General features: G+C 46.7%; 14 protein-coding genes and 1 long non-coding RNA gene across 35 annotated transcripts in view; 4 read left to right on the forward strand and 11 right to left on the reverse strand.

Moving 5' to 3' along the window:
• Positions 1 to 3,558: 3,558 nt before the first annotated feature.
• Positions 3,559 to 9,143, reverse strand: LOC120319922 (zinc finger protein OZF-like). The gene is made up of 2 exons (XM_039369286.1): positions 8,937 to 9,143; positions 3,559 to 5,232 (listed from the first exon to the last, which is right to left on the reverse strand). The coding sequence occupies exon 2, from the start codon at positions 5,155 to 5,157 to the stop codon at positions 3,733 to 3,735; it is 1,425 nt and encodes a 474-aa protein (XP_039225220.1). The 5' UTR covers positions 5,158 to 5,232; positions 8,937 to 9,143; the 3' UTR covers positions 3,559 to 3,732.
• Positions 9,144 to 20,699: 11,556 nt separating this feature from the next.
• Positions 20,700 to 60,379, reverse strand: LOC120319921 (zinc finger protein 585A-like). 6 transcript variants are annotated; one of them, XM_039369283.1, is made up of 12 exons: positions 58,882 to 60,379; positions 54,793 to 55,173; positions 51,700 to 51,916; positions 50,144 to 50,321; positions 45,407 to 45,708; positions 42,320 to 42,422; positions 41,663 to 41,788; positions 30,294 to 32,450; positions 27,788 to 27,856; positions 25,554 to 25,624; positions 24,204 to 24,282; positions 20,700 to 21,774 (listed from the first exon to the last, which is right to left on the reverse strand). In XM_039369283.1, the coding sequence occupies exons 2-11, from the start codon at positions 54,861 to 54,863 to the stop codon at positions 24,238 to 24,240; spliced, it is 3,339 nt and encodes a 1,112-aa protein (XP_039225217.1). In that variant the 5' UTR covers positions 54,864 to 55,173; positions 58,882 to 60,379; the 3' UTR covers positions 20,700 to 21,774; positions 24,204 to 24,237. The 6 variants fall into 6 exon arrangements, with proteins under 6 accessions (XP_039225217.1, XP_039225214.1, XP_039225215.1 ...); XM_039369280.1 differs by having other exon boundaries at positions 45,275 to 45,708; positions 58,882 to 60,378; XM_039369281.1 differs by having other exon boundaries at positions 45,275 to 45,708; positions 58,668 to 60,378.
• Positions 60,380 to 65,175: 4,796 nt separating this feature from the next.
• On the forward strand, positions 65,176 to 112,659 carry LOC120319919 (zinc finger protein 585B-like). 4 transcript variants are annotated; one of them, XM_039369277.1, is made up of 13 exons: positions 65,176 to 65,421; positions 67,921 to 67,987; positions 68,746 to 68,836; positions 74,748 to 74,949; positions 79,800 to 79,950; positions 81,950 to 82,356; positions 85,339 to 85,462; positions 86,750 to 86,827; positions 90,759 to 90,914; positions 105,361 to 107,568; positions 108,618 to 108,670; positions 109,703 to 109,765; positions 112,374 to 112,659. In XM_039369277.1, the coding sequence occupies exons 3-12, from the start codon at positions 68,766 to 68,768 to the stop codon at positions 109,745 to 109,747; spliced, it is 3,495 nt and encodes a 1,164-aa protein (XP_039225211.1). In that variant the 5' UTR covers positions 65,176 to 65,421; positions 67,921 to 67,987; positions 68,746 to 68,765; the 3' UTR covers positions 109,748 to 109,765; positions 112,374 to 112,659. The 4 variants fall into 4 exon arrangements, with proteins under 4 accessions (XP_039225211.1, XP_039225213.1, XP_039225210.1 ...); XM_039369276.1 differs by having other exon boundaries at positions 65,177 to 65,421; positions 86,747 to 86,827; XM_039369278.1 differs by lacking the exon at positions 86,750 to 86,827 and having other exon boundaries at positions 65,177 to 65,421.
• On the reverse strand, positions 92,754 to 94,705 carry LOC120319924 (CD82 antigen-like). Its single transcript, XM_039369288.1, has one exon. The coding sequence runs from the start codon at positions 94,674 to 94,676 to the stop codon at positions 93,894 to 93,896; it is 783 nt and encodes a 260-aa protein (XP_039225222.1). The 5' UTR covers positions 94,677 to 94,705; the 3' UTR covers positions 92,754 to 93,893.
• On the reverse strand, positions 96,014 to 97,224 carry LOC120319926 (CD82 antigen-like). Its single transcript, XM_039369289.1, has 2 exons — positions 97,208 to 97,224; positions 96,014 to 97,089 (listed from the first exon to the last, which is right to left on the reverse strand). The coding sequence occupies exon 2, from the start codon at positions 96,822 to 96,824 to the stop codon at positions 96,045 to 96,047; it is 780 nt and encodes a 259-aa protein (XP_039225223.1). The 5' UTR covers positions 96,825 to 97,089; positions 97,208 to 97,224; the 3' UTR covers positions 96,014 to 96,044.
• On the reverse strand, positions 99,823 to 101,863 carry LOC120319927 (CD82 antigen-like). The gene has a single exon (XM_039369290.1). It carries the CDS (start codon positions 101,526 to 101,528, stop codon positions 100,752 to 100,754), a length of 777 nt encoding a protein of 258 aa, XP_039225224.1. The 5' UTR covers positions 101,529 to 101,863; the 3' UTR covers positions 99,823 to 100,751.
• A 6,126-nt stretch (positions 112,660 to 118,785) lies between the features above and the next one.
• LOC120319923 (zinc finger and SCAN domain-containing protein 16-like) lies at positions 118,786 to 132,988 on the reverse strand. The gene is made up of 4 exons (XM_039369287.1): positions 132,852 to 132,988; positions 125,805 to 126,689; positions 122,328 to 122,418; positions 118,786 to 121,367 (listed from the first exon to the last, which is right to left on the reverse strand). Exons 2-4 carry the CDS (start codon positions 126,582 to 126,584, stop codon positions 120,850 to 120,852), a joined length of 1,389 nt encoding a protein of 462 aa, XP_039225221.1. The 5' UTR covers positions 126,585 to 126,689; positions 132,852 to 132,988; the 3' UTR covers positions 118,786 to 120,849.
• An 8,855-nt stretch (positions 132,989 to 141,843) lies between these two features.
• Positions 141,844 to 155,579, reverse strand: LOC120319905 (zinc finger protein 436-like). Its single transcript, XM_039369254.1, has 4 exons — positions 155,494 to 155,579; positions 149,773 to 150,391; positions 147,120 to 147,246; positions 141,844 to 144,990 (listed from the first exon to the last, which is right to left on the reverse strand). The coding sequence occupies exons 2-4, from the start codon at positions 150,376 to 150,378 to the stop codon at positions 143,915 to 143,917; spliced, it is 1,809 nt and encodes a 602-aa protein (XP_039225188.1). The 5' UTR covers positions 150,379 to 150,391; positions 155,494 to 155,579; the 3' UTR covers positions 141,844 to 143,914.
• Positions 155,580 to 163,153: 7,574 nt separating this feature from the next.
• On the forward strand, positions 163,154 to 178,479 carry LOC120319907 (zinc finger protein 260-like). Of its 2 annotated transcripts, none has more exons than XM_039369255.1 (4): positions 163,154 to 163,325; positions 172,341 to 173,297; positions 175,030 to 175,135; positions 175,887 to 178,479. In XM_039369255.1, exons 2-4 carry the CDS (start codon positions 172,536 to 172,538, stop codon positions 178,007 to 178,009), a joined length of 2,991 nt encoding a protein of 996 aa, XP_039225189.1. In that variant the 5' UTR covers positions 163,154 to 163,325; positions 172,341 to 172,535; the 3' UTR covers positions 178,010 to 178,479. The 2 variants fall into 2 exon arrangements, with proteins under 2 accessions (XP_039225189.1, XP_039225190.1); XM_039369256.1 differs by having other exon boundaries at positions 172,341 to 172,417.
• An 11,128-nt stretch (positions 178,480 to 189,607) lies between these two features.
• LOC120319900 (zinc finger protein OZF-like) lies at positions 189,608 to 199,260 on the reverse strand. Of its 2 annotated transcripts, none has more exons than XM_039369248.1 (5): positions 198,945 to 199,260; positions 198,123 to 198,272; positions 195,723 to 195,837; positions 192,494 to 192,616; positions 189,608 to 191,292 (listed from the first exon to the last, which is right to left on the reverse strand). In XM_039369248.1, exons 2-5 carry the CDS (start codon positions 198,183 to 198,185, stop codon positions 190,367 to 190,369), a joined length of 1,227 nt encoding a protein of 408 aa, XP_039225182.1. In that variant the 5' UTR covers positions 198,186 to 198,272; positions 198,945 to 199,260; the 3' UTR covers positions 189,608 to 190,366. The 2 variants fall into 2 exon arrangements, with proteins under 2 accessions (XP_039225182.1, XP_039225183.1); XM_039369249.1 differs by lacking the exon at positions 198,945 to 199,260 and adding an exon at positions 198,737 to 198,938.
• A 3,964-nt stretch (positions 199,261 to 203,224) lies between these two features.
• On the reverse strand, positions 203,225 to 209,801 carry LOC120319918 (zinc finger protein 3-like). Its single transcript, XM_039369275.1, has 3 exons — positions 209,766 to 209,801; positions 205,478 to 205,613; positions 203,225 to 204,331 (listed from the first exon to the last, which is right to left on the reverse strand). The coding sequence occupies exons 1-3, from the start codon at positions 209,799 to 209,801 to the stop codon at positions 203,538 to 203,540; spliced, it is 966 nt and encodes a 321-aa protein (XP_039225209.1). The 3' UTR covers positions 203,225 to 203,537.
• Positions 209,802 to 224,677: 14,876 nt separating this feature from the next.
• LOC120319902 lies at positions 224,678 to 232,620 on the reverse strand. The gene is made up of 2 exons (XR_005559858.1): positions 232,485 to 232,620; positions 224,678 to 225,287 (listed from the first exon to the last, which is right to left on the reverse strand). It is a non-coding gene; the product is annotated as an uncharacterized LOC120319902 (long non-coding RNA).
• Positions 232,509 to 240,853, forward strand: LOC120319901 (zinc finger protein 525-like). 2 transcript variants are annotated; one of them, XM_039369251.1, is made up of 3 exons: positions 232,509 to 232,639; positions 234,884 to 235,122; positions 238,843 to 240,853. In XM_039369251.1, exon 3 carries the CDS (start codon positions 238,930 to 238,932, stop codon positions 240,085 to 240,087), a length of 1,158 nt encoding a protein of 385 aa, XP_039225185.1. In that variant the 5' UTR covers positions 232,509 to 232,639; positions 234,884 to 235,122; positions 238,843 to 238,929; the 3' UTR covers positions 240,088 to 240,853. The 2 variants fall into 2 exon arrangements, with proteins under 2 accessions (XP_039225185.1, XP_039225184.1); XM_039369250.1 differs by lacking the exon at positions 232,509 to 232,639 and adding an exon at positions 233,332 to 233,617.
• Positions 240,854 to 248,551: 7,698 nt separating this feature from the next.
• Positions 248,552 to 266,467, reverse strand: LOC120319899. Of its 9 annotated transcripts, none has more exons than XM_039369242.1 (6): positions 266,416 to 266,467; positions 262,578 to 262,652; positions 259,394 to 260,303; positions 254,156 to 254,291; positions 251,870 to 252,628; positions 248,552 to 248,954 (listed from the first exon to the last, which is right to left on the reverse strand). In XM_039369242.1, exons 3-6 carry the CDS (start codon positions 260,147 to 260,149, stop codon positions 248,566 to 248,568), a joined length of 2,040 nt encoding a protein of 679 aa, XP_039225176.1. In that variant the 5' UTR covers positions 260,150 to 260,303; positions 262,578 to 262,652; positions 266,416 to 266,467; the 3' UTR covers positions 248,552 to 248,565. The 9 variants fall into 9 exon arrangements, with proteins under 9 accessions (XP_039225176.1, XP_039225173.1, XP_039225174.1 ...); XM_039369239.1 differs by lacking the exon at positions 266,416 to 266,467 and adding an exon at positions 266,169 to 266,247; XM_039369240.1 differs by lacking the exon at positions 266,416 to 266,467 and adding an exon at positions 266,165 to 266,217.
• Positions 266,468 to 278,865: 12,398 nt separating this feature from the next.
• LOC120319917 (zinc finger protein 397-like) overlaps positions 278,866 to 281,415 on the forward strand; it is a 10,644-nt gene continuing 8,094 nt past the window's right edge. For both annotated transcript variants that reach the window (XM_039369273.1, XM_039369274.1), the window contains exon 1: positions 278,866 to 278,990. The gene's annotated coding sequence lies outside the window, so the exon portion shown is untranslated. The remainder of the gene's footprint in view (positions 278,991 to 281,415) is intronic.

A 281,415-nucleotide genomic window follows, 5' to 3' on the forward strand; every position in this document is an offset into this window, starting at 1 on the left:
TTGGTTGGGGTTTTTGTGTGTTCTTTCAGTTAGTGAGCTTGTAAAACGTAATAAAATTGAAGTAATGGTGCAAAGAGTTGACTGGTCACCCGGAAAGCGATGTAAAATAGTATTATTAAGTGAACAAGGCTACAGCTATAAAGAAATTAGAAGAAAAATGGGTGGAGACTTAACCAAAGGTGGCATTTCTACTGTACACTTTTCCCAAAAAGGTTTCCACAATTTTGGCTACTGTATGTATATACCTACCCTCTTACATAAATATACATATAAATATTAATCATTGTCCATCCTGAATACATAGCAGAAAGAGGAAGCTTGAGAGTTCACAAGGCTGATACAGGATGGAATGAAGCTCTGACTGAATCTGGATGTTCTGCTTCAGATGCCACGAAGCCCCCTCCTCCCGGAAGGGAACAAGGAAAACAGGTTGTGAAGAGGATGTGTAGTGTCTCAGACAATACTGTGGACCCTGCTCAAGCAACGCTTATATGCTATGTCCTGGAGTGAACTGCCAATGATCTTTTCTGCCATCCTCACCACTCTCTGCACTGCTTTCCTGTCTGAAGCAGTGATGCTTCCAAACCAAACTCTAAATGAAATAGCAATAGCACTTAGCAGTGTTTCTCAACCTTGACCATTTTAAGGCATGTGGACTTCAACTCCCAGAATTCCACAGCCAGCATTGCCTTAAATTCCACATGCCTTAAAATGGTCAAGGTTGAGAAACACTGACTTAGACTTATATGCTGCTTCACCGTGCTTTACAGCCCTCTCTAAGCGGTTACAGAGTCAGCATATTGCTCTCAACAACCTGGGTCTTCATTTTACCGACCTCGGAAGGATGGAAGGCTGAGTCAACTTTGAGCAGGTGAGGATTAAATTCTTGGCAGTAAACTGAATTATCCTGCAATCCTGCATTCTAACCACTGCACCACCCGGGCTCCAGCCTTAACATAATTATTTTGAAATCACATAAAAATCTAGGCCAGTGGTTCTCAACCTGTGGGTCGGGACCCCATTTGGAGTCGAACGACCATTTCACACGGGTCGCCAAACAACGCAGTCCACCATTTTTTCCCCCTTTTCCTTAGCTGTGCTACTCCCTTTTATTCTACTGGCTTTTGAAAGCCAATAGAATAGACTCTCTTGAATAGAGTCTAATTCTATTGGCTTTCAAAAGCCAATAGGAATTGTCCAGGCTGTCTCTGCCCTGTTGAGCCCACCAAAAGTCCCATTCTGCAAATGATGCTGCACCAGTTGAGTAGTCCTCGACTTATGACCAGTTGAGTAGTCCTCGACTTATGACCGGTTGGGGGGTCACAGCATTAAAAAGATTGAGAACCACTGATCTAGGTAATTCGATACTAGACTGAAGCATTCTATACCTAAAGATGAAGCAGGCAGGAAGGAAGATGATCAAAAGCTAGGAATCTTGCCTAGATCCCTTCAGGAGATAGATCAGAGAGAGATATAAAAAGGAACCAAGTTGTTAAGAAAACAAAGGGAAAAAGGTCACCTGAATCAGACAAAAGAAGTTGGGCCCCAGCACATGGAAAACCCCTCCCTCTCTCCCTCCCCCAAATCCTAGCAACAGCTACCAGGCTTGTAAATCAGTAGCTGCCAGTCTTGTCAATCAACAGAGCAAAGCAAGGACTTTTTTTGGGGGGGGATAAAAGGAATCCTGAAACCCGCCCACTCAGGTCTCTTCTTTGGATCCAAACTTGGCAGCTTCGTCCCTCTGGCTACTGCCTGCCAGCCTGGGTGGGAGCGTTGTGTTTCACAATGTTCAGTTGAAAGTCATTTGTCTGTGACTGTTGAGCACCATTAGTGTGGTTCAGGGGTCTTCAAACTCGGCCCTTTTTCGACTCATGGACTTCAACTCCCAGAATTCCTCAGCCAGCATGTGGTTTGGTGTGGTTTGTAACTGTTACAGATTAGAGGTGAGGAACTATGGCCCTTTTATGACTTGTGGACCTCAACTCCCAGAATGGCTCAGCATGGCTGGCTCAGGAATTCTGGGAGTTGAAGTCTATAAATCATAAAAGGGCCATAGTTCCCCAGTCCTGGTTTAGATGATGGAGCAAGGGAAGGGGCCTCTTTGACCAACTGTTACCAGCAAAGCCTTTGATTAGTATTTCTATTTATTTGAAGTAGGCAAGCAAGAAATTGGCCAGAGATGAGAACTGCCCAGAAAGTCAAACTATAACAGTGGTTCTCAACCTGTGGGTCGGGACCCCAGTTGGGGTCGAACGACCATTTCACGGGGGTCACCAAACAACGCAGTCCACCATTTTTTTCCCCCTTTTCCTTAGCTGTGCTATTCCCTTTTATTCTATTGGCTTTTGAAAGCCAATAGAATAGACTCTCTTGAATAGAGTCTAATTCTAGTGGCTTTCAAAAGCCAATAGGAATTGTCCAGGCTGTCTCTGCCCTGCTGAGCCCGCCAAAAGTCCCATTCTGCAAACGGTGCTGCACCAGTTGAGTATTCCTTGGCTTACGACCGGTTGGGGGTCGCGGCATTAAAAAGGTTGAGAACCACTGAACTATAATGATCTGAAAACTTGTTATGAGAAACGCACCTCTTGATTTTTTATTAGTTAAGAAGATCTAAGATTGTGGGATAATATGAACTATTACAGATTACAAGTATAGCTACTGAGCATGCTCTCTAGATCAGTGATGGCAAACCTTTTAGAGAGCGAGCGCCCAAACTGCAACCCAAAACCCACTTATTTATCGCCCGGTGCCAGGTGGGTGGGGCCCACTGGGTGGGCGGGGCTGTGGTCATGGCAGACTGGCTGGGTGTGGCCAAGGTAGGTGTAGTCAACTCGATGTTGCTTGTGGGGAGGAACACCTGTGGGGGCCAGGCAGGGTTGGGAGTGATCCAGGGGGTCTCTGCTAGGTGGGGTGGTGGGCAGGAGGCTCGTCCTGCGGAGTGAGGTGAGGTGAGGCAGGGCAGGGTGCCATTGTCGCAGGGCAAGGTGAGGCAGGGGCTGGGGCAACTGCTGCCTGACACCATCGGCCCCTGCACACAGTGAGCACATGGGGACTGACAGTGTCCGTCAGTAGCCACAGCCTGCCGGCCCCTTGACTGGCGCACTCTGGGGCTGTGCAGCCCGCTGCCAGCAGTTCAGAGAAGCCGCCTCTGAGCTGGAGGGCCGGCCGACAGCTGAGGAGGCGATGCAGTGGGTCGTGCCCAGGAAAAGGAGGGCATGCGAGGCCAGGAGGGATGGGAGGGGGGGAGGGAAACCAGCCATGCTGGGATGCATCCAGCCACGTGGGACCTCCGCGAGTTAGGCGGCTGGTTGAAGAGACGGTTGCCATCTCTAGGGCATGGTGCGCGTGCCCACAGACAGGGCTCTGAGTGCCGCCTCTGGCACGCGTGCCATAGGTTTGCCACCACTGCTCTAGATGCGTTAGGACTCAAATTATGCTACCCAATGAGAGAACACATTCCAAACCCAAATGTTTGAACTGCATATGAAGTGAAGTCACTTTGTAATTTGGGGAGACCTATTCCTTTAGTTATGTGTAAATAAAGAGATTGTTCCTGTCTTAACCTATCCTTTTTGTTTTCATTCCAGCCTTAATGTAATTATTTTGCAATCACATACAATTCGTATCCATCATAAAAATACACAAAGGCTCTATTTTTGTCTCAATCCTAATGCCATTTCCCCCTCCCAAAACGGACAGTCCTATTTGGCCTTCCAGTTGCATATTTTCTTTTTAATGTGTTTTCTTTTGGGCTTCTTTTTTCTGCCTGCCGTGTGTTTTCTTATGCCTCCGAAGAGACGAACCCCAACCGAAAGTTTTTCCGCACTCAAAGCACTTATGAGGTTTTAGTCCTGTGTGAATCTCCTCATGAGTCCGAAGGTCACAACTACGAACGAAGTCCTTCCCACATTCCCTGCAGGTGTGAGGCTTCTCTCCTGTGTGAACTCTCTCGTGGACTTTAAGATAGTCTTTGTAAGCAAAAGATTTCCCACACTCCAGGCATTTATAAGGTTTTTCTCTGGTGTGAATTCTCTGATGCCTCAAAAGGCTGTCATTCCTGGAAAAACACTTACCGCACTCCAAACATTTCAGGGACGTCACTCCGACGTGCTTTATGCGGTTGTGTTTTCTAAGGGTCGACAAATAAGCAAACGCTGCCCCACAGTCTAAACATTTGTAATCTTTTGCCCCTTTGTGAACCTGCCCGTGGCGTTTGAGGCCTCCTCTTGTATAAAAAAACATTTCACACTCGATGCACCGAAAGGGCTTCTCCCCCGAGTGAATCTTCTGATGTTCAAAGAGGCCTCCCTTTTGAACAAAGGAGTTTCCACACTCCCCACATTTGTAGGGCTTCTCTCCTGTGTGGCTGCTCTGATGAATCCCAGTCTGTGTCCGTGAGAGACACCGTTTCCCACCCTCCTCACATTCCTCTCCTTTGTGCGTCATTTTGTGTTTTACAAGATCATGAGAATACGTAAATTGCTTCGCACATTCTGGGCATTCGTAGGGTTTCTCCCCAGAGTGAATTCTCCGATGTCGCACCAGGCTTAATTTCCAAGTGAAAAACTTCCCACATTCTGGACACTCTCCCCTTCCCGGAGCAGTGTGCTGACTCTCATGTTTCCGAAGAGAGGAAATTTCAGGGAAGGTTCTTTGACACGCAAAGCATCGGTAAGACTTTATTTCTGGGTGATCCTTCTCATGGAGCCAAAGCTGTGACTTCTGAGGGAGGCCCTTCCCGCCTGGCCCGAACTTGTAAGATTTCTCTCCTGGGTGGATTTCCTGATGTTGAAGCAGCTCTGAGCTCTGAGACAAGCCCAGTCTTTTCCGCCCATTCTGGCATTCCCGAAGTCTCTTTCCCTGGTGGATCCGCTGATGGGCTCCAAGATCCGAGCCTTTAGCAAAACGCTTCCCGCACTCTCCACATTTGTAAGGCCTCAGTCCAGGATGGCTCCTGAGATGCTGGGCAAAGGCCCACGCTTCAGGAAAGGATTTCCCACATGCCGAACACAGATGGGATCTGTTCCCCGTGTGCAGCTTCCGGTGGATCAAAAGGAGGGACCGGTAAGCAAAGGGTTTCCCACACTCAGAGCACGTGGAGAGTCTCTCCCGGGTCCTCTGAGGGGGATTTGGCTCCAAGGGTTTTCCCCGTTGCATCGTTTCTGGAGGCTGTTCACTTGAAGGGCCCTGCAGGCCAAGATTTGGCAAGAGGCTTTTTCCAGGCAGCTCCAGCTGAACGAAGGAAAAAGAAGTGAAGATAAGAGGAAGATTCTTTCTCTTTATTTATTTATTTATTTATTTATTTATTTATTTATGAGACTTATATACCGCTTTAAGTGCAAGCACTCTCTAAGCGGTGTACACCAGTACGCAATGTATATATATTTTACATTGCCCCCAACAATCTGGGTCCTCATTTTACCTACCTCGGAAGGATGGAAGGCTGAGTCAACCTTGAGCCGGTGAGATTTGAACCGCTGACCTGCTGAACACAGTCAGCTAAAGTGACCTGCAGTACTGCACTCTAACTGCTGTACCACCTCGGCTCTTTATGACCCCAAAACAGCCCAAACAATACAGAGGTAGGCCACCTCGGCTCTTTTATGACGCGTGGACTTCAACTCCCAGAATTCCTGAGCCAGCCATGCTGAGGGGAAAGGGAGAGGTTTCCAAGCTGAGCCAGGCTGGCTCAGGAATTCTGGGAGTTGAAGTCCACGAGTCATAAAAGTGCCTAGGCTGCCTACCTCTGAGCTAGGAGATCCCTTATATGAGCCCCGAGGGGATCCCCAAAGCCTCAATTCCCCCCCACCTCAATCAAATCATTGCTGGGATCTTCCTTATGGAGCTGACCCAAGCTCTCCCCTTCCCCGTTTTTAGCAAGAGGGGAGGGATTGCCTTCCAGTGTCTCTGTTGCTCCCCATTTGCCTGCCGGAAGAGGGATGGCTTCCGCCTTTCTTTTGCTCGGTTGGGACGTGTGTGTGTGTGTGTGTGTGTGTGTGTGTGTGTGTGTGTGTGTGTGTGTTACAGATGACATGTCAGATCAACTGTAATGACCCCCATGAGACTTGCGTGGGTCAGGTGGGTCCATACATGTGAACAATACGTCCTGTGTACGTATTCGTGGGCGTTGTTCTTTGGGCCATCACAGATTAACCTGGCCTCACTCCTAAAATGGCTTCCTGTGGTTCCTTTATGGCAGTGGTTCTCAACCTGTGGGTCGGGACCCTATTTGGGGCCGAACGACCATTTCACGGGGGTCGCCAAACAACGCAGTCCGCCATTTTTTCCCCCTTTTCCTTAGCTGTGCTCCTCCCTTTTATTCTATTGGCTTTTGAAAGCCAATAGAATAGACTCTCTTGAATACAGTCTAATTCTATTGGCTTTCAAAAGCTAATAGGAATTGTCCAGGCTGTCTCTGCCCTGCTGAGCCCGCCAAAAGTCCCATTCTGCAAACGGTGCTGCACCAGTTGAGTAGTCCTCGACTTACGACCGATTGAGTAGTCCTCGACTTACAACCGGTTGGGGGTCGCGGCATTAAAAAGGTTGAGAACCACTGCTTTATGGTTTAGTGCAGGGGCTTAAATGGACTTCAGAAGATGGTAGAGGACAGGAAAGCCTGGAGGAAAGTTGTCCTTGGGGTCACAATGGGTCGGACACGACTTCGCAACTAACAACAACAAGGCAACCTTGGCTCTTTTATGACTGGTGGACTTCAACTCCCAGAATTCCTGAGCCAGCCACGCTGAGGGGAAAGGGAGAGGTTTCCAAGCTGAGCCAAGCTGGCTCAGGAATTCTGGGAGTTGAAGTCCACCAGTCATAAAAGAGCCAAAGTTGCTACCCCTGCTTTAGTGAGAGTGGTACAGGGAGTCCTTGATTTACAACCATTTGTTTAGCGTCCGAAGTTCTGATGGCAGTGAGAAAGGTGACTTATGACCACTTTTCACACTTTTTGACCCCCATAGCCACATGGTCAAAATTCAGATACTTGGTAATTTAGCACATCTTTATGACAGTTGCAGCATTTCGGGGTCCCATGATCGCCTTTTGCGACCTTCCCAGCCGGCTTCTGTCAAGCAAAACCAACGAAGCGAGGCTTAACGGCTGCATGATTCATTTAGCGACGGCAGTGATTTGCTTCACAACTGTGGCAAAAGTCATCAAACGAGGCACCACTCAAACAACTCCCTCTCCCATTTAGCAGTGTTGATTTGGGGTTCTGTTGTGGTCATAACTCAAGGATTACCTGTATCTCTGTTCATGAAGGACTCCAAAGCTTTATGTTGTCCACCCCCCACCCCCCTGATGGTCCTACTTGCCCCGGTCAGACGTTGGGCTCTGTCCTTATCCAGTTCCTTTTGGCTTAATGTATTATATCTACCCAGCGACTGGAATTACTCCACCAGGAATGGAAGCTGCCCAAATCATGGTTAAACTAATCATGGTTTAGCTGAGGGAGCTGTAACTTTTGGGATGAAGACTGATCCCGGCCTTGGAGGAGAAACCCAATTTTACATCACGGCCTTCAGGTTTTAGCAAATAAGAAACTAACATGGTTTTTCTGCATTCTTCTATTTCAGTGTTTCCCAAACTTGACAATTTTAAGGCATGAGGACTTCAACTCCCAGAATTCCACAGCCAGCAACGCTGGCTGTGGAATTCTGGGAGTTGAAATCCACATGCCTTAAAATTGTCAAGTTTGGGAAATACTGTTCTATTTCATCATTTCCCCTTCATTCGGTGCTACAGTTTGAGGTCCCTCCGCTCCCTCTTTCTCCATTCTCTCATTTACAGGCTAGTTCCCCTTTTCCTGCATTTCTTTCTCAATCTTCTTCTACCGTTTCCTATCTTGTCTTTTGTGAAACACCCGTCAGTCGTCAACAAGGGGCCTCTTCAGGGCCAAACAATGAAGCTATCGATTTACAGAAATTCCGGTCCAGTTTTTATCAAACAAAAACAAGCAAAATATTAAGAATTAAAAACCTACTACCGCCTACTACCTCATAGTTCCCTACGTCCGGTTAGATCCCACAGGCTGGGCCTCCTTCGGGCCCCTTCGACCAAGCAGTGCCATTTGGCGGGGCCGCAGAGGAGGGCCTTCTCTGTGATGGCGCCCACGCTTTGGAATCAGCTCCCCCCCCCCCCGAGATTAGGACCGCTCCCACCCTGTTGGTCTTCTGTAAGCTACTTAAGACCTGGCTTTTCCGCCAGGCCCGGGGTTTATAAAACCTTACCCCTGGATGATTGTTTTTGTATTGTTGTTTGTTATGTTTTATGTGTTTTTTATTGTTAGCCGCCCAGAGTCCTTTGGGAGTGGGGCGGCTTATAAATTTTAAAAATAAAAATAAATAAAAAATAAACCAAGGAATATTCATTCCTCTCCTTCAGGGGTTAAGCCCAAAGAGGATCTCCTCTGGGTTGGGAGAAGCTGAGCAATTTGCTTTTGGGAACGAATAAATAAATAAATATCCTTTTTTGCAGGATCCAATCCGGGTGGGTCAATTTTGTCTTCCCAACTTTCAGACTGGAGCCAATCTTCAGGGAACTTCTCTCCAGCAGGATGGGTGGGTGGGTGGGTGTGTGTGTGTGCGCACACGTGTGTTGCTGTTCTCTTGTGTGGTCTTTATAGCGCCTGTTGTCAGTGGCTTTTTAGGATGTGGATTGGGGGGTTGTAGGATGGCTGGCTTTTAAGTCGTTAGGACCCTTTACTCACAGCGCATCTAAATTTCATTCTTTTTTTTTCTTTTTCTTTTTTTTGTGTGGTCCTTGCAACAAGCCCGGCTGGAACCCTTTCCGTCTTCGATTGAAAAGCAAAAGCCAACACTTCCTTCCATTTGCATTTCAATTCTCTCTAAATAGGTTTTAAACTGCATTTCAGCCCATTTTTGCAAAGTGCACTTGAAGGCCGGAGGGGTGGGGGTGGGGGAAAGGATCCCTACCTGGCAGAATCGGGGCCGAGGAAGCAGCCTCTTGCGAAGAAGGATCCAGCGCCGAAGCAGGCGAGGAGGAACCCGCGGAGGAAAGGCAGCGGAGACAATCCAGGTGACTTCAGCCGCCGAACGGGAGAAAAGAGGGTGGGGCGGGGCTTCGGGAGCGGGGCGGTGGCTCCTCTCGGGCTCCGCCTCCTCCAAGCAGCCACGCCCCTTGACAATTAAATTCCCTCCCGCGCATTGGCCCAGCGGGGGAAGAACCCAAGATTGGCTCCTCCCCCTCCCCGCGAAATGTCTAAGCCAGTGTTTTTCAACCTTGACAATTTTAAGGCATGTGGACTTCAACTCCCAGAATTCCACAGCCAGCAATGCTGGCTGTGGAATTCTGGGAGTTGAAGTCCACATGCCTTAAAATTGTCAAGGTTGAGAAACACTGGTCTAAGCCATGGGTAGGCAACCTCGGCTCTTTTATGACTCATGGACTTCAAACTCCCAGAATTCCCGAGTCAGCGGCACCTAAACCGTGATGTCAACTTGAATCTTAAATCGTAAACCAGGTGTTCTTTTTTTTTTTAAAGAAGTCCCACCTCTCTGCCAGAAATGGACTCAGCCACTTCACAAGCCTCCTCAGTGCTACCCTCTCCCCATCTGCCAACGTTAAGCAAGCCCACCTGCCACAGGTAATCCTGAGCCAGCCTGGCTCAGCTTGGAAACCTCTCCCTTTCCCCTTAGCATGGCTGGCTCAGGAATTCTGGGAGTTGAAGTCCACGAGTCATAAAAGGGACAAGGTGATCTACCCCTGCCCTATATTATTTCAGAGAAGTGACTGTCTAGGACATTGGTTCTCAACCTTTTTAATGCCGTGACCCCCAACCGGTCGTAAGTCAAGGACTACTCAACCGGTCGTAAGTCGAGGACAACTGGTGCAGCACCATTTGCAGAATGGGACTTTTGGCGGGCTCAGCAGAGCAAAGACAGCCTGGACAATTCCTATTGGCTTTTGAAAGCCAATAGAATTAGACTCTATTTAAGAGAGTCTATTCTATTGGCTTTCAAAAGCCAATAGAATAAAAGGGAGTAGCACAGCTAAGGAAAAGGGGAAAAAAATGGCGGACTGCGTTGTTTGGCGACCCCCGTGAAATGGTCGTTCGACCCCAAATGGGGTCCCGACCCACAGGTTGAGAACCACTGCTCTAGGACAAGGGTCTTCAAACTTGGCCCTTCTATGGCTCATGGACTTCAACTCCCAGAATTCCTGAGCCAGCCATGCTGAGGAGAGGCTTCCAAGCTGAGCTATGCTGACTCGGGAATTCTGGGAGTTGAAGTCCATGAGTCATAAAAGAGCCGAGGTTGCCTACGCCTGATCTAAGCCTTAGGTAGGAGCTGTTGTGCTTTCCCCCCCCTTTAGGGCGCTTTCCCTGTGCCCAGCGGGGGGGGGGCTACTTTTTCATGCAAATGAGGCAAGGCGGAAGGAACGTTCCCGTCTGGGTGTTCGGAAATGGGGGGGGGGCAGGATCGCGGACCGGTTTTTCTGGCTTCGGCCCCTGGTTGAGATTGGTCGACCAGCGCAGGCGGGGTTTGAAGACGGACTCTTTCGCCCTTGGGGGGGGGGGGAAGGATTCGACCCCCGCCCCCCCCGTCGGGTCTCGTGCAAGAAGAGATTCCCCCCTCTCTCCCTGCAAGGAGAAAGGTAGCTCTGAATTGTCCATTTCTCCTTGAAAGTTCTTTTGCTGGATCGTTTGCAAAGACGCGGCTTTCAATGCCTGCTCAATAAACTTCAATAATAAGATATAAGAGGAGGGGGAAGAGGGAGGGGGAAGAAGGAAGGAAGAGGGGAAGAGGAAGGCGAGAATAGGAACGAAGGAGGACGAGAAGAGGGAGGAAGAGAGGAAGAGGAAGGAAGGAGGAGAAGGAAGAGGGAGAAGAGGAAGAGGAGGGAAGGAGAAGGGGAAGAGGGAGGAAGGAGGAGGGGGAGAGGAAGAGGAAGGAAGAAGAGAGGGAAAAGGGAGGAGAGGAAGGAAGGAAGGAAGGAGAGGAAGAAGGAAGGAGGAGAAGGGGAAAAAGAAGGAATAAGAGGAAGGGAAGAGGAGAAAGGGAAGGGAAAGAAGGAGGAGGGGAGGAAGAAAAAAGGAGGAATAGGATGGAAGGAGGAGCTCAATAACCTCTCCCGGTTCTTCAAAGAATGGCCCTTTTTCTTATCCCTCTTTCAGCAGGAACACAGGCCAAAACCTGCCTATGGGTAGGGAAGCTCAGTGGAAAGATCACATGGGGGGAGGGAAAGCACCTGTGAATAGGAGGGGGGGCAGGATTCTCAGTTCACGTCAATCTACACCTGACCCAGTTTGGTGTGCTGTAGTGGTTAAGGCATCAGTCCAGAAACGGGGGATCCTGAGTTCTAGTCCTGCCTCAGGCACAAAGCCAGCTGGATTGCTTTGGCCTAGCAGTCCCCCCCTCTCTCTCACACACATTCCTCCGAAGAAAGCAAGGGCAAACCATTTCTCTGAGCCAGTGTTTCTCAACCTTGACCATTTTAAGGCATGTGGACTTCAACTCCCAGAATTCCACAGCCAGCATTGCTGGCTGTGGAATTCTGGGAGTTGAAGTCCACATGCCTTAAAATGGTCAAGGTTGAGAAACACTGCGCGGCCTAACCACAAGCACTTGAACAAGGAGTCAGGACTGACTAGGACAGTGGTGGTGAACCTTTTAGAGACCAAGTGCCCAACCGCAACCCAAAACCCACTTACTTATTGCAAAGTGCCAGGGCCGCATCAGCATTATGGTGCCCTCGGGGGGGGGGCAGGGAGGCACCTCTGAGTGCTGCCTCTGGCATGCAAAAACCGGGGGGGGGGCAAAAATGGACCACCATGCTGCAAGGCGCAAAAAAAGGCTGCCGCCGCGACGCAAGATACAGATACAAGGCGCTGCACCACACGAACGGGGCAGGGCTAGTATCACACAGGCACTAGCCCTGCCCCATTTGCAGTATGTGCGTCCTCGTGGCCCCATGTGCGCATGGACACATGTAAAATGCTTCGCCTCCTTTGTGCTGAGGGGGGCTCCTGCTCCGGGCGCCGGTGACAGACTGATGGAACTGCTGCTGGTGGTGGTGCGCGTGCCAACAGAGAGGGTTCTGAGTGCCGCCTCTGGCACGCGTGCCATAGGTTCGCCACCACTGGACTAGGAGGACTTCCAAAGACATTGAGTGCTATCTCAGGGACATGAGGTGTTTCCGCAAGGAACTTGCAATGACCTTGGAGGCCTGTATGGACAATGATGACATAGCCACATATGCTCCCTCAAGACCAGTGGTTCTCAACCTGTGGGTCGGGACCCCATTTGGGGTCAAACGACCATTTCACAGGGGTCGCCAAACAACGCAGTCCGCCATTTTTTCCCCCCTTTTCCTTAGCTGTGCAACTTCCTTTTATTCTGTTGGCTTTTGAAAGCCAATAGAATAGACTCTCTTGAATAGAGTCTAATTCTATTGGCTTTCAAAAGCCAATAGGAATTGTCCAGGCTGTCTCTGCCCTGCTGAGCCCGCCAAAAGTCCCATTCTGCAAATGGTGCTGCACCAGTTGAGTACTCCTCGACTTACGACCGGTTGAGTAGTCCTCAACTTACGACCGGTTGGGGGTCGCGGCATTAAAAAGGTTGAGAACCACTGCTCAAGACTGTCAACAGAAACATTAGCTTCCTGGGTCAACACCGCATGTATGAATCTGGCTGATTTTCAGCCCTTTCAGCTCAGTTAAACTGAAGCCCTTTTAAGCACACACTCAGGTGCAGACAGTTTAGTGTGGGTATGCCACACACTCTGTCTCCAGCCTCCAAAAGATGCTTCAAAGAGAGCTGGGCTGCCGATGTAGCTCCTCCACGCCTGAAAGCAGCCTCAGCATTTTTCAGGTTGGCCACAGTCCTAGAGAAAAAAATGTTGCTCTTTTAGATCTTGTACAAAAAAGGAGCATTTTGCCCTTCTCTGCACTGGGCAGCCTAACGATGAGCATCCATGAAGTATTCCTACATTTTTCCTTTCTTTCGGGGTGTGTGGAGGAAATGGCATTTTAACACGGTCATCTCATTTCAAAGCTCTCTGTTATAGTTTAATGAAGAGAAGGATGAGGGGTGACAGGATAGCAGTGTTCCAATATCTCAGGGGCTGCCCCAAAGAAGAGGGAGTCAAGCTGTTCTCCAAAGCGCCTGAAGGCAGGACAAGAAGCAACGGATGGAAACTGATCAAGGAGAGAAGCAACCTAGAACTGAGGAGAAACTTCCTGACAGTGAGAACAATTAACCAGTGGAACAACCTGCCTCCAGAAGCGGTGAATGCTCCAACACTGGAAGTTTTTAAGAAGAAACTGGACAGCCATTTGTCCAAAATGGTATAGGGCAGGGGTAGGCAACCTTGGCTCTTTTATGACTCATGGACTTCAACTCCCAGAATTCCTGAGTCAGCATAGCTGAGTTGAAGTCCATGAGTCATAAAAGAGCCAAGGTTGCCTACCCCTGGTATAGGATTACCTGCCTGAGGTCCTAGACAGGGTTGTCCTCTATCCCCTTTGTTATTTGTATTAACTATGGAAATCTTACTTATTAAAATTCGAGAATCCTCTAGATTAAAAGGAATAAAAATAAATGAGATTGATTATAGGTTGAAAGCGTTTGCTGATGATTTGGTGGTGACATTATCTTATCCAACAGATTCGGTTAATGAATTGGTTGAAATTTTAGCGCAGTATGGACAGGTCTCTGGTTTCAAGGTGAATAAGAATAAAACTAAAATTTTACTTAAAAATGTGTCTATGAAGGGAAAAGATACTATAGCTGAAGCAACAGGTTATGATGTAGTTAATAAGGTTAAGTATTTAGGAGTATATATCACAACATCTAATGGGAAATTGTAGAAGAATAATTATGAACAATTGTGGATAAAGGTACAAAAATACTTAAATGACTGGCAAAAACTACAATTATCATTGTTGGGGAGAATTTCAGTAGTAAAGATGAATGTTCTACCAAAGTTTCTTTTTTATTTCAGATGTTACCCATTTTGAAAAAGGATGTGAGGTAGATGGAAAAATTGCCATTAAGAGAAATGATAAAGTACTTTTGAATTATATTTTAATTAACAGAGGTGATGTTTTGAAAGCATTAACTAATACTATAAACTGGCTGAGTGTGATGACCTGTGTGCAATTCTATGAAGAAACATTTTTACAAGAAGTGCCAACCGAAAGTCACAAATGGTGTAAGATATTACACGTGCAGGGGAGTGTGGTTTTCTGCACATTGTATAAACTTCCCTTTTTCCTATGTGTGTTGTGTTAAGATATGAACTTCTCTCTTTTAGTGTGTTAAAGGTAGATAAGAAGTCATCCATTAGGTTAAGCGTGGGCGGCAAGCTGTATAAAAATGACACCTCAGAGTAACTCAGGGTTCAGAATCTTTCATGTGAATGCTCTGAACCATTGTGCACAAATAAAGCCTGTTTTCTTCAACCCTTCGTGGTCTTGTCTTCTGATGTAAGTATTGTGGTTTTTTTCCACAACAGATGCAGATTTGGAAGAGTGGCAGAAGGGTATCAGTAAATTTATATGGGGTGGCAAGAAACCAAGGGTTAAGTTTAAGATTTTACAAGATGCTAGAGAAAGGGGTAGACTTAAAGCAACTAATCTGAAATTATATTATGATGCGGCCACCTTAACTTTAGTAAGTGATTGGCTCAATTTAACAAACAAAAATATTTTGGTTCTTGAAGGCTGGGATTTATTATTTGGTTGGCATGCATATTTAGTTTTTGATAAGAAAGTAGATTGGGTGTTTAAGTCACATATTTTAAGAAATGCCATACTTCGAGTCTGGAGGAAGTATTATTACAAATTGAACTATAAAATACCCATTTGGGGGATTCCTGGACAGGCAATTCAAGGGGTTTCTAAAGGGGTGAATTTTGACAATATTTCCTATAAAGAGTTGCTCATTTGGTCAGGTACAGATTGGCAATTAAAGTCTTTTGATTTGTTAAGGCAAGAAAATATTTTACAATCATGGTTTCAATATTTACAAATAATGGAGAGATGGAGGGTAGATAAGAAGGTGGGAATTACTTTAACAAATGAAAACTTGGTAATTCAGATTAAAGATTAGAAATTTGCTCATATCAAAAGAATTTATAAAGAGTTGATAAAATTGGATTCAGAAACAAGAGTTAGTAAAAGATTGTATGATCAAATGGGCTCAGAATATACAGGAACCGATCTTAATGGATTCTTGGGAGATAATTTGGGTTAGAAATGTTAAATTTATTCAAGCACAAAATTTGAGGGAAAATTTTTATAAAATGTTTTATAGATGGCATTTGGATCCTAAAAAGTTATCTTGTATGTATCCGAATTTGCAACCCAAATGTGGGAGATGTGGTTCCTTGGATGCAACTTATTTTCATGTTTGGTGGACTTGCAAAAATATTAAAGCTTTTTGGATTATGATTTGGTGGAACATTCAAAAGGTTTTTAAAAAGAAAATTAAATTTACTCCCCAATTATTTCTTTTGGGTATTTTTGTGGATTTTGATGTTAAAGAAACTATTTTAATGCTGAATTTAATAACAGCAGCAAGACTATTGGTGGGTCAGTATTGGAAAAAAGATTCTCTGCCTTCTTTAGAAGAATAGGTATTCAAGGTTTCTAACTTAGCAGAAATGGCTAAAATTTCTGCTTACTTAAAGGACCATTCACAAAAGAGATATGTTTCTGTATGGAGAAGATGGATAGAATAGATTCAAAAGAAGTATGGAACAACAAAGTTTCATTTATTTTATGAATAATGGATTTTTATTAAATTATGAATTGAAGTTTGCAGAGAGTTAAGGGTTATTATGATTTTGGTTATTGTATAAGTAGTAAATTTAAGTTGACTATGTTTAGTTTTTTTTTTCTTCTTTTTTTTTGTGTAACCCTGTACTGAGCTCTGGGAAGTCGGGGGGGGGGGAAAGGGGGTGGGGGGAGGGGGGAGGGGAGAGTATGGGTAGTATGTTCAATAGTTCAGATTTTGGTGATAGAGGATTGCTCAGGCATTTTCCCCCAGACCGCATCCGATTGAGAAGAAGAGGAGGGGGATAAGTAAGTAGAAAGATGGAGGAGAGAGGGAGGGGAGGAGGAGGTAGAAGGAAGGGGGAAGTGAAGAGATGAGAGGAGGACGCGGTCTGGGGGGAAATGGGTGAGCAATGTCGGAATTTGTGTGTTGTATTTTAACTTCTTAGGTATCTGAATTTTTTTTCTTATGATTGTAATGAAAATAAAATAATAAAATTAAAAAAAAAAAAGAGCCGAGGTTGCCTACCCCTGGTATAGGGTTACCTGCCTGAGCACGGGGTTGGACTTGATGACCTCCAAGGTCCCTTCCAACATCATCATCATCATTATTATTATTCCAGGGGCCACCGGGGTCACCTGGAGAGGGAAAGATGAAAGCTGTTGCTGGGTCTCCAGTGGAGGTTGAAACAGGACGGTCAGACCACGGGGTCAAAGAAGAGAACAAGGAGAATGGGAATATTGGCTTGTCAGTAAGAGGCTGCGTAATTATGGGATGGACTCTTTTGAGTTTTCGTGGTCCAACATTGCCATCCTTTGTATCTTCAGTTATGGAGAACCAATCTGTCCAAGCTCGTTTCTCCTGGAGATGGCTGATTCTTTGTCACGGGAATTGCTGTTAGTGCGATTTCTTTGCACGAGCCGATTTAATTCCTGGGGCTGTTGGGAAGTAGAGAGAGTCAGCCTGCAATCCGGGAAAATCCCACCCGCCACGGATGGTGCAATAGTCTCTAGAATTGTGGGCTTCAAAACTCAAAACCCATTCGTCAAGACTCAGCTGTGGTATGTTGTGCCCCATCCAGACTCTCATAGCTTCCAGGTTTGGGATAAAACAGTCATAGCATTGCTTAATTCAGGGGTCTCCCACCTTGGCAATTTTAAGACTTGAGGACTTTAAACTCCCAGAAGTCTTCAGGGTATTCTGGGAGTTGAAGTGGCCCTAGTGAACTAAGGGGTAGAGATGTACTTCTTAATTCACCAGGGCGTACATCTCTACCCCTAGTGAATAAAGCCCAGAATTAGTGGCTTAATTCCTTAGGAGTAGAGATGTATAGGTGTCATCCGCATGATTCCTCACCCCCTGGCAATGAATAGAATAGAATAGGAATAGAATAGAACTACCTGTATACTTTTTAGAATAGAATATAGAACTACCTGTATAATACCTCTTAGAACAGTGTTTCCCAAACTTGACAATTTTAAGGCATGAGGACTTCAACTCCCAGAATTCCACAGCCAGCGTTGCTGGCTGTGGAATTCTGGGAGTTGAAGTCCACATGCCTTAAAATTGTCAAGTTTGGGAAACACTGTCTTAGAAGAATAGAATATGGAACTACCTGTATACCTCTTAGAAGAAAAATAGAATAGAATAGAATATAGAACTACCTGTATAATACCTCTTAGTGGTTCTCAACCTTAATGCCGCGACCCCCAACCAGTCGTAAGTCGAGGACTACTCAACCAGTCGTAAGTCAAGGACTACTCAACTGGTGCAACACCGTTTGCAGAATGGGACTTTTGGCAGGCTCAGCAGGGCAGAGACAGCCTGGACAATTCCTATTGGCTTTTGAAAGCCAATAGAATTAGACTATTCAACAGAGTCTATTCTATTGGCTTTCAAAACCAATAGAATAAAAGGGAGTAGCACAGCTAAGGAAAAGGGGAAAAAAATGGCGGACTGCGTTGTTTGGCGACCCCCGTGAAATGGTCGTTCGAACCCAAATGGGGTCCTGACCCCCAGGTTGAGAACCACTGTCTTAGAATAGAATATGGAACTACCTGTATACCTCTTAGAAGAAAAACAGAATAGAACTACCTGTATAATACCTCTTAGAAAAATAGAATATGGAACTATCTGTATATTACCTCTTAGAAGACTAGAACAGAACAGAATAGAATCAGAGTTGGGAGGGACCTTGGAGGTCATCTAGTCCAACCCCCTGCTCAGGCAGGAAACCCTATATTTCAGACAAATGGCTGTCCAGTCTCTTCTTAAAAACCTCTAGTGTAGGAGCATTCACATGAGCGAACTCACCTCAGCAGCCTCATTTAGATGCTGAATAGGAGCAAAAGGCACTGGCTCCTCAAGGCACCTCCCACAGGAGGGGCTGGGAAAGAGATCTCTCTTTCCCAATCCCCACTGACTGGACTCTGCAGAACGGAGATGAATGAGGAGAGCACCATGTCACCCACCCCCAATCTTTGGTTTAGTGCAGGGGTCTTCCAACTTGGCAACTTTTAAGACTTGTGGACTTCAACTCCCAGAATTCCTCACCCAGCCAGTCCCCCCCCCCCCAAGTCTCTCTGCCCCAAACGGAAACCAGGTCCGCAGAAATGCAGATATGATAATCTTGTCAGAAAGACTGGAGCCAAGAAGCTGGGATTAGAAAGATAAAGATCCCTAGAATCAACAATCCCTCACACCAACAGTCATCAGCCACAGCCCCAGGGAAGCAGGATATGACCTTTGGGATATAATAGGATTAACCCACCACTATCAGAAAACCAGAAAGGCACACTCAGACTCAGGTCAAAGTTCATGCCACAGGAACAAGTCCAAACAAAAGCTCAAGAAGGTATAAAAACCCACCACTCCCTACTACATGTGGTCAGTTTTTCCCACAGCCATCTTTCTGTCTGGCTCTCCTCTTCAATAAACTGCAACCTTCTTTGTAAAGAAGTCTCCATCTTGTTTATTCCCAGCTTGGACTGGACTCTGATGAAGATTTTTCTTTCAACATAACTTTCAGTTATTGTCCACCTCAGAATGGCAGGAAAACCTCTCTATCATTGTCCATGCTTTGTCCTCACACTCTTTGGACGTACAGACTCTCAACGTAATGAGAAGATTGGATTTTGCCCACAGATAAAAATATTAGAGCCCACTGCTGTGCTTCTTCTAACTCAGGGACAATTTTCACCCAGTAACTTATAAACTATTTCTAGGGCTCTCAGTGGGTCCATTCTTCTTCCCTAGCTCTTGGTGACACTTAATTTTGTTTCAGGCCCCTTAGGGAATAAGCGTATTTGCACTCTTTAGAATCTCCAGCAACCATCAAATGTACCTTCAGAACAGCTTTCCTGTCTGGGGGCTGCAGAGTTGCTGGTTCCCAACTCCCCTCAAATCCAGCCAGTGAATTTCCCACCCGTAAGGTTAGCCACGGGTGAAGAAGGAGAGTGCAAAAGTTGGCTTGAAACTCAACATTAAGAAAACCAAAATCATGGCATCCGGCCCTCTCAATTCCTGGCAAATAGATGGGGAAGAAATGGAGGTAGTGACAGATTTTATTTTCCTGGGCTCCAAGATCACCTTATATGGGGACTGCAGCCAAGAAATTAAAAGACGCTTGCTCCTGGGGAGGAAAGCTATGGCAAATCTAGACAGCATTCTAAAAAGCAGAGACATCACCCTGCCAACTAAAGTGCGTATAGTCCAGGCCATGGTTTTCCCAGTTGCAATGTATGGCTGTGAAAGTTGGACCATAAGAAAGGCTGAGCGCCAAAGAATCGAGGCCTTTGAACTATGGTGCTGGAGAAGACTCCTGTGAGTCCCCTGGACTGCAAGGCGTTCAAACAGGTCAGTCCTAGAAGAGATCAACCCTGACTGCTCTTTAGAAGGCCAGATCCTGAAGTTTCAAACTCAAATACTTTGGTCACCTAATGAGAAGGAAGGACTCACTGGAGAAGGGCCTAATGCTGGGAAAGATTGAGGGCATCAGAAGAATGGGACGACAGAGAATGAGATGGCTGGATGGAGTCCCTGAAGCAGTAGGTGTGAACTTAAATGGACTCCAGAAAATGGTAGAGGACAGGAAGACCTGGAGGAACGTTGTCCATGGGGTCGCGATGGGTCGGACACGACTTCACAATTAAAAACAACAACAACTTTAGCCAAAATGGGTTCAAACATTTCACCCCTATGCTGGAAATGTAAAACAGCATTAGGTTCATACTACCATATATGGTGGGAATGCCCAAAGATCCGTGAGTATTGGAACAGGACACAAAACTGGTTGAGGGATATATTAACACTGGACTTAGAGTTAAAACCTGAACTCTTCTTGTTGGGAATAACGACAGAAAAATACGACAAGAGAACAATCTACCTGCTGCTACACATCCTGACTGCAGCTACGCTTGCTTTAGCGCAAAAATGGAAGAGCAAGGAAATTCCCACAGAGGAAGAGTTAATACATAAAATATTAGCATGTGCGGAACTGGACAGGCTCACAATGATATTAAAAGATAAATGTGGATCAGTTTATTAGGAAACCTGGGATAAATTTTACCGCTGGAGGAATTTGAAGAGGACAGTCGGGATTAAAGATGAATGTTAAGATAGAAATATATGTTATTTTAGAACAAGTATTGTATACAAAACTTAGATGTATATGTAGAGATGAAGAATTGATTGTAAAAAGTGGAACAATCTGATAAGAATGTATATACTGGAATGTCACGTCAAATCCAATGTTTGTTTGTTTGTTTTTAACTGTATTATAAATAAAATTTGTAAAAAAAAAAAAAAATCCAGCCAGCGAGAGATTATGAGACTGGAAACCCAACCTAACTCACATCACACTGAATTAGAAAGACGATTCAGGACGATTCCATTTAGTTAATGCTAGGAAGCCACCTTGTGACAAGTATACACACACAATAAAAACACAACATTGGCCACTATGTATAGAATGTAATTTTATTTACTCTGCAGTCCAAAATATTTCTCTGTCTGAGATACAAAAATAATTAGAAGCATTTAGAGCAGCACCCGGGATTAATGAAAAACTGGAAGGCAAAGCAGGATTTAAACAGGTCGGTCCAAAGAGCCAGGAGACACCCCCCCCCCGGCCACCTTGCCCCAGCTGTTGTCCTCCAGATGTTTGGGACTTCAACTACCACATCTGCAGATCACCAGAATGGGAAAGGCCGTTCTGGGGCATAACCGGCCACATTCAGTTGTAAAGAATTGGGTGGAGAAGGTGGGGCAAGGGGGGTCTCTTCATTGTTTCAACCTTGGCAGTTTTAAAACTCTGGACTTCACCACCCAGAATTCCCCAGCCAGCATGCTGGGAGTTGAAGTCCACGTATCTTAAGGTTGCCAAGGTGGAAAACCTCTGATAGAAACAGATAGGTTAGCTTTCTGATGAATTGTTTCGGAACTGCTGCTCACCCAGGAAAGCAGGTCCGCCTTCATAGCTGTTTCCACCAGGCAGGGCCTTCTTGGTGGTGACCTCCCACTTCCGGAACCTTCCACCAAAAACTGCCACTGCCCTGCTGTCTTTTTAGGATGCAGGTGGCACATTATGTATATATTACATACATATACTACATTTAAATACCTTGGCCTTTCTAAGGTGCACAAGATTGCAGCCCCCCCCGCCCTCCCCATAATTTATCCTCACAGTCACAGAAAGCGCAATTAAGGCTTAAGAATTGCGATGGCCAAGATCAACTAGCTATATTCTAAATTATAAATATATCTTTAGGATGAAGAACTTTTTATCTTTCGGCCCCAAATCTTGTCCACGTGTTTCTAGGTCAGCTGTTTTCAGAGAAATGTTTCTGAAGCTTTTGAGGGCACCGTAGTTGAGAAAGGAGATCGAAAGTGTTAGGTATGGTCCCTTTGAAGGACTTGGTTTATTTTATTTTTTTAACTGTACGATTCAAAACCACTCAAGAGGTTGGTGCATAGCAGGAAGATGAGCATTCTGAAAAGCCTTTGTTTTGTGCCTGATTTATCTTGACTGTAATTCCTAGAAAGAAATTTAAAATCACATTTTATTTTCTGATTTATCAGTTCTCAAGAAACCCATAGCAACGACATACCCGGCCGTATCCTTCTTTGTTACCTTCACAACAACCTGGGTAGCAGCTGGAGAGAGAAAAAGGTGGCTGAAACCTACTTAAAAAGAGCTTGTAAGGATTTAAAATCAGGATTGGCTATGCCAAGGGTAGGCCACCTTGGCTCTTTTATGACTCGTGGACTTCAACTCCCAGAATTCCTGAGCCAGCCATGCTGAGGGGACAGGGAGAGGTTTCCAAGCTGAGCCAGGCTGGCTCAGGAATTCTGGGAGTTGAAGTCCACCAGTTATAAAAGAGCCAAGGTTGCCTACCCCTGGGCTATGCTATAATCCTCTTCACACAGCATGCTTAACTGAGCCATGGAGGCAGAATATCTGATGAACAGAAAACTTGAATTTGAAAGTAGTTGAAATGTCTCTTAAAAGATGCTGGCTATTCAAATGATCCAATAGCCATGGGCTGAAATATAGTGGGTTGAAACTTGTAAATTCTTGTAAATATCATTTTAATGGACTCCTTGGCGCTCTCAGACCTTGGTTGTTGCCTCGCAGACATCTTATCACCCAATTTAGTAACATCACCAGTGCTGTAACAGAATGGGGTCTGCTGTCAGGTTTTATACTAGAGCAGTGGTTCTCAACCTTTTTAATGCCGCGACCCCCAACCGGTCGTAAGTCAAGGACTACTCAACTGGTCGTAAGTCAAGGACTACTCAACTGGTGCAGCACCTTTTGCAGAATGGGACTTTTGGAGGGCTCAGCAGGGCAGAGACAGCCTGGACAATTCCTATTGCCTTTCAAAAGCCAATAGAATAAAAGGGAGTAGCACAGCTAAGGAAAAGGGGGGAAAAAAAGGGCGGACTGCGTTGTTTGGCGACCCCCGTGAAATGGTCGTTCGACCCCAAATGGGGTCCCGACCCACAGGTTGAGAACCACTGTACTAGAGGCTTGCCCTGACACGGTTGGTGTGAGTGTGCTTGGTGATTCCTTTAAAAATGGTTTCTGTCACTGGTATTTCTCTGAGAGAACAATGATTGGGCTCACAGCTAAATGTCTATGGAGATTCTCAGTCATCCAGTTATCTTTTTCACAAGGCATCTGCACTTTGTCTTTTAAGGCCGCTCTTTTGAAGACAGCAAAGTCCACATTTTGGACAGAGAGGACCGCTGGCTTGAAAAAGGAGTCAAAGAGGCCCTTTATGTCAAAACTGAACAGTCCTCTCAACCGGGGTGGGGAGGCGGGGTGGGCTACGACATCATCTATCTCCAGTCTACAACACAGTCCTTTCAACAATTCCAAGAAGGCTCCACACCCATTTGCACCACTCAGGTGAGTCTGAAGACAGAGATAAACCTCCAAATGGCCTCAACTTGACTCTCTAAAAGGAGGCAAATGACCAGCTATCTGCAAGGAGGATAAATCCTTCCCTACCCCACCATCCAGTCAGAGGTGAAGAAGCTTCTTAGAGGAGAAGCGAAACGTCTTCTAAGCCAAGGCTTTTCAACCAGTGGTACGGGTACCACCTGTGGTACATTGGCACCTGGCAGGTGGTAAGCGACCATCCTAGAAAAGTGGTAGTGGGGGAGGGGAATGAGCTGAACCGGTGGCAGCACCGCACAAGCCTGAGCGAGAGACGGCTGGAGCTGCAGGGCTGTCAGGGCTCAGTGGAAGCACCAGGATCAATGCCAGGCTCCAGCTGGACCTCGGCGCTGATCCTGGTGCTTCTGCTGAGCCCTGAAGAAGCACCAATCAGCTAGAAAGAGGCACTGATCCTGGCGCTTCTGCTGAGCCCAGAAGAAGTGCCAATCAGCTGGAATGTTGCAGCATCTCCAGGGTCTTGTGATTTACATTCAGAGGCTTGGCAACTGATTCATATTTATGACGGTCACAGTGTCCCAGGGTCATGTGAAGTGACCAAAACCTGCTGCAACCACCCAGCAGACGGGGGGAATAAAAACCAAACACCCCCCACACCCCACCCCCGCTGCCAATCCCCAACAGAAATGCTGACAACAATGAAAACCTCGGACAGGAGGAAGAGCGCCGCTGGGTGGGCAGGCAGGTGTCTTGCTCGGCTGTGGCTTGGGGGGCACTTTTTCAGTGCCATTCTAACTTCGAATAGTCATTAAGCAAACTGTTGTAAGTCGAGGACTACCTGTACTTTATCACTTTTTTCCTTTTTTGGGGGGGGGGGTTCATCAAGTTTTTGACACCTTGCTAGGCAACTGGTGGTACTCGGATGTTGCCATATCCTAAAAGTGGTACAATGGGTGAAAAGGTTGAAAAGCCCTGGTCTAAGCAAAAGAAGGAAGTCCAGTTGCCTCCTGTAAAAACCACCTTCGGGGTGACTGGGGTCTTGGGGGATCAAAAAAGGAACTTACCCAAACTTAGTGTCTCGGTATGGACAATCCAGCTCTACACAGTAGTCTGCACAAGGTATAAGTTGCCATCCACACTTATCTGAAAGAGTAAGAACGAGAGTTAAGATTTCTGTTGATCGTGAAACAAAGACACTTTAATTAAAAGTCTGGCTGATCTTCAGCCGTCTGTTCCCCCAAGGAAGCCCACCAGTCTGAGGGCCTTGAGAAGCAGCCACCCAGCCCTCAAGACTAATAGCCACTGATCCCCAGGACTTCCCAAAAAAATGATCCGACCCTTGTTTTGAAGCCACTAAGTTGGTAGCCAGTACGAACCAAAGGAGTCATAAGCTTTAGAGCAGGGGTCTTCAAACGTGGCCCTTTTATGACTTGCAGACTTCAATTCCCAGAATTCCTCAGCCAGGCACACGGGTGAGGAATTCTGGGAGTTGAAGTCCACAAGTTATAAAAGAGCCCAGGTTCCCCACCCTTGCCCTGTTATATGTGACCGGTGGGCACTCAGCAACCAGGCCGCCTTTACAGTTGTTTGTGCGTCCTGCAGTAACGTGACTTATGTTTTACAACACATTTACTTTCAATTTTTTGGCAAAACCACACCCATAGTGAACCATTGGTTCCCTTAATGACCGCGGCATTCATTTAACGACCATCGCAAAACAGGTCATAACCATTTTACAATTGTCACGACTTATGAGAATGATGGGCAGGCTCCATCATAGTCATAAGTCAAGGTCTAACTTTACCATGACTTTGCACCGTCGTTAAAGGAAGCAGTCGCCAAACAAGGATCACCTTTAATAAGGGCTGTTTCAGGGTTGAACGGTTGGGGCCGTTGGTGATTTCCAAGCTTGGCTGTGAACTCTGAACTGATCTTGGTGTTTTACTGGAGGATTTACTCCCTCCCTCCAAACACACACACTGACATGGTTCCGAAAAGAAGTAGCTTTTCAAAGAACTTTGAGGCTTATTTACCTTAAAGAATCCTTTTATTTCTGCATAGCTTCAGCACACACGAAAGTTAAGCCAAAAACTGAACCTTCCCTCCCCCAATCCCTCGTAGCAAAGCATAATTCACACCCTCATTCTGCAATCATCAATCACATTCTCCAATTAATGTGAAGGGTGAAGTGCCCCTCCCATTATAGCTGATCTTGGCAATGCTGTGCTCAGATATATTGTTATGGGTAGCTGCATATTTTCCCATCCATTAGACTAGTATTATCTGCTTTAACTCTAAAAATGCTATACAGGCTAAATAAAAAACAGGCTTGCTTCTTCATATATGGCAAGCAAGAACATCCGATGTTAGCAGTCTTGACACACACATAAACACACACCCCGTTTGCTTCTTACCACAGCAGTGCTTATAGCTTCCATAGAAAGTTCACTAAGTTCTGTAGGTTCAGCAGTTTCAACCAGCAGTTCTGAACATTCAGGGCAGCAGGGTGGATGGGTGGGAAGAGAAGAAATGGATTAGTTAAAAGATGAAAAGCCCCAAAGCAATAATTAAAATACTTGGGAGCAGTGCTTCTCAGTTAAAATCAAGTTATTTTTTCAGCGTTTTAAACTCCCCTGGATAGTCAGTCGCCGCTGTTTTTTAGAGGGTGGGGTAGACTTTCCCTTCCCTCTCTCCGCAGGGGGGAAAATACTTTGGGCAGCTTATATAGGTGGAAAAAATAATTAGGATTGAAGAGAGGTTCAAATCTCGTCCAGACTCATCCGCGCTGCTTTGCAGGTGCCTGGTGGTAAATTTGACTTCGGCTGTCTGCAGCCTAGTGACGAGCCATATTTCTATGGCTGGTCTTTCATCCGCTGGTTTGGAGGGTTGCCCCAGATCGAGCAGAAGGGCTACTGCCCTCCTGCAATCAAGCGGGGATCCCCTCCTTGCTTGTTTGCCCCTACATGGCGACGTTCGACTCTTTCCAGGGTCCCCCAGCTATGGGAAAATCGGACGTGGATGACGGAACTCGCCTTCCAAATGTCCGCAGTGGCTGCGGCGGCAAACCGGAAGTCGGGAGCAGTGCTTCCCAAACTTCGCTGTTTTAAGACATGTGGACTTCAACTCCCAGAATTCAATTCTGTGAGTTTATGCTTCCGTGGCCAAATCTGGGAAACACTGACTTAGAGCCTTCAGCTGTTCGTATAACTGAGGTTTGCAAGCTATTGTGCTCTGCGGTTCACGAGGACACAAGAAACATCTTTAGACCCAGAAATACAGGCTACTTTCCACGGAAGGCAACCTGCATGGCACAGATTTGAACGGACTCTTTTTCCCGGCATGGAAGGCAGTGTTTTCCACACACACAATGGCTGTGTCTCTCCTGCTGGAATGGGAATTCAAGGGGTTCCAGTCCCAACGTATCTGAAAGGTGCCAGATTGGGGAAGGAAAAGAAGCTTTACGGCATCGGCCGCGCAAGGTAACAACAATCAAGGACTTAATAGCTGGCCAGCGACACCCCAATTGACAACTAAAAGCCGCACAACCAGGCACCACGTAAATACAATGCACAGAATAGCCCAGTGCACACATTCAGGAGAGAGATATGTTCCCTGAGGACGGGATCCAGCATGAGTCCAAAAGCTTGGAAGACTAAACCTCTGGTCCTGGTTACTGAGTCACATTGGATCCTGCAACATTATCCTGGGACAAATGCATTTGCCTTCATTCATGAGAGGCTTTATTTGTTGTTAGTTGCAAAGTCGTGTCCGACCCATCGCAACCCCCCTGGACAACGTTCCTCCAGGCCAGCGGTTCTCAACCTTTCTAATGCCGCGACCCCATAATACAGTTCCCCATGTTGTGGTGATCCCCAACCACTTATACATCACCGGGTGCCAGGGGCGTGGCCAAAGAAAAGGGGAAAAAAATGGCGGACAACCTTGTTTGGCGACCCCCGTGAAATGGTCGTCCGACCCCAAATGGGGTCCCGACCCACAGGTTGAGAACCACTGCTCCAGGCCTTCCTGTCCTCTACCATCTTCTGGAGTCCGTTTAAGCTCACGCCTACTGCTTCAGGGGCTCCATTCAGCCACCTCATTCTGTCGTCCCCTTCTTCTATTGCCTTCAATCTTTCCCAGCATCAGGCTCTTCTCCAGTGAGTCCTTCCTTCTCATCAGGTGGCCAAAGTACTTGAGTTTCAACTTCAGGATCTGGCCTTCTAAAGAGCAGTAAGGGTTGATCTCCTCTAGGACTGACCGATTTGATCGCCTTGCAGTCCAGGGGACTCGCAGGAGTCTTCTCCAGCACCATAGTTCAAAGGCCTCGATTCTTTGGCACTCAGCCTTTCTTATGGCCCGACTTTCACAGCCACACGTTGCAACTGGGAAAACCATGGCCTGGACTATATGCACTTTTGTTGGCAGGGTGATGTCTCTGCTTTTTAGTGAGAGGCTTTATATTAACACCTTAAAGGCACCCCCTCACACACACCCCAGTGTTTTAAAGGCTATCGCTTCGCAGATGGCAATGTTTTTGGACTACTAGATTGCCCAGCCCTACAACGACAGAAGGGGAGGCTTGCGGGAATGAGTAAAAGGAGAATGTTTTGAACACGAATGAGAAATTGTAACTGTAAAAACCAATTACCTAAAGAAGTGGCGGGCTCTTCTTCGGTGAAGATCTTCAGCTCTTGAAGAGGGTCTATCTCCGGATTTTCTGTAAGGAATAAAAGTTCAGACCGGATGCCCCCCCCCAAGCCTCCCCCCCCCTTCGCTCAGATTATCCCAAAAGTTTTATTTATTTATTTTATTTATTTATGAGACTTATATACCGCTTTAAGTGCAAGCACTCTCTAAGCGGTGTACAGCAGTAACCAATGTATATATATATTTACATTGCCCCCAACAATCTGGGTCCTCATTTTACCTACCCCGGAAAGATGGAAGGCTGAGTCAACCTTGAGCCGGTGAGATTTGAACCGCTGACCTGCTGAACACAGTCAGCTAAAGTGGCCCGCAGTACTGCACTCTAACTGCTGCGCCACCTCGGCTCTTTTGACCTCCCCCCACAATCCGTTTCTCAAGAACACTCTTGCCTCCAAAAGCTAGCGCGGAAGGCAATAGCCTTTTTCCAAGGGGTTGGATACAGTGGGGGCCATTGGGAAGCTGACTATATGGGGGGACAACAGCCCTCTCAAAAGCTGAAGTGCGTAACCTTAAGGTCGACCCTGCAAATATTGTATATTCTTGCTTTTGACAATATGTAGCATTGTCTGGTAATTATGGAGTTAATACAGAGCAGAAGGGGTGTTGGGGGTAAAGCCCGGGAAAGAAAGAGGAAGAAAACCTTTGACCTTCACACTAATTGGATAGTGTCAGATATGACGGCTAATTTAGGGAGGGAACACGCTGATAATTTAACTGCTCAGAGGAAGAGAACTTAGATCCTAGCATCCCTCCGTTGCGCCTGTGCCGACATTTTGTAACAATAAAAGACTTTTAGGAAAATAAATGCCTGGAAGTTCTTTGGAATGTTTCATTAGCCAGAACCACAACATTAAGTGTACTTTGCTTTTGAATTTTATTTTTTTAGGATTGGAGAAACCTATAAATAAGGCTGGGATAGAGAAGACAGGAATCCATCTCAAGAAAGTACATTTGGTTGCGTTTAGGGCAGATGTACAGTAGTTGAAAATTTTAAAGAGTGGTTGCTTTATTACTCCATTTTTACAAAAGGGGCAGGATTTGTGTTGCGGTGTCTTGATGCGCACACCTTGTCATTTTGGTTTTCTTCACCTTCCCTGTGGATTTACAAGCCAATGAGCAGGACAAGCTCATTTTCCTTGCCTGAACTAGCTGGATTCCTGCACTAAGCAGGAGGTCAGTCTGGATGGCCTCAAATGGACTCTACATCCTCTTTCACTCACTGGGACCAGGATAAGTAGAATTTCCAATGGGAGGGGGTATAAACCTGAGTCCTGGTTGCCCTTAAATAATTGTCTGCTTTTTAATTCGAATTCTTGGGTTATCTTTAGTTTCTGCTAAGCTGCCTGGGGTCTCAACACTTTCTGAGTTGGGCAGCTGCATACATTTATTACATAAGTTTTAAAAAATTACATCGGTAATTACAACGGTTTGGTGAAGTGGTGAAGGTGCTGGCCTAGAAACCAGGAGATAGTGAGTTCTAGTCCTGCCTTAACCATAAAAGCCAGCTGGTGGGTGACTTTGGGCTAGTCCAGTGGTGGCAAACCTATGGCTCGCGTGCCAGAGGTGGCCCTCAGAGCCCTCTCTGTGGGCACGCGCACCATGCCCCGGAGATGGCAACTGTCTCTCTTCAACCAGCTGTCCGCTAACTTGCCGAGGTCCCATGTGGCCGGATGCATCCCAGCATGGCTGGTTTCCCTCCCCCGTCCCATCCCTCCTGGTCTCGCATGCTCTCCTTTTCCCGGGCACGACCCACTGCATCGCCTCCTCAGCTGTTGGCCGGCCATCCAGCTCAGAAGCGGCTTCTCTGAACTGGCGGCGGGCTGCAGAGCCCCAGAGTGCACTGGTCGAGGGGCCAGCAGCTGTGGCTGCTGACGGACACTGTCGGCCCCCATGCGCTCGCTGGCCTCTGTGTGTGCAGGCCGATGGTGTCAGGCAGCAGCAGCTCCAGTCCACCTCTTCTTGCCCTGGAACAGTGGCACCCCCACTCTGCCTCGCCTTGCCTCACCTCACAGGATGAGCCTCCTGCCCACCACCCCACCTGCCAGAGACCCCCCTGGATCTCCCCCAACCCTGCCCGGCCCCCATAGGTGTCCCTCCCCACGAGCAACATCGGCGACCACGCCCCCCTTGGCCACACCCACCCAGTCTGCCAGGACCGCCACAGCCATGCCCACCCAGTGGGCTACGCCCACCAGGCACCCGGCGATAAATAAGTGAGTTTGGGGTTGCAATTTGGGCACTTGGTCTCTAAAAGGTTCGCCATCACTGGGCTAGTCCCTTTCTCTCAGTGCAACCTACCTCACAGGATTGTTGTTGTGGGGAAAATAAGAGGAACAATAGGTTATGCTCGCTGCCTTGAGTTACTTAGTAAATACCTCTCCATAGCTACCTTCCCCAACAGATAAAGAGTGAAGCTGCGTCCACCTCTGCTCCCATCCATCTCTCACCTGCGTGTGCCTTTTCGTGCCTGCGCAGCTGAGAGCGTCGGATAAACCTTTTCTCGCACTGGGAACAGGCGTAGGGTTTCTCCCCCGTGTGAGTCCTCTGGTGGGTGAGGAGCGACATTTTCAGCTTGAAGGTCTTGCCGCAGTCGGCGCAGGAGAAGGGGTTCTCCTTGCTGTGGGTGGCCTTGTGAGCCTCCAGAGATGCTTTCTGAATGAAGCTCTTCCCACACTCTGGGCAGGCAAAGGGCTTTTCCCCCGTGTGGATTCGCTGGTGCCGAGCCAGGTTGCTTTTGTTGTGAAAGCTTTTCCCGCACTCTGTACACAGAGAGGGCTTCTCGCCCGTGTGGACTCGCTGGTGGGTGTTGAGGGACGACTGCTGGCTGAAGCTTTTCCCACACTCTGGGCACTGATACGGCTTCTCTCCCGTGTGGGTCCTCTGGTGCATAATGAGGTGACACCTTGAGTGAAAACTTTTCCCACATTCCAGGCACGGATGGCATCTCTCCTTCGCCGGCGTCTTGCCGTCCACCGGGGAGGCATCTCCGCCATTGACGCTCTTCCTGGTGGACTCTTGCAAGGTCTCCCCTCGATGCATTCGCAAGTGCAGAAGGAACCCTCTTTTCCGCTTGAACTTCTTCCCGCAGTCAGAGCAGATGAAGGGTTTTTCCTTGCTGTGGGTCGGTTCGTGTTCAATGAGGCATACTTTTTGTATAAAGCCTTTCCCACAGATGGGGCAGCTGTAGGGCTTCTCTCCCGTGTGGATCTTGGTGTGCCTGATCAGATTGCCTTTGTTAGAGAACCTTCTTCCGCAGACATTACACAAATATCGCCTCTCGCCTGTATGGACCGTCTTGTGCTTACTGAGAGCCTGCTTCTTAATGAAGCTTTTCCCACATTCGGGGCACTTGTAGGGCCTCTCTCCAGTGTGGATCCTCTTGTGAACGATGAGGGACACGCGGCTCATGAAGCTTTTCCCACATTCGGTGCACTTAAAGGGCTTGTCTCCCACATGGGCCCTCTCATGCAAGATGAAACTCCGTCTCCAGCGGAAACTTTTGCCACAAATAGAGCACTGATAGATCCTCTCTCCAACCACCCGCGGTCTCTCGTGCGTGTTCCTTTTATGCTTGGTCAGGTTGTTTCTGTAACGGAAGCTTTCGCCACACTCCGAGCACTGATACGGCATCTCCCCTGTGTGAACTCTCTCGTGCAGAATAAGGCGGTGTTTCCAGAAGAAGCTTTTGTCACAGTGCGAACATTTGTGGGGTTTCTCTCCTCTGTGGCTTTTCTCGTGACCCGTCAAGGCACACTTGGTTTTGAAACTCTTGCCACATTCAGGACACAGGTAGGATTTCTGCCCGCCGTGTGTGTTTTTGTGGACCACCAGGGCAGCTTTGCCATTGTAGCGCTTGCCACAGTCGGAGCATTCATAAGGCCTCTCGTCTGTGTGCATGCGCTCGTGTTCGATGAGAGAATATTTAAAGATGAAGGTTTTGTCGCAGTGCGAGCAGGCGTGAGGTCGCTCCCGGGTGTGAGCCCTCACCCTGTGCGCATTAAGGTATTTTTCAAGGGTGAAGCTCTGGTCACAGTCCGAGCATTTGTACAGTTTTTCCGCCGTGTGGATCCTCTTGTGTATCCGAAGTAAAGATTTCTGATTGAAGGTTTTCTCGCACACGGGGCACGAGTACGTCTCGCCAGCATGAATCTTCTGGTGAACTGCCAGAGATGTTTTCCAGGGGTAGCTCTTCCCACACTCCACACATTCATAGGGTTTCTCTCCAGTGTGGGTCCTCTGGTGCGTAATCAGAGATGATTCCTGCCCGAAGGCCTTGCCACAATCTGAGCACTGGTAAGGCTTGTCTCCTGTGTGGGATCGCTCATGTGCGAGAAGGCAAGCTTTCTTGTTGAATCTCTTCTCGCACATGGAGCATCCGTATCGCCTGTCTCCCGGATGTGATCTTCGGTGTTCAAGGAGCAATGATTTATCGGCGAAACTTTCCCCACACTTGGAGCAACTATAGGGCTTCTCGCTTGCCGGAGACTCCTCTTGTACTGTACAACTCTCTTCCACCACTTCGAAGGAAATCCTCCCGGGATCCACTTCCACCGTTTCTTCCAGTTGGCACTCTTGCTCTCCCTTCTCCTGTTCTTGCTTGTCATCTGCGGAATTAAACAAGCCATTATCACCAGAGATGGAGGGACTCAGCTGTTGATAAAAGAAAGACATTTGAAAATAAATGAAATCTTTTGACAAAAGCACTCCAAAACCTATCTGCGAGTCAGGAATTTGCTGGAAGGAAGGGAAAAAAAAAACCAAGATGGATGCCAATGCAATTTCCATCCAGCAAAGGAACCAATAGAGGAAGGCCCTTGGAGGCCTAGCAGAGGCCCAAGCCTGCCTGCCTGCCCCAGTATTCCCCCATCCCCTGGATATCTCAGGGGTGGGATTGCCTGGGGCAGGCAGGTCCAGGCCTGTGCTAGGTCTCCCCCAAACCTAGGCCTGCTCCCAAGCCATGCAAGGGAGTCCAAAGCCGGTCAGTGGAAGCAACCGGTACTCGAGGCAGTTAAAGCCTTTAGGCCGAGGCCTACTTCTCAACCAGACACCCAAAGACCTCCCAAAGCCTACCCCCGTTCTTTGAGATTCCCCAGGCCTCAGCCTGCTCCCAAGCCAGCCACTTAGCCATGCAAGTGAGCCTAAAGCCAGTTACCAAAAGCAACCGGCAAAGGGGGGGGGGGAAAGGCAGTTACAGCTTGTAGGCCAAGGCCTACTTCCCATTCTGCCAGCCAAGGATCCACAGCCTCCTTATAAAACAGAGCCCCCTACAGCCTTGCTTGCAGAATAGCATGTAGGTTGCCATGAGGTAGGCAGCCTCTGTTGGAAAGCTGTATTTTTTAATTTTTTTTTTCAAATGCATTGCTAATAATTTGCCTTAACCTTCAAGAAAAGCCTCCCTTTTAGAAATGAGGACTTCCATACATTGTAGATAAGCTTCGTTTTCAGCTGTTCCCAAGCCTCCCTGAACAAAGCAAGTATTCAAACGTAGGAAAGCGTTGGGAATATATTTTACTCATAATCTATTTGACGTTTTCCGCTGGCAAATGTTTTTTTTTTAATTATTTTTATTCAGAACACAGCGCTCTTTTTTACGGCTCACGTATTATTGTATGCTTTAACTCTTATGATGTAACTGGACAGATGATTATTCCCAAACCCGTCAACTTTTACTTTTGAAGTTCCTTGTAGTGCTAACTCGAAAAGGAAATGCAAGCCATTTTTCCAAGTTCTCCGCTTTCATAAGGAGATTCTTCTTTATCAGAATACTTTAAAATAAATAGCTTTTAAATCAGTGGTTCTCAACCTGTGGGTCGGGACCCCATTTGGGGTCGAACGACCATTTCACGGGGGTCGCCAAACGCAGTCCGCCATTTCCCCCCCTCTTTTCCTTAGCTGTGCTACTCTCTTTTATTCTATTGGCTTTTATTTTTTTATTCTATTGGCAGAATCCAATTATATTTCATCTTTAATTATCAAACATAGAAACTCCCAATTCTGCCTTCTCTGGATTCTGCCATAAGAGGGAGAAAAGGGGGAGAGCAAAGGGGCTTTATGGCCCTCACTTCCTTCAGCACACTTCAAAGGACTGAATGGGTGTTTATTGTGGCCTCTAAGCTTTAACATATCAAAGAAGAGTAATTGCCTTTCATGTAGTTATCTGAAGTCTCCATCCAGACCCAGACGGAAGAAGAAAGGGGATGGAATTGTGATACTTGAAACTATCACTGGAAGGGGGGTTGATTGGGTGGGACTACTGGGGAACCCCTTAAAACCTTGAATGGGAGAGCTTGAACCCCAAGTCCTGTCTAGCATGCCTGCAACCATTTTCTCTTAATAAAGGATTCCTGTTGGAAGAGCTATTCCAAGAGTTCTGTCTTCTTAAGATGCAAAGTGGGGTGGGTCCTTACATTAGACAGGACTTGCAAAATTAATCCACCTGGAAGGTAGACCCTTGCCGGGGGATTTTGCAAAAATTTACCATGTCAGACAACGAAGCAAGAGAGGGAGAAAACTCCCTGGAAAGAGAGCCGCTGACCCAGTTGGAACCTTGCCAGATGTTGGGATCCGAGAGGCCAGATTTCTCAGAAGAAGAAGTGGTGGAGACACAGGACCACAAGCCTCGCTGGTCGATGGGCGTTGGAAAGAAAAGCGAGTGGGGAAAGGAATCAAGAAAAGTGACCCTGAGACGGGGAACCAAGCAACCAGAATGGAAGCAGGAGATGGAGAAATCCCTGCACGCAAGTGAAGAGGGAGGAAGCTGTATGCCGTACTCAGACTGGATCCTAGAGAGAGCTATTGACCTGATGAAGAGAACTCTCAGCTCCCTAGGAGAGGAGATTCCTGAGCCCTACGCCCGCCCCAGTTCCTGGAGCCACAAAGGGAGAGACACCGAGGGGGACGTGGAACCTGCAACCCCAGGGACATTTACTGATCCAGGAGCTCCCACCCCCTACCGGACCACAGATGGAAATCTGGACGGAAGACACTACCACCCACAATGGAGGCACCGATCCATTCCAAGACGTCCACCGTTGGAGGTGAAATTCAAAGGGGAGCCAACACGCTTGGGGTTTTTCCTAACCCAAGTCCTCAGCTACATGGAGGAATATGGGCAGGACATCCCCAGCGACAAAGCCCGCATCCGGATCGTGCAATCTGCCCTGGATGGACCAGCTGCAGATTGGGTGGTGAACCTGCATGACTCCAATGCCCCAGAACTCAGTAACTTCAACCGTTTCATGTCCTCGTTGAGAAGACGGTTTGAAGACCCCCTGGCTGATCGCAAAGCCCGTGAAAGAATAACAACGATGAGGCAGGGCAAACGCCCAGTGGCTGAGTATACACAAGAATTCCGAGCCATTGCCAGCAAACTGAATTGGCCAGAAGACATCCTCCTTGGCCGTTTCAAAGACGGACTAAACTATGATCTATATGATGCTTGCCTGCCCCGAGGAGACCCACATCGACTTGAGGAATGGTACGTCTTGGCAGAGGAAGCAGAGATCGACATATTGAAGAGGCATCGCCGAGGAAAACAATGGAGCCGCCCCCCGCCTGAGCTGACACACCAACCGGTGAAATCATCGGATACAGCCAAGAAGCAGATGGGGTGTTTCAAGTGCGGAAGAGAAGGGCATCGAGCTGTAGAATGCCGCTCAAAGGCCCCCCAGCACAACCCAGACAGATCCCCAATCAACAAACCCAGAGGGTATTCAGCTAAGCCAAAAGAAACAGCCATGAAAATGATGGAAATTGCAGAAAACCCCACCTCTGCTCACCAAGGGGAAAGAACTCCAGCCTACACCACAGGGACGGTGGATGCCTCAGATGACAGCTCGGAAGGCGAACCCCTGGTAAGTGGACGCATCACACCCATCTTCAAAACAGTGACTATACTAATCCCCCCCATGCCCGAAGCTGTGAAGGTGAAAGCCTTAATAGACTCTGGCTGCACCCGCTGCCTCATTAGCCCAACACTAGTGGGGAATCTGGGCATCCCATCCAGGAGACTGGAACAACCAATCTCATTTGGCCAGCTAGATGGATCCATAGCAGGGGGGGTGCCAGCTACCCTAGCCACTCTGCCAATACACCTCTCCCTGGGCAACCATGAAGAGGACTTAACGTTTGTGGTGACCCCAGGTATGGAATGCCCAATGATTCTAGGGATGGAATGGTTGAAAAAATGGAACCCCTGGGTAAATTGGAGGACGACAGAAATCAAATTCCCGAAGGGGGACCCTATGGACTTAAAACCCCAAGAGAGGCTACCAGAATCAAGAATAGAAAAAGCATCCATAGGAGAGGAAAAAAGATTAACAGAAATACCAGAGGAATATAGGGACCTTGCTGAAGTCTTCAGTGAGGAGAGGGCGAATGAGCTTCCCCCCCACCGACCCACAGACTGTACCATTGAATTCAAGCCTGGGGCAAAACTCCCGAAGCCCAGATTATACTCCATGAGCCCAAAGGAGAAGGAGGAAATGGAAAGATTTATAAAAAAAAACCTGGAGAGAGGTTTCATTGAACCAGCTAAGCCTAAAGTGGCTGCCCCGGTCCTTTTTAGAGAGAAGAAGGATGGCTCTTTACGTTTATGCGTGGATTATAGGGCCCTGAACACAATCAGTGAAAGCAACCTATACCCGCTGCCCCTCATGAAAGACATGCTGTCACACCTATCGAAAGGGAAAATTTTTTCTAAACTAGACTTAAGGGAAGCTTACTATCGCGTGAGAATCAAGGAAGGGGACGAATGGAAGACTGCATTTAACTGCCCCATGGGGTGCTATCAATTCAAAGTCTTGCCATTTGGATTACAAGGGGGCCCTGCAGTCTTTATGCAATTAATCAATGACGTTCTAAGGGAGCACCTGTTTAAGGGGGTCCTTGTTTACTTGGACGACATTCTTATCTTTACCGAAACAAAAGAAGAACACGTCAAACTTGTCAGAGCGGTTTTAAAGAAGCTGCGAGCCGCTCACCTATATGCCAAACTCTCAAAATGCGAATTCCACCAGGAAAGGATAGACTACCTAGGCTATCGCATATCCCCACAGGGCATTGAAATGGACCCAGAGAAGGTCAGAGCAGTATTAGAATGGGCACCACCCCGCACAAGAAAGCAACTACAAAGTTTCCTGGGCTTTGCAAATTTTTACCGCCAATTCATCCCCTCATTTGCACAGATAGCCTTGCCCCTCACCAACTTACTAAAAACGAAGGGAACATCCTCAGTAAAACCTAGCCAGCCACTAACATGGACAATGGAGTGCCAAGCAGCGTTTGAGAGACTAAAGAGACTTTTTTCTGCCGAACCAGTACTAAGGCACCCAGATATGGACAAGCCCTTCATAATACAGGCAGATGCAAGTGATGTGGCAGTGGGGGCTGTGCTATTACAAGAAAATGATGATGCAGTATTGCAACCCTGTGCATATACATCTAAGAAACTCACGGAAACAGAACAGCGCTGGCCCGTATGGGAGAAGGAGGCTTATGGGATACGTTGGGCATTACTCACGTGGCGACAGTTCCTGGAAGGCAACAAAATCCCCTTCCAGGTATGGACTGATCACAAAAATTTAGAAGCCCTGAAAACTTCCAGGAAACTCAATCCCAAACAAGCCCGCTGGTCCCAGCATTTTCACCAATTCCAATTTAAGCTCAAACATTTACCAGGAAGAAAGAACTTCCTGGCAGATGCACTATCTCGCATGCCCCAATATAACAGCGCACGAACCACAGACTCTAGACCAATAATGGCAGAATCACAACTGGCAGCGCCAGTAACCACAAGAACCCAAGCCAAAATAAAACCACAACTGGACAGCCAAACTGGGATTGAATTCAGAAAAAGTTTGGAAACAGATGATTGGTTCCAGAAAAACAAACATGTGTGCACAATGAGAGACGGATTGCCTTGGGTAGGGGAAAAGTTATATATACCAACAACTCAAAGACTAACTTTCATGCAACTTTGCCATGACACAAAATCAGCAGGGCATTTTGGATTTGTAAAAACTTTACACTTAATTAAACGGCAATTTTGGTGGCCATCAATAAAAAAGGACATAGAAAGTTATGTTGCCAGCTGCCCAACCTGTGCATCAGCAAAGAGGTTGCAAGGGAAATCGCCAGGGCTGTTACAACCAGTGGCAAGTCCCTCAGCCCCCTGGAGGGAAATAGCCATGGATTTTATAGTGGAATTGCCTGAAAGCAATGGGAATACTGTTATCTGGACAGTCACGGACCTATTTTCCAAACAGGTGCACTTTATCCCTTGCCAAAAAATTCCCACTGCAAAGGCCTTAGCAAAACTTTTTATCCAGCACATTTACAGATTGCACGGGGCACCCCAACGCATCATCTCTGATAGGGGAGTGCAATTTACGTCTACATTTTGGAAGGAATTTTTATCCCTCTTAGGGACCACTCAGGGACTGACATCTAGCCATCACCCTCAGACAGATGGACAAGCGGAACGCTGCCAGTCGGTACTTGAGCAATATTTGAGATGTTTTTTAAATTTCCAACAGAGTGATTGGACGGACTTACTTCCTTTTGCAGAAGTTGCCTACAATAATGCAGTCCACTCCAGCACAGGCTACACTCCTTTTCAAATAGCCAACGGCCAAAGTTTCAACCCTATGCCAGAGTTAACCCCAAAAGAACCAACGATCCCTTCACTGAAAGAATGGATGGAAAGCCTACAAAACACCTGGCCAATAGTCAGAAAATCACTAGATGAAGCTAGGCGGGCATACAAAGCACAAGCCGATAAAAAAAGGGTTGAGCCTACACCATTCATTATAGGAGAAATGGTGTACTTATCTACAAAATACCTAAAGTCCCTACAGCCCTGTAAAAAACTTGGACCAAAATATATAGGACCTTTTCCAATTAAAAGGATCATAAATCCAGTAACAGTAGAATTAGAATTACCCAAAAACCTCAGGCAAATACACCCAATTTTTCATTGCAGCTTGCTGAAAAGAGAGCATCAGTCACCTCTACGGCCAAAAATCCCCCCCCCACCACCTCCAATCATGGTGGAGGGGGAACAACACTTCGAAATAAAAGAGATCCTTGACTCTAGGAGATATCGTGGAACAACTCAGTACCTAGTTGCCTGGAAACACCTCCCTGCCTCACAAAATGAGTGGGTCCATAAACGTCACGTCAGAGCCCCGAAGCTATTGAAGAAGTTTCACACAGAGTATCCTAACAAGCCTAACTAAATTTTTTACTTGTGTTTTCTTTCAGGTGGATCTCTCTTATTGTTAAGAGGGGCCGGATGTCAGAATCCAATTATATTTCATCTTTAATTATCAAACATAGAAACTCCCAATTCTGCCTTCTCTGGATTCTGCCATAAGAGGGAGAAAAGGGGGAGAGCAAAGGGGCTTTATGGCCCTCACTTCCTTCAGCACACTTCAAAGGACTGAATGTGTGTTTATTGTGGCCTCTAAGCTTTAACATATCAAAGAAGAGTAATTGCCTTTCATGTAGTTATCTGAAGTCTCCATCCAGACGGAAGAAGAAAGGGGATGGAATTGTGATACTTGAAACTATCACTGGAAGGGGGGTTGATTGGGTGGGACTACTGGGGAACCCCTTAAAACCTTGAATGGGAGAGCTTGAACCCCAAGTCCTGTCTAGCATGCCTGCAACCATTTTCTCTTAATAAAGGATTCCTGTTGGAAGAGCTATTCCAAGAGTTCTGTCTTCTTAAGATGCAAAGTGGGGTGGGTCCTTACAGCCAATAGAATAGACTCTCTTGAATAGAGTCTAATTCTATTGGCTTTCAAAAGCCAATAGGAATTGTCCAGGCTGTCTCTGCCCTACTGAGCCTGCCAAAAGTCCCATTCTGCAAACGGTGCTGCACCAGTTGAGTAGTCCTCGACTTACAACCGGTTGGGGGGGGTCGCGGCATTAAAAAGGTTGAGAACCACTGTTTTAAATGATCTTCAGACTCGGTTGCTTATTGGAGAAAGTTAAACCAAGACAGAACCTAGGGACAGATCTGGCCATCATTTCAAATGCTAATCACGGAGAGAAGCAACCTAGAACTAAGGAGAAACTTCCTGACAGTTAGGACAATTAACCAGTGGAACAATCTGCCTCCAGAGGCGGTGAATGCTCCAACACTGGAAGTTTTTAAGAAGAAACTGGATAGCCATTTGTCTGAAATGGTGTAGGTCAGTGGTGGCGAACCTATGGCACGGGTGCCAGAGGCGGCACTCAGAGCCCTCTCTGTGGGCATACACGCCATTGCCCCAGTCCTAGGCCTTCAGCTGGGTTTCACTTTAGGCCTCTGCTGCCATGTATGTATATAAAAAAAAGGTTCAATCAATCAGTCAATTTCAACTTCTCGCGGGAAAAAAAAAGATCTTACAAAGTTGGAATTGATTGATTGAACTTTTTAGTCCCACCCAGTCTGCCGTTGCCACCACAGCCACGCCCACCCAATGGGCCACATCCATCTGACACCCGATGATGCATAAGTGGGTTTTGGGTTGCAGTTTGGGCACTCGGTCTCTAAAAGGTTCGCCATCACTGGTATAGGGTTTCCTGCCTGAGCAGGGGGTTGGACCAGATGACCTCCAAGGTCCCTTCCAACTTTATTATTATTATATACGTGCTTGTTTGCTAAATGTAATAGGGGTTCAGAAAATTATACTTAATTTAAGAACCAAATGGGGGAATTGTTGCCTCAAATTTTAGGCTTCATTCTTAGCATTTTAAAAGGTGACAATAATACTTCTGGGCCTCTTCTCTATAAGAATTCATTTTTTTTTCCCTTTCAGGTAATTCCTTTTTGTATGCGAGAACTTGCCTTTTCAGCAACCACACAGTACAAAGTGTACTCTGAAAGTCCTTGTGAATAATACACTTGTAACTTTCAAGAAAGGTATTAACCTAGCTGGGAAAAAGTAAGGTAACTCATAAATTTGTCACTTGTGGAATGTTACCTAGAATTAATGGTTTCTATTGTTCAAACTTCACATGCAACCAGTGTATTTTATTGTTCGATCAGTTACTTACTGACGTATCTCATATGCTGAATATAAGTATCATTTGGGCAGCAGAGGTCAAATGCCCAGCCTAGCCCTTGAGCACCTGCGGCACCAAGCCGTTTCCAGACGGCCTTGTAGAGCTAAGACTGAATGCGTTTCAGCATAGATGGCCACCACAAAATTGTACATTGGTTCCCAGCTGGCCTGGGCCAGGGCAACGGGGGCCGTTCCCTCACTGTTTCCATGAATCCACTTCACGGACCCATGAATCCACTTCACGGGCCGCATCCGGCCCCCGGGCCTTGTGTTTGACATGACTGCTTTAAGTATCTTGAGAAATACTGTTCTAAAATTTATTCATTTAACCCAGTGGTTCTCAACCTGTGGGTCGGGACCCCATTTGGGGTCGAATGACCATTTCACGGGGGTCGCCAAACAATGCAGTCCGCCATTTTTTCCCCCCTTTTCCTTAGCTGTGCTACTCTCTTTTATTCTATTGGCTTTTGAAAGCCAATAGAATAGACTCTCTTGAATAGAGTCTAATTCTATTGGCTTTTGAAAAGCCAATAGGAATTGTCCAGGCTGTCTCTGCCCTGCTGAGCCCGCCAAAAGTCCCATTCTGCAGACGGTGCTGCACCAGTTGAGTAGTCCTCGACTTACGACCGGTTGAGTAGTCCTCGACTTACAACCGTTGGGGGTCGCGGCATTAAAAAGGTTGAGAACCACTGATTTAACCCAAGCAAACATAGGAGGAAGGACCCCGATCCCTCCCCTGACCACAGATCCCCTTAGTCCGTTACCTGTCAGGTCCTCCAGGCTGGCTTCATTGCCTTCTGGATTCTCAGGGTGCTCCTCTCCACCGTTGACTCCATTGGCTCCAATCCTGGGAGGGCTGGCCTGATCCTGGCTCTCCGACATGCGTCCATCTAGGCCAAGGATGGCAAACCTTTTAGAGACCGAGTGCCCAAACTTGAACCCAAAACCCACTTATGTATCGTCTGGTGCCGGGTGGGCGTGGCCCATTGGGTGGGCATGGCTGCGGTGGTAACGGCAGACTGGGTGGGACTAAAAAGTTCAATCAATTATTTCCAACTTTGCAAGATCTTTTTTCCCCGCGAGAAGTTGTAATTGATTTATTTATTTTTTTTGCACACGGCGGCGGAGGCCTAAGGCGAAAAAGTTTTTTATAAAAGCCAGCTGAAGGCCTAGGACTGGGGCGACGGCACACGTGCCCTACAGAGAGGGCTCTGCGTGCCGCCTGTGGCACACGTGCCATAGGTTCGCCACCACGGATTTCTAGGCTCACCAAAAGACGAGAAGAGAAGCAAGGCCTTCAGTCAAAACTGCTTTCAGTTTCAACTTACAACTGCCGTGACTTATAAAACAAATTCTGGGATCCCTTAGGGTTGTAAGTCAAGGACCAGCTGTGCCAAAATGGGGGCAAAAGACGTTCTTACCTTGCAAGTTGGCATCCTGCTTCTTGGCGATCTTCCTGCACCCCGAGGTGCGCTTTGCAAGTGAAGGGGTCCTCTTTGTTTTGGAGACAACAGCTGCCTTTTTCTGAAACACCAAAGGGAGCAGGGGAAAAACTTTTTAGTAGGATTAATAGCACCGAAGGAGGGAGTAATTCTTGCTTATCTGCTCTGTATCTCTCTGAACAATCTTCCAACTATTGTTATAGTTACAGAACCGAGCAGAGAGCTATAGGACCAGGGTCCCCCACCCCTGGTCTGTGGATCAGTACCGGGCTGCGGCATGTCAGCAACCGGTCTTCACAAATAAGCAAAGACCCATCTGCGAGATGCAGGCAGCACACAAAACCACGCACCCTCCGGTCCGCAGAAAAACCTGTTTCCACGGAACCGGTCCCTGGTGCCCAAAAGGTTGGGGACCTCTGCTATAGGACAGGGCTTTTCAACCCGTGGTACGGGTACCACCTGTGGTACATTGGCACCTGGCAGGTGGTACGCGACCATCCTAGAAAAGTGATAGCGGGGGAGGGGAATGAGCTGAACCGGTGGCAGCACCGCACAAGCCTGAGCGAGAGACGGCTGGAGCTGCAGGGCTGTCAGGGCTCAGCGGAAGCGCCAGGATCAGTGCCGCTTTCCAGCTGATCGGCGCTTCTTCGGGGCTGTCAGGGCTCAGTGGAAGCGCCAGGATCAGCGCTAGGCTCCAGCTGGAGCTCGGCGCTGATCCTGGCGCTTCTGCTGAGCCCAGAAGAAGCGCCGATCAGCTGGAATGTTTCAGCATCTCCAGGGTCTTGTGATTTACATTCAGAGGCTTGGCAACTGATTCATATTTATGATGGTCACAGTGTCCCAGAGTCATGTGAAGTGACCAAAACCTGCTGCAACCACCCAGTAGACGAGGGGGAATAAAAGCCAAACAGCCCCCACCCCACCTCCGCTGCCAATCCCCAACAGAAATGCTAACAATGAAAACTTCGGACAGGAGGAAGAGCGCCACCGGGCGGGCACGCAGGTGTCTTGCTCGGCTGTGGCTTGGGGGGCACTTTTTTCAGTGCCATTGTAACTTCAAAGTCACTAAGTGAACTGTTGTAAGTCGAGGACTACCTGTACTTTATCATTTTTTTTACTTTTTTGGGGGGGGGGTCATCAAGTTTTTGACACCTTGCTAGGCGACTGGTGGTACTTGGATGTTGCCATATCCTAAAAGTGGTACAATGGGTGAAAAGGTTGAAAAGCCCTGCTATAGGACATCCAGTCTGACTCCTGATTCAGTCCACCTTCCCAAGAGATGTCAAACCAGATCCTACTTAAAGGCCCCGACTTTTAGCAAAGAATCTTTGAGTCTAGTATCCAAAGTTCTTCTATCGTCATCCGAAGGCCGTGAAAGAGTTACCTCGTGTGGGATGGGCGGCAAACAAATTAAATAAATAAACATTTCCTTGCCCCCCGCATTACAAACACTTATTGTAATGGTGGTCCTGTGGTGCAGCCGAACAATCTGGAGCTGAACGCTCTTTAAAACTGTAGAGATGATAACAGATTTTAGAAGAAGCTCGCTTAACGAGAGAGTTATTAATTTGTCAACCGCAGTGATTCACTGAACAACGGGGGGCAAGAAAAGTCATAAAATGGATCAATATTCACTTAAAACAAATGTCTCATTTAGCAACAGCATATTTTGGGCTTAATTGTGGTCATAAGTCGAGGACTACCTGTATACAGAACGGCTGCCCTATTTGAATCCTAACCTTTTCTTTTTTATATATATATAGACAAGTTTTATTAGTTTTTTTTAATTTTTACATCAGAGTGCTCAAGAAACACAATGGTGATGAGGTAATCAATCATCCAAAGACAAAGTCATATATATATAAAACTCAAATTAATTCATTAAATGTTCCCTCTCTATTTCCCTCAAATAGTATAACATATTTAGGTCAATCCATTTCTATATTACATCTATGTAAATCCAAATTAGCTTTACTAATTTACAATTACCATAATCCAATTAATCTTGAATAAACATTAGCACTTTGGGTATCCCTTCTACAATACACATAATATTCCGACAGTAACATTCGAATATTTCCAAATATATCCTAATTCTTAGTCTAATACAATGTTTCTCGACAATTTTAAGGCATGTGGACTTCAACTCCCAGAATTCCACAGCCAGCAATGCCGGCTGTGGAATTCTGGGAGTTGAAGTCCATATGCCTTAAAATTGTCAAGGTTGAGAAACACTGGTCTAATAAGTCATTGATTAGTACCAATTCTTCTCTTATCACAAATCTCTCTTATTTCTTTTTTCACTACAAAATAGTTATCCTAACCTTTTCATGGAGACATCACAAGCAAGGATGTTACAGCACCCCATTTAACGTGCGTCTGCTTTGTGAACTTGTGAGACGGTGCCTCGGTTTTCATTATTTTAATTATTTAGCTGTGGGCTCCTAACTCTTTTTAGGTTCTTTCTCCCGTAAGCTGGTTATGAGCTGCCCAGAGTTACGCCTTTATGATGGGCAGCCATATACAGTTCCCAGATAATGAGGTAAAACTTGGCCTGAGGGCTCAGTCAGAAAGCACACATCCTCAAATTTAAGGTCACCCTCTAAAGAAGGCAGAAAGCCAGAAGCCAAGAATGAATGACAGCTTGTGGCTTTATCGCAGTGGTTCTCAACCTGTGGGTCGGGACCCCATTTGGGGTCAAACGACCATTTCACGGGGGTCGCCAAACAAGGCTATCCGCCATTTTTTCCCCGTTTTCTTTGGCCATGCCTCTGGCACCCGGTGATGTATAAGTGGTTGGGGGTCACCACAACATGGGGAACTGTATTATGGGGTCACGGCATTAGAAAGGTTGAGAACCACTGCTTTATCGTCTCTATTTACCAAACATTTCCAGAGTTGAAGGTTAGGATTCTTCCCGTGCATTATGCCCACCTCTTCCCCTTGCGCCCTCTTTATGAACTCCTCGGCCAGGCTTACGGCCTGGTCGCAAGTGGAAGGCTCCCATTCCTTGACGTACTCCTGCATTTCCTGGGGCAGGATGGCCTGGAACTGCTCCAGAATTACCAATTCCAGCATCTGCAATTTGGTATGTTTTGCAGGCTTCAGCCACTGGTGGCAGAGATCCCACAGCCGGCAGCAAACGTGGCGGGGCCCTTCCATCTCCTGATAGCAGAAGTCTCGGAAATTCTGGCGCTGCACATCCGAGTCGACCCCCGGCTCCTCGGAAGCGTTTCGTCTCATCTTTTCCATGAGCTCCCTTTTGGCTCGGGCCTGGCGGAGGCGAAGGCGAAGGCTCTTCCTGGCTTGGGGTTCTGGGGCGGCTTGGTCTTGTGGGGAGGCTACCCGGAGCTCCCCAGCAGAAGCAGCTGAAGTGGACAAATGACATCGAGGTCTTTAGCGCAAGCTCTGCTCCGTTTCTCCTCCAATCACTTTGCACAAGTTACTTGACTGGAAAGTAACTCACACCCTGCCTAGTTGCCTCATGGACTACTGCTGGGCACTCTAGATAGGGCTGCCCTTGAAGACTATCTAGAGCAGTGGTTCTCAACCTTTCTAATGCCGCAACCCCATAATACAGTTCCCCATGTTGTGGTGACCCCGAACCACTGATACATCACTGGGTGCCAGGGGCGTGGCCAAAGAAAAGGGGAAAAAAATGGCAGACAGCCTTGTTTGGCGACCCCCGTGAAATGGTCGTTCGACCCCAAATGGGGTCCCAACCCACAGGTTGAGAACCACTGATCTAGAGCAGTGGTTCTCAACCTGTGGGTCGGGACCCCATTTGGGGTCGAACGACCATTTCGCGGGGGTCGCCAAACAATGCAGTCCGCCCTCCCCCCCCTTTTCCTTAGCTGTGCTACTCCCTTTTATTCTATTGGCTTTTGAAAGCCAATAGAATAGACTCTCTTGAATAGAGTCTAATTCTATTGGCTTTCAAAAGCCAATAGGAATTGTCCAGGCTGTCTCTGCCCTGCTGAGCCCGCCAAAAGTCCCATTCTGCAAACGGTGCTGCACCAGTTGAGTAGTCCTCGACTTACGACTGGTAGGGGTCGCGGCATTAAAAAAGTTGAGAACCACTGATCTAGGAGCTGCAGCTGGTTCAAGATGCAGGAAGTAATAGGTGCTTCTCATTATGCCTACGCCATCGTTACTGTTTCCTCAGCTGCCTCAGTTAACGAACAGCCTCTGGGTGCAATTCAAGGTGCAGTGATCTACAGTACCTATAAAGCAGCAGCACCCAATCTTTTGGACACCAGGGACCGGTTCCATGGAGGAAGGATTTTTTTGCGCATCAGAGGGGGTGTGGTTTTGTGTGCGCAGCCTGCATCCCGCAGACGGGGCTTCATTTGTTTGCGCAGAGCAGTTTCTGGCATGCTGCGGACCGGTGCCTGTGTATGGACCGGGGTTTGGGGACCCCTGCTATAAAGCGCATCATGGCAGAGGGCCGATTACTTGAGCAACTGCTTGTTTGTGATCATTTCTGCTTGTCCAGGATGTTTGGACAAAGCCTCAACCTACACCTACGTCAACTCAGAAGATCGGTTGAGTTTTAGTGCTTTTTTGGGGGGGGGGGCGGTTGGGGTTAGGATCCTAGAAATCAGCTTAAGCAGATTGTACTGCGCATCAAAATGGCTGAAGCTGCGGAATAGTTTGCCGGAACAAATGACCTATGTGATTTGAAGCGCATCAAAGAGTTGGAATGCTTCTCTGCACGAAAACATAAAAATAATGGTTTTCTCTGAATGAAGAAAAATAGCGTGGTGGAATTCAGGGCCACATTCCATCCACAATTGGGTGCCATTTATGTTTTCCGTCGATGCTCCTCAGCAGGATATTTATGTAATTCAATCTGAGCCCTGCCTGGTTCCAGTCGGACTCTTTCCTTGCACAGACAGAACAAGTCATAACTCCCATGGTTTAAAGGAGAGGTCCCCAAGCCCTGGTTTGTGGATCGCCACCGGTCTGCAGCATGCCAGGAACTGGTCCGTGCAAAGCCCCATCCGCAGGATGCAGGCAGCACCCAAAACCACACCCCCTCCAATCCGCGGAAAAAGCTTTCTCCACGGAACCGGTCCCTGGTGCCCAAAAGATTGGGGGGGCTGCTGGTTTAGAACATGCTGGCTGAGGAATTCTGGGAGTTGAAGGTTGCTGAGGTTGAGAAATACTGCCTATCACTGTCACCAGATTATGGACCAGTTGCAGCTTTTGAGTGGGATCCGAAGGCAGTCTTGTGTAGAGCGCATTGCAAAGGATGTTATTTCGGTCATGTGTGTTATGATGTCATTACATACAACACATCATTTGCACATCCCAGCGGCACCCTCCTTGAATTCCCAAACTTTGGGGAACTGCAAATTAATTAAAGGAGTCAATTTAATTAGTAAATTCGTAATTTAGTGAATTAATTCAACAAGATTTTGCTGTGTAATAAAACGACCAACTCCCCATCCCGTTCTCTCAACACTCCCCTGCTAATCACTAGTATCGCCACCTGGTTCATGTCCCAAAGGTGCTTTTTCAAAAGGTCACTGGACTTCGTTTTTCCTGACTGACTGGGAATGTTAGTTGGGAAAGAAAGAAAGCTAGAGTAAGATTGAAGGAAACAGAAGCGCTGACCTATTAGAGGGGATGCTACATTACTAATTAGATGTTTGAATATGGTTAAGAATAGATTGCTAGAAATAGAAGTATTATTATAAGTCGATAGATAGGATTTGTAATCAGAATATCATCTCTTGGTATGAAAAGGGAGATAAGAATATGCTAAGACCTTTGAACAAGGAATGCTTTTGGTTACCCAAATATAACTTGTTCTGAAATTATAAACGATTGGGATACTTTGAACATGGATGGGAAATTAAGACTGAAAAAAGCGAAAATAGGATATGGATTAAATAAATGGAAATTAAGTGCAAATGCAACTCAGATATGCTTTGGTTAGAAAAGACATTTTAAATTGGTATTATTGACATTATTAGAAAAATGTAACAAATTTTGATATGCAATTCTATATTTACTAACAACAATAAGAATTGTATTTGCTTAGTGTGGAAAAATGGGTATTACTAGAAGTGTTTATACACACACACACACACACACACAGGTCTTTGGTTATTCGGGTTTTCTCCCGTGTAAAATTGGAAGTGTCTTGGCGACGTTTCGACGAAGTCCCATTCGTCATCTTCATGCTGGTGTTTTCGGCTTTGTGCTTCTAGGAGCAATGTGTGATTGTAGTTGTTTCTTCCTTTTAACTGCCAGTGGGGGTATGAACTGATCACTCATCAGTTCATACCCCCACTGGCAGTTAAAAGGAAGAAACAGCTATGATCACACATTGCTCCTAGAAGCACGAAGCCGAAAACACCAGCCTGAAAATGACAAATGGGACTTTATCAAAACGTCGCCAAGACACTTCCAATTTTACCCGGGAGAAAACCCGAATAACCAAAGACCTACAAACACCCGCGAAAACCTCAGAAAACACACACACACACACATATATATTAAAGTCAGTAAAATAAAATGATGAGCTCTGGGATGTAAGAAAAAAGGCTTCTTTATTGCTAAGCTTTCATCAACAAGTTGTTGACATCATCAGAGCAAAGGGCTAAATGACAAGGGAGCATGTGCATACATTTACATAACAGTTAAAAAACGGTTACAGTATGGCATGTGCATGTAGCGTGCTCATAAAAAAGCTCGCTTGCAAAAAGTCACATTGGTAACAGCAAAGACACGGAAGTCAGCCTCCAGTAACCATTTTTAACTGTTATGTAAATGTATACAGATGCTCCCTTGTCATTTAGCCCTTTGCTCTGATGTCAACAGCTTGTTGACAAAAGCTTAGCAATAAAGACTTTTTTCTTACATCCCGAAGCTCATCATTTTATTTGACTGACATACCTGGGATTCCAATATTTAAATTTATTAAAGCAGGGGTGTCAAACTCAATTTCATTGAGGGCCGCATCAGCATTACGGTTGCCCTCAGGGGGCCGGGTGGGTGTGGCTAGGGTGGGTGTGGATGGAGTGGGTGTGGCCAGCTCTACATCATTCGTGTCAAGGGTGCATGTGGGGGCCTGGGCAGGAGTGGGACAGATCTGAGGGTCTCTGTCTGAAGGGGGTGGAACCAGGGCAAGTGCCAAGACATGGTCCACTGGAGGAGCCTCACCGTTCCTCTCAGGCCATGTGGGGGGGGGGCGTATGGAGCTAAGACTGAATGTGTTTCAGCCTAGATGGCCACCACAAAATTGTACATTGGCTCCCGGCCAGCCTGGGCCAGGGCCAAGGCAGCGGGGGCCGTTCCCTCACTGTTTCCAGGATGGCTTCGCGGGCCACATGGAACCACTTCGCGGGCCGCATCCGGCCCCCCGGGCCTTGTGTTTGACATGTCTCTATTAAAGACATATAAAAAGAGGCAACTGGACTTCGTTTTTTCTTGAAGACGTTTCACTTCTCATCCAAGAAGCTTCTTTGGTTCGGACCGAATGGTGGAGGACTAAAGGATTTATACTCCTTGCAGACAGCTGGTCATTTGCATCTTTTTTGAGAGTCGTTGAAGCCACTTGGAGGTTTATCTCTGCCCTCGGGGTCCCCTGAATAGTGCAAATGGGTGTGGCACTATTTTTCCTCAAGGAAAAACAAAGTCCGGTTGCCTTTTGACCAAAAAAAAAAAAAAAAAAGCACCTTTGGGACAACCATGACCTGGATGACTGAGAATCTCCACAGACACCCGGTTCACGCTCAGGATCTTTATAGCGGTTTCGTCCATTTAATAACAAATGTCATAAAATTCACTTGCTTGCTTTACTGGGACTTGCCGGAGTAGAGTAAGAATGTTCTAGGATGACAATATCGTTCGTGGAGGACAAGATGTCAGCATCGCCCTCACCAGCTCCCGGAGGAGAGCTTGGCTCATGGCCGGGTGGATTCCCTTGGACGAGGGGCTGCCCCTCTTCCGAGCTTTCCTTTCGAGCCCTCTGCAAAGGAGAATAAGGGGAAAAGGCATTCCGTTACCTCAGGGGTCTTTAAACTTGGCCCTTTTATGACTTGTGGACTTCAACTCCCAGAATTCCTCAGCCAGGCACGTGTGCCTGGCTGAGGAATTCTGGGGGTTGAAGTCCACAAGTCATAAAAGGGCCAAGTTTGAAGACCCCTGAGTTACATAAAGAAACACTGGTAGTCCTCAGTTTATGACCTGCTTAATTCTGGCAGTCCTCGACAGGATGACCTGTTTAACAACCAGCACCCTCGTTCCAGGTTCAATTACAGTCTTAATTTAACCTGGAATTAGGCTTATGCTGGTTGTTAAGCAGCTCATCGTGTGATTTTATGCTCTTTTTTCCTGCAGCGGTCATTGAGTGAACACCACTGTCATTAAGCGAGGCATTATTCATAGTAGGCATTTATTTATTTTTTTTTGCGAAAGGACTACTTGTATAGGTAGCCCTTAATTTACAACCATTTGTTTAGTGCAAGGGTAACCATTCTGCCTCACAACCAATGCCCCCATCCTCCACTAGGCCCTCTAGAGCAGGGCTAGGCCACCTTGGCTCTTTTATGACTCGTGGACTTCAACTCCCAGAATTCCTGAGCCAGCTTGGCTCAGCTTGGAAACCTCTCCCTTTCCCCTCAGCATGGCTGGGTCAGGAATTCTGGGTATTGAAGTCCACGAGTCATAAAAGAGCCAAGGTTACCTATCTCTGGTTTAGTGAGTGTTTCAAAGTTACAACGGCCACTAATAAAAGTGACGGGACAGCTTTTCACACTTTACGACCGTTGCAGCGTTGCCCTGGTCACGTGATCAAAATTAGGATGCTTGACCACTTATGAGAGTTGCAGTGTCCTGGGGTCACATGATCATTTTTGGGGTGATTTTCTGACAAGCAAAATCAAGGAAGAAGTCAGACTCGCTTAACAAACGTGTTACTAACGTGATTCCACTTGGCAACTGTGGCAAGAAGCGTCGTACAATGGGGCAAAAATCATTTCACAACCGTCTTGCTTAGCAATGGAAATGTGGGGCTCAGTTACGGTCGTAAGTTGAGGACTACCTGTATTAACTTCCAGGGTTTAAGAATTATTTTGCAACGTCTTCTTACAAAATTCTTATTTTCCTAGGACTTGGGGAATGACATCTCTACGATTGCTCAGAGTAGCAAAATTCCGATAGACTATGATTATTCTGACTTTGTAAATAATTATATATATGATTCCAATTAAATATCAGGACTAGAAATGGAGATGATTAAATATCAAAAGACAGAACTAACCAGGCACTGATTTTTCTACATAAGATGGTTAAAAAGAGCCAAATAAACTTCAGCAGAGGGGGAAAAGCAGAACGAAGCAAAATACCTTGCCAATGTTTAATCTTTTTGAACGGCCAGAGGTATTAAAGATAGTTGGGACAGCTCCTGGCTTTAAATTCCTTCTCCCAGAAGCCATCCTTCCCCAGAAATCCGTTTTTCTGAAGTGTTCCGAGCATACGACGTCGTCGTAAGAGGGAGCGAAATCCGGACGACCAATACTTTTGATCCACTTTTTTAACTGCCTCTCCTTCGTAAGAGGAAACCTGCAGCAACGATGGAAAAACTCTGTTGTTGTTGTTGTTGTTTTTTAAAAAGCCCATCCTCCACAAAGGCTGTTCACACAATTATTTACGAAAAAAACTGAATTCTCTGCTTGAGCGAAGGTTCGGATCAAAATCAAAAAGAGGAGGCTGAGGGTAAATCTGGCGTTGCCATTTCTTTTATGGACCCAGCAAAAATGGAAGCTTACAGACAACCTCCGAGGACCAACCGTATCGCTAATCACTTTTCACTTTTCTGTGCAAAAATGGTAGTGAAGCCGGGTGAAACAATATAGAGCAGGGCTTTTCAACCAGTGGTACAGGTACCACCTGTGATACATTGGCACCTGGCAGGTGGTACGTGACCATCCTAGAAAAGTGGTAGCCGGGGAGGGGGATGAGCTGAACCGGTGGCAGCACCGCACAAGCCTGAGCGAGAGACATCTGGATCTGCAGGGCTGTCAGGGCTCAGTGGAAGAGCCAGGATCAGCGCCAGGCTCCAGCTGGAGCTTGGTGCTGATCCTGGCACTTCTGATGAGCCCAGAAGAAGCGCCACTCAGCTGGAAAGTTGCAGCCTCTCCAGGGTCTCGTGATTTACATTCAGATGCTTGGCAACTGATTCATATTTATGACGGTCATAGTGTCCCAGGATCATGTGAAGTGACCAAAACCTGCTGCAACCACCCAGCAGACGGGGGGGGGGGGGATAAAAACCAAACACCCCCCACCCCACCCCCGCTGCCAATCCCCAACAGAAATGCTCACAACAATGAAAACCTCGGACAGAAGGAAGAGCGCCGCCGGGCGGGCAGGCAGGTGTCTTGCTCGGCTGTGGCTTGGGGGGCATTTTTTTCAGTGCCACTGTAACTTCGAATAGTCACTAAGCGAACTGTTGTAAGTCGAGGACTACCTGTACATTATCACTTTTTTCCTTTTTTGGGGGGGGGGTCATCAAGTTTTTGACACATTGCTCGGCAACTGGTGGTACTCGGATATTGCCATATCCTAAAAGTGGTACAATGGGTGAAAAGGTTGAAAAGCCTTGATATAGAGAGTTTCACAAACTCAAATACTTTGGCCACCTAATGAGAAGGAAGGACTCACTGGAGAAGGGCCTAGTGCTGGGAAAGATGGAGGGCAATAGAAGAAGGGGACGACAGAGAATGAGATGGCTGGATGGAGTCACTGAAGCAGTAGGTGTAAACTTAAATGGACTCCAGAAGATGGTAGAAGACAGGAAGACCTGGAGGAATGTTGTCCATGGGGTCGCGATGGGTCAGACACGACTTCGCAATTAATAACAATAAAAGAGAGTTTCACTAACATGGAAAAATAAGAAGAGAAATTTTCATGGTAGGACAAGTGGAAAGGAACAATGGAATTAACTGTACGGAAAAAGTTGCTTGTTCAGATGGGTGGCTATAGAAATCAAATCAATCAATCAATCAACTCATCAGTTCCCATTACAGATAGTCCTCGACTTACAATAGTTCATTTAGTGACTGTTCAAAAAGAGAATGGCACTGAAAAGAGTGACTTACAATCATTTTTCACACATATGACCGTTGCAGCATCCCCTATGGGTCATGTGATTTACATTCGGATGCTTGACAATTGGGTTCATATTTATGACGGTTGCGTTGTCCTGGGGGTGATGGGATCCCCATTTGTGACCTTCTGACAAAATCAACGGGGAAGCCAAATTGACTTAACAGCCGCGTTACTAATTAAACAACTGCAGTGATTCACTTAACAAATGTGGCAGGAAGTCCTAAAATGGGGCAAATTAAGCAAATGTCTCACTTAGCAACGTAAATGTTGGGCTCAACTGTGGTCATAAGTCGAGGACTACTTGTATTCAGTTGAAACACAGTCTTCTCTATTTTCACTACTAATTTGAAGCCACGGGTTACCCTTGCTTCACTTACCAAAATCTCAGTGGTATATTTTATCTAAATCCAGATCAGGGTTATTCTCCATGTTGGCCTCCGGACACAGAGACAAAAGGCTAGAATGGCCACAAACAGGGGACCACTCTTGCTGCGTCTTTACTGCTCCTCGTTTACATCAATTTCCCTCCCGCTTCCAGCATATGCAGATGTGGAGTCAAATGATGATACTGTGTTAAGTCCTATCCCGAAAATAAGACCTAGCTCAGGGGTAGGCAACCTCGGCTCTTTTATAACTCATGGACTTCAACTCTCATGGAGTTGAAGTCCATGAGTCTTAAAAGAGCTGAGGTTGCCTACCCTTGACCTAGCTTGATTTTTACACTTGCATCTAATATAAGCTCTACCCCCAAAATAAGCCCTAGTTTTGGGGTAAAATCAAGTTAGGACGGGGGTAGTGGGGTGGGGCTGCCCCACGTACCCTGCACCAGCTTATCTTAGGCTTGCTGCAGCCAGGCCTCCCATAATCCATCATCTGTCATGCTGCTGGCCAAGCTCTTTTGTGGCTGCAACGAAGCTGCCGCTTGCGGCAGGAGGCTGTGTGGATTGTTATGCCGCTCACGCCAGTGCTGCTGCTCACGGCAGGCCGTGTGGTCATCGTGCGCATGCCACGGTGTGACGCACCACACGGACTCCTGCCATGAGCGGCGGCACTGGCATGACGATCCATGCAGCCAACTGCCGCGAGCAGTGCCACCGGAGCAATGCGCCACGTGGCATGCAGCTGCAAGCAGCCGAAGATCTCAGGCAGAAGTGCAACAGGTGTTGAGGCGTGGGAGGCCCGGCTGCGGTGATCCTAATGTAAGCAGGAAGGACATGCCCGGAAAATAAGACCTGGTGCCTCTCTTGGAAGCAAAAGAAAATGTAAAATCGGATCTTCTTTTTGGCGAAACAGGGTATATGAGGTGAGATTCAAGCTCGCTCACTTACCTGTGGAAGGTGACACGGGATCCATGCCACCGGCGGTTTTTGCAGTTAGCCACCGAGCAGCAACTTGCCATGTCTGTCCTTGTGGGGTCGAATCAAATCCCCCGACTTTCCCTTGCTTCCCTGTGTTAAATCCAGCAGCTGGATGCTTTGAAATTACAAGTAAAAAAGCTGGAAATCCCCCCAAAACACCGCTCTTCCTGGTAACATGTTAGTTTCTCAACAAAGCTCACCCACATCAAAACATCAGGATCAGCCCAGCACAAAAGTGCATTTAAGGCTACCAAGTTGATGCCTCTCTAGGACTTTGACCGTTCATCTCTTTGTGTCTTAGACATCTCCCATTGAACCAGCAAGTGGAAGAATAATATTTCCTGGCAATACCTGGAAGAGATAAACAACCAAGGTTAACAAAATTAACTACGCCCACTATCGTTTCCGTCCTTGATGGATAATTGCAGGTAAAGGATTTCTGATTTCTATTCTGCTTATTTCCAAATCAAAAATCAGGCAGGCTGAAGATTACAGAATTATAGAATGAGAGGAGACCTCAGAGGCCATTTACTGCAATCCCTTGGTCAGTCCCAAATTTAAAGTTGAAGGAATTTAAGATGTCTAGAGCAGGGGTAGGCAACCTTGGGTCTTTTATGACGTGTGGACTTCAACTCCCAGAATTCCTGAGCCAGCCATGCTGAGGGGAAAGGGAGAGGTTTCCAAGCTGAGCCATGCTGACTCAGGAATTCTGGGAGTTGAAGTCCACGAGTAATAAAAGAACCAAGGTTGCCTACCCATGGTCTAGAAAACTGAAGTACAGCATTGTGGATCGGAGCTCTTAGAAAAGCAATACAAACAATTCTCGACATACAACCTCAAAGAAACCCAGAATTTCAATCATAATTTGTTGTAGTCAATAATGACTAGACTTGACTTTACAGTTGTTTTTACCAGGTCATAAAGTGAACCGCTGCAGAGTTCAGCAAATCACATGTTCATTAAGGGAGCCACAGGATTGCTCAGTGAATCCAACTAACATCCAAGTAGGCATTTTTTTGTTCCATTTTCTCTGGAAAAACAACAATAAATGTTGCAAATCACAAGTCACACGACTGTGGTATGTTGCGGTCGTAAATGAGAGGATGTGCCTGTAGACAGGAATCAGAATCAGAATAGAGCTGGAAGGGATCTTGGAGATATTCTAGTTCAGGGGTAGGCAACCTTGGCTCTTTTATGACTCGTGGACTTCAATTCCTAGAATTCCTGAGCCAGCATAGCTGGCTTAGGAATTCTGGGAAGAAGTCCACGAGTCATAAAAGAGCCAAAGTTGCCTACCCCTGGTCTAGTCCAACCCCCTGCTCAAGCAGGAGACCCTATAAGACAGTGGTTCTCAACCTGTGGATCGGGACCCCATTTGGGGTCGAAAGACCATTTCACGGGGGTCGCCAAACAACGCAGTCCGCCATTTTTTCCCCCTTTTCCTTAGCTGTGCTACTCCCTTTTATTCTATTGGCTTTTGAAAGCCAATAGAATAGACTCTCTTGAATAAGTCTAATTCTATTGGCTTTCAAAAGCCAATAGGAATTGTCCAGGCTGTCTTTGCCCTGCTGAGCCCGCCAAAAGTCCATTCTGCAAACCGTGCTGCACCAGTTGAGTAGTCCTCGACTTACGACCGGTTGAGTAGTCCTCAACTTACGACCGGTTGGGGGTCGCGGCATTAAAAAGGTTGAGAACCACTGCTATAAGACCAGGGGTAGGCAACCTTGGCTCTTTTATGACTCCTGGACTTCAACTCCCATAATTCCTGAGCCAGCCATGCTGAGGGGAAAGGGAGAGGTTTCCAAGCTGAGCCAGGGTGGCTCAGGAATTCTGGGAGTTGAAGTCCACGAGTCATAAAAGAGCCAAGGTGGATGCCTTAAGGGAAAAAAAAACCATGCAATGGACCCATAGATGTAAAAAAAAAAAAAAAACCTAGAAGGATACCTAATTGCTCAAGTTTCAGATTAGACTTGGAAGTGGCTGTATCACACACAAACACCTCTTGTGTTAAGTAACCATGTCAAAGATGTGCATCCAATGAAACCTTCCCCTGCTGATGGGAAACTGGAGGGTTACGATGGACAAACTATTGCTGAAAAACCATCAAGAGCATTTTCCAAGAGGTTTCCCCCCCCATTGTTTGTTTATTTATTTATTTATTAACATTTTCCTTTATACAGTACATATTCAGCGGACTATGTCATTTTTATATACTATGGATCTACATTCTATACAATATATACACTATGTACATTCAGTCTAACCCACAATAACCTAATTTGCACAATAACCTTATGTATATTTCCAATTTTTGTTTCTATTGTCTATCCAAATATACCAATTTTCTCAAACCGCATAAAATTCCGAATCATCTTTTTCTTTTAATTCTAAGGTGAGTTTGTCCATCTCGGCTCATTCATACATTTTCTGAATAATCAACCCCTCTGGTGGTACATTGCGTTCCTTCCAATATTGCGCGAATGCAATTCTTGCCGCAGTTAGTATATGTAAAATCAGAGGTCTTATTTTCTTATCAAATTTCTTTTTAAGTATTCCCAGGAGAAATGTTTCCGGATTTAATTCGATTTGACACTTTGTTAAGTCTTGTAGCCACCCCTCATTGTTTACATAATAGAAATTCACATTATCTTATATTTTAAAGGGACACTAACTTTTGTTGTTGTTGTTGTTGCAGTATTTAAAGGTATCGGCGAACCATCACCTATTCAGAGGTAGGCAACCTTGGCTCTTTTATGACTCGTGGACTTCAACTCCCAGAATTCCTGAGAGCCATGCTGAGGGGACAGGGTGAGGTTTCCAAGCTGAGCCATCTGGCTGAGGAATTCTGGGAGTTGAAGTCCACGAGTCATAAAAGAGCCAAGGTGGCCTGCCCCTGACCTAATTGTTGCAATTAATTTTCCTCTCCAAATTCTTATCCCTCCCTCCACTACGCAAACCCACAATCTGGGGCCCTTCCAGCGAGCATCCCAGTACAATTTCACCCATTCACGGCAGCCTGAATTTCCAAGCAAGAACAACAAAACCCATCCACCCACAGGCCAGCTCAGAGAACTGGGAAAAAACAAGAGGCTGCTGCACAGATCTACTCCCGGCACTCATGTGAATCCGGCTACATTAAGCCACGATTAGATTCCCAAGAACCCCCTCCCCCCCAACAAGCAAGCCACGTTCCGGCTTTCGCACGTGATGGGAACGCAACAATCTTTCTCCCCTTTGCGATACACAAACGGGCAGGCGCAACTCTCTATCTAGCGTTTTCTTGGCCTCCTCTCTGTATTAAGCAATGGGGGCTGTTATAGAAAGAAAATACTCCGGTCCTTTTTGCTCATCCCGGGTCGCTTTGCATTGAAAGACGTGCCAAAACACGTGCAAAATCACCCAGCCGAAGAGATCCAGTACGATAAATGGGTTTTAAAACGTTGGGCGATCTTGGGTCTCTCTATGTTTCCAGCTTAGTTGATCGCACCAGCAGCAACAACAAAAAGGTTCAAGAAGGGCTGATTTAACCAAGCTTCATACAGGGTTGCGTCGGAATGAAAGCCCCGGGTTACTTCGAACCTTCGATCTGCGAAAATTCAAGAGCAGGGGAGGAGGAGTAACGTGTGCATCGGTTTGCTGCAATGCACGTGTCATCCGGATTTTTGCACTCCGGATGGGCTAAATCCTTTTCATGCCACCCACGGGCCCCCCCCACCACCACCCACAGTTAGGGGCAACTGTTACTCTTTATGTTTTTTTTCCCACCCTCCTTGGCTGAGCTCGCACTTCCGCGCCCGCGGGAGGGAGGAACAACAAAAAAAAAAAGCAAGGAGGGAAAAACAAACCAAGATGGCTTCCCCCGCGCAATTGCAAAGCGTTCCCCGCTTCAGACAATGGGTGCTCTCAGTCTAGCCTTTTGCATAAGTCTACGGTTGAGAGATGCGTGTTTCCTCCTCGCCGGGAGATGCGCGTCAGCCAGGCCGGGCTTCGTCCGCCTTGGGAACTCGCCACCGCCGCCCTCCGATCCGCACCTCCCGGCCTCTTTCCAAGCAAACTCACCGCGACCCCGCTTCTCCTTCGCCCTGGCGCCTCTTCCCTGCTTGCGACACGCAAGAGGCCGGGTTCTCACGATCGCGCCGAACGGCCGATTACGAAATAAATCCAGGAACAAGATCCTTCCGGTCTAAGGCTACGATTGCTGGGCCGGCTTAAGTTTATCCCCAAACGCCACGGCTGAAGCCCGGGATTCCTCTCTTCTCGCCGTCCTGTCCCCCCCCCGCGAAGATGGTGACATGGTTTGCTCCACTTGGAGGCGGGGAGGTGCGAAGACGGTGACATGGCTTGTTCCACTTCGAGGAAGGGAGGTGCCCTTTTTTCTTTTTACATTTTTCTGGCTGCCCCCGAGGGCAACCCTGCCGTAATTCAGACCCTCTGCGGGGAGATTTGTAAAAGAGCGAAACAGGCTTGATTGGCTGTGCTCGCTTTCTAATGTGTGAAATCGTAACGTTTCAAGAGGTTGGGATAAAGCGGAGTCCCCCCCCTGCGGGCGGGTCTGAAATGGTACCGCCCGCTCTACTCACCGCTTTCGCTGCGCGTTTCGATCCGCCTCCAAATAAAGGATCAACCAATTGAGCGCGCGTTGGGGTGGCTTCTCCCGACCCGAAAGGCGCCTTTTTTTTCCCCTTCCCTTTTGCAACTTAATCCCTGGATTGCATAAATTCACGTGGCTTCGTTTTCCAGCCACCGAGGACGGCGTGGCTGGAAAATCACTTTCACTTCGGATTAAATGGTGGAAAGGAAACGCGTTTGGGATCAATTCGTTTTAACTAAAGAGATCGCGGTGAGCGCTGTTTTTGTTTTTTAAGCCTAAGAGGAATCGAGCACTAAAACGGCGATCCAGTACTAAGTAAATAAATCAGGGATTTGAGATTGCGAAAGCAATGCAGACAAATGAAACTCAGAGCAGAAGGTGCTCGGACTCCAATCCCATCAGCCCCTGCCAAGGTGGGTAGGCAGCAGCCGAGATTGATGGAAAGGGCCACATTCCGCGATCCTGTCGGAATAACGGGCACCGAGACAGCCACTTTGCGCCTTTCCTGGAGATGGAAATCAGTCATAGGAGAACCGGAAGTGAGGGCCTGCATTGCACCGCTATTTTTTTTTTATCTCTATGGCAGGAATGGGCAACTATGACTTGTACAGGAATTCTGGGAGTTGAAGTCCGTAGGTCCTAAAGGGGGTCATAGAAGACAGAATTATAGAGTTGGAAGGGACCTTGGAGGTCATGTAGTCCCGCTGCTCAAGCAGGAATAGTTGCCCACCCCTGCTCTATGGAAGGTATTTGTGGGCATTGATGAGTGGCTTCAATGCAGATAGGCAGAAACTGGACATTCAATCATGAGGTCAATCAGGCAAAAAACAGTTTGATAGCCTGCACTCTTTTTCCTGGCAACATTATGAAAGGATGGGTTGTCACCTGGTACATAGCTTTCAACCTCTTTCTAGGCCAGTGTTCCTCAACTTTGGCAACTTCAACTTGTGTGGACTTCAACTCCCAGAGTTTTGCAGCTAGCATCTGGGAGTTGGAATTCTGGGAGTTGAAGTCCACACAACTGTAAGTTGCCAAGTTTGAGAAACACTGTATCTGGTTAATGACTTGAACATCTTTTTAATGGTCTCCTCTCCAAGTTACTGGGCTCTGCTTAAGCTTCTCAAGATCAATTGAGAGACACATCTTCTGAACAATAACAGAAATGGTACAGCCATTGTGTTTCTCATGGATGTTTTCACGCTCTGTTATGGGACATAACAGAATGACAAAATAGGAAGGGACCATGGAGGTCTTCTAGTCCAGCCCCCTACACAGGCAGGAGCCCCTATAAACATTCTGGACAAATGGCTGTTCAAGCTCTTAATAGTTTCCAGTGATGGAGCACCCACTCCCCAACTTTGGAAGGCAAGCTCTTCCATAAGTCGATTGTTCTCACTAGCAATACATTTCTCCTTAGTTCTAGGTTGCTTCTCTCCTTGATTAGTTTCCTTCCACTGTTTCTTGTTTTGCCTTCAGGTTCTTTGGAAAATAAGTTGACCTCCATCTTCTCTGTAGTAGCCCCTCAAATATTAGAATACTGCTATTATGTCACCTCTAGTCTTCACTAGACTAGACATACCCAGTTCCTGCAACTGTTCCTCTCAACTTCCCAGTCAAGGATTTCCTCAAATATTTTCCACCCAAATATGAATCAGCTCTGGCCATGTTTGGAGAATCGGCCAAGAGTGGTTTAATCCTAGGCAAATGAGAATGTCTCCACTGAGCCAAGCCAAGCCCCTGTTAATTTGTCAGACATATCCAGGCTGGTATCTTGGCCACTGTCTTCCATCTAGTACGTTCTTCCTCCTATCCCAGGATAAGCAACCTTGGCTTTTATGACTCGTGGACTTCAACTCCCAGGATTCCTGAGGCAGCCATGCTGAGGGGAAAGGGAGAGGTTTCCATGCTGAGCCATGCTGGCTCAGGAATTCTGGGAATTGAAGTCCACGAGTCATAAAAGAGCCAAGGTTGCCTATCCCTGTCCTATCCAATTTGATTCCCAGCCTTAAGAGTTTCCTAGTGGTCGCTCACCAGAATTGTAATTAGGTATGACCCTGTGCAGCTTTTTAAAAACTACTGTACTCAAAGTCAGTGAATTATTACCATTTGTCATTAAGACCAGAGGAGAAAGCTACAAATAGTCCCTGACATATAGCCACAATGGGGACCAAAATTTCTGTTACTAAGCAAGGCAGTTGTCGAATAATAATCCAACCCTTTTTTGCCACAAGTGCTAAGCACATCACTGCAGTTGTTAAGTGAATCATGCAGTCGTTAAGCGGATCCAGCTTCCCCTATTGACTCTGCTTGTTGGAAACTGGGGAGATCACAAATAGTGATCAAGTGATTCCAAGATAATAATAATAATAAAAAAAGTTGGAAGGGACCTTGGAGGTCATCTAGTCTAACCCCCTGCTCAGGTAGGAAATCCTATACCATTTCAGCCAAATGGCTGTCCAGTCTCTTCTTAAAAACTTCCAGTGTTGGAGCATTCACCGCTTCTGGAGGCAGGTTATTCCACTGATTAATTGTTCTAACTGTCAGGAATTTTCTCCTTAGTTCTCGGTTGTTTCTCTCCTTGGTTAGTTTCCACCCGTTGCTTCTTGTCCTGCCTGCAGGCACGTTGGAGAATAGCTTGACTCCCTCTTCTTTGGGGCAGCCCCTGAGATATTGGAACACTGCTATCATGTCCCCCCTCGTCCTTCTCTTCATTAAACTAGACATACCAATTCCAGCAACCGTTCCTTATATATTTTAGCCTCCAGTCCCCTAATCATCTTTGTTGCTCTTCTCTGTACTCTTTATAGAGTCTCAACATCTTTTTTACATCGTGGTGACCAAAACTGGATGCAGTATTCCAAGTGTGGCCTTACCAAGGCATTGTAGAGTGGTATTAATACTTCACGTGATCTTGATTCTATCCCTCTGTTAATGCAGCCTAGCACTCTGTTGGCCTTTTTGGCAGTTGCAGCACATTGCTGGCTCCTATTTAAGTGATTGTCCACTAATAAGGGCAGTTCGGAAATCTCCGTTTGGTTATCAATGACAGACACTCGCAGATACAGAACTTTTATTATACACATTAGAAAACTACAATATTAGATTACTTTTCGACATAATTGCCATTCAAATTGAGGCACTTGTCATAAAATGTTACAAGGTTTGAGATTCCTTAGTAGTAGTTGCTTGGTGCCAAATCTGGGCTATGGGGGGGGGGTGATCAAAAAGATCGCAATGGAACTGCTTTAGAAGTTCTTGGGTGAGTCTAGCAGTGTGTGGGCGAGCATTAAGATAAGATAACCTTTATTGTTATTTTTTTACTGTAGGCACAATGGCACACATCAAAAATCAAATGTAGTTGCCTGCTCTCAAAGTGAAACACATACATGACACACACCTAAATATACTATACATAACATATGTATAAACCCACACCCCTATATATACATAACAAATAAATATTAAATACTGTCCAACTTGAATATATAACGGAAGGAGGAAGCTTGAGAGTTCACGAGATTAATGCTGTATGGAATGAAACTATGGCTGAATCTGGATGTTCTGCTATGGATACCACGAAGCTCCCTCTTTCCAGAACAGTGGTTCTCAACCTTTTTAATGCCGCGACCCCCAACCGGTTGTAAGTCGAGGACTACTCAACCGGTCGTAAGTCGAGGACTACCCAACTGGTGCAGCACCGTTTGCAGAATGGGACTTTTGGCGGGCTCAGCAGGGCAGAGACAGCCTGGACAATTCCTATTGGCTTTCAAAAGCCAATAGAATAAAAGGGAGTAGCACAGCTAAGGAAAAGGGGAAAAAAATGGCAGACTGCGTTGTTTGGCGACCCCCGTGAAATGGTCGTTCAACCCCAAATGGGGTCCCGACCCACAGGTTGAGAACCACTGTCCCAGAAGGTAACAAAGAAAACAGATCGTGAAGAGGATGTATAGTGTCCCAGATAATCTTGCGTATACTGCTCAAGCAACGCTTCTGTGCTATGTCCTAGATGGGAGGGAGTGAACTGCCAATACTCTTCAGCCATCCTCACCACCCTGTCATGAACCAACATCACACTGGAAGTGGTGCCATAGAAAATCCCACCAAATGTGAAGATGCCAAAGGAGTAACTGCTAGTGAAGTTCATGGAGCGTGGTTCGACCATCAATTCAGAAACCTCCTGTGAAACATTACAAAAACTCAGATCAGCCATCCATAACAAGCATTGGGGCACACTGACTTCCGGTGTGGCTTCACACACATTTGCCCTACTCAAGTGACTCTGAGGACACAGATAAGCCTCTAGGTGGCCTCAAGGACTCTCTTAAAAAATGCAAATGACCAGCCGTCTGCAAGGAATATAAATCCTTCCATTCTCCATCGTCCAGTCAGAGCTGAAGAAGCTTCTTGAAGAAGCAAAACATCTTCAAAGGAAAAAAAATTGTCTCTTGAAATAGTACCTTTGGGATTGGCAGCAGACATTTTAGTCCAATAGTTTGGGTTTGCACACCCAAAAGGATAAACTAGTTAACTGGGTATATTTTCTGGACACATAGAACTGATTGGCCAAGGATAAACCCTTTTCAGTGCCATCTTTTTAAAAATATAGTGTGGTTAATTATGCGCCATCAAGCTGATGTCAACTCTTAGCCACACAAATTGTTCTCCATGAATGCATAGTTTGTAGATGACTGCATTCCTGCAACTTGTTTAACCAGGCTGCTGAATTAATTCATTTTCTGAATTTGCAGAATATATAAACTGCATGGGGCAGATTTACATACCCCAAGGCTAACCACGTTTAAAACCATTTTAAGGTTAGCACATCATATGCAGATGTAACTGCTAAGGGCTGAACTCAGCTAAGGATGTGTGCTTGTGTGAGTCCATCCTCCTCTAGAATTCAGAGGGAAAACTTTGCTCAATTCAGTTTCAGGGTTGCTTTTACAGATAACAAAATCTTACAAACTCAGAATTATTTTTATATTTGCTACCAATTAAGACTACCAATTATTTTCTTCTAAATAAACATGAAACCTCTCAGTTCAAGCCTGCTTTGGTCGACTCGAGAAGAAACCCAATTGTTTTGTAATAATTGGGTATCACTTCCAGGCAATGGGGTTAAAAAACTGCATCTTTAGCACTATAGGCAGGGCCGGGAATATTTCCATTTCTTTAGCCTTTTCCAAACCGGGGTCCTCCAAGCGTGGGAGATCACCATTCCCATCATTCCCAGCGACTGCAGGCTGGGAATTATGGGAAATGACTTCCCACGTATTTCAAATGGAACCTGCTCTCACCCAAACCTGCTTCATTTAGTCTTAAATGAAAAAGATCGGCAGGGACATTTGCCCACCTTTTCGCTATTCCCAACATTACCTTCCTCTCCTCAGCCCACCCCCACCGCTAGCAAACGTTTTAACCCGCAAGGTTCGGATTCGGTTGCATTCTCACGTGCCATTTATTTTTTTAATTTTTTTTTTCAAAACAAAACGCGTGTTCCATTGCAGCGGGGCTTGTTTTAATCGTTTTTTTTTTCCCCCTTCCGATACTTCTGCTTCGGTGGATGCACTTTTAAGCATAGCCATTTTTAAAAATATTAAACACCCTCACCCCCTTTTTTTTGGGGGGGGGATCCCAGCAATCAAAACCAGCCCGATCCTGCATCGGATCCTGCAGTGCTTAAAGAGAGCGAGAAAAGCGGCTAGAGAGGAAAAGCGGCGGAGGAAGAGGAGGAAGGTTTTGGCGGGTGGCTGCAAACGGGGGAAGAAATTGGCTGGGGCACTTTCCGGTCCGGGATTTGCCTGCTTGGGAAGTCGCGTTTGGTTGCTGGTGCGCGGCGGAAAACGGGCGGCGGCGGCGGCTTCAAAAGTGGCCGTCGTGGAGGAGAGCCTTAGAGAAGGGAGGAAAGGCTGAGGATCCTGGGTTCAAATGCCGCCTCTCTGCCGTTAAGGGAGGAATTGGCTGGCTCGAGCGGTTTACTAGGTGGCCAACTTGGAGAGACGGAGGAGGTGAGCCAAACCTAGCCTAGCTTGCAGCTGGTCTCTTCTTAAAGCAGGGGGTCTTCAAACTTGGCCCTTTTATGACTGGTGGACTTCAACTCCCAGAATTCCTCAGCCAGGCATGCCTGGCTGAGGAGTTCTGGGAGTTGAAGTCCACCAGTCATAAAAGGGTCAAGTTTGAAGACCCCTGTCTTCAAGCAATGTTTCTGAACCTTGGCAACTGTTAAGATGTTTGGACTTCAACTCCCAGAAGCCAGCCAGGCATGGCTGGGGAATTCTGGGAGTTGAAATCCCACCCCTCTTAAAAGTTGCCAAGGTTCAGAAACACTGCTCTAGAGTAGGGGGGCCTTGAAACCTGGCAACTTTTAAAAGACTTGTGGACTTCAATTCCCAGAATTCTTCAGCATGCCAAGCTGGCTGGGGAATTCTGGGAGTTGAAGTCCACAGGTCTTAAAAGTGGCCAAGCTTTTGAGACCACTGTCCTAAATTGAAGAGCAAAAAAATGAGTCGGAGGTGTTATGTGAAGACCTGGATTTCTGGATAAGGGTTGGATGCTGAAAAGCTGGAAGGAAAGAGAAGAAGAGGAGGGGCCAGTACGGAGGATGGATTCAGTTACAGGGGCATGATGGAAAAAAAATGCTGAAGGATCAGGTTAGGGACAGATCCTCCTGGAGGAAATCCATCTGTCAACACCAACTTGATGGTCCATAATGAGTCAATTAGTTTGCAAGGAAAGGGCTGCCTAAAGAGGCAGATTTGAGATAGTTTTAAAATTGAGTTTTATTGTTCACATTTTTTTTCCCTAGTGTTTTCCCCCTCCCACAGCTGCAGGGTCTGATTGGTTATTGAGTGCAGACAGGAATTGACTGATCACCTTGTCAGCCATACCTGACATGCCTTATATCAGGGGTGTCAAACTCACAACATCAGGTGATGTGTTGCAATGTATCGTGACTTTTTTGTCATTGCCGGCAATGGGACGGGCACGGTTTCGCTATGATGCATCTGGCCCAAGGGCCGGGAATTTGACACCCCTGCCGTATATTGTGAGCTGAGAGTGAGTAATTGGTCCAAAGTCACCCAGCTGGTTTTTATGCCTAAGGCAGGACTAAAACCCATAATCTATGGTTGCTAGAATTGGGTATGTCTAGTTTAACGAAGAGAAGGACAAGGGGGGACATGATAGCAGTATTCCAATATCTCAGGGGCTGCCATAAAGAAGAGGGAATTAAGCTATTTTCCAAAGCACCTGAAGGCAGGACAAGAAGCAACGGGTAGAAACTAATCAAGGAGAGAAGCAACCTAGAACTAAGGAGAAACTTCCTGACAGTGAGAACAATTAACCAGTGGAACAATCTGCCTCCAGAAGCGGTGAATGCTCCAACACTGGAAGTTTTTAAAAAGAGACTGGACAGCCATTTGTCCGAAATGGTGTAGGGTTTCCTGCCTGAGCAGGGGGTTGGACTAGAAGACCTCCAAGGTCCCTTCCAACTTTAGTACTACTACTACTACTACTACTATTATTATTATCATCTCCTGGTTTCTAGCCTGGTGTTTTCACCACTAGACAAAACTGTTGCTCCAGTTTTATTCATATTATGAATTATAATTGGTACTCTCCTTGCCAGTCCATCTGCCTTGTTGCTGGTCATCTTCACCTATTTCCTTCTAGCTCTCCCCTTCTCTTTACATAAGGTGTTTAATGTAGAGTAATGCTAATTAAGTGGGGTGGATTTAAAGGCAAAAGACATCTTTCCACCCCCCAAAAAAAGGTTAGTGTATCACTATGGATTTTAATGTTTTTAGATTTTAATGTTTTACCTTGTTTTTACTCTGTAAAAAGCTGCCTAGAGGATGGGCAGCATGTACATTTAATGAATACATAAATAACATTTCTCTCTAGATTCGTGGGCTCTCGGAGGGAAAATGTATCAGATGCCTGGGTCTGGTGTCTACTTGTGCATATATTTCTGCTCGTAGACACAGATATTAGGGAAGTGAAATAGGTACTTGAGTTGTTAATCCTTGTGGCCTTCAGTTCTTAATTTATGCTAAGGTGTAAGGCGGTGTGAAGCTGATGCTCTTAGTGTGCTGTATAACGCACTAAAAGGTGCTTGCTTTCTTCATTTAATAATTAACTGTTTTTGTTCTAGGTGATCCACACAATTAAAAGTCAGTGTAGTACAGTGTTTCTCAACCTTGACAATTTTAAGGCATGTGGACTTCAACTCCCAGAATTCCACAGCCAGCATTGCTGGCTGTGGAATTCTGGGAGTTGAAGTCCACATGCCTTAAAATTGTCAAGGTTGAGAAACACTGGTGTAGTATAACAGTTAAAAGTCGTATGCTGCTAAATATTTTAAGTCTTTTTCCTAAAGGGGGGGGAAACAGCCTCCTTTACACGGGCAAGTGGTTAAATCATGGTTAAATTATGGTTTTGCAAAATATATGAACCTGGTCACAGTGCAAAATCTAAGTCTTTCCCCCCCCCCTTTTTTTTCTCTGTAGGTTTCTTTTGATCTCTGAAAGAAAAATAATACATCTGGTGACTGACCTTTGACATACACACTCCCAGGTAATGCAATGGCTATCTCTAGAGATTTGAAATCTGTTTAATGATCTCCAATTGTGTTTTTTTTTTTTCCAATGTGGGCAAGAAATGCCGGAAAATCTTGGCACATTGAGAAAAATGCACGGTTTGGAATAATATAAAAAACGTAGGGAAATCTGCAGAAATAGCATAGCGAGGCTTGAACAGGAAATGGTAAGAGACTTGGGGGCAGGGTACAAGAATTATAAGCAGGAGGGGCTTCCTAAATTAGTGGAGTTTATGAGAGCAAGGGAAGTTGCTTGGGGCATGGGTCTCTGGCAGGTTTATAATAATAATAATAAAGTTGGAAGGGACCTTGGAGGTCATCTAGTCCAACCCCCTGCGCAGGCAGGAAACCCTATACCATTTCAGAGAAATGGCTGTCCAGTCTCTTCTTAAAAACTTCCATGTTGGAGCATTCACTGCTTCTGGAGGCTGGTTGTTCCACTGATTAATTGTTCTAACTGTCAGGAAGTTTCTCCTTAGTTCTAGGTTGCTTCTCTCCTTGGTTAGTTTCAATCCGTTGCTTCTTGTCCTGCCTTCAGGCGCTTTGGAAAATAGCTTGACTTCCTCTTCTTTGTGGTAGCCCCTGAGATATTGGAACACAGCTATCATGTCCCCCCTCGTCCTTCTCTTTGTTAAACTAGACATACCCAATTCCAGCAACCGTTCCTTATATGCTTTAGCCTCCAGTCCGCTAATCTTTGTTGCTTCATTGGCTTCTCTTCTTTTGCCTTCCACAGTTTGTGGGCGAGACACAGTCATGGTGAAATCATGTTGTGCCATAAACTGCAACAACAAATTTTCACTGGGCAATAATATCTCCTTCCACAGGTAAGTCAAACCTCCTTCCATGGTTGAATGGATGAACGGAAACAGCAAATCTTAGCGGTGATTTGCTCCCTTTATCAATGGCATTGATCTCCACCAGGCCCATCTGACTGGTTTTAAACCTTGTCAGGAACCATCACAGATGGCAGAGGAGGGAAAAATAAGGAAGCCAATTGTAATGGTATGTGGGAATGACCTTGGAGATGAGAGGAAGGGAAGAGTTGCATAGGGAGCAGTCAGATAAGAAGGAGCATGGCCCACAGCTGCATAGTGCACGAAGCAAAAAGATCATCAAGGACCCTCTCTTAAGTTCTCAGGTTGTAAAAGAGAGGGAGGAGTTGTACAGGTGGTCTACCTAGGACAGGGGTAGGCAACCTTGGCTCTTTTACGACTCATGGACTTCAACTCCCAGAATTCCTGAACCAGCATGGGGGAACTATGGCCTCTTCATGACTCGTGGACTTCAACTCCCAGAATTCCTGAGCCAGCCTGGCTCAGCTTGGAAACCTCTCCCTTTCCCCTCAGCACGGCTGGCTCAGGAATTCTGGGAGTTGAAGCCCACGAGTCAAAAGAGCCGAGGTGGCCTACCCCTGACCTAGGACCACAACATTTATAATGCTAAGCGAGACAATTAAGTGAGTTTTGCCCCATTTTATGATCTTTCTTGCCATAGTTCTAAAGTGACTCATGGCAGTTGTTAAGTTAGTGTGAACCCCCAAAAAGGAACCCTCCGGGCGGCTGAATCCCCAAAAGGTGTAAGTCTTTATTGGATACACCGTCTCGGAACTGAAGAAGCAAAACCAGCTCTGGGGTTTCCTGCGCGAAACGTTGCCAAATTAAACAATAGATTCCCCGGTCCCCGCTCCTCAGGTGTTCACATTGTCCAATGGTAAGACTTCTTTTTGTTATGGGAACAGTCAAGCACCTTGCAGCAGCGACCTTGGCGTTTTGCAGGCTCTCTCACGGTTTGTGAACGGCTTCCCGTTTCCTCCCTTCGCTTTCCAGCCCTTCCCCCTTTTTGCTGGCAAGTTGATTAGCGTTAGACGCTAGCAGGCATCGTAGCGGTTCAGTCTTGACAGTAACACAGTTAAGTGGCTTCTCTCTTGACTGCTTGTCAGAAGGTCACCACAAGGGATCACTTGACCCCGGGACATTCCAGCCATCATAGATATGAGTCAGTTGCCAAGTGTTTGAATTTTGATCACGTGACCAGGGAGATGCTGCAACGGTTGTAAGTAGGAAAAACAGTCATAATTCCACTTTATTCAATGCCGTTGCAACGTCGAACGGTCACTAAATGATCTGCTGTGCCACCTGTATTCTCAAACTTCAAGATTCGGTTAATGTGGCTTTATATTAAAGTAGAATTAGCTTTTCTTTGCTGTGTTTCTGGTCTGGTCTACCTGAGAAGGCTGATATCAGTGGAAATAATAATAATAGTAATAATAATCAGAATTCAAACAGACAAGCACATGCAACATAACACCCCAGACTTAACAATTGTCGATAAGAAAGACAAAAAAGTCTGGATAGTGGATGTGGCAGTGCCTGGAAACAGCAGAATAGAAGAGAAAGAGCTGGAGAAGATAACAAAATACAAAGACCTACAAATAGAAATAGAAAGACTGTGGCAAAAGCAAGCAAGGGTAGTACCAATAGTCATAGGCGCCTTGGGTGCAATCCCAAAACAACTGGAGCACCATTTGAACACCATTGGCATTGACAAATTCGCTATTAGTCAATTGCAAAAGGCGGCCTTACCAGGAACTGCTTCCATCCTGCAATGATATCTGTAATACCATCAAACATCCACATCTGCCTATCCCAGGTCCTGGGTAAGGACTCGATAGGTAGACAAAATGCCAAATCCAGTCTGAACATCTGGCTGTGCGATGATCGATAATATAATAATAATAATAATAATAATAATAATAATAATAATAATAATAATAATAAGAAGAAGAAGAAGAAGAAGAAGAAGAAGAAGAAGAAGAAGAAGAAGAAGAAGAAGAAGAAGAAGTAATCACGCAAACTGATTACAAAGCTAGACATGACCGAGTTGCTAAATTAATTACAAAGCTAGACATGACCGAGTTGCTAAATTAATCCACTGGGCATTTTGTAAAAAATACGACTTGCCTGTGTCCAAAAAGTAGTGGGAACATAGGATGGAAAAAGTTTTTTTTTTTTTTTTTTTTTTGTAAAAAATTTTTGATTTTCAATTTTACATTACACTCATAAAAAATACATCAGATAAAGGGTAAAATAAATTTATACACACAACTTTCGGTATTGCTCACCCATTTCCCCCCAAACCGCATCCACCCTCTAATCTCTTCCCTCACTTCCCTCTTTCCCTCTTCTTCACTCTCCCCCTCTCCTCCTTCTCCTCAACCTTCCTACTTACTTCTCCCCTTCCTCCTATCTTCTCACTCCGGATGCAGTCCAGGGGAAATGCCCGAGCAATTCCTCTCTCCAAAATAAAAAATAATACTATATACAATGAAACTATTTCTATTTATCTGAGCTATTTAACCTCCAACCCATCCTCCCCCCCCACCTCCTGCCCCCCCCACTTCCCAGAGCCAAGTACAGGGTTATACAAAAATATTAAACAGAATCTATTTAAGTTAACTAATTATACAATAACCAAAATCATACTAACCCTTAACTCTCTTCAAACTTTAACATCATAATTTTATAAACAAATCCATTACTCATAAAATAAATGAAACTTTGTAGTTCCATATTTCTTCTGAACATATTCTATCCATCTTCTCCATACAATAACATATATCTCTTGTGAATGGTCCTTTAAATAAGCAGAAATTTTAGCCATTTCTGCTAAATTAGAAACATTAAATACCCATTCTTCTAAAGAAGGCAGAGAGTCTTTCTTCCGATACTGACCCACCAATAATCTTGCTGCTGTTATTAAATTCAACATTAAAATAGCTTCTTTAGCATCAAAATCCACAAAAATACCCAAAAGAAATAACTGGGGAGTAAACTTAATCTGGAAAAAGTGGTTGAGAATGAGAGGGTGAAGATCTTGTGGGACTTTCGAATACAGACAGATCGCCATTTGGAACACAACACACCGGATATCGCAGTTGTAGAGAACTGAAGCGTACCGCTGATTGATATCGCTGTATCAGGAGATGCCAGAGTCGAACAAAAAGAATTGGAAAAAAATTAAGAAATATCACGACCTGGCCATCGAAAGTGCGCGATTATGGATGAAACGTGTAACAGTGATACCCATTGTCATCGGGGCACTGGGAACCATGTCCAAAAACTTTGCAAAACACATCAAGAAACTGCAGCTTCCTGCACTAATTCCAGCAATGCTAAAAAAAAAAACCTGCGCTATTCGGAACATCTTACATTTTAAGGAGATACCTGGTGGACACCTAGGATGCTGGTAGCAACCTGTGTCAACCAACAGCGTCAGTCAATTTGAATGTTCAATTGATTGAGGTTCACGTCTAATGAATAATAATAATGATGATGATGTTGGAAGGGACCTTGGAGGTCATTTAGCCCAACCCCCTGCTCAGGCAGGAAACCTTATGCCATTTCAGACAAATGGCTGTCCAGTCTCTTCTTAAAAACTTCCAGTGTTGGAGCATTCACCGCTTCTGGAGGCAGGTTGTTCCACTGGTTAATTGTCCTCACTGTCAGAAATGTAGCTCAGAACTGAACGAAGATGCTCTCCACATTCTCTGAGCTTGGCTGTTTGCTTGCAAATGTTTGGTAACCCAGTTAGGTAACATCCGTGTGAGAGAGGGTGAAGTTTGCTGCCTGTTTGTATATAATTGCTTGTGCTGCCAGTGTAACGAGGGTGTGGTTTTAAATGAAACCAGCCATGCAAATGTTTCCTACAGAATGAAAACAGACACAGACAGACAGATAGTCCTTCTTTCATGTCCAGTCATTCAGCGACCATTTAAAGCAGTGGTTCTCAACCTTTTTAATGCCGCGACCCCCCAACCGGTCGTAAGTCGAGGACTACTCAACCGGTCGTAAGTCGAGGACTACTCAGCTGGTGCAGCACCATTTGCAGAATGGGACTTTTGGCAGGCTCAGCAGGGCAGAGACAGCCTGGACAATTCCTATTGGCTTTTGAAAGCCAATAGAATTAGACTCTATTCAAGAGAGTCTATTCTATTGGCTTTCAAAAGCCAATAGAATAAAAGGGAGTAGCACAGCTAAGGAAAAGGGGGAAAAATGGCGGACTGCGTTGTTTGGCGACCCCCGTGAAATGGTCGTTCGACCCCAAATGGGGTCCCGACCCACAGGTTGAGAACCACTGATATAAAGCGAGGGAGATGCAGGACGTAATTTCAATTATTGTTAGCATTCTGCTGTCAGGTCATTGCAATTTATTTATGAAGCAAATTTATATGGCTTCCCAACTCGCACACACAGGGAACTCCGGGCAGCTTACAAAGATTTGTGACTTCGAGGTTGTCCATGGTGCTCTCTAAGCTTGGTTGTTTTCTTGAAGATGTCTCATTACTATAGTAAGCCGAGGTCCACGCGCAATCCCTTCAGCTTTAGAAATCTTTTAAGATTTTGCTTGGGCTATGCAAAGCGGAAGATAGAGCCAAGGTGGTGTAGTGGTTAGAATGCAGTACTGCAGGCCATTTCTGCTGAATGCCGGCTGCCAGCAGTTCGGCAGTTCGCGTTTTACCTGCTCAAGGTTGACTCAGCCTTCCCTCCTTCTGCGGTTGGTAAAATGAGGACCCAAATTGTTGTGGGGCAGTAGGCTGACTCTGTAAACCTCCTAGAGAGGGCTGTAAAGCTGTATATAAGTCTTAAGTGCTATTGCTAAGTGTTATATAATGGGAAAGCCATTTTATGTAGAAAAGAACCAAGTGCACCAATTAACTTCCTCCAGGCCATTGCAATTATCAGAAAACCCAGCCTGATTAGCTATTTGTGCTTTATTGTAAAGTTACAGCAACAGAGACTTGCAAGCTGAAAGTACTGTCATGGTTCGAACAGATGAAACTCTTCAAAAGAACTTTGAGGCATTGTTTACCTTCAAGAATCTTTATTTGAGTAGCATAATATCGGCACTTACATAATCGAAGCCAAAAACTGAATTCCCCTCCCCTGGGCACATAGTATCAAAGCACAATTCCCTCCTCCAATTAAGCAGTCATAAATCACATTCCCCAATTAGCTTGAAGTGTGGGCTTCCTCTCCAGTTCTCCAGCCCTGCCAATTCTTTATCAGCTCTAGCTCAATAACCTTGATTCTCAGGCTGAGTTTAGTGTTGTTATGTCTAGCTAGACTCTCATTCACATCCCCCCCTCCCAGCATCATCTAACTCTAAAAGCAAAAGGGAAAAAGATGGCTACATTTCCATCTGTTGTCAATGCAAAACATCTGATGTTAGCAGCGATGATGACACCATCAGCTTTAGAGCCTTAGCGAGGGTCCCTTGTGAGCCGCCTGTTACGCAGCTGTGGACTATGCTGCCTCTTATCTGTTTCTTCCCTGGACAGTGTCTCTTCATCCCCCGAGGTCTTTCCTATATCCTTTCACGGCAATAAGCAGCACCCTGCAACAACTTGTTGGTTGTGGTTACTATTGAAACTATTGTGACATCATTAATGTTATCCTCATCGACCTTAAGAGGCACAGTGTTTAGAATGCAGTATTGCAGGCAAACTCTGCCCAGGGTCTGGCGTTCGATCCTGACGGGGCTCATGGTTGACTCAGCCTTCCGTCCTTATGAGGTTGGTAAAATGAAGGACTCGGGTTGTTGGGAGGTGGGGGACAATGTGCTGACATTGTAACGTAAACCTCTTAGAGGCGGCTGGAAAGCGCTGTGAAGCAGCATATAAGCCTAAGTGTCGTTGCTATTGTTATTCGCGCTTGTTGTGTTGTTATTTGCCCGTAGGTTTCCCCTTGGAAAAAAAGACGTGTTAAAAAAGTGGGTTTGGAATATTCGACGGAAGAATTTCATTCCTACACGTCACCACGTGCTCTGCTCGGAACATTTTTGCGAGACTGACTACCTAAAAAATGTGGCTTCTGGTCGGCGATACCTCAAGCCGGAAGCGATTCCGACTGTCTTTAACATACCTGAGCGACAGAGAAAGGTAAAGGTAAAGCCGCTGGGGCTGATTCACCCACAGAATTGAAAGTAACCCTAAGTCAGTGGTGGCGAACCTGTGGCACGGGTGCCAGAGGCGGCACTCGGAGCCCTCTCTGTGGGCACACGTGCCGTTGCCCCAGCCTTGCCTCTGCCACTGACCCCCTCCTCACCAGCAGCCTCCCTGGAGGAGAGTCGCCCCTGAGCGTGGCCCACGCGGAGCAGCGCAGCCAAGGACATGGCAGCCAGACAGCGGAGACAAGACTCTGCCCTCACACCCTATCATGCAGTTGATGCTGTAGGGCGTGGGCAGAGGGTGTGGCCGCCATGGTGCTGCTGGGCTGCCTGGGCGATCTGTGGCGGGCTCTGGAGTCAGTGAGTGGCCCTGCGGGTAGGCAGGGTGGGGTGGAGTGGGGGTGATGCAGGGGGGGTAGAGCGGGGGTGGGCAGAGGGTGGAGCAGGGGCGAGGCCAGTTTTTGGGCACTCGGTCTCTAAAAGGTTCACCATCACTGCCCTAAGTTGTTTCGTTCATAGTCTTTTCAAAATGCTTTCTACAAAAAACATCTGATAAACCAGGGGTCCCCAACCCCCGATCCGTGGACCGGTACCAGGCCACGGCATGCCAGCAACCAGTCCGTACAAACAAGCCAAGCCCCACCCACGGGATGCAGGCAGCACACAAAACCACGCCCCCTCCGGTCCGCGGAAAAACTTCTCTCCACAGAACCGGTCCCTGGCGCTCAAAAGGTTGGGGACCTCTGTGATAAACCTTATCTCATTTCAAAGCTGAAGAAGACAATGTTGCTTTGTTCTGTCCTGTGTGTTGCAATTTTTGTTTCTAAAGGGGAATAAGGCATTTTTAGGCATTCTGAAAGTTTGGGAAAGGTTTTAGGCCGGCAATACAGATTGTGCCACATTTAATTAGTATCTGAGACATTAATGGGGCCTGAAATAAGGAAATTTATGCATTTGTCTAGTGTGTGTGTGTGTGTGTGTTTAGATTCTTGCCTGCAAAGAATTAAAGCAGTGGTTCTCAATTTTTTTAATGCCGCGACCCCCAACCGGTCGTAAGTCGAGGACTACTCAACCGGTCGTAAGTCGAGGACTACTCAACCGGTCGTAAGTCGAGGACTACTCAACTGGTGCAGCACCGTTTGCAGAATGGGACTTTTGGCGGGCTCAGCAGGGCAGAGACAGCCTGGACAATTCCTATTGGCTTTTGAAAGCCAATAGAATTAGACTCTATTCAAGAGAGTCTATTCTATTGGCTTTCAAAAGCCAATAGAATAAAAGGGAGTAGCACAGCTAAGGAAAAGGGGGAAAAAAATGGCGGACTGCGTTGTTTGGCGACCCCCGTGAAATGGTCGTTCGACCCCAAATGGGATCCTGACCCACAGGTTGAGAACCACTGAATTAAAGGATACTCATCTCACAAGTGACTCTGGATAGTCTACAAGAGGACTAAAACAATAAATATGTAAAATCCTTACAATAAGGAAAAATAAAACGTTAAAAGGCAACAAATTGTTATGAAGAGCTTTCACTTTATTTGGCAACCAGGATAAATCCTTGGTACCTGGAAAGTCACTCTCCTAATTTAAGGAAAGGGATCCAGGATGCAAGTTTATTATCTGTTTTAGAAAAGCCTTTGTAAAGGGTCCAAAAATGAGTGTGTGACAGATTGTGTTGCTGTATGGTCCACATTTAATGATCTAAGAAGGTAAAAGCCATATGCACATTAATAGATAAAATATGGGTCTTCTCTGTTAATTTTTGGAGGACATTTCATTTATTTAACTTCTATAATATGTTTAGTATTTTTCTCTTTACTCAGTTATCACTCTCAAGCCTAAATTTCTTTCTTTTGCATTTTATTGTTTTATGATAGTAAAATATAAAATAATTTTATTATAAAATAAATTATTTTAAAAATAAATAAATTCATTCATGGATCCTGCTCCAGAAACATATCTCGGAATCACAGTGCGCAGTTCAGGATAAATATTGCCTCATTTGTTTAGCTCAGGGGTAGGCAACCTTGGCTCTTTTATGACTCGTGGACTTCAACTCCCAGAATTCCTGAGCCAGCATGGCTCAGCTTGGAAACCTCTCCCTTTCCCCTCAGCATGGCTGGCTCAGGAATTCTGGGAGTTGAAGTCCATGAGTCACAAAAGAGCCAAGGTGGCCTACCCCTGATTTAGCTATTTAACTGAATATGAATGCTTAGATTTATATTCAGTCAAACGCCAACTGTGTAATGCTTATGTGAGATTGCACTGGAAGATTGTGCGTTCTTTTGGGGAAGCACAAACGAAGTGGGAAACAGTACAAAAACGGCACTGTTAGAATGACTATGCAAGAGTTTCTCCACCTAAGCAGCCTTAACATACGTGGACTTCAACTCCCAGAATTCCACAGCCAGCATGTTAAAGTTGCCAAGGATGAGAAATGCTGCACTGGAGAATTGAAAGCAGTGTTTTAGAGAGGCAAAATTGCTCTTCCTTTCAGATGGGTTTCCAAATTCATAGAGGATGTGGCTGTAGACAGGAATCAGAATCAGAGTCAGAATAGAGCTGGAAGGGACCTTGGAGGTCTTCTAGTCCAACCCCCTGCTCAAGCAGGAGAACCTATACCAGGGGTAGGCCACCTTGGCTCTTTTATGACTGGTGGACTTCAACTCCCAGAATTCCTGAGCCAGCCATGCTGTGGGGAAAGGGAGAGGTTTCCAAGCTGAGCCATGCTGGTTCAGGAATTCTGGGAGTTGAAGTCCACGAGTCATGAAGAGGCCATAGTTCCTCCATGCTGGCTCAGGAATTCTGGGAGTTGAAGTCCACAAGTCATAAAAGAGCCAAGATGGCCTACCTCTGGTCTAGGCTACATAAATAACACTTAGAATAGCCCTTAGACCAGGGGTAGGCCACCTTGGCTCTTTTATGACTGGTGGACTTCAACTCCCAGAATTCCTGAGCCAGCCATGCTGTGGGGAAAGGGAGAGGTTTCCAAGCTGAGCCATGCTGGCTCAGGAATTCTGGGAGTTGAAGTCCACGAGTCATAAAAGAGCCAAGGTTGTCTACCCCTGCTCTATACCATTTCAGAGAAATGGCTGTCCAGTTTTTTATTAAAAACCTCCAGTGATGAAGCACCTACCACTTTTTTTTAAAAAAAAAAAAATACTTTATTAATTTTCTGCTATTACAGTTCCTTAGTGCTTGATGAACAACGTGTTGTCTGGATTAATTTGTTATGTTTCATCATACCAACTGTAAGTTTTTACTCTCACCTACCACTTCTGAAGGCAAAGCCATTCCACTAGTTAATTGTCCTCACTGTTAGGAAGCTTCTCCTTAATTCCAGATGGCTTTTTTTCCTTGATTAGTTTCTTGTCTTGCCTTCAGATGCTTTGGAAAATAACTTGACCCCTTCCTCTTCTTTGTGACAGCCCCTGAAATCCTGGAACAGTGCTGTCATGTCACACCCTGGCCCTTCTTTTCTCTAGACTGGCCAAACCCAAGTCCTGCAGCCGTTCTTCACATGTTTTAGTCTCCATGGCTTGGATCGTCTTAGGCCAGTGATGGCGAACCTTTTAGAGACCGAGTGCCCAAACTGCAACCCAAAACCCACTTATTTATTGCCGGGTGCCGGGTGGGCAGAGCCCACTGGGTGGGCGTGGCTGTGGTCATGGCAGACTGGCTGGGTGTGGCCAAGGTGGGCGTGGTCACCTCGATGTTGCTTGTGGGAAGGGATGCCTGTGGGGGCCGGGCAGGGTTGGGAGAGATCCAGGGGGTCTCTGCCAGGTGGGGCGGTGGGCAGGAGGCTTGTCCTGCGGCGTGAGGCGAGGCAGGGCAGGGGTGCCATTGTCGCAGGGCAAGGCGAGACAGGGGCCGGGGCGACTGCTGCCTGACACCATCGGCCCCCGCACACAGAGGCCAGCGAGCACATGGGGGCTGACAGTGTCCGTCAGTAGCCACAGCCTGCCAACCCCTTGACTGGCGCACTCTGGGGCTGTGCAGCCCGCTGCCAGCAGTTCAGAAGCCGCCTTTGAGCTGGACGGCCGGCCGACAGTTGAGGAGACGATGCAGTGGGTCGTGCCCAGGAAAAGGAGAGCATGCGAGGCCAGGAGGGATGGGAGGGGGGGAGGGAAACCAGCCATGCTGGGATGCATCCGGCCCCGTGGGACCTCAGAGAGTTAATGGGCAGCTGATTGAAGAGGGACGATTGCCATCCCCAGGGCATGGTGCGCGTGCCCACAGACAGGGCTCTGAGTGCCGCCTCTGGCACGCGTGCCATAGGTTCGCTACCACTGTCTTAGGCGCTCTTCTCTGCGTTTTTTCCAAAGTCTCCACATCTTCATGTGGGTCTTGAAGATCGTGAAGCAGAATGTGGCTTTGGAAGGGATCCGTTGCTGCTTCTTTCTGTGGGTGAATTTCCTAAAACCAGCTCACTGGCAGCTGTGTCACCCAGACTTCCAGATCCCTTCTCAAAATTTAATAATAATAAAGTCGGAAGGGACCCTGGAGGTCATCTAGTGCAACCCTCTGCTCAGGCAGGAAACCCTATACCATTTCAGCCAAATGGCTGTCCAGTCTCTTCTTAAAAACATCCAGTGTTGGAGCATTCACCGCTTCTGGAGGCAGGTTATTCCACTGGTTAATTGTTCTGTCAGGAAATTTCTCCTTAGTTCTAGGTTGTTTCTCTCTTTGGTTAGTTTCCACCCATTGCTTCTTGTCCTGCCCTCAGGCGCTTTGGAGAATAGCTTGACTCCCTCTTCTTTGTGGCAGCCCCTGAGATATTGGAACATGGCTATCGTGTTCCCCCCTCGTCCTTTTCTTCATTAAATTTATCTCCACTCTTTTACAGGGCGCTAAAAGAAGACGGCCACTTCTTCGCCATAAGCCCCCCGATACTCAGCCGAGGAATTTGTTAAAAGTGGAAAGCAGCGCCAACACGCCCTCTCCCGGGGGTGGCGTTGTGGGTCTGGAGCACTCCTATTCTCTTCCCGCCAGCCCAGGTAACCGGTCGCGGCCTTTTGTTCAACTCGTGTAGCCGAAAAAACGGGCGCAAGGAAAACGCGTCGTCGAGTTCAGGAGGAGAGTGCGGCCTCAACGCAAATAATATATTTTTGGGAGCTCACACGGTACAGGGTAGTCCTCGACTTAACAACCGCAAAATTGAGTCCGGAATTTCTGTTGTTAAGTGTGACAAGTTGCTAAGTACGTTTTGTCCCATTTTACAATCTTTCTTGCCACAGTTGTTACGTGAATCCCTGTGGTTGTTGTTAGGAACGTGGTTGTTCAGTGAATCCACCTTCCCCCATTGACTTTGCTGGTCAGAAATTCGCAAAAAGGTGATCACATGACCCTGGGATGCTGCAACCGTCGTAAATATGAGTCGGTTGCGAAGATTTCTGAATTTGGATCACGTGACAGGAAAATGGGGCAAGCTCATTTAACCAACGTTTTCCTTAGCAACATAAATTTTGGGCTCAGTGGTGGTCGTAACACGAGGACTACCTGTACTTCGGATTCAGAGGAAACATACGAAGTAGTCCTTGACTTATGACCGATCCTTCAGAAATTACAATAGACATCCCCTAGGGATTCTTGCAACCCAGTTCCGAAGGTCCAACAGCTAGGTAACTTCTTCAGCGGAGTTTAGGGGAATGTCAGTGTCGACATTCTGTTTATAAGGGTTTCAGGTACGGGTCATGTCAAGTGAGGGTCTTGTGATGGGGTCAGGTGTGGGTCCTGTCAAGTGAGGGTCTTGTGATAGGGTCAGGTGTAGGTCCTGTCAAGTGAGGGTCTTATGTTGGACTCAGGTGTGGGTCCTATCAAGTGAGGGTCTTGTGATGGACTCAGGTGTGGGTCCTGTCAAGTGAGGGTCTTGTGATGGGAGTCAGGTGTGGGTCCTGTCAAGTGAGAGTCTTGTGATGGGTCTTGTGTTGGAGCCAGGTGTGGGTCCTGTCAAGTGAGGGTCTTGTGATGGGGTCAGGTGTGGGTCCTGTCAAGTGAGGGTCTTGTGATGGGTCTTGTGTTGGAGCCAGGTGTGGGTCCTGTCAAGTGAGAGTCTTGTGATGGGTCTTGTGTTGGAGCCAGGTGTGGGTCCTGTCAAGTGAGAGTCTTGTGATGGGTCTTGTGTTGGAGTCAGGTGTGGGTCCTGTCAAGTGAGGGTCTTGTGATGGGGGTCAGGTGTGGGTCCTGTCAAGTGAGAGTTTTGTGATGGGTCTTGTGTTGGAGTCAGGTGTGGGTCCTGTCAAGTGAGGGTCTTGTGATGGGGGTCAGGTATGGGTCCTGTCAAGTGAGAGTCTTGTGATGGGTCTTGTGTTGGAGCCAGGTGTGGGTCGTGTCAAGTGAGGGTCTTGTGATGGGGCCAGGTGTGGGTCCTGTCAAGTGAGAGTCTTGTGATGGGTCTTGTGTTGGAGCCAGGTGTGGGTCCTGTCAAGTGAGAGTCTTGTGATGGGTCTTGTGTTGGAGCCAGGTGTGGGTCCTGTCAAGTGAGAGTCTTGTGATGGGTCTTGTGTTGGAGTCAGGTGTGGGTCCTGTCAAGTGAGGGTCTTGTGATGGGGGTCAGGTGTGGGTCCTGTCAAGTGAGAGTCTTGTGATGGGTCTTGTGTTGGAGCCAGGTGTGGGTCTTGTCAGGTGAGGGTCTTGTGATGGGGTCAGGTGTGGGTCCTGTCAAGTGAGGGTCTTGTGATGGGGTCAGGTGTGGGTCCTGTCAAGTGAGAGTCTTGTGATGGGTCTTGTGATGGGGTCAGGTGTGGGTCTTGTCAGGTGAGGGTCTTGTGATGGGGTCAGGTGTGGGTCCTGTCAAGTGAGGGTCTTGTGATGGGTCTTGTGTTGGAGTCAGGTGTGGGTCTTGTCAGGTGAGGGTCTTGTGATGGGGTCAGGTGTGGGTCCTGTCAAGTGAGGGTCTTGTGATGGGGTCAGGTGTGGGTCCTGTCAAATGAGGGTCTTGTGATGTCTTTTTTTGTTGTTATGGTAAAGTTGATTGTCCCCTTCTGACCCCTTCAGCCCTGGACTCTCAGCTGGCATCCATCCGGGAGCAAGAGCCGGCAAAATCCGCAGCTGGAAAAAGCTCTCCCGTGCTCCAGGCCAGGCCTTGGAGAGAGTGCCGGGACAGACCCAGGCAAAACACCCAGGAGGAGCCTCTGGTCAACGCCGAGTCCGAGCGCCGGCGTTTCCGTGACTTCTGCTACCGGGAGAATGAAGGACCTCGTAAAGTTTGCAGGCAGCTCTGGCATCTCTGCCACCAGTGGTTAACTCCCGGGAGATACACTAAATTGCAGATCCTGGAGCTGGTGATCCTGGAGCAGTTCCTGGCCATCCTGCCCCGGGAGATGCAGGAGAGCATCAGGGACCAGGGGCCCTCAACCTGTAACCAGGCCATCTCTTTGGCAGAGGATTTCCTAGAGAATCAGGTGAGGGATCACCGTGGGGCACTGACGCGCGAGGGCTGAGGGCCTCCATTAGTGCCCAGTGCCAGAATGTCTGTGGAGATTCTCAATCATCCAGGTCACGGTTGTCCCAAAGGTGCTCTTTTAGAAGGCAAACTGGACTTTTTTTGTTTTTTTTCTGAAAACGTTTCACTTCTCATCCAAGAAGCTTCTTCAGCTCTGACTGAATAGTCCAGACCTGTCAAACACAAGGCCCGGGGGCCGGATGCGGCCCGCGAAGTGGTTTCACGTGGCCCGCAAAGCCATCCTGGAAACAGTGAGGGAACGGCCCCCCTGTCTTGGTCCTGGCCCAGGCCGGCCGGGAGCCAATGTACAATTTTGTGGTGGCCATCTATGCTGAAACGCATTCAGTCTTAGCTCCACAAGGCCGTCTGGAAACAGCGAGGAACCAGCCCCTGCCGCGTCGGCCCCGCCCCCTGGGTGCATGCTGGGGAGGTGTCACTCTTTGTGAGGAATGAAGAAATGCACCATCGCCTGGAAGTGGCCAGCAAATGGCCCTCGCCTACTTCACATATCCGGCTTGATGGGCTCTGCCCTGGTCCCCCCCCTTTTTGCCAGAGACCCTCAGATCTGTCCCACTCCTGCCCAGGCCCCCACAGGCCCCCTTGATGCAAATGATGTAGAGCTGGCCACGCCCACCCAGCAGGCCACACCCACTCCATTCACACCCACCCAGTAGGTCGCACCCACCCTGGCCACACACACACACATACACACCCAGGGCAACCGCAGTGCTGATGCGGCCCTCAATGAAATTGAGTTTGACACCCCTGGGATAGTCCCTTCACTGGTGGGGGAAACAGCGCAAGAGTACGAATGGATTTCCAGAAAACATTGCAGACTGCAGGAACCATCTGCACTTCAGTTTGAGATGCAGACAACGCAGACTCGTCCCCAGCAGCCTGCGCCTGACTTCCAACAGTGAAAGGACCCAGGGCAGAAAACATCCTGCAGCCAAGAGGGCTCCACACACATTTGCCCTACTCAAGTGACCTTGAGGACACAGATAAGCCTCCAAGTGGCGTCAAGGACTCTCTAAAAAGAATGCAAATGACCAGCTGTCTGCAAGGAGTATAAATCCTCCCATTCCCCACCATCCAGTCAGAGCTGAAAAAGCTTCTCCGGTGAGAAGCGAAATGTCTTCCAAGGAAAAGCAAGAAAGTCCAGTTGCCTCCTGAAAAAGCACCTTTGGGACGTCCTAAGACAGGGGTAGGCCACCTTGGCTCTTTTATGACTCGTGGACTTCAACTCCCAGAATTCCTGAGCCAGCCTGGCTCAGCTTGGAAACCTCTCCCTTTCCCCTCAGCATGGCTGGCTCAGGAATTCTGGGAGTTGAAGTCCACGAGTCGTAAAAGAGCCAAGATGGCCTACACCTGTCCTAAGAGAAGGGAGTGTTTTTTCTGCTTAAGAGGGTCAAGACCGAAAGAAAAACTCCTGCAGAGGCCCTCGTGAGTTGATCGGGGCTGCCCAGTCCAAATTCTCAATTTCTGTGCACGGCATCTGTGGAAATTCGCAAAGCAGAACATAAAGCCAAAGTCTCGTGCCAGCGTTCAGGTCGTCCTCAACTTACAACGGTTGATTTAGGGACCGAAGTTACAACGGTGCTGAAAAAAAGAGACTTACGACTGGTTTTCCACGCTTAGAACCTCGCAGCATCCCCCGTAGTCACCTGATCAAAATTCAGATTTGATCCTGGCCAAATCATGTGACCCTGGGGGGCTGCAACCGTCGTAAACCCCTGCCTGTTGCTAAGCGCCCAAATGTTGATCATTGTGACTGAAGGAAATACTGTGACAGTCGTAAGCGGGAGGACTGGTTGTAAGTCATTTTTTTTAGTGCTGTTGTAAACTGTGAACAGTCGCTAAATGAATGGCTAGGCCAAGGGTAGGCAACCTTGGCTCTTTTATGACTCGTGGACTTCAACTCCCAGAATTCCTAAGCCAGCTTGACTCAGCTTGGAAACCTCTCCCTGTCCCCCTTAGCATGGCTGGCTCAGGAATTCTGGGAGTTGAAGTCCACGAGTCATAAAAGAGCCAAGATGGCCAACCCCTGAGTTAGTAGGCTGAGGACCACCTGTAACTAATCAGAACAATTCTCTACAGGCAGTAGGGAAAATACAGGTTATCCTCGACTTACGACCGCAATTGAGCCCAACATAGATGCTGCTAAGTGAAACAGGTGTTAAGGGAGTTTTTCTCCATTTTATGACCTTTCTTGCCACAGTTGTTAAGTGAAACTGCCACAGTTGTTAAAGTGAGTAACCGGGTTGTTAAGCAAGTCTGCTTTTCCCATTGACTTTGCTTTTGTCAGAAGGTCGCAAAAGGCAATCACATCCTCCCCCCGATGCTGTGATTGTCAATTGCAGTCGTACGTTGAGGACCCACCTGTATTTTGGACTTTTGAACCAGCCTTTTTTGCCTACACAATGGTTTCTTGCAGATGTCAACGCGGCTAACATCGGATGTTTCTGCATTGACAACAAGTGGAGATGTAGCCATCTTTTACTTTTTGCTTTTAGAGTTAGATGATGCTGGGAGGGGGGATGTGAGCGAGAATCCAGCTAGACATAACAACTCTAGACCTAGGGTGAGAAACAAAGTTATTATAACCAGAGCTGTTAAGGAATTGGCGGCCTGGAGAACTGGAGAGGAAGCCTGCACTTCAAGCTAATTGGGGAAAGTGATTTATGACAGTTAATTGGAGGAGGGAATTGTGCTTTGATACTATGTGCTCAGGGGAGGGGAATTCAGTTTTTGGCTTTGATTATGCAGTGCTAATGTTATGCTACTCAAAATAAAGATTCTTTAAGGTCAACAATGCCTCAAAGTTCTTTTGAAGAGGTTCATCTGTCGGAACCATGACAGCAGATTTCCATCAAATGTCATCTGCCTCTACCGTTTGATTCACCCTCGGTTTCTCAAATTCTTTCCTTCACCTCTGTTCCAGGTGGATCGGCCATCAGAAGGGCAGGCTTCCAATTTCCCTGCCTCAAAGGAAGCTCAGTCAAAAAGCCAGGACATGGCGAAGCTCAAGAAAATTGCTCGGAAAGACAGAAAGTCCGTTATTTTGGGTAAGGACTCCTCACGCCTCAGAGGGCAGCTCAGAATATTCAAGATGGCCACGGCTGTGCGATCAAAGACCCCGTCGTCACTTTTTTCCATGCTTCGTTGATGCCTCAGTTATGACCATCATGTTGAATTTTTGTGACCTTCACTGCAGATGTCACTGGCTGACCAGAAGTGCCCTCTTGAGAGCCAATTTTCCCATCACTTTCCCTTCCCTTTTTCCAAACCTCCCCTTTGGAGACCTGCTTCTATAATCCCATAGTCCAGGGGTCGGCAACCTTAAACACTCAAAGAGCCACTTGGACCCGTTTCCCAGAGAAAAGAAAACACTTGGAGCCGCAAAACTCTCTTTCCTCTCCCTCCCTCTCTCTTTCTCTCTCTTTCTTTCCTCTCTCTCTTTCTCTTTCCTTTCACTCTCTCTTTCCTCTCTCCCTCTCTTTTCTCTCTCTTTCCTCTCTCCCCTCTCCCCCTCTCTTTTTCTCTGTCTCCCCCTCTCCCTCTCCTCTCTCTTTCTCTCCCTCTCTCTTTTCTCTCTGTCCCTCTTTTTCTCTCCCTCTCTCTTTCTCTCTCTCTTTCCTCTCTCTTTCTCTCTCTCCCCCCCCCCACTCTCGCTCTCTCCGATTTTCTGCTCACCTGGCAAGCTGGCTTCAGGCTGTTCTCCAACAAGCTGACACACATCATTGGGCTGGCACTTTCCTGCCCTTCCTGCTTCCTGCTTTCTGCAGAGACTCAGCAAAGGGAGGAGCCCCGCCCAATAAGCTTGTCAGCTCATTGGAGAACAGTGTGTCTTACACACACACACAGAGAGAGAGAGAGAGAGAGAGAGAGAGAGAGAGAGAGAGAGAGAAGGGAAGCTCAAGTGCCTCTCTCTGTCTCTGTCCCTATCTCTCTCTGCAAATGGTAGAGGAGGTTTGGAGCCGCAGGAGAAGGCTCAAAGAGCCACATACAGCTCCAGAGCCACATGTTGTCATCCTATGACTAGTTGTGTGTGAGGTGCTGAATACCCAAGCCACGCTGCCTATACTAAAGTACTTTTTTGTTTCTTCCCTGCACGTATGACTACTGGCTAAGAAAACAAAAATTGTGTTACAGGTAGTCCTTGATTTACAGACGTTCATTTAGTGACCGTTCAAAGTTACAACGGCTGGGGGAGAAATGACCGTTTTTCATGCTTACAAGTCATGAAAGTGCCAAGGCTCCCCGCCCCCGATCTAGGCCTTTGCAGGGAGAAGGACATGCCCTACTAATGTTTTTCCCTCCTGTCACAGCTGTTTCTGTTTGTCTTCTAGAAGACAGGACGGTGAAAGAGTCCGTTGGAAAGGAAGCCATAGCCGAGAAGACCGTGTCCTCTGAGGTGGCAAGGATTGAAAGTGGGTTTCAATTGGGAATGTTGTGGTCAGGGAGGAACGGAGACGGAGAGATTCTGCTCCAAAACCAGGTTCCCACATTGAACGAAGCCATGATTTGTTTTCTTTCCTGTGGCTTCCGGAACAATGTCTGAATCTGCACCACAAATATTGCCAGCTTGAAGCTCCCTCCAGTTGACCAGTACAGATAGTCCTCGACTCAACGACCACAATGGAGTCCAAAATTTCCGTTGCTAAGTGAGACATTTTGTTAAGTAGATTTTTTTTTGCCCTATTTTACCACCTTTTTTTGCCCCTGTCCAGGGATAGGCAACCTCGGCTCTTTTATGACTCATGGACTTCAACTCCCAGAATTCCTGAGGCAGCCTGGCTCAGCATGGAAACCTCTCCCTTTCCCCTCAGCGTGGCTGGCTGAGGAATTCTGGGAGTTGAAGTCCACGAGTCATAAAAGAGCCAAGGCTGCCTACCCCTGCCCCGGTCGCTAAGTCAGTAAAACGGTTGTTAAGTGCATCTGGGTTTCCCCTCTGACCTGGCTTGCCAGAAGGTCACAAAAGGTGTTCACATGACCTTGGGATACTGCAACCGTCATAAGTAGGAGTCAGCTGTCAAGCATCTGAATTTTGATCACGTGACGATGGGGGAAGGGGTGACAGTTGTGAGTGTGAAAATTTGGTCCTAAGTCACTTATTTTCAACAGAGGTGTATCTTTGAACAGTCACCAAGTGAACTGTTGTAAGTCGAGGACTACCTGTATTTTGGTGCTAGATAAGGGTTAATGGAAGGGACTTGGAGCACTTAGGCAAGAGAAGAAACAAGGGATGGAAACTAATCAAGGAGAGAAGCAACCTGGAACTAAGGAGAAACTTCCTGTCAGGGAGGACAAATAACCAGTGGAACAGCTTTGCCTTCAGACATTGTGGGTACTTCATCACTGGAGGTTTTTAAGAAGAGACTGGACAGCCACTTGTCTCAAAGGGTATAGGATCTCCTGCTTTAGCAGGGGTTGGTCTAGAAGACCTCCAAGGTCCCTTCCAGCTCCATTCTGATTGTAGTTCCTTAATTGTAGTTCCGCTTGTGGGAACATGGAGACTCTAGGCCAGGGGTAGGCAATCTTGGCTCTTTTGTGGACTTTAACTCCCAGAATTCCTGAGCCAGCATGGCTCAGCATGGAAACCTCTCCCTTTCCCCTCAGCATGGCTGGCTCAGGAATTCTGGGAGTTGAAGTTTTCTACTCTCTGGATGGCATCTATATACTCTAATCCAAAGGTAGGCAACCGTGGCTCTTTTATGACTCGTGGACTTCAGCTCCCAGAATTCCTGAGCCAGCCTGGCTCAGCTTGGAAACCTCTCCATTTCCCCTCAGCATGGCTGGCTCAGGAATTCTGGGAGTTGAAGTCCATAAAAGAGCCAAGGTTGCCTACCCCTGCCCTGCACTGATTCTTCTTTTCACTCTCCTCCCCCCTCCCCTCCTCTTCAGGCTCTGCCACTCCTTTTGCTACACAGATGAGTTAATTCTACTTTATTGTGAAGTTACATTGATAGAGTCTTGCAAGTCTTAAAGTCCATTGTCTTCCTCCCCGCCTGCCCTCCCCCCTTCTTTACAGCCCAAGCAACGAGGGTGGGTCTCTTCTGAGCCTCTTGTCCCCACTCACTAATCCAGCTGTGGGCTAGGCCAGGGGTAGGCCACCTTGGCTCTTTTATGACTCGTGGACTTCAACTCCCAGAATTCCTGAGCCAGCATAGCCAAGGTTGCCTACCCCTGGGCTAGGCTCTCCCTTATCTGATCGTTCCATTGAGAGCATCTTTTTGCCCAGTAGCCCAAGTCCAGTCTCTGACTCAGAGGGGACCAAAGGAGCGTAATTGTTCAGGCAAGATATGGATTAGAGCAGAGGTCTTCAAACTTGTCAACTTTAAGACTTGTGGACTTCAACTCCCAGAATTCCTCAGCCAGCCCTGGCTGGCTGAGGAATTCTGGGAGTTGAAGTCCACAAGTCTTAAAGTTGACAAGTTTGAAGACCCCTGGATTAGAGCCAAGGAGACCCAGTTTCTTATCTGAGACTCTGGGCCAGTCTCTCTCAGTCCCAGAACCAGGGTGTAGTAGTACTGAATATTTTGGACTACAATTGGAGAGACAAGAGTTCTGGTCCTCTTTCTACCTCAGGACCCCAAAGATGCTTTTTCAAGACGCAACTGGACTTTTTTTTGTTTTTCGTTGAAGACGTTTCCCTTCTCCTCCAAGAAGCTTCTTCAGTTCTGACTGGATGGTGGGGAACGGAAGGATTTATCCTCCTTGCAGACAGCTGGTCATTTGCGTCCTTTTAGAGAGTCCTTGAAGCCACTTGGAGGCTTATCTGTGTCCTCAGGGCCACCTGAGCGGTGCAAATGGGTATGGAGCCTTCTTGGGACTGCTGACAGGACTGTGTTGTGTGGTGGAGCTGTGCATGTTTCCTGCCCTGTGTCCCTTCACCGCTGAACACAAACACCAGCTGTTGGGGATGAGTCTGTGTTGTAATGCATCGCAAGCTCAAGCTCAAGTCTGCAATTTTTTTCTGGAAATCCATCCATACTCCCGCACCATTCGAGTGCCTCTGTTGTGATTCCTAGCCAGCCAGTGGATCCGGCAGCTGAATTGGAGGAATCGGAGGAGGGGCCTGGAGTGACATCAGAGTCAGAGGAAGGCTCTGAGGAGCCCCAAGACTTACAGTCCGACAAGGAGCCTGGCCCCTCTGCTCGCGCTCAGGCTGAAACATAGCTGTGCTGGGAGTCTGAGTTGGACAGTGATGAATTACAGCTGGGATATATCAAGGATGCACGAAAACATCTGCAAGAGAAGGGAGTAGGACAGAGGAATGCAATGGGGCGGCTCCAAAGGCAAAGGAGAAGGCATTAGGAAGCCAGGCCTTGGCTGCATAATAAAAGGGAAGGCGTGGGAGGTGCTGGTTGCCAAAGGCAACCGTTCCTGTTGAGGATCGAGTTTCAGTGAACTGTGTTTTGTTTGCCTTGGACACTGACTAAGGTCTGTGAATAATAAAAGGGGATTGTTTTTTTCCTGCGGTTCCAGCCTGCTCGTTGGAAGAGGGGTTTCTCCTTGTGAGTTTAGTAAGGACTCACGTAGGCTGGGACAGAACAGCCTCCAAGTGGCCTCAGCAACTCTCTAAAACAGTGGTTCTCAACCTTTTTAATGCCGCGACCCCCAACCGGTCGTAAGTCGAGGACTACTCAACCAATCGTAAGTCGAGGACTACTCAACTGGTGCAGCACCGTTTGCAGAATGGGACTTTTGGCGGGCTCAGCAGGGCAGAGACAGCCTGGACAATTCCTATTGGCTTTTGAAAGCCAATAGAATTAGACTCTATTCAAGAGGGTCTATTCCATTGGCTTTCGAAAGCCAACAGAATAAAAGGGAGTAGCAGAGCTAAGGAAAAGGGGGGGGGAAAATGGTGGACTGCATTGTTTGGCGACCCCCGTGAAATGGTCGTTCGACCCCAAATGGGGTCCCGACCCACAGGGTGTGAACCACTGCTCTAAAAGGAGGCAAATGACCAGCTGTCTGCAAGGAGTATAAATCCTTCCATTTGCCCCACCATCCAGTCGGAGCTGAAGAAGCTTCTTGGATGAGAAGCGAAACGTCTCCAAAGAAAGTCTGGTTGCCTATTGAAAAAGTCACCTTTGGGACAACCCTGGCCCGGATGATGGAGAATCTCCACAGACACTCTACCGTGGGACTCTTTGGGCCAGCTCCTCCCTCTTAGACGCAGAGCTGGGCTGGGGGGGGGGGTGGATGGTGAGCTTAACTGGGAAGGTCTGGACTAGAAGTGGAGAGATCCGGTATTCATAGTTAATTGGAGGAACTTGTGTTTTTGTTTTCAATTTTCCTGCGAGAGTTGAGTTTGGGACTGAAGTTTCTGTGGGTTTTTTGGGGGGGTGATTGCAGCCAGGGACGGGATTCAGAATAACGGGGATGGGAACCCACGTGAGGCGCCCTTCAGAGAGAGCAACAGGGAGGAAGCAGAAGGACATTCCGAACATCTGGATGATCCCAAGAGCCGAGAGCCGAAAGATACAGCTGTGAAAAGAAAAGATCCAGCAGGTAATCTCATTCCCTTCTTTGGCTGTTTGTTAACTGGATTTTGTTTTAATCAGTTCCAAGGTTTCCATTTTGTGTTCCTGGGGAACATCTCTGTCTGTCTCTCTCTCTCTCTCTCTCTCTCTCTCTCCCTCCCTCCCTCCCTCCCTCCCTCCCTTACTCCCTCTCTCTGAATTTTTTTTTCTCTTTCATTTTCAATGTAAGTCTATCCATTTCTGCACAGTCCAAAGTTTTCTCAATTATCTCTTCCTCCGCTGGTAATTCTTCATCTTTCCAACGTTGAGCAAATACGATTCTCGCTGCAGTTAATACATTTAACATTAAATATACACATCCTTCCTCATAATTTCCTACAATTATACCTAACAAAAATAATTCTGGCTTAAAATCTCCATGTTTTTTTTATCGTTTTCTCTAACCATATATGTATTCTTGGCTTTTAGGGCATGTCCACCAAAGATGATAATATGTGCCTGGTTTTTGTCTACATTTCCAACAATTGCTAGACATATTTTTGCTAAGCTCACAGGTGATAAGTGCCATCTGTGGAACATTTTATATAGGTTTTCTTTGTACGCCACCGCCTTTGTTATTTTAGAATTTTAGAAGGCTTTGCTAATTTTTTAACTCTATGTCAGTGGTTCTCAACCTTTTTAATGCCACGATCCCCAACGGTTGTAAGTCGAGGACTACTCAACCAGTCGTAAGTCGAGGACTACTCAACTGGTGCAGCACCGTCTGCAGAATGGGACTTTTGGCGGGCTCAGCAGGGCAGAGACAGCCTGGACAATTCCTATTGGCTTTTCAAAAGCCAATAGAATTAGACTCTATTCAAGAGAGTCTATTCTATTGGCTTTCAAAAGCCAATAGAATAAAAGGGAGTAGCACAGCTAAGGAAAAGGGGGAAAAAATGGCGGACTGCATTGTTTCGCGACCCCCGTGAAATGGTCGTTCGACCCCAAATGGGGTCCTGACCCACAGGTTGAGAACCACTGACCTATGTTATGCCCAAACTTTTTTTTGCCCATGTTATCATTGTTTCTTGAACTTGTTCCTCTTCCATCTTTAAACTTAACATATACTTGTGGGCTATTGCTGTTCCAAAGGGTCGGAGAACCCGAGCTACTATTTATGAGGATTGCAGCATCCTGGGATCGTGTGGTTTCCATTTGTACGTTCCCAGTTGGCTTCCACTGCTTCTTGTTCTGCCCTCAGCTGCTCTGGAGAATAAATGGATCCCCTTCTTTCCTGTGACAGCCCTTCAAGTATTGGAGGACTACTATCTTGTCTCCCTTAAACCTTCTCTTCATTAGGCTAAACATACATAGTTCCCTTAGCCCAGGGGTGGGGAACCTTGGCCTTTTATGACTTGTGGACTTCAATTCCCAGAATTCCTGAGCCAGCATGGGGAACGATGGCCCTTTTATGACTTGTGGACTTCAATTCCCATAATTCCTGAGCCAGCATGGGGAACGATGGCACTTTTATGACTTGTGGACTTCAATTCCCAGAATTCCTGAGCCAGCATGGGGAACGATGGCCCTTTTATGACTTGTGGACTTCAATTCCCAGAATTCCTGAGCCAACATGGGAAACGATGGCCCTTTTATGACTTGTGGACTTCAATTCCCAGAATTCCTGAGCCAGCATGAGGAACAATGGCCCTTTTATGACTTGTGGACTTCAACTCCCACAATTCTTGAGCCAGCAGGGGGAATGATGTCCCTTTTATGACATGGGGACTTCAACTCCCAGAATTCCTGAGCCAGCATTTGGAACGATGACCTTTTTATGACTCGTGGACTTCAATTGGCTCAGGAATTCTGGGAGTTGAAGTCCACAAGTCATAAAAAGGCCATCATTCCCCACCCCTGCTCTAGGGTATAGACTAGAGCTATATTATCACTTCCTGTGATCTCGATCATATCCTTATTAACACATACACACACCCAAACACATGCACATACACCCAGAAGGCATTGGATAGACCTGTCCAAGAAAATAATCTGCAAAATCACACTTGCACGGCTGGGGCAATCTTTGATCTGTTCAGTGTCATCAACGAATGAACAGTGATGGGAAGGATCCGGGAATCGTCTTTTCGCGTAAGAGGTTTATTTTAGGAAGGTGGAGAAATAACGCAGCAACCGGTTCAACAGTTCGAAGGAAGTTTATTGAGAAAGGGAAGGCGTTTTGGCAGTGTGTTCCTTTTGGCAGTATGTTCCTTCAAAGAACTAAGCAACTGGATCCTCCCTTGTGTCGGGCGTGTGGTTGAGAAAAGACAACTCTCTTAACATTCGGTTTTTGTAGCATATTTGGGAGCAGACAATCAAAGAGGCAGCAAAGACCTGGTTTCTTGTAGATGGAATTGAACGCAGGGTTAGCAGGCCGGGATAATGGAAGAAGAGCTAGAGATATGGAAAGAAGGATCGTCCCAAATCAGGATCCTGGGTAAAGCTTAAGAATTAACCAGTGTTTCTCAACCTCCGGCACTTTAAGATGTGTGGACTTCAACTCCTAGAATTCCCCAGCCAGCCATGCTGGCTGGGGAATTCTGGGAGTTGAAGCCCACACATCTTAAAGTGCTGGAGGTTGAGAAACAGTGGGTTAGATTATGTAGCTCAGAGCTGATGTTAATGTTGAGAGGTCTCATATATCTAATGGTAGATAAAGCTGACTGGATAAAAGTTGCGGAAGTTGGTCAGAAATCTTGTAAGATACACTATAGGGATCTGGAACTCCCCTTTTCTGAAGGGACCTCAACCCTCAGGAGCCAGGCCAATATGCTCATGGATGAGACATACTGGGAATTTCATTTGAACCTCCGGAGGCTCAAAGTTGGGTCTTGAGTTCAACTCATAAGCTACCAGCCATGCCAAAATGCCTCAGAAAACTTGGAAGGAAACCTGGAGAGAAGGAATTCTGTTTCTTCCCTCGGAGGGGTTGTTCCCCTTAGCCACCGCCATCTTCCCCCTGGGAGATTCAGCTGTGACCTTCAACGTACACGTTTCGGCCTGCGCAAATGTAAAATGAAAGGCCGATTCCCAGAATCTCAGAGAACAGGACGACAAAGGAGACGACGAAAACAGTGTTCGCGACCTTCTTGAACCGCTTTTGCACAAGCGTACCGCATCCCTGTTTTGTCACGGGCCAATCATCCACCACCGATTTATGGGAAACGGCGGTCAACCTGCAGACGCCCAGGACCGGCTGGAAACTGGCTGGGTGGCTGCTGCAAGAACACGGGTAGATTCCCACTTGATCCTGGAAAAATGTGTTGTTTTTCCAATTTTCTGGCCCGGTCCAGCCACAACAAGACAGTTGGATCTGAACATAATCCCAGGCTATCGCTTTGTGCTGGTTGGCCCGGTCCATTGGGTTATAGTTCTGGATGAAGCCGAGGATGTTCTTGGTGAGCTTGTCTTCAATCTTCTTCTGTTGGAAGTTCATGAATAAGCCGGGGAAAAAATGGAAGATGACAATGAGGATCAGGAGGGGGATGTAGACGATCAAAACGAATCGCACGCCATAGAAGAGTCCCAAGGTGCCCCATAAGCCAAGAAACATGGTGAAAGCGCCGATGGCGATGAAAATGTACAGCAGGCTTCGGAAAGAGTCGAACGCAGACTGCAGGAGGGAAATGTAGGCGCTCTTGGTGATCAAAACCCAGAGGCCTAAACTGAACATTGTAGCGCCCACAAGAAACAAAAGGGCGTTAAAGAAGCAGAACAAGCACTTGAGGCACGGGCAGCAGAAAATCGCCATTGTTGCCTTTTCACGGAACCCCTTGATTCTCTTCAGAACTCAGAAGCTTCAGAATCAATGGAAAGAAACACGGCGACCAAATAGAATAGCTTGGCTGTGTTTCCAGGTGGGTCTAAACCATAGAAAAGCCATCCTAGACAATGATAGCATTGTGTCTTGAGGGCACTCTAGCTAAGTCCGGTCTTTGTGATCCATCCTTTAGTCTTGAACAGAAACCCCGGATGGCTGTTAGCTTCAGGAACGGCTCTAGCAACAAAGACTAGCATCTAGAGCTGGGGCAGGGAACGATGGCCCTTTTATCAGTTGGGGACATCAACTCCCCTGCTGGCTCAGGGATTTTGGGAGTTGAAGTCCACAAGTCATAAAAAAAGGCCATCGTTCCCCACCCCTGCTCTAGGGTATAGACTAGAGCTATATTATCACTTCCGTTCGATGTCATCAACGAATGAACAGTGATGGGAAGGATTCGGGAATCATCTTTTCGCGTAAGAAGTTTATTTTAGGAAGGTGGAGAAATAACGCATCAACAGGTTCAAGAGCTCGAAGGAGGTTTATTGAGAAAGGGAAGGCTTTTCGGCAATGTGTTCCTTCACAGAACCAAGCAACTGGATGCTCCTTTGTGTTAGGCGTGCCGTTGAGAAAAGACAAGTCTCTTAATGTTCGATTTTTGTAGCATGTTTGGGAGCAGACAGTCAAAGAGCACACAAAGGAGCATCCAGTTGCTTGGTTCTGTGAAGGAACACATTGCCGAAAAGCCTTCCCTTTCTCAATAAACTTGTGGATGGAATTAAATGCAGGGTTAGCAGGCTGGGATAATGGAAAAGAGCTAGAGATATGGAAAGAAGGATCGTCCTAAATCAGAACCCTGGATAAAGCTTAAGAATTAACCAGTGTTTTTCAACCTCCGGCACTTTAAGATGTCTGGCTGGGGAATTCTGGGAGTTGAAGCCCACACATCTTAAAGTGCCAGAGGTTGAGAAACAGTGGGTTAGATTATGTAGCTCAGAGCTGATGTTAATATTTAGAGGTCTCATATATCTAATGGTAGATAAAGCTGACTGGATAAAAGTTGCGGAAGTTAGTCAGCTTTTAAAATCTTTTAAGATACACTATAGGGATCTGGAACTCCCCTTTTCTGAAGGGACCTCAGGCCTCAGGAGCCAGGCCAGTATGCTCAAGGATGAGACATACTGGGAATTTCATTTGAACCTCTGGAGGCTCAAAGTTGTGTCTTGAGTCCAACTCATTAGCTACCAGCCATGCCAAAATGCCTCAGAAAACTTGGAAGAAACCTGGAGAGAAGGAATTCTGTTTCTTCCCTCGGAGGGGTTGTTCCCCTTAGCCACCGCCATCTTCCCCCTGGGAGATTCAGCTGTGACCTTCAACGTACATGTTTCGGCCTGCGCAAATGTAAAATGAAAGGCCGATTCCCAGAATCTCAGAGAACAGGACGACAAAGGAGACGACGAAAACAGTGTTCGCGACCTTCTTGAACCGCTTTTGCACAAGCGTACCGCATCCCTGTTTTGTCACAGGCCAATCATCCACCGATTTATGGGAAACGGCGGTCAACCTGCAGACGCCCAGGACCGGCTGGAAACTGGCTGGGTGGCTGCTGCAAGAACACGGGTAGATTCCCACTTGATCCTGGAAAAATGTGTTGTTTTTCCAGTTTTCTGGCCCGGTCCAGCCACAACAAGACAGTTGGACCTGAGCATAATCCCAGGCTATCTCTCTGTGCTGGTTGGCCCGGTCCATTGGGTTATAGTTCTGGATGAGGCCGAGGATGTTCTTGGTGAGCTTGTCTTCAATCTTCTTCTGTTGGAAGTTCATGAATAAGCCGGGGAAAAAGTGGAAGGCGACAGTGAAGATCAGGAGGGGGATGTAGATGCTCAAAACGAATTGCACATCATAGAGGAGTCCTAGGCTGCCCCATAAGCCGAGAAACATGGTGAAAGCGCCAACAAGGATGAAAATGTACACCAGGCTTTGGAAGGAGTCGAACATAGCCTGCAGGAGGAAAATGTAGGGGCTCTTGGTGTTCAAAAGCCAGAGGCCTAAACTGAGCATGGTAGCGCCCACAAGAAACAAAAGGATGTTGAAGAAGCAGAACAAGCATTTGAGGCACAGCCAACAGCAATTCGCCATCGTTGCCTTTTCACGGAACCCCTTGGTTCTCTTCAGAACTCAGAAGCTTCAGCATCAATGGAAAGAAACATGGCGACCAAATAGAATAGCTTGGCTGTGTTTCCAGGTGGGTCTAACCATAGAAAAGCCATCCTAGACAATGATAGCATTGTGTCTTGAGGGCACTCTAGCTAAGTCCGGTCTTTATGATCCATCCTTTAGACTTGAGCAGAATACATGGATGGCTGTTAGCTTCAGGAACGGCTCAAGCACCAAAGATTAGCATCTAGAGCAGGGGTGGGGAACGATGGCCCTTTTATCAGTTGGGGACATCAACTCCCATGCCGGCTCAGGAATTCTGGGAGTTGAAGTCCACAAGTCATAAAGGGGGCATCGTTCCCCACCTTTGATCTAGAGCTTCACAATGGCGTCCTAGGCTTTTTGATATCTTAACTTCAGTCAGAATATTTTCCCAGGTATTTGAACAGCTTTTGAGTTCGTAATTCAGCTTTAAGACTCTCTATTAAGGTTTTATGTGTGCCTTTGGTACTTAGCATTTGGTTTGATAACTCCTAAGGCATTGCTGATCAGGAGTGGAGAACACAGACTATAAAATGAATTCTGGACTTTTACGGTATATGTAATCGCAATTCTAGGTCGTTAAAAATGCAAATGTGTCATTATTCTCTCCCCACCCCATCCCTTTTTATTTATAGACACACACGCATGCACGCACGCACGCACGCACTGATAGAAAATCCTCAAACTCTGGGAAGGGTATAAACCAGCTGTTTATTGTTAAAAACTAAAACAATAAAAACAACTATTTACAATACTAAAAACAACCTAAGCTTTCGCTGGTCCACTGCCAGCGTCATCAGAGTGAGTGTCGGGGGTAGGGAGTTTTCTTATAAACCTTGCTAACTCAGTTTCTTGCCCATTGACCGTGTGATAGGGCCGGCTGTCCTAAATGATCGTAACTGCCTAAGTTGTCCCGCCTCCCCTTGTTTGCATTACAATTTCACAGCCTTCTTTCTTCCCATTGTTTCTTTTTCCATCCTTCCCATCCTTGTCAATCCTATCTTTCCTGATGTTATTGCTGCCGGTGTATCTTCCGATCCCCCCCCCCACCGTAATCATTCTGGGTCGCACGTCTGGGTCTGGCATTATAGATGCCTTTCCGTTGATGCTCCCCCTTTTGTCCCGTTTGTCCACCTGCTGTTCTTGCCCTCTGCTGCTTATCCCTATCAGCCCGTTTCCCTTCACGCCTCGCGCACATAGTAGTATCCTGTCCCACTGTCTCGTCTGCATTTGATCAGCTGCAGTGACTGCCGAAATGCTCCCAGATTCACTCCGTCATCCGCACCCAGCAGATGGCTCCCCATGTGCGGGCCTGTGCATGTGTTGTGGCGTTCTCCCCCCCGCCTCGTCCGTATCCGATCAGCTGATGTTCTTGCAGGAGTATTTGCGGGATCGTTCCCCCACCAGCCGCACCGGACGGGCGGCTGTTTGTCTTTCTTCTCCTCCCTGCGAATCGCGTTGTTCTCCGATCGTCATTCTTCCCCCTCAACCTGAGCGATTCGTCGTGCGTCCAGTCTCCTTTCCATACAATTGTTGCCTTCTTTAGTTCCTCTCCTTGCGAGCGCGGTACGCATTCTGGCTTGCTCTTCATGCGTTTTTAGTGCCTGAGGCAATTACAGTCAGTTAGGACGGCCGGCCCTGTCACACGGTCAATGGGCAAGAAACTGAGTTAGCAAGGTTTATAAGAAAACTCCCCACTCTCGACACTCACTCTGATGACGCTGGCAGTGGACCAGCGAAAGCTTAGGTTGTTTTTAGTATTGTAAATAGTTGTTTTTATTGTTTTAGTTTTTAACAATAAACAGCTGGTTTATACCCTTCCCACAGTTCGAGGATTTTCTATCATTGTACAGATATACCTGGGATTCATATTTTTATAGTTATTAGGAGTGTGTGTGTGTGTGTGTGTGTGTGTGTGTATAAAGGGTCTTTTTATTCTGTTTTTATTTTATTTTTTTATTTGTCCGATTTAGGAATTTTCAAATCGAGAGTCATGTGTGCCAAAGGGATGGCCGTATACATTGATGAAATAAAAAACATATATCAAGATGATAATTAGATTATTTGCCCCCAAGGGCCATCCATTCTAGAAGTTCTTCCCATCTGTCAGTTTGGGTACTCAAATGACACAAGTTTACCTTAGACCAGGGGTAGGCAACCTTGGCCCTTTTATGGCTCATGGACTTCAACTCCCAGAATTCCTGAGCCAGCCATGCTGAGGGGAAAGGGAGAGGTTTACAAGCTGAGCCCTGCTAGCTCAGGAATTCTGGCAGTTGAAGTCCACGAGTCATAAAAGAGCCAAGGTTGCCTACCCCTGGACTAGATGACCTACAACAGGGGTCTTCAGACTCGGCCCTTTTATGACTCGTGGACTTCAACTCCCAGAATTCCTGAGCCAGCCACGCTGAGGGGAAAGGGAGAGGTTTCCAAGCTGAGCCATGCTGGCTCAGGAATTCTGGGAGTTGAAGTCCACGAGTCATAAAAGAGGCAAGGTGGCCTACCCCTGCCTTAGACAAAAATGGCACTAGTTATTGCATCTTCATTAACCAAAGGTGGTAACCCAAGAAAAAAAAATCTGGTGATCTTGACAGCCACACAGTTTCTGAAAGGAGTGCCTTCTTGACAGGCCCTTGAGGCGTGCTCCATCTCTAACTTGCCTTTGCGTGTAGCTGATGACCACAGAAAAATGGAAAACCGGCAAGTAGATGGGCTCTTTGTAGTTCCTCACCCGCCCACAAGCGCTCCCAAGCTTTTTTTTTTTCTATTTTCTGCACCTTCTATTTTTTTTCTTTTTTTAGCTTGTATTTTTTTTTATCTCTCACAAATGTATTTACAGGTAGCCCTTGACATACGATCATACCTGAGCCCAAAGTTTTTGTTACCAAGCAAGACGGTTAAGTGAGTTTTGCCCCATTTTTAGGACCTGTTTTTTTGCCACAATTGTTAATTGTTGTTAAGTTAGTAACACGGTTGCTAAGGAAATCCGGCTTCCCCATTGACTTGGCTTAGTCAAAAGGTCGCAAAAGGTGATCACGTGACCCCGGGACTGTCCAATTGTCATCAATACGAACCAATTGCCAAACATCCAAATTTTGATCATGTGGGATGGTGCCACGCTCATATGTGTGAAAAACATGTTGTAAGTCTTTTTTTTTAGTACTGTAGTAACTTCGGTCACTAAACAAATAACTTCGGTCACTAAATAAAAGTCAAAGATTACCTGTACAACAAAAATAAATGGCCTTCCAATGAACAAAACCAGGAAAACTTCAGATATTCCACACCGCGATCCTCAAAGACTCTCCTTTGAAGCTGACCTACCCTTTGATCTGATGGGCATCCCGAACACCAAACAGGAAGAGAAAGAATGTTGTACAGCCAACACTTTATTTTTAAAAAAATTGGAGAAACAGAGCAAGGGACACGATTCCAGACCGAAGAGATTTTCCAGTAAGAATTGAAGAAGTCAGCCTTAAGAGCGGTGTCTGAATAGCTTGAGAATAATTTGGACGAACCATCCTTTGGTAGGAATAATTGAGGAAGAAGCCCACCCATCTAATCTCCCAACTTGATCCAAATTGCATAGAAGGAAGAGGGTGGGCACAGCGAAAGGGGTATCTATAAGGCATACAGAGCATCCTCGATCTTATTATGGTGATGAATAAAAGCTGAAAGCAATGCCATTCAGAACTTCCGCATCCCTTTGTGCTCTTGGCTTATACAGGTAGAAGGGAGCAAGATAAGTAGAGGAAGAGATGTTGGGCTAATGCCCCAGCAGGGACTGCCAAGAAACATCTGGAGTAAGGAATCCAGTTGCCTCTTTCCTCGTGGATGGCATCCAGATTCCAGGTGAGGGCATCGCCTTCATTATTGGCATGTTTTGCCTTTGCAAAGGCAGAGAGAGAGCCCTATTCCCAGTAGCTCCGTGATGGCCACCCCCGCGCAAACCCCGAGAAAGACGTTGAAATTTTCCTGCAACCAGGTCTGCACAGCCGTCCCGCACCCCTGCTTCTTCACGGGCCAGTCGGCCAGAGTGGTTGTGTTCAAATCGGTCTCCAGAGCGCAGAAGCCCGTTCCTCTCAAGGCGTCCTCCGTCCGGTTGCTGCAAGAACACGGATAGAACTGCATTCTGCTGTTCCAGAGGATTTTGTTGAGTTGCCAGTCTTCGGGTCCAGTCCAGCCGCAGCACGAGAACTGGGATTGAACAAAGTCCCAAGCGGACTCGAGGACCTGGTTCATTTCATCGGAAGGGTTGTACGTCTGGAAGAGATCGATCACCACTTCGGACATTCTGGCTTTCAGCGAGCTCTGTTGGAAGTAGATCATCAGACCAGCGGTGATCTGGGCCGAGAGGATGAGCAACAGGCAGGTGAGATAGATGCCAAGGGCACACTGGATGCCAAAGAGAGCCCCTACGCACCCCAGGAAGCCAAGCACCATGGTGATGGCACCGACTCCCATGAAGACATAAAGCCCAGCTTGGAACGACGGTGCCGAGTTCTGCAGAATGGGACTGAAGGGCTTTGAGTCAGCCAAAATCCAGATGCCAATCCCAACCATCAGCGCCCCCAAGATAAAGAAAAGGTGATTGAAGAAGAAAAATAAGTACAGGGTGACTTTCCGACAGCAATACCCCACCTTCATCTTCTCCTTGTTAACAGAATCTTGGGCTTTTGTTCAGAACTCAGAACATTCAACTGCCCAAAAAAAAAAAAAAAAAAAGTCCACAAACACAATGGAAGAACCGTATGTCACCAACTATGGAGCTTCTACCCTGTGTTTACTGATTTAATCCATTTTATTATCTTTTCACTTTTTTTTATGTTTGTGCCGGAATCAGTGTTGACCTCTGATGATGGCCTGGCCACGTCCCTGCACTAAAATGAGGGAGGCACCACAAAGACAGTAGTTTGTTCAGTTAGACCAGGGGTAGGCAACCTTGGCTCTTTTATGACTTGTGGACTTCAACTCCCAGAATTCCTGAGCCAGCGATGCTGAGGGGAAAGAGAGAGGTTTCCAAGCTGAGCCATGCTGGCTCAGGAATTCTGGGAATTGAAGTCCATACGAGTCATAAAAGAGCCAAGGTTGCCTACCCCTAGGCCAGGGGTAGGCATCCTTGGCTTTTTTATGACTCATGGACTTCAACTCCAAGAATTCCTGAGCCTGCCTGGCTCAGCTTGGAAACCTCTCCCTTTCCCCTCAGCATGGCTGGCTCAGGAATTCTGGGAGTTGAAGTCCACAAGTCATAAAAGAGCCAAGGTTGCCTACCTCTGCTTTAAGCAAATGGCTTCCCCTGTTGGCATTGCTTGCTGGAAGCCGAGTTAGACAAAGGCTGTGTTCTTTGAACAAATGTTATTTTGTTACATGTTACCTCTAAGCCAGTGGTTCTCAACCTGTGGGTCGGGACCCCATTTGGAATCGAACGACCATTTCACGGGGGGTCGCCAAACAAGGCTGTCTGCCATTTTTTTCCCCCTTTTCTTTGGCCACGCCCCTGGCATCCGGTGATGTATAAGTGGTTGGGGGTCACCACAATATGGGGAACTGTATTATGGGGTCGCGGCATTAAAAAGGTTGAGAACCACTGCTCTAAGCTCTTTTCAATCAGTCAGTCAGTCAGTCAGTCAATTAGAATAGAGCTTGAAGGGATCTTGAAGGTCTTCTAGTCCACCCCCTTGCTTAAGCAGGAGACTCTACACCATTTCAGACAAGTGACTGTCCAGTCTCTTCTTAAAAACTTCCAGTGATGGAACGCCCACAACGTCTGAAGGCAAAGCTGTTCCACTGCTTAATTGTCTTCACTGTCAGGAAGTTTCTCCTTAATTCCAGGTTGCTTCTCTCCTTGATTAGTTTCCATCCGTTGCTTCTTGTCCTGCCCTTTGGTGCTTTGGAAAATAAGTTTCTTCTGAGCTCTGTTTCTACCTCCTAGTGTTTTAATCGTATTTGTTTAAATCAGTTTATTCTCAGCCTCACTACTTTAAGATGTGTGGACTTCAACTCCCAAAATTCCCCAGCCAGCATCAATGCTGGCTGGGGAATTCTGGGAGTTGAAGTCCACACATCTTAAAAGTCGCTGAGTTGAGAAGCACTGGTCTAAATACTTTTCTAGTTCTACTGAAAACGTATTTTCTTTGGGAAAATGCATTTGGGATGCTTGTCTTAACCCCATTTTTATCTTCCGCATAGGAAAATAACCACTAACCTACCCATCGATTTTAGCAGCTCCAAATTTGCAGCCTGGATAGAACCTTGACAAAACTCAAAAGAACCGTGTGTATTAAAAAGCAGCCCTTGCACTTAAAAAAAAAAAAAAAGGCTCACAAGCTTGGGTGAAACTCAAAATAGCATGCATAAAATTCATACAAGACGAGAAAAATGTCTCTTAATCCAGGGCTTTTCAACCAGTGGTACGGGTACCACCTGCAATACATTGGCACCTGGCAGGTGGTATGCAACCATCCTAGAAAAGTGGTAGTGGGGGAGGGGAATGAGCTGAACTGGTGGCAGCAACGCACAAGCCTTAGCGAGAGATGCCTGGAGCTGCAGGGCCGTCAGGGCTGAGCAGAAGCGCCAGGATCAGCGCTTCTTTGGGACTATCAGGTCTCAGTAGAAGCTCCAGGACCAGCGCCAGGCTCCATCTGGAGCTCTGCACTGATCCTGGCACTTCTGCTTAGCCCAGAAGTGCCAATCAGCTGGAATGTTGCAGCATCTCCAGAGTCTTCTGATTTACATTCAGATGCTTGGCAACTGATTCATATTTATGACGGTCACAGTGTCCCAGGGTCATGTGAAGTGACTAAAACCTGCTGCAACCACCCAGCAGACGGGGGGGGGGGGAATAAAAACCAAACACCCCCCACCCCATCCCCGCTGCCAATCCTCAACAGAAATGCTCACAACAATGAAAACCTCGGACAGGAGGAAGAACGCCGCTGGGTGTGCAGGCAGGTGTCTTGCTCGGCTGTGGCTTGGGGGGCACTTTTTTCAGTACCATTGTAACTTCGAACAGTCACTAAGCGAACTGTTGTAAGTCGAAGACTATCTGTGCTTTATCACTTTTTTCCTTTTGGGGTCATCACGTTTTTGACACCTTGCTAGGCAACTGGTGCTACTCGGATGTTGCCATATCCTAAAAATGGTACAATGGGTGAAAAGGTTGAAAAGCCCTGTCTTAATCCATGTTCTGGGCTTCTGGTTCTTAAATGTACGACCACAATGCTATTCGTGTCACAATGGTGTCTTCCATTCCCTCCCCCCCGTCCAGTCGTGCAATAGTATTTTGGGCAGTCCGCAACTGGGCCACAGTTTGTTGTCTCCCGTAGACATACGAGTGTTTGGTCAAAAATTGACAAAATTGTCGAAGCCAGGCCCGTTGTGCACTAATGGTTTGCTTACTGACTGCGGCGGCTTTACCATCCTGTCATCGGCTTAACAACCACTTCAAAACAAGGTCGTAAAACTGGATCAGTCACATGGGTGACCTGATTTATGAGCTTCATGATTTGCAACCAGGATAGGTAGGCTCCGTTACAGTTGTAACTTGAGGACAGTTGTATATTGTCCTCAATTTGTTTGAAATCGTGGTTCCCAGGTTAGGCCAAAAAGAGATCATATCTCCTTTCCGCCAAGCCTGACTCCTAAAGATTGCTGAAAACTAACCCAACACCCTGCTCAGGCAGGAAACCCTATACCAGTGATGGTGAATCTTTTAGAGGCCAAGTGCCCCAAAACCACATCGCCCCCTGCTCCACTCATACCTCACCTGCCCGCAGAGCCACCCACTGCTTCCACTGCCCGCCACAGCAAATTGCCCAGGCGGTCCTGCAGTGCCATGGCAGCCATGCCCTCTGCCTGTGCCCCGCAGCAGCATCTGCACGCAAAGGGGCATGAGGGTAGAGTCTTCTCCCTGCTGCCCAGCTGCCATGTTCTCGACTGCGCTACTCCACGCAGGCCAAGCCTGGGGGCGACTCTCCTCTAGGGGGCTGCTGGTGAGGAGGAGGCCGCAGAGGGAGGTGGGGCTGGGGCAACGGCGCGTGTGCCCACAGAGAGGGCTCCGAGTGCCACCTCTGGCACATGTGCCATAGATTCACTACCACTGCCCTATACCATTTGAGCCAAATGGCTAACCATTTTCTTCTTAAAAACTTCCAGTGTTGGAACATTCACCACTTCTGGAGGCAGGTTGTTCCACTGGTTAATTGTTCTAACTGTCAGGAAGTTTCTCCTTAGTTCTGGGTTGCTTCTCTCCTTGATTAGTTTCCACCTGTTGCTTCTTGTCCTGCCTTCAGGCGCTTTGGAGAATAGCTTGACTCCCTCTTCTTCATGGCAGCCTCTGAGATACTAGAACTCTGCTATCATGTCCCCCCTCGTCCTTCTCTTCATTAAACTAGACATACCCAATTCCAGCAACCGTTCTTTATATGTTTTAGCCTCCAGTCCCTTAGTCATCTTCGTTGCTCTTCTTTTGTTCCAACAGACCATGATCAATCACAAGAAAAAGAAGCCCACATTCAGCTGGAGAAGTCTACCGAAGAAGAAGAAGCAACTTTGGGAAATGTTGGAGGAGACACTCTGCAAGTTGCAACTCCGCGAAAGACCTTGGAGGACGACAGTCAAACAAATACTGCCCAAAGATCTCTCCAGGGCAAGAAGGCAAAAGCGAACCCATACAAATGCGTGCAGTGTGGAGAAAGCTTTTACAAGTGGTCCCAGCTGATCATCCACGAGAGGGGTCACAGCCGGGAGAAACTGTTCAGCTGCCCCCAGTGCGACCAGAGTTTTTCCTCCCGCCATGCGCTTCTCAGCCACGAGGCAAGCCACGTGAGCGAGAAACCGTATCAGTGCTCAGACTGTGGGAAAACCTTCCGCGAGAAAGCCTACGTTCTTCAACACAAGAGGATCCACACCGGGGAGAAGCCATACACTTGCTCAGAGTGCGGGAAAAGCTTCTTCCGCAAGGGGTCCCTGATTCTGCACGAGAGAATCCACACAGGCGAGAAGCTGTACAAGTGCCCAGACTGTGGGAAGAGCTTCAATCGTAAGCCGCACCTTGCCGTCCATCGGAGGATCCACACGGGGGAAAAGCCGTACAAGTGCTCCGACTGCGAGAAGACCTTCACCGTGAAATCGGCTCTGAATGTGCACATGAGAACTCACTCGGAAGAGAAGCCCTACCAGTGCCCCGACTGTGGGAAAAGTTTCCGTGAGAAAGGAACTCTCAACATACACAAACAGAGCCACACGGCAGAGAAACCTTACCAGTGTGCCGAATGTGGGAAATGCTTCAGTTACACAGCTTCGTTTCGGAGGCACAAGAAAACCCACTCGGCCGGATCAGCTCTCAAATCCTACGAGTGCCCCGAATGTGGGAAAAGCTTCGGCCGCAAGGATTACTTGATCACGCACCGGAGAATCCACACCGGCGAGAAACCTTACATGTGCTCCATTTGTGGGAAGAGCTTCAATCACGGAGCGACTCTCGTCACACATAAGAGGACCCACACGGGGGAGAAGCCTTACGAGTGCTCTGAATGCGAGAAGAGCTTCAAGCAGATTTCTGGCCTTATTACACATCGGAGAACGCACACGGGCGAGAAACCCTACGAATGCCATGACTGTGGGAAACGCTTCATCCTAAAAGCGTACCTCGATGTGCACAAAAGGATTCACACCGGGGAGCGGCCATATCAGTGCTCGCATTGTGGGAAGGGGTTCTCCTGCTCCTCTTACCTTTTAAGGCACGAGAAAACCCACACAGGGGAACGTTCCCACACCTGCTCGGACTGTGGCCAAAGCTTCTACTGGAAACGCTCCCTGATCATGCACATGAGGAAGCACACAGGGGAGCAGAATCTGCAGGAGTGCAAAGTCTGCGGCAAAGGCTTCAATTGGTCCTCTGCTCTGAACATCCACATGAGGACCCACACCGGGGAGAAACCTTACATGTGCTCGGAGTGTGGGAAAACGTTCAGCGGGAAATGGATCCTCATCCAACACAAGCGGATCCATACAGGCGAGAGACCCTACAAGTGTCCTGAGTGCGGGAAGAGCTTCCACGCAAAGTCCTCGCTCTTTGCCCACAAACGGACCCACACGGGGGAGAAGCCGCACAAATGCGCCGAGTGTGGGAAAAGCTACAGCGTGAAGGCCAACTTCGTGGCTCATATGAGGACCCACACAGGGGAGAAACCCTACGAGTGCTCGGACTGTGGGAAGAGCTTCTATAAGAAAGACCGCCTCATGACGCACAAGAGGACCCACACGGGAGAGAAGCCATATCAGTGCTCCGAGTGCGGGAAAGGGTTCAACTGGAAGGTGGGCCTGATCAACCACACAAGAATCCACACCGGCGAGAAGCCGTACTCCTGTGCTGAGTGTGGGAAATGCTTCCATAAAAAAGACCACCTGGCTCGCCACGAGATCATCCACACTGGAGAGAAGCCCTATTCCTGCTTCGACTGTGGGAAGAGCTTTAATCAGAAAGTTGCCCTCATTGTGCATAAGCGGACTCATACGGGAGAGAAACCCTACAAATGCTCCGAGTGCGGGAAGAGCTTCAGCTGGAAGAGATCCCTCCTCAGCCACCGGGCAGCTCACCTGGGAAAGAAGCCCTACCAGTGTTCCGAATGCACGGAAAGCTTCAGTCAGCGGTCTCTTCTCGCAGAGCATGAAAGGACCCACGCAGGTGAGATCCTGTAGGACAGGGATGGGGGAACCACGGCCCCTTTGTGACTCACGGACTTCAACTCCCAGAATTCCTGAGCCGGCGTGCTGGGAGTTGAAGCCCCCAAGTCATAAAAGGGCCACGGTTCCCCACCCCTGCTGTACGATATCGGGTTGAAAAAAAAGTGTCTTTTCCTTTCTTTAGGAAGCAAGGAAGTGTCTCGTAGGGCAGCTAACCGTCATAAAAATGTGCATATAGATTAAAATGTAAATATATTAAAATCAAACATTAAAGTCTAAGTTTAAGTGGAGGGAGGGAGCAGGGTGAAGGGAAGGTAGGATCCCTTGTTATTCAATCAGCCACCTCCACTGTGCTCTTCCCTCACTGGAGAGGCAGGCCAACTGGCAGAGTCAGGTCTTTGGGCCCTTACAACGGGATAGGAGGGTCAGGCCCAACTTTCCATGGGGGGGGAAGGGGGCAAGATGTTCCAGAGGGCAGGATCAGCAGCAGAGAAGGCCCTCCTGGATCCCGCCAGCCGGAATAATTGGGCCGAGGGGACCCGCAGCATGCCTCCACTGCCAGCTCTAGTGGGACAGGCCAATCCCAGTGGGGTGAGATGGTCCCTCAGTGCCTTCAGCCTTGCAAGATTCAATCTATGTCAGTGGTTCTCAATGTTTGTGTGACGGCGACCCCCGTCACACAAATGTGCCCCGCGGCGTGCATGTGCGGGGGCGCCCCCATGTGCGGCGTGCATGCGCGGCACCCCCCCCCGAGGGGTGAAAATGGCGGATCGCCGCCTTTGGCCACCCCCGTAAAATGGTCGATCGACCCCAAATGGGGTCGCGACCCATAGGTTGAGAACTGCTGATCTATGTGATCTTAGAATGAAGAGAGAGCTAGCAGACCTGATTGTGCTTCTTGGCTTCTTGTCTAAACTGCCTCGTAGGGCTGACGCTGTGTGTAACATCCAGATCTTCCAGTTCTTCCCTTCACACCCACATTGTCACCCACTTAGAAAGTACTTTAAGCTGTTTAAAACGTCCCACTGATTTAACTTTCTGCGTTCTCAGGTTTTGTTGCTGGGCCACCCGAACTCTCCATTGAAGAAATCACCACTGCTGTGGTAAGGGAGAAAAATATATATATATATATATATATTTGTTGTTGTTCCTCTCTACCCAAACCTTCCTAGCTACCTCGGGGGAAAAAATATTCTGTGAAAACTGATCATAATATTCTGTGCTTACTCAGAGATGGGGAAGGGGGGGCTGCTGCGGTTGTGCGTGACTGTGACAAAGCCACTTGAACTGAAATTGAGACTCACGTTGAGATCCAAAGCTGACAGAACACTTAATGTATTCTGTTGTGTATCTCCAGCCCCACTTGCCTGGCGTCAAAGGGGTTCTGCGAGTTTTCCAATGTGGGCGTCAACGCTGCTAACATTGGATGTTCTTGCTTTGACAACAGATGGAAATGCAGCCATTTTTCTCTATTGCTTTTAGAGTTAGTTGATGCTGGGAGGGGGGAATGTGGATGAGACTCCAGCTAGTCATAACAACAATAGCTCAGCCGTGGGAACCCAAGGTCATTGGGCCCAGAGTTGATAAGAGTTTTGGCAGGCTGCAGAGCTTGGGAGAAACAGGTAGAAACTAATCAAGGAGAGAAGCAACCTAGAACTAAGGAGAAACTTCCTGACAGTGAGAACAATTAATCAGTGGAACAGCCTGCCTCCAGAAGCAGTAAATGCTCCAACACTGGAAGTTTTTAAGAAGAGACTGGAGAGCCATTTGTCCGAAATGGTGTAGGGTTACCTCCCTGAGCAGGGGGTTGGACTAGATGACCTCCAAGGTCCCTTCCAACTTTATTACTATTACATTACAAAATCCACCTTCAAGCCAATTGGGGAATGTGATTTATGACTGTTTATTGGAGGACGGAATTGTGCTTTGTTACTTTGTATCCAGGAAAGGGGAATTTAGTTTTTGGTTTCAAATATGTAGTGTCGATACTTTGTTTCTCGAATAAAAGATTTGTTAAGGTAAACAATGCCTCCAAGTTCTTTTGAAGAGCTTCATCTGTCGGAACCATGATAGTGGGCTTCATTTTATAACCAGAGATTTGTATTTTCTCTCCCCCCCCCCACACTCCCCTTCAGATGAGCCTGGACTGCAATACAATTATTTTGACCACAGCCGTATAGCACCAAATTGACAAAAAGGTAAGTGAAGTTGAGAGAAAAGAAGAGTGGGATGGTGCAATTAGTGTCCTGGATCAGGAAGGGGAATAATTGGTTCATACAGTGGTAGATGGCAGTATTATCTGTACTCCAATACTTTACCTTCAACGATTCATTTAATTTATTTATGTATTACAGTAATGACCATTGAGAGCTATAAGAGCCACATGAAAGGGTGCTTTATGGCCCCAAAAGCAGTGGACCCCCAACCTTTCCGGCTTTGCAGACGGGCGGCGGGTGGGAGACAAAATGATTCTGTGCGAGGGGTAGGCGTGCGCTCGCCTGCCACTTGTGTGGCCCGATTCCAAATGGGCTGCGGCCCCGGGGTTGGGGACCCCTGCCCTAAAACACTTCTGGCTGTCATAAAATGTGCCATTCCCCTACCCCAGTAGTGGCGAACCTATGGCACGCGTGCCAGAGACGGCACTCAGAGCCCTCTCTGTGGGCACACACGCCATCGCTCCAGCCCTGCCTCCCCCCGTGGCCCCCTCCTCACCAGCAGACCCTCCCGGAGAAGCCCCCGAGCACGGCCTGCACGGAGCAACGCAGCCAAGAATATGGTAGCTGGGCAGCAGGGACAAGATTCTGCCCTCACGCCCCATCACGCGCAGATGATGCTGCGGGACGCAGGCGGAGGGCGTGGCTACCATGGTGCTGTAGGGCCGCCTGGGTGATACCTTGCGGCAGGCCATGGAGGCAGTGGGTGGGTGGGGGTGGGGCAGAGCGGGGTCGGATCGGGGCGGTTTTGGGGCACTCGGTCTCTAATAGGTTCGCCAACACTGCCCTATCCCATGGTCACGTGATCACATTTCAGTTGCTTAGCAATCAGCTTGCGTTTATAACTGGTGGCAGCATCCCCTAATCACCTGATCACAATCTGGGTGCTCGGCAACCGACCCAGATTTCCGACCATCACAGTATCCCATTGTCATGCGATCACAATTTACCCTAACTCTTCCCCTGCTGGCTTCCTGTGAGCAAAATCATAGGGGAAGCCAGCAGGAAGTCAGAAGACAGCAATAGCACTTAGACTTCTATACCGCTTTACAGCCCTCTTTAAGCGCTTTACAGAGTCAGCATATTTGCCCCCAACAATCTGGGTCCTCATTTTACCGACGCGGGAAGGATGGAAGGCTGAGTCAACCTTGAGCCGGCGAGCCTCGAACTGCTGGCAGCCGGCAGTCAGCAGAGGTGGCCTGCAGTACTGCTTTCTAACCACTGCGCCACCTCGGCTCACATGAGGGCCCTTCACTTACCGACCCTCGCTGATTTGCTTAACAACCGTAACCAGAGACTGACAAGTCACATAACTCACTTTGCCCTCTAATTAATCACATTACTTGGCGATAGAAATTCCATTCCCGATTACTATCGTTTAAGCGAGGACTGCCTGTGGTTTGAAACAGCTTCTCAAATAATTTTCCTCTCCTTGTGTTCTGGGGGCAATCTCGCTGTGTGATTAATAATGAGACAAAATCCAATACATGTGTAAATTGAAAGAAAAATAGTTGCCTTCAAAAAAAAAAAAGAATGCAATTGTCATGGCATATACCAGGGCTAGGCAACCTTGGCTCTTTTATGACTCAGGGACTTCAACTCCCAGAATTCCTGAGCCAGCCATGCTGAGGGGAAAGGGAGAGGTTTCCAAGCTGAGCCATGCTGGCTCAGGAATTCTGGGAGTTGAAGTCCATGAGTCATAAAAGAGCCAAGGTTGCCTACTCCTGGCATATACCTGTTTCCCCGAAAATAGGACCGGGTCTTATATTTTGGGGGGACTAAAAGACGTATTGGGACTTATTTTCAGGCCACCCGCCCACTCCATTATACTGTCTAGTGCAGTGGTTCTCAACCTTTCTAATGCCGCGACCCCATAATACAGTTCCCCATGTTGTGGTGACCCCCAACCACTTATACATCACCGGGTGCCAGGGGCGTGGCCAAAGAAAAGCAGGGGGGAAATGGCGGACAGCCTTGTTTGGCGACCCCCGTGAAATGGTCGTTCGACCCCAAATGGGGTCCCGAGCCACAGGTTGAGAACCACTGGTGTAGTGCAGGGGTAGGCAACCTTGGCTCTTTTATGACTCGTGGACTTCAACTCCCAGAATTCCTGAGCCAGCCTGGTTCAGCTTGGAAACCTCTCTCTTTCCCCTCAGCATGGCTGGCTCAGGAATTCTGGGAGTTGAAGTCCACGAGTCAGAAAAGAGCCAAGGTTGCCTAGCCCTGGGCCAGACAGTCGCAACCAAAAGGCCGGTGGGGGTAAAATGGCCAGGCCTGATCTGATGCGCCTACCCCTCTTTTTTAGACTCTTTATTTTTTGCCTGTAGTTTTGTTTTATATCTTTTAGCTTTTCATGATAATAGCAATCTTAGACTCTGATGCATCTTCTATGCTTTTTAAATTGCACCCCACCTTCTTTATGCTGGTCTGTGACCACAATAAAAATTTGATTTGATTTGGGGAAAAGAGAATGTTTTAGCGATAGAATTCATCTCATTGGTAGAGATGCCCATAATTCTTCGAATAAATTGGGAGTTCTATAGAATTCTCTGTGTAGCAGATTTTTCTAATCTTATTTTGATTCTTTTTAAAGATCCTGAACTCAGCCAGTTTGCAGAAAACTCTTCCGTAAGCTCTTCCAAGTGTGTTTTCATCCAAGGTTGTCAAGAAACTCATCCTTTTCCTTCTGAGGACATCCAGATGGCTGCAGCTCCCTCAAAACCAATTCCTCTGTTCATCTTTTCCAGCACAAGCCCTTACGGGATGTAATGTCTATCTCCCTAAACATTATCACACTGAACGCTTCTCTTTGCTTGCGTCCTTTGAATAACATAAATCTAAGTGAAATTCTGTAAAATAAAATGGCTATATTGTATTGAGTTGTGCACTTTCCTTGTCATTATTTCCTCTCCCCCCCCCCCCCCAAAAAAAAAACCCCTTTGAAGATTGCGGTATTAGACAGCTGAGTTCCCATGACACAACAATGGTGACAGGTTTAACCCATTTTTATTTTAATAGTGGGGCTTCCTCAGTATTTTTAGCAGTCCTCTTGGCTCTCCAGGCCTGATGGCAGAACCAGATCTTGAGGGAGTTTCAGAAAGTCAAAAAGGATGAAGCCAGCCTTATTTACTTACTTAGGCCCAATGTTCTTCAACATCTTCATCAATGACTGAGATGAGGGAATAGAAGGGGAATTCATCAGATTTGCAGATGACGCTAAGCTGGCAGGAATAGTGTAAGGACCCACCCCACTTTGCATCTTAAGAAGACAGAACTCTTGGAATAATTCTTCCAACAGGCATCCTTTATTAAGAGAAAATGGTTGCAGGCGTTTTAGACAGGACTTGGGGTCCAAGCTCTCCCATGCAAGGTTTTAAGGGGTTCCCCAGTAGCCCCACCCAATCACCCCCCTCTTCCAGCGACAGTCTCAGGCATTACACTCCCACCCCCTTTTCCTTACTGCCGGCTGGCTGGAGACTTCAGAGAGAACTACATGAAAGGTAATAGCCCCATTCTTATGGTTAGTCCTTTTGGCGATATCCACATTCAGTCTCTTTGAAGTGTACTGAAGGAAGTGAGGGCCATAAAGCCCCTTTGTTCACCCCCTTCCCTTCACCGTATGGCAGAATCCAGGGAAGGCAGAAATGGGGTTTTCTATAGTTGATAACTAGAGATGAAATATAATTGGATTCTGACAAATAGCCAACATCCCAGAAGACAAGCTTGGGATCCAAAAAGCTCTTGACAGACTTGAACAATGGGCCCCATCCAACACCATGAAATTCAACAAACACTGTCAGAGATCGAAAATATATTGTTCTTTTTTATTTTAAATTTCATTTTTTTTATCATTTAAATCCCAAGAAATTAAAACTACAAATAACATGTATAGCAGCCGAGATGATGAAAGGAGTTCAAATCTCTTCCTCTCAAACCCTTTGACTCTAATCAAAGATCACGTGAAGTGTTAATATCACTTTACAAGGCCTTGGTAAGGCCACACTTGGAATACGGCATCCAGTTTTGGTCACCGCGGTGTAAAAAAGATGTTGAGACTCTAGAAAGAGTGCAGAGAAGAGCAACAAAGATAATTAGGGGACTGGAGGCTAAAACATAAGGAACGGCTGCTGGAATTGGGTATGTCTAGTTTAATGAAGAGAAGGATGAGGGGGGACATGATAGCCGTGTTCCAATATCTCAGGGGCTGCCACAAAGAAGAGGGAGTCAAGCTATTCTCCAAAGCGCCTGAAGGCAGGACAAGAAGCAACGGATGGAAACTAATCCAGGAGAGAAGTAACCTAAAACTAAGAAGAAACCTCTTGACAGAACAATTAACCAGTGGAACAACCTGCCTCCAGAAGCTGTGGGTGCTCTTTAAGAAGAGACTGGACAGCCATTTGTCTGAAATGGTATAGGATTTCCTGCCTGAGCAGGGGATTGAATTAGATGACCTCCAAGGTCCCTTCCAACTTTATATTATTATTAATCCACTTGGGGCCTTGATGACACGTGATTTAAAAATAGATCCATCAATCAAAGACAAAATTACAAGGAAGGGACTCCCAAATTTGGGACACTGCTTAGGGATACTGAAAGTTTCAATAAAAGTGAAAGCTGCCTCTGCAGGAGGAATCCACATTTCTGAAAGCTGAACAGTGAAGTATACAGTATTTAAACTCTGTTCCAGGGCAATTTACATGTAGTCCTCAACTTACGACCGCAACTAAGCCCAAAATTTCTGTTCAGTGAGACATTTGTTAAGTGAGTTTTGCCCCATTTTATGACCTTTTTTGCCACAGTTGTTAAGTGAGTCAGTCATAATCTGGCTTCCCCATCGAATTTGCTCGTCGGAAAGTTACCAAAGGGGTTCACATGACTACCTGTATTACATGTTCAAAAAAAAAAAGTCAGTTACTCTCATGCCGCAAAGAGACGGTAATACTACATTTTATTTTGCAAAGACAATAAAAATATTCCGATGCTCTTCTCCACAATTGCAGTTTCCAAAAAGAATCCCAAAGGTGCTTTTTTTCAAGAGGCAACTGGGCTTTTTTTGTTTTTCTTTGAAGACGTTTTGCTTCTCACCCAAGAAGCTTCTTCAGCTCTGACTGGATGGTGGGGAATGGAAGGATTTATACTCCTTGCAGACAGCTGTTCATTTGCATTCTTTTAGAGCAGGGGTGTCAAACTCAATTTCATTGAGGGCCGCATCAGCATTGCGGTTGCCCTGGGGGGGGGGTTGGCTGAACCAGGCGGCGCAAATCCCAAAAGAAGCGCGATGCCACCCAGCCCCCAGCCTGCCCGGTTTCGGCAGGCAACGGGGCACTCTCCTCACAGCGCCGAGAGGTTGAGCCAGGTGGTGCGAAGCTCATCAACTTTACACCTTGCTGCCTGCTGAAACTGGGCAGGCTGGGGGCTAGGCAGCATTGCACTTCTCATCAGATTCGCGCCACCTAGCTCAGCTCTTGGCGCTGTGAGGAGAGCGCCCCGCTGCCTGCTAAAACCAGGCAGGCTGGGAGCTGGGCGGCCTCACGTTTCTTTTGGGATTTGCGCCACCCGGCTCAGCCTCTCGGCACTGTGAGGAAAGCGCTTCGCTGCCTGCCAAAACTCCTCCCCTAGAGCCCATCAAGCCGGATATGTGAAGTAGGCGAGGGCCATTTGCTGGCCACTTCCAGGCGATGGCGCTTTTCTTCATTTCTCACAAAGTGTGACACCTCCCCAGCATGCACCCACGGGGTGGGGCTAGCGCAACGGGCTGGTTCCTCGCTGTTTCTAGACGGCCTTGTGGAGCTAAGACTGAATGTGTTTCAGCATAGATGGCCACCACAAAATTGTACATTGGCTCCCTGGGCCAGGGTCAAGGCAGTGGGGGCCATTCCCTCACTGTTTCCAGGATGGCTTCGCGGCCACATGAAACCACTTCACGGGCCGCATCCGGCCCCCGGGCCTTGTGTTTGACACGTCTGTTTTAGAGAGTCGTTGAGGCCACTTGAAGGTTTGTCTGTGTCCTCAGGGTTACCTGAGTGGTTCTACACACATTTGCCCTACTCAGGTGACCCGGAGGGCACAGACAAGTCTCCAAGTGGCCTCAACAATCCTCTAAAAGAATGCAAATGCCCAGCTGTCTACAAGGAATATAAATCCATCCATTTCCCCCACTATCCAATCAAAGCTGAGAAAGCTTCTTGGATGAGAAGTGAAATGTCTTCAAGGAAAAACAAGAAACTCCAGTTGCCTCTTGAAAAAGCACCTTTGGGACAACCACAACCTGGATCTCCATACACATTTTCAAAGAGAAGCGTCCCCTTCCTTGGCACCACCCTCCTCTTTGAAAAATCCAATTGAATAGCCTAAGCTATTCAAATCAAATCTAATTAATCGCATCCAATACATGTGTAAATTGAAAGAAAAATAGTTGCCTTCAAAAAAAAAAAAAAAGGAATGCAATTGTCATAGCATATACCAGGGCTAGGCAACCTTGACTCTTTTATGACTCGTGGACTTCAACTCCCAGAATTCCTGAGCCAGCCACGCTGAGGGGAAAAGGAGAGGCTTCCAAGCTGAGCCAGGCTGGCTGAGGAATTCTGGGAGTTGAAGTCCACGAGTCATAAAAGAGCCAAGGTGGCCTACTGCTGCCCTATACAGTTAGTCCTTGAATTACAACAGTGTGTTTAATGACCCTTCAAAGTTATGACGACACTAAAAAAAAGGGACTGTTTGTCACTTAACAACCATTTCAGCATTCCCCCCGGTCACATGATGAAAATTCAGACTTTTGGCAACTGATTCGTATTTATGACGATTGCAGTGTTCTGGGGTCGTGCGATTTACCTTTGGTGACCTTCTGAACGGGCAAAGTCAAATGGGGAAGCCAGATTCACTTAACAACCAGGTTACTAACTTAACAACTGCAGTGATTCACTTAAGAACTCTGGCAGGAAATTTTTTAAAATGGGGCAAAACTCAGCTAATGTCTCACTTAGCAACAGGAATTCTGGGCTCAGTTGCGGTCGTAAGTTGAGGACTACCTGTATCATTTCAGACAAATGGCTGGCTAGTCTCTTGAAAACCCCCAGTGGTGGAGCATTCACAACTTCTGGAGGCAGGTTGTTCCATTGGTTAATTGTTCTCACTGTCAGGAAGTTTCTCCTTAGTTCTAGGTTGCTTCTCTCCTTGATTAGTTTCCATATGTTGCTTCTTGTCCTGCCTTCAGGCGCTTTGGAGAATAGCTTGACTCCCTCTTCTTTGGGGCAGTCCCTGAGATACTGGAACACTGCTATCATGCCCCCCCCTCGTCCTTCTCTTCATTAATCTAAACATACCAAATTCCAGCAGCCATTCCTTATATGCTTTAGCCTCCAGTCCCCTAATCATCTTTGTTGCTCTTCTCTGTACTCTTTCTAGAATCTCAACATCTTTCCTTTCATCAAACTAGACTATGGGTCCCCAACCCCCAGTCCGTCAACCGGCAACGGTCCATAGTATGCCAGCAACCGGGCTGCACAAACAAGCAAAGCCCCATCCACAGGATGCAGGCAGTACACAAAACCACACCCCTTGTGGTCCATGGAAAACCCTTTCTCCACGGCACCGGTCCCTGGTGCCCAAAAGGTTGGGGACCCCTGAACTAAACGACTAGACATTAGCAAAACAAGATTTTGTGATCCAGAAAGAGAGCTACAGGGAGCCCATGACTTACAATCACAACCGGGACCCCAATTTCCATCGCTAAGCTGGGTGGTTATTAAAGGAGTCATGCTTAATTTCACAACTGGTTTTTTTTGTTTTTTTTGCCACGGTTTTGCCAAATCGAACTGTAGCTCGGATATCATAAGTAGATTTCGAACTCAGCGTCCCCGTTATTTGTTAGAGCAAAGCTGTAGCTCGAGAGATCTCCTTTGATGCAGACAAACTTAAGCTTGGGTGACGTTTTGAACTGCTAACACTACAAAATTTTGTTGCAGATCACTCTGCAAAATGGCAATGTTTGAGATACAGTGTTCCTTATTCTTCCCCTGCAGCTTTCCCAATGGCTAAATTCAGACCTTACACTTAAATCCTAGATCTTCGATAACTAAACCACTTGTTGTGTTCACATAACACGCTACGCCTAAACAATTTTAAGATGATTGTTTAAGGCAGTGTTTCTCAACTATGGCCATTTTAAGATATGTGGACTTCAACTCCCAGAATTCCCCAGCCAACATGGCTGGTTGGGGCGTTCCTGGAGTTGAGGTCCACGTAGCTTAAATTTACCAAGGTTGAAAAAGACTGATTTAAGACTGATTAAAGACTGATTCCCACAATGCACTTGGACAATGGCTGGCTTCTCACAAGTGAGCTGGAGAGAGAGATCTATGGACAAGATATCTTTTCGTTTACTGCTTGATTTCTGCAGTCACGACATAAGCCTAAGATTGAAAATCAGGCTTGTCAGATGCGATATTTTTTCTATCCTGCTCTATGGAGTAGAGACTTGGTCTCTGACAGAAGGCCACCTGAAGAGACTAGAAGCATTTGAAATGTGGATTTACAGGCAGCTGTTACGTATAAACTGGGTTGACAAGATCAGAAATGAGGAGGTGGTCAGCCGCCTGGAAAAGCCAAGGGAAATCATCAAAACAATTAAAAAACGAAAATTAGAATATTTCGGACATGTAATGCGACACCCAGAAAAATACGGCATACTTCATTTAATCCTCCAGGGAAAGATGGAAGGCAAACAAGGTCCAGGCAGAAGAAGAACATCGTGGCTTCAAAATCTAAGGGACTGGTTTGGACAAAACTCAGCAGCACTTTTTCATGCGGCTACTGATAAAAACAAGATCGCCAACATGATCGCCAATGTCCGATAATGAATATGGCACAAGAAGAATAAGAAAGTTTGATTATAAGACTGAGTTAGCCTTTTGGTTAAGCTGGAAGGTCCACTAAATTAACATATGTTTATGGGGAAAAAAGACAATACAATCTTTATTAAAAAAAAAAAAACAAGTGAAAAAAAATGGCATGATTATTTAACATAGAGAACTTTATTCATCCCAACCCCAATAAAGGCATCTTTACATTCACATTGTCTTTTCAAGACTTCAAAGGGGCCTGCAGTAGCTTTGGGAGCAAAACACAAATTCAAGAATTTCCTGCTTTTTGGATTTCACCCTGGTAAATTGTGCAGCCTCTTTTCACACCCTCACGTGAATCCCCACCAGGAATAAAAGGAATTTTTTTTTCAGACTGTACTGCCTGCCCAGATTTATTTCCAGCAAATAAAAGGGGAATGACTTCTCTAAAGAGGGGTGACAATTACTCAGAACAGACTAGAATCAGACTGCAAGCTTTTATTTTAATATATATGTGCATGGGGAGAAAAAAAAAAAGAGAAACGTGGATTACAGCTAGCAGGCTCTGACTAGAAAGATGGAGAAAGGCAAAGGCCAGCTGGGAGCTTTCTCTCTAAATCAGTGTTCCTCAAGATTAGTGACTTTTAAGATGGGTGGACTTCGGTTCCCAGGATTCCCCAGTCAACACGCTGGCAAAGGAATTCTGGGAATTGAAGTCCACCCATATTCAAAGAGGCAAGGGTGAGTTAACACTGCTCTAAATCGCTGGCAGGAATAGTAGAAAGTGAGAGGAGTTGATGGATTGAGAATCCGAGTTTGGACAGATTATGACCAGATTATGGAGACCTAGCTGAGGGTTCGGCAGCGCCTCAAACTACGGAGCTCGCCAACAACTACAGGATGAAGAACAAACGTTCCTCAAAGTTCTAGCTGGCTTTTCTTCTTCAAAGAGGCTCTTCTACAGAGGAACATTTTCCCAGATCCACATCTTCATTTTGAGAACCACGTGATCCCAGCTCTGCCAGCTTGTAGAAAGACATTGAAAATCTGGTTCTTCCCTCACATACTGAGCACGAGGGCCCTTGAGCTGACAGGATGCACCGATAGGCTTCCGGTGAACTTTGCTCCTGGTGCTACAGAAGTTTCGATTTGTTTCGTTCTGTCATGCTTTTTTTTCCCCTAGATTTTTTATTTTTTTGGTCGTGTGTGTTATTGTTTTTTTTTAACACTGTGAGCCACTCAGAGTCACTTTGGGAAAGGGAGGCGATCGTATCCATTGAACAAAACAAACCAGCGTTTCTGAACCTCGCCAACTTTTAAGAGGTGTGGACTTCAACTCCCAGCATTCTCCAGCCGACCATGAGAATTCTGGGAGTTGAAGTCCATACCTCTTAAAGTCGTCGAGGTTCAGAAACATTGAAATAGACCAAACAACCAAGGAAAAACTGTAAAGGTAAAATGGCTACTGGGGTGGGGTGGAGTCTCATTCCCTGTATCATCTTGGAAGTCACTAGTCTGCTCAGATTAACATGAGTGAATTTGGATCACTCAGAACAGAAGCCTTCAAACTTGACCCTTTTATGACTTGTGGACTTCAACTCCCAGAATTCCTCAGCCAGTCATAAAAGGGCCAAGTTTGAAGACCCCTGACTCAGATTGATGCTGGATTGTTTCTGTTCTCCATGGAACAGCTTCCCTCTTCTCTTCTGGCAGCTGTTCTTCGTGGAATTATACGCTAGTGGAATATACCGTCTCTTAGTTATATTTAAGATTTTCTACGCTGTTCTATAGAAACATTTCAGCCTTCCAAATAGACGATTAGATTTAAGCTTTGGCATATAAGACGTCTTCCCTCCCATTTTCATAGATGAAATATCCCAAATGACAAAGCTATCAGCCAATTGTCCCGGAACTGTGTTGACGGCATCCTGCAACTCAAAAAGAAGTGAGGTGGAAACAGACTGACATCTAATCAAGATTCATGCGATCTCTCCCTCCCTCTCTTGTGCATTATGAATTCCCCCCCCCAAAAAAATTTATGAAACGCTGGAGGATTCTTCTACGTGGTGCATCCTAGAATAACATTTCGCCAAGGTCTGAGTATTTCCTGGGATTCCCAACGTGCTTCCTGAGAACCATAGAGATCTGGAGGATAATCAAGTCCCCCTTTTTGACTTGTTTTCCCGCAGTACCAATTTTCTACGCGCCCGTCTTTTTCCTCACCAACTGCTATGTTGATCCTCCGTACATGTGAACGGTGCTGTGTTTAAGAAGGTAAGACTTCCGGGTGAACTTCTTCCCACACTCCAAGCATTCGTGAGGTCTCTCCCCCGTGTGGATGCCCTCGTGACGTTTAAGGTTCGACCTACGACTGAATCTCCGCCCGCAATTCAAACAGCTGTAGGTTTTTTCTCCCGGGTGGTTTTTCTTTTGTTTAGTGAAGTTTGATTTATGGTAGAAACTCCTCGCGATAATGCTGGAGGCGCTGTACTTCTTAACGATGGGCATTTTGGACTGGCCGAGCTCCCGGTAACTTCCTCGGCAAGGCACCGCACTGTCGCCCATCTCCCTGGGAAGGTATTTCTGAGGCCAAATTAGTCTCTCTTGGCTTTGGGAAAGGTGTTCCTGCTCGCCGAACCGAGCCCCTGGCTCTTCTGCTCTCCCGCCGAGCACCTCGTGCGACGCTTCGGGCTCAGAATTCTCCAAGGCATATTTCTCCATTTTGTCAACGCTTCTACTCCCTTCACCTACCGAGAAATGAAAAACAAAAAATCCAAAATAAAAAACTTAAGGCAGTGATGGCGAACTTTTTAGAGACCGGGTGCCCAAAACCCGCCCCCTCCCCCCGCTCCGTCTCCCGTTCTGCCTGTTCCGCCCCTGCCCGCCCCCGGCCCTGCCCGCCCACAGGACCACGCACCGCCTCCATGGCCCGCGGCAGATCGCCCAGGTAGCCCTGCAGTGCCATGGCAGCCACGCCCTCCGGGCCATGCACACTATGAGGCACGAGGGCGGAGTCTTGTCCTTGCTGCCTGGCTATGTCTTTGGCTGCGCTGCTCCGTGCAGGCTGCGTCCGGGGGTGACTCTCCTCCAGGGGGGCTGCAGGGGAGGTGGGGCTGGGGCAACAGCGTGCGCGCCCACAGAGAGGGCTCCGAGTGCTGCCTCTGGCACGCGTGCCATAGGTTCGCCACCACTGACTTAAGGAAAAGGTTTTGGAGCTGTTTGGCAGGGATGGTGAAGGGAAGGGAGCCAAAGAAAGAAAGGGACGGAGTTTAAAAAAAAAACCACACCCAAAGGAATTGCACTGCCACTGGCTTTAACCCAGTGGTTCTCAACCTTTTTAATGCCGCGACCCCCAACCGGTCGTAAGTCGAGGACTACTCAACCGGTCGTAAGTCGAGGACTACTCAACTGGTGCAGCACCGTTTGCAGAATGGGACTTTTGGCGGGCTCAGCAGGGCAGAGACAGCCTGGACAATTCCTATTGGCTTTTGAAAGCCAATAGAATTAGACTCTATTCAAGAGAGTCTATTCTATTGGCTTTCAAAAGCCAATAGAATAAAAGGGAGTAGCACAGCTAAGGAAAAGGGGGAAAAAATGGCGGACTGCGTTGTTTGGCGACCCCCGTGAAATGGTCGTTCGACCCCAAATGGGGTCCCGACCCACAGGTTGAGAACCACTTCTTTAACCCATCCATTTGCATCACTCACCGGTATCTCCAGCGTTCCCCTCATCATTAGCCTCCCTGAACAGTTGTCCCTTCCCACAGTCCTCTGCAGCATCCCTCACTTCCTTGAGCATCTGGAAACAGGAGGAAAACATCTGTTTCAACCGGACGGAAGAGAGATGGGGAAGAGGGGTGTTGCATGGCGATGTCCGGTCACGGTCGGGTAGTTGGGAAAGCCTTGGGACTAGGAATGGGAGAGACCTAGTTCTTTTTTGGTCCAGCCACAGGAATTAACTAGATAGGGTCGGACCCTCTCTCCTGTAGGGAGTCAGGAAGGAGTCACGAAGATAGGCAGGGATTGTTCCCTAGGCCAGGGGTAGGCCATCTTGGCTCTTTTAGGACTCGTGGACTTCAACTCCCAGAATTCCTGAGCCAGCATGGCTCAGCTTGGAAACCTCTCCCTTTCCCCTCAGCATGGCTGGCTCAGGAATTCTGGAAGTTGAAGTCCACAAGTCACAAAAGAGCCAAGATGGCCTACACCTGCCCTAGGCTATATAAATAACACTTAGAATAGCCCTTAGACCAGGGGTAGGCAACCTTGGCTCTTTTATGACTCGTGGACTTCAACTCCCAGAATTCCTGAGCCAGCATGGCTCAGCTTGGAAACCTCTCCCTTTCCCCTCAGCATGGCTGGCTCAGGAATTCTGGGAGTTGAAGTCCACAGTCACAAAAGAGCCAAGATGGCCTACACCTGCCCTAGGCTATATAAATAACACTTAGAATAGCCCTTAGACCAGGGGTAGGCAACCTTGGCTCTTTTATGACTCGTGGACTTCAACTCCCAGAATTCCTGAGCCAGCATGGCTCAGGGAAACCTCTCTTTCCCCTCAGCATGGCTGGCTCAGCCCTCATCCCCTTGCCCTCCCTGTCTCAGAGTGGCTGGCTCTTTTATGACTCGTGGACTTCAACTCCCAGAATTCCTAAGCCAGCATGGCTCAGCTTGGAAACCTCTCCCTTTCCCCTCAGCATGGCTGGCTCAGGAATTCTGGGAGTTGAAGTCCACAAGTCACAAAAGAGCCAAGATGGCCTACACCTGCCCTAGGCTATATAAATAACACTTAGAATAGCCCTTAGACCAGGGGTAGGCAACCTTGGCTCTTTTATGACTCGTGGACTTCAACTCCCAGAATTCCTGAGCCAGCATGGCTCAGCCTGGAAACCTCTCCCTTTCCCCTCAGCATGGCTGGCTCAGGAATTCTGGGAGTTGAAGTCCACAAGTCACAAAAGAGCCAAGATGGCCTACACCTGCCCTAGGCTATATAAATAACACTTAGAATAGCCCTTAGACCAGGGGTAGGCAACCTTGGCTCTTTTATGACTCGTGGACTTCAACTCCCAGAATTCCTGAGCCAGCCATGGCTCAGCCTGGAAACCTCTCCCTTTCCCCTCAGCAGGGCTGGCTCAGGAATTCTGGGAGTTGAAGTCCACGCGTCATAAAAGAGCTGAGGTGGCCTACCCCTGCCCTAGGCAAAGGGGGCTGAAGTATTTTGTTTAAATCCAGAACAAGATAACACATTCAGAAGCAACTCAGATACATTCCTCCCTAATTCACTGAATTCAGAGGAGGAGGAGGAAGAGGAGGAGGATGTAGCTAGGTGGCTATTGTCAAGACTTTTGCCTACATTTTCTCCCTGGCTCACAGCTTGACCAAAAAAAAAAGGGAAGAGATTGTGGAATGGAATGCAAAGTTGGGGGGGACAGTATCTAGGCAACCAAGGCGTCTTAGGAAGTTTGCAAGGATCGAGTGTGGCTAACTGTTTTCTCATAACAAAATGAACAGAAGCCATTGGTGAACCTATTGGGCTGTGGGTGGATCAGAGGGAAATGGGGAAATAACTATGCCAGGGTTTCCGCGGAGAAAACCAGAGCTGGTTTTGTTTCTTCTGGGCCAATGTAGATTTCCAGTAAAGTATTATCCTTTTTGGTAAAACCATGTCCCCGGAGTTTCTTTTTTCTGGAAAGGCCAACTGGACAGTTGACAGTATTTTCTATATTGAGACTACGATGTTTTCCCTGAGGATCTGCAATGAGAGACAGCAGGAAGAAAAGACACACCCAGGGTAGCAGTACAGGTTGTCCTTGACTTATACTACCATTCTTTTAGGAACCCTGAAAAAAGGTAACGTGACATTGTTTACACTTACAACAACTGCAGCATCCTCGTAGCCATGTGATCGACATTCAGATGCTTGGGAACTGGTTCACATTTAGGACGGGTGCAAGGTCTCCGGAGCCACGTGATTTACCTTTTGCGCCCTTCTAACCAGCGAAGTCCAAGGGCAGGCAACCTTGGCTCTTTTATGACTCATGGACTTCAACTCCCAGAATTCCTGAGCCAGCTAGGCTGAGGGGAAAGGGAGAGGTTTCCATACCTGAGCCATGCTGGCTCAGGGATTCTGGGAGTTGAAGTCCACACGTCATAAAAGAGCCAAGGCTGCCTACCCCTGTCCAAGGGGGAAGCCAGATTTAGTTAACAACCAGGTTACTAACTTAACTACTGTGAGAAGAAAGGTCGTAAAAGGAGGCAAAACTCACTGAACAGCCGTCTCACTTAGCAGTGGAAGTTTTTTGACTCAACTGTGAACATAAGGCGAGGACCACCGGCATAATAAAACTGATAAGAGACCCTTATCAGCCCACCAAAAGACTTGGGGGGTGGTAAGCTTCTCCAAAGGGACCCTCCTCCCAGCCCATACACCAGGGGTGTCAAACTCAATTTCACAGAGGGCCGCATCAGCATTGCGGTTGCCCTGGGGGGGGGGGGTGGCCAGAGTGGGTGCAGCCTACTGGGTGGGCATGGATGGAGTGGGTGTGGCCTACTGGGTGGGCGTGTCCAGTTCTACATCATTCACGTCAAGGGTGCCTGTGGGGGGCCTGGGCAGGAGTGGGACAGATCTGAGGGTCTCTGGCAGAAAGGGGTGGGACCGGGGCAAGTGTCAGCCACCACAAAATTGTACATTGGCTCCCGGCCGGCCAGGGCCAGGGCCAAGGCAGCAGGGGCCGTTCCCTCACTGTTTCCAGGATGGCTTTGTGGGCCACATGAAACCACTTCGCGGGCCGCATCCGGCCTCTGGGCCTTGTGTTTGACATGTCTGCCCTAGAAAGTAAAGGCGAGAGGAGGAAAATACACTTTGAGACTAGCAAGATTCAGTTTACTGGAACTATGCAAAAAAAAAAAAGGTGGCGCTAATAAACATGGCTTGTTGTATAGACTAACGTGAAGGGCTGACCTACCCTGAAAGCATGTTGGGTAATTTTAAATTCTGGATTCAGCATTCTGCCAGATTGTGAATTCTTTTGAGGACACAGCTATCAGTCCCAAAGGTTGATTCACATCTCCTGCTTCACAAACCTTGGTCGATCTGCAAAGGAAGGGCGCCAAAGCCGTGTGTGTGTGTGTGTGTGTGTGTGTGTGTGTGTGTGTGTGTGTGTGTGTCCGTCCAACTGTACCTCGACTTACCTCTTGGTGCTGAGCTTCCTGTTGCATTTGCAAGAAATCCTCAGCCAGGGACACCGCCTGAATGCAGGTCTCCGGGCTATTTCCACGGACCCAGCTCTGGATCTCGGGAGGCAGGATGGCCAAAAATTGCTCCAGGATCAGCAACTCCAGGATCTGCTCCTTGGAATGGTGCCCCACTTTCAGCCACTGATGGCAAAGTGCCTGCAGCCGGCTATAGGCCCCCCGGGGTCCCTCGACTTCCTGGTAGCAGAAGCGGCGGAAGTGCTGGCGCAGCTTCTCACGGCACAGGGCATCCCTGTGCAAGATGGCTGCCTTCACTTTCCCATAATCCTCTCTCTCGGAGCTTTCCAGATTGCAATAAGCTTGCTCGGCTTCTCCTCGGAGGGCGGGCAGCAGCCGGGATGCCCACTCCTCCTTGGGCCACTGGCAGGCCTCGGCCACCTGCTCGAAGGAGGCCAGGAAGGCCTTGGCGTCGTCCCAGGGGGAGGGCTCCTCCTGAATCAGGGACACAACCCCCCAGGGCTGCTGGGATTCAGACATCTTCAAGAATTCCTGCCACTGGGCTTCCCACTGCTGAGAGAGCAGGTCTGGCTCCTGTTTTACCAGTTGCTCCGCTCCTTCAAGCCCTCTGCAGCTCTTCCTGTCTCCTCCGAACTGCTCGCCTGGTTTGGAAGCCACTCGCCCCAAATCCTGCCTCTTGAACCCTGGCTGCATCCACTTCTCCAAAGCGGTTTGCAACTGCAGACTGAATCCCGTCCGGGGCACTTCTCCGTCGGCCATCGGCTTTGTGGCAACGTATATCCGGAATCTCTCCACTGAGACAAGACAAGACAATCCCTGAGAGGGGAAACTGCACAGTTGATGGCCAAATGCCTCTCTGGCGTTCTGCAGGGGGAACAAGAGAGAGTGCCTCAGTTTCCCAACAGACAGACAGACGCTTCTAACAGCCCCCTTATTCTGAAGTCGCCCTTCCATCCTTCCCAAAGGAGAGAAACAGGTGGCCAGAGTGAGATTAGCTCAGGGATAGACAACCTCGGCTCTTTTATGACTCACGGACTTCAACTCCCAGAATTCCTGAGTCAGCATAGCCCATGAGTCATAAAAGAGCCGAGGTTACCTACCCCTGGCACTAGTCCAGTGGTTCTCAACCTGTGGGTCGGGACCCCATTTGGGGTCAAACGACCATTTCACGGGGGTCGCCAAACAACGCAGTCCGCCATTTTTTCCCCTTTTTCCTTAGCTGTGCTACTCCCTTTTATTCTATTGGCTTTTGAAAGCCAATAGAATAGACTCTCTTGAATAGAGTCTAATTCTATTGGCTTTCAAAAGCCAATAGGAATTGTCCAGGCTGTCTCTGCCCTGCTGAGCCCGCCAAAAGTCCCATTCTGCAAACGGTGCTGCACCAGTTGAGTAGTCCTCGACTTACGACCGGTTGAGTAGTCCTCGACTTACGACCGGTTGGGGGGGGTCGCAGCAGTAAAAAGGTTGAGAACCACTGCACTAGTCAGAAGCTGCCATACCTAAAGATGAAGCAGGCACGTAAGCAAGACAGGGAAGAAAAGCCAGGAATCTCCTCTAAAAGATCCCTTCAGGATGGGAGGTAAGAAGGAACCAAGTCGTTAAGGAAACAAGGGGGGGGGAAGTCACCTGAGCAGGACAAAAGACGTTGTACCTCAGTACAAGGAAACCCCCCTCCCTCCCCCAAAATCCCATCAACCTTGTAAATCAGGGGTCTTCAAACTTGGCCCTTTTATGACTTAATAATAATAGTAGTAAAGTTGGAAGGGACCTTGGAGGTCATCTAGTCCAACCCCCTGCTCAGGCAGAAAACCCTACACCATTTCGGACAAATGGCTGTCCAGTCTCTTCTTAAAAACTCCCAGTGTTGGACTTGTGGACTTCAACTCCCAGAATTCCTCAGCCAGCCCAGGACAAGGCAAAGGCCACCCTCCAGAAGCCTTCCAAGTTGGCAGAGAAGCAGGCCAGTCGTAGGCACCACGCTCTGGAGAAGTCCACCAGAGCGCAGAAACAGACAAGGAATGAGAGGGATCAACTGGTGGCCCCGGAATTCGATCTCCCTCTGGGACCTTCCACCCCGGCTCAAGGCGTGTGGTCCTTGGCGGACAACTCCATCACCCCGTCAGCTCAGCACACATCCACCAGCCCACCGACATTTGCTTCAGGTTCAGCCCCTGAGGCTACCTTCGCTCCAATGGCTGCCGGTCTCAAGGGGCCAGAACTTGGAGATACCGTATATGCTGGCGTACAAGGCAACCCGGCGTATAAAACAACCCCCATCTTTGTCGCCGAGCCGCATTCCTAGAACGTCGTCTTATACGCCGGAAACTACCAGTATTTCCGGCGTATAAGACGACTCGGCGTATAAGACGACCCCCGTCTTTGGCGCCGATTTTAGCGCTTCCGGAAGTTGCCTTATACGCCGGCATATACGGTATATCTTTTCCGATGGCCACCTTGAGGCCCTGCTCTCCAAAGTTGTGGACCGGGCACTCGTGGAACATTCTTACCACCCGCCCGCGCCGGAGGCCTCTACATCAGCCATTTCTCCTTCCGCCCCTCCAGCAGGGATTCCCCTGTATCAGGAACCCGCGTCTCCCGCCCGTTCCTCAATTAGTGGCTATTCATCTCCCACGGGAGGTGACCAGCCGGAATTCAATTGGTCAGAGGAGGAAGAGCTTCCCCCGGACCCCTCTCCATCTGGAGGCCTTTTTAACCCGGCTCTGTTTCTCCCCTTGCTTCGCAAGGCCACTACTATGGCTAACATAGGGTCCGATCAGTTCCCTCAGCCACAAGCCACATCTGAGGCTTGTGGCTGAGGGAAAACCCGGTTTTCTTTGAAACCGTGACAGCCCAACACCACGTTCCCTGCCCCTCCATATTCCTCACAGGGATCAAGAAGCAATGGGTTTCCCCATCTTCCTTCCCCTCCATTGGCGGAACGGACAAAAGGATATTTAGCACCTCCACAGATCTAACTGAGGCGCTGGAGGTGTTCTATCCCAACCTATAGCCGTCCTTGTTAAAGGCACAAAGACCAAACCCCTGTTGATAAAATAGGCTGGAGACTTTAAAACAAAACAAACCCCTTTTAATATGCGTGACAAACCTGCCAAATAGTCCAAAACACAAACAGCAAAACGCAATCCACATGAAGGAACTAGTCCACAGAAAACACGATGCAACAGAAGAGTAGTCACAAGCAAGATGAACAGACCAGGATCCCAAGAAGTACTTTGCAAATGGTTGCCTTCAGCAACCAGCACCGCCCACACCTCCTCTTTTTATACAGCAGTCCCAAGGCGTTGCCTCTCAGTGCCTTCTCCTTTTACTCTGGAGTTGCCGTATTGACTGCTGCTGATTTACTCTCGCTAATTGACGTGTGCGTGCATCAATTAGCATGTCCATCAGGTGTGAGTCCTCCAAGTCTGACTCATTCTCCTCACACAGCTGAGCTTCATCAGGAACACGACTGGAGGGCCCAGGCTCTGCATCAAACCGTGAATCCTGTAATTCATCGGAGCCTCCCTTTGCCCCTGATGGCCCTTCAAATGCCTCCTCCACCTCCTCCTCAGATCCCTCAGACTCAGCTGTTGGGAGCATAGGCTGGCACCGAATCACAACAATAGGGTCCGATCAGTTCCCTCAGCCACAAGCCACATCCGAGGTGAGTCCGAACCCAGTTTTCTTCGAAACCGTGACAGCCCAACACCATGTTCCCTGCCCCTCCATATTCCTCACAGGGATCAAGAAGCAATGGGTTTCCCCATCTTCCTTCCCCTCTATTGGCGGAACGGACAAAAGGATATTTAGCACCTCCACAGATCTAACTGAGGCGCTGGAGGTACCAAAGGTAGACGAACCCTGGACCCCTCTGGTGTCCCAGACAGCGGTCTCCGGGGACATGGCTGAGGCACTTAAGGCAGAGGACAGGAAATGGGACCTAGCCTTCCGTAAGACCCATCAATCGGCCGCGTGGGCAATTAAAACAGCCACAGGCTGGCTGAGGAATTCTGGGAGTTGAAGTCCACAAGTCTTAAAGTTGCCAAGTTGGAAGGCCCCTGTTGTAAATCAACAAGGGAAGAGCAGCTCCCATCTTGCCAATCAACACAGCAAAGCACACATTTTTTGGGGGGGGGATAAAAGGGGTCCCGAAGCCTGTCGACACATGCTGGTAGTCCTCAACTTACAACAACAACCGAGCCCCAAATTTCTGTTCCTACAAGCGAGTGAGTTTTGCCCCACTTTACGATCTTTTGCCACAGTGGTTAAGTGAATCACTGCAGTTGTTAAGCAAATCTGGCTTCCTTCGTTGACTTGATTGTTGAAAGACGCTGGGAAGGTTACAAAGGGTGATCATATGATCCCGGGACAGTGCAACCGTCATAAATACATGCCAGTTGCCAAGGACCCGAAGTTTGATCATGCGATCATGGGACTGTTGCAACGGTCATAAGCGTGAAAACTGGTCATAAGTCACTACAGTGCCCTTGTAACTTTGAATGGTCACTAAATGAATGGTTGCAAGTTGAGTCCAACCTATATAGGCAGTTGTTGACTTATGACCGTTCATTCAGCAAGCATTCCAAGTTACATTGGGACTGAACAAGTGGTACTTACGACCATCCTTGGGAGTTTCAAGTTTTGCAGTATCCCATGGTCACATAATCACAATTTTGGATGTTTCCTGGCTGGTTTCCCACAAGCAAAGAACAGGCAAGCCGGCAGGAAGTCACAATCATGTGAAGTCCTCCCTCCCACATGCTCCTAGCTTAGGGGTCTTCAAATTTGGCCCTTTTATGACTTGTGGACTTCAACTCCCAGAATTTGGCATGCCTGGATGAGGAATTCTGGGAGTTGAAGTCCACAAGTCATAAAAGGGCCAAGTTTGAAGACCCCTGTCCTAGCTTAACAATAACAACTGGGACTGCCAGAACTGCTGTTGCTAAGTAGTGCAGTCATGTGATTTTTGTATCATTTAGCAACAGCAATTCCTGAACCAATTGCTCTGGTATGCCCTATATAGCTGGGCTTTTAAAAAAAAAAAATACAACATTGAAAGGGGCAAAAAGTAGGAATTGAACCCAGAGCTCCATTAGGGGACTCCCAGAGGATGAGAAACAGCAGCTACCCTTCAGGGAACGTGATCAGTATTTAAACTGGATGGAGACAAATTCTGAACTGATAGTACAGGGGTAGGCAACCTTGGCCCTTTTATGACTCGTGGACTTCAACTCCCAGAATTCCTGAGCCAGCCATGCTGAGGGGAAAGGGAAAGGTTTCCAAGCTTAGCCATGCTGGCTCAGGAATTCTGGGAGTTGAAGTCCACGAGTCATAAAAGAGCCAAGGTTGCCTAGCCCTGCCCTACACCATTTCAGAGATGTGACTGTCTAGGACAGGGTTCTTCAAACTTGGCCCTTTTATGACTCGTGGACTTCAACTCCCAGAATTCCTGGGCCAGCCTTGGCTCAGCTTGGAAACCTCTCCCTTTCCCCAGCATGGCTGGTTCAGGAATTCTGGGAATTGAAGTCCACAAGTCATAAAAGAGCCAAGGTGGCCTACCCCTGTGATAATAGGAAAATATTTCTCTCCCCAATTTGCGCTGAGAAAGCTAGTGTTTCTACAGCTCCGAGGTGCAGTTATTCAGATGTAAAAAATAGGAACTTTGTTGTAACAACTCACCAGCATGGGTCAAGGCTGAACAACTGTACAGGTAGTCCTCAACTTACAACAGTTTGTTTAGTAACTGTTCAAAGTTACAACGGCACTGAAAAAAGTGACTTATGACCATTTTTCACACTACTGCAGCATCTCCAAGGTAACATGATCAAATTTCAGACTCCTGGAAACTGACTCATATTTATGTAGGTTTGCAATATCCTGGGGTCCTGTGATCGCATTTTGCAACCTTCTCACAAGCAAAGTCAATGAAGGAAGCCAGATCCACTTTAAAGTCTTACTAGCTTAACATCTGCAGCAATTCACTTAACAACTGTGGCAAGAAAGGTCGTAAAACAGGGCAAAAACCTCACTTAACAAATGAGCAACAGAAATGTGACAACAGCAGCAAGACCTATTTGCACCAAAATGGAAAAATGGAGGAGGAAATAATTAAAACAAATACTAGACTGCGCAGAAATGGACAGACTCGCTCTGAGAGTGAACGGAAAAGAAGACACAGCACATTTTCAACTGTGGGACTTATTTTACCAATGGTTGGAGAAACGAGCAAGGGATTAGGGATTTAATTTGTACTAGTGAACGATGAACTCAAGACGACACACCGTTGAACTGTATTTTTAAAAAAACCAATAAAAACTTAAAAAAAAACATTTTGGGCTCATTTGCAGTCGTTAACGAGAGGACTACCTGTCTCCGCACAACACCTTGACCTTGGCAAGTCTTTGGGGGCTTTGCATCTCAGGCCAACCCCTTTGGATACGATTATGGTTCAAGATATATATTGTATATATATATACATTGCTTACTGGTGTACACCGCTTAGAGAGTGCTTGCACTTAAAGCGGTATATAAGTCTCATAAATAAATAAATAAAGATACTGGCTTGACCCCAAACATAGGAGTTTAACTATGTTTCTTCAGAAGCTCAAGGGGGCAGAGAAAGCACCCCAGCCTCTAACCCCCCCCCCCAAAGAGAAGGACTGGCACAGAGAACCCCAATAAACTACCATGGCTAAGAGGGGGGGCTAGAATTGGGTCTCCCCATTCCTTCCCCATCCTGGCTCTGGGGCTGAGAGGGAGGGGCCGGCCCAAAGGGCCCCCAGTAGCTTCCATGGCTGAAGGGGGGGGGAACCAGACCCCTGCCCCCCAAAAAAACTAAGACGTGAAATGTTAGGGGTGGCAACTCCGCGACGCAAACCTCCTCCGCCTCTGGGCTGCTTAGGAAGTCCATCTTTTCCTGGGTTTGCTTTTAGGACTATCCGGGGAGTCGATCCCATTGAAATCAATGGGGCTTAGCCTTACACCCCGTTGCAAAAGCCCTTAAAAACCCTCCGATCGGCCACTCACCAGGATTCCCGCGGGAGAAACCCCCGAAAAAAATGAGGACGCCTCCCCCACCAGGAAGTAGAGCTCGCCGCAAGGCAAGGAGCATTAAATAAATACAGCCGCTTCCGTGGGAGGGTTGCTGGGCAGGAAGGGGCGAGGCTGGAAGGGCCAACTAGCAGTTGCATCTGCGATGCACTTCTCTCCATTGGGCTGCTTTTTAAGAGCTCCTTTTTGTGTGTGTGGGTGGGTGTGGGTGTGTGAGTATGGGTATTATGTTTGTAAAGCTTCCCCCTCACCAGAACAGGGTCCCCGTGTGAAAAGGTGGGTTTTGTTTTATTGTTTTGCGCCCCCTCCCTCAGGCCGCCCTTTGCAAAAAGGAAAAAGAAAACAAAAGAAGGAAAAAAAGCCTCCGGGGAAGGTGCCTATGTGCCTCGCAAAGGCTCCTGGGAAACGTAGTCTTTCACAAGCGAGAAAGACCCTAAACTAAAGATGGTCTCCGAGGCTCTTTTTCTATTTTTACCAATAGTTTCAAAAAATAGGAAGGCAGTGTAACAAAGAATACTATCTCAACCGTACTGACGCAACGAAGCAATCATAGATTTGTGATTATATAAATCTATATAATCTATGTATAATCTATAAGTTTATAATTATATAAACTAAGATGTAAGAAGGGGAGAGACATTACAAGGGAATTATCTATACCAGGGGTCTTCAAACTTGGCCCGTTTATGACTTGTGGACTTCAACTCCCAGAATTCCTCAGCCAGGTACGCTGGCTGAGGAATTCTGGGAGTTGAAGTCCACAAGTCATAAAAGGGCCAAGTTTGAAGACCCCTGATCCATACAGTGTAGAATTAGTTCTGCCCTTTTCCAAATTATTTAACTAGACCCGGGGTGGGAAACATGGCCCTTTTCTGTCTTGTGGACTTTGAGGGAAGTTAGCTCACAGAAGGAAATATTAAAAGGGCAGAAAAATATATTTTTCCTCCAAAGGATTTTTTTTTTAAAACCAAACCTGGCTCCAAGTCTATCTCTCTGCCCCAAGCAAGAGCTAACCCCATACAAGTGCAGATGTAAAACCATCAGAAAGTTGAAGCCAGAGTACTCAAGAAGACAAAGAGAAAATCTGCATGCCCCACCCAAACTCTAGGAGTCATTAGCCCCATCACCTGGGAAGCAGGCTATGATAATAGGATTAAACCACAGATATCAAGGCCTAGACCAGGGGTAGGCAACCCAAAACACTTAAAGAGCCACTTGGACCCGTTTCCCACCAAAAACAAAACACTGGGAGCCGCAAAACCATTTTGATATCTAAAATGAAGATAACACTGCATATATCCTTTTTTACCTTTATTATAGGTGTGTGTGTGTTTGTGTGTGTGTGTTTGTGTGTGTGTGTATGTATGTGTGTGTGTGTGTATATATATATATATGTATATGTATATATATACATACACACACACACACACACACACACACACAGGTAAAAAAAGGATATATGCAGTGTTATCTTCATTTTAGATGTCAAAAGGGTCTCTCTCTCTCTCTCCCTCTCTATTTGCCCTTGGTCTGCCACTCCTCTTCCCCCGCTCTCTTTCTTTCTCTCTCTCTCTTTCCTCTCTCTCTCTCTCTCCCTCTCTCTCTTTCTCTCTCTCTCTCTTTCTCCCCCCCCTCTCCTATCTGCTGCTCACCTGACAAGCTTCAGGCTGTTCTCCAACAATCTCAGGGGTAGGCAACCTCGTCTCTTTTATGACTCATGGACTTCAACTCCCAGAATTCCTGAGTCAGCCTAGCTGGGCTAGCTAGCTCTCTCCTGCCCTTCCTGCTTCCTGCAGAGACGCAGCAAAGGGAAGAGCTCCGTCCAGTAAGCTTTTCAGCTCCTCGGAGAACACTGTGAGTGTACTCTCTTTTTTTTATACACACACACACACACACACACACACACACACAAAAAGAGAGAGAGAGAGAGAAGCAGGGAAGTGCAATTCCTCTCTCTGTCTCTGTCTCTCTCTGCAAAGGCAGAGGAGGCTGGGAGCCGCAGGGGAAGGCTCAAAGAGCCGCATGCGGCTCCGGAGCCGCAGGTTGCCGACCTGTGGCCTAGACAAACACTCAGAAATAGCCTCAAGGTTCATGCCAAAGGAACAGGAAACTATTCCAATATCTCAGGGGCTGCCATAAAGAAGAGGGAATTAAGCTATTTTCCAAAGCACCTGAAGGCAGGACAAGAAGCAACGGGTGGAAACTAATCAAGGAGAGAAGCAAACTAGAACTAAGGAGAAACTTCCTGACAGTGAGAACAATTAATCAGTGGAACAGCTTGCCTCCAGAAGCAGTAAATGCTCCAACACTGGAAGTATTTAAGAAGAGACTGGACAGCCATTTGTCCGAAATGGTGTAGGGTTTCCTGCCCGAGCAGGGGGTTGGACTAGATGACCTCCAAGGTCCCTTCCAACTTTACTACTATTACTATTACTATTCCAAACAAGGCTAGAGGGGATATAAAAGCCTACTGCCCATGTGCTCAACTCCTCTGTCCTCTCCTCTGCTTTTTCTTGCAAGGACCATCTTTCTGCTTCTTCAATAAACTGTAACCTTCTTCCCAAAGTAATCGCCATGTTGCTTATTTATTCCCGGCTTGGATGAACCAGGATGAAGACTTACTTCTGACAACTTCAACTTCTAGAATTCCTGAGCCAGCCATGGTGGCTCAGGAATTCTGGGAGTTAAAAGTCCACAAATCATAAAGGGGCCCCAGCTCCGAACTGGACCAATGTTTCTCAAACTTGGCAACTTCAAAATGTTTGGCTGGGGAATTCTGGGAGTTGAAGTCCAGATATCTTAAAAGTTGCCAAAGCTGAGAAACACTGTTTTATCTAGGTTACGTGACTAGCACCCACAACTTCGGAAGCCGAGCCATTCTGCTGATTGTCTTCACCGTTAGGAAATTTCTCCTTAGTTCTAGGCCAGTGATGGCGAACCTTTTAGAGACCGAGTACCCAAAAACTAAGCCCGCCCCCGCCCCACCCCCTGCCCCGCCCCCACCCCACCCCCATTCCCCACCCCGCTTGCCCGTAGGGCCACTCACCGCCTCCAGGGCCCACTGCAGATCGCCCAGGCAGCCTAGCAGTACTATGGCAGCCACACCTGCCTGCACCCTGCAGCAACAACTGCATGATGGGGTGTGAGGGCAGACTCTTGTCTACTCTGCCTGCCTGCCATGTCCTTAGCTGTGGTGCTCCATGTGGGCCACGCTCAGGGGCGACTCTCCTTTTGGGGGGCTGCTGGAGACGAGGGGGTCGTGGAGGGAGGCAAGGCTGGGGCAACAGTCTGTGTGCCCACAGAGAGGGCTCCAAGTGCCGCCTCTGGCACCCGTGCCATAGGTTCGCCACCACTGTTCTAGGCTCTCTCCCTGGTTAGTTTCCATCCATAGCTTCTTGTCTTGCCTTCGGTTGCTTCGGAGAATAGGTTGTTCCCCTCCTCTCTGTGACAGCCCCTCAAATATTGGAACGCTGCTATCATGTCACTCCTAGTCCTTCTTTTCACATGCTGACTTCGATATAGGCATCTGGTACTATCTGCTATGAGGGAAAAAATGAGACACCACATTGGAGACCCTCTCATAACCACCTCCCAAGCATCAATATGTAAATCAGAGGGTTGGAATTATGACATCACAATGCATATTTGATCATCCTTACCCTCCCTGGACACCTGAAGTGTTTAGCCCAGGGTTGTCAACTCTTAAATAATCTCCCTGTCAAGCTAATGAAGACCCTCTTGCATTAGAACTGCCACGCTGCTTCTATCTCAGGGGTCTTCAAACTTGGCCCTTTTATGACTTGTGGACTTCAACTCCCAGAATTCCTCAGCCAGCCTGAGCTAGCTAGCCTACAGTTATGAGGGGGGAGAGAAAACGTTTGGAATGCACAGGTGGCTTCTATTTGTGTGAAGAGAAGAACGAGGGGGGACATGATAGCCGTGTTTCAATATCTCAGGGGCTGCCACAAAGAAGAGGGAGTCAAGCTATTTTCCAAGGCGCCTGAAGGCAGGACAAGAAGCAACCGGCGGAAACTAATCAAAGAGAGAAGCAACCTAGAACTAAGGAGAAACTTCCTGACAGAACAATTAACCAGTGGAACAACCTGCCTCCAGAAGCAGTGAATGCTCCAACACTGGAAGTTTTTAAGAAGAGACTGGACAGCCAGTCCGAAATGGTATAGGATTTCCTGCCTGGGCAGGTGGTTGGACTAGAAGACCTCCAATGTCCCTTCCAACTCCATTGTTGTTGTTGTTGTTGTTGTTGTTAGCGTGAGAGCCGATGTCACTGAAGAGATGTTTTGGCGAACAGAGACTTTCTTCTTGTAATAACGTCCGAAGATCAATTGGACAATGTGACCTGAACTGTCAGAGAGGGGAGGGAAGGTTTTACTCTTTTAATTATAATTTTAATTCCTGCCATATTGATAGAGCTGGTTTTCTTTCTACTGTCTATTCCGGTATGTTATGCCAAATAAAGTTTTACATTAAGAGATTGCAATGTCTCTCTCTGGTGTGTTTACTTCATTGGGCTCTTCAACTGGAATCTTGACACTCCATCTCTTCCTCTCTCCGAAAGAAGCCATGATCTATTATTGGATTATCCTTTCAGAGATATTTTCTTACCAGTTTCCTCAATGTCTTCAAAAATGACAGAGCTTCTAAGGCAGTGTTTCTCAACCTTGACAAATTTAAGGCATGTGGACTTCAACTCCCAGAATTCCACAGTCAGCAATGCTGGCTGTGGAATTCTGGGAGTTGAAGTCCACATGCCTTAAATTTGTCAAGGTTGAGAAACACTGTTCTAAGGTCTTCATTGGAAAAGCTGGGATATAGGCACAGATGCAGGAATTGGGTATGTCTAGTTTAATGAAGAGAAGGACAAGGGGGGACATGATAGCAGTGTTCCAATATCTCAAGGGCTGCCACAATAAGAGGGAGTCAAGCTATTCTCCAAAGCGCCTGAAGGCAGAAAAAAGCAATGGATGGAAACTAATCAAAGAGAGAAGCAACCTAAAAATAAGGAGAAATTTCCTCATAGAACAATTAATCAGTGGAAAGGCTAGCCTTCACAAGTTGTGTTGACCCGGAATCAGGGGGAAAAGCATAGAAAGCATAAATTGTGAATATGTGCAGATGGCCCCGCTGTCTCTGGATACTGACAGAGTCATGGATGCAGAGTCATAGAAGGTCAGCATGGAAAACACCAAATGTCCCAGGTCACCCGAGAATGTGCAGTGTCTTTAGGGAAACACCCAAAAAGGAACATTTTAAATATTTCTGCTTTCTTCTGCCAAGTCTGGTGAAGTCTTTCTGGGTGGATTGCTTATGTAACCAACAAGTATAAAGATTTCCTGTCATGTGATTAAATGTGATTTAAAATTTTAATTATTGGGTCAAAAAGGCTTGAGAGATTTGGACTGATTTGGCAATCTAATTGAGTAAATGAAAGCAGTAAGATAATAAGTGGTGTAATAATATGTTTGTCTTAGATACGATAGTTAATTTGATTGAGATTTAAATTTTACTTAACAGGTCGAAATGATTTTTTTGTTGTTTTTTTTACTCTGTTTATATAGAAAACTATTTTGTAATAGCAGAAGAATTAGAGAGAGCTATGATAAGAGAAGAAAGGGTATTAATTAATGATTTATTAAATTAAGAGATGGAATATATGTGAAAGTATTAGAATGTTATTCTTGGAATATTATGAGCGTTGTAGAAGGGATACCCAAAGTTTTATTAATATGTTTGTTTAATATTAATTGGAATATGTTAATTGAAATTAGTGGAGCTTAAAAGCAGGAGTGATTTATATAGATGTAATAGGGATGATTCTGTGGATTGATTGAATTTTAAGAAGAAATAGATTAAGCTAAATTTGTTATATCGTATGAGGGAAATAGAAGGGGGAATTGTTAAGGTATTAATTTTAGTTATATATACATGACTTGTTTTGCTATGATTGATTACCCTTTCACATGGTGTTTTCCTGAGCACTTTGATGTAAAAATTAAAAAAAAAAACCAATAAAATGTGTATATAAAAAAAGATTTCCTGTCATTTGGGGCTTCTCTCTTTTAGAGAGGCCCGTCTTTGTTCAGCTGAATAAAAACGTAAAGCTTAAAAGGCAACTTCTGCTTTCCTGCATTTCCTTACTAAGCAACACCCCGGATCTAGTCAACAGTTGTGGGTGCTTCATCACTAGAGGCTTGTAAGAAAAGACTGGATAGCCACGTATCTGGAATGGTACACGGACTCCTGCTTGAGCAGGGGTTGGACTAGAAGACCTCCAAGGTCCCTTCCAACTCTGCTCTTGTGTTACCGTATCCATCTTAAAAATAACCCATTTGGAACTGTAGGCCATTCAAACATCAGCAAAGGAAATGTTTTATGACATTTTGTATTATTTATAGTTATTGATATGCCGCCTGTATTATTTTTACAAATAAGGTGGGCAACATATCCAATACATCTAACTTCTATTCTCCCCACAACCACCACCCTGTGAGGTGGGCCGGGCTAAGAGAGATCGGCCCAAAATCACCCAGTAGGCTTTCCTGGCTAAGATGGGACTTGAACTCATGGTCTCCCGCTTTCTTGTCTTGTGCCTTAACCACTAGACCAGGGGTCTTCAAATGTGGCCCTTTTATAACTGGTGGACTTCAACTCCCAGAATTCCTCAGCCATCTGGCTGAGGAATTCTGGGAGTTGAAGTGCAGTCATAAAAGGGCCACATTTGAGAACCCCTGCACTAGACCAACCTGACTATGTCATAAACTGCTTTATTATAATGTCTATGTCATAGAATGTTTTATAAATTTTGCAAAATCTCAATCCCACAGGGTGTTGTGTGTCCCACGTCTGGCTGCGTTCTGAAAGTTAGCCCATCTGAGGTGCCTCGATTCAAAAAGTTTTACCTGTGGCGCACCTTCGCCCAGGTAAAAGTTACAGGAAATGGGACTTTTATTGTACATGTGTGCGTATTAAGAAAAACGAAATCATCTTAAAAAGCTGGGATCTTGAAATCTCATAAGATTTCTCATGAATCTGAAGAGCACTGTGGATTTTACAAAAAGCCGGCATAGCCACACTCCACTATCAAGGATGCCACTGTAGCAGTGGTCAACACTATGAAGTATCTGGGGGTGCAGATCATAACAATCTGAATTGGTCTCTCCACACTTCACCCTTAGTGAAGCGTGCAAAACAGCGTCTGCATTTCCTGCGTCGGATGAGGAGAGCACGTCTTTCTCCTTCTGTCCTGTCCACTTTTTACAGAGGCACATTTGAACAAACTGCATCGCTGTCTGGTTTGGTGGCCACAGTGCCTCAGATAGAAAGTCCATAGAGTGGTAAGGACAGCCGGGAAGATCATAGGAAGCTCGCTCCCTGGGATTCAGGACGCTGCCTATAAGCGCTATGTGCTTAGAGCTTGAAGCATTGTTCGAGACTCCACACACCCACTTCACGGTCTGTTCCTGTTGCTCCCCTCTGGGAGGAGGTTTTGAAGTATTTCTAGTAGGACTACCCAATTCTGTAATAGCTTTGCTCCCTATGCCATCCGTCTGGTAAACTTGCAAGGTTCATTTTTCTTGCCATCACATCTATACATAATCCGAACTAGACTGTGTTATAATAATAATAATAAAGTTGGAAGGGACCTTGGAGGTCATCTAGTCCAGGGCTTTTCAACCAGTGGTACGGGTATCACCTGTGGTACATTGGCACCTGGCAGGTGGCACGCGAACATCCTAGAAAAGTGGTAGCAGGGGAGGGGAATGAGCTGAACCGATGGCAGCACCGCACAAGTTTGAGCGAGAGATGGCTGGAGCTGCAGGGCTGTCAGGGCTGAGCGGAAGCGCCAGGATCAGCGCCAGGCTCCAGCTGGAACTCGACGCTGATCCTGGTTGCTTCTGCTGAGCCTAAAAGAAGCGCCGATCAGCTGGAATGTTGCAGCATCTCCAGGGTCTCGTGATTTACATTCAGATGCTTGGCAACTGATTCATATTTATGATGGTCACAGTGTCCCAGGGTCATGTGAAGTAACCAAAATCTGCTCCAACCACCCAGCAGACAGGGGGAATAAAAAACAAACACCCCCCCACCCCCCGCTGCCAATCCTCAACAGAAATGCTCACAACAATGGAAACCTCAGACAAGTGAAAGAGTGCCGCTGGGTGGGCAGGCAGGTATCTTGCTCAGCTGTGGCTTGGGGGGGGGGGCACTTTTTTCAGTGCCATTGTAACTTCGAACACTCACTAAGTGAGCTGTTGTAAGTTGAGAACTATCTGTACTTTATCACTTTTTTCCGGTTTTTTTTTGGGGGGGTCAACATATTTTTGACATCTTGCTAGGCGACTGGTGGTACTCGGATATTGCTATATCCTAAAAGTGGTATAATGGGTGAAAAGGTTGAAAAGCCATGATCTAGTCCAACCTCCTGCTCAGGCAGGAAACCCTATACCAGTTTGTTGTTTCTCTGTGTCATATATGTGGGTATATGCATAATTCTGTATTTATTTTTTTTGTCATATTTATGTAGTCTATATGGGAGGTGGTGACCCTTTGGGAGCTGTATGCATCGAAATTTCATTTTAATGTGTATGCCAATTAGCGTACATTCAAAGAGACAATAAAGTTGTTGTTCTATTCTATATTCTCTGTCCTCCCTCCAAGATCTAATGTGGTCTTTGAAAAGAAGACTCAGATTTCAAGGTATGGGTTTTTTCCCTTAATTTTAAAAAATGGAATTTTGACCTTGGGAATACTATTCCCTGAAAATCTAGTCTGACATTAAGTGGAGATCTTTTATCCTTTTGCATAAATCCACTTCCCATACCAATGAATATTTCTTTGTCCAGAAAAAAAAAATGCCATCACAATAACCCGACTCTAAAGTAAGCAAGAATATTAGAGAAATTTCTGTTGCAATAATTCCCATACTGGACATGTGACAAGAGATGTTGCCTCTGATCCAATGTTCCCATTAGGTTTATTCTAATCAGCTTCTGCCAAGAGTAACAAATTTCTACCTTCCCCCTCCATTGACAAAGATTGTGCCCATCACTTACTTGCAACAGAGAACCAAATTGAAACTAATTTCTGAGAAATTAGTCAAAGGGCTGAAATATTTTCAACCTAATTCAGCAGGAACGCAGGAATGCAGAGGATGAAAACAAGCATCGGGTTACGTTAATGATAATTGAGTAAACATAACAATAGATTCAATTTCTTTCCAAAGTGAAGTTTGCTATACATATTTGATGGCTGGGATAAGAAACAGCCAAGTTTAAAAAGTCATTCAGTTCCCTACTTATAGCAGCCACATCAGTCAATGCTAAAGAATAAAAATGTCTAGATAACATTTCAGAAGACGGATTCCCCATGCTGAAGTACCCACCTCTTCAAATCGCCACGGTTAAGCAACAGTATTAGCACAGCGTCTGGGAAACAGTTTGTCATCCGAAAATTAAGGGCCTGTTAAAATTGTACCAGCACTATGTAAATGTTTGAAGTTCTCGTGAAAATTCAAAATTTTAAAAAAGTATTAAAAAGTGTTACAGGTGAACCCAAATCAACATGATGAAAGCAGCGTGGCAGCATTGCACAGCAAGCTGTGTCCCTTTCTTATGTGCGTATGTCCTGGCACATATACTAAAGGGGTGGGGGCTTATGTCACAATGTTACACATTTTCATCTCTCCTCTCCACACATATACTAAGGGATACCTAAAAACTAACATAAAAACCAAGCATTTCATCTGAAAAAGCTGCAGTGCAAAAAGAACCCCAGGGTTACCTACAACCAGTTACACATTGCAGTCATTCCCATTCACTCAAAAACTTGCCAACTCTTTGATATGGCTACCGTAGTCTGGAACCCAGGTAGTCCAAGTTTAGCTCCCACAATTGGGACCAACAGCTGTTGTTAAGTGAAGTGGTCGCTAAGTGGGAAATCACATGACTGTCACTGGGCTTCTGTTTCCTCTATTTCCCCCGACCCTTTGGAATGCTAAGCCCGGCACTGGGATAATAAGAAAAAAGGGAATTAATGTATATATTTATATTCACTGGAGAGAAAGGGATTGTAAAGGAGTACGCAAACAATAGGGAATACACATTGAAATCAATCTCTTGATACTGACTATGTAAACAGCCCAAAGTATTCCCCATTGTCTGCCCTGCTTATTCTCTTGTAATCCTTTCATCTCCAATCTCTCCTTTCTGTAAAGGGGCATAAAAAAAAGGTTTTCTGTAGGCAGGCTCTCCTATGCCTGACCTGTTTTCTCCCCACCCCACTTATACAGTAGAGAGTTTGAAGAGAATGGGATTACAAGAGAGTAAGCAGGTACACAATGGAGAATATACTGGCTGCTATGGCCATATATATTGCTTTCAATGTGTATTCCCCATTGTGTGCCTGCTTGCTCTCTTGTAAACTTCTCCAATTTCTCCAACCTGCAAAGGAGAAGGGGGAAAAAAAAAGAAAAACAACGGGTCAGGCACAGGACAAAGCATACTGACTGTAAGAGCGAACACATGATCGAGGAACGCTTTGAAGGTCGTTAAGTGCAGACCCCAGTCGCAAAGTTAGCTTTTCAGCACTGATGTAACTTTGACTGGTCACTGAATAAAGCAGTCAGTAAGCAAGGACTACCCATACAGTTAAGATGTTGTTTCACTGCCTTTGGGAACCTTCGCCTCAGCACCTGTTTCACGGACTCAGCAATTTCGCTGAGGCAGCTGACAGTTCCATCTTTCCATCTTTCCCTTCTCCCCCTCCAGCCGAGTTTCCGGAGGAGCCATTTTAAAGCACAGTCAAGTCTATTTTAGGTCTTAATTTGAGTGTTTCTCCTGCAAAACGGCACCCCCACCCCTTGCGACTTGAGGCTGCGGGTCGTGCATTCCTGGTTTAAGTGCTCAGTGCTGCAAACGACAAGGAAACAAAAGTGGTGAGGACAGGAAGGAGGGGCTCCTGAGGAGAAATCAATTTCCAAACTAAAAGGTGAAAGAGTGCCATCTTATTCCAGCTGCCCGCCATTACTGTGGGGGCTGAGAAAGGTAAGCTGACGGTTTCTCGCGCGCGTGCTTTCTCACAAAGTGCTTGACCACGTGTGCACGCTGGGTGAAGTTCTTCCGGCAGATGGCGCACTTGTAGGGCTTCTCTCCCGTGTGCATCCTCTGGTGCACCAACAGGCCCGAGGAATGCCGGAAGTGTTTCCCACACTCGGAGCACTGATATGGCTTCTGCTCAGTGTGGATCACAATGTGGGTTAGGAGAGTCGTCTTCTGGTTAAAGCTTCTCCCACAGTCGGAGCACTGATACGGCTTCTCTCCGGTGTGGATTCTCTTGTGTCGATTCACACTCGACTGCGTGGCGAAGACCTTCCCACAAATCGGGCAGGGGCTGCCCTGCCTTCCCTTATACAACGCCGGCGAGCTGTGAAGTTTATCGAGGTCGTCATAGGGACCTATTGTGGCTATGTTTTTTTCTTCTGCGACCTCGCCTTCCACCTGCTTCTCCTGTTCTTCTAGAGGACCAAAGACTCCATCTTTCCACTCCCCTTTCAACTGTCCTGCGGCCATCTCCTTCTTCTGCCCGTTCAACAGTCTCCCCAGTTCCAATCTCTGCCTGAAGCTCTTCTTGCAAGAAATGCACTTGTACACCTTCTCTCCGGTGTGGTCTATCTGGTAGGCGTTGACACCCCACTTCGGTTTGAAGTTTTTCCCACAATCCGAACACTGATACGACTTGTCCCTGGCGTGGACCATCTCGTGGGAGAGCAGATTGGTCTTCCGATTGAAGCTTTTCCCACAGTGAGAACATTTGTAGGGCTTCTCTCCGGTATGGATAATAAGATGTCTATTCAGGCTTGATTTTCGGGTAAACGCTCTCCCGCAAAGGGGGCAGGAATGCCTTGGCCCATCTTTGTGCTGCCTTGGGGGGACAGAGAATCTCCAAAGGTTGACCCCATCCAGCTCGTTAACGGGCGTCTCTTCTGAATTCTGCGTTTCATCTTCTTCGGGATAATCAACCACAACATCTTTGATCTCTGACCTGTCAAAAGTGACTGACTGATCTTCCTCAATAGGCGGATACGTCTCTTGGTCGCTTTCTAGAACGGGGGGAAAATGTACAATGTTATAATTCTGCTTTATGCTGTTATCGTAAAATACAAACAACACACCATATTAATCGGGGGACAGTAGCGTTTGTACAGATTATGAACATTCTGATGATTTAGATCAGCGGTTCTCAACCTTTTTATACGGCAACCCCCGGCCACACGGACGCGGTGCGCATGCGCAGTGAGCCGCGCATGCGTGGTGGCGCCCCCTGAGGGGGGAAAATGGCGGATCACGTTGTTTGGCGACCCCTGTAAAATGGTCGTTCGACCCCAAATGGGGTCGCGACCCATAGGTTGAGAACCGCTGATTTAGATCTAGATCTAGAAAGAGTACAGAGAAGAGCAATGAAGATGATCAGGGGACTGGAGGCTAAAACATATAAGGAACGGTTGCTGGAATTGGGCATGTCTAGTTTAACGAAGAGAAGGACGAGGGGGGACATGATAGCAAGCGTTCCAGTATCTCAGGGGCTGTCCCAAAGAAGAGGGAGTCAAGCTATTCTCCAAAGCACCTGAAGGCAGGACAAGAAACAATGGATGGAAACTAACCAAGGAGAGAAGCAACCTAGAACTAAGGAGAAATTTCCTGACAGCTAGAACAATTAACCAGTGGAACAACCTGCCTCCAAAATTGGTGAATGCTCCAACACTGGAAGTTTTTAAGAAGAGACTGAACAGCCATTTGTCCGAAATGGTATAGAGTTTCCTGCCTGAACAGGGGGTTGGACTAGATGACCTCCAAGGTCCCTTCCAACATTATATCATCTTCATCATCATCATATTATTATTTAGTTAACTTAAAACCTTTAAAGATTAAAAAAAAAGGATTTATAACAACTGCAATAGCACTCAGACTGATATACCGCTTCACAGTGCTTTACAGCCCTTTCTAAGCGGTTTTACAGAGTCATCCTGTTGCCCCCAACAGTCTGGGTCCTCGTTTTACTGACCTCGGAAGGATGGAAGGCTGAGTCAACCTTGAGCTGTCAGACTCGAACTGCCAAACTGCAGGCAGCCGGCAGTCAACGGAAATAGCCTGCGGTACTACATTATTACCACTGTGCCATCACATCACGGCACATTATGACCATACTGTCAATATTATTATGATTTCTAAAATGTTAAATGTTTGTAAGCATAAGGCTGATTATGCAGAGCTGAGTATATAACAGGGGTAGGCAACCTTGGCTCTTTTATGACTCGTGGACTTCAACTCCCAGAATTCCTGAGCCAGCCAGGAAGTTTGAAGAACCCTGTCCTAGACAGTCACATCTCTGAAATGGTGTAGGGCAGGGTTAGGCAACCTCGGTCTTTTATGACCCGTGGACTTCAACTCCCAGAATTCCTGAGCCAAAACCTTTCTCCTCAGCAAGGCTGGCTCAGGAATTCTGGGAGTTGAAGTCCACGAGTCATAAAGCGGCCTAGGCCTAGGCCAGAGATAGGCAACCTTGGCTCTTTTGACTCGTGGACGTCAACTCCCAGAATTCCTGAGCCAGCCACGCTGAGGGGAAAGGGAGAGGTTTCCAAGCTGAGCCAGGCTGGCTCAGGAATTCTGGGAGTTGAAGTCCACGAGTCATAAAAGAGCCAAGTTTGAAGACCCCTGGTATATACCCTGGAGAATTATATCAGTGTTTCTCAACCTTAGCAACTTTTAAGATGTGTGGATTTCAACTTCCCACGCTGGCTGGGGGAATTCTGGGAGTTGAAGTCCACACGTCTTAAACTTGCAAAGGCTGAGAAACACGGGCCTACACAAAACGATTTAAATATTTAAATAAATAAAACGCATATGCAAACAGACACACTGGGCAAACCCAAAACCTGAGTCATGCCCTCTAGGTGGCATCATCTGCCACCATCTCTGCCGGCCTAAAAATTAAAAAAAAAAAAAAAATTAAAAAAGAGGAAAATAGAAATGTTAACCCTTTTGCCCAATCATAGTTAACTGGATAGGCTAACATGTATTGGTTTGATAACCACACACACACACAAAAATAAAAATTCCAGGAATTGGAAGCCAAGAAGCAAGCCCAATTAAACAGCATCCGTGTTCAATCTCTGCTCTCAAAAGGATTCATAACACAGAATCCAGAGCTGAAGAAACAGACAATCCTGACCTAATGAAGAAATTTCTTCGTTTCCCTCAGGCTTGATCTCTTTATAGGGGGGTCTCTCTGGGGTCTCCAGGGACGGCTGTCCAAAATCACAGAAATCTCCAGCCTGTTCATCAACTGGACTTGGGACCTAAAGGAACGGAAAAAAAAAAGATGGAAGATTAGAATTTGAGAGTTGGGATTATTATACCTTTTTTGAGGGAGGGAGGTCGAAACTAGACAAAAAAAGGAGTCCATTGTATTTTTTACTCAGGGTTGCAGAATTAAGAGCTGCTCCAGAGTGGAAAATTTCAGACAACCTATTCTTGAATAATTGGCCTGCTAAGGTAAAGTCTAACTGCTAAAATTCCAATACAGGCTAACTTTTTTTCCAGATCTGGAAAGATGCTACAACTAACTATAATTGTTAATTAATAACTAATAATAATAATTCTTTCTCTTTTGATAAATTTAGTGCTGTGTGAAAGCAACTATTGAAAGTTGAGATACATTCATTGTTCAAGGGTGTTTTCTTGTATTCTTGTTTCTTCTTGCCTTATTAAGAATATTAAACGTGAACAATTAGTTCAGGGGTTCTCAACCTTGGCAACTTTAAGACTTGTGGACTTCAATTCCCAAAGCTGCCTGAGGAATTCTGGGAGTTGAAGTCCACAAGTCTTAAAGTTGCCAAGGGTGAGAACATCTGAATTAGATCAAAAGCAACTCCAGAGTTAGAAAGAACCTTACGTGTCGTCTGGGGGTACCCCATCTTTGATCTTGGAGAGGTCACCCTTTCCCATAATCTTGGGGTCACCCTGGACTCACAACTCCTGTCTGAAGGGCAGGTGGCAGCCCTGGTCAGGAAGACCTTTGCTCAATTGCCCAACTGGTGCACCAGTTGCATCTTTTCCTAGATCAAAGGGACTTTCAGACATGGCCTGGTCATCTGATGGCTTGACTGCTGCAACCTGCTCTACATGGGGATGGCCTTTTGAAGACTATCTGGAAGTTTCAAGTGGTCCAGAATGAAACAGTGCAAGCTGTGATGGGCAGGCATCAGTACACCCCTGCAGAAAACAGCTGAACACTGAGAATGTGTTTGAAAATCTCACCATTTTATATTCTGCTGATTGACAGTTCAGAATCAGGAAATTTCTCTTCTTGTGGTAGCCCCATAAATATTGGAAGACTGCTATCACATCACCCCTGGGCCTTCTTTTCATTAAATTAGTCATACCCAATTCCAGAAATATATTTAAGCCTCCAGTCCCCTAATCATCTTTGTTGCTCTTCTCTGCACTCTTTCTAGAGCAGTGGTTCTCAACCTTTTTATTGCCGCGACCCCCAACCGGTCGTAAGTCGAGGACTACTCAACCGGTCGTAAGTCGAGGACTACTCAACTGGTGCAGCACCGTTTGCAGAATGGGACTTTTGGCGGGCTCAGCAGGGCAGAGACAGCCTGGACAATTCCTATTGGCTTTTGAAAGCCAATAGAATTAGACTATTCAAGAGAGTCTATTCTATTGGCTTTCAAAAGCCAATAGAATAAAAGGGAGTAGCACAGCTAAGGAAAAGGGGGAAAAAATGGTGAACTGCGTTGTTTGGCGACCCCCGTGAAATGGTCGTTCGACCCCAAATGGGGTCCCGACCCACAGGTTGAGAACCATTGTTCTAGAGTCTCAACATCTTTTTTACATCGTGATGACCAAAACTGGATGCAGTATTCCAAGTGTGTCCTTACCAAGGCATTGTAAAGTGATATTAATACTTCACGTGATCTTGATTCTATCCCTCTGTTAATGCAGCCTAGCCCTGTGTTGGCTTTTTTTGGCAGCTGCAGCACACTGCTGGCCCATATTTAAATGATTGTCCACTAGGACTCCGAGATCCCTCTCACAGTTACTACTATTGAGCCAGGTACCACCTATACCATACCCATGCATTTGGTTTTTCTTGCCTAAATGTAGACCGGGGGTCTTCAAATTTGACTCTTTTATGACTTGTGGACTTCAACTCCCAGAACTCCTCAGCCAGGCACGCTGGCTGAGGAATTCTGGGAGTTGAAGTCCACAAGTCATAAAAACACCAGGTATCACCTATACCAGGGATGTTAAATTGCTGGCCTGCGGGCCGGACAAATCACAACCAAACCGTGCCCACCCCGTTGCCGGCAATGGGAAAAAAGTTCGGAAACGTCGCACGTCACGTGACGTCACGAGTTTGACATGTCTGACCTACACTATACCCGTGCATTTGGTTTTTCTTGCCTAAATGTAGAGCAAGAAAACTTCAAACTTGACCCTTTTATGATTGGTGGACTTCAACTCCCAGAATTCCTCAGCCAGGCACGCTGGCTGAAGAATTCTGGGAGTTGAAGTCCACCAGTCGTAAAAGGGCCAAGTTTGAAGACCCCTGATGTACAGCCTCACTTTTTTCACCATGGCAACAGGCTGGCCTAGTTTTTTTGCCAGCAAGCATGGAACAGGATGTGTTTTCACGATGCTTGGGTATAGGCAGTGACATCACTAAGGAAGCCCCACCCTGCAGGGGGTATTGTTACGTGGGCATGAAAAGCAGCGTTCCACGAGGCGCCGGAGGAACTGAACCTGGAATTATCCCACAGGGAAACGGCAACACCCACCCTCCTGAAAGATAAGGACGCATTCGATAACCTCACCTCCTCTTCCGGCTGCTCCGTCTCTTGCTGCCTCAGCAAGAACTCCTCCGCCAGCGCTACCGCCAGCGAGCAGGTCTCTGCTCCATATCCCCGGATTTTTCTCTGGATCTCCCGAGGCAGGATCTCCAGGAACTGCTCCAGGATCACCAGCTCCAGGATCTGGTCTTTGGTGCGTCTTTCTGGCTGCAACCATCCCCAGCAGAATTTCCTCAGCCGCTTGCAAGCCATTCTGGGACCTTCCGACGGTTGGTAGCGGAACCTCCTGAAGAGCTGACGATGGGCTTCCTCAGAGCCGGTTTGTTCATCCTGCTTGAAGGCGGTCGGGACGGTGACGATCCTTCTGCCCAGGACGTCCTGCTGGCCTTCCCAGCCACCCAAGGAGTCCTCTGGGGTGTTTCCCCACATGGAACAAGACGACTCTGCTTCTTTGAGGAAATTCTGCCACCGGTTTTCCCAAGACGCCATGTTTCCTTCTTCTGGTTCCATTTTAATCTGCGACGGCATCGCCGCGGGCAAGTCCTCTCCCACAATGCCCGTCACAACAAGCTGGAGGCTCCCCTCAGATTCAGCAGCGGGGCTGCCCGCGGCTTCCTTTTCGGTTTTCATCCTTCGGGTATCCCTGGGATCAAAAAGAGAGAAGAAGAAGAAAAAAAGAGGCATTCATCAATGGATAATTATCAGCGACAATGGCTATCGCTTACCGAAATGGGGCAGGGTATCCTCCCCTCGGTGGGACTGTGTGGGGTCCCAGTCAAACTGTAGATCGCATCGTGACCGACGGTAAGCCGAGGGCCTATGCCGGTCCAGTACAGGTAGCCCTTGACTTACAACAGTTCCGTTTAGTGACCGTTCCAAGTTACAACAGCACTGAAAAAAGCGACCTATCCCTTTTCCCAATTCTGGGAATTAAAAGTCCACAAGTCTCAAAAGTTCCTGAGGTTGGAGATCCCTGTTATGGATGATGGTTTTGAAGCCCAACCTAATCTGCACAGGGGATTTGCCTTGTTTTAAGCTAATTTATCGCACTGATTAAATTATAGTTGTTTTCTGTAGATCAAGATTATAGTCAGTCCATATGCCCAAGTATTATGCTTGGATATAAAGTGCAGGTAGCCCTCAATGTATGACTATTTCTTTAGCCGCCGCTAGAAGTTACAATGGCATTTTAAAAACAGACCACCGGTCCTTGCAGTTACAACCACCGCAGGATCCCCACAGTCGTGTGATCATAATCACGTGATCGAGAGCATCCTGTCGTATCGCATTACAGCCCGGTTTGGAAGCGTTACTGCTTCAAGACAGGCAGGCGGTGCAGAGAGTGGTGAGGACGGCAGAAAATATTATTGGCAGTTCTCTCCCTTCCATCCAGGACATGACATATAAGCGCTGCTTGAGCAGGGTCTGCAGGCCTGTCTGGGACGCTACATATCCTCTCCACAACCTGTTTCTTGGTTGCCTTCTGGAGGGGGACTTATTTATTTTATTTATTTAGTTATGAGACTTATATACCGCTTTAAGTGCAAGCACTCTCTAAGCGGTGTACACCAGTAAGCAATGTATATATATATTTACATTGCCCCCAACAATCTGGGTCCTCATTTTACCTACCCTGGAAGGATGGAAGGCTGAGTCAAACTTGAGCCGGTGAGATTTGAACCACTGACCTGCTGAACACAGTCAGCTAAAGTGGCCCGCAGTACTGCACTCTAACTGCTGCGCCACCTCGGCTCATACTTTGTGGTATCTGAAGCAAAACATCCAGATTAAGCCACAGTTTTGTCCCATACAGTATCAACCTTGGGAACTCTCAAGCTTCCTCTTTCCATTATGTATTCAAAATGGACAGCGATTAATATATATATGTATATGTATGGGTGTAATAATAATAATAGTAAAGTTGGAAGGGACCTTGGAGGTCATCTAATCCAACCCCCTGCTCAGGCAGGAAACCCTATACCATTTCGGACAAATGGCTGTCCAATCTCTTCTTAAAAACTTCCAGTGTTGGAGCATTCACCACTTCTGGAGGCAGGTTGTTCCAGTGGTTAATTGTTCTAACTGTCAGGAAGTTTCTCCTTAGTTCTAGGTTGCTTCTTGTCCTGCCTTCAGGCACCTTGGAGAATAGCTTGACTCCCTCTTCTTTGTGGCAACCCCTGAGATACTGGAACACTGCTATCATGTCCCCCCTCGTCCTTCTCTTCATTAAACTAGACATACCCAATTCCAGCAACTGTTCCTTATATGCTTTAGTCCCCTAATCATCTTTGTTGCTCTTCTCTGTACTCTTTCTAGAGTTACATCTTTTTTACATCGCAGTGATCAAAACTGGATGCAGTATTCCATGTGTGGCCTTACCAAGGCATTGTAGAGTGGTATTAACACTTCACGTGTAGATATATATATATTTATGTATGTAAGTAATAGCATGCGAATATGTGTGTTAAGTATGTGTATGAGTAGATACATACTTTTTTTTTGAGAACAGGCAACAGAATTTCATTTTTAATGTGTGCCAGGATGCCCACAGTGAAAAATAACAATAAAGATTATCTAATCTCGAGCCATGGTGGCGCAGTAATTAGAATGTAGTACTGCAGGCTACTTCTGCTGTGTGCTGGCTGCCTGCAGTTTGGCAGTTCGATCCTGACCGACTCAAGGTTGACTCAGCCTTCCATCCTTTCAAGGTCGGTAAAATGAGGACCCAGATTGTTGGGGGGGCAAATAGGCTGACTCTGTAAACCGCAGAGAAGGCTATAAAGCACTGTGAAGCGATATAGACATCTAAGTGCTATTGCTATCTTAATTTAGCACCTGGCAACCCTTGCACATTTATGACAACGATAGCGCCAGTGTCCTGAAGCCACGATTGCCATTTGTGATCCTCTTAGCAGGTTTCCGACAAGCAAAGCAGGGACGATCGCAAGTTGGGGTCATGGGCTGTCTCATTTAACAACCATGGTGATTTGCTTAATGACCACAGCAAAACAGCTGGTAAAATTGGAATGCAGTCACACGAGGCCTCAGTTAATGTCTGCACTGCTTAAATCAGTGGTTCTCAACCTGTGGGTCGGGACCCCATTTGGGGTCGAACGACCATTTCACGGGGGTCGCCAAACAACGCAGTCCACCATTTTCTTTTCCCCTTTTCCTTAGCTGTGCTACTCCCTTTTATTCTATTGGCTTTTGAAAGCCAATAGAATAGACTCTCTTGAATAGAGTCTAATTCTATTGGCTTTCAAAAGCCAATAGGAATTGTCCAGGCTGTCTCTGCCCTGCTGAGCCCGCCAAAAGTCCCATTCTGCAAACGGTGCTGCACCAGTTGAGTAGTCCTCGACTTACGACCGGTGGAGTAGTCCTCGACTTATGACCGGTTGGGGGTCGCGGCATTAAAAAGGTTGAGAACCACTGGTATAAAGTGAAACTCTCTATTCATTGTATGCCTGTGAGAATCTAACTGAATATTATACAAGGTTGAGAACCACTGGCTTAAATGATCAATTTTCCAGCTCCTATTTTGGTCAAGGACCACCTGTACCGCACATCCATAATTATAATTGATGGAAACTGATTGGGGATACAGAAAGACTAGATCTATCTTCAGGAAACTATTAAAATCTGAGTCTGCTTTTGGATAAAAGATTTCCAGTTCTCCCATTCAAGAACCGTAACTGGATTACATATTGTGCTAAATCAAATGTCATTCCTTCAGTGTTGACTGAGAGCATTGCATGAGCCCAGTTGATGGTGGTTCGTTTGATAAACCACTAAATTTAAGCTTATTGCTACGTCTAGCTCGGTGTTTCTCACCCTCAGCAACTTTAAGATCCGTGGCCTTAGCTGGCTGAGGAATTCTGCAAGCTGGAAGGCTAAACATCTTAAAAGTTGCCGAGTTTGAGAAAAATGCTGTGTGGAAACTGGGTGCCCAGAGCACATTCTTTGAAGAGCCTATGCCATCATCCTGATTGCCAGCCAGGCAGTTGCAGCTGTTGAAGCACCACATCTGGAAGATCAAAGACTTCTCTCTCCTATTGTCACCATTTTACCTTTTTTCTCCTTTTTGTGGTGGGGAAAAAAAACGATAAAGGAAGTTGTGGGCAAATGTAGGAAGGGAAGATGTTAATGAAAAGCATAGAGACTTAGGTTGAAGTTTAATCTTCAACCTGGTGGGCTGGTGGGACTATGAGCCCATCACTGTCTGTGTGGGAAGGAAGGGAAGGACTTAAATGCCTGTTTTATCATAGTTTGTTAGCCATAGTTTATGATTTCTGAGGCGATGCAAATATAGTCACTTTCTCTCAGACCAACCAACTTCACACAATAATAGCTGTGGAATTTTCTATCAGCCTTACGAGGAAGGAAGGAAGAAAGGAAGGACTTTTCTAGATTTCTGCAAACAGATCCTAGGAATGAAGCAGAATTACACAATGATGGCCTTTCTGTTGATTCCTCCTGTGCTAGGTTAATACAGGTAGACCTCGACTTTCAACAGTTTTCGTGACCGTTCAAAGTTACAACCGCACTGAAAAAAAGTGAATTATGACCGTTTATACCAGGGATAGGCCACCTTGGCTCTTTTATGACTCGTGGACTTCAACTCCCAGAATTCCTGAGCCAGCATGGCTCAGCTTGGAAACCTCTCCCTTTCCCCTCAGCACGGCTGGCTTAGGAATTCTGGGAGTTGAAGTCCACCAATCATAAAAGAGCCAAGGTTGCCTACCCCTGGACTAGAAGACCTCCAAGGTCCCATTTAGCTCTATTCCAGGGGTAGGCAACCTTGGCTTTTTTATGACTTGTGAACTTCAACTCCCAGAATTCCTGAGCCAGTCATGCTGAGGGGAAATGGAGAAGTTTCCAAGCTGAGCCATGCTGGCTCAGGAATTCTGGGAGTTGAAGTCCACAAGTCATAAAAGAGCCAAGGTTGCCTACCCCTGGTTTATACACTTACAGTGGTGGCAGCAATTCCCACGGTCACATAATCAAAATTCAGACGCTTGGCAACTGGCTCATATTTATGACCGTTGCAGTGTCCTAGGTGTGCGTGCGTGCGTGTGTGATGTGATCCGCTTTTGCGACCTTCTGACAAGCGAAGCCAACGGGGAGGCCAGATTCAATGTTGTCAATTAACTGAGCTGCTGGGATTCACTTAAGGCTGGCAAGAAAGGTCGCAAAACGGGACAAAACTTACCCAACAAACGTCTCAAACCGGGACAAAACTCACCCAAGAAATGTCTCGCTCAAGAGACGGAAATGTTGGGCTCAACTTTGGTCGTAACTCGAGGACTACCTGTACACCCTCTTCCCCCCCACCACCAACACACACACACACAACCAGCTTTGGACCCCCCTCCCCACCTACTTTGTTTTTCTTCCTGGCATCCTCTCCCTCTCCCCCCCTCCCAAAAAAAAGGAGGTCTGCTTTTTTTTTCTTTTACGGATCGATCTATTTTGGTCGGGACAAGGAACCGCCCGCCCGGCTCGTCTCCCGAGCCTGCCGTGGAGGGGAGCGAGGAAGAGGGACCGGCCCAAAGTCACCCAGCCGGCTTTTCACGCCTAAGGCGGGGACTGGAGCTCGCCGTCTCGGTTTCTAGCCCGGTGCCTTCAACCATTAGGCAACGCTGCCTCTCTCCCCTCTTCCTCCTCCTTCCCCCCCATCCGCTCCTCATCCTCCACCCCCCCCACTCCCCCCCCCCGCAGCCAGGCAAAGCAGCCTCCGAAACTCACGGCTCGCCGGAGGAAGCCGAACCTCCCCCGAGTTGAGAAATTCAAAATCCAGAGAGTGAGGAAGGGGCGGAGCTTCGAGGCGAGGGCTTGGGAGGGCGGGGGCCCCGACGCTCCTCACGCTCTCTCTCTCTCTCTCCCCTCTCTCGCCATGCTGACACAGAGGCGTAGGCGGACCCAGACGCCGGGGCCGCTCTAGGAAGCCGGCACGCGGCTCTCTTTAACCCTTTGGCGGACCGACGTTGAAGCCTTTGGCCGGGGAAAAGTTGCCAGGTAGTCCTCGACTTACGACCACCAACGGAGACCCACATTTACGTGGCTCAGCGAGACGTTTAAAGTGAACTTCGCTCCTTTTTGGGGCCACGGTTGTTAAGTGAATCGCTGCAGCTGTTAACATTAGTAACGTGGTGGTCAAGCGAGTCTGGCTTCCCCATTGGCTTTGCTTGTTCCAAAGGTGATCCCGTGACACTGGGACACAGCCCCCGTCATGAATGTAGTATGTAGTATGTTTTAAATGTGTGCTATGTCTGTGTACACTCTGAGAGGACGCAACTAAATTTCCTTTTTAATGTGTGCCATTGTGCCCACAGGAAAAAAAATGACAATAAAGGGCATCCGCCCCTCTCAATTCCTGTCAAATAGATGGGGAATAGATGGAGGTAGTGACAGATTTTATTTTTCTGGGCTCAAAGATCACCTCAGATGGGGACTGCAGCCAAGAAATTAAAAGACGCTTGCTCCTGGGGAGGAAAGCTATGGCAAATCTAGACAGCATACTAAAAAGCAGAGACATCACCCTGCCAACAAAAGTGCGTATAGTCCAGGCCATGGTTTTCCCAGTTGCAATGTATGGCTGTGAAAGTTGGACCATAAGAAAGGCTGAGCGCAAAAGAATTGAGGCCTTTGAACTATGGTGCTGGAGAAGACTCCTGCGAGTCCCTTGGACTGCAAGGCGTTCAAACCAGGTCAGTCCTAGAAGAGATCAACCCCGACTGCTCTTTAGAAGGCCAGATCCTGAAGTTGAAACTCAAATACTTTGGCCACCTAATGAGAAGGAAGGACTCACTGGAAAAGGGTCTAATGCTGGGAAAGATGGAGGGCAAGAGAAGAAGGGGACGACAGAGAAGGAGGTGGCTGGACGGAGTCATTGAAGCAGTAGGCGTGAGCTTAAATGGACTCCAGAAGATGATAGAGGACAGGAAGGCCTGGAAGAACGTTGTCCATGGGGTTGCGATGGGTCGGACACAACTTCGCAACTAACAACAACAATCTAAAAATATGAATCAGTTGCCCCAAACATCCGAATTTTGACATGCAATGGTCATTAAGCGTGAAAAACAGTCATAAGTCATTTTTTTCAGTGCTGTTGTAACTTTGACCGGTCATTAAGTGAACTGCTGTAACTCGAGGACTAACGACCGCACAAATTTACCATCCCTCACATTAGGGGAAAAACTTTCCCCTTCTTTCCAAGTTAATTCCACATGACACGTTGCAGACAGGAGTTGTGGAAGGCTAACTACTAGTTTGCCCCCAACCTCATCTATTTTTTTTATTTTTAATGAATTCACTTCAATAAGATTTTATATCTTATGCATAAAATACCAAGTAGTCCTCAACCCACGACCAAAACGGAGCCCAAAATTTCTGTGGCTGTTGTTAAGCGAGTTTTGTCCCATTTTGCAACCTTTCTTGGCACAGTTGGAATTTTTTATTGTTATTATTTTGGTTTTTTTGTTTTTACATGTTTTTATATTTATTTAATATATATAAAATACAAAGGAAAGTGAGTTTTGTCCCGTTTTGTGACTTTTCTTGGCACAGTTGTTAAGTGAATCACTGCAATGGTTCACTTAGTAACATGGTTGTAAAGTGAATCGGGCTTCCCCGTTGACTTTGCTGGTCAGAAGGTTGCAAAAGGTCAGGGGGTCTTCAAACTTGGCCCTTTGATGACTTGTGGACTTCAACTCCCAGAATTCCTCAGCTAGCGTGCAGGGCTGAGGAATTCTGGCAGTTGAAGTCCGCAAGTCATGCCTAGAGCAGGACTAGAACTCACTGCCTCCTGGTTTCTAGTCTCCTGCCTTAATCACTAGACCGGGGTAGGCAACCTTGGCTCTTTCATGACTCATGGACTTCAACTCCCAGAATTCCTGAGCCAGCCATGCTGAGGGGAAAGGGAAAGGTTTCCAAGCTGAGCTATGTTGGCTCAGGAATTCTGGGAGTTGAAGTCCATGAGTCATAAAAGAGCCAAGGTTGCCTACCCCTGCACTAGACCAAACTCTCCACTTGTCCAAATGGGTAGAATGTCTCCGTCAGTGCAAAGTTTGAGTTATCTGGAGTGTTTTCATCCATGCAGGAGACGACAATGGCAAAAAGGGCCAAGTTTGTGGAAGGATCAACAACAATCTTTAGAAAGAGGATCAACTCTATAACAGCTTGTCCAGGGCTGAGCAGTTCCGCTGGTCGCAAAACACAATTCCTTAGAAAATCTTTGTAGGGAGACAGCAGTGTTAGTCTGCGATAGCCAAAAATCAAAAGTCTAGTAGCACCTTTTCTGACTAACCAATTTTATTAAAAGGAAGAAATTGTTGTGACAAACGACGTTCAGAAGCAACTCAGGCACCTTCCTAATTCACTGAACTGTTAGACTTGCAAGATTCTGTTATTATAGCCAATCTCAATAAATATATTTTTAGCCTTCCTACGATTTCTTGGTTTGATATTCTCAGTGGGATGGACAGTTAGAATGGGTGGGAGACATAGAAAGGATGGTTGTGAGATGCTTTAGCTGCTGTTTTTCTGCACTTTTTTGTTTATTTTTTATTTTATTTATCTGCTGCCTATCACGCTATCATGGAACCATATTCTGTGTTTTTTTTTTAAATTTGCAGTATCCTGTAAGCTACCCACAGTCATACAAATTGGGGCTCTCTTGACTTTTAATAGAATAATAAGGATGACCACACAACACTGCAGACTTAAACAACTGTTGATTAAGAAAAAGACCAACAAAAAAGTCTGGATAGTGCATGTTGCAAACAGCAGAATAGAAGAGAAAGAACTGCAGAAAATCACATAACACAAAGACCTGCAAATAGCAATAGAACAACTGTGAAAAGACAGACAATATATAGATCTCTTGAGTGCAATCCAAAACATCAATTACTATTACTGGAGTACCAAGGGTGCTATTTCAAGAGGCAATTTCATTTTCCTGATGTGGGGAATGGAAGGATTTATACTCCTTGCAAACAGCTCCTCCTCCGTTGAGAGGGCCATTTATGCCAAAATTGAATATCCCTCTCTCAGTAGAGGGGGAGGATACAACATCATTGATCTCCAGTCTACAATACTGTTGTCATGGTTTTGACAGATGAAACTCTTCAAAAGAACTTGGAGGCATTGTTTACCTTAAAGGATCTTTTATTTGAGTAGCATAATATCAGCTCTTACATAAATGAAGCCAAAAACTGAATTCCCCTCCCCTGGACACACAGTATCAAAGCACAATTCCCTCCTCCAATTAACAATCATAAATCACATAAATCACATTCTCCAATTAGCTGGAAGCACAGGGTTCTTCTCCAGCTCTCCAGCCCGCCAATTCTTTATCAGCTCGGAGTCCAATAACGTTGATTCTCATGATAACTTTTAGTGTTATTATGTCTAGCTGGACTCTCATTCACATCCCCCCCTTCCAGCATCATCTAATCTAAGTCAAAAAGAGAAAGGAAAAAAATGGCTACGTTTCCATATGTTGTCAATCCAAAAACATCCGATGTTAGCAGTGTTGACAACAGTCCTTTTAGTTGTTCCAAGAAGGCTCCATACCAATTTGCCCTACTCAGATGACCTTGAGGACGCAGACAAACCTCCAAATGGCCTCAACAACTCTCTAAAACAGCGGTTCTCAACCTGTGGGTCGCGACCCCATTTGGGGTCGAATAACCATTTCACGGGGGTTGCCAAAGTCCTGGAGTTTTTCCACATAGAATCCTTATACAACGCAGTCCAGCATTCTTTTTTCCCCTTTTTCCTTAGCTGTGCTACTCCCTCTTATTCTATTGGCGTTCGAAAGCCAATAGAATAGACTCTCTTGAATAGAGTATAATTCTATTGGCTTTCGAAAGCCAATAGGAATTGTCCAGGCTGTCTCTGCCCTGCTGAGCCCGCCAAAAGTCCCATTCTGCAAACGTTGCTGCAAGTTGTCTGCAGCTAAGGCGAGCTTTCTGGACGTTTCCACCCCTCCCTGCTGAGCAACTACTAAATGTAAGTAAAAGAGGGCCAGGGGTGAGAGGGCCTGGGCCTGCCTGCTGCCACACCAAACGTGCGGTGGCCAAGGTAAGGCTAGCAGGGCAGTGGCGGGCGCAGGGAGGGTTGCTGGCGTGTGTGGGGACCGGCGGGTGGCTTAACTTCCTTTGGGCTGGGCCAGCTGGTGGTCGGCCTGCGCCCTCGCTGCCGCGTGCCATGGCCGCCCAGGAGCGCCTGGGCCTGCCCACTGCCGCACCGAACGTGCGGTGGCCAAGGTAAGGCTAGCAGGGCAGCGGCGGACGCAGGGAGAGTTGCTGGCGTGTGTGGGCCGGGCAGGTGGCTTATCTCCCTTGGGCTGGGCCAGCTGGTGGCCCAGCTAGTGGTCGGCCTGTGCCCTCGCTGCCACGTGCCATGGCTGCCCAGGAGTGCCTGGGCCTGCCTGCTGCTACACCGAACGTGTGCGGTGGCCAAGGTAAGGCTAGTGGGGCAGCAGCAGGCGCAGGGAGGGTTGCTGCGTGTGTGGGCCCGGCAGGTGGCTTACCTCCCTTGGGCTGGGCCAGCTGGTTGCCCAGCCGGTGGTCGGCCTGCGCCCTCGCTGCCACGTGCCATGGCCGCCTGGGCCTGCCTGCCGCACCTAATATGCGGTGGCCAAGGTAAGGCAAGCGGGGCAGTGGTGGGCGCAGGGAGGGTTGCTGGCACGCGTGTGGCCCGGCAGGTGGCTTATCTCCCTTGGGCTGGGCCAGCTGGTGGCCCAGCCGGTGGTCGGCTTGCGCCGTTGCTACCGCTTGCCAGCTACACCTTGGGCGGCACAGGGGGTGGCACCACACATGCACAGCGCTCCTGGGCCGAGGCGGTTGCTGGCCGACAGCCCGCGTGCACCCTCGGCCTACCCAGCGTGCGTTCCAGCTGCAGGAGAGGAGGCGGAGTGTGCGCGCCTCCTCCTGCCCTGCCCGCAGGGAAATACAGATAGTCCTCGACTTACGACCACATGGTTGGGGGTTGTGGCATTAGGAAGGTTGAGAACCACTGCTCTAAAAGGAAGCAAATGATCAGCTGTCTGCAAGGAATATAAATCCTTCCATTCCCTACCATCCAGTCAGAGCTGAAGAAGCTTCTTGGATGAGAAGCAAAATGTCTTCAAAGAAAGTCCAATTGCCTCTTGAAAAAAGCACCTTTGGGATAACCACAACCTAGATGACTGAGAATCTCCATAGACATATTACTGGAGTACTGCTTGAATACCATCAGCACTGACAAAATCACATATGAATTGCAAAAGGCAGCTTTATTTGAAATAGTTTACATCCTACAACAATACCTTTAATATTATTAAACAATATCTGCCTATCTCAGGCCCTTGGGAAGGACTTGACTGGGGATAAAAATATCATATCCAGCCTAAACATCAAGCTGACTGTGTGACTCACCAACAGTAATAATAAATCTATGTGGAGAAATGGGTTATTTTTTTGTCTACAGGTTTAATTTATAGTATCCTAAACCTGAAAATTAAGAGACAGAAGTGAGTATAATGGTAAAGAAATTTAACAGTTAAATGAGGCTGTATCTTGGACTTCAAGAAAGCAGGTTTTAATAGACATCTAGTTGATCTTACCTGCTGGAGGCTGCGGGTTCAAGTCCTGCCATAGCCATGAAGGCCAGCTGGGTGACTTTGGGCCAGTCACTCTCAGCCCAACACACCTCACAGGATTGTTGTGGTGAGGAAACTCGGAGGAAGAATGGATTGGATATGTTGGCTGCCTTAAGTTATTAGTAAAATAAATAAACACATCTGGGACAGGAGACCACTATGGAATCCCAGGGCTCTAGATTAGATTACCCATCACACTATTTCTTTTGGGTAAAGCAACATTATGTGAAGTACAGAAATGGGATTAAAAAGGTAAAACAAAGAAATTAAAGAAGTCAACTCAGAAAAAGAAAAGAGAAGAAAACTTAATTGAATTTGCACCAATATTATTCTCAATTCTTTTCCTTTTTGTGGCAAGCCATTTTTGCTTCCACGTGTTAACTTTTGTTCTTTAAGCTTGTCAGATCTCTTTCAGAGCATCTTGTCATTAAATTATTACAGAAATTCAGAAGTTGTAGATTTTGGATCTGCTTTATTATCCCCTTCCTCTGCATTTGCTGGAACCTAAGGGGTAAAAACAGCCCACACCCGGCATTTTCTATAATGAGTGGAGTCCACAAAGGCTTGTATCAACTAGCTCAAACTTCTATGTCCTCCAAAGGTGTTGGATTACAAGCCTCAGCACTCACAATCAGATTGTCCAAGGGAGAACAGGAGATATAATTTAACACACCTGGAAAGTATTAGATTGAGGCAGTTTGTCTCTTTTTAATCCAGTGTTTCTCAACCTCAGCAACTTTCAGATGTGTGGATTTCAACTCCCAGAATTCCCCATTGAAGTCCATCCGGTTGAAAGTCGCTGAGGCTGTCTTAACCTCTTGAACAGTACAATAGTCCTGTAGCTCCTGAGTAGGGGGTTGGACTAGATGTCCTCCAAGGTCCCTTCCAACTTTATTATTATTGTTGTTGTTATTATTATGATTAAAATGACAAAACGTGACTATAGGAAAGTTGTACACAGTCCAGAGTCGCTTTCATGTAAGATGGGCAGCTATACAAATATGATAAATTAAAATGACAAAAATGTGACAAATTCAAATCCAGCAAAGTATATTTGGCTAGCTTAAACTCTTCTCTCTCAATTCCTAGGTTTGGCAACTTAATACAGGTAGTCGTCAACCTACAACAATTCATTTAGTGACCATTCAGAGTTGCAACGGCACTGAAAAAAAGTGACTTATGATCATTTTTCACATTTACAACCATTGCATGATGCCCGTGATCACGTGATCAATTCAGACACTTGGCAACTGGCTCCCATTTATAACGGTTGCCGTGTCCCTTTTTGCGACATGCTGACAAGCAAAGTCAATGGGGAAGCCAGATTCACTTAACAAGATTCAGCAACTGCAGTGATCCACTTAACAACGGTGGCAAGAAAGGTCGTAAAACGAGGGCAACGTTAAGAAATGTTTCACTTGGCAACAGAAATTGTGGTCCCAAGTCGAGGACTACTTGTCGGTGGGCTACTCCTGTTGAATGCCTACCTGCAGCTGGCCAGGGCTCAGATTTCCCCCCCACCCCTCCCTCGCACCTGTAGGGAGGCGATCACGTGACGCCACGGGATCCACGTGATAAGACCCTTCTTCCTCCCCCTCCCCTCCGGCCGGAAACGGGAAAAGGGAGATGGGCGGAACCTCCCGGCCCACGGACCAGCCGCGGTTAAAACCAACGAGCAGGGAGGCCTAGAGAGGCGTGGGAATTTGTGGGTGTGCGGGGAGGGGCGGCGCATTTCTCCTCTTTACACTCCGGGATGTGCAGTTGGCAGTCGGTGCGCAGACAAGCCGAGATGGTGGCTGCGCGGGGAGGGTGGGGAACTGCAGCCGCGGGTGCAAAAAAAGGGGTGCATCGGGGTTGGGGTTCCTAAGGAAAGAGGGGGGCAGAGGGCACAAGCCTGCATTCAGCCCCTCTTCCCCAAGCGGGCATCCTCGAGGTAAGGAGGTCTGCGAAGGCCATCATCAGCCACAGCCATCCAGTTCGGGGAAGGGAGCGACGGAGGGGAAAGTGGCGGGTTCAGACGACTTGCTGTGCCAGATTTGGGGTGTTGCATGTTCTGCCAGCCCGCTGGCTTGAGGGTTTGGGTGTGCATGGCTGGTTTAACTTGATTAGCTTAAGAATGATTGTGGGAAGCCTTGCAAACCGGATTTGTAAGTGGGGTCCGCTGTTGTGGAAGTGAAAGGTGGCAGTTCAGACGAGTGCCTGCGGAGATTCTCAGTCATCCAGGGTCATGGTTGTCCCAAAGGTGCTTTTTCGGGACTTTCTTGTTTGTTTCTCTGAAGACGTTTCACTTCTTATCCAAGAAGCTTCTTCGGCTCTTGACTGGATGGTGGGGAATGGAAGGAGTTATATTCCTTGCAGACAGCCGGTCATTTGCTCCCTTTTAGAGCAGTGGTTCTTAACCTGTGGGTTGGGACCCCATTTGGGGTCAAACGACCATTTCACGGGGGTCGCCAAACAAGGCTGCCTGCCATTTTTTCCCCCTTTTCTTTGGCCATGCCCCTGGCACCCGGTGATGTGGTTGGGGGGGTCACCACAACATGGGGAATTGTATTATGGGGTCACGGCATTAGAAAGGTTGAGAACCACTGTTTTAGAGAGTCCTTGAGGCCATTTGGAGGTTTGTCTGTGTCCTCAGGCTGATCTGAGTAGGGCAAATTGGTGTGGAGACTTCTTGGTTGCAGAATGTTTTCTGCCTGGTGTCTTCCCCCCCCCCCCCAATCCAGTCAGAGCTGAAGAAGCTTCTTGGATGAGAAGCGAAATGTCTTAAAAGAAAACTAGGAAAGTCCAGTTGTCTCTAAAAAAGCACCTTTGAGACATGAGTGTAAATCCACCCAAATAGTGAAACCCCCTTGAGAGGGCCTTCTCTTCCATAGGGGAGGATGCTGGCTGTCCCTTTTTTTAGGCTTCTGCTTTGTTTTCATATCCCTTGGATGTTTCAAAGGGTGTCTCAGATTTTAAGATACAGGTATAGTCCTTGACTTACAACTACAACTGAGTCCAAAATTTCTGTTGTTAATGGATATATTTGTTGAATGAGTTTTGCCCCGTTTTGCGGCCTTCTTGCCACAGTTGAGTCAATCACTGCAGTCAAGTTAGTAGCACGGTTGTTAAGTGAATCTGGCTTCCCCATTGACTTTGCTTGTCCGAAGGTCGCAAAAGGGGATCGCGTGATCCCAGGATGCTGTGACCGTCATAAATTTGAGTCAGTTGCCAAGTGTCTGAATTTTGATCTCCTTGGGGATACTGCAATGGTCGTAAGTGCGAAAAATGGTCATAAGTTGCTTTTTTCAGGGCCATTGTAACTTTGAATGGTCACTAAATGAACTGTTGTAATTCAAGGATTACCCGTACTCCTCCGGCATTTCTAGGATTGTGGGTTTGCTTTGAGATGTAAAACAAGGGTGATGGTCTGCAGTCTTTCTCAAGGGACTAGCAGCTTAGAAAGCTGCCTAATTCTCAAGGCTATTTAACTTTATATTGTCAGTCTTGTCTGATCTTCAGGTCCCCCAACGGGATAGTTTTTAACTCTAATGCTATGGTTGCGTGACCCACATCTATGGTTAATCTAGAGATGGAACCTTTGCATAGCGAACATACCAAACCACCCAAGCCATGGGGCTAGTTGCACAACACACTAGCCTCAAAGTTGTTAACTAGATTGCAGTTTGGTTGGTGTGAGCACATCCTCATAATCCTCCATGGTTGTAGGAAATATACCCTCAAAGGCCCCTTAACTGTAAAAGAATGGTGTACATTGCTGTACTCGCAAAAACTAAATAACCTGGTCAATAAATTAACCCACTTTGAGGCGCAATGTCTGGAGCCACAAACGAGGGGAATGAACTGGGTTTCACAGAGTGTAAAGATCTCATTGTTCAAATGCCCCTTCTAGGTCTTTTCTCTGGTTTAGCTGGTTTAATGGGTTGTGTGAACTGAGCCGTTCACTAGCAGCCATTCTGTAGGGTTTCAAGCAAAGGCTGTTCTCAGCTTCTCTGTAGCTGTATGCTCCAGTCCAGGCCTTCGCCCTGCCTCAGTTTGACTGGGTTGTCCTTTCTGGGCTTCAGGCTGGGAAGCTGTTTCTGTTTTTTCACAATATTTTCCTCCTCAAAATTTTCATATTTGCTCAGCAAGAGTTTGCTTTAATTTTCTGCGTTTCTCTTGACAAGACATTGCTTGGTGGGGGTTCTTTTGCTGTACAAGGAGTCCTTTACTTATGACAGTTCATTTAGTGACCGAAGTTACAACAGCCCTGGTCATGTCTCACTTAGCAACAGAAATTTTGGGCTCAGTTGTGGTCATACGTCGAGGACTACCTGTAATCTTGTTTCACTAGAACCTGAATATTCAAGGACAGTTTCGTTGGCTGGATTTTAAGAGAACTTTTCTTAGAAGCAGTTGGGTTATTGCATGAAGCAGGGATACTTTAAGCTTGTCATTATCGTACTATTTTTTTGCAGGCAAAACAGAAGTGGTTTACCACTACTGTTTTCTGGAAAATTATTTACCTCCCAGACTAATCTGCAGCTCTTGGATTTCCTTTTGGTCTCCCATCCCACTATTAACCCACTTAGCTTTTTCCAAGACAAGCTCTGTGCTGCAGTGCTGGAAACACAGGATACTTTTAGAAAGGGAGAGCTGAAAACTGTTCCTACATTCGTAAGCTGATGAAACCAGCAAATCAGGAGTTTTCTCTGACCGCTTCCAGGATCTACAAACTGTGGAATTCTGGGATATTTTGCCCTACTCTTTAGTTGAAAAGAACCCCACCAATTCAAAGTGGTTAACCAAAAGTAATTAGCAGACAGCTCTAGCTTACAGATTTAAAAGATAAAAGAGGAAAATTAAAAGAACTTCTTGAGGTTGGATTGGACCCACAGTTCCACTTTTTGCATTCTGTGCTATGATTTTTTTCTCCTCTTGCTGGGTTGTTCCTCTTTCCAGTCTTCTCTTCTCCTTTTGTGTTTGCTCTGGAAGTCAAGCAATACCTCCCTCCCCTCCCCCCTTTGTCCAAAAGGGGAAGATGGCTTCTTCAGTACCTTGCTGGGGAATTCTGGGAGTTGAAGTTCACACGTCTTAAATTTGCTGAGATTGAGAAATGTTGCTCCAGTGTGCAGTTTCATCAGATCGGGACATTGAAGGAAGCTTGTCTGTGCGCACAAGGAGGTGCATGTTTCTCCGTGTCCAGCTTTTTACCACTTTAAACAGGTTTCAGTACAGGTAGTCCTTGACTTAGGACCACAATTGAGCCCCAAGTGATTATTGCTAAGTGAAACATTTGTTAAGTCAGTTTTGCCCCATTTTTATGACCTTTCTTGCCACAGTTATTAAGTGAATCACTGCAGATGTTTAGTTAGTAACTTGGTTGTTAAATGAATCTGGCTTCCCCATTGACTTTGCCTGTGAGAAGGTCACAAGATGGAGTCCCATTACCCTGGGCCAGGGGTAGGCCACCTTGGCTCTTTTATGACTCGTGGACTTCAACTCCCAGAATTCCTGAGCCAGCCATGCTGAGGGGAAAGGGAGAGGTTTCCAAGCTGAGCCATGCTGGCTCAGGAATTCTGGGAGTTGAAGTCCACCAGTCATAAAATGACCAAGTTTGAAGACCCCTGTTGTGGGTCATCTAGTCCAGGGCTAGGCAACCTTGGCCCTTTTATGACTCGTGGACTTCAACTCCCAGAATTCCTGAGCCAGCCATGCTGAGGGGAAAGGGAGAAGTTTTCCAAGCTGAGCTATGCTGGCTCAGGAATTCTGGGAGTTGAAGTCCACCAGTCATAAAATGACCAAGTTTGAAGACCCCTGTTGTGGGTCATCTAGTCCAGGGCTAGGCAACCTTGGCCCTTTTATGACTCGTGGACTTCAACTCCCAGAATTCCTGAGCCAGCCTGGCTCAGCTTGGAAACCTCTCCCTGTCCCCTCAGCACGGCTGGCTCAGGAATTCTGGGAGTTGAAGTCCCCGAGTCATAAAAGAGCCAAGGTGGCCTACCCCTGCCCTGGGATATTACAACATTCATAAATATAAATCAGAAAGGAAAATAACAACATTGCTATAACTAGTATTTGTCAAAGTATTCAGACCATCCAGACATATGTTCTCATTGATGTTGAGTGCATTTCAGATTTAAAAGACTCTGCCATTTAAATACAAAGATCCTTTTTCCGAAAAGTCATCTCTAACGAGGAAAAAGATGGCAGAAATATAAGCTGGAGCGGGAGGGAAGTGGAAGCTTCCCCTTTTCTACCAAGACAGCCATAACGGCACCATTTGAAGAAAAGTGAAATGTGCTCGACTTAGAATTGTTTGTTTAGCGACCGCATGAAGTCACAATACTGGAAAAGTGACATATAACTGGTCCTCACGCTTAACAATCATCGCAGCATTCCCCACGGTCATGTGATCCAAATTTGGGTACTTGGCAACTGACTCGTACCTACGACGGTTGCACTGTCCTGAGGTCGTATGGTTCTGCTTTTTGTAACTTTCTGTAACCTTCTTCAGTCACTGTCTGACAAGCAAAACTGATAGGGAAGCCAGATTCACTTAACAACCGGGATGTCAATGCTGCTAACATTGGATGTTTTGCCTTGACAACAGATGAAAATGTAGCCATCTTTGTCCCTTTCGCTTTTAGAGTTAGATAATGCTGGAGGGGGGATGTGAATGAGGGTCTAGCTCAGGCGTAGGCCACCTTGGCTCTTTTATGACTTGTGGACTTCAACTCCCAGAATTCCTGAGCCAGCCATGCTGAAGGGAAAGGGAGAGGTTTCCAAGCTGAGCCATGCTGGCTCAGGAATTCTGGGAGTTGAAGTCCACAAGTCATAAAGGAGCCAAGGTTGCCTACCCCTGGTGTAGACCATTTGAAGTTTAAAAAGTGACTTATACCCATGTTTATTTTCGGGGGGTGTCTTATAACAGCCCAGCCCAGCCGGTCCACTTCTTCTGGGGCATTCCGGCCTGCATTTTGCAGTCAGGCCTCTGCAGCCGAGTACCAAGCTATGGATTGAATCCATAGTTTGGTTCTCGGCTGCAGAGGTCTTCACACCCCACCCTAGCTTGATTTTTAAGTGTGTGCCTCACCCCAAAACTAGGGCTTATATTCGGATTAGGGCTTATATTAGGCCAGGGATAGGCAACCTCGGCTCTTTTATGACTCATGGACTTCAACTCCCAGAATTCCTGAGTCATGCTATGCTGACTCAGGAATTCTGGGAGTTGAAGTCCATGTGTCATAAAAGAGCCGAGGTTGCTAACCCCTGTATTAGGCCCACCCCCCAAAAATCAAGCTAGGGCTTATTTTCAGGGTAGGCCTTTCGGGAAGATGGGTAGTTGTTTTCACACTTATGACTGTTGCAGCATTCCCCCATGGTCACATGATCAAAATCCAGATGCTTGGCAGCTGACTCGTATTTATGACAATTGCCATGTCCCGGGGTCATGTGATCCCCTTTTGCGATCAGATTCACTTAACAACCGGGCTACTAATTGAACAACTGCAGGGATTCACTTAACAATGGTGGCCAGAACGATTGTAAAATGGGGCAAAACTCACTTAGCAACTGTCTTACTTTGCAGTGGAAATTTTGGGATCAGTTGTGGTCATATGTCAAGAACTACCTGCAAATGTTCCATTGCATGAAAATGACACTTGGGGACAATCCACTATTTTGTGCCTCAAATGCCGCCAGTCCTCCTATTGTGCAGGTTTTCCTTCCTATCTACAAGTAAAAAAAAGGATTTCTTTTCCTCAGAAGGCAGAGCGGTGTGAGGGGTGAGAAGAATTAAATTAATTGCAAGTATCTTGAATGAAAAGCTATTAGGAAGTCTCTCGGCTGAGGACTAGACTGGGACATTCAAAAAAGCAACAGGAAAGCAGTGAAGCTAACCCTATACTGTTGCCAGGAAACTACTAAGTTTCACCTGCAGGAATTTTGGTTTTTACCCTGCTCAGACAGTAGCACCAGTTTCTTTTTAATATACTGAGATTCTTCATATACGTAATAGAATGATTGCTGACAAATTTCATTATACAGTGAGGGAAGAAATTATTTGATTACCCTGCTGATTTTGTACGTTTGCCCACTGACAAAGACATGATCAGTCTATAATTTTAATGGTAGGTTTATTTTAACAGTGAGAGACAGAATAACAACAACAAAAATCCAGAAAAACGCATTTCAAAAAAGGTATACTGGTATATTGGTTTGCATTTTAATGAGTGAAATAAGTATTTGACCTCTTCACCAAACATGACTTAGTCCTTGGTGGTGTTTGCACACATCTCAGGAAGGATTTTGTCCCACTCCTCTTTGCAGATCCTCTCCAAGTCATTAAGGTTTTGAACCTTCAGCTCCCTCCACAGATTTTCCATGGCATTAAGGTCTGGAGACTGGCTAGGCCACTCCAGGACCTTTGTTGCCTTGGCCGTGTGTTTTGGATCATTGCCATGCTGGAATATCCATCCACAACCCATTTTCAATGCCCTGGCTGAGGGAAGGAGGTTCTCACCCAAGATTTGATGGTACATGGCCCCGTCCATCATCTCTTTGATGCGGTGAAGTTGTCCTGTTTCCTTAGCAGAAAAACACCCCTTAAGCATAATGTTTCCACCTCCATGTTTGAAGATGTGGGTGGTATTCTTGAGGTCATAGACAACATTCCTCCTCCTCCGAACGCAGTGAGTTGAGTTGAGCTGATGCCAGAGAGCTCAATTTTGGTCTCATCTGAACATAACACTTTCACCCAATTCTCCTCTGAATCATTCCGGTGTTCACTGGCAAATTTGAGACGGGCCTGTACATGTGCTTTCTTGAGCAGGGGGACCTTGTGGGCGCTGCAAGATTTCAGTCCTTCTCTGCGTAGTGTGTTATCAATTGTCTTCTTAGTGTCTTATGTTCCCAGCTGCCTTGAGATCATTGACAAGATCCTCCCATATAGTTCTGGGCTGATTCCTCACCGTTCTCATGATCATTGAAACTCCACAAGGTGAGATCTTGCATGGAGCCCCAGACCGAGGGAGATTGACAGTTATTTTGTTTTGTCCATTTGCAAATAATCGCACCAACTGTTGTCATCTTCTCACCAAGCTGCTTGGCGATAGTCTTGTAGCCCATTCCAGCCTTGTGTAGGTCTACAACAGTGGTTCTCAACCTGTGGGTCGGGACCCCATTTGGGGTCGAACGGCCATTTCATGGGGGTCGCCAAACAAGGCTGTCCGCCATTTTTTCCCCCTTTTCTTTGGCCACACCCCTGGCACCCGGTGATGTATAAGTGGTTGGGGGTCACCACAACATGGGGAACTGTATTATGGGGTCACGGCATTAGAAAGGTTGAGAACCACTGGTCTACAATCTTGTCCCTGACATCCTTGGACAGCTTTTTGGTCTTGGCCATGGTGGAGAGTTTGGAATCTGATTGATCAGTTGCTTCGGTTGACAGGTGTCTTATACAGATAACAAGCTCGTTACTGTATAAAAGACACCTGGGAGCCAGAAATCTTGCTGGTCAAATACTTATTTCACTTATTAAAATGCAGATCAATTTATAACTTGTTTGAAATGCTTTTTTCTGGATTTTTTTGTTGTTCTGTCTCTCACGGTTAAAATAAACCTACCATTAAAATTATAGACTGACCATTTCTTTGTCAGTGGGCAAACATACAAAATCAGCAGGGGAATCAAATAATTTTTTCCCTCGCTGTAAATGTCAGCCATAACAACTTCTGGAACCCAGGCTTTGGGGATATGTGAGGATCCTAAAGCATCAGCTGTACATCATAACTGAACTCTATTCCCTAAAGAAATATTTCTCAAGCTTGGCAGCTTTATGGGTGGACTCCAGTTCCCAGGGGATTCTGGGAGTTGGTCCACTCAAAATTCCTAAGGTTGAGAAACAATGCTTTGTTCCATTCCACTCCATTCCATGGCTTTAACTGATAACCGGGTAGATCCTGACTGAACGTTAGAAGAAACTTCCTAAAGGGTAACAGCCATTTTGTGATGGGAGTATTATCAGAGAGTTGTTAGGTTGGTTTTCCCTGGTTGCTGAAGACCAGGGCTTTTCAACCAGTGGGACGGGTACCACCTGTGGTACATTGGCACCTGGCAGGTGGTACGTGACCATCCTAGAAAAGTGATAGTAGGGGAGGGGAATGAGGTGAACTGGTGGCAGCACCACACAAGCCTGTGCAAGAGATGGCTGGAGCTGCAGGGCTGTCTGGGCTCAGCGGAAGCGCCAGGATCAGCGCCAGGCTCCAGCTGGAGCTCAGCGCTGATCCTTGTGCTTCTGCTGAGCCCAGAAGAAGCGCCGATCAGCTGGAATGTTGCAGCATCTCCAGGGTCTTGTGATTTACGTTCAGATGCTTGGCAACTGATTCATATTTATGATGGTCACAGTGTCCCAGGGTCATGTGAAGTGATCAAAACCTGCTGCAACCACCCAGCAGATGGGGGGAATAAAAACCAAACACCCCCGCTGTCAATCCCCAACAGAAATGCTCACAACAATGAAAACCTTGGACAGAAGGAAGAGCGCCGCTGGGTGGGCAGGCAGGTGTCTTGCTCGGCTGTGGCTTGGGGGACACTTTTTTCAGTGCCATTGTAACTTCGAACGGTCACTAAGTGAACTGTTGTAAGTCGAGGACTACCTGTACTTTATCACTCCCTTCCCCTTTTTTTTTTTGGTCATCCAGTTTTTGACACCTTGCTAGGCGACTGGTGGTACTCGGATATTGCCATATCCTAAAAGTGATACAATGGATAAAAAGGTTGAAAAGCCCTGCTCAAGAGGATTTCCTGAGAGTGGTTTAATCTGGATTCTTGCACTGAGCAAGGGGCTGGATTGGATGACCTCAGTGGCCCCTTGCAGCTCTGTGATTCTGCTGTTCCGCGAGTGACTGTTTCAGTATTATATTTTTTCCTCCCTCTCATCCACATTTTTTTCTCTGACCTTCAGGAAGAAGTTCTTTGGAGTGAGAAAGATGCTCCCATTTTTTTTCTGTAGGTGAAAAGCTCTGAAGTCGTCTCTGCCTTGTAAGTACCACTCTGAACTTGCCCAAACTTGGACTCAGACCCCCTCCTCGGTCATGTCTGCAGAAAGAAACCGGTGCTGGGCTGGGAAGTCGAGCGGTTGAGCAGAGCCAAGGTGGAAATGGCGGCCGAGCGACAGGAGGCGTCCTCTGTGGGCCTCCACCCTTACGAAACCAGGGTAGAAAAAGGAGTCAAAATGGAGGAGCTTGAGAGAAATGGCCTTGCGCTGGCCGGCCCGACCCGATTCAGGAAGAGCCCTTACGTCATCCAGACTTTCACCATCGGGGAGCATTTTAGCCGGATGACAGCCAAGCCAACGGAGCGGGATGTGGAAGAGGGGATGCTGTCGCCATGTTGGGAAGCCCAGTGGCGAGACATCCTGAAGAACAGACAGTCCCCGTGTTCGGGGTGGAGCAACCCCCAGATCCCGGGAGTTCTGGCTCCTGCTGAAACCGGTGAACAGCCCCTCCAGGAAGAGGCAGGTGGGCTTCTGCCGCGAGAGAGGCCTCTCAAGGCCAGCCTGGATGCGGACCCCGCAGAGCAGGGGGAGGATGGAGAGGTGAAGGGAGAGGGCCAGGCCGAGGAGACCCCCAGCGCGGAGCTGCATCGGCAGCACTTCCGGTGGTTTTGCTACCAAGAGGCGGAGGGGCCTTGGGACGTCTGCACCCGGCTGCGGGAGCTGTGCCTCAACTGGCTGCAGCCGGAGCTGAATTCGAAGGAGCGGATGGTGGAGCTGGTGGTCCTTGAGCAGTTCTTAGCCATCTTGCCTGAGGACATCCAGGGCTGGGTTGGAGAAAGTGGGCCGGAGACCTGTGCCCAGGCGGTGGCCTTGGTGGAAGACTTCCTGCTGAGGCAGCAAGAGACTGAGAGGTGGAAACAGGAAGTAAGGGAGGGGGGGTTTCTGGGGTGGGGTGGGGGAGCTGGGGGTGAGTTCCATCCGTCCTCCATCTCATAAGAGCCAGGGTGGCACAGGGGTTATTGCAGGCTGACTCTGCTCACCGCCGGGAGTTCGATCCTGACCTGCTCAAGGTTGACTCAGACTTCCATGCTTCCGAGGTTCATCAAATGGGGACCCAGATTGTTGGGGAGCAATATGCTGACTCTGTAAACCGCTTAGAGAGGGCTGTAAAGCGTGTCCCCAATCCCAGAAACCGGGCCGTGCATGCCAGAAACCGGGCCGTGCAAACGAGTGAAGCCCCATCCACGGGATGCAGGCAGCACGCGAAACCACGGCCCCCTCCGGTCCGTGGAAAAACCTCCACGGCATCGGTCCCTGGGGGCCAAACATTTGGGGGCCACTGCTGTAAAGCACTACGAAGCGGTATATAAATGTTAAGTGCTAGTGCTATTGCTGTGGCTATCTCATGGGGTCTCAGCAGGGACCGACCGGTGAACCTTAGCAACTTTTAAGATGTGTGGACTTCAACTCCCAGAATTCCTCAGCCCCTTTGCTTTAAGATCTGCAGGCTTCAGCTCCCAGAGTTCCGCAGCCAGCTTGCATGAAGATGTGTGAGCTTCCGTTCTCAAAATTACATGCCAGCTGGGGCAATTCTGGGAGTTGAAGTTCATAAATTCTAAAGCAGCCGAGGTTGAGAAATGCTTTAATCTTGGCTGAAATTAGCTTATGCTTTTTTTCTCTGCTGCCTCCTCAATTGAGGGGGATAAATTCTTCGCCTTGAGCGTTGGTCCTCTGCGCCTGAAATGCTGACACAACTTTATTATAAAGATTTTAGTAAAGAAAGATGAACTTTGACAGGATGCATTTAGAATCATTGATAGACATATTTAGAATAAAGAAAAGAAGGCAGAATAGCAAGGGAGAAAAGGAGAAAGCCAGAAGTGTAGGGCAGGGGTAGGCCACCTCTGCTCTTTTATGACTCATGGACTTCAACTCCCAGAATTCCTGAGCCAACAGGGCTCAGCTTGTAAGCCTCTCCCTTTCCCCTCAGCATGGCTGGCTCAGGAATACTGGGAGTTGAAGTCCACAAGTCATGAAGGGGCCATAGTTCCCCCATGCTGGTTCAGGAATTCTGGGAGTTGAAGTCCACAAGTCATAAAAGAGCCCAGGTTGCCTACCCCTGCCCAAATGCCTGAATTTTGATCACGTGACTGTGAGGAAAAATAATTAAATATTTAAACCAGGGGTCTTCAAACTTGGCTCTTTTATGACTCGTGGACTTCAACTCCCAGAATTCCTGAGCCAGCATGGCTCAGCTTGGAAACCTTTCCCTTTCCCTCAGCATGGCTGGCTCAGGAATTCTGGGAGTTGAAGTCCACCAGTCATAAAAGAGCCAAGGTTGCCTATCCCTGGGCTAAGGCTTCAGCCTGCTAGAATTCTGGCTCTTTTAGAGATGGGGCTTTTAAAGCAAAAATAATTTATGATCAGCCTAGCACAGGGATAGGCAACCTTGGCACTTTTATGAGTTGTGGACTTCAACTCCCAGAATTCCTGAGCCAGCATGGCTCAGCTTGGAAACCTCTCCCTTTCCCCTCAGCATGGCTGGCTCAGGAATTCTGGGAGTTGACGTCCACGAGTCATAAAAGAGCCAAGGTAGCCTACCCCTGGAGTAGCCAGACTTGCAGCCACATCCACGTTCTTGCTTTTTATCTTTTAGGTGCTGGGAGAGTTTGAAGAAGTAGCGATGAGTTTTTCGAGGGACGATGACGCTGGCGAAAAACAACCTTGCCGGGAAATCAAGCAGGAGCAAGCCAATTGGTTGGGTACGGGATTCTTTGCTGTGTATTTAATTTATTTAGTTATTACTTTTAATATGCTGCCCATCTCACTGTCAAGAGCGGCTCTGGTAGGCCTCAACTTACAACTGCCACTGAGCCTTGAATTGTGATCATAGGTACCACGCCAGTCATTAAGCAGATCGTTGAGCATTAAGCAGATATGTGACCGCATCTGACTTTATGACCTTTTCTGTGGCAGTCACTGAGGGGATGCTACAACTGTAAAGTGAACACCATTGTTTTTAAGTTAAATCTATTCTCTGCAGTGACTCTATTTTCCAGTTCTTTCTTAATAATAATAATAATAATAATGTTGGAAGGTACCTTGGATGTCATCTAGTCCAACCCCCTGCTCAAGCAGGAAACCCTATACCATTCCAGACAAATGGCCGTACAGTCTCTTCTTAAAAACTTCCAGTGTTGGAGCATTCACAACTTCTGGAGGCAGGTTGTTCTGTTCTGTTCTGTGCCATTCCATTCTGTTCCATTATTATCCCTGTTTCTCACATTATGCAAAGTCTCAGGAAACAGGAAGCCCATAACTTTCAAATTAAAGTTTGCTGCCCTGAAACAAATGGTGGTTAGATTATCGTAAACCGATTGTAGTCAGGCATTAGAAGGGTAAAAAATAAATGAAAAAAAAAAACAAGTAGTGTAGAACATGGACCTTGTGTTGTTTCAATAATTGTAATATATGAGTTCTAGCTTTCCTAATGCTCTCTTTCGATCTTGACAGATAAGTGGGAGAGTGAGGATGAAGAGGCTGTGTTTGAAGTGTTACTGGAAAAAGCTGAGACTCAAGTCCTGGAAGAGAACTTTGGAGAACAAGCGGCACCACGGTGGGAGCAGCGATTCCCCACAGACAAGAGAAGAAACAACGCCATTCTCGATGAGAGCGGGATCTCCGGCAAACGTGTCTTGGAGGACAAGGCGCACGCAGGAAAGCGGAGACACCTGTGCGCTGTTTGCGGGAAGGGCTTCACTCAAAAATCGAACCTCAACAGGCATCAGAGAACCCATGTGGGAGGAAAGACATTCCAGTGCTCAAAATGCGGGAAAAGCTTCAAGTGGGAGACCAGCTTTATGCGACACCAGCGCTTCCATACCGGCGAGAAGCCTTATCCCTGCGTGGACTGTGGGAAATGTTTCAGTCGGAGCGCCAATCTCATCATTCATCAGAGGATTCACACCGGCGAGAAACCCCACCAGTGCGCAGACTGCGGGCAGAGTTTTAGCCAGGTCTCCAATCTTGTTCGACACCACCGAGTCCACACCGGGGAGAAGCCTTACAAATGCCTGGAATGCGAGAAGAGCTTCACTCAGAAATCGAACCTCGTCAAGCATCAGAGCGTCCATTTGGGGGACAAGCCGCCTCGGCGCTCCGTGAACGGGAAGAGCCTGGCTCAGAGGTCAAATCGTCAGAGACGGGATAAGGGTTCCCTCGGAGAAAACCCCTGTCAGTGCTTCAAGTGCGGGAAAATCTTCTCCCGGAGAGGCAACCTCCTTAGGCATCAGAGCATCCACACAAAAGACAAGCCGCACAAGTGTCTCGAGTGCGGGAAGCGGTTCAACCAGAGGACCAACCTGAACGCACATCAGAGGATCCACACTGGGGAGAAACCTTACCGTTGTCCGGACTGTGGGAAAAGCTTCCGCTGGAGAGCTCACCTGATCATCCACAAGCGGTTGCACACCGGCGAGAAGCCGCACAAGTGTGCCGACTGCGGGCAGGGTTTCAGCCAGCGGTCCAACCTGGTGAGGCATCTCCGAACCCACACGGGGGAGAAGCCGTACAAGTGCTCCGAGTGCGAGAAGAGCTTCGGCCAGAAATCCAACTTGATCAAGCATCAGAAGATTCACACGGGGGATAACGCGCCCCATCAGCCGAGCGGTCTGGTCAGACAGGACCAAACGGGAGAGGAACCCTATCCGTGTTTCCGGTGTGGGAAAGTATTCAGCCGCAGGGGGAACCTTCGGAGACACCAGAGCATCCACACCCGGGAAAAACCTCACAAATGCTCCGACTGTGGGAAGAGATTCAACCAGAGGGCAAACCTCATCAGCCATCAGAGGATTCACACCGGGGAAAAACCTTTCACCTGTCTTGACTGTGGGAAGAGTTTTCGGCAGAGCCCGCACCTCATTAAACATCAGAAAGTCCACGCGGAGGAGAGGGCTTCATACCACAGTGTGGATCTTGGGGTGGGCCTCAGCCTTGAGCCGGGCCACAGGACCCACGAGAGGATCTCGCCAAGAGACAATCCGTATCAGTGCCTGAAGTGTGGGAAGTTGTTCAACTGGCAGTCGAATTTCATCCGGCATCAAAAAATCCACGCCGGCGAAGAACCTCGCCAGTGCTTGGATTGCGGGAAGACGTTCAATCGGAGGAAGAACTTTGTGGCTCACCAGAGGATCCACACAAAAGAGAAGCCCTATCAGTGCAGCGAGTGCGGCCAGACCTTCACGTGGGAAGCGCACCTGGTGATCCATCAAAGAATCCACACGGGAGAGAAACCTCACCTCTGCACCGAGTGCGGGCAGAGTTTCAGCCAGAGATCCAATCTCATCCGGCATCAGAGGATCCACACGGGAGAGAAACCCTACGCCTGCTCGGAGTGCGGCCAGAGTTTTACGCAAAGGACACACCTTGTGGTGCACCAGAGAATCCACACCGGGGAGAAACCGCATAAGTGTGTGGAGTGCGGGCAAGGCTTCAGCCAAAGGGCGCACCTGATTGTCCATCGGAGAATCCACACGGGAGAGAAGCCGTATCGATGCGTGGACTGCGGACAAGGCTTCTGCCAAAGATCTAATCTTACCAGACATCAGAGGTCCCACGACTGTGAGAAACAAAAATAGGGAAAGGGAAAGGAATACCGCTGGAGGACTGTGCTGAGCCTCAGTCCACCCAAGCATGGGGGGGGGGGAGGGAGAATGGTAACGTTCAGTTGGTAAAGGACATTTGGGGGACAGATTTGGATCTTTACGGAAGGATCCGCCAAGGACAGAGCCTCAACTATAAAATATACAGATGTGTGAAACAGCTTGAGGACACCGATCAGATTAACAGGGACCCCCGTCTTCAAAATGGCTACTGATGTCTTGACATTTACAGCAGTGTTTCTCACGATTATTGTTGTAAGGCCATGTTTTTCAACCTTAGCAACTTTTTAAGATATGTGGACTTCACTTCCCAGGATTCCCTAGCCCACGGGTAGGCCACCTTGACTCTTTTATGACTCGTGGACTTCAACTCCCAGAATTCCTGAGCCAGCATGGCTCAGCTTGGAAACCTCTCCCTCTCCCCTCAGCATGGCTGGCTGAGGAATTCTGGGAGTTGAAGTCCACGAGTCATAAAAGAGCCAAGGTGGCCTACCCCTGGCCTATACCATTTCAGACAAATGGCTGTCCAGTCTTTTCTTAAAAACTTCCAGTGATGCAGCACCCACAACTTCTGGTGGCAAGCTGTTCCACTGGTGAATTGTCCTCCGTTAGAAAGTTTCTCCTTAATTCTTAATTCTCCTTAATCCTTAGAGAGGGCTGTGAAGCACTGTGAAGCGGTATATAAGCTAAATGCTATTTATATGGCCCAGGGGTAGGCCACCTTGGCTCTTTTATGACTCGTGGACTTCAACTCCCAGAATTCCTGAGCCAGCCTTGCTGAGGGGAAAGGGAGAGGTTTCCAAGCTGAGCCAGGCTGGCTCAGGAATTCTGGGAGTTGAAGTCCACGAGTCAGAAAAGAGCCAAGGTGGCCTACCCCTGCCCTAGCCAGCATGACTGGCTGGGGAATTCTGGGAGTTGAAGTCCACGTGTCTTAGAAAAAGTCGCCAAGTTTGAGATAAAACGCTGTTTTACAGAGTGACGTGGCCAGTAAAAATGCACTGATTTTACCAAATATCCTCGCTCTTCCCTGCTGCCTTTGCTTCGCTTTGTACTTCGACAGTTGCGGCTGTCCGTCGTTGTTCATCTTTCGTACCCAAATGGAAGGTGGGAAAGACACATAATGTGAAGAGAATTGTATGTGAGCACCATCCTGTTCTGCTAAAAGGACAGCCGGGCGCCAAATTGAGGGCAGAAACTGATGAAAGATTAGGTTTGTTAATGAACTAGGTAAGGTTGGGGAGTGCAGAGAAAAACAGCCCCCCCCCCCATTTTCTCATATGTTCTGGGTCACATGACTAGAAGGGAGGAGGAGCTTAGAATGGAGGATTCTGGGCCTCCATTCTAAGCCCCTCCTCCCTGCTAGGCACGTGACCCAGAGCACAGCATACAAAACAGTGTTTCTCAGCTTTGGCAATGTTTTTTAACATATATGGACTTCAACTCCCAGAATTCTTCCCTAGCCAAACGTTTTAAAGTTGACAAGGCTGAGAAACATCTGCCTGTGGGATGCTCACACCTTGAACAACTTAACAGTTGGCCCAAAGAACATCCTTGAGATTGTTTGCACTGTGCCCTGTGCAATTGGGTGTGTCTAGTTCAGGAGTAGGCAACCTTGGCTCTTTTATGACTCGTGGACTTCAACTCCCAGAATTCCTGAGCTAGCCATGCTGAGGGAAAAAGAGGTTTCCATGCTGAGTCATGCTGGCTCAAGAATTCTGGGAGTTGAAGTCCACGAGTCATGAAGGGGCCTAGGCCAGGGGTAGGCAACCTTGGCTCTTTTATGACTCGTGGACTTCAACTCCCAGAATTCCTAAGCCAGCCACGCTGAAGGGAAAGGTTTCCAAGCTTTGCCAGGCTGGCTCAGGAATTCTGGGAGTTGAAGTCCACGAGTCACAAAAGAGCCAAGGTTGCCTACCCCTGGTCTAGTTTAATGAAGAGTAGGACGAGGGGGGACATGATAGCAGTGTTCCAGTATCTCAGGGGCTGCCCCTAAGAAGAGGGAGTCAAGCTGTTCTCCAAAGCATCTGAAGGCAGGACAAGGAGCAAAGGATGGAAACTAATCCAGGAGAGAAGCAACCTAGAACTAAGGAGAAACTTTCTGACAGAACAATTAACCAGTGGAACAACCTGCCTCCAGAAGCGGTGAATGCTCCAACACTGGAAGTTTTTAAGAAGAGACTGGACAGCCATTTGTCTGAAATGGTACAGGGCAGGAGTGTCAAACTGCAAGCTGGACACGTCACGAGGAAACCGCGCCTACCCCATTACCAGCAATGGGGGAAAAGGTCCGAGACGTCATGCAACGTCACGTGACATTGCGAGTTTGACGTGTCTGGTATAGGGTTTCCTGCCTGAGCAGGGGGTTGGACTAGATGACCTCCAAGGTCCCCTCCAACATCATTATTATTATTATTATTATTATCATCATTATCATTATCATTGTGACTGTGTTGTTGATCACAGGCTTAAAAGAAACCCAGGGATGTGTGCAGCTGATGACCCAAAACCAATCCAGGAACATCCCTTTCCGAGGATTCTTCATAGTCTCAACTCCCTTTCCTCCCAGCCTTTTCTCACCATTCGAATTGCTCTCGTCCTTTGCTCCAGGATGAGAGATCTCAATCTTTTTGAATCCGGTACAGCAGGCGTCCCCAATCCCCGGGCTGTAGCCCTGTATCTTTTCGGAACCATCCCCCCCGCCACCCCCCCCCCATGCACTGGGCCGCCAAGCCGGAAAGGTTGGGAAGCGCTGGGCTACAGTATTCAATATATCAGTAGTTGTCTGGCTCACCAGAGAACGATAGACCTCGACGTACGACTGCGGTTGAGCCCAAAATATCTGTCGCTAAGCGAGACCTTTGTTCAGTGAGTCCTGCCGTATTTTACGACCTTTCTTGCCACCGTTGTTAAGTGAATCACTGCAGTTGTTAAGTAGGTAACACGGTTGTTAAGGGACTCTGGCTTCCCCATTGATTTCGCCTGTTAGAAGGTGACCACGTGACCTGGTGCACGTCAACCGTCCTAAATATGAGTCAGTTGCCAAATGCCTGGATTTTGATCATATGACCGTGGGGATGCTGCAATGGATTTAAGGGTGAAAAATGTCCAAAAGTCACTTTTTTTCCCCAGTGTTGTAATTTTGGTCGCTAAACAAACTGCTCTAAGTCGAGGACTACCTGGTATGCAGTATTTTTCAATGCTCACTTACTTCGGCCATGTCAGGAAATTCATTGAGGGAAACAATTATGTGTGGAAGAGTTAGCAGTAAAAGGAAACCAGGCCGTCAAAGAACAGGGAGGCTGGATGGTATTAAAGTTGACACCAGCCAGCGCATAGAAAAACGTAAAGAAATAGAACAAAACAGAACACAACAGAATTCTTTCTTGGCTAAGTGTGATTGGACACACAAGCAATTTGTCTCTGGTGCATAAGCTCTCAGTGTACATACGAACAACAAATGATAAATCAAGATCATAATAATAAAAAACATCACGACTTGTAAGATACAACATTCAGTGATGGTCATAGGATATTAAATGAGCAATCACCATAAATCATACTAGGATACTAAAAAAACAATATAAATGGTAATATAATAATAAAGTTGGAAGGGACCTTGGAGATCATCTAATCCAGTGGTTCTCAACCATTCTAATGCCACGACCCCATAATACAGTTCCCCATGTTGTGGTGACCCCCAACCACTTATACATCACCGGGTGCCAGGGGCGTGGCCAAAGAAAAGGAGAAAAAAATGGCGGACAGCCTTGTTTGGCGACCCCCGTGAAATGGTCATTCGACCCCAAATGGGGTCCCGACCCACAGGTTGAGAACCACTGATCTAATCCAACCCCCTGCTCAGGCAGGAAACCCTATACCATTTCAGACAAATGGCTGTCCAGTCTCTTCTTAAAAACTTCCAGTGTTGGAGGATTCAACGCTTCTGGAGGCAGGTTGTTCCACTGGTTAATTGTTCTAACTGTCAGAAAATTTCTCCTTCGTTCTAACTCAGTGGGTCGGGACCCCATTTGGGATCGAACGACCATTTCACGGGGGTCGCCAAACAACGCAGTCCGCCATTTTTTCCCCTTTTCCTTAGCTGTGCTACTCCCTTTTATTCTATTGGCTTTTGAAAGCCAATAGAATATACTCTCTTGAATAGAGTCTAATTCTATTGGCTTTCAAAAGCCAATAGGAATTGTCCAGGCTGTCTCTGCCCTGCTGAGCCCACCAAAAGTCCCATTCTGCAAATGGTGCTGTAAGTTGTCTGCAGCGAAGGCAAGCTGTCTGGAAGTTTCCATCCCTTCCTGCTGAGCAACTACTAAAAATGTAAGTAAAAGAGGGCCAGGGGTGGGAGGTGGGAGGCCGGCGGGCGCAGGGAGGGTTGCTGGCGCGTGTCGGCCCGGCGGGTGCCTTACCTCCCTTGGGCTGGGCCAGCTGGTAGCCCAGCCGTTGGTTGGCCTGCGCCATCTCTGCCGCTTGCCAGCTACGCCTCGGTTGGCGCAGGGGGCGGCACCACGCATGTGCAGCGCTCCCAGGCAGGGAAAGTCCTCGACTTAACGACCGGTTGGTGTCGTGGCATTAAAAAGGTTGAGAACCACTGTTCTAACTTCTCCTTAATAAGTTTCCATCCGTTGCTTCTTGTCCTACCTTCAGGTGCTTTGGAGAACAGCTTGACTCCCTCTTTTTTGTTGCAACCCCTGAGATACTGGAACACTGCTATCATGTCACCCCTCGCCCTTCTCTTCATTAAATTAGACATACCCAATTCCTGCAACCATTCCTTATATGTTTTAGTCTCCAGTCTCCTGATCATCTTTGCTGCTCTTCTCTGCACTCTTTCCAGAGTCTCGACATCTTTTTTACATCATGGTGACCAAAACTGGATGCAGTATTCCATACAAGCAACAAAGTTATAGTCCTAAGAAAATAAGGGATAGGGAATAGGAAGGATGAGAAGTATAAAAGTAATTCAGCCCTATTCGGTAGTTTGACAGAGTTGTGGGAATTAGTTGTTTAGCAGAGTGATGGCATGGGGGGGGGGGAATTGCTCTTGTGCCCAGTTGTTTTAGTGTGCAATAGTGCAACATTGAAAGATGTGGCGAGACCTGGCCAACAGTCGTCAATGGATAACATCACCATCATCATCATGGTTTGAGGGGAAATTATGAACCTTTGTGGAAAGGTCTCCACTATCGAACGTACAGATTACCCGGAATATACACAATGTAGGAACATAAAATAAAGAGATGGAGGACGTGTCGGAGAGGATCTTGAGTTAATTTGTAAGAATAATCAGGCGGGATATAAATAATACTGAGGAAAAAAATAGAATAAGACAGTCTCATGGCACACTAGAAACAAGCCTGGTTAAGAATCGCTACTCTAGGAGCATTAAATTCCTAAAAAAAAAAAAAAATCAAGCTCAGCTTTTCTGCTCCTCTTGACTTCCTCCAGCTAAGCTGCGCTCTCTTTTACAAGTTGCCACCTTCCCACAATTTCAACCTTGGAAAATGCCATTGCCACTTTTTCTTTCCTAAAACCTTCTCTTTCAAGTCTCGGGTAGTAAGCAGGAACGTCATTTTTGGACTCCCCTGTCACATCTGGCCTAGATACAAGAAGAACCCCTGAGCTAAATTCCCAGGGCGGATGGACTGTCCCAGTTTCTCAAACTAGGCCACTTCCAAGATGGGTGGACTTCAACTCCCAGAATTCCCCAGCCAGCCATGGCTGGCTGGGGAATTCTGGGAGTTGAAGTCCACCCATCTTGGAAGTGGCCAAGATTGAGAAACCTCAACTGAGGAACAGCTGATGGAGGAAGAGGCTGTAGACAAAGAGTCAAGTTTGCTAAGTCGAGATGGCTTTAAAGGGTGAAGGAGTGCAAAAGTCGAGAAGGGGGGTTACCACCATGCAACTTTTTTAAAAGAAGGAGGCAGGCCTTCTGTCACACAGTGACGGCTCCATCTTAACTTTGCTGATGCCTATTAAGGCCCCCCTATAATGGAGGAAACTGAGGAGAAATCTTCTCTGTATATATTAAAGTGTCTCGAAACACAGTTACCTGAAGATGGAAAACCACATGGGGGCACAAAAAACAATTGTGGATTGGTTGGGGGGGGGGAGGGCAGGCAGAAAAAAATGGGGTGTGCGTGTTCCTATTAAAATAAACTGGCAAATTCAGGAATTTTCATCCCAGCGTAGAGGTAGACTTAATGACCACAATGGACCCCAAAATTTCTGTTGCTAAGCGAGACATTTGTTGAGTTTTGGCCCGTTTTACGACCTTTCTTGTCACGGTCGTTAAGTGAGTCACTGCAGGGGTTCAGTTAGTCATACGGTGGTTAAACGAATCTGGCTTTCCCATTGACTTTGCTTGTCAGAAAAGCCGCAAAAAGGGATCACGTGACCCCGGGACTCTGCGACCGTCGTAAATATGAGTCGGTTGTCAAGCATCTGAATTTTGACCCTGAGGATGCTGCAGTGGTCGTAAATGTGGAAAATGGTAATAAGTCGCTTTTTTCAGTGTCGTTGTAACTTCAAACGGTCACTACATGCATGGTTGTAAGTTGAGGATTACCTGTATTTCTCATTAGACTTCATCTTCTATGGCCAAATTGCTCTCCCATGATGCAAGTCCTGTTGAGATTGCCGGTGTGTGTGTATGTGTGTGTGTGTGTGTGTGTTACAGATCAGGAAGTATGTCAGAATTTGTCTCCTGATAGCTGCTTTTAACTTACATCGTCCTTCTGTTTTTCCAATAAACTTAATTTAAAAAAACAACAACAAAATGTGTTTTTGCTTGTCCATTTAGTATTTCATCCTGGAGGCTGTGCTCCTTTTTTCATGTGCTTTGGATGGCACTTTGTGTGTTTATATTAATTATATTGATTTTAACCATACTTCTCTTACTGGACTCAGATGTGGGAAGAGAAATATAACATTTTGGTTGGCACTTAAGTGCAGATTTTGCTTGGGAAACTCATGGAGATGGTTTCTGGTCCATTACTAGCTCCATTCACGTAGCAATAGCATGTAGACTTATATACTGCTTTATAGTCTTATAGCACTAAGTGGTTTTCAGAGTCAGCATATTGCCCCCAACAACCTGGCTCCTCATTTTACTGACCTGGAAAGTATGGAAGTCTGAGTCAACCTTGAGCTGGTCAGGATCGAACTCCTGGCAGTGGGCAGAATTAGCTTGCAATACCTTTTAATAATAATAATGTTGGAAAGGAGCTTGGAGGTCATCTAGTCCAACCCCCTGCTCAGCCAGGAAACCCTATACCATTACAAATGGTTGTCCAGTCTCTTCTTAAAAACTTCCAGTGTTGGAGCATTCACCGCTTCTGGAGGCAGGTTGTTCCACTGGTTAATTGTTCTAACTGTCAGGAAGTTTCTCCTTAGTTCTAGGTTGCTTCTCTCCTTGATTAGTTTCCATCCTTTGCTTCTTGTCCTGCCTTCAGGTGCTTTGGAAAATAGCTTAATTCCCTCTTCTTTATGGCAGCCCCTGAGATATTGGAACACTGCTATCATGTCCCCCCTTGTCCTTCTCTTCGTTAAACTAGACATACCCAATTCTAGCAACCGTTCCTTATATGTTTTAGCCTCCAGTCCCCTAATCATCTTTGTTGCTCGTCTCTGTACTCTTTCTAGAGTCTCAACATCTTTTTTACATCGTGATGACCAAAACTGGATGCAGTATTCCAAGTGTGGCCTTACCAAGGCATTGTAAAGTGGTATTAATACTTCATGTGATCTTGATTCTATCCCTGTTAACGCAGCCTAGCACTGTGTTGGCTTTTTTTGGCAGCTGCAGCACACTGCTGGCTCATATCTAAGTGATTGTCCACTAGGACTTCGAAATCCCTCTCATAGTTGCTACTGTAGTACTACTACTATAGTGCTACTACTACAGTTACTACCTCATTCTAACCACCGCGCCACCAGGACACGTAACAGTTTAAACCATTTCATAATCCGATGAAGTGGTATTTGGATAAGCAGTCGTTTTAACAAAAAAACAAGTTTCCAAAACTGACCATGTTTTGATTCGGTTTTATTTAGCAATTCATAAGTACATGGTTTTGAGAAAAGCTGTGAAGATCAGGGAAATGTTACCGATTTAAGCGCTTTATTCCATAGAGCTCTCCCATCAGGATAGATAATAGAATACAATTACAATAATTATATCACCTATAATAAACCAGGAAAGTCCCCTGAACTTTGTTTTGTCGAAACAGTGTGGAGGAAAAAGTGGGATAATAGTTTCATAGAATGAAAGGGATCTTGGAGGTCATCTAGTCCAGCCCCCGACTAGTACTGAAATAACACTGGGTTAACACCGTGGTATAAAGACGGGTTGCTAAATGTCCCCAGCATTCTTGAGATGGACAGGAAATATGTAGAGGCACACTTTTCAGAGCCAGTAAGTTGACTGAGTCTTATGCCATCGAGTTAAGATTTTCTCCCTCACTGATCCCCCCCCCCCAATCTGGTTTTTCAGGTCTGCTTTCCCTGATGGCAAAAATATTGTTTTTTCCTGTTAGAGAAATTGATCCAAAGCCAACTTTCCTAAATCCTTTTTCTTAAGACCGTGGGATCCAGTGACAGAACACCTTCTAATTCTTCTGAGGACCACAGCAGTTCTAGAAACACATTTCTGGTGGGGTTTTTTTTTGGGGGGGGGGGAATCCAGCGTCAAATTTAACCGCTTCTTCCTTCCCACCCCCGTTTTCCTTGCACAACTGTTGGTGCATGAAGAGAACCACGTTGGCTGCCTTGAGTAGTAGGGAAATGAAGAAATGGATGGACTGTAAGACAGGGAGGGAACAGGATAGGTTTCCCAACCTTTGGGAATGCTAGAAAGCAGGCTGAAATATTACTTACAATTTACCAAATTGTGCTGCTGCATTAGAAGAGATGTTCCCTTCCGAGTTGGGTTTACGGCAGCGGTTCTCAACCTGTGGGTCGCAACCCCATTTGGGGTCGAACGACCATTTCACGGGGGTCGTCAAACAACGCAGTCCGCCATTTTTTCCCCCTTTTCCTTAGCTGTGCTACTCCCTTTTATTCTATTGGCTTTTGAAAGCCAATAGAATAGACTCTCTTGAATAGGGTCTAATTCTATTGGCTTTCAAAAGCCAATAGGAATTGTCCAGGCTGTCTCTGCCCTGCTGATCCCACCAAAAGTCCCATTCTGCAAACGGTGCTGCAAGTTGTCTGCAGCGAAGGCGAGCTGTCTGGAAGCTTCCACCCCTCCCTGCTGAGCAACTACTAAAAATGTAAGTAAAAGAGGGCCAGGGGTGGGAGGTGGGAGGCCGGCGGGCGCAGGGAGGGTTGCTGGCGCGCGTGGGGCCCGGCGGGTGCCTTATCTCCCTTGGGCTGGGCCAGCTGGTGGCCCAGCCAGTGGTTGCCCTGCGCCGTCTCTGCCGCTTGCCAGCTACGCCTCGGTCGGCGCAAGGGGCGGCACCACGCATGTGCGGCCCTCCCGGGCAGGGAAAGTCCTCGACTTACGACCGGTTGGGTAGTCCTCAACTTACGGCCGGTTGGGTAGTCCTCAACTTACAACCGGTTGGGGTCGTGGCATTAAAAAAGTTGAGAACCACTGATTTACGGGACCACAGCGTCTGCCTCCTAATCAGGCAGTGGAAGAGCCCTTTTCTCTCCCCCCCCCCCCATAGTGAGGTCTCTCTCAGTGGAGGTCTTTAGAGGCTAATCCGTCAGAGATGTTTCAACAGAGCTTGGAGCAAGGGGATCGGACTAAATGACCTCTGAGGTCCCTTTCAACTCTATGGTTTGGATTAAAATTCATTTCTGTCCAGGACGGTTCAAAAGATCTCAGATCAAGGTTGGGTTCACATGGAATATCAGAATGCTGTCAGACCAAGAAAGCAAGGAATTCCCTCAACCATTTCCAAATAGAAAGTGCCTTTCAGCCAGTCCTTTTTCTTTCTCTCCGTGTCTGGCCTACCCTGACAGGGATGTTGTGGGGCAGAAGTAGGCAACCTTGGTTCTTTTATGACTTGTGGACTTCAACTCCCAGAATTCCTGAGCCAGCCATGCTGAGGGGAAAGGGAGAGGTTTCCAAGCTGAGCCATGCTGGCTCAGGAATTCTGGGAGTTGGTCCATGAGTCATAAAGCGGCCTGGCCCACGGGTAGGCAACCTTGGCCCTTTGATGACTCGTGGACTTCAACTCCCAGAATTCTTGAGCCAGCATGGCTCAGCTTAGAAACCTCTCCCTTTCTCCTCAGCATGGCTGGCTCAGGAATTCTGGGAGTTGAAGTCCACGAGTCATAAAAGAGCCAAGGTTGCCTACCCCTGTTGTGTGGGATTTAAGAAGAAAAAAAAAATAGAAAGCAGGAGAAATGTGTGCCTTGTTTTGGTCTCCTCAGGAAGATGGTGAGATATATACATATATGTAATCCACAAAGGTTTATTCCATGTTTTGAACCAAGTTCATCACTGTCGGCAAAAAAAATCCAGCAATCACCTCTGGATTCTTCTTTCAAGATCAGGAGGATTTTTCAAAGAACAAAGCAACACCTAGTTAATTAAAGCCCTTTTAACATGCATCCACTCCAACTTTAGATTGCATAAGAATGGTTTTTTTTTTTTAAATTCTCTAGGATTGCAAAATGGCTTCTGTGCCAATCCAGTTCTCATCCTTTGCCATAAATATATGATATGTAATCTTGTAAGAAGAGGCAAAAATTATAGTTTGCCCCCTTTTACAACCAACAAAAGATCTTGAATTACCCATCAAAAAAAAAAAAAAAATTAAAAAAAAAGGAAAAAATATGCACACTATGGAAACTGATTCCGAAGAGATTTGGGGCATTAAGAGCAGCGGTGGGATTCAGCCGGTTCACACAACAATTTTTTGTTGACTTTGGCGAACTGGCTGAAGCCCTAGCCCAGTGATGGTGAGCCTTTTAGAGACCGAGTGCCCAAACTGCAACCCAAAACCCACTCCGTCGGGTGCCGGGTGGGTGTGGCCCACTGGGTGGGCGTGGCCCACTGGGTGGGCGTGGCTGCAGTGGTAACAGCAGACTGGGTGGGAATTAAAAAGTTCAGTCGATCAATTCCAACTTTGCAAGATCTTTTTTTTTCCTGCGAGAAGTTGAAATGGACTGACTGAACCTTTTTTAGGCGGAGGCCTAAAGCGAAAAGGTTCTACAAAACCCAGCTGAAGGCCTAGGACTGGGACGACAGTGCGCGTGCCCACAGAGAGGGCACTGAGTATCACCTCTGGCACCCGTGGTACCTGTGCCATAGGTTCACCACCACTGCCTAAGCTCTTTTTCACAAGGACCAGAATGGACCACAGGAAGTGCGTTCTGAGCCGGGGAGGCCTCCCAGGTCCAGAATGGCCCACCGGAAGTGCGTGGATACCACCTCCGGAAGTCTGTTCTGAGCCAGGGAGGCCTCCCAGTCCCAGAATGGCCCACCGGAAGTGCGTGGATGCCACCTCCGGAAGTCTGTTCTGAGCCAGGGAGGCCTCCCAGGCCCAGAATGGCCCACCGGAAGTGCGTGGATGCCACTTCCGGAAGTCTGTTCTGAGCCAGGGAGGCCTCCCAGGCCCAGAACGGCCCACCGGAAGTGCATGGATGCCACTTCTGGAAGTCTGTTCTGAGCCAGAGAGGCCTCCCAGGCCCAGAACGGCCCACTAGAAATGTGTGGATGCCACCTCCGGAAGTCCGTTCTGAGCCAGGGAGGCCTCCCAGGCCCAGAATGGCCCACCAGAAGTGCGTGGATGCCACCTCTGGAAGTCCGTTCTGAGCCAGGGCGGCTTCCCAGGCCCAGAACGGCCCACCGGAAGTGCGTGGATGCCACTTCTGGAAGTCTGGATGGCTGTCTCTGAAGGCCATCTTCTGGAAGACCTGAGGGCTTCCTTGGCCAGGCAAGGTGGGCCTGGGGTCCGATCCAGCAGGGTGTTGCTTATTATCTTATAAACCTCTATAACATATAATAATACACTGTCCTTGACTATCGTTTTCCAATTCTGTTTGTCCATGTATGTAACAAATGAAGAAGTCCGAAAGGTGCTTTTTTTTCTGAAAGGCAACCTGACTTTTTTTTTTTCCCCAAGAAGCGAAACGTTTTCAAGGAAAAAAAAACCCCAAGAAACTCCGGTTATCTTTTGGAAAAAAGCAACTTTGAGACAACCGTGACCTTTGAGAACCTTCAAAGGCAACAATGACGAAGCTTCTCACACACAGCGATTATTTTGACACGAAGCAAGAGTCTGCCATCTTTTCCTTTTTGTCCCCCCCTCGCAACCGAAGCCTGTTGCCAAGAGGCCCTGTTGTGCCAAACGCTCTTCAAACCCCGGATCAGATGATTTCGGCGGCGTGGATCCTCTGATGCGAGACCAGCGAGTCGCCCCGCGAAAACTGTTTCCCGCACACGGGACACTCGTACGGCTTCTCCCCGGTGTGGATGCGCTGATGGGAGGTGAGGTTGCTGCTTTGGCTGAAGGCTCGCCCGCACTCCAGGCAGGTGTACGGCTTCTCCCCGGTGTGGGTCCTCTGATGCAGAGTGAGGTGGGCGCTCCGGCTGAAACTCTTCCCGCACTCGAGGCACAGGTACGGCTTCTCCCCCGTGTGCATCCTCAGGTGCGAGGCGAGGTTCCCGCTGAAGCTGAACCTCTTGCCGCAGTCCAAGCATTTGTAGGGCTTGTCTCCCGTGTGAGTCCGCTCGTGGGACAGGAGGTGCTTTCGACAAGTGAAGGTCTTCTCGCACTGCAGGCAGCGGTAGCGGGCCTTGCGGGCGTGGATTTTCTGGTGCCTGGTGAGGTGCGTGCTCCGGCGGAAGCTCTTGCCGCACTCGGGACAGGTGTGCGGCCGCTCGTTCGTGTGCTTGGCCTGCTTGTGTTGGGCAAGCTTGGCCTCGTCGCCAAAGCTCTTGCCGCAACGGAAACACTTGTAGAGTTTCTCGGCCAGGTGGACCTTTTTGTGGGAAATCAGCCGGGTGCTTCGGTAGAAGCCCTTGCCGCACTCGGAGCACTTGTAGGGCTTCTCCCCCCGGTGCAGCTTTTGGTGCAAAATCAGATAATCTCCTCGGCTGAAGCTTTTCCCACACTCGAAGCATCGGAAGGGCTTCTCGCCCGTGTGAGTCCTCTGGTGTCTGGTGAGGTCCGACTTGCAACTGAAGGTCTTTCCGCACAGGGCGCACTTGTTGGGACTCGTCCCTTCGGCATTGGGGTGCTCGAGTATCGTTACAGATATCTCTGCGGGCTCCTCCTTAATCTGGATGGTTTCTGCGGGAACACGGGAAAAATATGTCTTAGAGGAGCCTGGAAAGGGCTGGGCTTTTGGCCCTGTCAGATAACTGGACGAAGGAACCAACCCCATGCAAGCCAGGACTACCGTTAAAGTAACAAGAATTCCCTTAAAGCAGGACTGTTTTTACAAATGTAACCCAGGCACCACATTGTTTACCAACTATTAAATGACTTATGTTTGTGTAAAAAACTAACAAAAATTATAATAATAATAAGAAAGAATTCCCTTAAAGCAGGGGTGTCAAACTCAATTTCACTGAGGGCCGCATCAGCTTTGCGGTTGCCCTGGGGCGGGTGTGGCCAGAGTGGGTGCAGCCTATTGGTTGGGCGTGGATGGAGTGGGTGTGGCCTACTGGGCAGGCGTGGCCATTTCTACATCATTCGCGTCACGGGTGCCTATGGGGGGCCTGGGCAGGAGTGGGACAGATCTGAGGGTCTCTGGCAGAAGGGGGTGGGACTGGGGCAAGTGCCAAGGCATGGTCCATTGGGGCAAGTGCCAAGATGGCCACCACAAAATTGTACATTGGCTCCCGGCCGGCCTGGGCCAAAGTAGCAGGGGCCGTTCCCTCACTGTTTCCAAGATGGCTTTGCAGGCCACATGAAACCACTTCGCGGGCCGCATCCAGATAGTGGCCCAGCCGGTGGTTGGCCTGCTACGTCTCTGCCGCTTGCCAGCTATGCCTCGGCTGGCACAGGGTCAGCACCACGCATGCGTGGCGTTCCCGGGCAGGGAAAGTCCTCGACTTACGACCGGTTGGGTAGTCCTCGACTTATGACCGGTTGGGGTCGCAGCATTAAAAAGGTTGAGAACCACTGCTCTAAATGGTTTGCCATCACTGACCTATAGTGAACTATTGGTTTACTTAACGACTGTGGTGTTGGCTTAATGACTGCTACAGCCCCTTTACAGCCCAGGATTTGTTTAACAACCACTGCAGGAAAGGTAATAAAATTGGGTTTGTCGTGACTGTTACAACCTATAGCCATAATGGGCAGGCTCCCTTCACAGAAACTGTCAAGCAAAAGATTTGATGGCTAAGCCACCTTCCAGAACTATGGCTGGAACGGCAGACATCTCATCCCACATCGTGATCAGTTTCATAACCGTACTCAAATACCTTGGAATAGAGAGCTGATCTCTTCAAGATGCTCACAGGAGGGTGGATATTACACTCACCCACTTTCACCGGAGGAAAAATACTGTCCTGCGTATTTTCTGGCGAACGTTTCAGCTGATGCTCCGAAGTGAATCTTTCGGGGAAGGAACCTCCCTCTGTGGTTGATCTTGCCGTCCAGTTTTCTTCAGGAAAGAAAAATAAAATAAATGTAAAACATTTTAGGCTTATCTTTCCCCAAACAGGGTTAAGCATAATTAAACGTCATGAGGGAAACAACTTTCTAATCACTTGGCGAAAGTCTAAAATTCCAACCTCGTTTCCAACTGAACACATCAGGGCTGTCTAATGTGGCTCGATAAGTAAATAAATAAAAAGAGCGAGTATGGTCCTTTAATGCCAATTTATCAATACAGCTTAGGCGTGAGGAAGCTTATTAAACCCATACTAGATTTGCCCAACATGCTTAATCAGGCTTTTTCTCTATTATACAGCCATTCAAGTGATGGTCTTGGCCTAGAATGGGGAATTCCTGAACCAGCATGGGGAAGGATGGCCCTTTTGTGACTTGTGGACTTCAACTCCCAGAATTCCTGAGCCAGCATGATTAATGATGGCCCTTTTTGACTTGTGGACTTCAACTCCCAGAATTCCTGAGCCAGCATGGTTAATGATGGCCCTTTTGTGACTTGTGGGCTTCAACTCCCAGAATTCCTGAGCCACCATGAGGAAAAATGGCCCTTTTATGACTTGTGGACTTCAACTCCCAGAATTCCTGAGCCACCATGAGGGAAAAATGACCCATTTATGACTTGTGGACTTCAACTCCCAGCCAGCTCAGGAATTCTGGGAGTTGAAGTCCTCAAGTCATTAAAGGGGCCATCGTTCCACACCTATGGCCTAGAAAAATCCACCTTCAGATTCTGCTTCTGCACTCTGGCTCTTGGGCCGGTCATTTTTGTCATGGCCCATCTTGCTTCGCAGGTTTGTCATCAATACTGCAGGAAGAACATTTGGGCAACCCCTCTCTTTGAGGTCTCAGAAAAAAAAAGACAAGCTACACATTCAATACAGGTAGTCCCAACTTAAAATCTTTCTTTTAACAACTGTTCAAATGTACGACGATACTGAAAAAAGTGGAATTGCCACCCCCCTTACACTTATGACTCCCACAGCGTTAACACGGTCATATGATCAAAATTTAGACGCTGGGAAACTGGCCTGTATTTTACAAGTATTGCAGTATCTCACGGTCATGTGGTCACCATTTATTACCTTCCCAGGTAGTTTCTGACAAGCAATTTCAGTGGGAGTAGCTGGATTAATCTACAGTTACACCGTTGACTTAACAACTCCATTGCTTAGCGATAGGCAATGTCCACAAGAAAAAAATTGGTTATAGATTTATAGTCGTCAACTTGTGCCAATTTTTGGGAGATATCTCTAATAATGTTTGGAACATTATATTTACTCACACATTAATTGGCTATCCACTCATGTAAATTAGAGAGTGACCCTAACATTTCGAGAACATGTATTTTCTTAACAGGGATGTCATTATTTACTATTATTAATAATAATAATAGTAGTAAAGTTGGAAGGGACCTTGGAGGTCATCTAGTCCAACCCCCTGCTCGGGCAGGAAACCCTATACCATTTCAGACAAATGGCTGTCCAGTCTCTTCTTAAAAACTTCCAGTGTTGGAGCATTTACTGCTTCTGGAGGCAGGCTGTTCCACTGATTAATTGTTCTCACTGTCAGGAAGTTTCTCCTTAGTTCTAGGTTGCTTCTCTCCTTGATTAGTTTACACCCGTTGCTTCTTGTCCTGCCTTCAGGTGCTTTGGAGAATAGCTTGATTCCCTGTTCTTTATGGCAGCCCCTGAGATATTGGAATACTGCTATCATGTCCCCCCTTGTCCTTCTCTTCGTTAAACTAGACATACCCAATTCTAGCAACCGTTCCTTATATGTTTTAGCCTCCAGTCCCCTAATCATCTTTGTTGCTCTTCTCTGTACTCTTTCTAGAGTCTCAACATCTTTTTTACATCGTGGTGACCAAAACTGGATGCAGTATTCCAAGTGTGGCCTTACCAAGGCACTGTAAAGTGGTATTAATACTTCACATGATCTTAATGTTAGTACTATTTTTATTATTATTAATATATTGCAAAAAGTGATGGCTATTGCTGGTCTACGACTGTAATAAAGTTTAAGTTTATTAGCGATAGGCATTCCAATCCCAGTTTTGGTCATAAGTAGAGGACTACCAGTACATACTATTCACCAGGTAGAAACCTGCCCCCTTCTTTCTTGCATCTGCAAGTCTGTCTCAAGAAAACGGTGACTGAACTCTTGTGATGTGCCCAGAATGAACATCCCAGCTGTTGTGATTCTGTGCCAGCCTGTGCTCCCCACAGCTGAGTAGGAGGAATCTGGGGAGGAGGTGGAGGAGGCATTTGAAGGGCCATCAGAGCCAGAGGGAGGCTCTGAAGTACAGGACTTACAGTTGGATGCAGAGCCTGGGCCCTCCAGTCCTGTTTCTGATGAAGCTCAGCTGTGTGAGGAGCTTGAGTCACACTTGGAAGAATCACAACAGATGGACTTGCTAACTGACGCACGCAGACGGCGTCAATTAGCAAGAGTAAGTCAACAGAGGTCGATGAGGCACCTCCAAAGTAAGAAGAAACAACAAGGAGAGGCACCGCCTTAGGTCTGCTAAATAAAGGGAGGAGGTGTGGGTGGTGCTGGTTGCTGAAGGCAACCGTTTGAAAACTGCGTCTTGGAATCTTGGTCTGTGACTTCTCTTGTAACTTCGTGTCTGCTTTTCATCGTGTTCTTTTGGACTGGAGTTTGCTGTATTTGACAGGTTTGTCAACAGAATTAAAAGGGGTTTTGGTTTTTGTTTGCAAGTCTCCAGCCTATTGTAGTAGCAGGGGTTTTGTCCTTGTGAAGTTAACAAGGATGACAATAGGCTGGGATAGAACACCAGCTGCCCAGAATTCATATTGAGCACTGTTGTGTTGTCAAGGGAAATGGATCCCGGCATCCACAAGGGAGCGACGGCAGTGGTGGGATTCAAATAGGTGAACAACCGGTTCTCTGTGTGGATGCTGCTTACGGAAGTCCATTCTGGGCCTGGGCAACAAAACAATTAGCTACCGGTTCTGCCAAACTGGTGTGAACTGGTTGAATCCCTCCACTGAGCGACGGCTTGGTAGGAATTTCAGGGCATCCAAGACCCCTCAGTTCTCCCCCCCCCGAGTCCCCCAACCCGTGATATTCCTCTTTACCTGATGGATTGGCCTCTTCGCTGTCATCTTCCTCCTTGACGATCACGCGCAGCAGTCCCAACTCAGAGTCCCAGAAAGACTGGGTGGCACCTGAGCGGTTTGGACTCCTGGACTCCTACAAGCAACGAGAAAGTCAGCCAGATGTGAAGACCTCAACCTGCCTTGCACCCTCCACTTAACTGCAGGATCGGGCAACTTCGTTTTGAGAACAGGGAAACTGCTTTTTATTATTTTGGGCCACACAGAGGAGGAGCAATGATTTGGTGGTGCGCAGGTAGTCCTCGACTCACTGAGTGACCGTTCGAAGTTACGACGGCACTACAAAAAGTGACTTCACACTTACAACCACGGCAGCATCCCCCACGGTCACGTGATTTACATTCGGATGCTTGACAACTGGCTCACCTTTATTTATTTATTTTTTAAACACATTTTATTGGCTTTTTTAATTCTTAAGAAAAAGTACTCAGGACACACCGTGGTGTTTGGGTAATCAAACATTCAAAAGTGAAAACATATATAAACAACTCAACACAATGCATTCACTATCCCCTCTCTATTTCCCTCAAATAGCATAATACGTTTAAAATATTCCATTTCTAATTTAAATTTCTATTACTGCTAAACCTGTTTTAAAACTTCGTCAGTTTACAATTACCATAATCAAATTTAACTTTAAATCAACAAGTTATCAATTCAGGTATCCCTTCCAGATATATTCTAATTCTTAATCTCTCACATCCTTAATTTTATCACCAGTCTCATTTATTACTTCTTCCACTACAGAATACATATCCTAATTAAAATAAAATATTAATCTACCCTATACATATATAATCCCACAGTCAATCAATCTCTTTAAGATAACAAAATAATGTTAAACCTTAAATCATTTCCATTCATTAAACAAAAATCAAATTTCATCCAATTGATTATCATGCCTTATCCTATCTATATTATCATACAGAAAGGTCATCTTACTAATTTAAAACGCTCTGTTAATTATTGAAATTATCCAAATCTAAAAGTCAACGTTTTTTAAATTCCAATGCATAATATTTTTCATCAAAATAAACCTATTATGCCAAAAGGTACATTCTTAATCTATTTAAAATATCTATTCTAATAATCACCCTCCTATATTTTTTTCTTACTTCTAGCTCTAAATCTTAATCCTTAAAACAGTCCATAAATCCAACATTGTCTTTTAACCCATTACACAATTTTAAATTTATCTTTTCAGTCTGATTCTGGCTTTTTTTCTGTGACAGCTGGCTCACCTTTATGACGGTTGCCGTCTCCCGGTGTCACGTGATCCCCTCTGGTGACTTTCTCACAAGCAAAGTGAAAGCTAGACTCATTTAACAACTGGGTTACTAATTATAACAACTGCAATGATTTACTTAGCACAGGGGTAGCCAACCTTGGCTCTGTTATGACTCGTGGACTTCAACTCCCAGAATTCCTGAGCCCGCATGGCTCAGCTTGGAAACCTCTCCCTTTCCCCTCAGCATGGCTGGCTCAGGAATTCTGGGAGTTGAAGTCCACGAGTCATAAAAGAGCCAAGTCTGAAGACCCCTGTCCTAGACAGTCACTTCTCTGAAATGGTATAGGGCAGGGCTAGGCAACCTTGGCTCTTTTATGACTCGTGGACTTCAATTCCCAGAATTCCTGAGCCAGCCTGGCTCAGTTTGGAAACCTCTCCCTTTCCCCTCAGCATGGCTGGCTCAGGAATTCTGGGAGTTGAAGTCCACGAGTCATAAAAGAGCCAAGGTTGCCTACCCCTGACTTAGCACATCTGGCAAGAAAAGTCGTAAAATGGGGGCAAGTCTCACTTAACCAATTTCTCACTTAGCCACATACATTTTGGGCTCAATTGTGGTCGTTAAATCGAGGACCACCTGTAATTGGAGCAAGAGGGTAGAAATTTCGGTAGCCGGTTTGGAGGTTGGAAGTGAAGCAGGGTCAGATCTGGTTAGCAATTGGATGGGGGATCCTGGGAATCCACAGCTGTGGGATGTGAAAAGAGATCTCAGAAAAAAGTCAATGAGAAACTCCTGCAAAACTGCCCAAATGCAAGACCGATCTTTACTCAAGAACATATTTAACATATTTTTTTTAAAGGGGGAAAACATTTTTAGGTGTGCCAGGGTGTGTGTGTAAAAATTGAGGGATCAGATTAGGACAGGGAAGACCCAGATTTACTTCCCCTCTCAGCCACAGATGCTCGTGGGGGGAATTTGGGCCACTTTCAATCTAGCCTACCTCACAAGGTTGTCGTGGAGGGGAACGGGAAGAGGGAGTGTTCTGTATGGTGCCTTGAATAAACGAAGACTGGTATTCTGTTTAAAAAAATTAGCACAGAAGCTTGAAGAAAAGCCAGCTGAATGTGATGATTACCATTTTCGGTTCTTTTGCCGATTCTTGAAAATGGATATGCGGCAATTCCCGGTTAGGATCCATCTTTCTGCTTCAGTCCTGAAGGCTTCCAAGAATTCCCACCAAGGTTGACTGGATTTACTTTTGGCTTGGTGAACAAACCACCGCAACCTAGATGATGGAGTGGAAAGTTAACTCCGTTAGAATGAAGTCCACAATTAGAGCAATCTGCAAACTCACTTGTTTTAAATGGAATTTTTTTTTTAGAATTATTGGATGGTGGAGTTGGAAGGGACCGCTAAGCTCGTGTGAACCCAGTGTTTCTCAACCTCAGCAATTTTAAGGTATGTGGACTTCAACTCCCAGAACTCCCCAACCAGCATATCACTCCAACCCTCTGCAACAGGGGGAGGAAAATCAGTCAACACTGACCAAAACTGGATGCAAGTATATTCCAGGTGTGGCTTTCCTAAGGTTTGCACTTACACGTGTGCGCGCGCGCGCGCGTGTACTGCATGTGCAGGCATGCCATTTCAGCCAGGCATTTGCTGCCCTCCGACGCCCATCCTCCCTCCCCCCCTCCCTCCCAGCGGATCCCCTCCTGTTTGGACCCAACCGACGGGCGTCGCACTCACAGCGGACACGCGTGGGTGGGAAGCCCCCTCCAAGAACCGGGAATCGGAGCAGCGGGTCGAGGGAGGCCGGACGGGTGCAGCAACGGGTTAGCTTTGCAAAGCCGGAACCAGCCTGGAACCCGACCGGGAAAATGGTAGAGGGAGGGTGGAATTGCGGAGGGGGGGGGAAGGCACTTCTCTCCCCTCTTCCCCGGGCGGCTCTTCTTACCTCCTTCCTGCCCTCCCACCGCTGTCAAGTCGGCCCGTTCACCTGGCGCGCGCGCCGCGCTTCGCTTTTTCCGCGCGGAGAAAACAAGGAGGGGGAGGGAAGAAAGTCCTTGTCTTCCCGAGGGTGCGCGCGCGCGCGCTCGCTTCCCCCCCCAGCCACCGCCACAGTCGTCTGTTCTAGGCAGCCGAACTTGTCTGCTTTAACCCCTCCGCGTCCCTTTTCCCTGGAGAAGGACGGGGCTTGCTTGGGCTAATGGAGCCTCAGCGGGGCGGGGCGGAGCGGGCCCGTAAAGTCGCCCTGTTCCTTGAGGAGGAAGGAAGAGGGAGAGGCGGGGGAGCGGGAGCCCCCAGGAAACGGAGCAGCTGCCCCAAAGAAGGCGCTTTTCCTTCATATGCTTTAGCCTCCAGTCCCCTAATCATCTTTGTTGGTCTTCTCTGTACTCTTTCTAGAGCAGTGTTTCTCAACCTTGACAATGTTAAGGCATGTGGACTTCAACTCCCAGAATTCCACAGCCAGCAATGCTGGCTGTGGAATTCTGGGAGTTGAAGTCCACATGCCTTAAAATTGTCAAAGTTGAGAAACAGTGTTCTAGAGTCTCAACATCTTTTTTACATTGTGGTGACCAAAACTGGATGCAGGATTCCGAGTGTGGCCTTACCAAGGCCTTGTAGAGTGGTATTAATACTTCACATGATCTTGATGCTATCCCTCTGTTAATACAGCCTAGCACTGTGTTGGCTTTTATGGCAGCTGCAGCACTATCTTGGAAGTTCTGTTGTAGTTAACCATACAGGTTAACCATACTTTGCATACACGCCCCCAGAGCATTGCTAGCTTAATCTGGATTTATTTATTAAATTTATATGCCACCCATCTCAGTCTGAAAAGCAACTCTGGGCGGCTTACAATTAAAATCCTAAATATTAAAATATTTCAAATGTTAAATAGGGTATAAATCCACCCGCCGCCTTCAACAAGCTAACTGGCAGAGCCAGGTTTTAAACATCCTTAAAATGCTAAATTGCTGAATTAGTTGGATTAATTCTTGGCCCACACAACATACTTGACTAGCCTAGTTAAAAACCCAAGGGTGGCATTCATGTCTAACGTTAAATATGGTTAATGTATGCTTTGATCTGTTCAGTCCAAGCTGGGAATAAACAACATGGCAACTGCTTTAGAAAGAAGGGATTTTTGGTGTGCTGATTCTAAGGATTTTTGTTCCTAATCCCAGTTTCCTGATTCCAGTCTTTCTGACAAGATTATCACATCTGCAAATTTGGGACAAAGAGACTTGGGGGCGGGGTTGGTTTCTGCTTTTATTTATTTATGAGACTTATATACCGCTTTAAGTGCAAGCACTCTCTAAGCAGTGTACACCAGTAAGCAATGTATATATATATTTACATTGCCCCCACCAATCTGGGTCCTCATTTTACCTACCTCGGAAGGATGGAAGGCTGAGTCAACCTTGAGCCGGTGAGATTTGAACCGCTGACCTGCTGAACACAGTCAGCTAAAGTGGCCTGCAGTACTGCACTCTAACTGCTGCGCCACCTCGGCTTTTAAAATCCTTTAGGGAAATATATTCTGCCTTTTAAATATTTCCAAAAATATTTCTGTCTCGGGGCTAGGCTATTAAATAAGTTGAGTGAATTCAAGTCACAAATTAGCTAGGCACATTTTGGAAAGTCCATTCAGCTATCTTCTCAGCTCCCGCAAATTTCAAAGCGGCATTTCTACAAAAAAGACAACAAGTGATGGTTTTTGGAACGATGTGTTCAAGAGATGACATGACAGCAGTCTTCCAATATCTAAGCGGCTGCTCACAAGGAAGAAGGAATCAACCAGTGGTGGGATTCAGCCGGTTCGCACCACTTCGGCAGAACCGGCAGCTAATTTTTTGTTGCCCAGGCCCAGAATGGACTTCCGGTAGCGGCATCCACACATAGAACCGGTTGTTCACATATTTGAATCCCACCACTGGAGTCAACCTATAAGCACCTGAAGGCAGGACAAGGAGCAATGGATGGAAACTAATCAAGGAGCTATCCAATCTGGAAATAAGGAGAAATTTCCTGAGAGAACAATTCCAATTTGTGTTGTGCTTGCCCTCAGAAGTTGTGGGTGCTCCAACGCTGGAGGTTTTAAAGAAGAGACTGGACAGTCACATGTCTGGAATGGTATGGTCTCCTGCTTGAACAGGGGGTTGGACTAGAAGACCTCCAAGGTCCCTTCCAACTCTTTTATTCTATTGTATTCTATATGCTCCCCCTCTGCTGTGGGAGGACCAGCTCAGGAAGGATCCTGCTGGGAATCAGCTCCCCTGAAGGAAAGCAGAAAGATTAGCTGGAGGATTTAAGAGAGTCTCCTTCTATTTCTAGTCTTTCACCCTTTCTGAAGGAAATATCTCCGCTCTGGGCCTTCATTTCTATAGCCATTTCTCCATCTACTTCTTCTTTGGCTTTGAGAAAATTCAAAACCAAGGAAAGAGATGTCCATGACTTCATTCCACCCTTTCTCACCCTTCCTTTGGCCTCTCTAGGAAACAGCGCTGGATCACTTTGTTTAAACCAAGGATAGGCAACCTTGGCTCTTTTATGACTCGTGGACTTCAACTCCCAGAATTCCTGAGCCAGCATAGCTCAGCTTGGAAACCTCTCCCTTTCCCCTCAGCATGGCTGGCTCAGGAATTCTGGGAGTTGAAGTCCACGAGTCATAAAAGAACCAAGGTTGTCTACCCCTGGTTTAAACCTTTTATTTAAAGCCTTTGAGAATATTTGAGGGCCTTGATTTCTCAACGCTGCAGCTTGGCAGAGGCTGATAGTTCTGGTAGTCTTACTGCCGAAAGTTAAATGATTAAAACAAATAAAAATAAACTGAGAATGAGTTGTATTTTGTGGGGGGGGGAGGGAGGAGGTGATCTGTCATAACTACAAACTGTCATCAAGGAACCGATCATTAAGCTAACTACTTGTGTTCCAGTGCCCTACAAAGTCACGGCACTGAAAAATGTGACTTATGACCATTATTCACAGTTACAATCTTTGCAGCATCCCCATGATCCTGTGATTAAAATTCACATCATTTGTGATGGACAACTGGTTCATATTTATGACCATTGCTGTGTCCCAAGGTCACGTGACCTTCTCATAAGCAAAATCCATAGGGAAGCCAGATTCATTTACCAATTGCAGTGACTCACTTAACAACTGTGGCCAGAAAAGTCGTAAAATGGGGCAAAACTCACTTAACAACAGTATCCCTGAACAACAGAAATTTGGGGCTCAATTGTGGTCATAAGGTGAGGACCACCTGTATATAAGAACAATTAAACAATTGGTTCCCAATTATTCCTTTTTTTCTTCCCTATTTTTTCTTCCCTTTTTTATACCTGTTGAGATTGTTAGCTCATAGATTTTATTGATTTTACCAAACCCAAGCAAAAGGTAAATCTCCTCTAGCTGATCAGAACTGACTTTAAAAATCTTTTTTTTTTTTTTGCAATGCACAAGTGGAAGTCTAAACTTGCTTGTTTTCTTGTTCTTCCCCTAATAAAGGTAAAACTACTCAAGATGGACGGTGATTAATATTTATATCATGTATTTATACATAAGGGTGTAGGTATATACATATGTTGTATATGGCATGTTTGTATGTGTGTTATGTATGCAAGCAACAGAATTTCAATTTCACAGGCTGATGAAAAATAACAGGTTTCTAATCAGTTGTCCTCCTCGTTTTTATTCTTTCTTCTTTGTACATAGATCAGTTTCTCAATCTTAGCAACTTTAAGATACGTGGACTTCAACTCCCAGAATTCCCCAGCCATCAAAGCAAATCTGGCGGAGGAATTCTGGGAGTTGAAGTCCACGCATCTTGCTAAGCTTGAGAATCACCGCCTTCTACTACTCAAACATGTGTGGCTATGATGACCACTGTGAAAGATTTCTCTGAAAAGGCTTTTATTACCCTCTGAGCATTTACACAACTTTATTAAAATGCAAAGGCGGGAGCTGCTCTTACTGTCTCCCCCCCCAATTCACTCTTGTGATTTCTGGCTCGGGGGAGATTCTTTGATGAGAGAAAAAGGACTGCATTCAAATTTAAATGGTATCAAATTCAGGTTCTGTCCCACTCCTGCCAATTTAGGAACACGCACCCCCCAATCCCACGCTCCTGAAATACTGCGTCCCTTTTGTTGTTTAAAAATATAAATGATCGCAGCCTTTTTCTTATTTTCTTCTTGTGATATAACACAAGAGCATAAACACCTGATAGTGGTTCGTTAAAAGAACCGTGGTTTAATATACAATGTGAAAAAAACAATATTCAGGGAGCATAGAGAATACAAGATAGTCAGTTATATTCAAAGGGTTGAAGTGAGCCAGCAGGTTCCAACTGCCATTAAAGGGATACTACCCCCAAATACTCTGCTGACTCATTCTCTATATATCACTTCTGCCGGTCAGCTACTAAATCATAATTAGCGTGACAACTTTTATCCTGAAAAAGATTGGGCATCGCTTCTCATTTTGTGAGCACCGCTTGTGGTTTGTGTGTCGTCCCCCCTGCCCCACCCCGGAAAAATTCTCAAGTGCTGAACAGGACTTGATTTATCACAAAAGTCTTGGCTGCGGTCTGAGTTCCTCCTTGCTCTTTCCCCACGTGGATTTTCTGATGAGTAGCTAGGCAGTCGCCCCGACTGAAGCTCTTCCCGCATTCAGGGCACCGATAGGGTTTCACCCCCGTGTGAAGCCGCTGATGCCGGATCAGGTCCGAGTTCTGACTGAAGCTCTTCTCGCACTCGGAGCACTTGTAGGGTTTTTCCCTGGTGTGGATCCGCTGGTGCCTGACGAGACTCGAATGGGCGCTTAAACTTAAGCCGCAGTCGGCGCAGCTGAAGGGTTTCTGTCCCGAGTGCATCCTCAAGTGCATATCCAAGACAGATTTACGGAGGAAACGTTTGCCACAATTGGAGCAGTCGTAGAGCTTCTCCAGCCGGTGGACTCTCTGGTGCGACGTCAGGTTCGCTTTGTGACCGAAGCCCTTGCCGCAGTCCAAGCATTTATGGGGCAGTTCTCGGCTATGGAGCCTTGGGTGGAGGGGGACCCCCTTCCCGAAGGCTGAGTTTTTACTGGGTCTCTCCTCCGGGATAACGACGAGGCGCCTGTTTCTCCTCTTCTTCCGCTGCTTTTCCTGAGGAACGCGAAGTTCGTCTACCTCGGCCGTCCGAAAAGACTCCGATTTCTCCTTTTCTCCAGCCTGATCCCCTTCCCGCCTCTGCGAACCGTCGGGATTCCGGGCGATTTCTCTCAGCGCTTCACATCGGATTTTTCCTAACTGTTTGCACCTTTCAGCCCCATCTTCCTTCTTGGAGGCACCTCCTGGAGCAGGGAGAGAGAGAGACACCAAAATGAACCCCAGGTAGTTCTCAACTGGTATGTCTAGTTCAGGGGTAGGCAACCTCGGCTCTTTTATGACTTGTGGACTTCAACTCCCAGAATTCCTCAGCCAGCTTGGCTCAGCTTGGAAACCTCTTCCTTTCCCCTCAGCATGGCTGACTCTGGAATTCTGGGAGTTGAAGTCCATGAGTCATAAAAGAGCCAAGGTTGCCTACCCCTGGAATAGAGCTAGATGGGACCTTGGAGGTCTTCTAGTCCAAGGGTAGGCAACCTCGGCTCTTTTATGACTTGTGGACTTCAACTCCCAGAATTCCTCAGCCAGCTTGGCTCAGCTTGGAAACCTCTCCCTTTCCCCTCAGCGTGGCTGGCTCAGGAATTCTGGGAGTTGAAGTCCATGAGTCATAAAAGAGCTGAGGTGGCCTACCCCTGGTCTAGTTTAATGAAGAGAAGGATGAGGGGGGGGGACATGATTCTTGTGGAAAACGAAAAAGGACTTTTACGAATTCGAAAGGGTGAAACAGAGAGGGGTTTTTTTGCGCAAGGTTCAGAAGTGATAAAACAGCAAATTTCTGAACAAGGGGGAGGGTCCAAACTACAGCTTTATAGGTGTCCTTTTCTCAGGAACAAAGGAGCATAGATGGAACCTACATTGTATAATATTCAGTTAGTTTCTCACAGGCATACAATGAATAGAGAGTTTCACTTTATATCAGTGGTTCTCAACCTTTTTAATGCCGCGACCCCCAACCGGTCATAAGTCGAGGACTACTCAACTGGTGCAGCACCGTTTGCAGAATGGGACTTTTGGCGGGCTCAGCAGGGGAGAGACAGCCTGGACAATTCCTATTGGCTTTTGAAAGCCAATAGAATTAGACTCCATTCAAGAGAGTCTATTCTATTGGCTTTCAAAAGCCAATAGAATAAAAGGGAGTAGCACAGCTAAGGAAAAGGGGGAAAAAAATGGTGGACTGCGTTGTTTGGCGACCCCCGTGAAATGGTCGTTCGACCCCAAATGGGGTCCCGACCCACAGGTTGAGAACCACTGCTCTAATGTGAGAGAAACCCCCAACTCACTTGTTGTATCTCACAGCAATTCACAATTGTTAAAGAAGGCAGGTGCCTGTTTACCTGCAGGTTTTCCTTCTTCTGGACTCTGAAAAAATGTCTCGTTTTTCTCTCCCAGCCAAGAGACATCACTTCGGGGTGACAGTGGACCTCCTGCAGCAGATAACAAAAAAAGCAATACAGACGTATGAGTTAATTTCTACATTTCTAGCAGTAGACAAGGATTTCAATCCTTAGGAACAGGAATCGGTTGACCTCAACTATCCCATTAATCTAAGATCAAGGATGGCCAGTGAGTAATGCCGATGAGCAATGGACACGGATACCGTTAATGATACTATCTCTTAGGAAACCTGTAGCAGCAGGCAACTGAGTTTGCCAAAGAGCTAGACTAGGTGATCTTCTGGGTTCCCACACGGTGTCTCTATAATGCAGTGGTTCTCAACCTTTTTAATGCCGCGACTCCCAACTGCTCGTAAGTCAAGGACTACTCCACCGGTCGTAAGTCAAGGACTGCTCAACTGGTGCAGCACCATTTGCAGAATGGGACTTTCGGCGGGCTCAGCAGGGCAGAGACAGCCTGGACAATTCCTATTGGCTTTTGAAAGCCAATAGAATTAGACTCTATTCAAGAGAGTCTATTCTGTTGGCTTTCAAAAGCCAATAGAATAAGAGGGAGTAGCACAGCTAAGCAAAAGTGGGAAAAAAATGGCAGACTGCGTTGTTTGGCGACCCCCGTGAAATGGTCGTTCGACCGCAAATGGGGTCCCGACCCACAGGTTGAGAACCACTGCTATAATGATTTGCTTGGAGGGCCAAAATGTATGTGGCTAAGTGAAAAGCATTTATAAAGTGAGTTTTGTCCCATTTTACGACTTGTCTTGCCAGGGTTGTTAAGTGAATCCTTGCATTTTGTTAAGTTAATAATGCGGTTGTTAAGTGAATCCGGATTCCCCATGGACTTGGCTTGTCAGAAGATTGCAACAGCTGATCACATGACCCGCAACCATCATAAATGTGAGCCAGTTGCCAAGCGTCTGAATTTCGATCGTGTGATCATGGGGGTGTCGCAACGGTCGTGTGAAAAACGGTCTAAGTCACTTTTTTTTTTTTTAGTGCCGTTGTAATTTTGAATGCTGACTCCTGAGAAATAGATTCATTTTCTCTCAAAGGGGGCCTTGAGGCTAAGACCCTGCTCTCCAGTTTATTCAATGTTGGCTTCTTACAACCAGGCCTCACACTTATGACCATCGCAGCATTCCCAGAGTCATGTGATCAAAATCCAATTGCTTGACAACCAGCATGTATCTAAGATGGTTGCAGAGTCCGTGTGTGTGTGTGTGTGTGTGTGTGTGTGTGTGTGTGTGTGACGTGATCACCTTTTGTGATCTTCCCAGCTAGCTTCCAACAAGTAAAGTCAGTTGGGGGAAGCTGGGTTAGCTTAACAGCCACGTGATCCACTTAAAACTGCAGTGATTTATCAGCCATCTTCTTCTTGTGCCATATCTGTTATCAGACGTTGGCGATCCTGTTGGCGATCCTGTTTTTATTAGCAGCTGAGTTTTGTCCAAACTAGTCCCTTAGATTAGGGCTTTTCAATCTTTTCACCCATAGTACCACTTTTAGAATATGGCAACATCCGAGTACTACCAGTCGCCTAGCAAGGTGTCAAAAACTTGCTGACCCCCCCCCAAAAAAGGAAAAAAGTGATAAAGTACAGATAGTCCTCAACTTACGACAGTTCGCTTAGTGACTGTTCAAAGTTACAATGGCACTGAAAAAAGTGCCCTCCAAGCCACAGCCGAGCAAGACACCTGCCTGTCCGCTCAGCGGCACTCTTCCTCCTGTCCAAGGTTTTCATTGTTGTGAGCATTTCTGTTGAGGATTGGCAGTGGGGGGTGGGGTGGCGGGGGGGGGGGTGTTTGGTTTTTATTCCCACCCCATCTGCTGGGGGTTGCAGCAGGTTTTGGTCACTTCACATGACCTGGGACACTGTGACTGTCATAAATATGAATCAGTTGCCAAGCATCTGAATGTAAATCACAAGACTCTGGAGATGCTGCAACATTCCAGCTGATTGGTGCTTCTTCTGGGCTCAGCAGAAGCAGCCAGGATCAGCGCTGGAGCTCAGCTGGACCTGCCTGGGGCTGATCCTGGCGCTTCCGCTGACCCTGACAGCCTGCAGCTTTTCCAACCATACTCTCACTCAGGCTGTGTGCGGTGCTGCCACTGGTTCAGCTCATTCCCCTCCCCTACCACTAACACTTTTCTAGGATGGTTTAGTACCACCTTCCAGGTGCCAATGTACCACATCCATGGCTGTCAAAATCTAAGAAGCCTGCCTTAGATTTTGAACCATGATGTTCTAACTTCTCCTGACCTATTTGCCTTCCATCTTTCACCTGGAGGATTAAATGGAGCATGCCCGTATTTTTCTGGGTGTCGCATCACATGTCCGAATATTCTATTTTCGTTTTTTTAATTGTTTGGATGATTTCCCTTGGCTTTTTCCCAGTCGGCTTGACACCTCCTCATTTCTGATCTTGTCAGCCCACTTATACGTAAACAGACGCCTTTAAATCACATTTCAAAATGGCTTCTAGTCTCTTCAGTGGCCTTCTTTCAGCCATAGCAAAAAAAAGAGAGATCACAACTCATTTACAACTGCCTTGCTTCTGGTCCACTGCGTTCATAAATCGAGGGCTACTTGTACAAAAGGTGCCTTCCTGCACATTTGCTTGGGGATGGGTAAAGCAAATGAGGTCACAGAGTAATTGCAAGCATGGTACCGACTGGATCTGGGAATTAAAATAGCACCGTGGGGAACCCAGAGAAGTATCGCTACTATAGAATAATCCAAAGGAAGCTGAGTGAGGATCACTAGAATCTTAGAACTCACAGATTAGAAGAGAGCCCCCGGGATCATCTGTCTAAGCCCAGGGTTTCTCAACCTGTGGTCGGGACCCCATTTGGGGTCGAACACCATTTCACGGGGTCACCAAACAGGGCTATCCACCATTTTTTTCCCCTTTTTTTTGGCCACGCCCCTGGCACCCGGTGATGTATAAGTGGTTGTGGGTCACCACAACATGGTGAACTGTATATGGGGTCTGGGCATTCAGAAGGTTGAGAACCACTGGTCTAGCCACACTTTGCGGTGTCCAGAAACAAACAAAACCATCCTCCACGCTGCTGTTCATCCGCTCCTGTAAAAACCTTTGAAGCAGGAGAACACACCTCTGTAAGATTTAGTGAATAGATAGAGTAAATAGAATAATACAGAATAAATAGAAATAGAATAGAATAGATAAATAGAATAGAATAGAATAGAATAGAATAGAATAGAATAGAAAGAACAAGAACAGACAGAATATGGTATTTAGAGACTAGACTAGACTAGCTATAAGTATAGAATAGAATATTAGAAAATCGACCTGAACTGGACTGGACTAACTAGACTATAACAGAATAGAACAGAAATATTGAAAATAGACTAGACTAACTAGAATAGTAGATAAATATGGAAAATAGACTAGACTAACTAGTAGAATAAATTGGAAAATAAATTGGACTGGACTAGCTAGGCTAGGCTAGGCTGGCTAGGCTAGACTAGGCATAGAATAGAATAGAGTGTCAAGGTAATTCTAATTTATAGGTACCGCAGAAGTGATATTCGAGAATAAGTCAGCAGCAAGTATTTTGGGGTAGTGTCCCTTTCAGGACTGTGTCTGAGGGAATGGCAGTTGGAATCTTTAGCTCCTGAAAGTTTTGAATATAACTGACTGCCTTGTATTCAATAAGCTCCCTGAATGTTGTTGTTTCATGTTGTCTATTAAACCAGTTATGTTTGATAAACCATCGTCAGATGTTTTATGATCCATGTTGTCCACAAGAAGAAACAAGAACACGGGCTTGCGATAATTTATATTTTAAACCACATATAACAGAATAGAATAGAATAGATAGAATAGAATAGAATAGAATCTATATAGTAGGATAGAGTAGAGTAAGTAGAGTAAGTAGAGTAGAGTAGAGTAAGTAGAGGTAGAATAGAATAGAATAAATAGAATAGTAATAGAATAGAATAGACTAGATAGGAGTTGGAAGGACCTTGGAGTCTCTAGTCAGGGGTAACCAACCTGTGGACCGTGGCTCACTACCGGGTCATGGCCTATTGGCCACATGGGCCGCATGAGTGGCTGGTTATGTGCACACTCAACCTCCCTTGCATCATTCTGGCACCACCGTTGCCACGAGCATCGCGTGGGCCACCACTGTCACTGCAAGCGTTGTCGTGTGAACGCGGTCTCCGCAGCTTGTGTGGGCTCTAGCGTCTCCACAAGCATCACACCACAATGGCTCGCAGCCAATGTTCGTGCGTGGCCATGTTCGCACATCGCCTGTGGCGCAGAGGCGTCCGCGCCCTTAATTTCCTACCATACCACCAATAGAATACTAGAATAAAGTAGAATATAATAAAAAGAAAAATACTAAAGCAAAATCATGTGTGGTGCATAATCTCTGAAAAGAAAGCTGTATTGCACAAAGCTGTATTAACAGGACGTGACATGACTTAATGCATATTTAGAAACCTAATGTAATAAAAGTAAAAACTGCACCTTCATTCTATTCCCATGAGACATGGACCTAACGTTAGAAACTATCTATGTTACACAAAGTAGATTCCTATACATGTAAGCTCCATCTATGCTTCCTTTTGTTCCTTGAAAAAAGAAACCTATAAAGCCTTTAGTTTAGACCCTCCCCATTTTCGAATTTGCTGATTGTGAATCACTTCTGAACCTTTTGCGCAAAAATAAAACCGTCTCTTTCACCCTTGGATTCGTAAAGTCCTTTATTTTTTTAAGGCTTTTATTTTTCCACAAGACCTTGCCTTTCCTACAAGACCACCAACCTGGAAAGTGGGGTCCTCTGTTCTAGTCCAACCCCCTGCTTAGGCAGGCAACCCTATTCAATTTCAGACAAATATTGTCCATCTCACTTCTTTTTTGTACACCCGTTGTACACAGCTTCATATTTTTCTTTTACATTTCAGAGAGTTCCTGGCCAGCTGTAACCCATGACTATATTGCCATTCCTTGTTTCTCTCGCCATGTAAAACAGAGGCAGTTGATGTTCAATGAACAGCTTTGGATAGACGACAAGAAAATGTCTGATTTCTCTCCTCCATTGTCTCTGTTTTCGGTGTTTTTCAGGAAGGAGAAGTTCCCTGGCTTTTCTTATGACACAAAAGGAATCACAAGGTACAAAGAACTTTCCCAATATCGGAGGACTGGGATACAAAGAGAGCTTTCGTACATAATAAGGCGCATGTCCATGCGCTGCCTTCCTGCTTTGATTCGACGTAAGGGATCTCTGTCTGGGCTCAGCCGGAGTCCAGGAAAAAATGGCCTGGGCCTTTTCCAAATGCCCTGTGAATCCAAAAAAAGGAAAGTCAAGATGGTGTTTAAAATAGTACAATCCGATCCTGTTCTCTGCTTGTCCTTGAACTCAGCCAAAGTAGAAACTAGAATGGAGTGTTTGCGAAAAACATAAAAACCATAAATAATAATTAAGTAAAAAAAAACCAATAATAAATATTATAAAAAATAAAATAAATTAAAAAAAAAAAAAATAAAAAAAAAAAAATAAAAAAAAAAAAAAAAAAAAAAAAAAATAAAAAATAAAAATATATTAATAAAAAAAAAATAATAAAAAAAAAAACATAAAAAAAAAAAAATAAATAAAAAAAAAAAAAAAAAAAAAAAATAAAAAAAAGAATCTATCCTTTGTAGATCAAGTGAAATTCTGCAAAAGCTTAGTTCTGATCTATCTGCTAAGGCTGTGCAGTTCCGGAAACGACACAGCTGCTTTAAGGGGCTTGCAGATATTTGTGGAATTCACTCGTTCCAAAGCAGCGAGGCAACTAGACTTTCTGTTTTCCTTTGGAGATGTTTCACTTCTCATCCAAGACGTTTTTTTTTCAGTTCTGACAGTTCAATCAGTTCTGATAGTTCGTTCTTCGTGTCCCTCTCCCTCTTTCTCCCCTCTCATTTCTATGGCTGCCCAATATAAATTTGGGTAGCAACACGATAAAAACATATCAACCAATTAAATCAAATACACTCGACTCAATAACACCAGAACACCATTAAATCACACAAACCCTATCAGAGCCTTGAAACTGCCTCAATATTTGGGGGCAAAAGCCGAAGTCCCTGGCCATGAGTCAACGATGATGGGAGAAATGATCCAACATCATGAGGATCATACCGTCCGTCCATGTTTATTACAGACTTGGCGCCCCCGAGTCAGATCTCATTACGTGCTCCCTCTTACAAGTAATTTTTGTTTTACAACTGTCTGTTTAGCGACCGTTTGGCCGTTCTGACAGTGTCTAAAAAAATTAGGACCCCATTCCTTGCACTGATCCTTCACAAGCCTACCTTTCAAGGAAAGCTAAAATCAGTTGCACCACACCGCGTGGTTTCACTTTAGCGACTTGCTCCACTTACACCCAAGTCTCACAGATGGTGAGACTCTCTTCGATCTGCATTTGATGCCTGACGAAAGATGGCTTAGTTCCAAAGACTTTAATGAATATTTTTTTTGAAATAGACCCCTGTCATCAGTGGTTCTCAACCTGTGGGTCGGGACCGACCCCATTTGGGGTCGAACGACCATTTTCATGTGGGTCGCCAAATCATGCTGTCCAACATTTTGTTCCCTTTTCCCTAGCTGTCCTCCTCCCTCTTATTGGTGGCAACACCCCTTGGGGGGTCACCACGACAGGGAAGTGGCGAAGCAGTTTAGGTGCAGTACGGCAGAGGCCACTTTAGCTGACTGTGTTCCAGCAAGTCCACGGTTCAATCTCACACCGGCTCAGGTGACTCAGGCCTTCGTCCATCCTTCCGAGGTAGGTAAAATGAGACCCAGATTGTTGGGGGCAATGTAAATATATATATACATTGCTTACTGGTGTACAGCGCTTAGAGAGTGGTTGCCTTAAAGCGTATTAAGTCTCATACATAAATAAATATTGGGTCGCGGCATTAGAAAGGTTGAAGAACCACTGCTATACATAAACACTGCCACTTGTTTTGCAGCTACGGAGGCAGTAATTAAAAAATGCAAATCAGAACTCTTCTCCATGTTCCAAAGCCGAAGCATCCCTTTGGCAGAGCCCACACTTTTTGGGGAAGAGCGCAGCCCACAGGTCAACTCACCAGTTTTTCTTTCCTCCTCTGAGCCTCTCGCTGCGTCAAAAGGAATCCTCTGCCAGGGCCACAGCCTCGCACAGGTCTCGCATGCGGCAGTCCCACCCCAGCTTTGGCATTTCTCGAGGAAGAAGCCAGACAAACTGGTTCCCAGACGCAGCAATTCCACAATCTGCCCTTTGCTGTTCTTCTCCGTCTTCAGCCAACTGGCGACAGAGGCCCTGCCAGCTGGGGCATAGACGTCTCTTGGCCCTCACCTCCCAGTAGCCGTAACTGCCGGAAGCGCTGGCGAATCTTCTCCTGCTCAGAGCGTCCCCTCGCAAGATTGCCCGTCTTCACTTTCCCCCATAATCCTCTCTTTCTCCAGCTTCTAGCTTATCAACGCCTGCCTGGCTTCTCCACGGAGAGCGGCAACAGTCTGTCTACCCACTGCTCTCTGGTCCAGCGACATGCCATTCGGCCACTTGCTCGAAGGATCCCAGAAAGGTCTTTGGCGTTCTTACCCATAAGAAGTCCTCCGGGAAATGTGGCCCGATTCCCCGCCCAAGTGAGATGAACTCCCATCGCCTCAAAAAAAGGCTGCCATCGGAACTTCCCAGTGCGGGGGGGTTAGATCCTCTTCTGATTGTCCCTTCCACCTGATTGCCTGATAGGCCTGTCCTCAAGACCTTTCCGTATCTCCATCCAGAGTTTGCCACGGTCCTCTGAATCCTCTCTGGTCTTGCAATCTACAATGGACCCGTGAGGATTTCTCCGCTGATTTGGACGGCTCTCCTAGCAGGTAACCTGGAGTCCTTCTTCTTCCATTCATCCTTGGAGATCTTCACCAAGATGGTGGCACCGGCAGAACTTTCGAAGAAAAACGCACCTGGGGGGACACAAGGATGAAGTCCCCCAAAAGTTTGGCACAATGGATTAAAAATACATTTTGTTGCAAATTATAAAGCTGTGTCTGAAATTGACAGGCCTATAAAAAAAGACTATAGTTATTAAAAAAAAGAAATCCCATTCTCCTCCTTGGCTCAACAGGAAATTAGGTCTATCACACGTGCAAAATGAAAAAGGCCATGTGAAAATGAATGGTGCTTATTTATAATTTTGCAAAACACCACTTATCACCTGGTACCAGGCTGGATATATCTGGCAAAGACAGGAAGAACGAGATTTTGGCTGCCAGATACAACTCAACCTTGGACTTTTAAAGTGTGTATTTCAACTGCCAAATTCCCCAGCCCCTTTGCCCTGCTGTTGCTGAGGAATTCTGGAGTTTGAAATCCACACAGCTGAAACTTTCCAAGATTGAGAGACCCTCCTAGCACCCTGTTTTTCAGCTGAGCGGAATCTTGGTGAAACGTACACAGTGAGCAACAGCAAAGAAGAGGCCTTTGCACAATGATTTTTAGAATGGCCCAGGATGACCCCACGGATTACAAACAGCCCACATCTCGCTTCAAAGGAAGCAGGAGGTCCAAATATTTGGGGCATGTCAATCACCCAGTATGGCAGACCAAACACAAACCAACCAACCAATTTTGGGCAAAGTTGAGGGAAGAAGCCATGGTGACACTGGGAATGGGATCCAGAAAATACAGTCCTCTCTTCATATGAGTCACAACATTTCCATGGCCAGCACAGTGGTTCTCAACCTGTGGATTGGGACCCCATTTGGGGTCGAATGACCATTTCACGGGGGTCGCCAAACAACGCAGTCCGCCTTTTTTTCCCCTTTTCCTTAGCTGGTGCTACTCCCTTTTATTCATTGGCTTTTGAAAGCCAAGAGAATAGACTCTCTTGAATAGAGTCCTAATCTATTGCCTTCAAAGAGCCAATAGGAATTGTCCAGGCTGTCTCTTGCCCTGCTGAGCCCGCCAAAAGTCCCATTATGCAAACGGGCTGCACCAGTTGAGTAGTCCTCGACTTATGACCGCGGTTGAGTATAGTCCTCGACTTACGCCCGTTTGGGGGTCGCGGCATTAAAAAGGTTTAAGAACCACTGCTGTAGAGAGAGGAAATAGAAAAAGAGACACACAGCTAGAGCTAGAGAGAAAATAGAGATGATAGATTAGATAGATTGATTAGAATAGATAGATTGGGATAGATATGATAGATAGATAGATTAGATAGATAGATAGATAAGATAGATAGATAGATAGATAGATAGATAGATAGATAGATAGATTAGATGATGCATAATAGATGATAGATAGATGATAGATAGATAGATAGATAGACAAGAGACACTGCTTTAGATTAGGGACCAATAGAGAATAGAGATAGAGACAGAGAGCGCATGCTAGAGATAAATATTGTAGAGAAATAGAAAAAGAGACACACAGAGAGAGCGCTAGAGCTAGAGAGAGAAATAGAGATGATAGATTAGATTGATTAGGATAGACAGATTAGATAGATAGATATGGATAGAAGGATGATACATAGATAGGTGATATAGATAGATAGATAGATAGATAGATAGATAGATAGATAGATAGATAGATAGATAGATAGATAGATAGATAGATATACAGACATACAATCTATTTGCACGCTCACTTTCCCCAGCCCAGGGACCTGTGCCTCCGCCTTCCCCTGGTTCCCCAGATGGCACATCTGCCCCCAGCTTCCCCCAACCGGCGCCCTCCGGAGGAGGTGGCATCGCGATCGTAACGCGCTCTGCTCTGGCTGGGCAGAGCCGATCCAGCCTGGACGAAGCTCTATCTTTGCGGGGGGGGGGAAGAGCTTTTTCTGCGGAGTCTAACGGCCTAACGGGATCCCTAGCTGGTGTGGGATGGGGGGGGATAGGAAACCCGCCCGCTCGCCCCCCCGCTTCCCCCGCTGCGCAACTCACTTTTCCCCCCGATGCACGGCATCTCCGTCTCCCCCCTTTTCTTCCCTAGTCCGGCAGCAACGACTCCCCAGATTGCACGAAGCAAACCCCGCAAACCCTCTGCTTTGCTCGGGGCCTTTCTAGGACCGGCTCCCTACCTCTCTGGATTTAACCCCTTGGGCGCCGCCAGAAGCTCTCTGTGACGCGAAGAATTGCCTGTTTAAATGCATTATTCTTATTACTATTATTACTTTAAGGCTTGACCGACTTTCGCTGTCACAAAAGAGACCCGGCTGCGTTTAAAAGGCGGCTGAGGGAGAACTTTTCCCCAACGGTCATACACCTTCACCTGGGTTACCCTGTAGGGATCCATTTGCGCTTTCTCTATTTGCAATTGAGCGAAGGATTTATATACAAGTCGCTGGTCGATTGCGTTCCCACATCTAAGCGGGTGTCACACCTGGCATGTTGCTCCAACTTTATGGGCAAAGTCGACCTGGTGACCAATCGAAGTCGAAAAGCATCTAAAGCAGTGGTTTCTCAACTTTGACAATTTTAGGCATTGGACTTCAACTCCCAGAATTCCACAGCCAGCATTGCTGGCTTGTGGATTCCTGGGAGTTGAAGTCCACATGCCTTAAAATTGTCAGGTTGAGAAACACTGGAAATTCTAAAGAAGAAAATAATGGCGGGAAACTACTTCTGTATTAGGAAGGAAAGGAAGCAGATTTTTTTAAAATTCTTATTTTTGGTTTATTTTTTTTTTTCTCATCAACATATGTTAATTTTTCCAATCAACAAGTTGTCTGAGTTTTGCTAAAGCTAATACATGTTCAATTCCTAATCTTCGTTCTTTTCTCTAACCAAAATAAATAGACATTCCAAATTTGGAATAGTAGTCTGGTATCTTCTTTGTCTTTCAATCAACCTCATAGTTTTAATTCTGTCCTCTCTGCCATTCCAGTATTTTCGTAATTATTTCTTCCTCTGGTGGCAATCTTTCATTCTAAGGAAGCAGATTTGCGACTTCGCAGCTAACAACGGCATTGTATGATACAGGGCAGTGGTTCTCAACCTTGGCCCCTTTTAGACATATGGGACTTCAACTCCCAGAAATTTCCCCAGACCAGCTGTTCTAGCTTGGGCATTCTGGGAGTTGAAGTCTCCACCTCTCTTAAAATTGCCAAGGTTGACAAAAATGATGGCACCTTTGCTACCTATCCTGACTCAATAGTGCGTGGTTCTCACCTGTGGGTCGGGACCCCATTTGGGGGGTGGAACGACCATTTTTCCGGGGGTCGCACACACGCAGTCCGCCATTTTGTCCCCTTTTCCTTAGCTTGTGCTACTTCCTTTTATTCTATTGGCTTTTGAAAGCCAATAGAATAGACTCTCTTGAATAGAGTCTAATTCTATTGCTTTCAAAAGCCAATAGGAATTGTCCAGGCTGTCTCTGCCCTGCTGAGCCCGCCAAAAGTCCCATTCTGCAAACGGTGCTGCAAGTTGTCTGCAGCGAAGGTGAGCTGTCTGGAAGCTTCCACCCCTCCCTGCTGAGCAACTACTACAAATGTAAATAAAAGAGGGCCAGGGGTGGGAGGTGGGAGGCCGGCCGGCGCAGGGAGGGTTGCTGGCGCATGTGGGGCCCAGCGGGTGCCTTACCTTCCTTGGGCTGGGCCAACTGGTGGCCCAGCCGGTGGTCGGCCTGCTCCATCTCTGCCGCTTGCCAGCTACGCCTTGGCCGGCGTAGGGGGCGGCACCACGCATGCGCGGTGCTCCCAGGCAGGGAAAATCCTCAACTTATGACCGGTTGGGTAGTCCTCAACTTATGACTGGTTGGGTAGTCCTCGACCTACGACCGGGTGGGGGTCGCCACATTAAAAAGGTTGAGTACCACTGACATAGTGGTAAAATCCATCAGTCTCACACCACTTTTCCACTGGGGCTGTTTCCCAGGCTTGGCTAGGGAATTCTGGAAGTTGAAGTCCACAGTCTTAAAGTGGCCAAAGTTGGAAAACGTTGCTCTACTCCAGAGGAACGTTGTTGCTTCTAAAGCTAAAATGCATAATCAAAGCCCAAGGGCTGATGCGGTATGGAGATTTTCCTTCGAAAAAGGAGTTAAAAAATGGAAAAATTAAAAATTCCAAACTTGGTAGCTGAATCTGGCAGAGCCTGATGTTGATTTCTCATTTTGCATTATGGGTCGATTTTCAAAGGCCAGTAGAGCAATCAGTTGGAAGACAAGTTATACTTCCAATAAGATAAATTTTGGCTTCCATATACGGTACCATGTTTCAAATATTGGCTTCTTATCTATTATCTAAAATGAGTAGATAATTTAATTAAACCTGAGCTATCTATAGTCAAGTTTATTTTTTTTTTTGTCTCTTCTGAAAGAGGGAGTTCTGACAAAAAGTTTAGTACAGTGGTTCTCAATCTTTTTAATGCCACAACCCCCAACCGGTTGTAAGTTGAGGACTACTCAACCAGTCGTAAGTCGAGGACTACTCAACTGGTGCAGCACCGTTTGCAGAATGGGACTTTTGGCGGGCTCAGCAGGGCAGAGACAGCCTGGACAATTCCTATTGGCTTTTTTTTTTTTTTATTAAAAAGTTTTATAAATTTTACAAAAAAAAACATAACAATACAATAACAAAAAACCACATATACAAAAAGAAAAAAAAACAACTACACAACAAAACCCCCCTCCCCCCACCCCCACCCAAACACCCTCCCTTCCCCCCCGAGCTTCCCAAAGCAGGATATAGGCTTAATTAAAAAAACAGTTAAGAAATTATATTTATAGAAAAAAAGAAAGAAAAAGAAAAAAAAATATAGCATTAACACACACACATATATATATATATATATATATATATATATATATATATATAAAAATAAAAATTATGAAAAAGCTATATGATATTTTTTTATATCCAATTTAAATTGTATAAATTTTATCCATTTATCCCAAACAGCAAGAAATTTCTCTTGCGTTTGTTCCTTTAAAAAAGCCGAAATCTTTGCCATTTCCGCCAAATAAGACACTTTAAGAAACCATTCCTGCAATGTAGGCAAAGATTCCTTCTTCCAATATTGTCCTACTAACAGCCTCGCAGCTGTAATCAAATTTAACATCAATATAACCTCCTTTGTATCACAGTCAGTAACTATACCCAATAAAAATAATTGCGGAGTAAATTTTACCCTCCTTCTAAAAATTCTCTGGATATTCCACCATATCTTAATCCAAAATGCTTTTATCTCTCTACACGACCACCAAATATGATAATAGGTAGCATCCATACAACCACATCTCCAACATTTAGGTTGTAAGTCAGGGTACATAAGAGACATTTTTTGTGGATCAAGGTGCCATCTATAAAACATTTTATAAAAATTCTCCCTTAAATTCTGTGCTTGTGTAAATTTGACATTTCTCACCCAAATGGTTTCCCAAATGTCCAATGGAACTGGCTCACCAAAATTCTGCGCCCATCTGATCATACAATCTTTAATTAGTTCCGTTTCTGAATCCAATTCAACTAAAACCCCATAAATCCTCTTAATGTGGGTTTGTCTTTGATCCTTCGCTTGCTTAAACAATTCCTATTGGCTTTTGAAAGCCAATAGAATTAGACTCTATTCAAGAGAGTCTATTCTATTGGCTTTCAAAAGCCAATAGAATAAAAGAGAGTAGCACAGCTAAGGAAAAGGGGGAAAAAATGGCGGACTGTGTTGTTTGGCGACCCCCATGAAATGGTTGTTCGACCCCAAATGGGGTCCCGACCCACAGGTTGAGAACCACTGGTTTAGTAGGATAATAATATGTGCGGGATGGGCCGTTGTGAAAAGGTAATTAATTACAAGCTATGTATGAGGCAACTGTATGATCTTACAGCAAAAATATGCAATTTTAGGTGGTCTCAATAGAATAGTTTCTAAATCAGTGTTTCTCAATCTTAGCAACTTTAAGATGTGTGAACTTCAGCTCCCAGAATTCCCTAGTCTGGCTACGGAATTCTGGGAGTTGAAGTCCACACGTCTTAAAGCTACTAAGGTTGAAAAACACTGCTCTAAATCATAGGAAGTAATAGAATAGATCTGGAAGGGACCTTGGAGGTCTTCTAGTCCAGCCTCCTGCTCATGCAGGAGAGCCCATGTCTCAGACAAGTGACTGTCTAGCCTCTTTTTAAAAATCTCCAGTGATGGAGTGCCCAAGATTTCTGGAGGCAAGCTGTTCCACTGGTTAATTCTCCTCACTGTCACAAAGTTTCTCCTTAATTCCACATTGCTCCTCTCTTTGATCAGTTTCCAACCATTGTTTCTCATCCTTCCCTCTGGTGCTTTGGTGAACGTGACCCCCTCTTCCTTGTGGCAGCCCCTCAGATACTGGAATACTGCTATCATGTCTCCCTTGTTTCTTCTTTTCTTTAGACTAGCCAAATCCAAAGTCCCATAGCCATTCTTCGTATGTTTTAGTCTCCAGGCCTTTGATCATCTTCGTTGCTCTTCTCTGATTTTTTTTTCCCAAACTCTCAACATCTTTTTTGTGACATAGTGACCAAAATTGGCTGCCGTATTCCAGGTGTGGTCTTACTAGGGATTTTATAAAGCGGTACTAATACCTCGCGTGATCTTGATTTGGTAGAAAAAGAAAAAAAAACTATTTGCACTATTAATTGCCTTGTATTATTGGTCACCCTTTTAAAACTATTTTTAGTGACGTTCTAATTTTTCTGGGTTTTTTTCTTTCTCTCCCCCCCTTTTTTCCCATTCTTGTTAGTATTATTTAGTTTTTTTTCAACAGTGTAATGTTTGCTTTATGAGACCCAGTCTGGTATAAAATTTAAAGCAGCAGGCTAAAAACTGGGAGACTGTGAGTTCTAGTCCCATCTTAGGCACAAAGACAGCTGGGTGACTTTGGGCCTGTCACTATTTCTCAGCTCCAGAAAGAGGTCCAGAACGATGCCTTCCTGCACATCCTGGTTTCTTAAAGGGAGGCTTTTCCTGAAGGTTAAGGCTTATGGCAAATTATTAGCAATACATTTGAAAAAGGCATGTTCGTTAGCCAGTGCAACAGTGCTACAAAATCCATATTGCAAGAACTATAAAGTCCATACTGGATGGCCCTCAAGAGCAAAAATCTTGCCAAGGAAAACTTCAGGTGGAACAACTCACACACACACACACACCCCAGAAGTTGTGAATGCTCCAATACTGAAAGTTTTTAGGAAGAGATTGGACAGCCATTTGTATAAAATGGTATATGGTTAACTGCTTGAGCAGGGGGTTGGACTAGAAGACCTCCAAGGTTCCTTCCAGCTTCTATTCTATTCTATTCTATTCTATTCTATTCTATTCTATTCCATTCCATTCCATTATTCTATTCTGTTCTGTTCTGTTGTTCTGTTCCGCTCCGTTCCGTTCCATTCCATTCCATTCCATTCTGTTCTATTCCATTCCATTCCATTCTATTCTATTCTATTCCATTCCATTATTCTATTCTGTTCTGTTGTTCTGTTCTGTTCTGTTCCACTCCGTTCCGTTCCATTCCATTCCATTCCATTCCATTCTGTTCCATTCCATTCCATTCCATTCCATTCTATTATTCTATTCTATTCTATTCTATTCTATTCTATTCTATTCTATTCTATTCTATTCTATTCTATTCTATTCTATTCTATTCTATTCTATTCTATTATTCTATTCCATTCCATTCTATTATTCTATTCTATTCTATTCTATTCTATTCTATTCCATTCCATTCCATTCCATTCCATTCCATTCCATTCTATTATTCTATTCTATTCTATTCTATTCTATTCTATTCCATTCCATTCCATTCTATTATTCTATTCTGTTCTGTTCCGTTCTGTTCCATTCCATTCTACTCTATTCTATTCTAATTTTACTTTTTCAGGTAGTCACTAGGGGTCAGTGCTGACTTGAAGGCACACCCCCCAAAAAGTTTTCTTTAATAGTTTAAAAAATCCTAGCCTTAGAAAATTCAGTTATGATCTACTTCCTGATGAGCATGATTAAATCTGTTTGATTGCCTCAGCTTTGGCCTTCTTTTATGAGGCAATCCTGTGGATATTCAGTCTCCAGAAGACTCTCTTGCTGGCTAGATACAGCTTTGCAACCTTGCTTGGTGCTTGGCTTAAGGCCTTCCATTTTTACTAGTACCTTTGTTCATCTTCTTGTTCAGTCTCTTTATTTAACAGAATAACAGAATAAGATTTGGAATGGATCTTGGAGGTTTTATAGTCCAGGGCTTTTCAACCTTTTCACCCATTGTACCACTTTTAGGATATGGCAACATCCGAGTAGCACCAGTTGCCTAGCAAGGTGTCAAAAACGTGATGACCCCCCCCCCCAAAAAGGAAAAAAGTGAGGAAGTACTGATAGTCCTCAACTTACAACAGTTTGTTTGATGGCTATTCGAAGTTATGATAGCACTGAAAAAAGTGCCGAGCAAGACACCTGCCTGCCCGCCCGGCCACGCTCTTCCTCCTGTCCGAGGTTTTCATTGTTGTGAGCCTTTCTGTTGAGGATTGGCAGCGGGGGTGGGGGGGTGTTTGGTTTTTATCCCCCCCGTCTGCTGGGCGGTTGCAGCAGGTTTTGGTCACTTCACATGACCCTGGGACACTGTGACCGTCATAAATGTGAATCGGTTGCCAAGCATCTGAATGTAAATCACAAGACCCTGGAGATGCTGCTACATTCCAGCTGATTGGTGCTTTTTCTGGGCTCAGCAGAAGCGCCAGGACCAGCGCCGAGCTCCAGCTGGATCCTGGTGCTGATCCTGGCGCTTCCGCTGAGCCCTGACAGCCCTGCAGCTCCAGCTGTCTCTCGCTCAGGCTTGTGCGGTGCTGCCACCGGTTCAGCTCATTCCCCTCCCCTGCTACCACTTTTCTAGGATGGTCGCATACCACCTGCCAGGTGCCAATGTACCACAGGTGGTACCCGTACCACTGGTTGAAAAGCCTTGTTCTAGTCCCACCCCCTCCTGCTCAAACAGGAAACCCTATACCAGGGGTAGGCAACCTCGGCTCTTTTATGACTCATAGACTTCAACTCCCAGAATCCTGGAATTCTGGGAGTTGAAGTCCATGGGTCATAAAAGAGCCGAGGTTGCCTACCCCTGCCCTGTACCATTCTGGAAAATGGTTGTCCAGTCTCTTCTTAAAAACCTCCAGAGTTGGAGCACCCACAACTTCTGGAGGCACTGATTTTTTCTGTCAGGAATTTTCTCCTTAATTCTATTTCGGTTCTCCCCTTATTTTCCATCCATTGCTTCTTGTCCTGTCTTTGGGTGCTTTGGAGAATAGCTTCATCCCCCTCTTCTTTGTGGCAGCCCCTCAGATATTGGAACACTGCTATCACGTCAACCCTAGTCCTTCTTTTCATTAACTCCGGCTCACCAAAAATGATATGCAGGTTCTGAGGTTTTGCTTGATAAAAAAAAATACAGAAAACCAGAAGTTGCCTTCAAGAGTTACGTATTTATTCAGCTGAACAAAGTCGGGCTTCTCTAAAAAGAGAAAAAGGCCCAAATATCAGAAAAGCCTTTATTTTTATACCTACTTTGATTACATAAGCAATTCACCCAGCAAAGCTGACACACATAAGATAAAGACTTCACCCATTAAGGCTGGCACACTGTAGATAAGAAGGAAGAAAGCAGAAGAAGAACCATATGTTCCCGGGTGGGTTAGAATATTGGGTGTTTCCTTTGCTGTCCTTTCATGACCTTGCATTCATGGGCTATTTCCGCTGCAGAAACACTTGAAAGAGCCACGCTGCGTCCTGCCACGAGCAGCAAAAACGGCGCAAAGCACCATGCGGCGTCCTGCCGGGAGGAGTGGAAATGGCACAAAGCACAAGGCGGCCTCCTGCCATGAGTAGTGGCAACGGCGCAATGGGCCACATGGCGCCCGGCTGCAAGTGGCAGCCAGCGGCCGCAGAAGTCAAGCAGCAGCACGACAGGTATCGGGATGTGGGAGGCCTGGCTGTGGGGGTCCTAAGGCAGTGGTGGCGAATCTATGGCACAGGTGCCAGAGGTGGCACTCAGAGCCCTCTCTGTGGGCACGCGTGCAGTTGCCCCAGTCCTAGGCCTTCAGCTGGGTTTTATAAAACCTTTTCGCTTGAGGCCTTCGCCGCCATGTGCAAAAATAATTAAAAAAAAGGTTAAATCAGTCAATTTCAACTTCTCACGGGAAAAAAAAATCTTGGAAAGTTGGAATTGATTGATTGAACTTTTTAGTCCCACCCAGTCTGCCGTTACCACCGCAGCCATGCCCAGCCAATGGGCCACAGCCACCCGGCACCCAACGATGCATCAGTGGGTTTTGGGTTGCCATTTGGGCACTCAGTCTCTAAAAGGTTCGCCATCACTGTCCTAAGGTATGACATCCTCCGAAATTAAGACCTCGTGCCTCTTTTGGAGGCAAAAATATATATAATACCAGGTCTTAATTTTGGGGAAACACAGTACTAATATTCAAACACATTTCAACCTCTCTAAAAATATGCTCATATTTTGCCATTTGTGGTCAAAGAATAGAGATCGGAAAGTTTCAGCCACCCACAACAAAGCAATCCAAAGTTACAGATTACTTAAAGATAGCAAAATAAAAGCACAGCTTTCTATCTTTGTTTTTTCATCAAAAAAATAAAATAAAATAAAGATACTCCATGCTTCCTTATATTTTAGCTTGCCTCCAGCAACTTTGGGGCTGCCACAAAGAAGAGGGAGTCAAGCTATTTTCCAAGGCGCCTGAAGGCAGGACAAGAAGCAACGGATGGAAACTAATCAAGGAGAGAAGCAACCTAGAACTAAGGAGAAACTTCCTGACAGTGAGAACAATTAACCAGTGGAACAACCTACCTCCAGAAGCCATGAATGCTCCAACACTGGAAGTTTTTAAGAAGAGACTGGACAGCCATTTGTCTGAAATGGTATAGGGTTTCCTGCCTGAGCAGGGGTTGGACTAGATGACCTCCAAGGTCCCTTCCAACTTTATTATTATTATTATTATTATTTTGGATCATCGCACAGTCAGCCAGATGTTCAGACTGGATTTGGCATTTTGTCTACCTATCGAGTCCTTACCCAGGACCTGGGATAGGCAGATGTGGATGTTTGATGGTATTACAGATATCGTCGCAGGATGGAAGCAGTTCCTAGTAAGGCCGCCTTTTGCAATTGACTAATAGCGAATTTGTCAATGCCAATTATTTTTATTATTATTATTATTATTATTATCCTCTTCCTTGTTTAACAATAAAAAGTCTCAAAAATGGTGCAGAGCTTCAAAATGTAGTAACAGGCTGTGACTAGAAAGAGCCTCTTTTAGCTAATACAGATAATAATCTCATAAATTAAAAAATAAATGGCACAACTTTATCATTTGTCTGAAAAATAAATTCCAAAGCGCATAAATTAATAAATTAATTTATAAATTAATAAATAAATTCCAAAACAAAGGGATTGCAGCCCCATCCCTCCAGCTGGATGGCTCACCCACACCTCCAAAGCACAGCTCCTGAAACTTCTTGCAAACCCTTGCTGTATGGAGAATCGTGTGGGGAGGATTCTAGGACTCTCCCTATCCCAGGAGAGTCATATAAAGTAAAGGAATCCAAGTTCCTTCCATTAGTAAGCTGGGGAAAAAAAACCCCGACAATCCAGAGAGAGACGAGCCTTCCTGGGCTTGTCATCCATTGGCCATGTTCACCGGAGGTCCGGTGCCCGCTATGAACTGGAGCTCACGTGTGAAGAGGACAAATCACTCACTCGATGTTGCTCTGTAGTCTTCTTGACGTCGCTCTGCAAGGACAAAAACCAGTGAAAGCTCAAAAGAAGCCACACCAGAGATCATCCAGTCTCTCCCCCTTTATGCAGGAGAGCCCCAAGGAGAGGTTTTCACGCTTGTTTAGCTACAATGTCTCCTGGCTACTCCTATGAACAGTCACGGGAGGCTCTTCAGACTTCACCGCCCTGATCTAGCCCGAGAGAGAGAGCTGCTGTCGTGGTTCTGACAGATGAGACCAGCAAAAAGAACTTCAAGGCGAAATGAATTTCCTTAAATAACGTATGTATTTGGCTACATAGTATCGGCACTAACAAAGGGGAACCCAAGACTGAAATCCCCTCCCCCAGATTACATTGTTGCAAAGTTGAAATTTTCCACCTCAGCAAGATGTTATATATCGCATTACTATGTTGCTCGGGCTGCTCGCCAAAATGCAATCAGCAATGACCTTGGTTCCCACAGAACAATGTATTGTTATGGCTAAGTCAGTGGTGGCGAACCTGTGGCACGTGTGCCAGAGGCGGCACTCACAGCCCTCTCGATGGGCATGCGTGCGTCGCTCCAGCCCCGCCCCAGCCCCGCCTCCCCCCACAGCCTCCTCACCAGCAACCCCCCTGGAAGAGAGTCACCTCCGGGTGCAGCCCGCACGGAGCAGCGCAGTCAAACACAGCCGAGCAGCAGGACAAGACTCCACCCTCGTGCCCCGTCATGTGCAGATGATGCTGCGGGGCGTGGATGGAGGGCGTGGCCATGGCGCTACAGGGCCGCCTGGGCGATCTGCTGCGGTGGGCCGTGGAGGCAATGGGTGGCCCTGCAGGAGGGGCAGGGGCGGGGGTGGGCAGGGGCAGAGTGGACCGACCAGGGGGCAAAGCAGGGCAGTTTTGGGGCACTCAGTGTCTAAAAGGTTTGCCATCACTGGGCTAAGTCAAAAACCCACTCCTCCCTCCTCCCAATTATGTGGCATCTGAAAACGAAGAGAACATGGCTTCAGCTAAATCCGTTTGCAGTGTTGACGGCTGCTTCCTCTTGAGATGGATGGAGGGGAAAGGGAGGTGGCGCAGCAGTTAGAGTGCAGTACTGCAGGCCACTTTAGCTGACTGTGTTCAGCAGGTCAGCGGTTCAAATCTCACCGGCTCAAGGTTGACTCAGCCTTCCATCCTTCCGAGGTAGGTAAAATGAGGACCCAGATTGTTGGGGGGCAATGTAAATATATATATATAGACATTGCTTACTGGTGTACACCGCTTAGAGAGTGCTTGCACTTAAAGCGGTATATAAGTCTCATAAAATAAGTAAATAAATAAATAAACAGCAGCTGGGAGAGGAGGAAGATTTGCACTCAAATCCTTCTCCGCTGCTCTTTGGCCAAAACCTCTCTCTCTCTTTTTTTTTTTTTAAACTGGGAATGGTGCTTTCCATATGATTTTAAAGCAGGACATACAGTACTGTATAAAGGAAAATTATTGGCACATTTCCCTGCTTCTTCCACTAAGTGTAATCTCTTAGAATGAAAAACAGCCACCAAACACTGTTCTTAATGTGTAGGGCAAGATTGGGTAAGAATCTCAGGTATCTTGGTTGAAAGGTTTGGTCAGTCTGAAGTTGCTCAGGTGACAAGTCTCTGGCATGGGATTGCAAACCGGGGAACTATTCCTTGAGGCTATTTCTGAATGGGTTTAGTGCACTTTTGAAAATGTGCTAAACCAGTGGTTCTCAACCTTTTTAATGCTGCGACCCCCAACCGGACGTAAGTCAAAGACTACTCAACCAGTCGTAAGTCTATCTATCTATCTATCTATCTATCTATCTATCTATCTATCTATCTATCTATCTATCTATCTATCTATCTATCTAATCATCTATCTATATCATCTATCTATCATCATTCTATCTATCTATCTATCATCTATCTATCTATCTATCTATCTATCTATCTATCTATCTTAATCTGTCTATCCTAATCAATCTAATCTGTCTAATCTATCATCTCTATTTCTCTCTCTAGCTCTAGCGCTCTCTCTAGTGTGTCTCTTTTTCTATTTCTCTACAATATTTATCTCTAGCATGCGCTCTCTGTCTGTCTCTATCTCTATTTCTCTATTGGTCTCTAACTCTAAAGCAGTGTCTCTGTCTGTCTATCTATCTATCTATCTATCTATCTATCTATCTATCTATCTATCTATCATCTATCTATCATCTATCTATGCATCATCTAATCATCTATCTATATCATCTATCTATCTATCTATCTATCTATCTATCTATCTATCTATCTATCTATCTATCTATCTATCTATCTATCCCAATCTATCTATTCTAATCTATCATCTCTATTTTTCTCTCTAGCTCTAGCTGTGTGTCTCTTTTTCTATTTCTCTCTCTACAGCAGTGGTTCTCAACCTTTTTAATGCCGCGACCCCCCCAACCGATCGGAAGTCGAGGACTATACTCAACTGGTCATAAGTTGAGGACTACTCAACTGGTACAGCACCGTTTGCAGAATGGGACTTTTGGCGGGCTCAGCAGGGCAGAGACAGCCTGGACAATTCCTATGGGCTTTTGAAAGCCAATAGAATTAGACTCTATTCAAGAGAGTCTATTCTATTGGCTTTCAAAAGCCAATAGAATAAAAGGGAGTAGCACAGCTAAGGAAAAGGGGGAAAAAATGGCGGACTGTGTTGTTTGGCGACCCCCGTGAAATGGTTGTTTGACCCCAAATGGGGTCCCGACCCACAGGTTGAGAACCACTGCCCTAAATTCTGACATCCCCCCCTCCAGCAAAGCCTCCATCATACCCTCTTCTGAATGGCTCAGAGTGTACCCCGAAAAAGCTGAAGGTACCCCACAGGGAAAAGTGGGGAGGGTGCCCAACCCTGGAGCCTCAAAAGCATCAGGAAATCACACCTGGCCACTCCATTCATAGGGGGGAAAAACATCCATTCTCACCTCACTGCTGGCGAGCATGGACTGCTGCTAAGTGCAGTGTTTAGGGCAGGGCTTTTCAACCAGTGGTACGGGTACCACCTGTGGTACATTGGCACCTGGCAGGTGGTACACGACCATCCTAGAAAAGTGGTAGCGAGGGAGGGGAATGAGCTGAACCGGTGGCAGCACCGCACAAGCCTAAGCGAGAGACAGCTGGAGCTGCAGGGCTGTCAGGGCTCAGCGGAAGCGCCAGGATCAGTGCCGCTTTCCAGCTGATCGGCACTTCTTCGGGGTTGTCAGGGCTCGGTGGAAGTGTCAGGATCAGCGCCAGGCTCCAGCTGGAACTCGGCACTGATCCTGGCACATCTGCTGAGCCCAGAAGAAGCGCCGATCAGCTGGAATATTGCAGCCTCTCCAGGGTCTTGTGATTTACATTCAGATGCTTGGCAACTGATTCATATTTATGACAGTCACAGTGTCCCAGGGTCATGTGAAGTCACCAAAACGTGCTGCAACCACCCAGCAGACGGGGGGAATAAAAACCAAACACCCCCCACCCCACCCCAGCTGCCAATCCTCAACAGAAATGCTCACAACAATGAAAACCTCGGACAGGAGGAAGAGCGCCGCCGGGTGTGGCTTGGGGGGCACTTTTTTCAATGCCATTGTAACTTCTAACAGTCACTAAGCGAACTGTTGTAAGTCGAGGACTACCTGTAACTTTAACACTTTTTTCCTTTTTTTTTTTTTGGGTCGTCACGTTTTTGACACCTTGCTGGTGGTACTCGGATGTTGCCATATCCTAAAAATGGTACAATGGGTGAAAAGGTTGAAAAGCTCTGGTTTAGAGGACATGTTATAAAAGAGGGGGAGGGAAAGGGGGAAGGAGGGATCCAAGTGAAATCAGAGGTTGTGGGATCCTTGGGGAAAACCCAAACCGCTTGTATCTCAGAAGACAAAGCGGGGAGGGAAGGGAGCAGCAATGAAGCCACACAGCCTTCCTGGATCTTCCTGCTCTGCCTTCGGATGGGAAATTCCTCCTCCAGTTCAGGCATCTGAGCAGGAGTTGGTTGAACTCAATGGGTGAAATTGGGGCTGGTTACACAGACCACATGTTATAAAAGAGGGGGAGGGAAAGGGGGAAGGAGGGATCCAAGTGAAATCAGAGGTTGTGGGATCCTTGGGGAAAACCCAAACCGCTTGTATCTCAGAAGACAAAGCGGGGAGGGAAGGGAGCAGCAATGAAGCCACACAGCCTTCCTGGATCTTCCTGCTCTGCCTTCGGATGGGAAATTCCTCCTCCAGTTCAGGCATCTGAGCAGGAGTTGACTTTGAACTCAGGGCTCATTGGGGCTGGTTACACAGACCATCTCACTGCTGATTATCCGATTTTTTTTTTCATGGCAGCCACCCAAGCAGGGCGCTGAAACCATCGTTCCTAAGCACTTGCAATGTACCCAATTAACTCTGGATCTCAGATAGAAGTGTGTAGTGGGGTGCCACAGGGCTCTGTTCTGGGCACAGTGCTCTTTAACAGCTTCCTCAACGATTTGGAAGAAGGGATAGATGGGGAACTCATCAAATTTGCAGATGACACCAAGCTGGCAGGAATAGCCAACACTCCAGAAGACAGGCTTAGGATACAGAAGAATCTGGACAGACTTGAAAACTGGGCGCTATCTAACAAAATGAAATTCAATGGTGAAAAAAGTAAGGTTCTACATTTAGGCAAGAAAAAACAAATGTACAGGTATAGTATAGGGGGTACCTTGCTTAACAGTAGTAACTGTGAGAGGGATCTCGGAGTCCTAGTGGACAATCACTTAAATAGGAGCCAGCCATGCGCTGCAGCTGCCAAAAAAGCCAACACACAGTGCTAGGCTGCATTAACAGAGGGATAGAATCAAGATCAGGTGAAGAGTTAATACCACTTTACAATGCCTTGGTAAGGCCGCACTTGGAATACTGCATCCAGTTTTGGTCACCACGATGTAAAAAAGATGTTAAGACTCTAGAAAAAGTACAGAGAATAGCAACAAAGATGACTAGGGGACTGGAGGCTAAAACATATAAGGAACGGTTGCTGAAATTGGGTATGTCTAGTTTAATGAAGAGAAGGACGAGGGGGGACATGATAGCAGTGTTCCAATATCTCAGGGGCTGCCCCAAAGAAGAGGGAGTCAAGCTATTCTCCAAAGCGCCTGAAGGCAGGACAAGAAGTAACAGGTGGAAACTAATCCAGGAGAGAAGCAACCTAGAACTAAGGAGAAACTTCCTGACAGTTAGAACAATTAACCAGTAGAACAACCTGCCTCCAGAAGCGGTGAACGCTCCAACACTGGAAGTTTTTAAGAAGAGACTGGACAGCCATTTGTCAGAAATGGTATAGGGTTTCCTGACTAAGCAGGGGGTTGGACTAGATGACCTCCAAGGTCCCTTCCAACTTTATTATTATAATACTTCCTTCCCTTTCCACAGCAAATGCTCAGGAAGTTGCCCTCTTTCAGCGCTAATCCTGCCTTTTGTCAGCACAAGGAAACGTAGAAACCCAAACGCCATCCTATAAAGAAGAGTTTCCACGTTTCCTTGTGCTGACAAAATGCAGGATCAGCACCGAAAGAGGGCAACTTGCTGAGCATTTCCTGTGGAAAGGGAAGGAAGGATCTGAGATCCAGAGTTAATCTTTTGCATTGCAAGCACCTGGCAATCACTAGGTCCTGCCTTGTTCCGGGCAGGCCCAGTTTCAGAAACTGATCGAGGGCTATTTGAAAGGACCTGCGCAGCCCAGAGAAATGAAGGCCGAAGTCCAAACGCCCATTGCCTCCAGGATTGTCCTTCCCAGCAACAAGGCAAAGGCCTCCTTCTTCCTGCTCCTCCCCACAATTTCAGCAGCCTCTCAGAACTGTTGGGGAGAGCCCCAGATCCACTTCCAGCTCTGTGCAGGAGGTGGGAAAGCCTGATGGGGAAAAAAAAAGCTGGAAAAATTGGGGAAGGAAACAGGCCTTCTCATCTCTAGCTCTGTAGCAGATTCCAGAATACAAAAGGATCAGAGTTTTTCTCTATCTGAAGGAGAGAAGGGGAAGGGGTTGGGTTGTGTGTGTGTGTGTGTGTGTGAAATCTGACTCTGTGCATGATTCAGAACCTGCTTCTTTCCCTCGTGGGTTCAGCAATGAGAACATTTAATATTGACAGAGAAATTTAAAATTGAATTTGCTGCAGTGGAAATTTTCTGAGTACAGAAGCTATGGTGGGAAAGAGGAAAGGTTAACATAAACTTGCAGTGGTGCAATGCTGGCTGTGGAATTCTGGGAGTTGAAGTCCACATGCCTTAAAATGGTCAAGGTTGAGAAACACTGACATAAAGGAAGTAAGATAAACCATATAGGCAAAAATAGCTGGGTCTGAGAAAGGAAGAAGAGAAGCCACAAAAATATATAGGAAATAGCTAGCCAGGAAAAGACAGGTTGGAGAATAGGAAAATAAGCTGAATAAGGTAAGAGGAAAGGCACACTGAATTGAAAAGCAGGAAAAGACCTTAGTGTTTAAAATGGGGACATAAATATCTACTGAGTTTAAAATAATTTACATGTCTAATTTTTCTTATTCTTATTGTATATGTGAATATGATTAATATGTTATCAGGAAATGCGTATAGGCACGTGAGTGTAACCTCATAGTACCTCAGCCAATGGGGAAAGAGGAGGGATGTAGCGGCCGGTGATAGGGAATGAATAAAAGAAGGAGATATTTTGGGTTAAAACTTGGGAGAGAACCAAGCTTTGATAGCTTCTCTCCCCGCTTATTGCAACAAACCAGTGTTTCTCAACCTTGACAATTTTAAGGCATGTGGACTTCAACTCCCAGAATTCCACAGCCAACATTGCTGGCTGTGGAATTCTGGGAGTTGAAGTCCACATGCCTTAAAATTGTCAAGATTGAGAAACACTGCAATAAACGAAACAAAAGGCCTTCACTGTGTCTTGGCTGGTTATTGGTCAGGCGAGCTGGCCTCTGGTCACCAAGGAAAGTGGCCAGGAGCACATAACATCTGGGAATCTGCCTGAACAGGAGAATCCGGTGACTGCGATGCAACTTGCAAAATCCCAAGATCCCTTCCTGACTGTTGTGGGATGGTAATACTTGTTTACAAACGTGTTTAATTCTGCAAAAACAACGCCACGTTTTGGGAGGCGGGGCGGGGTTGGTGGGAGGGTCTGAAACCGAAGAAGGAGCCTCTTGGGGAGGCAGATCCCATAAACGGAAAAAAGATCCCGAAAGGGACTCACTGCAGCAGCTCTCCCGCAGGGCGATCACCACCAACACCAGAAGCAAGAGGGGCGCAGGGCGCAGAGCCATCCTGGCCGCAAAACTCAACCTGCGCCCCCCATTCCTTGAAATCCCGGGAAAAGAAGGAGGAGCTGCGGGTGACCAGCAACCCAAAGTGAGACGGTGATTGGCCGAGCTTATCCCCTCCCCCTCCCAAAAGCCTTCCAATTTGTCATCGCTGCTAGGCCAGGGCTAGGCAACCTGGGCCCTTTTATGACTCGTGGACTTCAACTCCCAGAATTCCTGAGCCAGCCATGCTGAGGGAGAGGTTTCCAAGCTGAGCCAGGCTGGCTCAGGAATTCTGGGAGTTGAAGTCCACGAGTCATAAAACAGCCAAGGTTGCCTACCCCTGCCCTAGGCAGCCATGCTGGCTCGGGAATTCTGGGAGTTGAAGTCCACGAGTCATAAAATGTGAGGGAAGGGAGAGGACCAGTTGTAAATGACTTTTTTCAGCGCCGTTGTAATTTCAAATGGAGACTAAGCAAATGGCTGTCATTTGAGGACCACCTGTATTATGCTCAATGCCAGGGGGAGGCAGCCTTGGCTGTTTTATGACTCGTGGACTTCAACTCCCAGAATTCCTGAGCCAGCCCTGGCTCAGCTTGGAAACCTCTCCCTTTCCCCTCAGCGTGGCTGGCTGAGGAATTCTGGGAGTTGAAGTCCACGAGTCACAAAAGAGTCAAGGTGGCCTAATCCCGTTTGCTAGGCAGACGTCCAGGCTCAACCCACGAGAGGGGGAGGGGGCAGAACTGCGGGGCTCAGAAAAGTGGGGAGGGGCGTAGGCAGGGGAGGGGCGTAGGCCAGTGGGTGGGGACTCTGCGCCCTCCCCCCCCCTCGCAAAGCCTCTCGCAGACGGAAACCAGGAACTCCAAGCGATCTTCACTTTGGATGAAATGAATTTTAATGCGGAGGAAAGCAAAGTTTTACATTTAGGCAGCAAAAATCCAGGGTGTGTGTGCAGAGGAGGCGAGACCTGGGCTCAAAAACAGTACCTGCGAGAAGGACCTTGGAGTCTTGGTGGACGATCGTTTGACCAGGAACCACTCTCTTGAGCTTGCTTGTTTTCTTGCAGACGTTTCATTACCCTAACTAGGTAACATCATCAGTGCTAGTAAGGAGTGCTGTTTGCTGTCTGTTCTGGGGTTTTGCCTGTCTGAGGGAGTGGGTGGGTGGGTGGGGCAGTCTTAGGGATTTTTTGGCTGGGCTGTTTATTGATGGGCTTTTGGGGAATTTGCTTTCAGACGGTCTCTCTGTGGTCCATCTGAACACAAGATCTCTGATCGTGCATATCCTCGCCCATGCAATGGAAAAAAATGGAATAAACCAGGGGTTTTCAACCTTGGCAACTTTGAAGACTTGTGGACTTTGCTGGCTGAGGAATTCTGGGAGTTGAAGTCCACAAGTCTTCAAAGTTGCCAAGATTGAGAACCCCTGGAATAAACCGAGATTTAAAACGTTTGTTGAGATTTGCAATGTGGTATTAACACAACTGACCTCATTGCAATGGGGAGGGGAGGGTTTGGGGCTATGCCGGCTCAGGAATTCTGGGAGTTGAAGTCCATGAGTCATAAAAGAGCCAAGGTTGCCTACCCCTGGTTTGGGGGAAAGAAAACAAGTTTAAATTAACTGCATTGAGCTCATGGTATCTTAGCCCCACGTGAGATCCTCTTTTTTTTTGTGCTCAGTTTAAAAGGTGAGCAAGGAAATGTTTTGTTTTTATGCGAATGTTTACCTTGCTTCTGCTTTAAAAAGCTGCGTGGAATCTCTAAAAAGCAATATTTTCCTTTTTTGGCCCCGAGGAGTCTGGGATGAGGCAGCCCTTTCTTGGTGGATGTTTTACAAAGCGTACAAAGTTCTAAGGAAGTTTTGAGGCTGGTCTTGTAAAGCAGGTAATAGAACATGCTAATGGCTAGAAGGCTGCCTTGCGGTTGTTAGTTGCGAAGTTGTGTCCGATCCATCGCGACCCCATGGACAACGTTCCTCCAGGCCTTACATAATTTTAAATATTTTTCAAAATGCCTATTGGAGGCAGCTGCAGAGACCTGGACTCTTTGTGGCCTTGCATCCTCCAAAAAGCATAAGAAAGAGCAGCCCCTTCTCACACATGCTCTGCCCCATCTGATCTCTCCTGTCTTCCGCTGAATTTTCCTACTCACAACTATGTATTGGTCTCTGTTGGACTTCATCTTGCTGGTTTCTTCCATTTTGGCTCATCAAGATTGTCTTGAATCACAATTCTATCTCCATTATTGTGGATCCTCAGCAAATAATTCCATATTCTCCTCCCTCTTCCAGGTCATTTATAGATTATGCTCAGCATTACTGTCAGCATCTGAACCTTTCTCATTTCTCTTTGCAGGAGACCAGTGAGGATGGGGCCATGAGGTCCGTAGAGAAGGGGTGTTCTTGGATCGGGACCTACCAACCTTTGGCCAGGATTCCGTTCCAGAGAATTTGGAAATTGTGGCCGAGTTGGAGAAGCAGCTTCCTGCACAAAGGATCAATCGATTAAGGAGAAATCAGCAGTGACGGTTATCCTTGGCCTTGACTCAGTGGGGAAACAAGTGACCCAGAGACCTCTTGGTTACAACTTTAAAGGTGAGTAAACAAATCTTGGTTAAATCTTGGTTTGGAGAATAAGCATATATTTTTTAATGTTTATTTGATAAAACAGTAATGCAGTAAAATTGGGTTTTGCTCCCAAGGTGCTGGATGAAGGCATAACTTACTTCCTTTGAGGAGTATACATTGAGTGCATTTTGTCAGCCAGTTATGAATCCATCTCGTAATGATGCTGTTTATCCCATATTTTTTATCTTGCCAAGGAATAGGCTATGGTCTACTTTATCAGTCAGCCGGCAATACAAACCGCCCTTTAATTGCTCCAAATTTTCCCCAAATGCTCCCACATTTCTGGCAAGCCTCCAAACAAAGGAACACACACACACCTTCAGCCACCTCTGGCTGCAAGTAGTTTCACATACAGTCTGATTAGGAGAGGAATTTACTCAAGGCCACGGAGATACCAAGGAATGACACATACATCATAAACCTAACGAGTCAGTGTGAATACATGCTTGCTTGAGCAGTTTCAAAAGGGAAGCCAAAATACAGTCCGAGATCTTTGAACATTCAAGCAACGTTGTCAGCCAGTCCAATGGTCAGAGTTTCCGGGTTTCCAAGCAGAAGTCACAGAACAAGAGATCAGCAACAACACCACACAACATTCCAAGGAATCAGCATTTGTTCCTGACAAATGCCCCTCCCCACAGCATCCATCTCCTTAAATCTCAATCCCCAGGTGTGCCTTGTGGAGAGGGGCGGGACGCTCTCCTCCCGAGTAGTTGAGCCTGCCTGTGTTGTTCCCTCCTTCTCTCCACTCTGTGCTCTAGGATCAGGTGGGGGTGGCCCTTGCTCATCGCCTGAACTCTGCCTCTCCTGTTCCTCCTGTCCCACTCCTGAAGGGCCCTGGCCTGCCTCGGCCTGCTCTTCCCCACATTCCTCTGAAACCACAGACACCTCTCCCTCACCTCCATAGGGTCCCGTTCCAGTTCATTTTTCTCCACAGATTCAGGCTCCTTCCATGCCCCAACACCTGCCTCACTGGCCCACTTCTGCGGCCGCTCGTGCGTGTCGTCCCTGGCCTCTGTTTCACCAGTAGAAGCCTCAGGAAAGGCCTCTACAACCGAGAATGGAGCTCCGGCTTGACGCGAAGGTTTCCTGAAGGCCTCTGCCGGTGAAACGGAGGCTGGGGGCAACATGCACGTCCACCTAGAGCAGCGGTTCTCAACCTATGGGTCGCGACCCCATTTGGGGTCGATCGATCATTTTTCGGGGGTCGCCAAAGAAGGCGATCCGCCATTTTCCCCCCTCAGGGGGCGCCGCCGCGCATGGGGGCCGCGCATGGGGCCGCGCCGCGCATGCGCATCGCGCCGTACATGTGCAGCACGTTTGTATGACGGGGGTCGCCGTCACACAAACGTTGAGAACCACTGACCTAGAGCTCCGTTCTCGGGTGCAGAGACCTTTCCTGAAGGCCTCTGACAGTGAAAAGGAGGCTGGGGGTGATGTGTGTGGGCAGCTGCAGAAGAAGCGGGCTGGCGGCCACACAGGCTCCTGTTGGGTGTGGTTGTTGGTGCCGCAGCTGCAAGGCGAGACTGTAAAAGACATCCGAGAATAAAACCTAATACGTGTTTTGGAGGCAAAAAATATATAAAACTGGGAAAAACAGATAGTTTTGCTGTTCCACTGATTCTGTCACTTGGTATAGTAAGTTTTGATCTGTTTTTGACAAACCCATGTTTGGCTTCCAGTAATACCTTTGTTTGTTTCTAGGCTTCTGCAGATCGATGGTTTTATTATCTTGCCCAGGATCTTCCTAAGTACTGATGTCAGGGTGATTGGCTTGTAGTTTCCTGGTTCCATAGTTTTCCTTTTTTTGTAGGAATTTACAAAATATACAAAATATTTCACGAGGAGCTCGGGATCAAGTAGTCATAATGGGAGGGAGCTCGTAAATGCAAAATCAGAAGAATGAAAAAAAAGGGAATCGGCAGCAGCTTTGCATCCCACTTCAGCAACCCCCAACTCATGGGTGGCCTGTGCTTGATCCCAGGACCACCCCCACCCCCGGGGCATCTCCACAACCATTGCCTTGGCTAGTGGTGGCGAACCTGTGGCACAGGTGCCAGAGGCGGCACTCAGAGCCCTCTCTGTGGGCACACACATCATCATCCCAGCCCCGCCACTCCCCATGGCCCCCTCACCAACAGCCCCCCGGAGGAGAATTACCCCGGGTGCAGCCTGCACAGAGCAGCGCAGCCAAGGACATGGCAGTCGGGCAGCAGCGACAAGACTCCGCCCTCACCAGCTGCAAGGTTATTGGTAGGGCAATATTGGAAGAAGGATTGTTTGCCTACTATAGAAGAATGGAGGCTTAAAGTGTCAAATTTAGCAGAAATGGCTAAGATTTCTGCTTATTTGAAGGATCACTCACAAGAAAGATACATTTCGCTCTGGAGAAGATGGATAGATTATATTCAGAATAAATATGGGACTAAAAAGTTCCATCTAGTTCAGTGGTTCTCAACCTTTTTAATGCTGCGACCCCCAACCGGTCGTAAGTCGAGGACTACTCAACTGGTGCAGCATCGTTTGCAGAATGGGACTTTTGGCAGGCTCAGCAGGGCAGAGACAGCCTGGACAATTCCTATTGGCTTTTGAAAGCCAATAGAATTAGACTCTATTCAAGAGAGTCTATTCTATTGGCTTTCAAAAGCCAATAGAATACAAGGGAGCAGCACAGCTAAGGAAAAGGGGGGGAAAAATGGCGGACTGCGTTGTTTGGCGACGCCCGTGAAATGGTCGTTCGACCCCAAATGGGGTCCCGACCCACAGGTTGAGAACCACTGCTCTAGTTTATGAGTAAATTTTAGAGTATTATTATTATTAATAGTTTATTATAGGAGAATTTTTATGTTTTATTATTATCTTTAGTATTAGTATTGTTCAACACTTTGGATATTGTATTGTTTAATAATTAGGATATTAACTTGTTTATATTATTATGTTTATTTTTAATTTGTTTATACTTGCGTTAAAGGGGAGTTAAAGCGCATTATGGACTTGGTTATTTATATAGTTGGTTAATGTTAGTTAGAGTATGATTATTATATTTGTAACCCTGTACTCAGCTCTGGGAAGTGGGGGAGGGAGAGGGGGGGGGTTTAGGGTGGGTGGGCTTTGGGGTGTATACTGTAACTTTTATAAAACTTTTCAATAAAAAAAAGACTCCGCCCTCGCGCCCCATCGCATACAGATGATGCTGTGGGGTGCGGAAAGAGGGCGTGGCCGCCATGACGCTGCTGGGCCGTAGAGGTGGTAGGTGGCCCTACCGGCAGGAGAGGCGGGGGCGGGGCAGGGGCGAGGCGGCTTTTGGGCACTCGGTCTCTAAAAGGTTCGCCATCACTGGCCTAGGCCTCCCTCCACTTAGGAACACTCAAGGTTACTTAATGATTGCAGCCAGAGTGAGGGATTACGGTTGTGAATGGAAGTAGTCACGTGACCCCCTCACCTAATGACTGTTTCACTGAACAACTGAAATTCCAGTCCCAACTGTAGTCATAAGTTGAGGACATTCCTCCTAGAGATGCGGGGGCTCCATAACTGAAAATTTTGTCTCAGGGGGGAGGGAATTGAGGACCCTACCCTGGGCAGAGGATGGGACTGGAAGACCTTCACGGTCCCTTCCGAGGCTAAGATGTCGTGATTTCTCAAACGGAAATATTATTCCCCATTTCTTTTTCTTTCTAACACCAGATAAAAGATTGTGACCAAAGATTTACCTGCGAGCCAACTATCTACAGACAGTAGATATTCAGCGCAAGGTAGCCAGCACCAGAAAGGATGGAGCTTGGGAAACTCTCGGATCCCCCGTCAGACACAAGCAGCACTCCGAAAAACCACGAAAGAACCCATGAATGCGCAGAGTGTGGGAAATCCTTTGCTCGCCGGTCCCTCCTTTTGACCCACAGGAAGATCCATGTGGGAAGCGGATCCAGTCAAAGTTTGGAGGGTGAGAAATCCTTCTCTGGAAAACACATGAAAGATCTCAGAAGCCCCCTCAGACTAAAACCTCATAAATGTGAGGAATGTGACTTATGCTTTGGTCAAAAGTCACACCTTGTTACGCATCAGAAAATCCACACTGGAGAGAAACCCTATCAATGTCTGGAATGTGGGAAAAGTTTCCGTCAAAAAGGCCATCTGGGGAACCATGAGAGAATTCACACAGGGGAGAAACCTTACAAGTGTTGGGAATGTGGGAGGAGCTTTTCTCGGCGTTCATATCTTTGGATCCATGAGAAGGCTCATGCAGGAATAAAACCTTACAAATGCTTTGAGTGTGGGAAATGTTTCACCCAGGGTTCAACTCTTCGAACTCATGCGAAAACACACAGAGGGGAGAAAAATGAGAAGTGCCTCGAATGCGGGAAATGTTTTTCCAGAAAATCATATCTGGTAGAACATCAGAGACTTCACACGGGAGAGAGACCCCATAAATGCCCAGAATGTGAGAAACGATTTATGTATTCTTCTGAACTTCGGACGCACCAGAAGAGGCACAAAGGAGAGAAACCCTATCAATGTGGGGAGTGTGGGAAAAATTTTCTTACACGAAGTGAGTGTCAGAGTCACGAGAGAGTTCACACAGGGGAGAAGCCGTACAAGTGTGGGGAGTGTGGGAAATGCTTTACCAAAAAAGAAAACCTTGGAATCCATGAGATACTCCACACAGGAGAGAAGCCGTACAAGTGCATGGAATGTGGAAAATGTTTTGCTCTAAAGGCATACCTTTGGAGACATCATAAAACCCACACAGGGGAGAAGCCATATCAATGCATTGAATGTGGAAGATTTTATTCTTCCACATCAGCCCTTAGAAGTCATGTGAAAATTCACACGGGGGAAAAAAACTACAAATGTTTAGACTGTGGGAGAGCATTTGCTCGGTCATGTCACCTTACAAGTCACAGCCGAATCCATACAGGAGAGAAACCATAAATGCTCAGAGTGTGATAAATGTTTTTCATGGAAAGATACTCTTGTATTACATCAGCAAATCCACACCGGAGAGAACATATAAATGTCTGAAGTGTGCGAAATGTTTTGCCCAATCTTCAGCATTTCGCATGCACATCAAAAGTCACACAGGAGAATGGCCTTACAAGTGTGTAGAGAAAACTTTTCACTGTAAATCACAACTAAAAATGTATCAGAAAATCCATAGCAGAGATAAACCTCTTCAGTTGTAAACAATGTGGGAAAACCTTTTTTTTTTTTTTTTCAAAAGTCACATCTTACAATTTACCAGGAATTTTACTCAGTGAGAGAGACGAAAACCTACAATTGTTTGGCCTTGGGGAAAATGTTTTTCCTAGTCAAGTAACCTCAAATCCCATCAGTGTACACCGTGAGGGACAAGGCTGTAAATGTTGGGAGTGTGAGGTTCACAAAGTGGCATTAGTATATTACCAGAGTGATTACACAAGAAGTTATAAGTGTGTGGGGAGAATATGTAATGTTTTGCAGAGTATAGGTAGTCCTCAACTTAGACCACAACTGGGAATGGATTTCCGGTCATAAATTGCTACAGTCATAAGGCAAGGCATCCAGATGTTTTTGTTAATTCTTATTAGGACTTTGCTGAGATGAGAAAAGGAGGGAGGGGTGGAACAAATGTACATCTGATTATTTTATTTATTTAGTGATAAAAGTGTTGATGTTGAATGTATGCTGGCTGAGAAAGAAAAGGGGAAAATTTTCTTACTATCTTTTTTGGAGGGATTTTTTTTTCACATTGTCTTTTTCAAATGTGCACGCATGCACATACAGTATATTCACCGATATAAGTGTTCAAAGTGTGAGAAAGCTTTTCATTGCAAATCACAGCTCAAAATACATAGGAAATTCCATAGTAGAGATAAATCTCTTCAGTCATGCACAATGTGGGAAACATTTTGTTCAAAAACATACCTTAGCATTCATCAGGAACTTCACACAGTCACAGAGGGGAAACCGTACAGTTGTTTGGTGTGGGGAAAATGTTTTTCCTAGTCAAGTAACCTCAAATCCCATCACAGAGTACACAATGAGGCAACAGGGCATCAAGTATTGGGATTGCAAGAAGGCTTGGCTCACAAAGCAGCAGCACTAATAACTTGCCAGAATAATTACACGAGAGAAAAGAGTTACAAGTGTTGGAGAGTGTAGATTATGTTTTGCAGAGCGCAGCTAGTCCTCAGTTTATGACTGCAATTAGGAACAGATTCCCGGTTATAGATTTACAAAGTCATCCCTTGTGGTACCCATGTGACAGGATCTGATTTTATGACATCCTTGAGGTCAGAAAGCAGTTCTAAGTAGAAAGAGATTCTTCCAATTTGCATTTTCTGCAACAACGGGCAAAAAAAAAATATTGCAAATTGTGATCCAATGGCTGCAAGATTATGGAGCTGGTGGTAAAAGCCAGCCGGTTGCCAACTGCTCATAATTGGTCAGATAACCTGGGGGGGGGGAGGGAAAACATTTTACAGTGGTGTGGAAAATCTGTTCCTTGAAATGAGACAAATTGTTGTCATACATTTGTGAGTCCCCACAAATGTAGCATGGAAAATGTTTTATCCTGAAATCTTTTCAAAAAATCCAAATCAGTTCATAATTGTGGGCAAAGTGAAGTGAGAAAAAGGTTCCCTGGCCTGGGGGTTATTTAAAAAAAGTTGTGATCTTGAAGGGGAAAATATTCTGCAGATGCCACTTAAGCCTTAGGGCAGTGGTTCTCAACCTTTTTAATGCTGCGACCCCCAACCGGTCGTAAGTCGAGGACTACTCAACCGGTTGTAAGTCAAGGACTACCCAAGGACTACCCAACTATTCAAGAGAGTCTATTCTATTGGCTTTCAAAAGCCAATAGAATAAGAGGGAGTAGCACAGCTAAGGTAAAGGGGAAAAAATGGCAGACTGCGTTGTTTGGCGACCCCCGTGAATTGGTCATTCGACCCCAAATGGGGTCTCGACCCACAGGTTGAGAACCACTGCCTTAGGGTCTCTTTTGCCCCCTTATCCACCCTCTGTCCTCTCGTATTCCCAGTGGAAGAGACCCAGGTCACCAGGTCTGAACTGGGACAGGAAGTCTTTTAGGATTGTAAAGAAAAACTTTTAAGCTTTCATGGAAGTTTGAACCGTATGGAAAGTCCGTAACCTTTTGGCCTGGGATTTTATTTTAAAAAATTTCAGGCCACTGTGCAGCCTTAATAAAAGCATTTCCACTATCCTACAGCCTGTTGTTGAGGTCTCCGGAGTGTACTTTTCCCACATTGTTCACCATAGTGGTGAATAATGTTAAGGGAGGGCTTAGCTCACTTCCTGGGCTGAAAGGGAATCATAGTTTAAGGTCGCCCTCTGATTCTGGGCCAGCGAAGTCCCAAAGCATCATGGCAGCTCCCAGCCTCTCCCTCCTGCCCCCCCCCTTCGACGCTCCCCCCCCCAGGGAAGTTGAAGCCGATTTATTTTGCAGCTACGCTTGCTTTATAAGAGAAATGGGATGAAACGCTTTGTGCAGAGGCTTTTCTGAGACAGGAATGAGAAGGAATTCCAGGTGACATTCTGGCTGAGTTATGAGGAAAAAAGAGGAAGGACGTGTTGACTGAAGAGAAGAAACTTGGAAATTATGTTTGCTTAAATGTGGCAACCTTGCATGGAGGAGGAGGAGGAGAAATCCCCTCCCCCCAAACATCCGGGGGGGGGGGAGGAATCTACAGGGGTAGGCAACCTTGGCTCTTTTATGACTCGTGGACTTCAACTCCCAGAATTCCTGAGCCAGCCTGGCTCAGCTTGGAAACCTTTCCCTTTCCCCTCAGCATGGCTGGCTCAGGAATTCTGGGAGTTGAAGGCCACGAGTCATAAAAGAGCCAAGGTGGCCTACCCCTGCCCTAGGCTATATAAATAACACTTAGAATAGCCCTTAGACCAGGGGTAGGCAACCTTGGCTCTTTTATGACTCGTGGACTTCAACTCCCAGAATTCCTGAGCCAGCCATGGCTCAGCTTGGAAACCTCTCCCTTTCCCCTCAGCATGGCTGGCTCAGGAATTCTGGGAGTTGAAGTCCACGAGTCATAAAAGAGCCAAGGTGGCCTACCCCTGGTCTAAGGGCTATTCTAAGTGTTATTTATATAGCCTAGGGCAGGGGTAGGCCACCTTGGCTCTTTTATGACTCGTGGACTTCAACTCCCAGAATTCCTGAGCCAGCCTGGCTCAGCTTGGAAACCTCTCCCTTTCCCCTCAGCATGGCTGGCTGAGGAATTCTGGGAGTTGAAGTCCACGAGTCATAAAAGAGCCAAGGTGGCCTACCCCAGGTTAGGAAATGCACGGGGGGGGGGCAGGTAAAGGAGTTGGGGGCTCCTGGCAGACTCTGCTTCAGTTCCCCCCTCCTCAATCCTAGAGACCCCCAGGGAAGGGGCTCTTGGCCAGTCCCTCCCTCTCCATCCTCTGTCAGGCTCCACAAACATTTAGCAGCGGAAGAGCCCTCCACATGGGAATGGAGTGGGGGGGGGGCATCAGAGTTTCCTGTCACTTTTCTGACTTCTTCCTTCCCGGGATTCATCGGAAAGCCACCTCCATCTGCTCTCTCGAGAGCACCTGCCCAGCTGCACTTCCAGGATCTTCGGATCCACTTAGGACTTCTTCCCTGCTCTTCCCACTGGCGCTCCCCCAACCTCGGCTGCACGGAAGACTCCGCCCCGCTTGGTTATAAGTGTGGGAAATGGTTATATATGTTTTTTCCGTGCTGTTGTGACTTCAAATGGTCACTAAGCAAATGGTTGTAGGCTGAGGACCACCTGCATCCTGACTGTCGGAAGCGTTTCACGCAGAGCCCAAATCTCCTCAGACGCTGGAATATCCACATGCACCGATTTCCAAATCACGTCCGTTGAGATTTCCAGGAAATCTAGAAAAAGGGGGGAAAGAGGGACCTGACTGCAGAGGAGTTTCACACAAAGCGGAGATATTTCCAATAGGCAGCTTGGTGCAGTGGTTAGGGTTAGCTTAGCCAGGCTAGGGGCAGAGGGCCTAGTGCAGGGGTAGGCAACCTTGGCTCTTTTATGACTCGTGGACTTCAATTCCCAGAATTCCTGAGCCAGCAATTCCCAGGAATTCTGGGAATTGAAGTCCACGAGTCATAAAAGAGCCAAGGTTGCCTACCCCTGACCTAGTGCAAGGGCAAAGCAGCTAGAGCAGTGGTTCTCAACCTGTGGGTCGGGACCCCATTTGGGGTGGAACGACCATTTCATGGGGGTCGCCAAACAACGCAGTCCGCCATTTTTTCCCCTTTTCCTTAGCTGTGCTACTCCCTTTTATTCTATTGGTTTTGAAAGCCAATAGAATAGACTCTCTTGAATAGAGTCTAATTCTATTGGCTTTCAAAAGCCAATAGGAATTGTCCAGGCTGTCTCTGCCCTGCTGAGCCCGCCAAAAGTTCCATTCTGCAAACGGTGCTGCACCAGTTGAGTAGTCCTCGACTTATGACTGGTTGGGGGTCGCGGCATTAAAAAGGTTGAGAACCACTGAGCTAGAGGGACTGACCGCCTTCTCTGGGGCTTCCCCACTGACTCTGCCTGTGGGAGGTCAGCAGGGAAGGCCACAAAGGGTGATCACACCTCAGTGCAGCTCTTTGTAATGTAGTAATCGCAAACCAGGCATGTAGCGCAAGTGGGGCTGTAATGCCTGCAACGTCTAGGATCAGCCATACATCCGTTTTTTTTTTTCAGAACCGTCTAAATTCTGAACGGTTGCTGGATGGACGTAAACTGAGGACTACTCGTACTTTAATCTAAACACTGCAGGGACATGTGGATAAGATTTGGGGCCCAAAGTTAACAATATTTATCTTAAAAGTATATTTATAATGTAGAGCAGGGGTGTCAAACTGCCGGCCCACAGGCTGGTTGTGTCATGCCGAAACTGCGTCCACTCCATTGCTGGCACTGGAAAAAAAGTCGCGATACGTCACGTGACGTTGCGAGTTTGACACCCTCAATGTAGAGTTTAGTGACTTCATCTTGCTCATTACGGTCGCTCAGCTTTAATTATGCTTTTTGTGACTGTGAGGATAAACTGTCGGAGGGAAGGGGCTGCAATCTCATAAAGGCCCAGGTATTTAAATATATAAAAAACCGGCAGGGCAGTGGAATTTTGCACCTGTTTTTGTGGAAGGTTCCAGAAGTGGGAGGTCACCACCAAGAAGGCCCTGCCTATTGGAAACAGCCCTGAAGGAGGAGCTGCTTTCCTGGTTAAGCAGCAATTCCCAAACAAATCATCACAAAGCCAACCTATATGTTTCTATCAGAGGTGTTCAACCTTGGTAACCTGCCCCACCTCCCCTACCCAATTCTTTCCAATTGAATGTAGCTGGTTATGCACCAGAACAGAACAGCCTTTCCCACTCTGGTGTTGAAGTCCCAAACATCTGGAGGACAGCAGCTGGGGCAAGGTGGCCAGACAGGCCAAACCGGCAGCAAACAGCACTCCTTACTAGCACTGGTGATGTTACCTAGTTAGGATAATGAAACATCTGCAAGAAAACAAGCAAGCTCAGAGAGCACCAAGGACCCCTCATTTCAACCCTGAGCTAAATATTCATTGATTTATTTTTCTTGAACTTATTTTGTGCTCGCACTTTTTGATTTTTCTTTATTCCCTTTATTCTTTCTTCCCAAAAAAGGACAACTATAGAAAATGGAAAGAGGGGCATATAACTAGAACAGAATACCACCAAATAGCCCAAATCTGCAAGGATGGAGTCAGGAAGGCTAAGATTCAGAATGAACGGCAAATGAACATCTTCAACAAATGCCAAAAATAACAACAAAAAAATGTTTCTTTTGATATATATGTAACAAGAGGAAAGAAAAGAAGTGATGGGTCCACTAATGGAGAAAGTGGCAAGAAGGTGACGGCGGGGGAAAAAAGCAGAACTGCTTAATTCCTTCTTTGTATCTCTATGTAAAAGGAAAAAATTAGTCCAGCATATCGAAAGCAGCAACGGAGGAGACAGGAGTGCAGATCAAAATAGGCAAGGAAAGGCCTATTTTCCTCTCCATTTTGGATGAGTTTACATCTCTGGGACCAGATGGTTTACACCTTGGGCACTGAAGGAAGCGGCAATTTGATCTTGGAACCACCAACTTAAATCTTTTAGAACTCCTGGAGAGGATTGGAAAAGAGCTGATGTGGTTCCAGTCTTCAAAAAAAAAAAAAGGGGGGGGGGAGTGGATCCAGAAAACTACAGACCAATCACCTTGCCATCAATATCGTGTGCATTAGATACCAATGATCTTCTGGTGAATGAAAACAAATTTTAATACCTGTGCAATCTGCAAGCCTGTTTTTTTACACCCATCTCACAGTGCTGAGCCGCAACACCCATCCTCCACATCTAGCACAAGCAGTAGAACTACGATAGGTGTAAAAAAATATATAGATGCTTGCAGTTGGGGATGATGGGCCCCAGATGGAAATAGACGCTGTAATGTTTGGGTTAATGCCTGACCATTGAACACAAGGTTGATTGTTTCTTTAGAACAGAGTTTTTCTCAAAGCTGGGAATTTTGAGCTGCGTGGACTTTGACTCCCAGAATTCCCCAGGGTGGCTGGGGAATTCTGGGAATTGAAGTCCACGCATCGTAAAAGGGCCCAAGTTTGAGAAACTCTTAATTAGATGATTTGAACATCTCGTTCAATACTTACATTCCATGGGTATTTGTGAATTACATTTGTTGAACTTTCACTTTCCTCTTTTCTTCCAGTATCTTCTGAGCTTTGTCCAAGGAGATCCAGAAAAGCATGATATTCAGTTCTCTGCCCCTACATTCTATACCACAAAACAGACCCCACGCCCAGGATCACCTGCTTATGAGATCAACTCCCGTCAGTCCCAACCTACTCCTAAGAAAATTGTCCCAAGGGTGCTTTTTCAAGAGGCAACTGGACATTCTTGGGTTTTTTTGTTGTTGTTGTTTTGAAGATGTTTCACTTTTCATCCAAGAAGCTTCTTCAGCTCTTGACTGGATGGTGGGGAAGGAAAGGATTTATACTTCTTGCAGACAGCTGGTCATTTGCATCCTTTTAGAGAGCCGTTGAGGCCACTTGGAGGTTTATCTGCATCTTCAGGGTCACCTGAGTAGGGCAAATGTGTGTGGAGTCTTCTTGGCTGCGGGGTTGTTTTTCTGCCCCGTGTCCCTTCACTGTGGAAGACAGGCGCAGGCTGTTGGGCATGAGTCTGCGTTGCCTGCATCGCTCTACTCACTGCATCTCACTTATTGTTTACACTACTCGGGTGACCCTGAGGACACAGATAAACCTCCAAGTGGCCTCAATGACTCTCCAAAAGAATGCAAATGACCAGCTGTCTGCAAGGAGTATAAATCCTTCCCTTCCCCACCATCCAGTCAGAGCTGAAGAAGCTTCTTGGATGAGAAGCGAAATGTCTTCAAAAAAACCCAAGAAAGTCCAATTGCCTCCTGGAATAACTGTGACCTAGATCAGTGATGGCAAACCTTTTAGAGACCGAGTGCCCAAAACCCACCCTCTCACCTCCGTCCCCCCTCTGCCCTGCCCACTGGGGCACCCACCACCTTCACGGCCCGCCAGATTACCTAGGCAGCCCAGCAGCGCCATAGCAGCCACGCCCTCCATCCTTGCCCCACAGCATCATCTGCACATCACGGGGCGCAAGGGCGGAGTCCCCGCTGCCTGGCTACCATGTCCTTGACTACGCTGCTTCGTGTGGGCTGCGCCTGGGGGGGTGACTCTCCTCTGGGGGGGCTGCTAGTGAGGAGCGGGCTATGGGAGGAGGCGGGGCTGGGGCGACGGTGCGTGTGCCCACAGACAGAGCTTCAAGTGCCACCTCTGGCACGCGTGCCATAGGTTCGCCACCACTGATCTAGATCAGTGGTTCTGAACCTTTTTAATGCCGCGACCCCCAACCGGTCGTAAGTCGAGGACTACTCAACCGGTCATAAGTCAAGGACTACTCAACTGGTGCAGCACGGTTTGCAGAATGGGACTTTTGGCGGGCTCAGCAGGGCAGAGACAGCCTGGACAATTCCTATTGGCTTTTGAAAGCCAATATTCAAGAGAGTCTATTCTATTGGCTTTCAAAAGCCAATAGAATAAAAGGGAGTAGCACAGCTAAGGAAAAGGGGGAAAAAATGGCGGCCTGCATTGTTTGGCGACCCCCGTGAAATGGTCGTTCGACCCCAAATGGGGTCCCGCCCACAGGTTGAGAACCACTGATCTAGATGATTTCCACAGACACCCTAAGAAAATTGTGTTAGGCATACACGGCACCCTTCAGGAGATTCTGCAAGGACGGAGGCAGTTGTGCGATCACACAACCCCAGGTCTCCTCTCACAGCCCCCACTAGGTCCTTTAGGGAAGAAGAAGGAGACTAGCCGACTGCAGACCATCTACCGAAAGCGAATTTATTGCGAGAAATAAGTGCTAATGATCTGATCCCGGACTTCCGCGCCTTGAGGGTCTTGCTCCACCATGTTGTCGGTCTCCAGGTACGGAGGCACGGGGACCTCAGTGTCCACCCCTTGTCCTCCATTGAGGATAGGCAGCTGGCGCCTCAGGGCCATGTTGTGAAGCATGGCGCAGACTACAAAAACCTTCGCCACCTTCTCCGGGCGGAGCATCAAGCGCCCCCCAGTGGAGTGAAGGCAGCGGAACCTCATCTTGAGCTGGCCGAAGGCCGTCTCCACCACCATCCGCGTCGTCTTGTGGGTGGCGTTGTAGCGCGCCACGGGCTCGGGGCCGTCGTCGGGGTGCGGGGTCATGAGGAAAGGGCGCAAAGGGTACCCAGAGTCGCCTGTGGAAGAGAGGGAGCAAGCGTCAGCAGGCAAGAGTTCAGGCAGCCCTCGAGTTAGGACCGTTCGTTTAGTGACCATTTGACATTTCACAGACGTATGACCATTTTTCACACTTACGACCACTGCAGCATTCCCCCGTGGTCACGTGATCAAAATTGGCAACTGACTCGTATTTATGATGGTCGCAGTGTCCTGGGGCCACGCGGTCCCCTTCTGCGACCTTCCGATGAGCCAAGTCCATGGGGAAGCCCAGATTCACTTAACAACCGTGTTACTAACTGAACAACCGCAGGGATTCACTTGAACAACGGTGGCAAAGAAAGGTCGCAAAATGGGGCAAAGCTCACTTAGCCGCTGTCTGGCTTACTAACAGGCATGCGGTGGTCATAAGTCAAGCCATCAGCCGTCGTTGCGTCATCCCTACGGTCATGTGACCAGAATTCAGATGCTTGGCAGCTGACTCGCATTTATGACGGTCGCAGTCTTCCCGGGATCACGCGATCCCCTTTTACAACCTTCTGACCAGCCAAGTCCATGGGGAAGCCCAGATTCACTTAACCCTGTGACTAATTTAACAACTGCAGGGTTCACTTTAAGAACGGTGGCAAGACAGGTCGAAAAATGGGGCAAAGCTCAAGGGACAGCACACTTGGCTTTACAATGCCTATTTCGGCAAGTGCGTGACGTGAATCAAGGCCTGCTTGTCCCAAAGGTGCTTTTTTCGAGAGGCAACTGGACTTTCTTTGTTTTTCCTTGAAGACGTTTCGCTTCTCATCCCAGAAGCTTCTTCAGCTCTGACTGGATGACGAGGAAGGGAAGGATTTATACTCCTTGCAGACAGCTGGTCATTTGCATTCTTTTAAGAGTTGTTGAGGCCACTTGGAGGTTTGTCTGTGTCCTTGGGGTCACCTGAGAGGTTCCACACCCATTTGCCCTACTCAGGGGACCCCGAGGACAAAGGCAAACCTCCAAGTGGCCTCAACAATCCTCTAAAAGAATGCAAATGCCCAGCTGTCTGCAAGGAGTATAAATCCTTCCATTCCCCCCACCATCCAGTCAGAGCTGAGGAAGCTTCTTTTTGAGAAGTGAAATGTCTTCAAGGAAAAACAAGGAAGTCCAATTGCCTTTTGAAAAAGCACTTTTGGGACACCCCTGACTTGGATCTCCATAGACATTTTCAAAGAGAAGCGTTCCCTTCCTTGACACCATCTTCCTCTCTGAAAAATCCAATTGAATAGCCTAAGCCGGGGGTAGGCCACCTTGCCTCTTTTATGACTCGTGGACTTCAACTCCCAGAATTCCTGAGCCAGCCATGCTAAGGGGAAAGGAAGAGGTTGCCAAGCTGAGCCAGGGTGGCTCAGGAATTCTGGGAGTTGAAGTCCACGAGTCATAAAGCGGCCTAGGCCTAGGCCAGAGATAGGTAACCTTGACTCTTTTATGACTTGTGGACTTCAACTCCCAGAATTCCTGAGCCAGCCATGCTGAGGGGAAAGGGAGAGGTTGCCAAGCTGAGCCATGCTGGCTCAGGAATTCTGGGAGTTGAAGTCCACGAGTCATAAAAGAGCCAAGGTTCCCCGCCCCTGGGCTAGGAAGAAGACTGCAATGTTCACAATGTCTGTGGAGAGTTGTCCCAAAGGTGCTTTTTTCAACTGGTCTTTCTTTTTTTTCCTTAAAGACGTTTCGCTTCTCATCCCAGAAGCTTCTTCAGCTCTGACAGGATGGTGGGGAATGGAAGGATTTATACTCCTTTGCAGACCGCTGGTTATTTACATTGTTTTATGCTCTATTTGCAAGGAGAATAATAAAAATAAATAAATATGATGATGATGCTGGAAGGGACCTTGCAGGTCATCCAGTCCAACCCTCTGCTCAGGCAGGAAACCCTACACCATTTCAGACAAATGGCCATCCAGTCTTTTTAAAAACTTCCAGTGTTGGAGCATTCACCGCTTCTGGAGGCAGGTTGTTCCACTGGTTAATTGTTCTAACTGTCAGGAAGTTTCTCCTTAGTTCTAGGTTGCTTCTCTCCTTGATTAGTTTCCATCCGTTGCTCCTTGTCCTGCCTTCAGGTGCCTTGGAGAATAGCTTGAGTCCCTCTTCTTTGTGGCAGCCCGAGATATTGGAACACTATCATGTCACCCCTAGTTCTTCTCTTCGTTAAACTAGACATACCCAATTCCAGCAGCCGTTCCTTATATGCTTTAGCCTCCAGACCTCTAATCATCTTTGTTGCTCTTCTCTGTACTCTATCTAGAGTCTCAACATATTTTTTACATCGTGGTGACCAAAACTGGATGCAGTATTCCAAGTGTGGCCTTACCAAGGCATTGAAGAGTGGTATTAACGCTTCACGTGATCTTGATTCTATCCCTCTGTTAACGCAGCCTAGCACTGTGTTGGCTTTTTTGGCAACTGCAGCACACTCCTGGCTCATATTTAAGTGATTGTCCACTAGGACTCCGAGATCCCTCTCACAGTTACGACTATTGAGCGAGGTACCCCCTATACCATACCTGTACATTTGGTTTCATGCCTAAATGTAGAACCTTACTTTTTTGACCATTGAATTTCATTTTATTCGTCAGCACCCAGTGTTCAAGACTGTCCAGATTCTTCTGTATCTTAAGCCTGTCTTCTGGAGTGTTGGCTATTCCTGCCATCCTTCCGTTCCCTACCATCCAGTCAGAGCTGAAGAAGCTTCTTGGATGAGAAGTGAAACGTCTTCAAGGAAAAACAAAGAAATTTCCAGTTGCCTCTTGAAAAAGCACCTTTGGGACAACCATGACCTGGATGACTGAGAACTTCCATAGACATCAAGGGCTGCTTGTACTTTGGGGGAATCCCCCCTTCCCACGTCCCAACCGTCCCCGCTTCAAAATGGACACCTCCACCTCCCCCCCCCGGAGGCGCTTACCCAGAAGCCACCCCTTCCCTTCCGGCCACGACTCCAGCAGCCTTTGCAACTGGGAGAGCTGGAAGATCCGAGCGTCGTGGACGCTCCCGGGGAACTTGGCCAAGACGTGGGTGAAGCAACCCGAGGCGTCGCAAGTGGCCTGCACGTTGAGGCTGTGGAAGTTGTGGCAATTTCGGTACAGCGCCGGCATGTCTGCGGGGGCTATGATAGGCACGTGGGTGCAGTCCACAATCCCAATGACATTGGGGAAGCCCGCGATGTCGAAGAACGCTTCCCTGGTCCGCCGCAGCTCCGAGTCGGTGGTGGGAAAGGTGATGTGCTCGTGGACGTGGCGCAACATGGCCTCCAGGAAGGCATCCAAGCAGCGGCTGACGGAGGACTGGGACACCCGCAGGTTGTCGCCCGTCATTCTCTGGAAGGAGCCGGTGCCCAGGACCTGCAGGGCTATCAGGACCTTCTGTAATGTCGGGATGTGCCGGCGACTCGCGGAGGCCCCGTCCAGGTACGGGGCCAGGAGAGTGCACAGATCCTGGATGGCCTGGCGGTCCAGCCGGAAGCGGGTCAGGCACTCCTCGTCGGACACCTGGAGCTCGTGGGTGCGCATCCGGATGAGGCGGGTCCGACGTGGAGGCCGTCGGCTGTGGAGCTCGAGGTTGGTGGCGTAGACCAGGTCCAGCAGGCCTTCGTCATCCGAGCTGCCCTCTTCCGGGTAGAGGGGGAGAGGGCCCCCCCTCCGGGGCTCCATCTGCCTGAGAGCTCCTGCAGGGCCACAAGTAGAGGAAGAAGACAAAGGAGGGCATCAGCTCATGTTATTTCCCGGATTTATATGCTGCTGAGTGTTATAGCATATTATTCATAATATACAGCATCTCTCTCTCCTATCATCCATCCATCCATTCATCCATTCATCTACCTACCTACCTACCTTCCTTTTATCTCTCTATCATCTATCATCTCTTTTTTCTGCCTACCTACCTAAGACATATCTGTCTGTCTATCTACCTAATATTTATACAGTAAATAAATATAAATATGCTGTTTTGAAGGCAAAGGGTGGTCACACCAAATATTGATTTGATCTGGATTTCTCTTCTGTTCATTTCTTTCCTTTTTGTTAATTGACAAAAATAAAATATTTAACACTGATATTTCTGAAAGCATTCTTAATTTACAGCATTTGGGCACAACTGCCTAAAACTTTTTCACAGTACTGTATATATACTCTACTCCACTCTAGATTCTACATTCTACATTCTCTATTCTATTCTATTCTATTCTATTCTATTCTATTCTATTCTATTCTATTCTATTCTATTCTATTCTATTCTATTCTATTCTATTCTATTCTATTCTATTCTATTCTATTCTATTCTATTCCTATCCTATTCCTTATTCCAGTGGTGGCAAACCTATGGCACGTGTGCCAGAGGCGGCATTCAGAGCCTTCTCTGGGCATGCACGCCATTGCCCCAGCAGAATTCACCAGAGCAGCGAGCACGTGGCGTTTGGAAGCAACAGGGCAGGAAGTGAGCAAGCAAGTGGCATTGGCCCCCGGGGATGCCACGGAGATGGCGAGGGACTGGCCCTGGCCACGCTCACCCAGTCTACCATGATCACTGCAGCCATACCCACCCAGTGGACCACGCCCCGAGGGCACCACAATGCTGATGCAGCCCTGGCACTTTGCGATAAATAAGTGGGGTTTGGGTTGCAGTTTGGGCACTCGGTCTCTAAAAGGTTCACCATCACTGCCTTGTTCTGTTCTATTCTGTTCTGCTTTGTTCTGTTCGCAGTAACTGAGGCTTTGACATTCTTAAGAACCTTTCATACTGTTCCTCCACATCATACTAAGACAGTCCTCAATTTACAATCATAACTGTAACTGGAACATCCATTGCTAACTGATGCAATTCTTAAACGAATAGTGCCCAATTTTATGACCCTTTTTTTGCTGTGGTCATTAACCGAATCACCGAGGTTGAATGAATCACATGGCCGTTAAGCGAATCCAGTTTCCCCCTTCGACTGTGTTTGTCAGAAGCCGCCCCGGGAAGGTCGCAACCAGCAACGACGTGACCCTGGGACACTGCAACCGTCATAAACACATTCCAGTTGCCGAGCACCCAAATTTTGATCATCCGACAATGGGAACTCTGCAAAGATCATAATTCCAATACTGGCCACAAGTCCACAAAAAAGAGCTACAATTCAGATTGACTCCAAGAACCAAACAAGACGGAGAAATCAAGATGGGCCATCCCATAACCAGGAGAATTGGGATGTTACCTAAATTGCTGTGTTCCTCTTCGTCAGTTTCTTGCTTAGCTTCTCTGAAAATAGGTTCTGGCACCGCGACGGACGGAGGCTGATCAGCCTCGGCTTCTGGAGAATCCGCGTTATCCATCTCAAACAGCCCGAGCACCTGAAACAGCAAAGATCCTGTTTCAGAACAAGATCGGGAACGTACGAAGAACGGTTGCAGGAATTGGGTTTGGCTAGGCTAGGACAGGGGTAGGCCACCTTGGCTCTTTTATGACTCGTGGACTTCAACTCCCAGAATTCCTGAGCCAGCATGGCTCAGCTTGGAAACCTCTCCCTTTCCCCTCAGCATGGCTGGCTCAGGAATTCTGGGAGTTGAAGTCCACGAGTCCTAAAAGAGCCAAGGTGGCCTACTGCTACTCTAGAGCAGGAGTGTCAAACTCAATTTCATCGAGGGCCGCATCAGCATTGAGGTTGCCCTTGGGGGGGATGGGTGTGTGTGGCCAGGGTGGGTGCGGCCTACTGCGTGGGCATGGATGGAGTGGGTGTGGCCTACTGGGTGGGCATGGCCAGCTCTACATCATTTGCGTCAAGGGTGCCTATGGGGGCCTGGGAAGGAGTGAGACAGATCTGAGGGTCTCTGGAAGAAGGGGGTGGGACCGGGGCAAGGGCCAAAGTATGGTCCATTTCTTCATTCCTCACAAAGGGTGACACCTCCCCAGCATGCACGCAGGCGGTGGGGCCGACGTGGCAGGGGCTGGTTCCTCGCTGTTTCCAGATAGCCTTGTGGAGCTAAGACTGAATGCGTTTCAGCATAGATGGCCACCACAAAATTGTACATTGGCTCCCGGCCGACCTGGGCCAGGGCCAAGGCAGCGGGGGGCCGTTCTCTCACTGTTTCCAGGATGGCTTCACGGGCCACATGAAACCACTTTGCGGGCCGCATCCGGCCCCCGGGCCTTGTGTTTGACATGTCTGTTCTAGAGAAATGAAGGACTAACGGTGACATGATAGCAGTATTCCAGTATTTGAGGGGCTGCCACAAAGAGGAGGTTCAACTTATTTTCCAAAGCACCAGAGGGCCAGAACAAGGAGCAATGGAGGGGGACTAATCAAGGAAAAAAAGCAACCTGGAATTAAGGAGAAACTTCCTAACAGGGAGGACAGTTAACCAGTGGAACAGCTTTGCCTTCAGAAGTTGGGGGTGATCCATCACTCGAGGTTTTTAAGGAGAAACTAGACATTCACCTGTCTGGAATGGTATATGGTCTTCTGCTTGAGTAGGGGGTTGAACTAGAAGATCTCCAAGGTCCCTTCCAGTTTTATTCTGATTGATTGATTGATTGATTGATTGAGGGACAGTTAAGATAAAGCAAAGGTGAACGTTATCCCAGAAGAGCAATCATTCCAGAGGCCTCCAAATAAGGATTAACAAATGACAGAAAGGAGAAATCAGCAACACGAATGGAGAAGAATGACAGGTTATCCTCAGTTAATGATGACCCCGTTTAAAAACCATTCAAAGTTACAACGCCATTGAGAAAGTAATTTTAGAACTTGGTCCATGGACTTAACAATCGTCACTGCATCTCCAAAATACATAATTGCTATTCGTGAGTTTCACAGCCAGCATCCAAGAAGCAAAACGAATAGAAAATCTGGCAGTAAAATACCTTCGGATAAAACACTGTGCTGGCTGGGGAATTCTGGGAGTTGAAATCCACAGATCTTGAAGTCACCCAGGCTGAGAAACGCTGGATTAGAAGACTCCATCTATTTAAGGGTTTGGCTTTGTTTTAGCCTCCATGCATTTAGCGATAAAGATTAGAAGTATAAACTATTACAAGAGGCGCTTCTCTGTTTCCTTTCACTCCTTCTAGAGAAGGGGTAGGCAACCTCTGCTCTTTTATGACTCATGGACTTCAACTCCCAGAATTCCTGAGCCAGCATGGCTCAGCTTGGAAACCTCTCCCTTTCCCCTCAGCATGGTTGGCTCAGGAATTCTGGGAGTTGAAGTCCACGAGTCATAAAAGAGCGAAGGTGGCCTACCCCTGTTCTAGAGCAATATTCTATTTATGGGTTATTTGATTGTTCAAATAACTCAAATAACAATTTGCATATTCCCGGTTTTGGGAGACTGATCAGCTAACATAAAAAAAAAAAAAATAACAGAGCTTAAAGTCACCAAGGTTGAGAAACATTGTTCTAATCCAGTGTTTCTCAACCTTGACAATTTTAAGGCATGTGGACTTCAACTCCCATTGCTGGCTGTGGAATTCTGGGAGTTGAAGTCCACATGCCTTAAAATTGTCAAGGTTGAGAAACACTGTTCTAATCCAAAGAAGCCTTTGAAGGCCCTCAATTCCAAAAGCATTTCTCATCCTCAGAGATCCCTCCTAAAAAAAAAAAAAAGGACTCCAAGAAAGTGGTTGGATATGAGATGTATGGTAAATAAATTTCATAAATAACAAATAAATAAATACAGAGACTGGCAAAAATAAGAGGGGAGGAAAGGCATGTTTCTCATTTCATTTAGTCCCTTACTGTTTGTGTGTGGTGGGGGGGGGGTTGATTCTCCAAGCTTCAACGTGCTAAAAAAAGTTTTTTTTTGAGGGAAAAAAACTGGGGAAAGACAGACTTCTTTTCCAGTTTTCCCACCATCGTTTAGTCACCAAGAGGAAACCTCAGCTCACAGGCTTTAAAAATATGGAATGAAGAATAATTTAACCCTAAATCCCACCTTTATAATGTGGAATCTGAGGTTAAGAGTAATTTGACTCTTAACATAAGGAACGGTTGCTGGAATTGGGTATGTCTAGTTTAATGAAGAGAAGGACGAGGAGTGACAGGATAGCAGTGTTCCAATATCTCAGGGGCTGCCACAAAGAAGAAGGAGTCAAGCTATTCTCCACAGCGCCTGAAGGCAGGACAAGAAGCAACGGGTGGAAACTAATCAATGAGAGAAGCAACCAAGAATTAAGGAGAACCTTCCTGACAGTGAGAACAATTAACCAGTGGAACAACCTGCCTCCAGGAGCAGTGAATGCTCCAACACTGGAAATTTTTAAGAAGAGACTGGACAACTATTTATCTGAAATAGTATAGGGCAGTGGTTCTCAACCTTTCTAATGCCGCGACCCCATAATACAGTTCCCCATGTTGTGGTGACCCCCAACCACTTATACATCACTGGGTGCCAGGGGCGTGGCCAAAGAAAAGGGGGAAAAAATGGCGGACAGCCTTGTTTGGTGACCCCCGTGAAATGGTCGTTCGACCCCAAATGGGGTCCCGACCCACAGGTTGAGAACCACTGGTATAGGGTTTGCTGCCTGAGCAGGAGGTTGGACTAGATGACCTCCAAGGTCCCTTCCATCATCATCATCATCATCATCATTAATTATTATATCCAATTACATCCACCCGAGCCATTAGAGCAGGGAGGAAGGGAATATTATGGGTCTCCCCTCTCGTAAGGAGAACTGAGGAAGCTTCTTGGATGAGAAGCGAAACGACTTCAAGGAAAAACAAAGAAAGTCCAGTTGCCTTTTGAAAAAGCACCTTTGGGACAACCGTGGCCTGGATGACTGAGAATCTCCACAGACACTCTTGTAAGGAGATACATCTGATGGGACCCAGCAGAAGGGCCTTCTCCGTGGTGGTGCCTTCCCTTTGGAATGTCACCCCCGCAGATATTAGACTGACCCCCACTTTGACACTCTTTCGCAAGGTCCTGAAGACTTGGCTCTGCCAACGGGCCTGGGGAACCCAGAGTAGAACGGAGCCCATCAAGTGGCTTGTTTGATTGCTTGTTGTCGTCATCATGTTAGGTTTTTTTATTGTTTGTAAGCAGACCATAGTCACCGACAGTGGGCGGGGAGGCAATATACAGTAAATACTTTGATTTAGAGTTCCACTCCTTCCGGCTTAATGGACTGGTGGGAGGGGAGTGGCCGGCAAGCGTGCACGCTTCACCCAACATTTCTGCAGCCCGCTTTCAAACGCCTCACGACCGCGACCCAGACGTTGGGGACCCCTGCTCTAAATCAGTGTTTCTCAACCTTGTCGCCTTTGAGATGCGTGGGCTTCAACTCCCAGAATATATATAATATCTCAGGGGCTACCCCAAAGAAGAGGGAGTCAAGCTATTCTCCAAAGCGCCTGAGGGCAGGACAAGAAGCAACGGATGGAAACTAATCAAGGAGAGAAGCAACCTAGAACTAAGGAGAAACTTCCTGACAGTTACAACAATTAACCAGTGGAACAACCTGCCTCCAGAAGCGGTGAATGCTCCAACACTGGAAGTTTTTAAGAAGAGACTGGACAGCCATTTGTAATGGTATAGGGTTTCCTGGCTGAGCAGGGGGTTGGACTAGATGACCTCCAAGGTCCCTTCCAACTTTATTATTATTATTATTATTATTATTAGTATTATTAGTATTATTATTATTATTATTATGGATCATCGCACAGTCAGCCAGATGTTCAGACTGGATTTGGCATTTTGTCTACCTATCGAGTCCTTACCCAGGACCTGGGATAGGCAGATGTGGAAGTTTGATGGTATTACAGATATCGTCGCAGGATGGAAGCAGTTCCTAATAAGGCCGCCTTTTGCAACTGACTAATAGCGAATTTGTCAATGCCAATGGTGTTCAAGTGGTGCTCCAGTTGTTTTGGGATTGCACCCAAGGAGCCTATTACTATTGGTATTACCCTTGCTTGCTTTTGCCACAGTCTTTCTATTTCTATTCGTAGGTTTTTGTATTTTGTTATCTTCTCCAGTTCTTTCTCTTCTATTCTGCTATCTCCAGGCACTGCCACGTCCACTATCCAGACTTTTTTATTTTTATTATTATTATTATTATTATTATTATTATTATTATTATTATTCCCCAGCCAGCAACTGGGAATTCTGGGAGTTGAAGTCCACGCATCTCAAAGGTGACAAGGTTGAGAAGCATTGCTCTCCAAATCAGGGATGGGGAACTATGGCCCTTTTATGACCGGCTCAGGAATTCTGGGAGTTAAAGTCCACAAGTCACAAAGGGGCCATAGTTACCCTCCTCTGCTAAATAAATAAATCCCAAATTGTTCGGGAGCAACAACACAACTCAGCAGGTGCCAGCTGGACTTTTCCGGAGCCTCTCTGGAGACTATGACCCAGGGTTTAATGGGGGGGGGGGGAAATCTAGAAGGACTCTTATCAAGTACCCTGCTCTACATCTTCCCCTCCCCAAACCCCCCTCCCGAAAACCACGTTCTTACTTGCTGTTCTTTCCTCTCCACTTCCCGCTGCATCTGCAAGAAATCCTCAGCCAAGGAAGCCGCCTGAGAACAGCTCTCTGGTTCGTGTTCCCGCACCCAGCTCTGGACCTCCGGGGGCAGGATGGCCAGGAACTGCTCCAGGATCAGCAGCTCCAGGATCTGCTCCTTGGTGTGTCTCTCCGGCTTCAGCCACCGGTGGCAGAGGTACCAGAGCTGGCTGCACACCTCGCGGGGACCTTCGGCCTCCTGGTAGCGGAAGTGGCGGAAACGCTGGCGTTTCATCTCCATGCTGGCCGAGTCGTCGCCCAGTACCTCTTCCTTCACCTTGACCATCCCCGATTCTCCAATCTGTCCCGCGTCTAAAATGTGACGGGGCTCTGAGCTCTCCTCGCTGAGGACGACGGGCTGCCGGCTGGCCCGGCCGCTCTTGGGCCACAGGCGGGGGACTGCCGGCCCCTCAGTGGAGGGAGAGAATCTTTGCCGGGCTTCTAACTCCGTGGGGCGCAGTAGATTCCTCCACCCCGAACGAGGGGAACGGGCGGCGTTGTGATGCTCTTTCTGCTGGGCTGTCCTCGCTTTGTGGAGCCTTTCGTTTTTTTCTCGAGAACGGCGAGAGGCCGAAGCTTTGCCCCTCCATCTCTCCACTGGATCCGGCGTTTCGGATTCCTCTTCTTCCATTTTTTCTTCCCGGGGAGCTCCTTGCTCTGAAGATGCTTGGAACTGAAGGGTTGAAGTCGACCCGCGTTTTGCAGACATCCCTGGAAGAGGCTCGCAAATGGCCTTCTCTCTCTCTTTCTCTCTCTCTCTCTCTCTCTTTGCAAATGCAAGAGATTCGGGGAGGCGCTGTCTCAAAAGTGCACCCTGAGTCTCCAAACGAATGAAACCAGGGGTTGATGAAAAGGTCTTTTACCTGAAGAATGGGAACAAAAGCAGAAGGGGAGGGGCTTAAGGATTCCTCGCCAATTTAGTCACCCCCAAATCTCTGTTGGAAAGAAGTCAGGAAAGAAGTCAACACAGCAAGGCTGGCGGGGGAATTCTGGGAATTGAAGTCCACACATCTTAAAGTCGCCAAGGTTGAGACTAGGGCAGGGGTAGGCCACCTTGGCTCTTTTATAACTCGTGGACTTCAACTCCCAGAATTCCTATCAGTTTACTCCGGATCCGCTTCTCCCACCTCTGTTACTTTTATTTTTACAAGAACTGAGGTCAGGTGGACCAAGGCGGTCATAGAGTGGATGATAAAAAACGCCCATGAAAGAGACCTAAAACAAGATGGCTCTGACAACAAGAATTGCAGGCCCAATTGGCAAAAGAAAGCTCAGGACCGTATTGATTGGAAACGTGTGGAAGAGGCCTTCATCCTGCAGTGGATAGACAATGGCTAAAAAAGGGGTAGGCCACCTTTGCTCTTTTATGACTCGTGGACTTCAACTCCCAGAATTCCTGAGCCAGCCATGCTGAGGGGACAGGGAGAGGTTTCCAAGCTGAGCCAGGCTGGCTCAGGAATTCTGGGAGTTAAAGTCCACGAGTCATAAAAGAGTCAAGGTTGCCAACCTCTGGACTCAGGAGACAAACTTCAAGCAAAAAGCAATATCCTGATCAAGGAACTCTCAAGGAGAAAGCCACACCCTCGCCAACATAAGCAGTATATAAATAAGGAACAAACCCCATTCTCCCTCGCCCTGATGATGCTACCTAGTTGGGTAATGAAATGTCTGCAAGAAAATACCAAGCTTGGAGGGCACCAAGGACCCCACAGTTCAGCCATGAGCTACAGAAAGTCTCTTCAATCGAATAACTGCATACTACCTTTTCCCCTCCTCACCAACTTTTTGCAGTGCTGCTAAAAAGTTGTGATAGACTTAGCAACTCCTTTCTCAACCCCACATGCATAGCTGGTCAGGTCAAACCTTGGACATTTTCTCTGAAAAACATGGCTTCAACTAATGTGTTACAACTCATTCCCTGCTCAATTTCCCAGAGGAATGAGCTGACCTGCCAGGATAATAATAAATTATCAACAATGAAATCGCAAGGTATAGACATTATAGATAGATAGATAGATAGATAGATAGATAGATAGATAGATAGACAGACAGATGAGAAAGATAGATAGATAGATAGATAGAGAGACAGACAGACAGACAGACAGACAGACAGACAAGAAATAGATATAGAGATAGATTAGACAGACAGACAGATAGATAGAGACAGACGAGAAATAGATATAGAGACAGTCAGAGACAGACAAGAAGATATAGAGATAGATACTGTAGATAGACAGATAGATAGATAGAGAGTCAGACAGACAGACAAGAAATAGATATAGAGATAGATAGATAGATAGATTAGATAGAGACAGACAAGAAATAGATAGAGATAAACAGATACTGTAGATAGATAGATAGATAGATAGATAGATAGATAGATAGATAGATAGATAGATAGACAGACGGACGGACGGACAAGAAATAGATATAGAGATAAATATACTGTAGATAGCTAGCTAGATAGCTAGCTAGAGACAGATAGAGACAAAGAGACAGACAGAGTCCTTGACCTACCACAATTCATTCAGAAGTTACAACAGCGCTAAAAAGTGACCCATGAACGTTTTCCCCATTTACAACGGTTGCAGCATCCCCATAGTCATGTGATCAAAATTCAAACACTTGACACCTGACTCATATTTATGACTGCAGTGATTCATTTAACAGCTCTGACAACAAAGGTCGTAAAATGGGCAAAACTCACTTAACAACCCTCTTAGCAACAGAAATTTTGGGCTCAGTTGTGGTCATACGTTGAGGCCTACTGTTAGATAGATAGACAGATAGACAGATAGATAGATAGATAGATAGATAGATAGATAGATAGATAGATAGATAGATAAACAGACAGACAGATAGACAGACAGACAGATAGATATGGATGGGAGGATAGACACCTAGCACCTGCATTTGCAGGACAGGCTAATCTCTGTTTTAATCCCAGTTAATGGGTAACCAGAAGAAGTATGCTATAGGAACCCATCCATTGAATGACACACAGCCCCGAATTTGACCAGCTTGTGGCACAGCTTTTCTCTGGTTTTTATAACTAACATGCAAAAAGCTGCTAAACAATATGCGAGAGAGCATCAATCCTTGCAGCACAGTTCAGCCCATTGGTAATGGGAACTTACCTCGTTTACATACCCTGCATGCAGGCTCCTACGCCGAAATCTGACGTTTTCTGGTCATTCTTACGAAGTTCACAGCTGGAAAAGGTGCATACACCAAAATGTACAGATTAGAACAATGTTTCTCAACCTTGACAACTGTAAGATGTGTGGACTTCAATCCCAGAATTCCCCAGTCAGCATAGGAAACACTAGGTTAGAAAAAAAAAAAACAACCCTTGCTGCAAAGATCAAAACCCACAAAGATGGGCGCCGATGGGAAACCTGCAGTTCCAACAGGTCAACCTTGGAAGACGTTACCTAGTTTGGTAATGAAATGTCTGCAAGAAAAACCAAGCTGAGAGAGCATCAAGGACCTCCACAGATCACCTATTCTATTTATAGCCTACAGTCGAAAATCGCCTGATTTAACAGCTTTTCAGACCTTAGGACAGGGGTAGGCCACCTTGGCTCTTTTATGACTCGTGGACTTCAACTCCCAGAATTCCTGAGCCAGCATGGCTAAGCTTAGAAACCTCTCCCTTTCCCCTCAGCATGGCTGGCTCAGGAATTCTGGGAGTTGAAGTCCACCAGTCATAAAAGAGCCAAGGTGGCCTACTCCTGCCTCAGGACATGGTGGGACATCCATCCATCTTTTATTGTCACTTGATGTCCTCCACAATATTGCTTTTAAGAACTGCTTAAGAACATCCCAGTGGTGGGATTCAGCCAGTTCGCACCATTTCGGTAGAACCGATAGCTAATTTTGGGTTGCCCAGGCCCAGAATGGATTTCCGGAAGCAACATCCACACAGAGAACCGGTTGTTCACATATTTTAATCTCACCACTGGAACATCCTCCAGGGTCAGTCAAACTGGGATGGATTATGAGTATAAATAAATAAAGGTTATAGCAATAATATATAATTTCCAATGTCACCATGCCGAAGAGTAGGAATGGACTCCCTCAAAACGTCTCTTGTCACCGCACTTTAAACCTCCACATCGCACTTGTGAATTCAACACCACGGCATACTTGTGTATTCGGGAGTAGCACCAGAAATTTAAAAACAAGCATATTCTGCCTGAATTATTAATAACAGAAAGGCCCCTTACAGGCAATTCTCAATTTAAAAACCGTTCCCTTAGTGACCGTTTGAAGTTGCGACAGCATCGAAAAAAAGAAATTCCCGATCATCCTTGCGCTTGCAATTGTTGTAGCGTCCCACCGTCGAGTGATCAAAATTGGGGAGCTTGGCAACCAATATGTACAGGTAGTCCTCGACTTACGACCACAATCAAGCTCAAAATTTCTGTTGCTAAAGGAGATATTCATTAAGCGAATTTTGCCCCATTTTACACACCTTTCTTGCCACAGTAGTGAATCACGGCGGCTGTTAAGTTATTGACACGGTTGTTAAGTGGATCCGGCTTCCCCATTGACTTTGCTTGTCAGAAGGTCGCCAAAGGGGATCACATGACACCCCCCCTCGGGACACTGCAACCGTCATAAATATGAGTCAGTTGGCAAGCATCTGAATTTTGATCATGTAATCATGGGAGATGCTGCAATGGCCGTGTGAAAAAAAGGGCTATAAGTTGCTTTTTTCAGTGCTCTTGTAACTTTGAGCGGCCACTAAGTGAACTGTTGTAAGTCGAGGACTACCTGGGGTGCAGCATCCTGGGGGCACATCTGCGATCTCCCCAGCCAGCTTCCCACCAGCGAAGTCAATGGGGAAAACGGATTTGCTTAATGATCGCACGATTCATTTGACCACTCCAGTGGTCTGCTTAGCCACCATGGCAAAAGAAGTCACAAAATCAGGTGTGGCTCACAATCTCCTTGCTTAACAATGGAAGCCGTCACAGGCTGAATTCTACCTGTCTTGGAAAAAGGCACGGGTGAGCTGTTTAAAGAAGCATTCAGGAAAACACCTGCAAGCGCTGATTTTGACTAGATTTGTTTTTTGCTTTAATAAAATGCAAATTATATATATATATATATATATATATATATATATATATATATATATATATAATATATATATATATATATATATATATATATATATATATATATATATATATATATATATACAGGCCACCACAGAACACATCTGAAACCCTTTTAGGAATTTTGATCCCTTGGGCTGTGTGTGTGTGTGTGTGTGTGTGTGTGTGTGTGTGTGAGACCATTGTTATGTGCTCTCCTTAGAAAGCAGGTGGCCCATTTGGTAATTTTTTAATTACCGTCCCTGGAGAGTAAGCCGCTTAGAGTCGCATGCAACAGTAGTAAATTATTGGAGAAATTCATTTTTCCACAATTTCAAAGCTATTTGCCCATCCTTACTATTTACTATCCCTTTGTTCAACTTAGGACCTCTTTTGCAACGCTGGATTTCAACTTCCAGACCACAGATGGGGGGGGCACCAAGTTGATAACGGCAGCCCACCACAACCTGATTTGTGGCAAAAACTCCTGGTTCCTCCTGAATCGGCCCCCAACGAATCCCACTTGGGCTTTACCAGTGAGTAGAGTTGACTTTGGTCAGGTTAACGTGCTAGCGAGAATTTTCCACTAGAGTCGTTGCTGGCTTTGGAAAGAGCCCTTTGTAGGAGTCAGGTGGAAAGAGCAGAAGATCAACTGATCTACAGTACGGTAGATCCGGGGGATCTCCAAGGGGTTGTCCAGAGCAACTGAAAAATACACGGCCGACTGCTAGGAACCTTAATCCCAGACAACAATGGTCGCAACTCCGACATCACTACAACCAGCAGCTCTCCGGATTCGGCTTTCCCTCCTATTCTCAAGTGCGCGTCCGCTCGGCGACATCTCCGAGTCTGATCGTCGGAAAAGTAAAAGTCGATCCGGACAGCTAAGGCGTCCGGAGCCCGTCCATCCACTCCCCCCCCGTCACCTCTCGCAACGCAAACTCTGCCTCGGGGCTTCCTTTTCTCCGTTTTGTTTTTGTTTTGCCCCGGGACTCCCTTCGGCACGGATTGCGAGCTTTCCAAATCCGCGAGGAAATCCAAAAAGATCCCGCACCTCCCTCCCCCCCCCGCTTGTCTCTCTCTCTCTCTTCCCCCCCCCGGGCAGAAAGTCGGCGCAAGGCGATTTTTCGTCCCGGCTCCAATTCCCTCCAGGATCCAGGCGCCTCCTTACAGGAGGCGATCCCTAACGCACAAAAGGTCCAGGCGCGATCCGGTGCAAGGCGCTCTCCGCCTTCCAGGAGCACGGAGCAGCGGGGGGGGGGGAGAGGGAAGAGAAGAAAACAAGGAAACAAGAGGGAGAGAAAAAAAGGGAAAGCTGGCGGGTGGTGGTGGTGGTGGTGCATGGGGATCCCTGCCTCCCCGCCTTGTCCTTGACTCAGCCATTGTCCTGTGGGGAGAGGGGGGAGGCCATGCTGGGCTGGGAACCGCCGCGCAAAACCTCCTCCCTGGCCGCCGCCGCGATCGGCGTCTCGGAAGCGGGGTGGGGGAAAAGAAGCAGCCCGGTTCAGTTTACTCCGGATCCGCTTCTCCCGCCTCTTGTTACTTTTATTTTTGCAAGCGAGCGGGGGAAGTTCCCTTCTGTTGCAAACACCTCCCGCCCTCCTCGCTCGCTCGCTTACCCACCCGGTGCATCCTCCGGCACGTTTCTTCTCCTCGCTCGATCCACCCTCCCCCTCCTTCCCCCTCCCCCCAAAAGGCAAGAAAGCAAAACGAGAAAAAAAAGGAAAACAACTCGGATCCAGTCGGCAGGGCTCTCGCTCCCCTCCCATCAGAAAGAGGGGCCTGGGCTCTTTCAAAAGCCTCTCGAAAGCTCAAGTTTCTCGTCCGCTCTGGGAAACGCGGCCCTCTATCGGTTTAACCCGTCCGGCACCTCCTCCGGAGCAAAGGATCCGCTCCCCGCGGCTTCTTCCGAAAGGAAACGACGGCCGATCCCGCCCGATCCTGCAAGGGAACCCGGACGTTTCGGGGGGTCGGAGCTGGTGCGTAAAAGCGCAGCCCCGCGGAGCGCGCGCTTGGCGCGGGGATTTTAAAAGGCTTTCCCCCCCCCCCCCAAAAAAAATCCCGGCTTTAAAAAAACAAAACAAGAACCGGGAAGGGCGAAGAAAGGGGCGCAGGAGAGGGTTAACTGGAGGTGGGCAGGACTGACATGTTTATTTAAAAAGAGAGCGAGCGATCGGTCGAAGTCGAGGAGGCGGAGGGCGAAGGATTTAAGGAGGGGTTTCCCGGCCAGACAAAGCTTTCCACTGAAAAAGCCAAAGTCCGCCGAGCAGACTTAGAGAGAGAGCGCGCGAGAAAGGGATCGACCGACGCGGAGGGAAGGAAGGAATCCCCCCCCCGCCGGAGATCGCGTGCACAAGAACAATGTGTGTGTGTGTGTGTGTGTGTATCTATGTATGTATGTATGTATGTATGTGTTGGTGTGTGTATGTCTTTGGTTATTCGGGTTTTCTCCCGCGTAAAAACCTCAGAAAACATTATCTATCTATCTATCTATCTATCTATCTATCTATCTATCTATCTATCTATCTATCTATCTATCTATCTATCTATCTATCTATCTATCTATCTATCTGTCGGGTTCTGAGAACAAAGAATCCGGTTGGGGATTCTTTGAGGACCATAAGCGCGGAGAGACACGCCTCCCGGCTTTCAGGGTGGCAAAGCCGAGGAAGGTCTTGGGGTCAGTATTTTAAAATAAAAATACTGTTTATTATTATTATTTTTTTATCCTGCCATGATTATACAGTAGGTAACTCAAGGGGATGAACATAGCTAGAGCACTGCAACCAATTTTGGTCTCCCCACTATAAAAAAGATGTTGAGACTCTAGAACAGTGGTTCTCAACCTTTTTAATGCTGCGACCCCCAACTGGTCGTAAGTTGAGGACTACTCAACCGGTCATAAGTCGAGGACTATTCATCTGGTGCAACACCGTTTGCAGAATGGGACTTTTGACGGGCTCAGCAGGGCAGAGACAGCCTGGACAATTCCTATTGGCTTTTGAAAGCCAATAGAATTAGACTATTCAAGAGAGTCTATTCTATTGGCTTTCAAAAGCCAATAGGGGAGTAGCACAGCTAAGGGAAAGGGGAAAAAATGGCGGACTGCATTGTTTGGTGACCCCCCCCCCCCCGTGAAATGGTCGTTCGACCCCAAATGGGGTCCTGACCCATAGGTTGAGAACCACTGCTCTAGAAAAAGTGCAGAGAAGAGCCACAAAGATGATTAGGGGCCTGGAGGCTAAAACTTATGAGAATATGGTTACAGGAACTGGGCATGGCTAGTCTAGTGAGGAGAAGGACTCAGGCGAGACAGGATAGCAGTCTTCTAATATTTGAGGAGCTGACACAAAGAGGAGGGGGTCAATCTATTTCCCAAAGCACCTGAAGGCCAGACAAGGAACGGATGGAAACTGATCAAGGAGAGATTCAACCTAGAAATAAGGAGAAATTTTTTGACAGAACAATCAACCAGTGGAACAGCTTGCCTTCAGAAGTTGTGGGAGCTTCATCACTAGAGGCTTTCAAGAAGACATTGAACTGCCATCTGTCAGAAATGGTGTAGTAGGGTCTCCTGCTTGGGTGTGGGGGGGTTGGACTAGATGACCTACAGGATCCCTTCTAACTCTGTTATTCTGTTCTTCTGTCATTCTCCTAGTTTCCTCACAACCATGGTCCTGTGAAGTGGGTGACTGGCCCAAACTCACCCAGCAGTTTTTCATGGCTAAGTTTGTTTGTTTTTTTATTAAAATTGTATGCCTCCAATCTCCACCAAATGACTCTGGACAGCTTACAATACCGTACCTAGCAGAATGAAACAATTATAACAGGCATGTCACACTGCGGGCCCATGGGCCGGATGCGTCACTCCGAAACTGCGCCTACTCCATTGCCAGCAATGGGGTGAAAAGTCACGATATGTCGCACCTCACGTGACGTCACGAGTTTGACATGCCTGAGTTATAAGATGAACACATTAAAACATTGGACATTTAAAAGCTAAAACGTTAATGTTAAAAAACGGATCAAAACCAATGCATAGACAGGGTGGAGGCGAGTCTATAATATTATATACATATTGTATGCACACATATACAAACTTATACATGTTCTGTCCACCCATGACAGCAGAATACAGACAGTTCCCAACTTACAGCCATTTGTTTAGTGACCATTCAAAGTTGCATGGCACTGAAAAAAGTGACTTATGTACATTTTTTCATTCTGAACTACAGTTGCAGCATCCCCAGTCACGGGACTGAAATTTGGATGTTTGGCAACTGACTCATATTTATGACCGCTGTTGTGTCCCCAGGTCATGTGATCAAGTTTTATGACCTTCTGACAAGCAAGGTCAATGTCATGTGTTGAGGACTAGCTGCAGCTGAGGAAGAAAGCCAGACCTTTGGAATTTCCTCCTGTTTGCTATGCATTATTAAGAGGAGGCCTTGTACCCTTCAGATGTTCTGCTGCACTACGGTTCCCATCATCCCCAGCCAGCCAATCCCCTTTACCATCACCACCGATATGTGTTCTGAAGGCCACTGGCTTCTAAGTGAGCATGACAGGACATTGGATTCCATCAAAATAAATGTCTGTTGTTTACTACTTTGAGTCTGATGTGACACCAGATATCAATTAAAAAGAAAAAAAAAGTGAAAATGTTCAGCTAGGCATTTTGGCTGGTACCAAAATTAAAATTTGTTTGCTTTCATTGAAGCCTCTTTTTGTTGCATCTTTCCATTGTCACAAAGCCCCTGGGGCTGCATAGAAAATGAATATTATAAAATCAATAACACCAACAAAAAAAGGAATCCAGCATGGTGTTTATACCACTCTTTTTTTTTAACATTCAAAGCAGCTGCTAGAGCAGCGTTTTTCAAACATGGCAACTTTAAGATGGATGGACTTCAACTCCCAGAATTCCGCAGCCAGCATAGCTGGCTGGGGAATTCTGGGAGTTGAAGTCCACTCATCTTAAAGTTGCCATGTTTGAAAAACGCTGGATGCTCTAGAGCAGGGGTAGGGAATCTTGGCTCTTTTATGACTCGTGGACTTCAACTCCCAGAATTCCTGAGCCAGCATGGCTCAGCTTGGAAACCTCTCCCTTTCCCCTCAGCACGGCTGGCTCAGGAATTCTGGGAGTTGAAGTCCACGAGTCATAAAAGAGCCAAGGTGGCCTAGCCCTGCTCTAGAGGGCCTAGTGGGTCATGGGGGCATTGGTTGTGAGGCAGAATGAGCATTTGAACCCCCATTTATTTTTTTTCCTATTTCCCCATTTGTTTGCAGTGTTGTTCTTTCTCACAATCCATAGCTGAAGAAAAAAAACGTGCGAACACTTTGGTTCTATTTTTACTACATTGTTTTATCGGCGGGAATAAAACCCATTGTTCTGTTGGAGGATTCTAAGCCCTGAGGCCTTCTTTAGACACCCTCCACGTGGAGGGAGCCTCCCTTTTCTCTCAGGGCTATTGCAGGATTATGTACGTCATCGTCTCTTGCTTAATAAATTGTTTTGCTTAATACCTGCAATGTGTCCCAGAGAAGAACTCCTCGGAGCAAACCCAGGGAGCCACCATTTAAATTTCCCACAATGCCCTGGAGTGAGCTACTACCGGGGGCATGATGGCAGCTTCTCAGTTGCTAACAGTCAAAATAAGATCAAGGAAACGGGAGACTCTTTGGGTTTAAAGCAGATAGTATCCTCCAGATGGTTTGGGAACAAGGAATTCTGGGAGTTGTAATCCCGCCATCTGGACAGCGCCAGATGGAAAAGCTTGGTGCCATTCAACATTGCTGTTAAAGCCTGGTTTATATATCGCCATTAAGCCCTGATGGGTGATCCTTATTCAGCCAGTCGTAGCTTAGCAAAAGCCCAGCCCCCATCAAAAGGACAGCGCCCGCTGATTCTTTTTCAAACCAAAGCAAGCCCTATTCTTAAGAACCTAAGGCTTTGTGTCTTTCTGCTTCACAGCGGCACAATGGAGGTGTCATATAATTGAGTGACATTTTGATCTTAGTAGTAATAATAGTAATAATAATAATAATAATAATAATAATTTGGAAGATCTGCAAAAAATATCATTTGCCTGTAAGCAAAAACTGGTGGGATCATAAAATAGAGAAAGTCATTAAACTGCTCTGGGACTTCAGAATTCAAACAGAGAAGCATCTGCATCATAACACCCCAGACTTAGCAATTGCCGATAAGAAAGACAAAAAAGTCTGGATAGTGGACGTGGCAGTGCCTGGAGACAGCAGAATAGACGAGAAAGAACTGGAGAAGATAACAAAATACAAAGACCTACAAATAGAAATAGAAAGACTGTGGCAAAAGCAAGCAAGGGTAGTACCAATAGTCATAGGCTCCTTGGGTGCAATCCCAAAACAACTGGGGCACCACTTGAACACCATTGGCATTGACAAATTCGCTATTAGTCAATTGCAAAAGGCAGCCTTATTAGGAACTGCTTCCATCCTGCGCCGATATCTGTAATACCATCAAACATCCACATCTGCCTATCCCAGGTCCTGGGTAAGGACTCGATAGGTAGACAAAATGCCAAATCCAGTCTGAACATCTGGCTGACTGTGCGATGATCAGTATCAATAATAATAATAATAATAATAATAATGAGGAGGAGGAGGAGGAGGAGGAGGAGGAGAAGAAGAAGAAGAAGAAGAAGAAGAAGAAGAAGAAAGAAGAAGAAGAAGAAGAAGAAGAAGAAGAAGAAGAAGAAGAAGAAGAAGAAGAAGAAGAAGAAGAAGAAGAAGAAGAAGAAGAAGAAGAAGAAGAAGAAGAAGAAGAAGAAGAAGAAGAAGAAGAAGAAGAAGAAGAAGAAGAAGAAGAAGAAGAAGCAGCAAACTTTAAAAAACTGGCAACATCGCCGAATATCTGCCTTCCTGGAGATTCTAAACATCCAGATGTGGCCCGAGTACCATTTGTGGGCTGGGTTCTCCTACTACATGAGACCTTGTATATTTTAGTGCAGTGTTCGTCAACCTCGACAACTTTAAGATGAGGGGACTTCAACTCCCAGAATCCCCTGGCTGGGGAATTCTGGGAATTGACGTCCATCCATCTTAAAGTTGCCGAGGTTGAGAAACACTGCTTTAAATTTCTAAGAAGGGAAAGAATATGTTTCCTGGGGATTATTGTCATTGTAGTCCAACCTCTGGAGGACTCTGAGTAGGGCTGGGGAAAAAAAATCTAATGAAGGAGAGGAACATTGAGACAAGAAATTGCATGTCCTAAAAGATTTGTAAAAAGGCAGACTCTGCTTCCACTACAGATAGTCCTCGACTTAATGACCACAATTGAGCCCAAAATGTACGTTGTTAAGTGAATTTCACCCCATTTTGCGACCTTTCTTGCTTCAGTTGTTAAGTGAATCCCTGCACTTGATAACTTAGTAAGCCGGATGTTAAGTGAATCTGGCTCCCCCATTGCCTTTGCTTGTCAGAAGGTCGCAAAAGGGGATCACATGACCCACACACACACCCCTAGGACACTGCAATCGTCATAAATATGAGTCAGTTGCCAAGCCTCCGGACTTTGATTACATGATCATGGAGATGTTGCAACAGTCTTTCATGTGAAAAATGGTCATAAGTCACTTTTTCAACGTCGTTTTAACTTTGAACAATCACTAAACAAACTGTTGTAAGTTGAGGACTACCATATATGCCGGCGTACAAGGCGACCCGGCGTATAAGACGACCCCTGTCTTTATCGCTGAGCTGCATTCCTAGAACGTTGTCTTATACGCCGGAAACTACCAGTATTTCCGGCGTATAAGACAACTCAGCATATAAGATGACCCCCGTCTTTGGTGCCAATTTCAGCGCTCGCAGAAGTCGCCATATACGCCGGCATATACGGTAGTTGCATTCGTTTTACTCTGTTAATTTTGAGTACTTGCTTCACAATTGCTCACTCCCATCCATGGGTGGGAAAGTCAAGAGGCTGCCATCATTGCTGGAATTGGGTATGTCTACTTCAGCGGTTCTCAACCTGTGGGTCGGGACCCCATTTGGGGTCAAACAACCATTTCACGGGGGTCGCCAAACAACGCAGTCCGCCATTTTTTCCCCCCCTTTCCTTAGCTGTGCTACTCCCTTCTATTCTATTGGCTTTTAAAAGCCAATAGAACAGACCCTCTTGAATAGAGACTAATTCTATTGGCTTTCAAAAGCCAATAGGAATTGTCCAGGCTGTCTCTGCCCTGCTCAGCCTGCCAAAAGTCCCATTCTGCAAACGGTGCTGTACCAGTTGAGTAGTCCTCGACTTACGACTGGTTCAGTAGTCCTCGACTTACGACCGGTTGGGGGTTGCGGCATTAAAAAGGTTGAGAACCACTGATCTACTTTAATGAAGAGAAGGACGAGGGGGGACATGATAGCAGTGTCCCAATATCTCAGGGGCTGCCACAAAGAAGAGGGAGTCAAGCTATTCTCCAAAGCGCCTGAAGGCAGGACAAGAAGCAACTGGTGGAAACTAATCAAGGAGAGAACCAACCTAGAACTAAGGAGAAACTTCCTGACAGTTAGAACGATCAACCAGTGGAACAACCTGCCTCCAGAGGTGGTGAATGCTCCAACACTGGAAGTTTTTAAGAAGAGACTGGACAGCCATTTGTCCGAAATGGTATAGGGTTTCCTGTCTGAGCAGGGGGTTGAATTAGATGACCTCCAAGGTCCCTTTATTATTATTATTATCGTTTTCATAATCAGAGTTGTCGTAGATGGGGCCAGCCCATAGATTTCATAAATAAGTTTCGTAAAGGAATTAATTATAAAGGGGGCTTCAGAAGTGCAATTGCTTGACTTTCTTGATTCTTTCCCCCAACCTGATCTCTTGTCTAATTAGGAAGATCTTTACAATGGGGGGGGAGGGGAACCCGTTGACATTTAAAGCCCTCTCCTGACCCCTTTCCTGGTGGAGGGAGGGGTCTGAAGAAAGGTCACTGCAATCTGGAGAGCCATCTGGCCCCAGGTCAGTTAAAGCCAAAGCACCGACTATTAGCGCTCCCCTCTGGGGCTTTATAATTTCATTTTTCTACCTTACTGCCTTGGTCATCTCTGTGCTTGTCCGCTCTCTGGCCTAAGAGCGAAAGGCTGAGCTGGAATCAACCCAGAAAATTAGTTGATTTGGTCCTTCAGTCAAACCTATCGTGAGAACCAGCTTTTGGGAGTCCGTGCAATAGATCTCCACCATATTTCCGTAGTAAAATTGGGAAATCTTATTATTTTTTGCAATATATTTTATTGATTTTTTAAAATATAAATCATTAAGTGATTTATATTTTTTAAAAAATCAATAAAATATATTGATGAACAGTGTGTTGTCTGGGTTTACATTTGTAAAACAATCACTAACCATCGATTTCTATAATCCATAATCCACACAATGGTTTTAGTTGATTTCCTCTCTTCCCAAAATACCCTCTTTTGCAAACATGGAGTTAATACAATTCTGATTGTTTTGATAGATAACAATTAAATATATATTTTCCCCCAATATTCCCAAAAATAATAATCACATCAATATTTGATATCAATAATATCACATCAAGAGCCGAGGTGGCGCAGCAGTTAGGGTGCAGTACTGCAGGCCACTTTAGCTGACTGTGTTCAGCAGGTCAGCGGTTCAAATCTCACTGGCTCAAGGTTGACTCAGCCTTCCATCCTTCCGGGGTAGGTAAAATGAGGACCCAGATTGTTGGGGGCAATGTAAATATATATATACACTGCTTACTGCTGTACACCGCTTAGAGAGTGCTTGCACTTAAAGCGGTATATAAGTCTCATAAATAAATAAATAAATATAATATAATATTTCTTTTCTATCCAATCACTCTGGTTGCCTTATCATAGTTCAGTGGTGGCTTATCTATGGCAGGGGTGCCAGAGGCGGCACTCGGAGCCCTCTCTGTGAGCACACGTGCGGTTGCCCCAGTCTTGCCTCCCCCCACGACCCCTTCCTCTCCAGCAGCCCCCCCTGAAGGAGAGTCGGCCCCAAGCGTGGCCCCCACGGAGCAGCGCAGCCACAGACATGGCAGCCAGGCAATGTAGACAAGAGTCTGCCTCATATCCCATCATGCAGTTGATGCTGCAGGGCGTGGGCAGAGGGTGTGGCCACCATGGCACTGCTGGGCTGCCTGGGCAATCTGCGGCGGGTCCTGGAGGCGGTGAGTGATCCTTTGGGCAGCGGGGCAGGGGATGGTGGGGGGCAGAGCAGGGATGGGGCCAGTTTTTGGGCACTCGGTCTCTAAAAGGTTCGCCATCACTGTCATAGATCCTATGGAAATCTTATTTTAATTACCCAGAAAGACACCTGCACCTTTAAACTGAACCATGCTAGATGGGGAATTCTGGGAGTTGAAGTCATACATGTTGAAGATGCTAAGGTTGGAAAAAAAAGCACTCTTGAGAGTGAAAAAACTTTGAAGAACATGTTTTGAAGAGCCCTGGTGGAGCAGTGGTTAGAATGCAGTACTGCAGGCTACTTCTGCTGACTGCTGCTTGCCAGCAGTTCGAGTCTCACCGTGTCAAGGTTGATTCAGCCTTCCGAATGATGGGCTGGCTGCCAAAACATAGCAAGGTTAGGCGTACACTTCAAAAGAGTCCAGGAAGTCTGTAATTGGGGAGTGTGTTCTGGTAACAACAAAGAAGGCTTATTCACAGAGAATATGCACATGTAAAGCTTGTAACAGTTCTGAAAGCTGATAAAAGTAAAGAAGACTTTTGTTTATTTATTTATTTATGAGACTTATATACCGCCTTAAGTGCAAGCACTCTCTAAGCGGTGTACACCAGTAAGCAATGTATATATATATTTACATTGCCCCCAACAATCTGTGTCCTCATTTTACCTACCTCGGAAGGATGGAAGGCTGAGTCAACCTTGAGCCGGTGAGATTTGAACCGCTGACCTGCTGAACACAGTCAGCTAAAGTGGCCTGCAGTACTGCACTCTAACTGCTGCGCCACCTCGGCTCCTCATAGGCATTTTGCAGACTCAGCTAAAAGTTAGGAACAGGGATGGCCTGGAGCAAATAGGATGTGTATTAGATAACTCCTGAAGCATTCATTAGCCAAGGCTTAGGAATAGGGACGGCTAGAGACCAATAGAATAATTGTTAGATTATTATTGAAACGTTTATTAGATGATATTTCTTACATATCCCACCTTATCCCGCCTTCTGCTTTAGAGAAAATGTGTAAAACTTTATTAATTCTATTGTTTGGGGTTCGTTGACATTTTCTACCCAGGACCCTTTTTTCTTGGAGCGCTTCAATAAAAGACCACAAAACCTGCAATTCGTGTCTGGTGTTCTTCATTGGGTTCAGCACCAGGCTGAGACCCGAATTGGGGACAACACATCCTTCTGAGCTCAGTAAAATGAGGACCCAGATTGTTGGGGGCAAATATGCTGACTCTGTATACCGCTTAAAGAGGGCTGTAAAGCACTGTGAAGCAGTATATAAGTCTAAGTCAACCTTTTTAATGCTGTGACCCCCAACCGGTCATAAGTCGAGGACTAAACCGGTCATAAGTCGAGGACTAAACCAGTCATAAGTCGAGGACTACCCAACCAGTCATAAGTTGAGGACTTTCCCTGCCCGGGAACGCCGCGCATGCGTGGTGCCGCCCCCTGCGCCGGCTGAGGCGTAGCTGGCAAGTGACAGAGACGGAGCAGGCTGACCACCGGCTGGGCCAAGGGAGGTAAGGCACCCGCCGGAAAAGGGGAAAAAAATGGCGGACAGCCTTGCTTGGCGACCCCCGTGAAATGGTCGATTGACCCCAAATGGGGTCGTGACCCATAGGTTGAGAACCGCTGGTCTAAGTGCTATTGCTATTCACTCCAGCCAGACTGGAGGCCCGCCTTGCAATGAAGTTGTTCGCTTCTCCTTCACCAATGTAACAGAAGCAAGTCCAGTCATGAAATGGCTGCTCAAGGAGACAAATCTCCCTACCCCCTCTCTTTCAGCTTTGGCATTGTAAGTTTGTGGGAGAGTATTGCACATATGTAGTTGAGGCTGAGCCTAATGCAGGGGTCTTCAAACTTGGCCCTTTTATGACTTGTGGACTTCAACTCCCAGAATTCCTCAGCCAGGCACACATGCCTGGCTGAGGAATTCTGGGAGTTGAAGTCCACAAGCCATAAAAGGGCCAAGTTTGAAGAACCCTGGTCTAGTGCAAAGGATGAAATCAAAATGGGAACAAGACTTGATTTCTTCTTCTTCCGTGGTTTAGAACCTGCACGAGTTACAGTAAGAGTTACTAAGAGCTTTACTAAAAGGATAGGAATCAGGAAAGATCTAGTAGGACAGCAGGTATCCAGTTCTGTCTGGTTCTTCTGAGGTTAATCCCAGTTCAGTCCTGGCTTCATTCATGTCTGAGCCTTGTGGCAAATTTTCATCAAGTGCTCCATCTCAGCTTGGCATTGTCCTCTTGGGCAGGCCAAGAAGTAACAGGTAATCCTCAATTTACAATGGTTTTGTTTACTGACCACTCAAAGTTACGACAACACTGAAAAAAAGTGTGACCATTTTTCACACAGCCCTTGCAGCATCCCCATGATCACGTGATCAAAATTCAAAGGCTTGACACCTGGTTCATATTTATGATGGTTGCAGTGTCCCGTGTGTGTGTGTGTGTGTGTGTGTGTGTGTGTGTGTGTGTGTGTGTGTCATATTAAAGTGGAAAAGTTAACAATCACTAGAATAATTATGTGTCTGCATAATTACTGGAATAGTGCTGTGTTAGCAGTATGTGACTAACCTAATGTGCATTGCACTTGGATACAATGTACGTAGCAAACTCTCCATTGTATATCCTGAGAAACTAACCTAATGTATTACAATGTGTATTTCAATGTGTATTCCTTTGTTCCTGAGAAAAAGGAATGTATAAAACTGAAGTCTGAACCTGTCCTTGGGGTTCAGAATTACTTGTTGCTATAGCTTCTGAACCTGCGCAATAAATCTTTCTGCTAAAAGCCCCCTGGAATTCGTAAGAGTCTTTTCATTTTCCACAAGAATATACTCATCTTTTGTGACCTTCTGACAAGCAAAGTCAATGGGAAAGCAAGATTCACTTAACAACTGTGTTACTAATGATGATTTGCTTAGCACCTGTGGCAAGAAAGATAGTAAAGCGGAGAAAAAAGTTCACTTAACCACTGTCACACTTAGCAACAGAAATTTTGGGCTCAATTGTTGTCACAAGTCGAGGACTGCCTTCAGTTCAAACTTGGCACAGAATTTGCAGGTAAAAATCATAGCAATGGGAAGCTTTTCTTGAGAAGGGGGGAATCTCACAAATGATTGACAAAAAGTTGTCTCTAAAAGGAACAGGCAGAAGTAGCAAACGTTTGGGGTCCATTTCTTAGTTAAGAAAAAAATATATATCCAGGAGTGCTTGCATCTGTCACCACCTGGACTTAGTTTTTAATGCAGAAAGTTAATGGGAGGTAGAATCAAGAGAAATCAAGAGTGCAAGGGAAGAGGTCTGCTAGCTAAGGAGGATGGGATTTAATCTGGAAAAAAACCTCTCAGGTTTATGTCTATGGAGATTCTCAATCATCCAGGTCATAGTTATCCAATTTATCTATTTTTTTTTCCTTGAACATAGGGAGATAAAAAATAATAAACCCTCTAATACTGCACATCACAACCTTGGCTGCTTTGAGACACATGGACTTCAATTCCCAGAATTCCCTAATCAGCATGGCTGGCTGAGGAATTCTGGGAATTGAAGCCTGCCGATCTTAAAAGTTGCCAAGGTTGAGTAACAGCTGCTCCATAGGGTCAATAGGAGTCAACAGCCACTTGATTGATATAATCCAGGGGTCTTCAAACTTGGTCCTTTTATGACTTGTGGACTTCAACTCCCAGAATTCCTCAGTCAGGCACGATGTCTGAGGAATTCTGGGAGTTGAAGTCCACAAAGTCATAAAAGGGCCAAGTTTGAAGACCCCCCTGATATAATCAATCCGCCAGTCAATCGGCTGGCTAGCTGAGGAATTCTGGGAGTCCAAATCTACCCGTTTCAAAGTGGAGCTCTTAAAAGCAATATGCTGTAGGATCCGTGTATGGTCCGTGCTTGAGCGTTTAGCAGTGTTTCACAACCTTGAAAATGTTAAGGCATGTGGACTTCAACTCCCAGAATTCCACAGCCAGCATTGCTGGCTGTGGAATTCTAAGAGTTCAAGTCCACATGCCTTAAAATTGTCAAGGTTGAGAAACACTGGACTTTAATGGGTTAAAACATTAGAGGTGGTCCTGGAAGGCGTGTCCTAGAGCGGCAGTAAATATCAAAGTCCGGCTGGTTGGGGAGGGGGTAATGGAACGCGAAAGGGATAAAAAAAAAAACATGAGGGTTCCTTCCGGTTGGAACGTTCGGCCACTGCACGGCAGGAGATGAATGGAGGCCGCGTGGTAAGTAGTAAAAACGGGGACGCGCTTGCGAGAGTCGGGAGAAGGCGCCCGCAATGGAAAGCGGGCGGTGGGTTGTAGGTTGTGTGTGCGCGCGCAGCGGCGGCGGCGGGAGGGGCGCCTATCAAAGCCACCCCATCCATCCTCCCCTTCACTTTCAGATAATTACAAACCCCATCCTCCCCAGCGATCTTTCCTGCTGTATCGGCTTCCCGCCGTCTCACCCGAGGTAGTAATAATAATGATCAGAATCAGAATAGAGCTGGAAGGGACCTTGGAGGTCTTCTAGTCCAGCCCCCCCCCCCCGCCCGCTCAAGCAGCGGACCTTATACCATTTCAGACAGGTGGCTGTCTAGTCTCTTTCGTAAAAGTGATGATCCACCCACACACACAACGTCTGAAGGCAAAGCTTTTCCACTGGTTAATTGTCCTCACTGTTAGAAAGATTCTCCTTAATTCCAGGTTGCTTCTCTCCTTGATTAGTTTCCATTCATTGTCTTGCCCTCTGGGCTTTGGAGAATAATTTGACCCCACTCTTCTTTGTGGCACCCCCTCCTTCGTCTTTCTAGACCGGCCATTTCCAAATCCTGCAACTGTTCTTCATGTGTTTTATTCTCCAGGCCTTTAATTATCCTAGTTGCTCTTCTTTGCACTTCTTCCAAAGCTTTAACATCTGTTTTGTAATGTGGTGACCAAAACTGAATGCAAATATTCCAGGTGTGGCCTTACTAAGGTTCTATAAAACAGTACTAAGACTTCAGGTGATCTTGATTCTGTGCCTCTGTTTATACAATCCAAGATTGTATTAGCTTTTTTGGCTGCTGCCGCACACGGCTGGCTCATGTTTAAGTGATCATCCACTAAGACTCTCTCACACAGTTACTGTTTTTGAGCCAGGTTGTTGTTGTTGTTGATGATGATAGTATCCCAGGCCCGTGGGAAGAAAGACTCCACAGGTGGATTAAAAATTCCATATCCAGTCTAAACATCTGGCTGATTGTGCAACAAGCCATAACTATAATAACAACAACTTCGGAATGTAATTTACCCATTTTCTAGGTTTGCCCCAGGGGTCGAATCCTTAAACCTGGTGGATGCACATGAGATCCAGTAAAATCTAACTTAGGGAGGTTGTAATAAAATCTAACTTAGGGGGGTTGTAAGAAGGAAGCCCTCCCCCTGAGATTTAAATGAACCGGTTAAGTGTGGCTCCCACACTAGGAGTTGGAGAAACCTAGGAACAGTGAAGTGATACAATGCTGCTAGAGATCAGTGTAGAATGGGCAAGCTTTAGGGTTTATGCAGAGCTCCTCGCAGTTTCCCGCATGCTTTGCAAAAAAAGGGGGGGGGAGGGAGGGAGGGCTTTGGAGGGTCCCATTCTGCACTTTTTAAAAGGAGAAAATGGCAAGTCTTGGAGTACAGCACCTGATTTTAATTTGTTCCCTGTGCATAACCTGTTATACAATTAACCTAGTTGTTTATGCTTTACCGTATTGTGGTAACTCAGCCCTCAGATTGTGTGGTGTGAATCCTGTTCATGAATTAGGCAGACAACGTTGTCCTCACCTTCCCATGCTCCACTGTGCAGTATCCCATTCTAAACAGAGCTGTGTTGCTTTCTCCATCCTCTTTAAGTTTTTCTTCTTCTGTTTTCTGATAAATTTCACACCTAACCAGGGATTTTAACTTTGAACGGTCACTAAATGAACTGCTGTAAGTCGTGGACTACCTGTAGTTCATTTAGTGACCGTTAGAAGTTACAAGAGCAAAGGAAAAAAGGACTTAGGACCATTTTTCACACTTATGACCCTTGCAGCATCCCCATGGTCACGTGATCAAAACTCAGACGCTTGGCAACTGACTCGTATTTATGACGGTTGAGGTGTCCTGGGGTCATGTGATCCCCTTTAGTGACTTTCTGACAAGCAAAGTCAAAGGAGAACACTTAACCGTGTTACTAACTTAACAACTGCAGGGATTCACTTAACGACTGTGGCAAGAAAGGTCGTAAAATGGGGCAAAACTCACTTAACAAATGTCTCACTTAGCAGTAGAAATTTTGGGCTCAGTTATGATCTTAAGTCGAGGACTACCTGTGTCAACCGTCCGGCTGGCGAATTCAATATTGAAGAAACACTACAGTCTTGAGATGCCATAAGAGAGATAATCTTTATTGAATGGAATGGAATGGAGCTGGAAGGGACCTTGGAGGTCTTCTAGTCCAGCCCCCTGCTCGAGCAGGAGAACCTATGCCATCTCAGACAAGTGACTGTCCAGTCTCTTCTTAAAAACCTCCGGTGATGGAGCACCCACGATTTCTGGAGGCAAGCTGTTCCACTGGTTAATTGTCCTCTCTGTCAGGAAGTTTCTCCTTAATTCCAGGTTGCTTCTCTCTTTGGTCAGTTTCCAATCATTGTTTCTTGTCCTG

This window comes from Crotalus tigris, unplaced genomic scaffold (genome assembly GCF_016545835.1).
Source record: "Crotalus tigris isolate CLP2741 ecotype Arizona unplaced genomic scaffold, ASM1654583v1 scf7180000020992.475769, whole genome shotgun sequence".
In the NCBI taxonomy this organism is placed as follows: Eukaryota; Metazoa; Chordata; class Lepidosauria; order Squamata; family Viperidae; genus Crotalus; species Crotalus tigris.

Excerpts from the sequence above, each read along its gene's own strand:
- LOC120319922 (XM_039369286.1), bottom strand. The coding sequence starts at position 5,157 with ATGCAACGGGGAAAACCCTTGGAGCCAAATCCCCCTCAGAGGACCCGG.
- LOC120319921 (XM_039369280.1), bottom strand. The coding sequence starts at position 54,863 with ATGGCAAGTTGCTGCTCGGTGGCTAACTGCAAAAACCGCCGGTGGCAT. Across the intron at positions 50,322-51,699 it reads AAAGATTAAACATTGGCAAG|AGGGCTCGAAAGGAAAGCTC; the intron begins GTATTTTGCTTC and ends TCTCCTTTGCAG. Across the intron at positions 27,857-30,293 it reads GCACGAAAAGGCACACGCAG|AAAATCCGGAGATAGACCCT; the intron begins GTGAGAGATGGA and ends TATTCCTTACAG.
- LOC120319919 (XM_039369276.1), top strand. The coding sequence starts at position 68,766 with ATGGTGAAATCATGTTGTGCCATAAACTGCAACAACAAATTTTCACTG. Across the intron at positions 79,951-81,949 it reads TTCTCTTCCCGCCAGCCCAG|CCCTGGACTCTCAGCTGGCA; the intron begins GTAACCGGTCGC and ends TGACCCCTTCAG. Across the intron at positions 107,569-108,617 it reads GCATGAAAGGACCCACGCAG|GTTTTGTTGCTGGGCCACCC; the intron begins GTGAGATCCTGT and ends CTGCGTTCTCAG.
- LOC120319924 (XM_039369288.1), bottom strand. The coding sequence starts at position 94,676 with ATGGCGATTTTCTGCTGCCCGTGCCTCAAGTGCTTGTTCTGCTTCTTT.
- LOC120319926 (XM_039369289.1), bottom strand. The coding sequence starts at position 96,824 with ATGGCGAATTGCTGTTGGCTGTGCCTCAAATGCTTGTTCTGCTTCTTC.
- LOC120319927 (XM_039369290.1), bottom strand. The coding sequence starts at position 101,528 with ATGAAGGTGGGGTATTGCTGTCGGAAAGTCACCCTGTACTTATTTTTC.
- LOC120319923 (XM_039369287.1), bottom strand. The coding sequence starts at position 126,584 with ATGGCCGACGGAGAAGTGCCCCGGACGGGATTCAGTCTGCAGTTGCAA. Across the intron at positions 122,419-125,804 it reads AGGAAGCTCAGCACCAAGAG|ATGCTCAAGGAAGTGAGGGA; the intron begins GTAAGTCGAGGT and ends TCCTGTTTCCAG. Across the intron at positions 121,368-122,327 it reads GGGGAACGCTGGAGATACCG|GTGAAGGGAGTAGAAGCGTT; the intron begins GTGAGTGATGCA and ends ATTTCTCGGTAG.
- LOC120319905 (XM_039369254.1), bottom strand. The coding sequence starts at position 150,378 with ATGAAAACCGAAAAGGAAGCCGCGGGCAGCCCCGCTGCTGAATCTGAG. Across the intron at positions 147,247-149,772 it reads CGGAGCAGCCGGAAGAGGAG|GTCCCAAGTCCAGTTGATGA; the intron begins GTGAGGTTATCG and ends CCGTTCCTTTAG. Across the intron at positions 144,991-147,119 it reads CGAAGAAATTTCTTCATTAG|AAAGCGACCAAGAGACGTAT; the intron begins GTCAGGATTGTC and ends CCCCCGTTCTAG.
- LOC120319907 (XM_039369255.1), top strand. The coding sequence starts at position 172,536 with ATGGCGGCCGAGCGACAGGAGGCGTCCTCTGTGGGCCTCCACCCTTAC. Across the intron at positions 173,298-175,029 it reads CTGAGAGGTGGAAACAGGAA|GTGCTGGGAGAGTTTGAAGA; the intron begins GTAAGGGAGGGG and ends TTTATCTTTTAG. Across the intron at positions 175,136-175,886 it reads GGAGCAAGCCAATTGGTTGG|ATAAGTGGGAGAGTGAGGAT; the intron begins GTACGGGATTCT and ends CGATCTTGACAG.
- LOC120319900 (XM_039369248.1), bottom strand. The coding sequence starts at position 198,185 with ATGGATCCTAACCGGGAATTGCCGCATATCCATTTTCAAGAATCGGCA. Across the intron at positions 192,617-195,722 it reads CGAAGAGGCCAATCCATCAG|AAAACTGGACGGCAAGATCA; the intron begins GTAAAGAGGAAT and ends TCTTTCCTGAAG. Across the intron at positions 191,293-192,493 it reads TTTTCCTCCGGTGAAAGTGG|AAACCATCCAGATTAAGGAG; the intron begins GTGAGTGTAATA and ends GTGTTCCCGCAG.
- LOC120319918 (XM_039369275.1), bottom strand. The coding sequence starts at position 209,801 with ATGGCCACGCACGAACATTGGCTGCGAGCCATTGTG. Across the intron at positions 205,614-209,765 it reads ATTGGCTGCGAGCCATTGTG|AAATTAACTCATACGTCTGT; the intron begins GTGTGATGCTTG and ends CTAGAAATGTAG. Across the intron at positions 204,332-205,477 it reads AGAAGAAGGAAAACCTGCAG|GAGGTGCCTCCAAGAAGGAA; the intron begins GTAAACAGGCAC and ends TCCCTGCTCCAG.
- LOC120319901 (XM_039369251.1), top strand. The coding sequence starts at position 238,930 with ATGGAGCTTGGGAAACTCTCGGATCCCCCGTCAGACACAAGCAGCACT.
- LOC120319899 (XM_039369242.1), bottom strand. The coding sequence starts at position 260,149 with ATGTCTGCAAAACGCGGGTCGACTTCAACCCTTCAGTTCCAAGCATCT. Across the intron at positions 254,292-259,393 it reads TGGAGAGGAAAGAACAGCAA|GTGCTCGGGCTGTTTGAGAT; the intron begins GTAAGAACGTGG and ends TTGCTGTTTCAG. Across the intron at positions 252,629-254,155 it reads AGAGGAACACAGCAATTTAG|GAGCTCTCAGGCAGATGGAG; the intron begins GTAACATCCCAA and ends GTGGCCCTGCAG.